Genomic DNA, 285167 nt, shown 5'->3' with positions numbered 1-285167 from the left:
ATAACCGGCCTAGTAGAGGAAGCAGCCACAACCTCATCCATTGATTCCCTGCAGCACATACAAACTGTGTAAATGCAGGTATGCTCACTTCACACAGAATTTTAGCTCTGTGACCCTGTGTGCAGCGGTCAGGAGAGAGGGATGAGAGCACACTCTGCTCCTGTGGTGTCAGTGAAGATGTGCCAGGCCGGGGATTCAAATCGGGCTGCACTCACTCTGGGCAAGCGCACTGTCAATCAAGCTAAACGGAGGTGCGCGGCAGGTTGATTGAGGTGGCGGAATGGTGCACTGACCCATTGGCCACACACACCAAGGGTATACCGAGGAACCCTTATTATGTGGAGGATTAAAACCTTTTTATTGTCCAACTAAGTAAAATCTATCATGTAGGTTGGAGCTTTATAGAAGCAAAGTCCCCTGTAGGACAGCGTAAGTAGTTAAAATCGTGTTTTTGGGGTGCCAGGCTCCCTTTTATGCCTTCTCTACAAGCTCTACCCTATAGTCTAATTTAAAGATTGGAAACTCCCGAGGTTCACATATTTATAGTTTATTCGGACTCCCATGACAGCACTACGAGAGAGAGGATCCGCCCTTCAGGAACAGGAAACCTACAGAGATACAAAAGGGCGGCACCTCTCCCCATGCATCAGTTGGTTTCCTGTTCCTGGAGGGTCAGGATCCTACAGATGAAAATCTCCGTAGTGGATCCCAGGCCGGCCGGCCGAATCTGGTAGCGGGGGGGGGTCTCCTACCTCGGCCGGTGCGGATGTCCCTGGAGGCGCCACGGTGGTCCTGGCTGGACTGCACGTCGGTGGCGTATGGCAGCAGGGAGCAGGGTCCGGAGGATTGCCTGATCTCCATTCTATGCCGGCGTTCGTAAGTATATGCCCCCCTTGGTTCTTGCAGCGATGCGGTGGTGCAGCGGTGGAGTGGGGTAGCGGTGACGGGAGAGCGGCGCCGACCGGAGCGCTGTCGCACATCTCCGGCGTCCTGCACCGCTCTCAGGAGCGTTTCCGGAGTGCTGTGACGCCGGGGGGTGGAGTCGGCAGGCGCTTTCGGGTTACTGGATGGCTGCGCATGCGCAGACTATCCAAGATGGCGGCGCCCATCGATCCTGGATACCGGATTCCCCACTAACTACCGCTGACCTCCCAGCTGCGGTCTGGTCAGCAGAAACCAATGGGATGACGCCAGGCAGTCTGCTGACCGGAACCCAGGGGGATTTAAGCAGGTGACGGATTTAGAGCCCTGCTTTTGGTCACACTTCCATCATGGAGAGTGATGGTGAGCAGCCTCAGCTACTGGATGTGCGACAGAAGCCCTTGGAGAAGGAGCATGTCAGGAGTGACCAGTCCAGCTGCAAAAGCTCGTCCAAGCAGGGATCGAGAGCTTCGACTGGGAAAGAACCCCCTCGTGTTCCGGTACCTTGATTTGGCGTACCCTGGTAAGTGATCTACGTGAATGTTCACTCAGTGACGCGGGCCCCTTATACTTTGTCATTCTAGGGGAAGAGAAGTGCAAAGACGAAACATAAGGAGTGCGCCCTGTGTGGAATCCCTTTACCAGATTCTTATCCCAAAAAATTATGTGCCCCCTGTATACAACAGACGGTGAGGTCTACAGGTGTGGTAGGGGTTAAGGGACATCAGGTCGGATAGATGGTATCACCTTATTGTCCTCCCCTAGGTAGCGGAAGAATCTGCAAATACGGCTAACTTAAAAGAGATGATCCGTATGGAAGTAAGGGAATCCCTGCGGTCTCTATCCCAGGCGGGAAGTTCAAAACCTAAAACTCCCTTAATCTCTGAATCTTCGGAAGAAGAAAGAGAGGAAGGTTCCTATGGCTCTATTCCCTCTTCCTCGTCATCGGAAGAGGACTCTGGCCGGTTTTGTCTACCGCTGGACCGAGTGGACAAACTAGTTAAATCGGTCAGGGGTACCATGGGCCTGGAAGAGCCTAAAACACAACCTTCCAGGCAGGAAATAATGTTCAGCGGATTAGACCATAAGAAGCGCAGATCCTTTCCGGTGATAGATAAAGTTCAAGATTTAATTCTCCGTGAGTGGAAGAAACCGGAGAAAAAAGGCTCGTTACCACCAGCTTTAAAACGCAGGTATCCCTTTGAGGATGCAGCAGTTGATACCTGGGACAAGGCCCCTAAGCTAGATGCGGCGGTGGCGAAAGCGTTCAATAAAGCCTCATTACCCTTTGAGGATATGGGGACCCTTAAAGATCCGCTCGATAGGAAGGCAGATACCTTCCTTAAAGGTACCTGGGAGATGGCAGCCGGATCTCTGAGACCAGCGGTGGCCGCAACGTGTACAGGCAGATCCTTAATGGTCTGGCTGGATCAGTTAGAGTCACAACTTAAGGAAGGTGCACCCAGGAATACAATCCTGAACGCGCTCCCAGTGATTCAAGATGCTGCGGCCTTCCTGTCGGACGCTTCACTGGATTCCGTCAGAATGGCGGCCAGAGCAGCAGGTCTTTCCAACGCGGCTCGTAGAGCCTTATGGTTAAAATGTTGGCCTGGTGACATCCAATCAAGATCCAAGCTCTGCGCTATCCCATGTAAAGGGGAATATCTCTTCGGACCAACTCTGGATGACTTGCTTGAAAAAGCAGGTGATGATAAGAAGAAGTTCCCTAATCTGGCATCAGCATCTTACCGTCGCCCCTTCAACAGAAGGAGGTTTGGTCGCGGAAGGAAACGCGCGTCCTCACCCTCGAGAGATAATTTCTGATGGGAGGATAGACGCAAGAGAGGTACGGGCTATATGTTCCGCCGTTCCGCAAAAGAACGTAAAAAGTCAGACCAATGACTAGCAATCCCTGTGGGAGGGAGATTGGCAGCCTTCTCTTCCGCATGGTCTGACATCACTAATAGTGACTGGGTCCGAGGCATTATATCAGACGGTCTGAGACTGGAGTTTGACCATTGGCCTCGGGATAAGTTCAAATTAACCCCCTTACGTTCCTCCTCTATTGAACAAACGGCTTTGGAAGCTGAAGTCACCAATTTATGTCTTAAAAAGGTGCTGAGTGAGATCCCAGATTCAGAAAGAGGAAGAGGGTTCTACTCTCCTCTATTTCTGATTCAAAAACCAGATAAGTCATTTAGGACCATCATTAATCTTAAATCTCTTAATGAATTCCTGGTTAATAAAACCTTCAAAATGGAGTCTATCAGTACTACAATAAAGATGTTGTTCAAACACTGCTTTATGGTAGTTGTAGATCTTAAGGACGCATACTATCATGTTCCTATCCATGAGAACTTCCAGAGGTTCCTGAGGGTGGCGGTGTCTATAGAGGGAATTGTTCGTCATTTTCAATATCGAGCCCTTCCCTTCGGCATTTCTGCAGCTCCTAGGGTATTTACCAAGGTAGTCGCTGAGGTTATGGCATATTTGCGAGAATCCGATATCCTCATAATACCTTATCTGGATGATTTCCTTATTGTGGGGAATTCAGCAGATCATTGCCTTTCACAAGCAAAGACAGCCATAGCCAAACTAGAACATCTGGGCTGGATTATAAATTATGACAAATCCCGTTTACAGCCCCTAAAAATTCAGCGATTCCTCGGTCTGTTATTAAATTCAGAGACCCAACAATGCTGTCTGCCGCCTGATAAATTACTCCACATTCAACAACAGGTGTTGAAGGCGATTAATAAACCATCCATGACCCTTAGACAGGCTATGTCTCTGTTAGGATCCCTAACTTCGTGCATTCCTGCCGTCCGTTGGGCCCAATTCCATACCAGACCTTTACAGTTTGAGGTTCTGGACAATGATAGAGCCTTACAGGGGTCCTTGCAGGGTCAGGTGACGTTAAGTCCAGTAGTACTTACATCTCTCAGATGGTGGCTAGTAGAAGGCAATCTGTCGGCAGGAGTTCCCTGGGTGACACATGTGACTCGTGTAATAACAACTGACGCCAGCCCTACGGGATGGGGGGCGCACATGGGTGACATCGTAGTTCAAGGGCTATGGGACCCTCAAACATCAGCTTCCTCCAATCAGAGAGAGTTAATGGCTATTGAACTAGCAGTTAAAAAACTCCTCGTGTATCTACAGGGTCACCATGTCAAGATCCTCTCCGACAACCAGGTGGCAGTAGCCTACGTAAACCACCAGGGTGGAACACACTCCGAATCTCTGATGGAGGTAGCGGACCGCCTTCTCCAGACAGCAGAGAGCAATTTACTATCTTTAACTGCTCTACATTTAAAAGGGAAAGAAAACATAAAAGCGGACCTTCTAAGCCGCAACACCTTAAAACAAGGGGAATGGTCCCTGAACAGAGACATCTTCGGTCAAATCGTCCACATGTGGGGTCATCCAGACGTGGACCTATTTGCCACCAGGGACAACAGAAAAACAAAAAAATTCTGTTCTCTGAATCCCAGGGAGAATCCGTTGGCAGTGGACGCCTTCCTGATCAAATGGGACTTCCGTTTGGCTTATGCGTTTCCCCCGCTGGGCCTATTACCTCTTGTGGTCAGGAAAATAAGGGAGGACCGAGCAAGGGTCATACTGGTCGCCCCTTTCTGGCCCAAGAGAGCTTGGTTCGCGTGGCTCAGGACCATGTCGGTGGAAGACCCCTGGGTACTTCCGGACATTCCCAATTTACTCCATCAAGGTCCGATCACCCATCCGCAGGTGAAGGGGCTCCATTTGACGGCATGGTGTTTGAGAGGTCATTATTAAAAAACAGAGGTTTTTCCCCAAACTTAATTGATACCCTTATGAAGAGTAGAAAAAATATAACAACAAAGATCTACTCTAGAACCTGGAGGAAGTTCTTGGCCTCTTCAGATTTTAGAATTGAAGAAGGGTTACCAATTAACCAAATTTTAGAATTCCTGCAGAAAGGGTTAGAGCTAAACCTATCCACGAGTACACTAAAAGTACAAGTCTCAGCCCTGGGGGCCCTGTTTTCTTGTAACGTTGCTAATAACTATTGGGTATCAAGGTTTATAAAAGCTTCTAGTAGAGCTAGACCTATACACAAGAACAGGTCGGTACCTTGGGATCTCAACCTAGTCCTATCAGCCTTGACTAGAGAACCGTTTGAGCCCTTACATTCTGCTTCAATTAAATTATTGTCCCTCAAGACAGCGTTCTTGGTAGCGATAACATCTGCTCGTAGAGTAGGGGACATTCAAGCGCTCTCTAGACTCTCCCCATATACAGAGTTTTTACAGGATAGAGTAGTCCTAAAACCGGACCCCGCCTATTTGCCAAAAGTCGCCTCACATTTTCACAGATCACAGGAGATAGTGTTACCATCATTTCTCCCTAACCCCTCTAACGCTAAAGAAGAACTACTCCATACATTAGATGTTAGGAGATGCCTGTTAGAATACATCACAGTCACTAACGCTTGGAAAAGAGAGGATGCGTTATTTTTATCCTTCCAAGGTCCTAGGAAAGGGCTTAGAGTTTCGAAGTTCACACTAGCGAAGTGGATTAGGGAGGCTATCTCTCTGGCTTATACTGCAGGTGGAGGTCCGGCTCCGCAGAATCTGAGGGCGCATTCCACCAGGGCCATGGCTACATCCTGGGCGGAAAGATCTGGAGTATCAATCGACCAGATATGTAAGGCAGCTACGTGGTCGTCCCCTTCCACCTTTTTCAAGCACTATCGGTTGGACTTGGGGTGCTCCTCTGATCTCACCTTCGGGTTAAGGGTGCTGCAAGCTATAGTCCCTCCCTAAGGTAGTTTTACATCTCTGTAATTCTCTCGTAGTGCTGTCATGGGAGTCCGAATAAAGCATTAAGCTACTTACGGGTAGCGGCATTTTTCGGAGGCCCATGACAGCACCCTTAGTTCCCTCCCTATTCACGTGGGGGTTGCACTCCCTATAATGTATATAATGAGATATATATAGATCTCACGTGTGGTATTTGTATTGGATTAGTTTTGTATATAAACTGTATATAATATTTGTGTGCTACTAACCGCGGTAGTCCTCTCAGGCTCTAATATACAACTAATGCATGGGGAGAGGTGCCGCCCTTTTGTATCTCTGTAGGTTTCCTGTTCCTGAAGGGCGGATCCTCTCTCTCGTAGTGCTGTCATGGGCCTCCAAAAAATGCCGCTACCCGTAAGTAGCTTAATGCTATTTCCTGAAAAAAAGGCTTAAATAAAATGAATAGTCTCTAATCTAGCATTAGCCTAATTTCCTACATAAATTAGTGGTCCACAGGAGAAAATAAGAGTGGAAAGTGTGGTGAGCCTAAAATGGGTTGTATAAGACTCAGAAAAGCAACATTTCTTTTGCCCAGCGCCACTCTTGGCTTTGGGATGTCTCTGGTACTGCAGTCGAGCCTCGTTTAATAGAAGCCTGCTGTTTCCAGTAGCTTTCCTAAACGAGCTGTCACGTGTTTACATTAGCTGTAACACTATTTCTGGCCATTATTTGGAATTTTTTATCAGTTTTATATTCTGCTCGCTCTGTCTCTAATTTTCAGTGGTGTCTGAGCTAGTGGGTGAAGATTAGCGGTTATGATGTATCCTATACAAAGTAAACATGGACTCCTTCTCTTCTTTGTAGCCCACAAGCAACTGCAGCAGCAGTAGCATGGAAGACATTATACAGCAGTACTGAGCTATGTGGCTGTGAATCCAGCACTAAATATTAGCTGAAAGCTGCAACACTGTATGTCTGATCTCTCATTGTGCTGAATGTTCCTTACTACTCCTCCCATCTCCATCAAATATATTAGTAGCGTAACCTCACATCTCATTGTGATGGCAGTCCATCTTGTGTTGGTCAACATCAATATGTGCTTTTTTTTTTTCCATGGCGCATAATTAGTTCAGGAGGTGGAGGGAGAAGTAAAAGTGGCTCTTCAGTGGGGAAGAAGCAGTTTTTTCTGTTAAGATATAATACAAAGTTATATTTGTTTGTACTATTGATTAACGCACTGGTTTCTGAGCCACGATCGGCAGGTACGTATGTGTTGCATTGAGTGAGGCGTCACCCCCTCTAGTGATGCGGCCATACAGTGGTTTTGGTCGACTAGCGGCCTTGCTCAGTACAAGTGTATGGGCCAAGGTCGAGCCCACTAATCGGGCTCTTGCCAGGGGTATGTATAACGTATACATACCTGCCAGTCCCGACTCAGAAACCAGTGAATCCCTGCAGCGCACAGTGGGGGGATTCATAAGTCTCTAGTCACTATGAGTAACTGCGCACTTATAATTTTGGACTGGACAACCCCTCTAAGTGGGTGGCGTTGCAGTAGGTTGGGTTGCAATGCTGGATACAGATTATAGATAAAAGGAATATTCTTTCTGAGAAAAGAAAAGCAGATCTGTTATCCTAACCTCAGACTACATTGAGCGCTACAAACAATATTATTACTCTTGTAGAACATGCCAAACAGCACAACTTGTCAATAGGAATCATTTAGAAAAAAAACTATTCTGATTTCTAGATATTGTGGTTACCTACTTATCATTGTTCTACCTAACACGTTTGGACGCTGCTTCTACTGAAACGACTCACAATGCCAGTATTCATTACAGCGCCCCCCGCATGAGAAGATCCAGACTGGGATACTGATCAGATTCAACCAAGAGCAATGCACACATTAGGACATTCTGAGAGGGAATCAATTATACCAGACAGCGCCATAATATGTATTTAATGGCAATATCTAGTTTGGTTTTTATCCTAAGTCATGTGACAAGGCTCGTTAAAGGGTCGACATTGACTGTTAGGATTGCTGCTTCCAATAGGTGGCACTAGAGTTCTAGTTCTCTTCCTCTCTGAAGAGACAATTTACATATTTCCCAGAGAAGCATTGCGGCTTTAAGTCTCCTCATCTCTGCATGCTTAACATGTCACTCTCCGCAAGGAGAAACGATACTTCTTGGATCCTGGTCAGACGCCTCTCACTCAGCCAACCCAGATCTCACACTTTGCACTGACGAGGGACAGTACCCCGAAACACAGTGTCTGCAAATTGAGATTCTGGTTTGGCTTTTATCCTGAGTCATGTGACAAGGCTCGTTAAAGGTTCGACATTGACTGTTAGGATTGCTACTTCCAATAGGTGGCACTAGAGTTCTAGTCCTTTTCTTCTCTGAAGAAACAATTTGAATATTTCCCAGAGGAACATTGCAGCTTTAAGTCTCCTCATCTCGGCATGCTTAACATGTCACTCTCGGCAAGGAGAAACGATACTTCTTGGATCCCATGGCAATATCTAGACACAGAATTTTTTTTAAACTTTGCTTTGCATGATCTGATAGAATATGTGTTCGTGCAACAATCCCTTAAGAGAATATCCTTCTAGTAGGTATACTAAGCTGTAACATATAAATTATCTACCAAAAATAAACATACATTTTAACATAAGAGAAAAATGCATAGCTTGTCTATTCTGTGACTTCACTAGATGAGATGAAGCACTACGATCTAACACTACTATAGATGTATCATCAGATTCACATTAGCGGTCTCCATTAACAACAAACATTTATATAGTAGGTTTCTCGTAGTGGACTCAAAATGCGTTGGAGAGTAAATGGTCAATTTGCTGTAATATCCAATGTGGGGGCGAGTGTTACTTGTCTGAAAACGTCAAACTGAACAGGTGCAACTTAAGTCGTGATGTAAATGTGTCTAGGGATGATAGCTCCATTATTGATGGCACAGTGACCCCCTGTCCGGACATCGCTGTACCCCACCCCGGATAACTCACCATCAGTGGCTCCTTCCTGCAGTAGTAGCTTGCACCCTGCACTCCGGCTCTCGTACTGCACCCAGTCCTCGCCTACAACAGGTTTAGTGTTGTAGTAACAGTTGCTGCGCAAACACACAGGCAGACAATGGCCGCAGGAAGCGTTGGCAGCGCAATGTTGTGGGGTTTTATCACATTGTATAGAAACCGCCACCAGCCCCCAGCACTCCAGCCACACACCAGTGGCATTCACAAGCCGGTACCGAGTCAATATTTACTCTGTGGGATTGTGCTTTAGGTATTTGTTAATAATTAAAAGTATTTTGACAAAGATGATCTGTCAGGTTGGTTTCATATTAGTAGCAGACCATGTTTCCAGCATATTGCTTTCTCCAGGATTTCTGTTTCTGCAAAATGTATGCATTTCTTAATTTAATCTTTTTTTTTTCTAATAATTTTGTTTTCATTACAGTAAAGTCTGTGGAACAACAGATTAAAAACGGATTAAGAAACTGACAAAAATTCAATTCATTTTGATCTGCAGTTTCAAAGATAAGAAATTTGGACATGTAAAAAAAAAAATTTTTGTTTTCAATTGATGAAATAAAAAATTTAATATGAGTTTACAGTGTAAATAAAAAAAAAAAGAGAGAGAATTAAAAATGGAAAAAAAATGTAAATGTACTAATTAAATATACATAATATATGTATGGAATCCCAATGACAGGCAGACAACAAAAAAAAGAAAAAACAATACAACAAATGTTAAAGTTCACATATTTTGCGCTTTTGCAGCTTTTTTAATGTAAATTATAAGTTGCTTTTTTACAGCAGACGCTATGAGATTCCAGAGACTTCATGCAGTCGCTTGTTTTTTTTCCTGACTGTATTTAATCACTACAGTGTTTCTGAAATCTGCAGCATGTGAATTCATTCAGCGTCTTTGCAGCATTTTCCTGCCCATAGAAAGCAACGAGAAGTGCAAAACTGCTGCAAAAATGCAGCAAACAGGTTTTGCTTTCTTTTTGCTAAATAAAAAAGGGAAAACATAAAATACAGCAGCACTGTTAACGCAAACGGAGTCGCAGCAGAGCAGAAAACCCTTCCCACCGTCATGCCCACAGTCCCACCCCAATGCACGAACAAGATATTGCACCAAAACTTCTAATGTGAAATAAACCAGCAATGCAAGTTTCTTCCCTACAGGTATCTATTAAATCAACATATTAGCGAAATTATGGCCAAAACTTTATTGTAACACTCTAAACTGTGATGACCGCTTCCCTTTAACTTTTGAAAGTAGCATCGAATTGACTTTGCTGTATAACTATTGATATAGCATTTCCCACATTAGCCACTAGAGGGTAGTATAATCCTCCTGAAATATTTGAGAAGCTCGGGGTAACCAGACAAGGATTAGAAGGGGGAGAAGAAAGAAGTCTCTAATGTAATATTTGTAAAGTATTTAGAAAACCATGGATCATTTCCATTACACTTCACAAATACTTACTACTTTGTGTTGTTATATCACATGAAATCTCAATAAAATACATTTAAGCTTCAGGGTGTAAGTTGAAAAGCTGTAGAAAAGTTCACAGGGTATGAATACTTTTAAGGCACTGTATGTCAACCTGCCCTAGGGTATATTCGTGCCACAGAGATGGTTCCTTGCTAAGAAGCCCCCCACAAGCGAGAACAGTTTGCAGCTTTGCTGCTCCCCCTGGTGGCCCAATACCACCCACATACTGTATATAAGGCTGGTTTTCATCCGAAGCGATATTGGAGCAAAGGTTTTGCCCTGTGCCAACCATCTTACCCAGAAGATGGCAACTTTATGACCTAGTTTACCTCTGAGTTGACTTTTTATGGTGGAGAATGTAAACTCTGTTTCCTCAGATTCCCAATTTGATATTGATTTCGCTGCCAAACTGAAACAATTTGCCTCTAAATAGAGAGAAGGGAATCAGCACCAAGGTGGTCATTATCTGCCATGTTATTGCTGCACGGTTGGTCAGACGAGACATCCGACTCTGCTCCCGCCAGATGGGTGGAGTAGTCCAATACCGTGATAGCATTATTCTCTGTCATGTTAATATCACTGGCTCTTATGGAAACAGACAGTGGCGACTCGCTGCCGAGCCGTCACATTCGCTCCTTGTCAATCATGTACAAGTGCTGGAAAGAAAGGGGAAAATAACACAGCAAATATTTATGCCGGCATCACACTCAGCGTAGGCAAATACGGTCCGTATTTTACAGGCGTAATACGCAGAAATGATCCCAAAACAGTGATCCGTATGTCATCCGTAGGCAGGGTGTGGCTGCATATTTTACGCTTGTTAACCTCCATATGTAATCCGTATGGCATCCGTAATGCGTTTTTTCACGCAACCTTACAAAATGGACATTTAACGGTTTTGAGGCCTGAAAATAATTTAAATCATCAGCATAAACCCTATGTGAGGCCTCTACAACAGGTGGAACCCTCCCATATGGCCATTTTGTTGCTGTGCTTGTGTAGGTGTTTTGGTGGTACTTGGGCAACATGTCTGACCTACTGCAATTCACACCAACTCGGCGGGTGTTATTTAATTGGGTCTTGCACGCCGCTTTGGCCAGCCATACCCCGTGATAGTTGATCTGCGAAGGAGGAGAATAAGAATGTGGGTGCATCCACTTTTGCGGCAATGCCTCACTAAAAGCCATTTTCACAGGCTCTATTCAGCTCTGTGGACACATCCGGACAAATTCTTTCAGTACTGTTGGATGACAATACCCACATTTGATATCTTGTTGGAAACAGTACGTCGTGGAATCACATACCAGGATGCGGAAATGCATATCTGCAGAGGAGCGTCTTCTCCTTACCTTACGGTATGTATTCACCATCCTCACACACTGTATGTAGATGGTGTTTTAGGTACTATTTTTATTTTCATACCATTTTCTTTAAATTATATCATTTATATTTTATGAAAGCATATCTAAATATGTAGTAAATGATATTATCCAGTATATATTTATTAAGGTACACTGGTCTCCTGCCTTTTGGTTTCCTCATAATACTTTTGTCTACTAGGGTTTTAGAAAAGGATTGTTACTTACCTAATTTATTTTTTTTTTGTGTGTGCTTTCAGATTCCCGTCATCTGGACTATCTTATGCGGGACTACATCTTGAATTTCTCATAGGCCGGTCCACTATTTCAGGCATTGTGCAGAATACATGTGGGCAAGTATGGGACAAACTACATGAACTTGTGATGTCTGAGCCCAAAATGGAGGATTGGCTGAAAATAGCCCATGGTTTTTCTGATGGTTGTCAATTTCCACACTGTATTGGAGCCAGTGGCGTAACTACAAAGTTATGGGCCCCGATGCGAACTTTCAAATGGGTCCCCCCCCACCATGTCAAAATATTTTCCACCCAAATTCACATTTTCCCTATTCATTTCGCACACTATAGCTTTATTGCAAAGTTGTATAGTGTGACTTCAGTGGCGTAACTATCCGGTGCCCCATCCTGGTATATATTTGTCCCCCGTACTGCCAATTGTTATGTAATGTATACAAGAAAATAAATCATTATACTCATCAGGGGCTTACATAGAAGTCATGGGGATCCATATAATAAATATAATGCACCCCCATAGTCCTCCTTATAATATAATGCACCCCGGTAGTCCTCTATATAATATACTGCACAGTTCATAGTCATCCATATATTATAATACACTGCCAATAGTTCTCCATATAGTATAATACACTCCCCATAGTCCTTCATATAGTATTATACACTCCCCATAGTCCTCCATATAGTATTATACACTCCTCAGTCCTCTATATATTAAAATACACTCCTCATAGTGCTCCATATAGCATAATACACTCCTCGTAGTGCTCCATCTAGTATAATACACTGCTCAGTCCTCCATATAGTATAACACACTGCTCAGTCCTCCATATAGTATAATACACTCCTCATAGTGCTCCATATAGTATAATGCACAGCCACTGTCATCCATGTCGTACAATTCACTTCCCATAGTATAATGCACCCCATAGTCCTTCATATAGTATAATGTATTCCCCATAGTCCTCGATACAGTATAATGCAGCCCACATATAGTATAATGCAGCCACTCCACAAAAGTATAATGCAGCCCCTCCACGCAGGGGCAGTGAGAAAGACATGGGTAAACTGTGACTAGGGGAGGGGAGAAGGACACAAGGGGGCTAGGGGAGACAGGCATAAGAGTGACACGGGGGCTAGGGAGCAAGGAAGACAGGCACAAGAGGACACATGGGGTTAGGAGGCAGGGGAGAAGGGCACAAGAGGACTAGTGGGCAAGGGAGACTGACACAAGGGGACAAGGGAAACTGACACAAGGGGACACACAGGGACTAGTAGGCCAGGGAGACTGACAAGGGGACACACGGGGACTAGTGGACAAGTGAGACTGACACAAGGGGACACACGGCGACTAGTGGGCAAGGGAGACTGACACAAGGGGACTAGTGGGCAAGGGAGACTGACACAAGGGTACACACGGGGACAAGGGACACAAGCACACGGGGACAAGGGCAACAGGCAAAAGGGGGCTCATGGGGACTAGGAGGAAGGGGAGATGGGCACAAGTGGGCAAGGGAGGAGACTCCGAGGGCAGAGTAGATATCGACGCATGGGGAGATGGGGCTGCAAGGGGACAGGGGAAGACGGGGGGTGGGGGAGACTTGGGTGCAGGGAAGAAGGGGGCACAGGGATTACGAGGACAGGGTAGATGGAGAACACACGGTGAGAAAGGGGACAGCGGAGACTTGAGAGCAGGGCAGACGGGTCATACGTGGACATGGGGCAAGGGGGGTGCAGGAGGACTCAGGGCATGGGAAATGGGGAGGAGGGACAAGGTACGTACGGGGACCCGGAGGAGCACAAAGACCTGAACCTGGGGACCTATGAGGACATGGAGCACGGGAGAGCAGGGAGGAAACGGAGCTGGTGTCACAGGGGGCCGCAGACTGTGACACATGGGCAGCAGACACACCTCACTGCTACCGGTCCTGTACACCTCCATATTCCGATCCTCCACATGGCTGAGTTGCTGCAGCATCCCCCTCCTGGGCAGCTCGATCCACCACCCCCACCAGCTCTGGAGCCGCCTGTTCCAGGTCACAGCAGCTGCCACAGGCTCCGCCAATATGGCGGCCGCCATCACCTGTGCAGACGCTGCACTGCCTGGGCCCTGCACACAGCGGATGCGCAATTAAGTGACATCATCGTGTACCCGCAGTGTCAGAGGCAGAGGGCAATGATGGGAGAGGGAGCATCAGCTGACGCTCTCCTCAATCATTGCTTTGAACTGTACCGGCGTCATAGACGCCGGTATATATTATGATCTGGTGGCCTAGGAGCAGCATGAGAATACTGTGCACAGTTCTGGTCTCCGGTGTATAAGAAAGACATAGCTGAACTGGAGCGGGTGCAGAGAAGAGCGACCAAGGTTATTAGAGGACTGGGAGGTCTGCCATACCAAGATAGGTTATTACACTTGGGGCTATTTAGTTTGGAAAAACGAAGACTAAGGGGTGATCTTATTTTAATGTATAAATATATGAGGGGACAGTACAAAGACCTTTCTGATGATCTTTTTAATCATAGACCTGAGACAGGGACAAGGGGGCATCCTCTACGTCTGGAGGAAAGAAGGTTTAAGCATAATAACAGACGCGGATTCTTTACTGTAAGAGCAGTGAGACTATGGAACTCTCTGCCGTATGATGTTGTAATGAGTAACTCATTGCTTCAATTTAAGAGGGGACTGGATACCTTTCTGGAAAAGTATAATATTACAGGGTATATATATTAGATTCCTTGATAAGGCGTTGATCCAGGGAACTAGTCTGATTGCCGTATGTGGAGTCGGGAAGGAATTTTTTTCCTCATGGTGGAGTTACTCTTTGCCACATGGGTTTTTTTTGCCTTCCCCTGGATCAACATGTTAGGGCATGTTAGGTTAGGCTATGGGTTGAACTAGATGGACTTACAGTCTTCCTTCAACCTTAATAACTATGTAACTATGTAACTATGTAACTATGAGACGTACCCTGGAGAAGGTGGTACCTGTACTGACCGCAGACCCTGAACTTAACACCGCAACTAGAAGTAGCCGTGGAATGTACCTATCACTCCCTAGACATCTCGACACAGCCGGAGGACTAATTACCCCTAGAGATAGAAAAGGGAAAACTATCTTGCCTCAGAGAAAATCCCCAAAGGATAGACAGCCCCCCACAAATATTGACTGTGAGAGGAGAAGGAACAAACATACACAGACTGAAATCAGAATTTAGCAAAGGAGGCCACTTCTAGCTAAATAGAAAGGATAGGACAGAGTACTATGCAGTCAGTATTAAAACACTAGAAAATATCCACCACAGAAAATACAAAATCTCCACATCTAACTAAAGATATGGAGGGTATATCTGCATCTCCAGAGATACCAGCTTGGCTAAACAAATCCTTATACAGACCAAGCTGGACAAGACAAAAACATGGAAAAGAACTGAACAATAAGGCCCACAGCATGTGGACTGCAAAAATCAGGGCCAGAACTTACCTTTGTTGAAATGAACAGCAAAGCAGGAGAGACCAGGCAGGGATGTGAATCCTCCAGGAACAATGGACAACTGGCACTGACTAAAGGGTCAAGCAAGACTAAATAGCCCAGTCAGATTTGCAAAAAGTGGACACACCTAATGAATGCTGCGATCCAGAGACAGCAGCGCTACCACTTATAACCACCGGAGGGAGCCCAAGAGCAGAATTCACAACAGGTATAGTTCGATGCGGCGGCGAGGGGGGAGTCGGGTGCCTCTGACCTGCCAGGCCTGTGGTTGTTACGCAGCTACGCCTCTGTGTATTGGGTAGGTATAGGGTATTTATTGGCCATGTATAGGGTAGTTACAGGGTGTGTACACGGCAGTTACATGTCCCCTTATGCATCATGCACAGAAAATAACTTCCCCGCACAGCAGCACCAGACAAGGCTGCACTGGCAGAATCCCACCTGGGAGGAGAGGACGCCACCGAGAGCACACACACACCTGAATGTCCAGCATGGAAGGTCTGAGAGGCGCTGGCCCTGCCTCCTCCCTGTGACTTTCATCTTCCCCGCAGCCTCCTCCTTTCTCCTCCTCTTTCCATCCTGATCCTCGGCCTCGTCTAGTCCGGTCTCCTCTGCTCGGGTTTCCTCCATGTTCAGTGAGCTGCAGGTGACCACATCCCTGCCGCTTTTGGCCCTGTGCTCCCTGACATGCCTGTCACCAGTCGGCGCTGCGCTCGTCACTATGATAACCTGTCGGCGCAGGCTCCGTTCTGTGCCGGGTTAGACCAGTGAGGGCTGCGGTGACGGCGGCAGTGAGGGCTATGGGGTGCATGGAGAGCATATAGGACCGCTGCCGCCTGTAATGCGGCCACATTGACAGTGAGAAAGGTTAACCCTTTCAGGAGCAGTGCCTTACAGCAGTCACAGGACCCTGACAGGAGGATGGTTCCTCCTAAGCCTGTATATGGCATGTAGGTCATAGACGCCGATATAGTTTAATGAGTAAGCGGCGGCGGGAGTCAGGTGCCCAATTGCACCCAATTCTATAATTATAAGCAGTTTTTCTCTGTAGTTCTGTTAGCTGTAGTTGACAGTAACTACAGGTTTATAATTGTAGATATTGGGGCCTGTGGGCGAACTGGAGTCTCTAGAGTCTTCAATGCGTCCATTATGGGTTGGCGGCTACGTGAAAACCTGTTGGACCTCCCACCACCACGACAACTCCCAGGCTCCAATGCTGAAGCAGTCCCATATGTTCTTGTGGCAGATGAGGCCTTCCAATTGAGTAGGAATGTCATGAGGCCTTATCCCCGGCGCAACCTGGACCATCGGCGGCGTGTATTTAATGTTAGACTTTCAGGGGCACGGCGACTGGTGGAGTGTGCCTTTGGCATTATGGCATCCAAATGGCGTGTTCTCCAGTCTGCCATTCAGCTGAGTGAGGCAAATGTAAATGAAGTAATTAAAGCTTGTGTTGTTCTGCACAACTTCACGAGACTTCATGAGTGTTCCTCAGCTGACAGTGATGAAGGCATTTTGGATAATGTGGGTAGACATATAACACAAGTCCTTCCTCAGCGGCGTCCCCTTTCTGGCTTAAAAGTTAGGGATATTTTTTGCAAATTGTGTTGAGCCGTGAAAATGAAAAAAAAAAAAATTTGGACGCAAAATTGTTGCTTTAGCTCAAAATGTTCACAGGGGTAACAGGAGAAAAAAGGACCCCAAAATCTGTTGTTGAGTATACCCCATATGCGGTAGAAAACTACAGTTTGGGTGCTTGGCACAGCTCGGAAGGGAAGAGATTGAGAGGTTAAAGAGAATCTGTCAGCAGGGTTTGCTAAGTAATCTGAGAGCAGCATTATCTAGAAACAGAGAGCGATTCCAGCGATGTGTCACTTACCGGACTGCTTAGTGTAGTTTGGATAGAATCCCTCTGAGCCGTGTATACACTGTGTTCCAAATTATTATGCAAATAATATTTCCTCATATTTTCTCTAAATTACCTATCTGAATTGCAGTCATTGTTATTTTCCAGTCATCTACTATTCTAGTATAATTGCAATGTTTTGGAACAAACTGCCTATGAAAACAGAATCTTTTTAAAAAAAATAAACACTCAAAATGCATGTTCCAAATTATTATGCACAGCAGAGTTTTCAACCTTTTTTTGTTATTTTGAACAAAAAAATGGTCAATTGTGAAGTTATAAGCATTATCAGCTTATTACAAAATGAAATCAAACAGTTTTCAAGTGAAAACTTTATTCTAGGTGATGTTACATTTGCACATAGGACCCCTTGTTCGAAAGAAGCTTCTGAACTCTCTCGTCCATTGAATTTGTCAGTTTTTGGTTGTTTTCTGCTTCAATTGTTTTGCATGTGGACAGAATACCCTCACAGAGCTGTTGCTTAGATGTGAACTGCCTTCCGCCATCATAGACACTCCTTTTGATGATGCTCCAGAGGTTCTCAATGGGGTTGAGGTCAGGGGAAGATGGTGGCCACACCATAAGTTTGTCCTCTTTTATGCCCATAGCAGCCAGAGATGCAGATGTGTTTTTTGCAGCATGAGACGGTGCATTATCATGCATGAAAATGATCTTGCTGCGGAAAGCACGGTTCTTCCTCTTGAACCATGGCAGGAAGTATTTTTAGAAACTCCACATAGATTATGGAGTTCATCTTTACCCCTTCAGGGATCATAAAGGGGCCGACAATCTCTCTCCCCATGATTCCAGCCCAAAACATTACTCCACCTCCTCCTTGTTGGCGCCTTAGCCGAGTTTTCATGGGGTGTCCATCAACCAGCCATCCTCCACTCCATCTATCTGGACCATCGAGCGTTGCACGGCCCTCATCGGTGAACAAAACAGTTTGGAAGTCAGTCTTCATGTATCGTTTGGCCCACTGGAGCCGTTTCTGCTTGTGTGCAGTGGACAGAGGTGGTCGACAGGATGGCTTACGCACATAGTAACATAGTAACATAGTAACATAGTTAGTAAGGCCGAAAAAAGACATTTGTCCATCCAGTTCAGCCTATATTCCTATATTCCATCATAATAAATCCCCAGATCTACATCCTTCTACAGAACCTAATAATTGTATGATACAATATTGTTCTGCTCCAGGAAGACATCCAGGCCTCTCTTGAACCCCTCGACTGAGTTCGCCATCACCACCTCCTCAGGCAAGCAATTCCAGATTCTCACTGCCCTAACAGTAAAGAATCCTCTTCTATGTTGGTGGAAAAACCTTCTCTCCTCCAGATGCAAAGAATGCCCCCTTGTGCCCGTCACCTTCCTTGGTATAAACAGATCCTCAGCTAGATATTTGTATTGTCCCCTTATATACTTATACATGGTTATTAGATCGCCCCTCAGTCGTCTTTTTTCTAGACTAAATAATCCTAATTTCGCTAATCTATCTGGGTATTGTAATTCTCCCATCCCCTTTATTAACTTTGTTGCCCTCCTTTGTACTCTCTCTAGTTCCATTATATCCTTCCTGAGCACCGGTGCCCAAAACTGGACACAGTACTCCATGTGCGGTCTAACTAGGGATTTGTACAGAGGCAGTATAATGCTCTCATCATGTGTATCCAGACCTCTTTTAATGCACCCCATGATCCTGTTTGCCTTGGCAGCTGCTGCCTGGCACTGGCTGCTCCAGGTAAGTTTATCATTAACTAGGATCCCCAAGTCCTTCTCCCTGTCAGATTTACCCAGTGGTTTCCCGTTCAGTGTGTAATGGTGATATTGATTCCTTCTTCCCATGTGTATAACTTTACATTTATCATTGTTAAACCTCATCTGCCACCTTTCAGCCCAAGTTTCCAACTTATCCAGATCCATCTGTAGCAGAATACTATCTTCTCTTGTATTAACTGCTTTACATAGTTTTGTATCATCTGCAAATATCAATATTTTACTGTGTAAACCTTCTACCAGATCATTAATGAATATGTTGAAGAGAACAGGTCCCAATACCGACCCCTGCGGTACCCCACTGGTCACAGCGACCCAGTTAGAGACTATACCATTTATAACCACCCTCTGCTTTCTATCACTAAGCCAGTTACTAACCCATTTACACACATTTTCCCCCAGACCAAGCATTCTCATTTTGTGTACCAACCTCTTGTGCAGCATGGTATCAAACGCTTTGGAAAAATCGAGATATACCACGTCCAATGACTCACCGTGGTCTAGCCTATAGCTTACCTCTTCATAAAAACTGATTAGATTGGTTTGACAGGAGCGATTTCTCATAAACCCATGCTGATATGGAGTTAAACAGTTATTCTCATTGAGATAATCCAGAATAACATCCTTCAGAAACCCTTCAAATATTTTACCAACAGTAGAGGTTAGACTTACTGGCCTATAATTTCCAGGTTCACTTTTAGAGCCCTTTTTGAATATTGGCACCACATTTGCTATGCGCCAGTCCTGCGGAACAGACCCCGTCGCTATAGAGTCCCTAAAAATAAGAAATAATGGTTTATCTATTACATTACTTAGTTCTCTTAGTACTCGTGGGTGTATGCCATCTGGACCCGGAGATTTATCTATTTTAATCTTATTTAGCCGGTTTCGCACCTCTTCTTGGGTTAGATTGGTGACCCTTAATATAGGGTTTTCATTGTTTCTTGGGATTTCACCTAGCATTTCATTTTCCACCGTGAATACCGTGGAGAAGAAGGTGTTTAATATGTTAGCCTTTTCCTCGTCATCTACAACCATTCTTTCCTCACTATTTTTTAAGGGGCCTACATTTTCAGTTTTTATTCTTTTACTATTGATATAGTTGAAGAACAGTTTGGGATTAGTTTTACTCTCCTTAGCAATGTGCTTCTCTGTTTCCTTTTTGGCAGCTTTAATTAGTTTTTTAGATAAAGTATTTTTCTCCCTATAGTTTTTTAGAGCTTCAATGGTGCCATCCTGCTTTAGTAGTGCAAATGCTTTCTTTTTCCTGTTAATTGCCTGTCTTACTTCTTTGTTTAGCCACATTGGGTTTTTCCTATTTCTAGTCCTTTTATTCCCACAAGGTATAAACTGCTTACAGTGCCTATTTAGGATGTTCTTAAACATTTTCCATTTATTATCTGTATTCTTATTTCTGAGGATATTGTCCCAGTCTACCAGATTAAGGGCATCTCTAAGCTGGTCAAACTTTGCCTTCCTAAAGTTCAGTGTTTTTGTGACTCCCTGACAAGTCCCCCTAGGTGAAACTGTACAATATTGTGGTCGCTATTTCCTAGATGCCCGACCACCTGCAGATTTGTTATTCTGTTTGCACAGCTGCAAACCTCTGAAGGACCCTACATCTTGTTGTTCTGGGGATGTTGGAGGCACCAGCAGCTTCAAAAACTTGTCTGCTGCTATGACCAGGCATTTCTGCAGCTGCTCTTTTAACCTTACGCAATTGCCTGATGGAAAGAGTCCTCAATTTTTCCTTATCAGCACGCACACGTGTGTGCTGGGAATCAGCTACATACTTCTTGATTGTGCGATGATCACGATGAAGTGTCTTGGCAATGTTGATTGTAGTCATGCCTTGACCTAAATACTCCACAATTTGTTGCTTCTCAGCAGCCGACACATCCTTTTTCTTTCCCATTTTGGCAAAAAATGTAGGCTGCTTAATAATGTGGAACAGCCTTCTTAAGTAGTCTTGCCTTTATTTGGACACACCTGCCAAACTAATTTGCACAGGTATCTGCAATTGCTTTCAGTGATATAAAGAGCCCTGACACACATCACCATCAATGAGTTTAAATGACAAACAAACAAATTCTAACCTTATCACTCCTAAACTCTTTGTGCATAATAATTTGGAACACAGTGTAATCTGTATACACACATAAATAGCAATGTACCATGTACACAGTAAGCTGCCAATCATTGGTGGGGCCGGGGTTACACAGATTAGCCTGATTGACCTGCACGCGAAACCTAGTCCTCTAGTGATAATCTCCTGCTAATAAAACACTGACTGTATTGTACCTGCAGCGCAGCCTTATAAGTAACACATACCTGGAATCAGGATCTCTACAATATGCTGCTTTCAGATTAAGTAGAAAAATTGCTGACAGAGTCCCTTTTACAGCAGGGGAGGGAGCACAGTCTACAGAGCCAGTAAATTTACATTGCAGATGTTCTCCTTATGTATGGTTTGAGTGAGTGGGGAAAATAAATAAAAAGTGAGCCTCTATGCTTTCCTGATAGTGGATCCCAAAAGGTAGTAAACTGGCCACCCTGTGACCGGCTAAAAGGAGAAAAGACAGCAAAAATGGGGGAACCAAACCTTTGTTCAAACCATTCACTATGGAGTAAAGCTCCAAATGATGACATAAATCTGTTGTGTAGCAATTTGCTAATGGATCCTGTTTACTGCTGCAATCCCAATGAGAGAGAAAATGGCTGATACTGGCAATGTGCAACTTTCAAGTTTCAAAGCTTTGGAATACATTAAAGAGAACCTGTCGGCTCTGATAACACTATAACCTGCAGATATTGGGCAAATGTGCAGAGTAATAGAGTCACAAAGGTGACGGTCCGCTATAAGTGTGGCACCTGGGAGAAAATGAACTTTTTATCTCCCAGGAGCCGCCAGCTTTCAGTCATGCAGGCGTGCCCGGAGCAATTAGTGTGACTGCTCACAGTAATGACAGTGGTAGCTGTAAGCTCATCCCGGCACTGACTGACAGCTCGCTCTGTACTGATGCACTGCAGAGCCGGCTGTCTGTCAGTGTCGGTCGGTTACAGCCCTGCTGTGAGCGATGACTGTATTTGCTCCAGGCATGCCTGCATGAAATAAAATAAAATTCATTTTCTCTTTCAGTCCTGCAGCCGGGCACCGAAATCACACTACTGACCATCAAATTAACCCTATATCTGCCTGCTAATAGCGTTATCACACCTCACAGTTTCACTTTAAGATTTAATCAATTACCTGGACAATCAGACTAATTAATGTCTCCATACCATCTGAAGTATTGATCTATATATTTGCCAATCCCAGCCTCACTATACAGTATACTGAGCTATTGCTATGAGGGTCATTATATGGTTTATACAAGACCACGTAAATGGAAAAAAATTAGAAGAGAACCATGTTGTACTGATTGTCATACCATTGTGGTTCACACATTTTATTTATTACCAAGGTTAGATTAGATTCTTCGTTATTTATTACTTCTTTCATTTATGTAAAAGGTTTCTCCTGAATTTCAAAATGAACAGCCCGTCTTTAGGACAGACCATCAATATCAGACTTTCCACCCATGCAATCAGCTAACTGAAAGGACTAGGTCCATGTCTGTCCCAGCAGGCAGCTCTCTGTACAATTATTAGTCCTGTGCTACCCCGACACTATTAGTAGCAGCACTGATTGATTTTAACTATTTAGCTACAGGTGCCGTCCAAAGCAGTACATTGAGTTGTATACAATTGCATAGACTGCAGCAGCCTCTTAAAATCAATACGTAGCACTACAAAAAGGGCATCTGAGCTGCTGCCCGGGGCCCGAGGCCAGACTGCCCTCATTATAATGTGTTGTGCTCCACCATCGGCTACACACATTTCCCGGCAGGGAGCTTTCCTGGAGCCAGGGGACCTCCCGTCGCCTCTGCTGGGACGTTCCCCGTGCGATTATGTACCTCAGCCGGCACTCAGCAGCATGTACATGCAACACGTACAAGTGGAGCCCAGGGCAGAGCGCCGGGGAGCGGGAGCGAGGTGAGTATGTGGTATGTTTTTTTTATTAATATATGTATAGGATGTGTGCCTATATATATATGGGCTAGGTATAGGTTGCTATGTGGGGGTTCATGTTGTATAAAGGCGGCTATGTGGGGGCTCATACTGTATATAAGAGGCTATATGGGGGCACATACTGTATATAGGAGGCTACATGGGGGCTCATACTGTATATAAGCAGCTATGTGGGAGCTTATACTGTATATACGAAGCTATATCAGGGCTCAATCTGTATATAGGCAGCTATGTGGGGACTTATACTTTATATAACGAGCTATGTGCAGAATCATACTGTCTATAGGCTATATGGGGGCTCATACTGTATCTAGTGGGCTACAGTATGTGGGTGCTCATACTGTATATTTGGGGCTATGTGAGGGTTCATACTGTAAGTAGGGGCTGTGTTTGATCTCATACTGTATATAGGGGGGCTGTGTGGGGGCTCACATTGTATGTAGTGGTATGTGGGGGCATATTGCCTGGGCCTGTGAGATGATAACCTCATTGCAGTACGGCTTATGGTCTCCCTTTCTTGTCCTGATTGAAAGAGGGGGAAACGCGTCAGAAAAATATGCCATGAAGCTAAGTACACAACTGTACATATAGGGTTTTATATATATATATATATATATATATATATATATATATATATATATGTAGTCCATGTCCATAGAAACGTGACTATGCGGTATATGGGCTTTTTAACAATTTAAATAAAGAGATAATTTTTGAAGTTTATTCTTGTTATGGTTTACATGTGCCCCATAGGTTGATCACTTTGGTTATTCATTGAGGGGACTATGTGGGGGCTCATATTATATGTAAGGGGCTATGTGGTGGGTCATACTGTATATAGGGGATGTCAGTATATTTAATTCTGCTCAATACTATGTCATACAATAAATTGAAAAAATTATAATTAGTATGTTAATATTAATATTGTGCAGAATTAATTTCAGCCTATTAGTGTGTCCTCCACAACACTCATTGTCTCTCATGTGGCCCCTTGGGAAAATTAATCTCCTACCCCTGCTCTATTATGTATAGCGCTATGTTATATATGATGCTGTACATAAGGGAAAAATTTGCGCACAGTGCTACGCGCGCCACTATCACAGTCGTTTTCCATCTACAGATGTGCACCAGAGCACCTGTGCATTACTCACATGACCTATCACATGATCTATCAAAGGGGATCATGTGACATGTCACATGATACATCAGGTACCTGGGGGGGCCCCACTCATTCTAAACTGTGTGGAGCCCTGGCTACTCTTAGTCCGCCCCTGCTTTGCTCAGACCTATTAACTTGCCTGGGAAGAGCTACAACACTAGATATAGTCACTATTAAATATACAAAGCTGTTGCTGATAAACAAAGAAAGGGACTTTGCATTTCTTTTGTCAGCTATGTGGTGCTTTGAGATTCAGATTCACACCAACCAATATAGGTCATCCTAGGAGAGGTCATCAGCCATGTTGTCCCAGAGAAACCCAGTGCGCTTGTACAGTGCAGTGAGGGGCGGTAGCCACAGGAAGGCACTCATCTCCTTTTACGCCCCGGCGCGCTACATGAAAGTGTGGGTCATGTCTGGGTGTGTGGACTTGTGCTGTGAGGGCCTTACGCCTGTGCAGGACGCATGTAGCTGGTGATCTGGGCTGGCCAGAACCATATGTTTCACAGTTCAATGAGAGGTACTTCTATTCCAGAACAAACTCTTTACTGCTCAGCAGTAACTTGGTAAGGGCTATATACAAAGGATAGCAGGTACAAAGTCTTATGGAAGTTTCCTCTACAGTATGAAGCATTTGTTTTCACACAGTATCCTTCCTTTGTAGTGTACTCCAAGGCTTGTGAGGCACACTGTTTCGTCTTACTTCGCCACAACCCAGCTTTAATGCTATAGTCTTGATCAGTCTCCTTACTTGCAAAGTGGTTCCTATTTTATACACTACTGGCGCCCTGGATCTACTGCTCGGGATTCCTATTGGTCCCACTGTGATATATGTGATGCAGTAACCCCTGTAACAGGTAGGGGGCGCTGCATGATCTCCCCAGTATGCGCTTGGAGGCGTGATGGTGAAGAGAGAAAGTTTGGCAGGATTGTAAATGGCCAATATGTGTGTTGCAGAGGAGGTTACTCTGCACTGTCAATCTGATTGTAAGTTGGTCTGCTGGGACCTGTAGTCCCTCAAGAGTTTGTGTTATGTGTATAGTTCTCATGGGAGATTGGCAGGGCTAGTCATGAGAGATGGGAGGGTCAGACTAGCCACACACACACTCCCACCCAGGGGAGTGGTTACCAGTATGTAACGTGACCAGCGTGTGGGTCAGTGTTGGTTGTGAGCTCCCTGTGTGTGGAGCTGAGGTGTGTCCGGTAGGTCCTGTGTGGTTCCTGTGTGGTTCCTGTGTATGGACCTGACCGGTGAAGGTGCTGGATTGTCCTAGGAATGACTAGGGTCCTGCAAGCACCTGAGACCGTGAGACTCGGCTTCAGGTGGCCTGGGTATTGGACGTTCCCGGCTGGGGAAGGACGTCCTGAAGAGTACCCGGACTAGGCCACCAGGCGGGGTCCTGGCTACCTGGGTGTTGGGAGGTCCTACGAGGAGGACCGGATCCCTGAATAGCACGAGGTGAGGACCGGGATCTGTGGAGCCAGTGACAGTTACTGTGTGGGGAAGCTGGAGTCCTTCGGTGAGGTCTGGACTGACTACTGTGTGCCGGACAGGCAAGTTGGGGATCCCCGTTAGGCAGCTTACCCAGAAGAGTGTTAACGGAGTGTGGGGAAGCTGGAGTCCTTCGGTGAGGTCTGGACTGACTACTGTGTATTGACCAGGCAAGTTGGTGATCCCCGTTAGGCAGCTTACCCAGAAGACTGTTAAAGGAGTCGGCAGGTGGAGCAGGAGCTCCCGTCAGGTACCAAAGAGACTGTTGGTGCCTGTTGTGTTTTATGTAATATAAGTAATGAACTTTGCATAACCTGGTTTATGGCATTTTTAATAAACCGCATGGACTGTTTTGTTTGAAAGTTGTGCCTGGCTACAATTAATCCCGCGCCAAGCGAGTGCAGCGCCCCAGAGTCCTGGTCGTTGCAGTACTGTGGCTCCGCCACTATGGGGAGCTATGGTGCGTCTGATGGCACTGAAGGGGTTCATCTGATCAGGTATCACAGACACCAATACATTTCACAGCTGGGCCTCCGGGGGGAGCTAAGGGTGCTATTCATTAGGCCACTCCCCACCATAGTGGGTAAACTGGGGGTCAGGCAGGAAGTTAGATCAGAAAGCTGACTGGGTTGGAACCAGGCAACACCTTGTGGCAGAGGGTGTTGTAGGGGAAGATACAGTAGGGTCTCTGTCAGGGGTGGGATCCTGACAGAGGCTTGGCAACAAGAACGAACGTAACGGGACCGTGCCTGCTCCGGGTAGCGGCGGTGCCTAAGAAAGGATTAGAAGAGAGATAGATTGTGCTGAGTGAGAAACGAGATCACGCAAAGGGGAAATACCAGTAGGAGTCGTGCTGTAAGACCGAAGCAACATCCTACTGAGGCGCACTACCGGTGGCCGGAACGCCGAGGGAGTAGAATAACATTCAGCTTCAAGCAATACTCCAAACAGCGGAAGGACAGTCAGTCTAAGGCGGGCTGTCTAACACATATCACCTATGCAGTCTTGGGGGGCAACTTGTGGAGAGGGGCGACTCTAGGGTCCCGGAAGAGCTCCGAGCCTACCCGTCAAACGGGTGCCGTCCCAACCAGAACATCATGGAGGGACGGAGGATTAGCAGAACATCATCTAATCGAGTTGTGAGAACTTAAGAAACAGACACAACAGTTGTGAGGGACTTTCCGTAAGCACAGCAGGGAAGGACCACAACACATAGCGCTAGTAGGAAGGCACCGATTTCCACCTGTGAAGAGAACTCTGGAGGTGCCATTGGACCGGCCGGACTTGCGCAGCCTGGTGAACCGTGTTCCGGACTGAGGACCCAGAGATCTTCAGTAAAGAGGTAAAGAGACTGCAACCTGGTGTCCTCGTTATTTACTGCACCGCACCACCACAGCATCACCACCATCATCCATACCTATTATTCACTGTGCGCCCCACGGCAGGGTCACGGACCGGGGCCTAGCCGCCGTGACAACCCCAGAGCAGAGACTCAGAGGCCCGGTACCGGGTACCCCTCGGCCCTGCGGCGGTGGGGGCGCCGCACGAGTGTCCCCCAATACACTCAGTAAGAGAAATCTTACACCACGTATTCTGTCCTGTTTAGGCCTGTTACCTTCTGCGTTAGAAGCTCTGGGGTTTGTGACTTGGTGTCCTCTCCAATCCAAGGACCCTTCTCTGGAAGGCCAGTCTGTCTGGTCAGTAACTTCTCTTGAGAATCTCGCTATACCTAGCCTTTGGTCTCCTTTTGGTATGGATCACTCAATAGGCAGCACTGCTCACTTTGCACTCCAAACTCGAAATCCCTAAATTTCAGGAAGCAGTCACTTGCCCTAACACTTATCCCACCCCCTATGGGCTAGTCCCAAATATTATCTCTGTCTTACCCTAACATCGCTACCTATGCTACAGTCTACTATCTACATCCTATCTTATACACTATGCCTTACACTATCACATCCTACACTATGCATTACTTCACAATATGCATTACAATTCACACTGCACAATATTTACAAAAGACACACAAAATAATACACACAACTCAAATGGTGTCTTCAGGGGCAGGGACGCAATAGCACAGTCCACCACCCTTACACTTGCACACTACAACCCGAATATTCAGTGAGCTTGTGCATATGTAATCATTTGCCTACAAGGTGCAAAAATATCCAGACATAGGCTTCATTTCTTAGCAGTAGCAGAATGAAAAGTACTGGATCAGCCGTATCCCTCACCTAAGTTGCTAAGTTGGGTGGGACAAAGAAATATTGAAAAACTTTCAAAGAGAAAACTATTTTGCTGAGCTCTTGATTATTTCTTGACCTGTATTGTTATGAGTGGAAGAAAAGTTGCAAGTGCGGGACTTACCACTCCCTCTCCCTCTCCCTCTCCCTCTCCAATACAGGCTTTCTGTATAATTTTTTTCTAAAGTGATTGCACTGAGCTCATTACTGGGCCACTAGTGGTCTACAGATAAGGCCAACAGAGTCAGAACCGAGTCAGAACCCAGTATGAACCAAGAATGTCACATAGAACTGGTGTATGACGTCAGACCTCTGGACATGCTGTCATTCTGAAGTTAGGTTTAGGTAAGGTCACCTGAATTTTGTGTGTTTTTTTAATTATACAATATAGCTTTACTAAAAATGTAGCAAATGAAAATAAAAAACTTATACCATTGTCAGATACATTTTTTACAAGAGACAAGTATATTAATAAAAATATGTTCAATTTGTTCAACGCACAGAATATACAAGAGGGGACCATACCGCCAGTGTCCCGAGAAAATGTGAGGTGCTTTGTAGCTAACACAATGCTGGTCAATGTTTTAAAAGAAGGAAGATAGAACATTTCTAAAAGCTGTAATAAGTGTGGAGGTAAGTAAATTGATAACTAAACTGACCCCAGCTGCCATCAATAGCATACGTTTGTTCCAATTACTTACCATAGTACATAGAAAAGAAATCCAATAGGGTCTATATTTAAACTCACAAAATAAGATAAGTGTTACAAACCCCGAGATCTTGATAACGTAATATGCTCAATAAATTAAGTGGACCATTAAAGCAGGGCAGACTGTTGCTTTGACCAGGACACAGATATCAGGTACGATAAGGCTGGGGTCACACATGCGTGTTTTACGTACGTAAGAGCGCAAAAACTACGTACGTAAAACTCGCATTACATACGGCACAATGCTTCTCAATGGGGCTGCTCCTATTAGCCGTATATTACGGTTCAGTATTATACGGCTTTCTACGGCCGTACAAAATCGCAGCATGCTGCGTTTGTCAGCGTATTGCGCAAATAATACGCCAATGAAAGTCTATGGGGGCGAGAAAAATACGGATTCCACACGGACCAGCAGTGTGACTTGCAAGAAATACGCAGCGCTGTTAGTGAAAAGTCGGTAATTCAATTGCCGGCTTTTCATTTCTCCTGCACAAACCCGACATGATATGAGACATGGTTTACATACAGTAAACCATCTCATATCCCCTTTTTTTTGCATATTCCACACTACTAATGTTAATAGTGTGTATGTGCAAAATTTCAGCGCTGTAGCTGCTGAAATAAAGGGTTAAATCGCGGAAAAAATTGGCGTGGGCTCCCGCGCAATTTTCTCCGCCAGAGTGGTAAAGCCAGTGACTGAGGGCAGATATTAATAGCCTAGAGAGGGTCCATGGTTATTGGCCCCCCCGTGGCTAAAAACATCTGCCCCCAGCCACCCCAGAAAAGGCACATCTAGAAGATGCGCCTATTCTGGCACTTGGCCACTCTCTTCCCACTCCCTGTAGCGGTGGGATATGGGGTAATGAAGGGTTAATGCCACCTTGCTATTGGAAGGTGACATTAAGCCAGATTAATAATGGAGAGGCGTCAATTATGACACCTATCCATTATTAATCCAATTGTTGGAAAGGGTTAAAAAACACACACACACATGATTAAAAAGTAGTTTAATGAAATAAACACAGCGGTTGTTGTAATAATTTATTGTTCTCGCAATCCATCAGGAACACCCTCGCTTGGAAAAATAATAAACGCACAAGATACATACCTTCTGGTGAACCGTCTCGTCCCACGAAGTAATCCATCTGAAGGGGTTAACTAATATTACAGGCAGGAGCCCTGCTAATGCAGCTGTGCTCCGTGCCTGTAATCCCCGGCGAATGAATGAAATGTAGGTCATTGACCTACATTTCCTTCAGTCGCGGTGATGCGCCCCCTGGTGGATGTCCTCATATGACCTGGAGCGTGGGAAAAAGTTCCCAGGCTGCAGTTCATGAGAACATCCAGCAGGGGCGCATCACCGCGACTCAATGTAAGTACAGATCCTGCTTTCCTTTCAGCACCCGGGGATTACAGGCACCAGCGAGTGGTTTATCGCAGCTCTGCCTGTAATATTAGTTAACCCTTTCAGATGGATTACTTCGTGGGACGTGATCTGACATCAGAAGGTATGTATCTTGTGTGTTTATTATTTTGCCAAGCGAGGGCCTGGAAATGGATTGCGAGAACAATAAATTATTACAACAACCGCTGTGTTTATTTCATTAAAATACTTTTTAATCATGTGTGTGTGTGTTTTTTAACCCTTTCCAACAATTGGATTAATAATGGATAGGTGTCATAATTGACGCCTCTCCATTATTAATCTGGCTTAATGTCACCTTACAATAGCAAGGTGACATTAACCCTTCATTGCCCCATATCCCACCGCTACAGGGAGTGGGAAGAGAGTGGCCAAGTGCCAGAATAGGCGCATCTTCCAGATGTGCCTTTTCTGGGGTGGCTGGGGGCAGATGTTTTTAGCCACGGGGGGGCCAATAACCATGGACCCTCTCCTGGCTATTAATATCTGCCCTCAGTCACTGGCTTTACCGCTCTGGCGGAGAAAATTGCGCGGGAGCCCACGCCAATTTTTTCCGCCATTTAACCCTTTATTTCAGCAGCTACAGCGCACAAATTTTGCACATACACACTATTAACATTAGTAGTGTGGAATATGCAAAAAAATAGGGGATATGAGATGGTTTACTGTATGTAAACCGTGTCTCATATCCTGTCGGGTTTGTGCAGGAGAAATGAAAAGCCGGCAATTGAATTACCGGCTGTTCACAGATATCGCGCTGAATGAAATCTAAATACAGAATATATATGTGTGTCTCAATGACATATATATATATATATATATATATATATATATATATATATATATATATATACTGTATATATGTTTTCCCTAACATTTGAGCACATAAATCCATTAGATGTCGGTTTTGCAAGCCTGCGCGAAAATCTCGCAGTACGGATGCCATACGGATTACATACGGAGGATGCCATGCGCAAAATACGCTGACACACCCTGACTACGGATCACTATTTTGGGAACATTTCTCCGTATTACGGACGTAGTACGGACGTATAATACGTGGCGTATTGTCTTACGCCATGTGTGACCCCAGCCTAATATTGGACTTTGACCATTTTATATTTAAGCTAGAGAAGGTTCTGATGAAAAAAATTGTATAGCAAGGGTGGAAAGTCAGCTCACCAATTGCCGAAACACCTGAAGTCAAGGCTCGGCATTATTGCTTGGAAATGCCTGAGTCAAGGTTTTATAGGGACATTCAGAGGAATTAAAAGATCCAGGGATGAGGGAACATAATGATAAAACTTCACATTTATTAAGGTTTGTTAAAAAACATGCTTCAATTCAAAAAAGGTGCTAATACACATAGGACATCAGAACTATGTGCCTTGGCATAACGTCTAATCATGGTACAGTCTAAAGTTACATGCAGAGAATGTCTAGGATCAGAAAGGTACGGTAAGGTTTCACCAGCATACTGCCTCAAATTTTCTCACGAATGGAGAAGCCAAAAACCTAAGTACCTGAGGGTTCAGTTAATGGTATAAAATAAGTGTCTCAAAAGAAAGGGCAATGGAACATTAGCACACCAGCCTACTACCCTTGGAGAATCTGAAAAGATTGCAAAGGCCATCCATTTTCTAGGACCCTAGTTTGTGGATTAGAAAAAAAAGCAGCTAGAACCATTTAATGAATGTAGTGTTAACGCCAAATTTAGTTAATATGGAAGACAGGAATGTGTTCAGTATACAGTTTGTGCCTAGAGGGGCAGATGTTTATTTTATTGATTTTGATGTAAGTTTTTGTAGGTTGAAAGCACCTAGTTTGCTGATTATGGACTCCATGTGAAATTTGTCATTCCCAACCATGACCCCAACACAAAATCCCAATAACTGGTGTTGGACGCTTTGAGCATGTTGCTAGAGACAACAGAATGTGAGAAATCTCATTATAAAGACTGGAACATTGCTGGAAAATGTCCTGGTTCAAGTCTGCTCTTCTATTATAATGCCAAGTCATCAACGTGCGCCAGGCCCAGCAGGAAAGCAAACGTTTTGTTCATGGAACAAATTGCTGCACATATAGACCTCATCGAGAAAGAATGAATTACAGATCTCCTGACTCCTGAGACTATTTACGTAAGGAGAAGCTTTGCCAAAGACGACAAAAAATGATGGCATTGAGACCTACATCACATGGTTTGGAAGAATGGCAACATAAGAGACAGCCCTAACAGTAGAATGAGTTCATGTTCTTGCACCTTACCTGAACTGAGCCACAAAAAGCCTATTGTAGCCTTAGCGAGCATGATGTCAAGAACTACGCAAAGCTGAAAGCAGGGATTCTTACTCATCTACAGAATTGTGGGGTCTATTATTGGAATCACAATCATGAACAAATATCCCAAATGGTGAGAAAGCGTCTGTAACCACACTGTACACCTGCACCGACGGTGGGGATGGTGGTTGTGGAGCACTACTTCCAGACCATCTCTCCTAATTTTCATCTCTGGGTACACATGGAAACCAACTTGTTAACCGGTTTGAAAGGTTCTTACTGACTAAGGATTTCTTCTGTGATTTACCTCTAGCACGATCACCTCCCAAGAGTACCAGACAAATGACAACTATTGGTACCATTTTTTTTTTTTGTGAGGTGCACAAGAGTGCAGATAAAGGTTACTAGTGGGCAAAAGACTAATGGTGATCCCAAGTGGTCAAGTTGCCCAACAGATGTTACCGATGCCAGCACAGATCCAGAGTGTTGGAATTGCTACAACATCAGTTATATAGCTGCCAACTGTCTTCTTACCTGTGTCATGGGGTATGATGCTGTCTGGTGTCAGTCACTGTTTGCAGAACCTGCTTGTGTTGCATCATCAGAACAGTAAGCCTTAGGTCTGCATCATCGTTGCCAATAACTGTCCTGTTAAGTCCTTGTCTGCCTAGTGAGCTTGATTTATGTCAACATAATAGTTGGGGACTATAATCCCGCCCAATGTATGAGTGAAGTTTGTGTCCATAGAGATACTAGGTTTAACTGATAGCCCTAGTTACAATTGAGACTGTGTTAGGAACTGTAAACTGTTAGGTTGGCATGGTAAAAAACTCTAATGCATAATATACTACTAGGGCACCACACCCTTTAGTTTGAGAATTATGGGGGAAAAAAGTTAAATTCCCAGAAATAAGAAATGTCCTCCCAAAAAGTTGTGCAAACATTAATTGGTTAATAGAAATGTATGATGGAAGTGACGATTTTCTACTGCACATCTGATCCTGAGAGGAGGATACTACTGGTCCAGAAGCAAACATCTGTTCTAAAAGTTTCTATTGACAATTTTGCAAATTGTCTCTTCAGAGACGAAAAGGACTAGAACTCTAGTGCCACCTATTGGAAGTAGCAATTCTAACAGCGGCTTTAAGTCTCCTCATCTCGACATGCTTAACATGTCACTATCTGCAAGGAGAGACAATACTTCTATTGATAATTTTGGAATCATGCAAGTGAAAGATCCCACTCTCATAAATTATGTATTTATAGTGACATATGGTACTCAACATGGTTCACAATCATGCACTTGTACTCTTGGAGGACATGTAGGGACTATATAAACCAAAGATTTTACTGGTAATTACCTGGGGTAATCTCATTCATAATGTTGTTTTTTGGCAAAGGTGCCGAGCTCTGGTCTGGAAAAGCAAGTACAGCAGGCGAATAGGGTGTGTATTTCACTGAAGATAGTGTTAGTAAGAGAGGACGCCTGGGAAGTTTAGTTTCTTAGCAAAACTAGTATTTCGGGGCCTGTATTTAATATAAAAGCAGTGTAAGGCAGTGAGGGGTCATATATGAGGGGGTCACATACGAGAGCTGGTATGTGTCCCCCTGGATGCGTATAGAGACATATTAAACCCGCTTGTGTTTAGAGCAAAACATCTGTGAATTACAAGGCAAAGTAAAAGTTAGTGTGGATTTGGTCAAAGCAGGAAAATTCGACATGGGCTTTTATTTTTGGAGGGATTTGCAGGTTTGGTAGTGAGGCGAATCCCTCCCTCCACTCCGGGTTTTGGGAGTGGCTCTACTGTATGTCCACAATTCCCATTTAAAGGCTCAGTTTGGTCTTGGGTGTGTCAGTTTTGTTTTTTTTAAAGCTGCAGAGCAGGAGGCTCTGTACAACCCAGACCTGTATGAAGCCAACAGAGCAAGGGACTTCAAAGTGGCTGATGCACCCGAGATACGGCGGTGCCATTGACCACGGCAACAGGTTGGAACGCGGACTGTTTTTTGAGGACCCGGCTGTGAATCGGATGATATTGTTTTCCTGTTTATTATTATTTATTTATATAGCACCATTAGTTCCATGGTGCTGTACATGAGCAGGGGTTACATACAAAGGTATAGATATCGTTTACAGTAAAAAATTTACAATGACAGACTGGTACAGAGGGGAGAGGACCCTGCCCTTGTGGGCTTACATTCTACGGGATAATGGGGAAGAGACAGAAGGTCGGGGGTGCAGCAGCTCTGGTGGTGGTGAAGCGGTAGCTCTGGTAGTGGTGAGGCGGCAGAATGGTTATTGCAGAGTGTAAGCTTTCCTGAAGAGATGGGTTTTCAGGTTCCGTTTGAAGGATCCGAGGGTGGTGGATGATCAGACGTGTAGAGGCATGGAATTACACAGGATGGGGGATATTCGGGAGAAATCTTGGAGGCACTTGTGTGAGGAATGAATAAGTGTGGAGGAGAGTAGGAAGTCTTGGGAGGATCAAAGATCACATGAGGGAATATATTGGGAGATTAATTCAGAGATATAGGGAGGGGACATGTTGTGGATGGTTTTGTAGGTCAGTGTTAGTAGTTTGAACTGGATTCGTTGGGGAATTGGGAGCCAGTGGAGGGATTTGCAGAGGGGAGAAATGGGAGTAGCGAGGAGAGAGGTGGATTAGTCGGGCAGCAGAGTTGAGGACAGACTGGAGTGGTGCAAGAGAGTTAGCGGGGAGGCCACAGAGGAGGGTGTTGCATTAATCAAGGTGGGAGATGATGAAGGCATGCACAAGCGTTTTAGTAGATTGAGGGCTGAGGAAGGGAAAGATTCTGGAAATATTTTTGAGTTGGAGGCGAGAGGAGGTGACAAGAGTTTGGATGTGAGACTTGAAGGACAGGGCAGAGTTGAGAGTTACTCTGACGCAGCGGATTTCAGGTGCCATAATAGATAGGTGGGGTAGGGGAGATACGCGAGATGGAGGAAAGATGATGAGCTCAATTTTGTCTACATTGAGTTTTATGAAGCGAGAGGTGAAGAAGGAATATATGGCTAATAGACACTCCGGGATTCTGGACAGCAGAGAGGTGACATCTGTGCAAGAGACGTAGATCTGAGTGTTGTCCGCATACAGGTGGTACTGAAAGCCATGGGACTTTATGAGTTGTCCTAGGCCAAGGGTATAGATGGAAAAGAGTAGGGCCCCAGGACAGAGCCTTAAGGGACTCCAACAGAGAGAGGGCAGGATGAGGAGGTAGTGTGGGAGTGGGAAAGGCTAAATGTGCAGTCGGAAAGGTATGAGGCATTTCTGGAATAAAGACATTTTATGTTGAACTTTTTGTGGTCCCTGCCTATCTGTCACACTGTGTAAACCCCACTGCACTACAGCAGATAGATTTGTATTTGGACCCAACCTTTCCCTCTCTTGCATATTTGGATTTCTGTAGAAGATTCGGTCAGCGCAGTTGATTGCATTCTCATAAAACAGCTTATTATATTTATAGTAATAAATAGGAGCGTTTTTTTCACTAAAGCTATGACAATGCAGCCCAAGTGTAATATTTATAAGTTCACTTTTGTTTGACACTTTTAAAATGGTGTCTAAAGTCTACAAATCCCAAGTGAAAGCAGGTCTTTGTTTATACGTATTTTTTCTCAGCAGATGCACCATATTGGAAAATATGTCCCACTGTGCGCCATATTCAGCCACTTCGATAGTGTGCAAGTCTCTGCAGCGCCCCAGAGTCCTGGTCGTTGCAGTACTGTGGCTCCGCCGCTAAGGGGGGCTATGGTACGTCTGATGGCACTGAAGGAGTTCATCTGACCAGGTATCACAGACACCAATACATTTCACAGTCTGGCCTCCAGGGGGAGCTAAGGGTACTATTCATTAGGCCACTCCTCACAGTCTGGTAAAACTGGGGGTTAGGCAGGAAGTTAGTAAGAAAGCTGACTGGGTGTGAACCAGGCAACACCTTGTGGCAGAGGGTGTTGTAGGTGAAGATTCGGAAGGGTCCCTGTCAGGGGTGGGATCCTGACAGAGGCCTGGCAATCAGAGAGAAAGCTACGGGACCGCGCCTGCACTTCATAGCGGCGGTGCCCTAAGAAAGGACGAGAAGCGAGATTTATTGTGCTGAGTGAGAAACGAGATCAACGCAACAGGGAGAAATACCAGTAGGAGTCGTGCTGTTAGACCGAGGCAACATCCTACTGAGGTGTAAATAACCGGTGGCCGGAACGCCGAGGAAGTACAGAGCTCTAAGCATTACTTCAAACCAACGGCAGGGCAGAGAGCTATAGGCTGGCTGCCTCACCTACATCACCTACGCAGACATAGGGGGCAACCTTTGGAGAGGGGCGACTCTAGGGTCCCGGAAGAGCTCCGAGCCTTCCCGTCATACGGGTGCGTCCTATCATAAGATCTGGGGGGCGAGAAGAAGAAGATCAGAATCGAGTTGTTGTGAGGGAACACGAGGAACAGACACAACAGTTGTGGGGTACTATCCCGTAAGCACAGCAGGGGAGGACCACAACACACTAGCGCTAGAAGGAAGGCACAGATTTCCACCTGCAACGGGAACTCTGGAGGTGCCATCGGACCGGCCGGACTTGCGCAGCCCGGTTAACCGTATTCTGGACTGAGGACCCAGAAGCCTTCAGTAAAGAGGTAAAGAGACTGCAACCTTGTGTCCTCGTTATTAACTGCGACCGGCACTACACCGCACCACTACCACCATCCACATCTATTACTGTACGCCCCTCAGCAGGGTCACGGACCGGGTCTAGCCACCGTGACAACCCCAGAGCAGAGACTCAGAGGCCCGGTACCGGGTACCCCTCGGCCCTGCGGCAGTGGGGGCGCTACAACTTGGCGTCACGAACAGGATCTACTTAAGCCTGAAGAATCAGGTCATGTGTGCCTTGGAACTGTGATTTATTATACTTGGACTGTGACTTATTGCAAAAACTGTGCTGTGTGTTGTGAATTAGACTTTTTGGCTCCCTCTTGTGGTTACTAGTGATATGACTCTGGGATTGTCTTTCCTCAGTTTGGCACCCACCTGGGTCGTTAGTCCAGGGGTGTTGCTATATAAACTTCCTGGATCCTTAGTCCAGTGCCTGGCATCGTTGTAATCAGATCCTTTCTGTTTGCTCCTGTCTGCTGCTCCTTGTTCGTGCAAAATTAAGCTAAGTCCTGCTTCTTTGTTTTTTGGTTAATTGCTTTGCTCTTATTTTTGTCCAGCTTGTACTAAATGTGATTCCTGACTTTGCTGGAAGCTCTAGGGGGCTGGTGTTCTCCCCCCGGGCCGTTAGACGGTTCGGGGGTTCTTGAATATCCAGCGTGGATATTTTGATAGGGTTTTTGCTGACCATATAAGTCATCTTACTATATTCTGCTATTAGCTAGTGGGCCTCTCTTTGCTAAATACCTAGCTCATTCTTACGTTTGTCTTTTCCTCTTACCTCACCGTTATTATTTGTTGGGGGCTTGTATCCAACTTTTGGGGTCTTTCCTCTGGAGGCAAGAAAGGTCTTTCTTTTCCCTTCTAGGGTTAGTTAGTTCTCCGGCTGGCGCGAGACGTCTAGAACCAACGTAGGCACGTTCCCCGGCTGCTGTTATTTGTGGTGCTAGGATTAGATATATGGTCAGCTCAGTTACCACTGTCCTATGAGCTGGTTTTTTGTGTTTGCAGACTTAGTAATTATTTCTGAGACCCTCTGCCATTGGGGTCATAACAGCTGTGCCACTTGCCGCCAAAATCCGCCGCCATTATAGCGCTGAGGAGAGCGCAGGAGAAGAAGAAGGGCGTGGAGTGGGCGTAGGCAAGCTGGAGAGCGCGAACGACAATGGCCGCCCAGTCTAAATATTTCTGTGTCCTGAGGACGTGTCCATCAGCAGCCGAGGTCTGCCTCCTCATTCTCTTTGGAGGATGGAGACCATGGAGACGGGGCCGCCCACGAAAGAGACCGCGGGAAGAGGACACCAGAGAGGAAGCGAAGATGGCGACGCCGGAAGCACCACGTGGGAATGACCCGACTCAGCAAGAGGCTGCACAACCCGACACAGCCCCGGACACGCCATCATTGCGGGAACTGACCCTTGTGGAGCTACCGATAGGCCGACCCCCATGGCCGATGTCCGAGGAGTGTGTGGCTGCAGCCGAGGCCCGGCAGGTAGCCTACCGCCTGGAAGCCGATGCTCGTGTGATCGCTCGGCTGGGTCAACCTACGGAGGTCCGCCTGTCTCCGGTGTCCCCCGCTTCTTTTATCCCGGCCGCGGCGGAGTGTGAGCTGCAGGCACAGGGCCTGAGGATCCTGCCGGAGGCGGAGCACCTGCAGCACCTGATGACAGTGTGGCGGAACAGACCCCAACCGGCAGCCCAGGCCAATCTGAGGAGCGTTGAGGAGGTTCCACCGTCACACTGGGGAGTAGTAATATCCTTTAACTCCCGGAAAGGAAGGGGAGTTATCTAGGAGATCGGGGAGCCACTGCAGGTCCATGTGGATCGGGAAGAAGTGGAGCCCTGCGGGGGAAGGTCCGATTCCGATCTGGAGCCTGGCGACGCAGTGACCTACACCCGGTGGAGGAGGGAAGCTGGCGAAACCGGCTGGATAGCTCGAGGCGTCCAGCGGTGCGTCGCCCTCCAGGCTGCTGCCGGAACGCCGGAGGACGAGCCTTCTGCAGGGAAGGTGTCGGAGCCCGTCCCCGCGGAACCTCAGGAGGTCCGGGTCCACCGTGTGCCCTTGGGTCGCGCTTGCCCATGAGTAAGGAGGGCATCTCGCAGAGGGATTCTGTCGCTGCTGGAGCCAGGACCGGCCCTTGCTGCACCATTGCGACCCGTAGGCCGGGTGAGGCCTGGAAGGAGACCACCCCCTGCACAGCCACCATCAGAGTAAGCAAAAACGCTTTAATGATTGTAAATAGTTCATTGTTTTTCTCTGCTATTTTGCTGCTAAAACCCGTCCAGGGTTAACTCTTAAAGGGATCCCTTTGTTGACCCGGGATCCCTATTGTTTTGTTTGTTTTCTACGTTTTTGCACCAGTTATCAAGAACTGCTGAATCATGAACAATGCATGGTACAAACTCCTTGTATATAGTTTGCACCTTCTTAAAGGTGCTCTCTACTGGTTTTACATAAAAGACGGACTCTTTGCGAAGATACGGTTCTTGGAACTTGCACTGGAGTCCTTGCTGCATACGGACTTGCGGCTTGAGAAGTTACACTACCTCGTAGAGACTTGGTCCCCTCTTAAAGGGGATGTTCACATCTTGCACTTATGTACAGTGTTGCCTTAAGATGGTTAGATGGCAATAATGTCTTGACAGAAAAAGTAATGATGCTAATATGAAGAAGTTATATGTAGCCGACTAGTTGATTGTAAGAAATGTTTGATAATGTGTTAGAGAATGAGGACAGAAAGTGAACCCGTAAGGGGTTAGTTAGTGAGTCCTCCTAGGAGCCATACAGAGATGGCTCAGTGATCTTAAACTGAAAGAAAAATAATATGTTCTATACTGTGTATAGTAGTGGAAGGACAGTAGGCCCGGGCGGAAAGGGGCGGTCCTGTATAGAAAGGAGAGGCAGTAGGTCTGGAGCAGTTAGGACAGGCGGTTCTGCAGACTTAAAGTAGGAGAATGTAAAAATGTTCAGTAACCTTATAATGTGATTATAAGAAGGTCTTTAGTGGATTTAGCGAGTACGTCCTTAAAGGCAATGTTAAATTATTGTTCAAAGATTTTGCACTTAGTAGAATACCCGGTTGGGTAAGAAAAGTTATTTAAAGTATTTAACCATGTTTGTAACGTTCATGTGTCCTCACCTCCCACAAAGGGAAGCTCTGTTAAAAAGTTTACTCGTACTTGCATTTTCAAAATTGTATGTCTTTTTGCTAACATGTATTGTTGTTTTTTTCCCAGTCCAGGAGTACTGGATTTAACCGGGGGGGAGTGCAGCGCCCCAGAGTCCTGGTCGTTGCAGTACTGTGGCTCCGCCGCTAAGGGGGGCTATGGTACGTCTGATGGCACTGAAGGAGTTCATCTGACCAGGTATCACAGACACCAATACATTTCACAGTCTGGCCTCCAGGGGGAGCTAAGGGTACTATTCATTAGGCCACTCCTCACAGTCTGGTAAAACTGGGGGTTAGGCAGGAAGTTAGTAAGAAAGCTGACTGGGTGTGAACCAGGCAACACCTTGTGGCAGAGGGTGTTGTAGGGGAAGATTCGGTAGGGTCCCTGTCAGGGGTGGGATCCTGACAGAGGCCTGGCAATCAGAGAGAAAGCTACGGGACCGCACCTGCACTTCATAGCGGCGGTGCCCTAAGAAAGGACAAGAAGCGAGATTTATTGTGCTGAGTGAGAAACGAGATCAACGCAACAGGGAGAAATACCAGTAGGAGTCGTGCTGTTAGACCGAGGCAACATCCTACTGAGGCGTAAATAACCGGTGGCCGGAACGCTGAGGAAGTACAGAGCTCTAAGCATTACTTCAAACCAACGGCAGGGCAGAGAGCTATAGGCTGGCTGCCTCACCTACATCACCTACGCAGACATAGGGGGCAACCTTTGGAGAGGGGCGACTCTAGGGTCCCGGAAGAGCTCCGAGCCTTCCCGTCATACGGGTGCGTCCTACCATAAGATCTGGGGGGCGAGAAGAAGAAGAACATCAGAATCGAGTTGTTGTGAGGGAACACGAGGAACAGACACAACAGTTGTGGGGTACTATCCCGTAAGCACAGCAGGGGAGGACCACAACACACTAGCGCTAGAAGGAAGGCACAGATTTCCACCTGCAACGGGAACTCTGGAGGTGCCATCGGACCGGCCGGACTTGCGCAGCCCGGTTAACCGTATTCCGGACTGAGGACCCAGAAGCCTTCAGTAAAGAGGTAAAGAGACTGCAACCTTGTGTCCTCGTTATTAACTGCGACCGGCACTACACCGCACCACTACCACCATCCACATCTATTACTGTACGCCCCTCAGCAGGGTCACGGACCGGGTCTAGCCACCGTGACAACCCCAGAGCAGAGACTCAGAGGCCCGGTACCGGGTACCCCTCGGCCCTGCGGCAGTGGGGGCGCTACATCTCCCTATGCCTATGTCATACCACAACTTCTAGTTCGCAACGTCTAATCATGTGAGTGTTCTGTCATGGTACCGAAGTTCTCAGCCTCCAATGTGTAACCCACAGAAATCCTCTTATATCAATATTTATTTATTTCTAAATATCATGACTAGATTTACCCTATGAAGAATAGAGTAATGAAAAGGGATAACAGAAAAAGCAGTAATATTTACTTTAAACACTGTGTGATATAGCCTTTCTCTTGCCAGGAGAGCAGAAAATATAAGCTGAGCAAAAATAGAACTGCAGCTATAATGCCAACTTTCTGCCCGCTGGCGGCATGCCATTGCACAAATATCCAGCCCTGACCACAGGCCAAACAAAAACTACATAGGACTCTCATATTTTCATCTTTCATTTTTTGATGCAGAAAATGTCGATAACATTTTGCCGTTTTTTTGCTTCTTTTCTAAATCCATCAGTAAAGAAAAGAAGGGAATTCAGCATGTCCATCTAATGATATTATTAAAAATAATTAATTTTATTGTTGATCCATTAAAATGCAAAAATCATAGGAACCATGCATGCATTTCAGGTGAAAAAAACGCCCTTCGTTAAGTCCATCAGTAGACACTTTACTTGCTGGGTTTGGTGTTCATGAAAGCAAAGTATCAGTTGATTCCTGTTGTTTACATGTAGCCACTTATTATAGAAAATAGGAGACCCTCCACAAGGTTAAAAAAACATCTATTATTACATTTTAAAAACAATCTGTCCTATTACTATCTAGATTACGGAAATCCTTTCATCTCTCCATGGAAGGACTGTTTACACACACAATCAGCAAACGAAGCAAAATACAATAACATATAGAAAAAAACAGCAATGTGCGAATTATAACACATATACTAACTCAATTATAGCATTTTTGAATATAGGAGAACTAGGGTTTTTTGTATAAAAATACCATTTATTGAATATAAAACATCAAAGGACGAAAGAATTTAATTACATATATCACATAAATTATATATTAGCATGGAAAAATGGAAAATAGTGTGATCCTAATAGGTGCAAACGCAAAGTGGTCGCTATCCTGGGCTGATTAGACAGCAATAAACCATTTTACTTCCAAATGGCCATAGTTATAGACATGAAACAAAATAATCCATTACTACGCATGTGCTAAAAAGGATATTTAGAATTGAGAGTCCTATCTACTGGCTAACACGGTACCAAGATATACCGTATATCTTTCCTGTATGTGCAATACACAGTGTGTTTAGCATCCACAGGCAATGCAGATAAGAGTTTGTAACTGTAAACATATCAGCAATAGTGATGAGCATTCCGATACCGCAAGTATCGGGTATCGGCCAATATTTGCGGTATCGGAATTCCGATACCAAGTTCCGATATTTTCAGTATATCGGATACCGGAATCGGAAGTTCCCACAATTCAAAGTGCCCGAATTCAGCTAATGAGGAATGATTAGTAGTGTGGGCACATCCTGTTCTGCATGGTGGACATGGAAGTACTGGCATGGCTGTGATTGGCTGCTGAAATGATGTCATGATGCACTATAAAAGTCTCTGGCGCCATTTAGGACTCTGCTGTGAATTCAGTTAGGGACAGGATGCTGTGTTCTGACTGAGGGCCAGTTTAGAGATAGCGATTTGCTTCATTGTGCTTTACCCAGGCTAATTTAGCAACCACTGTGTGAGATCCTTGCTTTTGCCTTGCAGCGCTGTTCACAGCTGTCTGCAAGGTCTCTGTGTGAGTGCACATCGCTCTGTAGTCTGTCGGCAGCCACAGCCGGTTGCAGTCAGCTCAGGGTGCGTGACTGCCTCATACCGCTCAATCCATTGTCCTTTTTTGCAATTAGTGCAGCCTGCTGCACATTTTTTCAAATATTTCCTATTAGTGGCTTTCTGTTGTGAACTCTGTTTTCAGGCTCCCTCTTGTGGTCACAGGTGGTATTGTGTGACTTTTGTTTTGGGCTCCCCCTGGTGGCTTTGTTTGTTATCCTGCGGGTCTGTGGCTATCAGCTGCCTCGTTATTCACTTGGGAGTTTCCTATTTAGCTCTGTTTCACTTCCACTTGTTGCCGGCTGTCAATGTACTCAGTGCTATTCTGATTACTCCTGATTATCTTCGGTTTCAGTCTCTTCAGGAGAAGCTAAGTTCTGTTTAATTATTTTTTGCTCATCAGTCTGCAATATGATTTCTGTGTATGATGAGTTTAGTCCAGCTTGCTAATATGTGATTTCTTCTGCTGGTTTGCTCTGGGGTACAGAGTTGCTTCCCCCGCACCGTTAGTTGATGCGGGGGCTCGAGCGATCTCTGCGTGGATATTTTGAATAGGGTTTTTAATTGACCGCACAGTTCCCTTTCTATTTTCTGCTTTCTAGTGTTAGCGGGCCTCATTTGCTAAATCTAATTTCATCTCTGCGTTTGTGCTTTCCCCTTAACTCACCGTTAATATTTGTGGGGGGCTATTCTATATCTTTGGGGTCATTTCACTGAGGCAAGTGAGGACTTTCGTTCCCTCTAGGAATAGTCAGTTTCTCAGGCCGTGAAGAGACGTCCAGGATTTTCAGGTAACGTTCCACGGCTGCCTATAGTTGTTTGCGGATAGGATCAGGTTGCGGTCAATTCAGTTACCACTTCCCCAGAGTTTGTAGTCGGTTCAGTTTCTTAGCTAGTCCTACTTGCGATCCTTGCCACTAGGATCATAACAGTACAGCCGGCCGGTAAAGTGTTAATTGCATGGCAGAAGCAGGAGAAAAGAAGCCTTGAGATTTTTTTTTTTTTTTGCCGTGTGTCTAGCTGCTGTGTGTCTAGCTTCTCTCCTCCTCTTAATCTTGGTGTGGTTCTGAACTCAGCTGCTGATATGGATATTCAGAGTTTGGCCTCCAGTGTAGATCATCTTGCTGCACGGGTACAAAGTATTCAGGATTTTGTTGTTCACAGTCCTATGTCAGAGCCTAGAATACCTATTCCGGAGTTGTTTTCTGGAGATAGATCTAGGTTCCTGAATTTTAAGAACAATTGTAAATTGTTTCTTTCTTTGAAACCTCGTTCCTCTGGTGATTCCGTTCAGCAAGTTAAAATTATAATTTCTTTCTTGCGTGGTGACCCTCAAGATTGGGCCTTCGCATTGGCGCCAGGGGATCCGGCATTGCTCAGTGTTGATGCGTTTTTTCTGGCCCTTGGATTGCTCTATGAGGAACCTAATCTTGAGAACCAGGCTGAAAAAGCGTTGTTGGCCCTCTCTCAGGGGCAAGATGAAGCAGAGGTGTACTGCCAGAGATTTCGGAAATGGTCGGTGCTTACTCAGTGGAATGAGTGTGCCCTGGCTGCAAATTTCAGAAAAGGTCTTTCTGAGGCCATTAAGAATGTCATGGTGGGGTTCCCTACACCTGCAGGTCTGAATGAGTCAATGACTCTGGCCATTCAGATTGATCGGCGTTTGCGGGAGCGCAAACCTGCGCACTATTTGGCGGTGTCTTCTGAACAGACACCTGAGTCTATGCAATGTGATAGAATTCTGACCAGAAGTGAACGGCAAAATTATAGACGGCAAAATGGGTTGTGCTTTTACTGTGGTGACTCAGCTCATGTTATCTCAGCATGCTCTAAGCTCAAAAAAAAGGTTGATAAATCTGTCACCATTGGTACTTTACAGCCTAAGTTCATTTTGTCTGTTACCCTGATTTGTTCCTTGTCATCCTACCCGGTTATGGCTTTTGTAGATTCAGGTGCTGCCCTGAGTCTGATGGACTTGTCATTTGCCAGGCGCTGTGGTTTTGTTTTGGAGCCTTTAAAATTCCCTATTCCACTAAGGGGAATTGATGCTACGCCATTGGCTACGAATAAACCTCAGTACTGGACACAAGTGACCATGTGCATGACTCCTGTTCATCAGGAGGTGATTCGCTTTCTTGTGCTGCATAATTTGCATGATGTTGTCGTGTTGGGTCTGCCATGGTTGCAGACTCATAATCCAGTCCTGGATTGGAAAGCAATGTCTGTGTCAAGTTGGGGTTGTCAGGGAATTCATGGCGACGCTCCTGTGGTGTCAATTGCTTCATCCACTCCTTCTGAAGTCCCTGCGTTTTTGTCAGACTACCAGGATGTATTTGATGAGCCCAAACTCAGTTCTCTACCTCCTCATAGGGATTGTGATTGTGCTATAAATTTGATTCCTGGTAGTAAGTTTCCTAAGGGACGACTTTTCAATTTGTCAGTGCCGGAGCATGCTGCCATGCGGAGTTATATAAAGGAGTCTTTAGAGAAAGGACTTATTCGCCCCTCCTCCTCTCCTCTTGGTGCGGGGTTCTTTTTTGTGGCTAAGAAGGATGGTTCTCTGAGACCTTGTATTGATTATCGCCTTCTAAATAAAATCACGGTCAAATTTCAGTATCCTTTGCCATTGTTATCTGATCTGTTTGCTCGCATTAAGGGGTCTAGTTGGTTCACCAAGATAGATCTTCATGGTGCGTATAACCTTGTGCGTATTAAGCAGGGTGATGAATGGAAAACTGCATTTAATACGCCCGAAGGCCATTTTGAGTACTTGGTGATGCCTTTTGGACTTTCTAACGCTCCTTCTGTCTTTCAGTCTTTTATGCACGACATCTTCCGCGAATATCTGGATAAATTTATGATTGTGTATCTGGATGATATTCTGTTTTTTTCTGATGATTGGGAGTCCCATGTTAAGCAGGTCAGGATGGTGTTTCAGGTCTGGCGTGCCAATGCTTTATTTGTGAAGGGCTCAAAATGTCTTTTGGGAGTCCAGAAGGTTTCTTTTTTGGGTTTCATTTTTTCTCCTTCTACTATTGAGATGGACCCAGTCAAGGTTCAGGCTATTCATGACTGGACGCAGCCTACATCTGTTAAGAGTCTTCAGAAGTTCTTGGGTTTTGCTAATTTTTACTGTCGCTTCATCGCTAATTTTTCTGGTGTTGTTAAGCCTTTGACGGATTTGACCAAGAAAGGTTCTGATGTTACTAACTGGTCTCCTGCGGCTGTGGAGGCCTTTCGGGAGCTGAAGCGCCGGTTTTCTTCGGCTCCGGTCTTATGTCAGCCAGATGTCTCTCTTCCTTTCCAGGTCGAGGTTGATGCTTCCGAGATTGGAGCGGGGGCTGTTTTGTCGCAGAGAAGCGCCGATGGCTCTGTGATGAAGCCATGTGCTTTCTTTTCAAGAAAGTTTTCGCCTGCCGAGCGGAATTATGATGTCGGTAATTGGCAGTTGTTGGCTATGAAGTGGGCATTTGAGGAGTGGCGACATTGGCTCGAGGGAGCTAAGCATCGTGTGGTGGTCTTGACTGATCACAAGAATCTGATTTATCTCGAGTCGGCCAAGCGGCTGAATCCTAGACAGGCTCGTTGGTCGTTGTTTTTCTCTCGTTTTGATTTCGTGGTCTCGTACCTGCCTGGTTCGAAGAATGTAAAGGCTGATGCTCTTTCTAGGAGTTTTGTGCCTGACTCTCCTGGAGATTCAGAGCCGCCTGGTATTCTCAGAGAAGCGGTGATTTTGTCTGCCATCTCCCCAGATTTGCGACGAGTGCTGCAGGAGTTTCAGGCGGATAGACCTGACCGTTGTCCACCGGAGAGACTGTTTGTCCTGGATAGATGGACCAGCAGAGTTATTTCCGAGGTTCATTCTTCGGTGTTGGCGGGCCATCCTGGAATATTTGGTACCAGAGATTTGGTGGCCAGGTCCTTTTGGTGGCCTTCCTTGTCGCGGGATGTGCGTTCCTTTGTGCAGTCTTGTGGAATTTGTGCTCGGGCTAAGCCTTGCTGTTCTCGTGCCAGTGGTTTGCTGTTACCTTTGCCTGTCCCGAAGAGGCCTTGGACGCACATTTCCATGGATTTTATTTCAGATCTCCCTGTCTCTCAGAGAATGTCTGTCATCTGGGTGGTGTGTGATCGTTTTTCTAAGATGGTCCATTTGGTGCCCTTGCCTAAGTTGCCTTCCTCCTCCGAGTTGGTTCCGCTGTTTTTTCAAAATGTGGTTCGTTTGCATGGGATCCCTGAAAATATTGTTTCCGACAGAGGATCCCAATTTGTGTCTAGATTTTGGCGGACCTTTTGCGCTAAGATGGGCATTGATTTGTCTTTTTCGTCGGCCTTCCATCCTCAGACGAATGGCCAAACCGAACAAAACTAATCAGACCTTGGAAACCTATTTGAGATGTTTTGTTTCTGCTGATCAGGACGACTGGGTGACTTTTTTGCCTTTGGCCGAGTTTGCCCTTAATAATCGGGCTAGTTCTGCTACTTTGGTTTCTCCTTTTTTTTGTAATTCGGGGTTTCATACTCGTTTTTCCTCGGGTCAGGTGGAGCCTTCTGACTGTCCTGGAGTGGATGTTGTGGTGGATAGGTTGCATCAGATTTGGAATCATGTTGTGGACAATTTGAAGCTGTCACAAGAGAAGGCTCAGTGCTTTGCCAACCGCCGTCGCTGTGTGGGTCCCCGACTTCGCGTTGGGAACTTGGTGTGGTTGTCTTCTCGCTTTGTTCCTATGAAGGTCTCCTCTCCTAAGTTCAAGCCTCGGTTTATCGGTCCTTATAAGATTTTGGAAGTCCTTAACCCTGTATCATTTCGTTTGGACCTCCCAGCATCGTTTGCTATTCATAATGTGTTTCATCGGTCATTGTTGCGGAGGTATGTGGTGCCTGTGGGTCCTCCGGTTGAGCCTCCTGCCCCTGTGCTGGTTGAGGGAGAATTGGAATACGTGGTGGAGAAGATCTTGGATTCTCGTATTTCTAGATGGAGGCTCTATTTGGTTAAATGGAAGGGCTATGGTCAGGAGGATAATTCCTGGGTTGTCGCCTCTGATGTTCATGCGGCCGATTTGGTTCGTGCCTTCCATGTGGCTCACCCTGATCGCCCTGGGGGTTTTGATGAGGGTTCGGTGACCCCTCCTCAAGGGGGGGGTACTGTTGTGAACTCTGTTTTCAGGCTCCCTCTTGTGGTCACAGGTGGTATTGTGTGACTTTTGTTTTGGGCTCCCCCTGGTGGCTTTGTTTGTTATCCTGCGGGTCTGTGGCTATCAGCTTCCTCGTTATTCACTTGGGAGTTTCCTATTTAGCTCTGTTTCACTTCCACTTGTTGCCGGCTGTCAATGTACTCAGTGCTATTCTGATTACTCCTGATTATCTTCGATTTCAGTCTCTTCAGGAGAAGCTAAGTTCTGTTTAATTATTTTTTGCTCATCAGTCTGCAATATGATTTCTGTGTATGATGAGTTTAGTCCAGCTTGCTAATATGTGATTTCTTCTGCTGGTTTGCTCTGGGGTACAGAGTTGCTTCCCCCGCACCGTTAGTTGGTGCGGGGGCTCGAGCGATCTCTGCGTGGATATTTTGAATAGGGTTTTTAATTGACCGCACAGTTCCCTTTCTATTTTCTGCTTTCTAGTGTTAGTGGGCCTCATTTGCTAAATCTAATTTCATCTCTGCGTTTGTGCTTTCCCCTTAACTCACCATTAATATTTGTGGGGGGCTATTCTATATCTTTGGGGTCATTTCACTGAGGCAAGTGAGGACTTTCGTTCCCTCTAGGAATAGTCAGTTTCTCAGGCCGTGAAGAGACGTCTAGGATTTTCAGGTAACGTTCCACGGCTGCCTATAGTTGTTTGCGGATAGGATCAGGTTGCGGTCAATTCAGTTACCACTTCCCCGGAGTTTGTAGTCGGTTTAGTGTCTTAGCTAGTCCTACTTGCGATCCTTGCCACTAGGATCATAACAGCTTTCCATCCGTATCCAGCAAAATTTTGGAAAACCACTACATAGGATTACATAGAGCAGCTTTTTTTGGCCTTGCAGCGTCGTTTACGGCTGTCTGCACGGTCTCTGTGTGAGTGCACATCGCTCTGTAGTCTGTCGGCAGCCACAGCCGGTTGCAGTCAGCTCAGGGTGCGTGACTACCTCATACCGCTCAATCCATTGTCCTTTTTTGCAATTAGTGCAGCCTGCTGCACATTTTTTCAAATATTTCCTATTAGTGGCTTTCCATCCGTATCCAGCTAAATTGTGGAAAAACACTACATACGATTACATAGAGCAGCTTTTTTTGGCCTTGCAGCGCCGTTTACAGCTGTCTGCACGGTCTGTGTGTGAGTGCAGCTCACTCTGTAGTCAGTTCTACAAAAAAAAAAAAAATAATAAAGTTCACCAAACACACCACTTTACAGTTGTGTAGGCCACATTAGCTCATATTAAAGTCTAGTCCACATTGTAGAAAATTAGTGTTTCTTATACCTGTTAGGAGCTGTTCAGGAATAAGCACACTAAGCCCTTAGTACTTTTCAGCTTATCTTTATCAGTCAACCAAGATGAAGAAGGCAGGGAGTAAGGGTACCGTCTCACAAAACGATTTACCAACGATCACGACCAGCGATACGACCTGGCCGTGATCGTTGGTAAGTCGTTGTGTGATCGCTGGGGAGCTGTCACACAGACAGCTCTCCAGCGACCAACGATGCCGAGGTCCCCGGGTAACCAGGGTAAACATCGGGTTACTAAGCGCAGGGCCACGCTTAGTAACCCGATGTTTACCCTGGTTACCGTCGTAAATGTAAAAAAACCAAACAGTACATACTCACATTCCGGTGTCCGTCAGGTCCCTTGCCATCTGCTTCCCGCACTGACTGACTCCCGTCCGTAAAGTGAAAGCAGATCACAGCGGTGACGTCACCGCTGTGCTCTGCTTTCACTTTACGGACGGGAGTCAGTCAGTGCGGGAAGCAGACGGCAAGGGACCTGACGGACACCGGAATGTGAGTATGTACTGTTTTTTTTTTTTTACATTTACGACGGTAACCAGGGTAAACATCGGGTTACTAAGCGCGGCCCTGCGCTTAGTAACCCGATGTTTACCCTGGTTACAAGCGAACGCATCGTTGGATCGGTGTCACACACAGCGATCCAATGATGACAGCGGGAGATCCAGCGACGAAAGAAAGTTCCAAACGATCTGCTACGACGTACGATTCTCAGCAGGGTCCCTGATCGCTGCTGCGTGTCAGACACAGCGATATCGTATGGATATCTCACTTGTAAAGCACCATGGAATAATTGGCGCTATAACAATAAATAATAATAATAATATCGCTGGAAAGTCACGGATCGTACCGTCGTAGCGACAAAAGTGCCACTGTGAGACGGTACCCTAAGGCACGTGGGCGTGGGCGCGGAGCAGGGAGAGGACGTGGGGATTCTGTGCCTGCTGCGGGCACCGGTGACTCATCATCACCCAGTTTCAGCAGGGTACAGTCCTTCATGCGCAGCTTTGTAGGAGATCGCCGTACACCGCTGCTGCGTGAAGAACAAATTGAAGCCGTTGTCGGATGGATGGCAGCTAACGCATCGACTTCAATTAGTGCCACATCCTCTCAGGCATAGAGCACTGGAGAGCACCCATCTGTCTCTTTACCACCTGCCAAATTACCCAGGCAGAGAGCCCAGGACAGGAGCCATCTCTACTTCTGTTCTCTGAATCTCTTGGCTTGGAAACAGGGGGCCAGCCAAGCAGCATAGGAGAAATGGAAGAAGAGTCAGTATGCAGTGATGCCCAACAGCTTTGTCTCTCTGACCCTGAAGAGACGGGTGGGCCAGTGCCTCCGGTCACCACACTGCAGTACGCATCTGATGATGAGACTCAGGTGCCACTTTCTGGTGCGTACTGTGATGCCGAGACTACCCAGGAGAAGCAGTTGGTGGCAGAGGGTAGTGTAGATGATGAGGTCCTTGATCCATCGTGGCGTGACGTACAGGAAGGTGGTGGGAGCAGCCCTGAGGAAGAGATTTCCCGAACGGGCCAAAGAGGGAGAGGGAGGGGGAAGACTGCGGTTCCTGTAGCCTCCACTTCGGCACCCGTTAGGTGCATGCCTCTTCCAAAAGCCAAAACGGGCGCTCCCAAGACTTGCAGTGCCTGGTCCTTTTTTGACACAGTTGCAGATGACATTTGCTTTGTCAAATGCAAGGTGTGTCATCAGAAAGTCAAAAGAGGGAAAAATGTCAGCAACCTCAATACCACAAATATGTGGAAACATGTGCGGACCAAGCACGCGGTGGAGTTACAAAAACACACTGAAGACCTAGGCCAACCAACAGCGGCACTTACCACCTCTTTAGCTCTTGTTGTTGCCTCTTCCTCCAGCTCACACCCAGCTGGTTCGGCTTCCTCACAGGATTGCCATGGAAGAACCTCTGGCACTGTTGTCCAGAGACCCACTGTAATTCCACCCACAGCACCACGTTCCCAGTCATCCTCACACTCCCAGCCCAGTCTACAGCCATCGGTAGCACAGGCATGGGAGAAAAGGCGGCCTTTCTCGGCAAACCACCCCCGAGCACAGGCTCTGAATGCTGGCATTGCAAAACTACTGTCCCTTGAAATGCTGTCATTCAGGCTGGTGGAGACTGACAGCTTCCGTAACTTGATGGCATTGGCAGTCCCACAATACAATGTGCCCAGCCGCTTTTATTTCAGCAGGCAAGCCGTCCCTGCCCTGCACAAGCATGTGGAGGGACACATAAAACACACGCTACTGAACGCCGTCAGTAGCAAGGTCCACCGATGCGTGGACCAGTCACCATAGACAGGGGAGATACCTTTCCCTCACTGCCCATTGGGTTAATGTTGAGTCACCAATTCCATCAGCTTCTGGACAATCAGCGCTACATGGTTCCTCACAAAGGCCTAGGCAGGGGACACTTTGTGAGGAGGATGAGGAGGAGTCAATGGAGGAGTAAGACATCGGTCCAGAGGAGGGAGTTACACAATTCTCCAGTAGTCAGTGTGTAGACCGAGGGTGGGGTGATGCAGAGCAGGCAGAGATCACGCCTCAAGTGGGGACAGCGTTTCTTGGCCAGTTGGCAGTCTGCAGCACATGGCTGATTACATGCTGCAGTGCCTGAGAAACGACCGCCGCATTGCCCACATTCTCATCACGGCTGATTATTGGGTGTACACCCTCTAGATCTTCGCTACCGGGACAACTTACAAAGCCTCATAACACCGTTGAACCGGGAGCGTAAAATGCGGGAGTACCAAGACACACTGGTGAATTCCATTATCTTCTCCAGTCCAACTGAGAGCAGTGCTGCTAGTGCTTTACAAAGCAGCTCAGTGCGTTGAGGCAGTGGAGGAAGCTCTCCAAAAAGAGGGAGCAGAAGCAGTGCCTCAGCACAAGGCAAGACCAGTATGGCCCAACTTTGGCACAGTTTTGTGTGCCTGCCACACATGTCTACACCATCACAGACGGCTCCAGTCAGCAGGCGGCAACGTTTCCGTCAAATGGTGACAGACTACATGTCTTGCCCTCTTACTGTACTCCCAGACGGCTCTTCCCCCTTCAAATTTTGGGTCTCTAAGCTGGATACATGGCCAGAGCTAAGCCAGTATGCATTGGAGGTGCTGGCTTGCCCTGCTGCTAGTGTATTATCGGAACGCGTCTTTAGTGCCGCAGGTGGTGTACTAACAGACCGTCGCATGCGACTATCCTCCGATAAGGTTGACCGGCTTACTTTTCTGAAAATGAACAAGGCCTGGATCTCGCAGGAATTTCCCACTCATTTTCCAGATTAAATAATTGGTTGGCTACAGTATCCAGGTCTCCTGTTGCGTTCATGTTTCTACCACCTGAACTGTAATCCCTGGGCTCCAACACCGCCAGTTGATGCTCAGAAGTGCCGTCTGCACAGTCAAAACACATGACCCAGTGTTATTGGGTTTCAGTAACGTCATCTGATCCCCAGCTGTGTAGCCGGCAATGTGTCCTGCGACTGCCACGCTGACACAACTACTGAAATTTAAGGGAACCTGTCCCCCCCCAGGCGTTTGTTACTGAAAGAGCCACCTTGTGCAGCAGTAATGCTGCACAAGGAAAAGGTAGCTCTTTTAGTTTAGCTCCTTGCACACGCAGAACTTAACACTTATAAAATGTGTCCCCTCATACCGTGAAACCATCCCGGAGGTGGGACTTTCCTTGGTAATGGGACGCAGCACAGCCGTCATTCCTACCCCCTTGGCGCCGTGTGCCGCCTCCTTAGCGTTGTTTGAATCTGTCCCGTAGCCTGCGCTGTTTTGTTCAACCTTAGCCATGCGCAGTTGCGCTGCCCGTCTTCTGACATCATTTGGTGTCAGGCGGACTGGGCCTGTGCGGACGCGCTGCCCGAGATCCCACCTCGCAGTCTCTTCTGATTTAATCATACTGCGGGCCTGGGATCCATGGGCATGCGCAGTGCATATCTTCACCTCAGGCTCTCACTCATCTCCCTCCGCCTTCTTCAGACTGTGTGCCGTCAGCTGATCCCTACTAGCATGCCACGGCCGTGACGCCGCACAGTCTGAAGAATCCAAAAGGAGATGAGTGAGAGGCGAAGATATGCACTGCGCATGCCCATGGATCCCAGGCCTGCAGTGTGATTACATTAGACGACACTGCGAGGCGGGATCTCTGGCAGCGCGGACGCACAGGCGCAGCCAGCCTGACACCAAATGATGTCAGAAGACAGGCAGCGCAAATTGCGCATGGCCAAGGTTGAACATAAGAGCGCAGGCTCCAGGACAGATTCAAACAACGATGAGGAGGCGGCGCACAGCGCCAAGGGGGTAGGAATAACGGCTGTGCTGCGTCCCATTACGAAGGAAAGTCCCACCTCCGGGATGGTTTCACTGTATCAGGGGACACTGTTGTGAATTTGGATTCTGGGCTCCCCCGGTGGTTACTGGTGGAATTGAACTGTGTCTTCATCTTCTCTGTTCACCTGTTCCCATCAAGATGTGGGAGTCGCTATATAACCTTGCTGCTCTGTTAGTTGCTTGCCGGTCAACAATGTTATCAGAAGCCTCTCTGTGCTTGTTCCTGCTCCTAGACAACTACTAGATAAGTTGGACTCTTGTCCATGTTTGTTTTTGCATTTTTGTTCCAGTTCACAGCTGTAGTTTCGTTACTGTGTCTGGAAAGCTCTTGTGAACAGGAATTGCCACTGTGGTGTTATGAGTTAATGCCAGAGTTCTAAAGTAATTTCTGGATGGAGTTTTGATAGGGTTTTCAGCTGACCATGAAAGTGTCCTTTCTGTCTTCTGCTATGTAGTAAGTGGACCTCAAATTTGCTAAACCTATTTTCATACTACGTTTGTTATTTCATCTTAATTCACCGCCAATACATGTGGGGGGCCTCTGTCTCCTTTCGGGGTATTTCTCTAGAGGTGAGCTAGGACTAATATTTTCCTCTGCTAGCATTATTTAGTCCTCCGGCTGGTGCTGGGCATCTAGAATCAACGTAGGCATGCTACCCGGCCACTGCTAGTTGTGTGTTAGGATTAGTTCATGGTCAGCTCAGTTCCCATCTTCCAAGAGCTAGTTCCTATATATGCTGATGCTATGTTCTCTTGCCATTGAGAACATGACAGTTTGACCGGCCCACTAAAGGGTTAAAATCCTTGGCTGAGAAAGGAGAGAAATAGGAAGTCTGCTGAGATTTTTTTATTTTTTTCTCTCTCCTTCTAATCTTTGAATGGCTCTGTGTCCACCTGTTTGTAATGGATCTTCAGAGTGTAACTGCAGGTTTGAATAATCTCGCCACGAAGGTACAAAATTTGCAAGACTTTGTTTGTCATGCACCTGTATCTGAGCCGAGAATTCCTTTGCCGGAATTTTTCTCGGGGAATAGATCTGGGTTTCAGAATTTTCGAAATAATTGCAAGTTATTTTTGTCCCTGAAATTTCGCTCTGCCGGAGATCCTGCACAGCAGGTCAGGATTGTGATTTCCTTGCTCCGGGGCGACCCTCAAGACTGGGCTTTCTCATTGACACCAGGGGATCCTGCGTTGCTCAATGTGGATGCGTTTTTTCTGGCCTTGGGGTTGCTTTATGACGAACCTCATTTGGAGCTTCAGGCAGAAAAAACTTTGATGTCCCTATCTCAGGGGCAAGATGAAGCGGAAATTTACTGCCAAAGATTCCGTAAATGGTCTGTGCTTACTCAGTGGAATGAGTGCGCCCTGGCGGCGACTTTCAGAGAGGGTCTCTCTGATGCCATTAAGGATGTTATGGTGGGGTTCCCTGTGCCTGCGGGTCTGAAGGAGTCCATGACAATGGCTATTCAGATCGATAGGCGTTTGCGGGAGCGCAAACCAGTGCACCATCTGGCGGTGTCCACTGAGAAGTCGCCAGAGAGTATGCAGTGTGATAGAATTCTGTCCCGAAGCGAGCGGCAGAATTTTAGACGGAAAAATGGGTTGTGTTTCTATTGTGGTGATTCTACTCATGTTATATCAGCATGCTCTAAGCGCACTAAAAAGCTTGATAAATCTGTTTCCATTTGCACCTTACCGTCTAAGTTTATTCTATCTGTGACCCTGATTTGCTCTTTGTCATCTATTACCACGGACGCCTATGTCGACTCTGGCGCCGCTTTGAGTCTTATGGATTGGTCCTTTGCCAAACGCTGTGGGTATGATTTAGAGCCTTTGGAGACTCCTATTCCTCTGAAGGGGATTGACTCCACCCCATTGGCTAATAATAAACCACAATACTGGACACAAGTAACTATGCGTATTAATCCGGATCACCAGGAGATTATTCGCTTTCTGGTGCTGTATAATCTACATGATGATATGGTGCTAGGATTGCCTTGGCTGCAATCTCACAACCCAGTCCTCGACTGGAGAGCTATGTCTGTGTTGAGCTGGGGATGTAAGGGGGCTCATGGGGATGTACCTGTGGTTTCCATTTCATCATCTATTCCCTCTGAAATTCCTGAGTTCCTGTCGGACTATCGTGACGTCTTTGAAGAATCCAAGCTTGGTTCGTTACCTCCGCACCGAGAGTGCGATTGTGCCATAGATTTAATCCCGGGTAGTAAATACCCAAAGGGTCGTTTGTTTAATCTGTCTGTGCCTGAACATGCTGCTATGCGAGAATATATAAAGGAGTCCTTGGAAAAGGGACATATTCGTCCATCGTCATCTCCCTTAGGAGCCGGTTTTTTCTTTGTGTCAAAAAAAGACGGCTCTTTGAGACCATGTATCGATTATCGGCTTTTGAACAAAATCACTGTTAAATATCAATACCCATTGCCGTTGCTGACTGATTTGTTTGCTCGCATAAAGGGGGCCAAGTGGTTCTCTAAGATTGACCTTCGTGGGGCGTATAATTTGGTGCGAATCAGGCAGGGGGATGAGTGGAAGACCGCATTTAATACGCCCGAGGGCCACTTTGAGTATTTAGTGATGCCTTTTGGTCTTTCTAATGCTCCGTCAGTTTTCCAGTCCTTTATGCATGATATTTTTCGCGATTATTTGGATAAATTTATGATTGTGTATCTGGATGATATTCTGATTTTTTCGGATGACTGGGACTCTCATGTCCAGCAAGTCAGGAGGGTTTTCCAGGTTTTGCGGTCTAATTCTTTGTGTGTGAAGGGTTCTAAGTGTGTTTTTGGGGTACAGAGGATTTCCTTTTTGGGATATATTTTTTCTCCCTCTTCCATTGAAATGGATCCTGTCAAGGTTCAAGCTATTTGTGATTGGACGCAGCCCTCTTCTCTTAAGAGTCTTCAGAAATTTTTGGGCTTTGCTAACTTTTATCGTCGATTTATTGCTGGTTTTTCGGATATTGCTAAGCCATTGACCGATTTGACTAAGAAGGGTGCTGATGTTGCTGATTGGTCTCCTGACGCTGTGGAGGCCTTTCGGGAGCTTAAGCGCCGTTTTTCCTCTGCCCCTGTGTTGCGTCAGCCTGATGTTGCTCTACCTTTTCAGGTTGAGGTCGACGCTTCTGAGATCGGAGCTGGGGCAGTGTTGTCGCAGAAAAGTTCTGACTGCTCCGTGATGAGGCCTTGTGCCTTCTTTTCCCGTAAATTTTCGCCCGCTGAGCGGAATTATGATGTTGGGAATCGGGAGCTTTTGGCCATGAAGTGGGCTTTTGAGGAGTGGCGCCATTGGCTTGAGGGGGCCAGACATCAGGTAGTGGTATTGACTGACCACAAAAATTTGATTTATCTTGAGACTGCCAGGCGCCTGAATCCTAGACAGGCGCGCTGGTCATTATTTTTCTCTCGGTTTAATTTTGTGGTGTCATACCTACCGGGTTCTAAGAATGTTAAGGCGGATGCCCTTTCTAGGAGTTTTGAGCCTGACTCGCCTGGTAACTCTGAGCCCACAGGTATCCTTAAGGATGGAGTGGTATTGTCAGCCGTTTCTCCAGACCTGCGGCGGGCCTTGCAGGAGTTTCAGGCGGATAGACCGGATCGTTGCCCACCTGATAAACTGTTTGTTCCTGATGATTGGACCAGTAGAGTCATCTCTGAGGTTCATTCTTCTGCGTTGGCAGGTCATCCTGGCATTTTTGGTACCAGGGATTTGGTGGCAAGGTCCTTCTGGTGGCCTTCCCTGTCACGAGATGTGCGAGGCTTTGTGCAGTCTTGTGACGTTTGTGCTCGGGCCAAGCCTTGTTGTTCTCGGGCTAGTGGATTATTGTTGCCCTTGCCTATTCCTAAGAGGCCTTGGACGCACATCTCGATGGATTTTATTTCAGATCTGCCTGTTTCTCAGAAGATGTCTGTCATCTGGGTGGTGTGTGACCGTTTCTCTAAGATGGTCCATTTGGTTCCTCTGCCCAAGTTGCCTTCTTCTTCCGAGTTGGTTCCTCTGTTTTTTCAAAATGTTGTTCGTTTGCATGGTATTCCTGAGAATATCATTTCTGACAGAGGGACCCAATTCGTGTCTAGATTTTGGCGGGCATTCTGTGCTAGGATGGGCATAGATTTATCTTTTTCGTCCGCTTTCCATCCTCAGACGAATGGCCAGACCGAGCGGACTAATCAGACCCTGGAGACATATCTGAGGTGTTTTGTGTCTGCTGACCAGGATGATTGGGTTGCTTTTTTGCCATTGGCAGAGTTCGCTCTCAATAATCGGGCCAGCTCTGCCACTTTGGTGTCCCCGTTTTTCTGTAATTCGGGGTTTCATCCTCGATTTTCCTCTGGTCAGGTGGAATCTTCGGATTGTCCTGGAGTGGATGCTGTGGTGGAGAGATTGCATCAGATCTGGGAGCAGGTGGTGGACAATTTGAGGTTGTCCCAGGAGAAGACTCAGCTTTTTGCCAACCGCCACCGTCGTGTTGGTCCTCGGCTTTGTGTTGGGGACTTGGTGTGGTTGTCTTCTCGTTTTGTCCCTATGAGGGTCTCTTCTCCTAAGTTTAAGCCTCGGTTCATCGGCCCGTATAAGATATTGGAGATTCTTAACCCTGTTTCCTTCCGTTTGGACCTCCCTGCATCCTTTTCTATTCATAACGTTTTTCATCGGTCATTATTGCGCAGGTATGAGGTACCGGTTGTGCCTTCCGTTGAGCCTCCTGCTCCGGTGTTGGTTGAGGGTGAGTTGGAGTACGTTGTGGAGAAAATCTTAGACTCTCGTGTTTCCAGACGGAGACTCCAGTATCTGGTCAAGTGGAAGGGATACGGCCAGGAGGATAATTCTTGGGTGAATGCATCTGATGTTCATGCCTCTGATTTGGTTCGTGCCTTTCATAGGGCCCATCCTGATCGCCCTGGTGGTTCTGGTGAGGGTTCGGTGCCCCCTCCTTGAGGGGGGGGTACTGTTGTGAATTTGGATTCTGGGCTCCCCCGGTGGTTACTGGTGGAATTGAACTGTGTCTTCATCTTCTCTGTTCACCTGTTCCCATCAAGATGTGGGAGTCGCTATATAACCTTGCTGCTCTGTTAGTTGCTTGCCGGTCAACAATGTTATCAGAAGCCTCTCTGTGCTTGTTCCTGCTCCTAGACAACTACTAGATAAGTTGGACTCTTGTCCATGTTTGTTTTTGCATTTTTGTTCCAGTTCACAGCTGTAGTTTCGTTACTGTGTCTGGAAAGCTCTTGTGAACAGGAATTGCCACTGTGGTGTTATGAGTTAATGCCAGAGTTCTAAAGTAATTTCTGGATGGAGTTTTGATAGGGTTTTCAGCTGACCATGAAAGTGTCCTTTCTGTCTTCTGCTATGTAGTAAGTGGACCTCAAATTTGCTAAACCTATTTTCATACTACGTTTGTTATTTCATCTTAATTCACCGACAATACATGTGGGGGGCCTCTGTCTCCTTTCGGGGTATTTCTCTAGAGGTGAGCTAGGACTAATATTTTCCTCTGCTAGCATTATTTAGTCCTCCGGCTGGTGCTGGGCATCTAGAATCAACGTAGGCATGCTACCCGGCCACTGCTAGTTGTGTGTTAGGATTAGTTCATGGTCAGCTCAGTTCCCATCTTCCAAGAGCTAGTTCCTATATATGCTGATGCTATGTTCTCTTGCCATTGAGAACATGACAGGACACATTTTGTAAGTGTTTAGTTCTGTGTTTGCAAGGAGCATAATTAAAAGAGACACCTTTTCCTTTTGCAGCATTAGTGCTGCACAAGTTGGCTCTTTCAGCTACAAACACCTGGGGGGGGTTAAAGGTTACCTTTCAACTTGTTCCATTTAGGCCTCAGCCTACACTCTGCTCCTCCTGCTGTCCCTGGGCTCTAACACCGCCAGTTGGTGCTCGGAAGTGCTGGCTGCATAGAGAAAAACACTCGCCACTGTGTCAGTGGGGTTCAGTAACGTCAGCTGTTCCCCTGCTGTGTAGCCTGCAACGTGTCCTGCAAATGCCACGCAGACACAACAGACACTAAGCTGCCTCCAGTGCTGGCTTCAGCCTACACTCTGCTCCTCCTGCTGTCCCTGGGCTCTAACACTGCCAGTTGGTGCTCGGAAGTGCTGGCTGCACAGAGAAAAACACTCGCCACTGTGTCAGTGGGGTTCAGTAACGTCAGCTGTTCCCCTGCTGTGTAGCCGGCAACGTGTCCTGCAAATGCCACGCAGACACAACAGACACTAAGCTGCCTCCAGTGCTGGCTTTGGCGTACACTCTGATCCTCCTGCTGTCCCTGGGCTCTAACACCGCCAGTTGGTGCTCGGAAGTGCTGGCTGCACAGCGAAAAACACTCGCCACTGTGTCAGTGGGGTCCAGTAACGCCAGCTGTTCCCCTGCTGTGTAGCCGGCAACGTGTCCTGCAAATGCCACGCAGACACAACAGACACTAAGCTGCCTCCAGTGCTGACTTCGGCCTACACTCTGCTCCTCCTGCTGACCCTGGGCTCCAACACCGCTAGTTGCTGCTCGGAAGTGCTGGCTGCACAGAGAAAAACACTTGCCACTGTGTCAGTGGGGTTCAGTAACGCCAGCTGTTCCCCTGCTGTGTAGCCGGCAACGTGTCCTGCAAACACCACGCAGACACAATAGACACTAAGCTGCCTCCAGTGCTGGTTTCAGCCTACACTCTGCTCCTCCTGCTGTCCCTGGGCTCTAACACCGCCAGTTGGTGCTCGGAAGTGCTGGCTGCACAGAGAAAAACACTCGCCACTGTGTCAGCGGGGTTCAGTAACGTCAGCTGTTCCCCTGCTGTGTAGCCGGCAACGTGTCCTGCAAACGCCATGCAGACACAACAGACACTAAGCTGCCTCCTGTGCAGGCTTCGGCCTACAGTCTGCTCCTCCTTGATTCCCTGGGCTCTAACACCACCAGTTGGTGCCCGGAAGTGCTGGCTGCACAGAGAAAAACACTCGCCACTGTGTCAGTGGGGTTCAGTAACGCCAGCTGTTCCCCTGCTGTGTAGCCAGCAACGTGTCCTGCAAACGCCACGCAGACACAACAGACACTAAGTTGCCTCCAGTGCAGGCTTCAGCCTACACTCTGCTACCCCTGCTGACCCTTGGCTCCAACACCGCTAGTTGGGGCTCTAGGAAGACAATCTTGAATAGGTCCCCATCCTCGTTCCAGTACCGTCAGCTGGTTCCGGGCAGAGCCTTTGGCTTAGGTGCCTCCTTCTGGGTATCTGAGTTCCACCAATGTCATGTGGTCCTTGGTAGTGCTTTCTGGCACGGGTACCTCCTGCTTAGTAACCGGGTTCCAGTAACGTCAGCTGGTCCTCGGTAGTTCCATTGGCTCTTGTACATTCGGCTACCCATCCGGGTTCCAGTACCGTCAGCTGGTTCTCGGCAGTGTCTTTTGCTCTTGTACCTTCTGCTCCCCATCCTGGTTCCAGTACCGTCAGCTGGTTCCGGGCAGAGCCTTTGGCTTAGGTGCCTCCTTCTGGGTATCCAAGTTCCACCAACGTCAGGTGGTCCTTGGTAGTGCTTTCTGGCACGGGTACCTCCTGCTTAGTAACCGGGTTCCAGTAACGTCAGCTGGTCCTCGGTAGTTCCATTGGCTCTTGGACCTTCGGGTAGCCATCTGAGTTCCAGTTCCATCAGCTGGTTCTCGGCATTTTCTCAGCCTTCTTGTACCTTCTGCTACATTTCCAAGTTCAAGACACTAAAGACGACGACCCGGAAGACCGAGAAGCAGAAGAACAAAAGGCTGCAGAACAAAGAGCAGAAGAACATTAAGCATAAGACTAAACATCAGAGCAAAAGATATTATCTAAATTATAAGCAGAAGAAGACTAAGCAGTGTATGGGGGTGAGTCCTTTCCTCCTCGTGGTGCCCCTGGAAAAAGCCTGCTGCTGCAGGCCTAACTGAACGCGGACAAATCCTGTTGTAACTCTTTTGTGACAGGCAGAGCGGAAGGTGTAATCTTCAAACTTTTATAGATAACAACGACAGGAATGCCTGTCACAAATAAGAATATGATGAAGAAGTAGAATATGAAGAAGAATAATAGTTTAATAAAAAGAATATGAAGAATGTAACAAAAAAAATAATAGGTAGAAGATGAAGAAGATGAATAAGGTGAAGAAGAAGTTGATGTCAAAGATGCTGTTGCTGAGGATGATGAAGAAGAAAGTGTGGGGGAAGTAAAAAAGAAGGTGAAGGGCATGGAAGTAGTGAAACATCAATATCTGACAAAATAAAAAAAATCTTAACATAGTCAATATCTTTGTAACTCCGAACGTCTTAAAAAAAAATAAATAAAATTCCTGCTATTCTATTTGATTGGGCTAAACCTCTATGCCTTTAATGTCTCCGCCACCTCCCCCAATACATCCTACATTATTCTTAGTTGTTTTCTTTCATGTAGAATGAACATACAAGGAAAGAAAGGGTTTGTTTTAATTCCGATATTTTGGTCCCATTGACTTGCATTGGTATCGGGTATCGGTATCGGCGATATCCGATATTTTTTTAATATCGGCCAATCCAATCCGATACTTTCCGATATCGGAAGGTATCGCTCAACATTAATCAGCAATCATCCAATGAATGAGCAATGAGCTTATTCATCGGGTGATTTTATTCATTATGCTGGAGGCAAATGTTGTTTGCGGCAGCAGAACTCCCGATGTAAATAGGTGATATGCTACCAATAACATCACAGTGTATGGGGACAGAACAAGTGTAGTAGCAATCTTTCTGTCCCCATCATTGTTGTCAGCCTGTGCAAAAGTGATGTTAAACAATTTGAATATATGAGATCGACGCTCGCTTAATGCTTTGAAATCAGCTTGTGTAAATAGATCATAAATGGTTTTGTGTGATGTGCAATATGTTCGCCTTTGGAGACCCACTTTAAAGTTTTGCCCAGGGCCACACTTTGTCTAAATCCAGCCCTAATATTTGCAATATTGAGAGATAAATGGTTAATACAAAGGATTGCACTCACCAAATGTAGCTGAGATCAAGCATTGAGAAGATTTGCTGCAGTAGATCCACGGGTCCAAAAAGGACCGGCCATTAGGTATAAGTTTAGGGAAAAAAAACGTGGTCCTGTTCTGCGCTGCTGAATCACTGAAGTCCAGACGTATTAATAATTGTGGTTTATATTCAACGCGTTTTAGAGTTTCACAGGACTCCTTCATCAGGACATACCACAAGATGACGGAGTTCTGTGAAACTCTGAAACGCGTTGAATAAAAACCACAATTATTAATACGTCTGGACTTCAATGATTCAGCAGCATAGAACAGGACCATGTTTTTTTCCCTAAACTTATACACAATCAGAAATATGCAATAGGAGTACGGCAAGAGGTCATGAATACTTGTAGTTCAGATGAAGTGGGTAATAACATAGGGCTCCTATAATGGTGGTGTTAGACTGGGATAGTTCTTATAATGATGGTGCTGGACTGCGCTAGTTCCTATAATGGTGGTGTTAGACTGGGATAATTCTTATAATGATGGTGTTGGACTGCGCTAGTTCTTATAATGGTGGTGTTGGACTGCGCTAGTTCCTATAATGGTGGTGTTGGACTGCGCTAGTTCCTATAATGGTGGTGTTGGACTGTGCTAGTTCCTATAATGGTGGTGTTGGACTGCGCTAGTTCCTATAATGGTGGTGTTGGACTGCGCTAGTTCCTATAATGGTGGTGTTGGACTGCGCTAGTTCCTATAATGGTGGTGTTGGACTGCCCTAGTTCCTATAATGGTGGTGTTGGACTGCGCTAGTTCCTATGATAGTGGTGTTGGACTGCGCTAGTTCTTGTAATGGTGGTGCTGGACTGCGCTAGTTCCTATAATGGTGGTGTTGGACTGGGCTAGTTCCTATAATGGTGGTGCTGGACTGCGCTAGTTCCTATAATGGTGGTGCTGGACTGCGCTAGTTCCTATAATGGTGGTGTTGGACTGCGCTAGTTCCTATGATAGTGGTGTTGGACTGCGCTAGTTCTTGTAATGGTGGTGCTGGACTGCGCTAGTTCCTATAATGGTGGTGCTGGACTGCGCTAGTTCCTATAATGGTGGTGTTGGACTGCGCTAGTTCCTATAATGGAGGTGTTGGACTGCGCCAGTTCCTATAATGGTGGTGCTGGACTGCGCTAGTTCCTATAATGGTGGTGTTGGACTGCGCTAGTTCCTATAATGGTGGTGCTGGACTGCGCTAGTTCCTATAATGGTGGTGTTGGACTGCGCTAGTTCCTATAATGGTGGTGTTGGACTGCGCTAGTTCCTATAATGGTGGTGCTGGACTGCGCTAGTTCCTCTGATGGTGGTGTTGGACTGCGCTAGTTCCTATAATGGTGGTGTTGGACTGCGCTAGTTCCTATAATGGTGGTGCTGGACTGCGCTAGTTCCTATAATGGTGGTGTTGGACTGCGCTAGTTCCTATAATGGTGGTGCTGGACTGCGCTAGTTCCTATAATGGTGGTGCTGGACTGCGCTAGTTCCTATAATGGTGGTGTTGGACTGCGATAGTTCCTATAATGGTGGTGTTGGACTGTGCTAGTTCCTATGATAGTGGTGTTGGACTGCGCTAGTTCTTGTAATGGTGGTTTTGAAAGTTAGCAGTCAGAAGGGTACAGAATTTCCAAGGCATTTGATATACCATTGAACAATGAAGACGGCCTTCTAGAAGTTGCTTCAATTTTGGCACAAATGTGACATTACCAAGAACTGACATCATAAAGATAAACAGTTGCACTCAAAAAATCATATTTTTAGTAAAGAAAAAGATTTATTTCAATCACAAAAAAGTGCAATAAATTCACCACAGTCAGGTCAAATGAGGAAGGCAAAGGTAACGTTACGACCCTATCTTGGGTCTTTTTCAAACCTTGCTCACATGGAAGGTCATGAAGAGAAATTGTGCACAAATGGTAGGGGCTTGTGATACGCGTTGAGGTAGAGAGCTGCGGTTGTTGAATTGTTGAAAGGACAAGAAGAAAATTAGTCCAGGAGGTTGCTGAGAGGCAAGCAGCAACATTAAGGTTCACTCTAAGGCTATGTGCACACGTCAGGATTTTGTCAGGCTTTTTCCTCAGGTTTTGTAGCCAAAACCAGGAGTGGGTGATAAATGCAGAAGTGGTGCATATGTTTCTATTATACTTTTCCTCTAAGGCTACGTTCACACGGTGCGGTTTTTGGTGCGGATCCACAGCGGAATTGCAGCTGCGGATCCGCATCCTTTTTCCATGCAGGTTACAGTACAATGTAACCCAATGGAAAACAAAACCCGCTGTGCCGACGATCCTTTTTTCCCCAGGAAAATCAGCGCGGATTTGCCTGCGGAAAAAAGAAGTACCATGTCAATTCTTTCTGCGGATTCCGCTGCGGGTTTCCAACAGCACCAATAGGAAACTGCAGTTGGAAACCCGCAGTGGAATCCGCAGTAGAAAAAAGATCAAAACCCGCACTGAAAAGCACTGCGGTTTTCACTGCGGATTTGTCCAAAAAAGGACCTGAAAAATCCGCAGTGAAAAAAGGATCGTGTGAACGTAGCCTAATTGTTCCACTCCTGGTTTTGGCTACAAAACCTGAGGAAAAAGCCTGACAAAATCCTGACGTGTGCACATAGCCTAAGTGTTGCATCTCGCCCCAGCACACCCATCATTAAGACCTGCATGCACAGTGCCAGTCTTAAGGGGGCTGTCCGGCCTTACGCTAGAAGTCTGCCCTCACTTTATGTGACTGCAGACTTGTGAATCCTCCCATGGCGCGCTGTGAGGAATCTCTGGTTCCAGGAGCAGCGGTTGCGTGACCGACAAGTACGTGATTTGCATACATGTGGTCATGTGCCGACAAGATGGGCATGGCTTTGCTGAATGCAATTGTACTGAGCGACGCCGGACACATCTAGTCGGAATGTGGCTGGAAGTATGCAAATCACCTACTTGTGGTCACATGACGGATTTGTCACACAGAGTGACTGCAGACTGGTATCCTGAGGCGGGAAAGACCCTGTAATGTCAGCGCTCTGTGTGAAGGTTTGCATGTTTTTTCTGTGAATTTTGGAGTAGATTTTGCTGTAAAATCCATCTGAAAAGCTCTTCAAATACTCCTTGATTAAGCTCCCTATTCCTCTGACAGATAACCCGCGCCAATAGTGTCTGTGGTGATTTATTTCCCCCTTTTATTCCACGTTGTTTCTTTAGACGTTTCAGCTTGAAAAAAACCCAAAACGCTTCACACTTGATAACTGAATCGATGCGAAAAAAAAAATGTCCCATATAAATAAAATGCATAAAAATGGGTCAATAAACTTAGTTTTTTGTGTATTTTCCCACCTGAAGTACCACATAAAACCCCTCTGTGTGAACATCCCTAAAGCCCTTGGCATCTTCTGTCACTACCTGCCCTATGCTGACCTAGCCTCACACCTACACAGACGTGGAGGCTATAGTTGCCTGACAACCTGGAACAATGGAGAATCACTAACATTCGTGTTTGCATTTGCAACGGCAAAAATATATAAACGGAGAGGATTAGGCCGCAAAGCACGTTGGGAATCTGAGTATCTTCTCCCTCATTACACGATGTAAACACCTGAGCGTTCCGCTGCTGATCACTACAGTTCCCAGAATCCCTTTCGGAGCAGTCGTTACATCCAGATTTACAAGTGAGCAGCTGGCTCCCGCCCGCTTGGCGTCGCGGTTTCCATGCAATGTCTCACCCTGGTTACTACGAGCGGCCGCATTCTAGAACCTGAGTTACGCTAGTGTTTTAGCGTAGGTAGCGGTAGGATACGAGGGCTTACGGCACGGTGCCTCCGCCTACTGTCTGTGATTGAGGCGAGTGTATTATTTCCCCCCCAGTGGTTCCTACGAGGCTGATTGGCCGTGCGGTGCCTGTCAGGAGCACTGATGCTGCACATCGTTACCGTGCTGTCCCCGCTCCCTGCGTGCAGCTGATGCAGCCGTAGACCTCTGATGTCCGGCCGGGACTGATCGCTGGAGATGCTGCAATGAGGGCTCCGCGCTGCTGCAGGCGGGAGCCCCCTCCCCTCACCGCCGGCACACGCGCGCTCCCCGCTGCAGCCCACCTGTTCGTGGCATAAACTTCCAGCCTCTGTCCGCAGCGCAGCGCTGAGAGCGCAGGGCATCCGCCGGGCACAGGGCACAGCTGCAGCATGATGGCTCCCGCGGGTGCAGGCGCCGCCGTCCTCGGGCAGCTCGGGGATTATGGTGGCACTGCGCTGCGCTGTCATTAGCTCTCCTCTGCCGGCCATCAGGTGCTGACAGCACAGGCTTCCCCTGTGGAGGAGGAGCAGAGGACACCCTGCCAGGAGAAGACCTTGTGCCACCCCCTGTCCGCACACAGCAGTGCCCTCCTTATATCATGGCGGACAGGACTGCTCCTGGGTGCCAGCTGCGCCTGGAGTGGGTCTATGGCTACAGGGGGCACCAGTGCCGCAACAACCTGTACTATACAGCTGGCAAGGAAGTGGTCTACTTCGTGGCCGGGGTAGGGGTGGTCTACAACACCCGGGAGCACAGCCAGAAATTCTTCCTTGGACACAACGATGATATTATCAGGTAAGCAGCTGGCACCCTGCCATGGTGATGGGCAAGAAGCCTGCGCGTGTGGTGGGCATCACTGGTACCCTGCGCGTGTGGCGGGCATCACTGGTACCCTGCGCGTGTGGCGGGCATCACTGGTACCCTGCGCGTGTGTATCAGGCATCACTGGTACCCTGCGCTTGTGGCGGGCATCACTGGTACCCTGCGCTTGTGGCGGGCATCACTGGTACCCTGCGCTTGTGGCGGGCATCACTGGTACCCTGCGCTTGTGGTGGGCATCACTGGTACCCTGCGCTTGTGGGCATCACTGGTACCCTGCCATAATGATGGGCATGAAGCCTGCGCGTGTGGTCGGCATCACTGGTACTCTGCGCGTGTGGTGGGCATCACTGGTACCCTGCGCTTTTGGGCATCACTGGTACCCTGCGCTTGTGGTGGGCATCACTGGTACCCTGCCATAGTGATGGGCATAAAGCCTTCCCTGGTGGTGGGCATCACTGGTACCCAGCCCAGGGATGCTGCTGATTTCATGCCCATCACACCCATGCTGTGCTCAGTCATCAGGAAGGGGGGCTCTTCTGAATGTGGAGTATTTGACCAAGCAGCAGATGCCACCGGTACAATGTCACAACTTAGTACCACTTCTGCTTCTTGGTGCCAGGCCATCAGCTTCATAATGGCTTTATTTATTCAGACGTCTGTGGTTACAGGTGACAACGGGTCGCACAGACCCAGCATGACCAGTGTATATATATAACTGAGTCACCAGATAATGGACCATATCTACAGAAAAAAGACATGGGCGGCACATCCAGATCTTATGCATCGATCTATCGTGGCTAATCAAAAACTGACCATGAGGCTCTAAGTTAACACTATGAAGCCCACTGCCACGTCACGGCGATCCATGGTGGAGCCAAGGGTGCTGTGCCGTGCAGCGGGGTGCTGTGCCGTGCAGCGGGGTGCTGTGCCGTGCAGCAGGGTGCTGTGCCGTGCAGCGGGGTGCTGTGCCGTGCAGCGGGGTGCTGTGCCGTGCAGCGGGGTGCTGTGCCGTGCAGCGGGGTGCTGTGCCTTGCTGCGGGGTGCTGTGCCTTGCTGCGGGGTGCTGTGCCTTGCTGCGGGGTGCTGTGCCGTGCAGCGAGGTGCTGTGCCGTGCAGCGGGGTGCTGTGCCGTGCAGCGGGGTGCTGTGCCGTGCAGCGGGGTGCTGTGCCTTGCTGCGGGGTGCTGTGCCTTGCTGCGGGGTGCTGTGCCTTGCTGCGGGGTGCTGTGCCTTGCTGCGGGGTGCTGTGCCGTGCAGCGGGGTGCTGTGCCGTGCAGCGGGGTGCTGTGCCGTGCAGCGGGGTGCTGTGCCTTGCTGCGGGGTGCTGTGCCTTGCTGCGGGGTGCTGTGCCTTGCTGCGGGGTGCTGTGCCGTGCAGCGGGGTGCTGTGCCGTGCAGCGGGGTGCTGTGCCGTGCAGCGGGGTGCTGTGCCTTGCTGCGGGGTGCTGTGCCTTGCTGCGGGGTGCTGTGCCTTGCTGCGGGGTGCTGTGCCTTGCAGCGGGGTGCTGTGCCGTGCAGCGGGGTGCTGTGCCTTGCTGCGGGGTGCTGTGCCTTGCTGCGGGGTGCTGTGCCGTGCAGCGGGGTGCTGTGCCGTGCAGCGGGGTGCTGTGCCGTGCAGCGGGGTGCTGTGCCGTGCAGCGGGGTGCTGTGCCTTGCTGCGGGGTGCTGTGCCCTGCAGCGGGGTGCTGTGGAGCACCTGGGCCGCTCCCCTTGCTGGTATGGTGTTGCGGCGGCGGTGGTCGCCATGTGATGACGCGCCCAACAAGTTATGTACCCACTAAGAAGGTCACCGTGACGTGGCAGTCGGCTTCTTACATTCTGATCATGTTAAACAAAAACCTTGTGGTTCAGTTTGGTAAGTTTTTATTTAGCCACAATAAATCAGTGTGTGAGATTTAAATGTCTTTTTGACTATTGAATGTGGCATTTCTACAATTTACTTCAATAGGAGCCTTTAAGATACATAAAAGAAGTTTTACTAGAGAAATGTGTTCTTTTTCTTTAGAGAAATAGACCTTACATCTACTTGTCTGCCGTTATCTAGATGTATTTTTGGTTTTCATCTGTGAGACAGTCCGTGCCTGTGTGTGGGGACCTCCCACTCTCTCCCAATAGATAATATATTGGGAGATAAGCAGCGGCAGCTCAAATTTAAAGGAAATCTGTCAAAACACTTCAAAATGCACGCAGCACACATTAATACCGTAAATCAATTGCTTAGACTTGATGAGGCTGGCATACTTATTTTGAAAATTAATGTCAGATTGTATAATCTAGTCAATTCAAGTCAATGGGTATGTGAAAAAAATCGGACTGCACTTAGATTACATCCAAGTGCAGTCTGTTTGTCACGGACACACGGCATGGAGGAGGTTGAGAAACTTTTTTTTTTCTCTCCACCTCCAAGAATATCGGATCACACTCTGATTGAAGTTTGATTAGCATAATCGGACCGATTTTCTCACATGGATAAAAAACAGTTGCCTGCATCTATATCTTCTGACCAGACAACCTTTTTTAAGTAGTTATTTTCTATTGCGCATTCCTTTTGTCCCAAAACTATAAAATCTTCAGTGGCTTTTCCCACAATTTTTTTTGTGGGTTATACACATTTCATAGGAAGTGAGCAGTAAGTGTCCAAAACAGAAAACAGCACTGGTCATTATGTTTTTACATAGGACAGCTAATTAAGTGAAAATGCTCTCGGGAGATTTCTGAAGGCACTGCTAATCCATTAGACCAAGTAAGAAGATATTCTACTAATCAATGTATACCTGTGGGCATGTTCTCTTTAAATAATATTTATTTTCTTGAATTGCATAACCATTTAGCATAGAAAAATATAATAATAAAATACATTCGGTAGTGTCTACCTCTATAGTACAAAAATACAATACATATGGACTGAACAACCCAAACCCTCTCCTCTTTCACTGGAGGAGAAAAGGGGAAAAATCCCAAAAAACATATTATACGTCCTTGAAACCAAGGATTCCAGATCTGCACATACAGATGAATGTTAGGATAACATACGATGACTTCCCAAGTAAGATCTGACGGCAGTCATGTCTAACCCACACAGTTATAGCAGTTATAGAACGGGAATTATTACTAACCCAGAGGCGTAATATACATTTCCTAAAGTAAAATAATAATTTAAGCACAGCCAATCTAATATATTTATCTATAGACAATAGACGTATCTCTACATCCTGTAGACATTGTTGGTCCAGTTCCCTCCCCCACTCCTGCACCCACTCCAATATGTCTACAGGAAATACATTGATGTGTATAATATCTTCTTACCATTGAGCTTTTTTTAGTCAATTACCTGTGGATTGTACACTAGTCTCAATTTATTAGTGTCTGGCTTAATAACATTATTTTTTTTTTATAAACAGTTATTTATATTCTGGACTATATTTGTTATCTTTCGGACCACCTACAATATATTGTATATTACCTTTAATGACAGTGAGGCTGGAGTGAACTTTTTACCCTTTATAAATATACTGTGTGTATATATATATATATATATATATATATATATATATATATATATATATATATATATATATATATATATATATATATATATATATATATATATACCGCATGTATTGTTTCTGTAAGTGATCACTAGGGACCTATACGTTTGTTGATTCTATATAATAATAATCTTTATATAGCGCCAACCTATTCCGCAGCGCTCTACAATTCAACAGTTCATAACAACAGTCATAACAGAGTTAACGATAATACAGTAATTAATGCAAAGATACATGACTTCTTATTGCTATTAAGACTATAAAGAAACCTGTGCTGTTGTGATCTGTTACATGGGAGGGTTATTTGTGCACTCGCTGTGATGTTGGATCTAAGAGCCCGTCTTTCTATCATTTTCACTATATGTTTTTGATGTGGTATATTTAATGCTAATAAAATACACATTTATGACATACTCTAGTGGCTTTGGTATCTCCTTTTTGAATTGAGTTTACATGTTGTAATTAAAGAGGAAGTTTCACTGGATTTTTTTTTTTTAAACTGAGTACCTCTTCCATTTGTATCTGCTCCTCTGAATCTGGAACGGTTTTTCTTTTTCTTCTACGCCCCTTTGTTCCATAATTATGCCCCCAGAAATAATTGTGCGTATTCTTCTTTAAAACAACTAAGCGTAAACAACAGAACTCCCCTGTGGGTGTGGCCATGTTTTGATTGGTCAGCATCGCAGGAGAAGAATCGGACACCTAGAGGTAAAGTTCTGTGGTGTACGCTCAGTTGTTTGAAAAGAAAATTTACATCATGTAACTAGGGGCGTAAGGAGGAGCAGAAAACAAAAATACAATCCTTTCCAGAATCAGTAGTGCCATGGCAATTAGAAAAGGTACTGAGTTTAATAAAAAAAAATTCAGTGATAAGTCCTCTTTAAGTCACGTTTCTTGCAGAGATTTGTGGAATAAAACTTTCCAATCTCAAAACAGAGGTGAATTACAAGGTTCATAAGTAAAGACTATAGTGCAGCCAGTCTATGCGTTAGATTGATCACAAGACAGTTAAAAAATACATCAGAAATTGACAAAGTGAAATGCACCAGTGTTTTGTATCAAGTTGCACTAAAAATTAGAGTTCGTGGCTATTCCCAAACTTATCATGTGCTTTTAACAAATAAAAAGAAAACTATTTGAATTCTGGCAACTAATTCCAGCTGTTGGGCTCGTACTAGTTAAAGTTCAAATTAAGAATTCAACTGAATTATTATTCATGCTGGAAATATTCCCATGTTCAGATATTGCTTAAATCTGAATTGTAAAACTCATTTTTCTAAACAAAAGTGTGTGAAGAGTGCAGTATTGAAAATTCTGTGAAAAAAATATCCTATTATCCTGAAATTCACAGGGTTGTCACACAATAGAAAAATAAATTTTTATGTGTGAAACTTAAAGTGCATCTGTCGTTTAAGGTAACATTTTAGAATAAGCTGTATTGTGTGTATAAAGGTACATTTTCCTGTACCTGGATCAAAAGTTTGCATTGGTTCACCCCCCCCCCCCCCATATAAAGCTTTAGGCTGGCCATGCACATCAGATAGCTGGTAGCCAAATGACTGTTCAGCCCACAGCTATATCTTCCGACTCTCCCATACATAGGAACACTGTCTATGAGAGAGCCGCTAATTCCTCCGGCAGCAGCTCATATCTTTGCCCAGCCAAAGGATCGGCCACTGAAATTCAACAGGGCGCATCCTTCTCTCCACTAATATTAGTGTGATTGTCTGGAGCCCCCATATACATTAAATGGTTAGCCAACTTTTATGTAATATACAGTGGCACGTAAAAGCTTGGGCACCCCATGTCAAAATTAGTGTTATTGTGAACAGTTAAGCAAGTTGAAGATTAAATGATCTCTAAAAGGGCTAAAGTTAAAGATGACACATTTCCTTTGTATATATATTTTCATCTTTTACATTTTATAAATTGCAAAAAGGAAAATGTGTTGATGCAAAGGTTTGGGCGCTCTGCATGGTTAGTACACAGTAGCACGCCCTTTTGAAAGTATTAAAGCTTGTAAACGCTTTTTGTAGCCAGCCAAGAGTCTTTCAATTATTGTTTGAGAGATTTTCATCCATTCTTCCTTGGAAAATTTTTCCAGTTCTGTGAGGTTCCTAGGTTGTCTTGCATGTACTGCTATTTTGATGTTTTACCACATATTTTCAATGATGTTCAGATCAGGGGACTGTGAGGGCCATTGTAAAACCTTCATCTTGTGCCTTTTGAGGTAGTCTATTGTGGATTTTGACACGTGTTTAGGATCATTATCCATTTGTAGAAGCCAACATGTTCTCAACTTCAGCTTTTTACAGATGATGTTATGTTTGCATCAAGAATTTGTTGAAATTTCATTGACTCCATTCTTCCCTCTACCCATTAAATGTTTCCCGTGCCATTGGCTGCAACACAGCCCCAAAGCATGAATGAGCCACCCCCATGCTTAATGGTTAGCGTGATGTTCATAGAATCATAGAATGTTAGAGGTGGATGGGACTTCCAGGGTAATCGTGTAAACCTGCGCAATTTACACCAGTATTGCAGTATATAGTAAAAATCACAGCCTCCTATGGAGACTATGTTTATAAAAATGTTGAACAACACTGGGGCCAGGACAGAGCCTTGTGGTACCCCACTTGAAACACTCTTCCAATTGGATGTGCAACCATTTATTACTACTCTTTGAGTACGGTCACTGAGCCAGTTATGAATCCACCTAACCATAGCCTTGTCAATCCCATACTTGGCCATTTTTTCAATATGGATAGTATGAGATACTTTATCAAATGAAGGAAATTAGATTAGTCTGACATGACTCATTTGCTACAAACTCATGCTGGCTCTGGTTAATTACTGTTTTCTTATCCAAGTACTTACATACATGCTGTTTAATAATTTGTTGAAAGATCTTTCCTGGTACAGAAGTAAGCCTCACTGGCCTGTAATTTCCTGGCTCCATCTTCTTTCCTTTTTTGATGATAAAGACAACATTTGCCCTCCTCCAATCTTCTGGGACCTCTCTTGTTCTGCATGATTTTTCTAAGATTCTGGCTAGTGGTTCTGCAATTTCCTCTGCTAACTCTTTCAGAACCCTAGGGTATAATTCATCTGGACCAGGAGATTTAATGTAATTTAAATTACCGTATGTTTCGCTTTGTAAGACGCTCCGGATTATAAGACGCACCCCAAATTTTGAGGAGAAAAATAGGAAAAAACTTTTTTTTAATAAATTGGGGGGGCTTCTTATAATCCATGCGTCTTATTGCTTACCAGGGGTTGTGGCTGCGGTGGATCAGGGTCCCAGGGTCGTTGCTGGAGGCAGGAGTGGAGCATTGCTTCAGGCTGGGATGATGGGGTCTGCAGGGGGGCTTCGGTGCTGCATGGGGGCTGCTGTGCTGCAGGCTGGGATGAGGGGTGCTGCAGGGGGCTCTGGTGCCACAGGGGGCTCTGGTGCCGCAGGGGGCTCTGGTGCTGCAGGGCTGTCTCCAGTGCTGCAGGGCTGTCTCCGGTCCTGCGGGGGGCTCTGGCAACATTTTGTGAAAGACCAGAGCCCCCAGCAGTTCGTCCATACTTTCCTGTATAGATAAACTTGGCACACACGTGGTCAGATGCAAGTGAATTTAATATAAAGAGAGTACATACAGTATGACGTTTCGGTCATAGATTAGACCTTCATCAATGTACCTCCAGGGTCAGTTCAAGGGATATATCTTGAGTGCAGTGATTGTGGGACGCGGTATCCACCGCTCGTCCTGTGTGTCATACACACAGGACGAGCGGTGGATACCGCGTCCCACAATCGCTGCACTCAAGATATATCCCTTGAACTGACCCTGGCTTATAGTGGGATTATTCCCCTGTTGACCCAATTAAACCATGAAATACTCTATGAGAGGTACATTGATGAAGGTCTAATCTATGACCGAAACATCATACTGTATGTACTCTCTTTATATTAAATTCACTTGCATCTGACCACGTGTGTGCCAAGTTTATCTATAACTCTGTACGGTTTGGGCACCTACTTGAGCACCACAAACGTATAGTAGTGCCTACGGTTACTTTCACATACGTTCCTGTATGACTAACTCTGGGAAAATGGCCGCCGGAATCTCGAGAGATGAGATCTCAGTGCTGAAATCTCATCTCCCGAGATTCCGGCGGCCATTTTCCCGGAGTCAGTCATACTGGAACTAACTCCGGGAAAATGGCCGCCGGAATCTCGAGAGATGAGATCTCAGCGCTGAAATCTCATCTCCCGAGATTCCGGCGGCCATTTTCCCGGAGTTAGTCATACTGGAACGCATGGACGAACTGCCGGGGGGCTCTGGTCTTTCACAAAATGTCGCCAGAGCTCCCCGCAGCACCGGAGCCTCCAGCATCACCCGGGGCAGCAGCGGACAACCCTGGCAGCGGCGGCGGGCGACAGCGGCGGCGGGCGGTAGCGGCGGCGGACACCCCCTCATCCCAGCCTGTAATGGTAAGCGGTATATCCACTTTATTGGACGCACCCACATTTCCCCCCCAAATTTGGGGGAAATAAAGTGCGTCTTACAAAGCGTAAAATAAGGTAGCTAAGTGTTCCGTCATCATCTCTCTGTTTATAGATAGTGTGGATTCTTTTAAATCTTCGATGGCACCGTGAAGATCAGTTGATGTTACAGTTGCTTTCTTAGAGAACACAGGTGCAAAATAGGAATTTAAAAGTTCGGCCTTCTCAACATCATTTTTGACCACTTCACCCTTTTCATCCTGTAAAAATCCTATAGCATCTTTGAATTTTCTTTTTCTTCTGACATACACCCAAAATCCTTTTTCATTGCTTTTGGTCTCCTTTGCAAGCCTCACTTCATTACTGGCTTTAGCTCGTCTAACGTTTGTCCTACATTCCCTGCAAACAGCATTATATTTTTCTTTAGATATGCTCCCTCTTTCCATTTAATATCAATTTATTTTTTTCTTTTTTAACAAGTGTTTAAATTCTGTGTTCATCCATCCTGGTCTCTTTAAATGCTTTCTTCCATTTCGGGATTGTTACTACTGAATGTGCAGTTCTTTTTCTGAAATTCTGTGCCTTTTTTTTCTCCACACATACCTTTCATCATTGTGGCCAAAGAGTTCTATTTTATCCTCATTGGTCCACAGGACTTGTTTCCAAAATGCATCAGACTTGTTTAGATGTTCTTCTGCATACTTCTGATGCAGAAGTTTATGGTGAGGGCACAGTAGAGGTTTTCTTCTGATGAATCTTCCATGAAGACAATATTTGTGGAGGTGTATCTGAACAGTAGAACAATGTACCACAAATCCAGAGTCTGCTAAATCTTTCTGAAGGTCTTTTGAAGACAAGCGGAGTGTTCTGATTTATCTCGCTAGCAATCCTATGAGCAGTTTTCACTGAAATTTTGCTTAGGGTACCGTCACACAGTGCCATTTTCATCGCTACGACGGCACGATTCGTGACGTTGGAGCGTCGTATGATTATCGCTCCAGCGTCGTAGACTGCGGTCACACACTGCAATACACGGCGCTGGAGCGATAATTTCATGACGTATTTGCGATGTAGAAGCCGTTGGTTACTGTGCGCACATCGTATACAACCTGTGTCACACGATGCAATCATGCCGCCACAGCGGGACACTAGACGACGAAAGAAAGTTTCAAACGATCTGCTACGACGTACGATTCTCAGCGGGGATCCGGATCGCAGTAGCGTGTCAGACACAACGATATCGTAACGATATCGCTAGAACGTCACAAATCGTGCCGTCGTAGCGATGAAAATGGCACTGTGTGACGGCACCCTAAGTCTTCCAAACCTTATCTTGACCTCCGCTGTTCATATTAACTGCTATTTCATCATTACATTTCGAACTGATGAAAGGGCAGCTTGAAAACGCTTTACTATCTTCTTATAGCCTTCTCATGCTTTGTGGTCCTCCACCATTTTTATTTTACGGAGTATTAGGCAGCTGCTTAGAAAAACCCAATAGCTGCTGTTTTTGGCACAAGGTTAGAGGAGACTGGGTTTTAATAAAGCTGGAAAATTTGCATCACTTGGCCTTTCCTAACAATGATAGTGAACAAGCCATAACCATAACAGGCTAATTAAGATGTGAAACCTTGGTCAAAGTTACCTGAGCACACAAATCTCCAAGGGTGCCCAAACTTTTGCATCTGTCCATTTTCCTTTTTGTAATTTATAAAATATATATATATATATATATATATATATATATTCCCCCCCCCTAAAATACAAATGAAGAGTGTCATCTTTAACTTTAGCCCTTTTAGAGATAATTTCATCTTAACTTGCTTAACTGTTCACAATAACAGTAATTTGAACCAGGTGTGCTCAAACTTTTACATGCCACTGTACATGGGGGCTTTAGGGTACTACCAGACAGATTCGTGGTGTCTGGGTCTGGATGCTGCTCAACACTCCTTTTTCTTAATTGATTGTTCAACAATCACTTGATTTTGTAGGGAACAGCTGTTTCACCAGGGACATACTGCAAAATCAAGCTGCTGTCTAACAGTAAACAAAAAAAGCAACGGCTGCTTAGGGTTTTAGGCTGTGTTGCACATGTATCAAGGCCGCAACATGCCTGCTCCATCTGTCCAAGTTAACTTTACTTAACAGTAGGGTTTTTAGTACACAGTGTATACAGAGTGACATTTCTCAGGCTTTTTCTGCCTTCCCAGCAACCTCTGTTCTTCTTGGCAATCCCTGCCTCGCTTCTGGCAGTCCCTGCCTCGCTTCTGGCAGTCCCTGCCTCGCTTCTGGCAATCCCTGCCTCGCTTTTGTCAGTCCCTGCCTCTCTTCTGGCAATCCCTGCCTCTCTTCTGGCAATCCCTGCCTCTCTTCTGGCAGTCCCTGCCTCTCTTCTGGCAGTCCCTGCCTCGCTTCTGGCAATCCCTGCCTCTCTTCTGGCAATCCCTGCCTCGCTTTTGTCAGTCCCTGCCTCGCTGGACAATCTCTGTCCCGTCCGTACTTTTAGCCCCACCAGCTTCCTCCCATCCCTTTTGTCCAGCTTCAAAGGAAGAGATAAAAGGCTCGCCATCTCAGCTTCACCTAGTCCCGGCCGTAGACCCCGGATCCTGTCAGGGATGGTTACCGTTTAAGCTGGTGACCACCTGCACGACACTCAGCCTGAGGCCCCTTCTTGCTGAAGCAACCTTATCCCCACCAGTGATGTGTCGTTCGTGAACGAGCCGACACAAAGAGTCGGCTCCCTGCTGTGAACGATGGGAGCCGGCACACCAGTGAGAGCCACTAAAATTCCTGAATGGCTCTCACTGGGTGTAAAATCCCTGACTTCGGGAGACGTAACTCCGCCCACCTGAGCAAAACGCCGCCCACTCTTCAATTTAATTGGCTCTAAGAAGTGGGCAGAGTTTCTGCGGTAGGTGGGCGGAGTTTCGGACGCCCGAACAGATAGTCAATAGGGATCCATTTAGGATCCAAAAAGAGCCGGTTCGTGAGCCGAAAGAGCCGGCTCTTTTTGGTGAGCGGAGCCATGAGAGCTGGATCACCAAAAAGAGCCGGACTGCCCATCACTAATCCCCACGACTGTCAGACTGTCACTGTTCACTGTTGCATCTCAACTCCTCACTAACCAGGAAGTACCTTCCCTATATCCCACTGTCCTGTACTGCCCTACTCTGTGACTCCTCCCAGTCTGAAAACCCCTATGCTGCTTATACCTAAGCTAATACTCTTATTCCCTATCTCTAGTATACCCCCTGTATTCTATCCCTAATGCTGTGCACAACACATATAAAATACATTAACATTGCAGTACATAAACACATTAACACTTATAAACGCTCCGGAACCACACTCATCCAATGTGAGCAGTATCCAAAGAGGGGAGACATATGACGATCTTTTGTCACCTCCTTACACATGTGTCTTGCCTGTCACACACCCGCGGCACATGCTGCTGCGGCGCTGATCAGCCGGCGCGCTCCATGTATCCGGGTTCCCTCTGTAGCTTATTCGGCAAGCGCCGTAGCTTGCCAAATAAGAGGGAACCCGAGCAAATTCACTCATCTCTTCTTATAATGCGTTATGTGAAACCCATAAGTTTCCCTCCTGCATGATATGTGCAGAGAGTAAATCAGTTGTTCCCCGGGTCTGGGTTTCATGGTGAGTAGGTTAAGAGATGAACGGGACGCCTACTAACCATGTCTTTGTAGGGAGTTAAATGTCCAGCCACTGTTTTTTCCCCATCTGTTCTGTTTGGAGGAAAAAAGCCTCCAGGCTGAAGCTCCAGTGAGAGCTGCTGTATGTGTTTGTCCCAGAAGGAGCCGTACTGGGAAGGACTTTGTATGGACTATTTGTTTTCATTTGTGCCAGAAAAGCTGTTTTTGTTACTATTTTTGGCGTTATGGTTTATGAAGTAATAAACCACTCAGACACTTTAACATAAAGTGTTCATGTGTCTACCTCGGGGAGCAGCTAAGTGAGCCGACCTTCCACACGTCAGTATGGTTAAAGATATCCACTTTTGAGATGTAAGCCATGATCAATGCCGAGATCGGCAATCCCGCTGATATTCTTGAGAAGTTTTAGATGGCTATGCTTTATAGTAAATGTAGTATTGCGTTGAGGTCATTCACGTGATCACTTTGATTGCTAAAGTCCTTCTGGCTGAGAGCCTGATCTAGCTTATAGACTGGGTCCTACCTCCATGACATCCATATCACCTAATACAACATGGGACTGTCGCTACCAGACAACCATTTTAACACTCGTATATAAAAACATAGTCCATGGACGGACCATGAGGCACGGACCGGGCGCGGTTTTCCAGAATTCAGTAGCCTGGTATACTGTATGTCCATGAAGCTGTTGAGTTTGGAGACCCGCGCAGGTCCATACATCTCGGTCCATACATCTCGGTCCATACATCACCAGGGTCTTATGCTGAAAAAAAGACGTGAAGTAATTAGAGTCAAAATTATAGTAATTTTTATTTCTGTTGATTCATTTTGTACACTGTGTGCAAATGGAGACACAATTGATAATGTATAAATAACGAGAGTTTGGTTCACAAATAGTCAATATTAATCTCTTATTATGACCTTTATGTAACATTTATTAGTGCCCACCAGGATGTGAAAGTAATTGGTAGTGTAATAAAGCTTAATGGTAGCACACAGCGCTGTCTGGTCTAGAAACCCAGTGTGAGTCCGGCATATACCTCTGCGATCTTCTGTGTCAAGCCGCTTTAATGTGTGCAATTGACCTTTTATTTATATGGCTTCTTTTCTTTCCCTGTTGCAATGGCAGCATATATTCAGGCACCTTTGCACCTCATTACACCATTAAACATTTTCCTCATGTTTTCAATTATAATGAATTTTTGCAAGCAAACTATATCAAAATCCTGTTACTATATATTTACATGTCCAAATGTAAAACTACGGCCAACGGTGTACTACGGAAGGTGGTGGGCACAGGAGTAGTTGCCCAGGTGAAAAATGTTATGGGGACTCCCACACCCCATGCATAGCCACTTCATAATGGAGAGTCACAGGGACAACTTTTTGAAGAGGACATAAAATTTATAAAACCTCAGAGAAAAAAAGTATAAAAAAAATAGCAGTGACTTGATATTTACCAACCCCAGGTCACAATGCGCTACAGGATGCAGGAGGCCTTTATCATAAGGGGGTGCAGTTATTGCCTGGCGGGCGGCTGGTGAGCTGTAGAGTACAGCAGCCTTCACATCTCAGACGGTGCCACTGTATCACAGGTTGCTATATAGTCAAGATGAGTTTGTCATTGGCTGCTGCGCTCTGCATAGGCAGCGACTGGTATGACAAAGCTCTTAGTTTGATGAAGCGAGCTTTGTCATCTCGGTCGCTATCTATGCAAAGTGCAGCAGAGATGACAAAGCTCTCGTCTCACTTGCAATTTTGTGAAGACAGAGATGTACTGGGGAAGATGTCCAAAATTTAAACAGTGTCCCCTATGGGGCTGCCTGACCCAACATGTGAATTGTTACACCATTCTAACGGGGATAAATGTGCCCTGCTTTGCCGATAAATGCTGGACCCAAGCCATCATACCTGGTAGTTTCTTGTTTCATATCTATTTTATAGCTTCTACAATCATATTTTGGCTTGAGAACATGTCTCTATGATATGGCTCTCGAGGTAAGCAAGCTATGCAAAGTATAAAATCCATTGCAATTCCGCAGATAAATGTTTTCATGTTTTCATACTGGCAGATTTTCTACGGAACGTCTGTAGATGGGAGTCGCTTCATTGTTGAGAACCTTTGTTTGGTTGATTGAAGGGAACCTATCATTAGATTAACGCCATAACAAAGGTTCATGAGATTGTTGTAACGTGATGTGGTATCATATGGGGCCTTCAAATATGGCCCTTGTTCCAATCCAGACCCAACAGCTTACATACAGGTGCCTACTGTTCTGGTGTCAGCAGTTTGACTTCCACCAATGAAACATTATGTTATGGCTCACGTCAAGTAGACAGGGAAAAGTGATTCAGTGAAGATTTCATCATCTTTAGTGATACATTCTACATAGACATGATAATGCTGCTTGAGGTTGCTGGGGGTGAGTTCTGTAGCACTGGAGGAGTACCATTAGTGTTACAGTGACAATTCAATGTGACATTTTACATTTTAAAATATTTTTGGTTGGTTCATATATAGTTTTATAACTTTCTTTATTTTTGTAACAAGATATATTGACACCAGAAGGCCAAAGTTATATGGAGGAAAAAAATGTATAAAAGGAGAAAATATAAGAATAGAAAGAGATACAAAAAAGCCACCTATCCAAAAGGTTGCTAGAAGAAAAGAAAAAAAATAAATTAATATGGAAAAACCCAAAAAAGGAGGGTAAGGAAGAAGGATTACAGATTATTTTCCCTACTAAAATATGGAGGTAAAAGCTGGTTAATATCACTGGATAACAGCGTCAACAAATCTTGTAGATTTTCCAACGATTATCTGTCATTAATATAGGTGCAAAGGCGACATATCGCCCATATGTAATAGAACAGGGGTCTCAAACTCAGCCGGGTAATTGAGCTGCACATAGAAAAAATGTGAATTTGGCGGGCCGTGGGAGAAGAGGATGTTTTCAGTGATAACATTATTTTTCTGTATGCGTTTTTGATCATCATCTTTTTTTGGCTTGTTTTTATTCTTTATAATGGCGTTTATCATATAGATTATGGTACAGGTCTTCTCTTTTGCTTCAATTTTTACATCAAACTGGATTTTTTGTGACCAAATATTATTGCATTCTTTTTTCATTCTTTATTTTACATTTTTTTTAAATGTTTTCCTTTGTTTTACCCCCAGTCCTACAGAACATATAAGAGATCACAGCACAGTTATAGATGGTGACTTACAGCTGACGTTCTTTGATGGAATTATTCACTTTTCACATCTTTCCCATCTGGCCCAGACCGACATGACAACTTCTCCAGCCAGGACTCGTCTGCAGAGATTACAGAAAAGACACATTTCACATCTCATATTTTCAGGCCTGTCCCCATCTATTCCCAATCTGCACAAACTCCATATCCTGCTGATACCCCAATACTGAGCCGCTGCTGCTGTATGTGTCCTTAGGCTACGTTCACATTTGCGGTGTGCGCCGCAGCGTCGCCGCCGCAACGCACAGCGCAAATGTGAACACATGCACAACGCAGCTTTTTGCGCCGCATGCGTCCTTTTTTTCATTGATTTTGGACGCAGCAAAAATGCAACTTGCTGCGTCCTCCGCGACCCGACGCGGGCGCCGCAGGGACGCATGCGGCGCAAAAAGCAAGTGCACCGCATGTCCATGCGCCCCCATGTTAAATATAGGGGCGCATGATGCATGCGGCGCCGCTGCGGCGCCCGCCGCTGCGGCGGGCGCCGCTAATGTGAACGTAGCCTTATTACTGCACGTGCTCTGTGGTACTATATGGCCTCTAAATTCTAAAGCACCCCTCTATAATATAGTAATGCCGGGTGCAAGTGCCCTAGAAAACAGTGCCCATATTTTGCCCCCTAGAAACCTAGAAAGTAATAATACCCTGTGTGCCCTTTTGACAGTCACAGTAACCTGAGCTCCCCATAACAATAAGTGCCCACTTTACATTTAATAATGTCCCGAGTCTGCCCCCCTGTACAGCTTCCCTATACACAGTATGATGCTCTTTTATACACAGTATAATGCCCCCTCGCTGTATAGTACCCCCACACAGTTAATTCTTTTTTTATACTGATAGATTGGGCGGTTTTGATCGCGGCGATACCAAATATGTGTATATTTATTTATTTTTTTTTACATTTTGAATGGGGGGTGATTTGAACTTTTATATACCGTATTTTTATTAATAATTTTAAAAACTTTTTTTTTTACTTTTTGCATGCTTCAATAGTCTCTATGGGAGACTAAAAGCTGCAATACTTCGATCGCCTGTGTGTAGCAGAAATGCTATGACTACCATAGAGGTCTGCAGGAGACCTCTGGTTGTCATGCCGACCCATCGGTGACCCGTGATCATGTGGCAGGGTCACCAATGGGCGGGATTAGTGACGCGCTTCCAGTAAGTGCGAGTCAAATGCCGCTGTCAGAAATTAATAGCGGCATTAGTTAACAACCACAGGTGGATAGCGATTCCACCCGCGGCTGTTGCGGGCACATGTCAGTTGTATATATCAGCTGACATGTGCCCAGAAAGGTGCGGAGGGAGGGGGAGTCCAACATTGGCGTACTATTATGCCCTATGTCGGAAAGGGGTTAAAGCTGCAACTGGATTAGTGGAAAAAGTAGAGAAAACAGCACATCCCAATTCCTTGTGTAAAAACATACAAATGTTATCTCAAAAAAATAGCATGTTGTATTATTGCGTATATCCCATAGAAACATCTGACGCGTTTCTGGCTCGTAGCCACCCTCAGTTATAGTGGAACACGTTAGGAGAAATCACTCAAAGGTTTTCTCATTTCTTATTTTCACAGACTTGAAACCCAAGGTTGCTCAAGGCTAAAAGAAGCCTAAAAGCCCCTTGATTAGAGCTATTTTGAGCACAGCGAGGCCTATAATTTGCATGTGTCTACTAACGTCCTAGAATAAGGATTCATTTCTTTGTTGTGTGTATGTTCTGGAAATTAGCATGGAAATACTTTCTTTTTTTGGAAATGACAAAAGATGGGCTACAATGGGACAGCGGGACTATAAATTCCATGAAACTGTTGGGGGTCTTGGTTTGGGTTTTCCATGTAGCCCCAGAATCTTTACATGTGTTAAAGTAGTCTGGTCCAGCTTTGGCTCTTACTTAATTTTGTAGACATGTGCTCACTGATACAGACTTGTTTGCCCACTCCTTCACTGCTTACCGCTGCCAAAGGCCGGGGTCACACGTGCGAGTGTGACCGTGGCCAAACGCTGCCTCTCTGCTCCTGGTGGTGGCGCTGTCAGTGGAGGAGGCGGTGGCTCCTCTCTTGCTTAGCAGGACACGTGCCTCCCTGCCAGGTAGGCCAATGACAGAGATGGCGCTCTGTCCTCTCCTGCTGGGTCTCCCAGCCGGTACATCAGACAGTGCTGACCGTGTCAATCATGGTCTTCTGACCACACTGCGGCATGACCATCAGGAATGCTGGTTCGGTGCAGAGTTGCCAACTTGTTTTTTTTTTTGTTTTTTTGCTGCCATTCCTCAAAAAATCTAACATACATTAATATTGTAAGTGATATACACCTAGAGATCATAAATGCTATGTGAAGACATTGGCTGCTTTCACTGTGAAGAGTAAAATGGTGACAAATGCAGTCATAATAATCTGTACAAGGCTATGAAGCTGCAAAGAATCACGGACACATCAAAACAATTTTACAAATGGGGGAAAAAAATTGTCCTATTTTTACAGATGGTCTAGGAGTTTCTGGACACTTGGCAACACTGTGCACCAGGACCAACCTCCCCAACCTATTGGGACTGCCCGTTAGTGTATGTATTATACTGCTCTGATGCACTTCTATGGATTGACCTCTGTTATTTGATCCGACTTGTTCCCCTTTTTTTTTATTTTTTTTCTTTCCCTGTTAACTCTTGGATGACCCAGTGATTTGATCCTTGGACTGGCAGGAAACATTCTTTGCCTAACATTATAGCACAGCCTCTTAAGCTTGAGCCCAGCTATTCTTGGCTACACTTCTGACTCTGATTTTGTCTTGGTTCCTGTCTCTCCCGGGCATTTAAGTTTCTCCTTCAATTCACTCCATTGGCCAGCAGCTACTCTGTGATTGCAACTCACAGGCCCCTGCAATAAATGCTTGATCCCTGTATAGGGGTGAAGAGGTGAACACCAGGGTTCTCTTCAGGCCTGCTGAACACTGTGGCTTGTGCAGTGTTTATCCATGGATGACTACCGTATATTGAGTTCATGAATTTTCTGACACCCACGGTGATAACCACATGGTGCCAGAGTACTCGGCTTGCCCAGATAGTCATACCATGCCACTACCTAAATAAATAGCGTATCCAGTGATTATTTCATGCGCACACCCCACCATTATAGAGAAGCCCTGGCTCCCATCTTGATGTAACTTTCTGTACTATAAAAAAGAATGTGAAGACCTTGCGAATGGATGAAAGGAAAGCAAGAAAGAACCCAAATTTATCCTGTCCTTCAATCTGGAGAACATTTGTAATTGCTTCTTTTTTATGTAATTTTTTATTTTATGATGTCATAACATATTTGTTTTGCTTTTCATTGCTCCATCTTTTGCCATTCATTGAAACCGTAAGATTTTGCATTTCTCACTCCATGTTATGCTTCCATGAAATTGGTCTGGTTCAGACGAGTGTATTTTATGTCCATCGACTGACTGTATGCAGAACAGATATTATACAGAACAATGCAAATCTTTTTACAGATCCATTGAAATTATTAAAGGGGTATGCTCATATTATTAAATTGCTTTAGTTACCGTACTTATACAACACGAAAATAAGCAAGTTTGAATTTGACTTGCTTTTTCTATCTGTTGACATTCTCCTGCAGTTACAGCTTTTATTTTACACTAGATGGTGGCCCGATTCTAACGCATCGGGTATTCTAGAATATGCATGTCCACGTAGTATATTGCCCAGCCACGTAGTATATTGCCCAGCCACGTAGTATATTGCCCAGTTACGTAGTATATTGCCCAGTTACGTAGTATATTGGCCAGTCACATAGTATATTGCCCAGCCACGTATGTCACAGGTTAAAAAATACAAAATAAACATACTCACCTTCCGAGGGTACCCTTGTAGTTCTGTCGCCTCTGTGCGGTGGAGGCGGCAGCTTCCGGTCCCAGGGTGTGGTGACGTCGCGGTCACATGACCGTGACGTCATGGCAGGTCCTTGTCGCATACCATCCTTAGCACTGGAACCTGCCGCTTGCATGGAGCGGTCACCGGAGCGTCGCAAGGAGCGGGAAAGGCGGCGGAAGGTGAGTATATAATGATTTTTTATTTTTTTTATTATTTTTAACAGATGTTTTTACTATTGAGGCTGCATAGGCAGCATCAATAGTAAAAACTTGGTAACACAGGGTTAATAGCGGCGGTAACGGAGTGAGTTACCCGCGGCATAACGCGGTCCGTTACCGCTGGCATTACCCTGTGTGAGCCGTGACTGCGGGGAGTATGGAGCGGGCGCCGAGCACTGACTGCAGGGGAGTAGGGAGGGACTAATCGGACTGTGGCCATCGCTGATTGGTCGCGGTAGCCATGACAGGCAGCTGGCGAGACCAATCAGCGACTTGGATTCCATGACAGACAGAGGCCACGACCAATGAATATCCGTGTCAGAAAGAAAGACAGACAGAGGGACAGACAGAAAGACGGAAGTGACCCTTAGACAATTATATAGTAGATAATGTATAGCTTGTTTCGAAGGAGATTGAGCCTGGCCGAGTAAACACAGTAGTTATATTCCATGCTGAGGAGTTAACTCCTGAGTTTACAGCCAGCTCTCTGCTGCACTTTGACTTCTTTATAGCAGTTAACTACTCACCTCCCTTCCCTCTGTCTGAGCTCCTGATCTGTTTTCAGTCCTGCACAAAAGCCCCCAGCATTGGCAGTTTCCAGAGCAGTTCTCCTAATTATGGCTCTCACTTTCCAGCACCAAAGCTCAAAGGCCTTGTTATCTCTACATGCAAATATATATGAACAAAATACATAAATGTGAACAAGGGCACTGACAGACTGTTGCTGTGTCATAAGCTCAGAAGAGGGAAACTGACCAGAACTGTCACTCAAGGAAGAGTGCCCCCTCCCAGCACCCAGGAAGTAAGGTGACTCTAAGGCCGGGTTCACATTGCGTCAATGGCAATGCGCTGACTGCATCCGTTACATAGCAGCACTAACGCTATGTAACGGATGCGTTAGCGCACTCATTGACTGCCATTATGTAGCGCATCGCTAACGCATGTCATAATCGGCATGCGTTAGCGATGTGCCGTCATTCTGTGACGGACCCTCGGATGCGGTCTGCAGCGTTTCGGGGTCCGTCACCGCTAGCACAGATGGAGCATCTGTGCTAGCGCGATCGCATAACGCAATCTTTAAAAGGCACTTGCGCTGTGCAGTCCGTTTAACGCATGTGTTGAACCGACTGCACTTGAATGCAGTGCCTAAGGCCATGTGCACACGTTACAGATTTTGCTGCGGATCCGACGCTGCGGATCTGCAGCTGTTTTCCATGCGTTGTACAGTACCATGTAAACGTATGGAAAACAGAATCTGCAGTGCACATGCTGCAGAAAAAAATGCGGGAAACGCAGCGTTGTTTTTTCCACAGCATGTCAATTCTTTGTGCGGATTCCGCAGCAGTTTACACCTGCTCCTCAATAGTAATACGCAGGTGTAAAACCGCAGGTGAAATCCGCACAAAAACCGCGGTAAATCTGCGGGTAATCCGCAGTGCGGTTTACCTGCGGATTTTGCAAAAACAGTGCGGAAAAATCCGCTCACCAATCCGCAACATGTGCACATAGCCTAAAGATGTGTGCTGCTCAAGAGACAACATGAAAAAATGCACATAGTGGATGCCATACGTATTTTTTTTAAAATGGACATACCAATGCAGAACAGCTAAGGCTACTTTCACACTAGCGACGTGCCGACGCAACGACACTAGCGTTGAAAGCACCGCACAACGGGGGCAGCGGATGCAGTTTTTCAACGCATCCGCCGCCCCATTGTAAGGTCCGGGGAGGAGGGGGCGGAGTTCCGGCCACGCATGCTCGGTCGGAAATGGTGGCACGACGCACAAACAAACGTTACATGTAGCATTTTTTTGTGCCAACGGTCCGCCAAAACACGACGCATCTGTCGCACGACGAATGCGACGTGTGGCAATCCGTCGCAATGCGTCACTAATGCAAGTCAATGGAGAAAAAACGCATCCTGCAAGCACTTTTGCAGGATGCGTTTTTTCTCCAAAACGACGCATTGCGACGGAGGCCAAACGATGCTAGTGTGAAAGTAGCCTTACAGATGAAAAATGTTCCATGTTTTCTAGATGAAAAATTTACAGTTTTACATACGCTCATCTGATCTCAACCTAACTCAGATAATCATGATTGACAAAGTCTGGACTGGTGAGTCTATGGATACTTGGCTGCCTGTGGGTAACGTAACTTGTTCTCCAAATTACTTAAAGCACCACTCCAGCATTTTTGGAGTGGTGCTTCTAATGCAAGGTCCCTGTATCTAGTCTGATACTTATCTGCTGACGATTTCACCTTCTATCACCACCACTCCCGTTGGTCTCCAGCTGTTTGTGACCTGTTGGATCGCTCTAGTGTTTGGTGGAGCAAGCCGTAGGTCACAGCAGACTTACATTGAGAGCTTATGACCATTACCTCTGACTTCCGGGTAGTCAGAAGTTGCGGTCACAAGATGGCGCCGCGGGACCTGAGTGGTGCCCAAAAAAGGTGAAAATGGTGGCATGTAAGTATAAGAGAGGAACCTTAGTTTAATAGCACCACTACAGGACTGAAAACAAACACGCAGGAGTGGTGCTTTAACAACATAGTCTTGAAAATGGCTAACTGGTGGATAATGTGTTATCCCAGCATGCACGGGTGATAACTGAGTGTCTTCGGTGTGCTCGAAAATTATGTTTGAGTCCCTGCGTCCGCATGTCTCGCGGCTGTTTGACCGCTGCAACACATGTAGTGATTGCCTAACAAACAGACAACCCCTCTGCATGTGCTGCGGCTGTAGAACAGCCGTGAGACATGCAGCCGCGGGCACTTGAACCTATTATTCGAGCACCCGAGCATGCTCAAATAACACCTTATCCCTTCATGTTCGCTTATTACTAAAGAACATCTCTAGAGCACAATGTATGGCACTAAATACCGTGAAATAAAGCGCAGCCTATAAGTGGTTTTTATTAGTATGTTCTGTTATTTGGTAGGGGGCACACCATTAATAATGTGTTCCAGTTAATGTTGGTGACTTTCTACCTAGGGTATGTGTACATGATTGATTGATCCTTTGGTTTGGGCACCAATTGACAATCTCCATAACATTAGATATTGTATTCCTTCTTTATTAGTGAGGCAGATAACGAGTAATAAACTCATCAGCATTGGTGTTGCGGATTTGATTTATGTGACTTTTTTTTTTCCATCCATTTTTGAAATGTCTTTTTGTGTGCAAGATGAATAATTGAGGATAAGAGGCAATCAGTTTTATCGGAGCGGCAGCTATAATGCGGAAAAGAAGTGCTTGTCTATAAATAGCCGCCAGTGATTTCGTCTGACACAGCGCTCATAAATTTAGTGCGCTAACGTTCTTCCAGCGAGACTCACATCTAAGCTTGGAAAATCCAGTTGTCTGCCATTGTGTGCTTGTCTATTATGAAAGTGCCTCAGTCTATTTGTGACAGCGAGGATCGTTGTTGTGAGAGTCCATTAGCTGCCGTCATGGCGCTACACAAACATGACTTATATCACACGTATGGCGACACGTCCACGGCGACACAACCACAGTGATAAGTGCGAGTATCGATGGGGAAAAGTAACAAAAATGGCATATTTATTTCCTGACGCAGAGGAAGCTAATTTCTTGCTGATTTGTGATTAGTTCATTAATAATTATGTAATATATAAAGAAGGCTTATTCCTATTCGCTATCGGAGGCCATGTTATCATGGAGTCTAAGGCTGAGTTCACATGTCCAGCAAGCATCTGTTTGATACGGATACAGAAAACGAAAAAACAGATCCATATCAAATGGAAGAAATATGTATGGCTGTTTAACGGATCCATAGACTTAAATGTTAGAGAGAGACTGACCATTCGCAGTCCATTTTATTAGCCGGACTAAAAAGTTGTGTCAAAACAGGTTTTTTTTGTCCTTCTAAGATAATTGATTGATTGCTGGATTCGTTTTACACAGATGATAACTAGACATGGGAACTCATTCAAGGCCTCATTCACACATCAGTGTTGAATGTACATGTTGTATCCGTTTTTTTCACATCAGCAGCAACAAGTCATTACTATCTGTGGTGCTGTTTTTTCCGGCAGCACAGATGACAAGGGTCAATACAAGTCTATGGGTCCGTGAAAAACACATACTGCACATGGATAGCATCCGTGTGCTGTCCGTGTGCTGTCCGTGTGCTGTCCGTGTGTGGTTCCTGTTTAACATTGCTAAGTATAGGGGAAGATTTGTCATCTAATTTATAAAGCTGAATATATGTGTGTATGTCCGGGATTGGCATCTGCACCGTCGCAGCTACAGCCACAAAATTTTGCACAGTCACACGTCTGGACCCCGAGAGCGTCATAGGCTATGTTGTGAGGTGAAATTTTAACCCCGCGCTTTCCAATTCACCAAACAATTTTGCCCCTATCTACATAATGGGGAAAAAGTGAAAGGAAAAGTGTTGGAGGCGAATTGATAGTTGCCAGATGTGAACAAGGGGGACTTAAAGAGTGAGAGCGATGGCACCAAAGAGTATATACTGTACAGTTGCTAAGGCGCCAAAGAGTATGTACCGTACAGTTGCTAAGGTGGGGCCCCGACATGGGATACTCACCACACACGGGGATATGAACACACACACAAAATGCGCCACACACTACCACGTGCTTGAACACATATATCACCCTCAGCACACGTTTCACCACACATACACCAACCTCGCCACATAAAAGTCGAAACACAAAAGTCGCCACATGCAAAACTCTCCACATGCAAAATTCGCCACACGTGCAAAACTCACCTCATGGAAAACTCACCTCATGGAAAACTCGCCACATGCAAAACTTGCACACGCGGAAAAATTGCCACATGCACAAAAGTTGCAACACATGCAAAAGTTGCCTCACACAAAACTTGCATACTCAAAACGCACCACACATAAAACTCGCCACGCGCAAAACTCGCCATGCGCAAAGCTTGCTGCACACAACTTGCTACACTAACCTGTCACATGCAACTCGACACACAAAAAGTTGCTACACGCATGTCGCCACACAAAACTTATCTCACAAAAGTCGCTACATGCATGTCGCCACACGCAACTCAACACACACAACTTGACACATGAAACTCGCCCTAAAACACACACAAGTCTGGTGTTATCCTTCAAAAATAAAAATCTGATTAATAAGCAGACAAACTACAAGAGCAACAAATGTACCATATAGGAAATACGGCAGCTGTCAGTCACATGACCTGTCTATTATGTGTATGTGTGAGCTAAAATATACTGCCAGGGGGGAGGGCTTCTTGTTGGCTGGGGATTTATCAGGCTGCCATTTTAGCTTACAAATACTGAGGTAAAAATACTGACCAAATAACGTGTGAACGAGATCTAATACAGGAGGAGATAACATACAGGTATATACTATATACAGGGGAGATGACACACACATATATACTATATACAGGGGAGATGACACACAGGTATATACTATATACAGGGGAGATGACACACAGATATATACTATATACAGGAGGGGATGACACAGGTATATGCTCTATACAGGAGGAGATGACACACAGGTATATACTATATACAGGAGGAGATGACACACTGGTATATACTATATATAGGAGTGATGACATACAGGTACATACTATATACAGGGGTGATGACACACAGGTATATACTATATACAGGGGAGATGACACACAGGTATATACTATATACAGGAGGAGATGACAGGTACAGTGGGGCAAAAAAGTATTTAGTCAGTCAGCAATAGTGCAAGTTCCACCACTTAAAAAGATGAGAGGCGTCTGTAATTTACATCATAGGTAGACCTCAACTATGGGAGACAAACTGAGAAAAAAAATTCCAGAAAATCACATTGTCTGTTTTTTTATCATTTTATTTGCATATTATGGTGGCAAATAAGTATTTGGTCAGAAACAAACAATCAAGATTTCTGGCTCTCACAGACCTGTAACTTCTTCTTTAAGAGTCTCCTCTTTCCTCCACTCATTACCTGTAGTAATGGCACCTGTTTAAACTTGTTATCAGTATAAAAAGACACCTGTGCACACCCTCAAACAGTCTGACTCCAAACTCCACTATGGTGAAGACCAAAGAGCTGTCAAAGGACACCAGAAACAAAATTGTAGCCCTGCACCAGGCTGGGAAGACTGAATCTGCAATAGCCAACCAGCTTGGAGTGAAGAAATCAACAGTGGGAGCAATAATTAGAAAATGGAAGACATTCAAGACCACTGATAATCTCCCTTGATCTGGGGCTCCACGCAAAATCCCACCCCGTGGGGTCAGAATGATCACAAGAACGGTGAGCAAAAATCCCAGAACCACGCGGAGGGACCTAGTGAATGAACTGCAGAGAGCTGGGACCAATGTAACAAGGCCTACCATAAGTAACACACTACGCCACCATGGACTCAGATCCTGCAGTGCCAGACGTGTCCCACTGCTTAAGCCAGTACATGTCCGGGCCCGTCTGAAGTTTGCTAGAGAGCATTTGGATGATCCAGAGGAGTTTTGGGAGAATGTCCTATGGTCTGATGAAACCAAACTGGAACTGTTTGGTAGAAACACAACTTGTCGTGTTTGGAGGAAAAAGAATACCGAGTTGCATCCATCCAACACCATACCTACTGTAAAGCATGGTGGTGGAAACATCATGCTTTGGGGCTGTTTCTCTGCAAAGGGGCCAGGACGACTGATCCGGGTACATGAAAGAATGAATGGGGCCATGTATCGTGAGATTTTGAGTGCAAACCTCCTTCCATCAGCAAGGGCATTGAAGATGAAACGTGGCTGGGTCTTTCAACATGACAATGATCCAAAGCACACCGCCAGGGCAACGAAGGAGTGGCTTCGTAAGAAGCATTTCAAGGTCCTGGAGTGGCCTAGCCAGTCTCCAGATCTCAACCCTATAGAAAACCTTTGGAGGGAGTTGAAAGTCCGTGTTGCCAAGCAAAAAGCCAAAAACATTACTGCTCTAGAGGAGATCTGCATGGAGGAATGGGCCAACATACCAACAACAGTGTGTGGCAACCTTGTGAAGACTTACAGAAAACGTTTGACCTCTGTCATTGCCAACAAAGGATATATTACAAAGTATTGAGATTAAATTTTGTTTCTGACCAAATACTTATTTTCCACCATAATATGCAAATAAAATGATAAAAAAACAGAAAATGTGATTTTCTGGATTTTTTTTTCTCAGTTTGTCTCCCATAGTTGAGGTCTACCTATGATGTAAATTACAGACGCCTCTCATCTTTTTAAGTGGTGGAACTTGCACTATTGCTGACTGACTAAATACTTTTTTGCCCCACTGTATATATTATATACAGGAGGAGATGACATACAGGTACATACTATATACAGGAGGAGATGACATACAGGTACATACTATATACGGGGAGATAACACACAGATATATACTATATACAGGAGGAGATGACACACAGGTATATACTATATACAGGAGGAGATGATACACAGGTATATACTATATACAGGGGAGATGACATACTGGTATATACTATATACAGGAGGAGATGACACATAGGTATATACTATATACAGGAGCAGATGACACACAGGTACATACTATATACAGGAAGAGATGACACACAGGTATATACTATATACAGGAGGAGATGACACACAGGTATATACTATATACAGGAGGAGATGACATACAGGTATATACTATATACAGGAGGAGATGACACACAGGTACATACTATATACAGGAGGAGATGACACACAGGTACATACTATATACAGGAGATGACACACAGGTACATACTATATACACGAGGAGATAACATACAGGTATATACTATATACAGGGAAGAGGGCAAACAGGGATATACTATATACAGAAGGAGATGACATACAGGTACATACTATATACAGGAGGAGATGACACACAGGTACATACTATATACTGGAGGAGATGACACAGGTATATACTATATACAGGAGCAGATGACACACAGGTACATACTATATACAGGAGGAGATGACACACAGGTATATACTATATACAGGAGGAGATGACACACAGATATATACTATATACAGGAGGAGATGACTTACAGGTATATACTATATACAGCGGAGATGACACACGTATATACTATATACAGGAGGAGATGACACACAGATATATACTATATACAGGAGCAGATGACACACAGGTACATACTATATACAGGAGGAGATGACACACAGGTATATACTATATACAGGAGGAGATGACTTACAGGTATATACTATATACAGGAGGAGATGACACACATATATACTATATACAGGAGGAGATGACATACAGGTATATACTATATAAAAGAGGAGATGACATACAGCAGATATATACCGTACTATATACAGGAGAGATGACATACAGGTATATACTATATACAGGAGATGACATACAGGTATATACTATATATAGGAGGAGATGACATACAGTTACAGTGGGGCAAAAAAGTATTTAGTCAGTCAGCAATAGTGCAAGTTCCACCACTTAAAAAGATGAGAGGCGTCTGTAATTTACATCATAGGTAGACCTCAACTATGGGAGACAAACTGAGGAAAAAAAATCCAGAAAATCACATTGTCTGTTTTTTTATCATTTTATTTGCATATTATGGTGGAAAATAAGTATTTGGTCAGAAACAAAATTTCATCTCAATACTTTGTAATATATCCTTTGTTGGCAATGACAGAGGTCAAACGTTTTCTGTAAGTCTTCACAAGGTTGCCACACACTGTTGTTGGTATGTTGGCCCATTCCTCCATGCAGATCTCCTCTAGAGCAGTGATGTTTTTGGCTTTTCGCTTGGCAACACGGACTTTCAACTCCCTCCAAAGGTTTTCTATAGGGTTGAGATCTGGAGACTGGCTAGGCCACTCCAGGACCTTGAAATGCTTCTTACGAAGCCACTCCTTCGTTGCCCTGGCAGTGTGCTTTGGATCATTGTCATGTTGAAAGACCCAGCCACGTTTCATCTTCAATGCCCTTGCTGATGGAAGGAGGTTTGCACTCAAAATCTCACGATACATGGCCCCATTCATTCTTTCATGTACCCGGATCAGTCGTCCTGGCCCCTTTGCAGAGAAACAGCCCCAAAGCATGATGTTTCCACCACCATGCTTTACAGTAGGTATGGTGTTTGATGGATGCAACTCAGTATTTTTTTTCCTCCAAACACGACAAGTTGTGTTTCTACCAAACAGTTCCAGTTTGGTTTCATCAGACCATAGGACATTCTCCCAAAACTCCTCTGGATCATCCAAACGCTCTCTAGCAAACTTCAGACGGGCCCGGACATGTACTGGCTTAAGCAGTGGGACACGTCTGGCACTGCAGGATCTGAGTCCATGGTGGCGTAGTGTGTTACTTATGGTAGGCCTTGTTACATTGGTCCCAGCTCTCTGCAGTTCATTCACTAGGTCCCCCCGCGTGGTTCTGGGATTTTTGCTCACCGTTCTTGTGATCATTCTGACCCCACGGGGTGGGATTTTGCGTGGAGCCCCAGATCGAGGGAGATTATCAGTAGTCTTGAATGTCTTCCATTTTCTAATTATTACTCCCACTGTTGATTTCTTCACTCCAAGCTGGTTGGCTATTGCAGATTCAGTCTTCCCAGCCTGGTGCAGGGCTACAATTTTGTTTCTGGTGTCCTTTGACAGCTCTTTGGTCTTCACCATAGTGGAGTTTGGAGTCAGACTGTTTGAGGGTGTGCACAGGTGTCTTTTTATACTGATAACAAGTTTAAACAGGTGCCATTACTACAGGTAATGAGTGGAGGAAAGAGGAGACTCTTAAAGAAGAAGTTACAGGTCTGTGAGAGCCAGAAATCTTGATTGTTTGTTTCTGACCAAATACTTATTTTCCACCATAATATGCAAATAAAATGATTAAAAAAAACAGACAATGTGATTTTCTGGATTTTTTTTTCTCAGTTTGTCTCCCATAGTTGAGGTCTACCTATGATGTAAATTACAGACGCCTCTCATCTTTTTAAGTGGTGGAACTTGCACTATTGCTGACTGACTAAATACTTTTTTGCCCCACTGTATATACTATATACAGGAGCAGATGACATACATGTATACACTATATACAGGAGGAGATGACACAGGTATATACAATATACAGGAGGAGATGACATAGAGCAGGTATATACTATTTACAGGGGAGATGACATACAGGTATATACTATATACAGGAGATGACATACAGGTGTATACTATATATAAGGGAGATGACAAACATGTATATACTGAGGGGAAAATGAGAGGTGTGAGGTGAAAATGAAAAGGTGTGAGTGCAAAATGAGAGGAGTGAGGGAAAATAGTAGAGTGATCTTAAAATGACAGATGTGTGGTCGAAATGACAAGTGTTAGGGGGGAATGAGAGGAGTGAGGGGGGAATGAGAGGAGTGAGGGGGAAAATGAGAGGTGTAAGGGAGAAAATGAGTTATGTGAGGGGGAAAATGAGAGGCGTGATGGGAAAATAAGAGAAGTGAGGTGCTATAACTAACCACAGATATTTACTATGCCCAGGCAACGCCGGGCTCTTCAGCTAGTTTATTTATATATATATTTATCCATCCATGAAAAACACTGACTCAAAGATGGTAAAAACTTTGTATATGGTAAACATTACTCCACCCATAGTGGTCAGTGCCGCATGATTTTAGGGGTAACACCTACATTTTACCCATAATATCATGAGGCCATTGGTCACTGCACGTGGAGCCGTACTGTGGCTTCTTATCCTTATGGGAGCACTTTTATTATCAGTGGCGTACATAATAAATAAAGTTTTATAGCAAAGGACTCTCATTTATACAATTTTGTCACTGGGGCAAAAAGGTCTGGCGTTTTGAAAAGTGAGGTTGCATTTTATTTTTATGTGCATTTATTATTTTTCGGTGCATATATTTGCGCAGATATAGAACATAGTCCTTACCAAAATAACTTTGGTTTATTATTTGTTGCCTCTGTTGCTAATTATATCAACTTTATTCCATATGTTAATTAGGATGCTCGGACCCCCTTGGTGTGGTTGAGTGCACCCTTCTTCCCGCTCTTTTAGCATATGTACTCACCTCTCTCTCCGGGGATTGAGAGCGCTATCTTACCCGGAGCGAGCAGTGTCTGCAGTCTAAGCTCCGGCATGCAAGTGTGTGCGCTTACAGCCTTCTCTCCTGTCACCGGGACCGCTCCACTATAATCCTGGGTGTAGCCATCAGGCAAGGGTCACACCGCCATTTTACTGACATCAGAGAAATTCAGTCCGACTATGTTAATCTTCAATCAGAGTTTCTCAGATGTGTAGAATAAGGGCTCATAGCGACAACGATAGTTTTGGTCCGAATGAGATCTGTCAAAACATCAGATCGCACTCAGACCAATGTTAATCAATGAGGATGTGCACATGTTTGATTTTGTCCGTGCATATGTCCAAGTGGTCTAAGTAAAAAAAATCGCAGCATACATGATTTACCTCCGATAATCAGATCGCACTCGACCATTCAGGTTTATGGATGACATCAGAGCGCAGTCCGATTTTCACAGACTGACAGAATGGAGAAGATGGGGAACCTTTTTTTTTATTTTAGGCTAGTGTGAAGATCTGAGGTTGTGGGTTGTAATAATTAGCTAGGCAGGTTAACGATGCAACTATTTTTTATTCCTTACGTCCATGGTTTGTAGATGGCCAAAATACATTGCCTCCAGTCCACAAGATCCCCTCCCCGGGGCCGGTAGTTCCACTACCCCCATAATAGGCGATACTCATTGTCTCTCAACTTTTGGTTGGCCCACAGATTTCGTATGTCTCACCAGTGTAGTCTGTAGTCACAGTCCACGCTCGTTCAGATGACAGATAACCTGACCGTAGCACATGTATCGAGCCCAGCCGACAACTGATCTCCAAACTCCATAGGCCATCCATTCATGGGCACCAGGACCTCAGCAGTAGATCCTCTCCCCTCGACATCACTGCACCAACTCCCTCACTAAGCATGTGGCTTATTCTCTTTCCCTGGGATCAGACCCCAGAATGGGTAAAAGTGTACACACTCTACCCCCAAAACTGTGCATTGGTGGAGGTATTTACCTCAGGCCGAACCCATCACCTGGGACTGCATTTGAGACTCCCTGTGCTGACGGCTCCACTGGGTCTACTAACCCCATCCATACAGTGGGACTAGTGGTTGGGAGAGCAATGGCTTGAGGCCTCTGACACTCTTACCAGAGTAATGGAACGATTGCTGTCATTGATTACCAATCTAGGGTCTGGCCTTTTGTATGCATAAAAAACAGCCTGCAAGTCTTCCTCTGCCTTTTGTCACTTTATAAAAACATTGATTCCTGAGGCTGAACTGATGAGCAAGCAAATCTCTAATAAAACACAGCAAGCAAATCTATAATAGAACACAACAGTAAGGTTGACGTAACCAGTGCTTGAAAAAGTCTGCATCCCTTAGAACAGTGTTCCCCAACTCCGGATCTCAAGAGCCATCAACAGGTCATGTTTTCAGGATTTCCTTAGTATTGCCCAGGTGATAATTGCATCACCTTCACAGGCAAAAATTCCATCACCTGTGAAATACTAAGGAAATCTTGAAACATGACCTGTTGGTGGCTCTTGAGGACTGGAGTTGGGGAACACTGCCTTAGAGCCTCGGATACTGCTATACATCCATTGGTCCTAAATAGTCTTTAGAATCAAGGCCAGCTCCTCACAGCTAGGGTCACACAACCAGTTTTGTCTAATTCGAGAAAATCGGACCGTTCATGCTAATCACACTCTGATCAGACTCTGACTGATAGCACTTGTCCAATTATTACAGTTGTGTCCACGAGCCCTAAGGCTATGTTCACACGGTGCGGTTTTTGCTGCGGATCCGCAGCGGAATTGCACTGCGGATCCGCAGCAGTTTTCCATGTAGGTTACAGTACAATGTAACCCAATGGAAAAAAGGACCCGCTGTGCCGACGATCCTTTTTTCCACAGGCAAATCCGCAGCGGTTTTGCCTGCAGAAAAAAGAAGTAGCATGTCACTTCTTTCTGCAGATTCCGCTGCGGGTTTCCAGCAGCACCAATAGGAAACTGCATTTGGAAACCCGCAGTGGAATCCGCAGAAGAAAAAGGATCAAAAACCGCAGCTAAAATCAGCGCTGAATTTAGCTGCGGTTTTTCAAAACAGGACCTGAAAAAAAAAGGATGAAAAAAAGGATCGTGTGAACGTAGCCTTAGGGTATGTGCACACGATGCAGATTTAGTGCAGAATTGGTGCAGAACTGCAGCAGATTTTTCTGCTGCAGAAACGCTGCAGAACTGCACTGTGATTTACAGTACAATGTAAATCAATGGGAAAAAAAAGAAGCTGTGCACATGGTGCAGAAAAATCTGCGCAGAAACGCTGCAGATTTCAAAGAAGTGCACGTCGCTTCTTTTGTGCAGTTCTGCAGCGTTTCTGCTGCAGATTTTTCTGCACCATGTGCACAGCTTTTTTTTTTCCCCATTGATTTACATTGTACTGCATAGAAACTGCATAGAAACTGCACAGAAACTGCACAGAAACTGCGCAGAAACTGCATAGAATCTGCGCAGAAACTGCGTAGAATCTGCATAGAATCTGCATAGAAACTGCACAGAAACTGCACAGAAACTGCATAGAATCTGCGCAGAAACTGCATAGAAACTGCATAGAAACTGCACAGAAACTGCAGATGCAGATTTAGTGCAGAAAATTCTGCACCACATTTCCTACGTGTGCACATAGCCTTAGGCTATGTTCACACGGTGCGGTTTTTGCTGCGGATCCGCAGCGGAATTGCACTGCGGATCCGCAGCAGTTTTCCATGTAGGTTACAGTACAATGTAACCCAATGGAAAAAAGGACCCGCTGTGCCGACGATCCTTTTTTCCACAGGCAAATCCGCAGCGGTTTTGCCTGCAGAAAAAAGAAGTAGCATGTCACTTCTTTCTGCAGATTCCGCTGCGGGTTTCCAGCAGCACCAATAGGAAACTGCATTTGGAAACCCGCAGTGGAATCCGCAGAAGAAAAAGGATCAAAAACCGCAGCTAAAATCAGCGCTGAATTTAGCTGCGGTTTTTCAAAACAGGACCTGAAAAAAAAAAGGATGAAAAAAAGGATCGTGTGAACGTAGCCTTAGGCTATGTTCACACGGTGCGGTTTTTGCTGCGGATCCGCAGCGGAATTGCACTGCGGATCCGCAGCAGTTTTCCATGTAGGTTACAGTACAATGTAACCCAATGGAAAAAAGGACCCGCTGTGCCGACGATCCTTTTTTCCACAGGCAAATCCGCAGCGGTTTTGCCTGCAGAAAAAAGAAGTAGCATGTCACTTCTTTCTGCAGATTCCGCTGCGGGTTTCCAGCAGCACCAATAGGAAACTGCATTTGGAAACCCGCAGTGGAATCCGCAGAAGAAAAAGGATCAAAAACCGCAGCTAAAATCAGCGCTGAATTTAGCTGCGGTTTTTCAAAACAGGACCTGAAAAAAAAAGGATGAAAAAAAGGATCGTGTGAACGTAGCCTTATAGTGTACCCAGCATAATAAGAGCTCATGCACACAACCGTATTCAGACGTGCTATCTATCATTTTGACGTATAGCACTCATCCCCATTTAATTCTATGGGGCTGTGCACATGTCCAATTTTATAGCATTCGCGATTTGCCTCCGATACACTGATGACGGCTCTCGCCTATTCATGTGTATGGGTCCGTGGAAAACATTGGATAGTCCTCACATGACAGCCGAGTGCGGTCCGATTTTCATGGGCACATTAAATGGATAATTTTTTTTTCAATTCTCCACATCCGAGAAAATCGGATCACATTCTAATTACACTCTGATCAGGGAGTGTTCTCGATAATTGCCCCAAATTTCTCGGATGAGTGAAAATCTGTAATGTGACCCTAGAATCATTCTCATATGGAATAAAGTTAAAATTATTAACAATGGAGGCAATAACAAGTAAACTCTAAGGTATTACTTTTTATTGAGTCGTGTCCCCTATCAAGTTCCCTTTAATCATCACAAGATTTCGAAGAATCTTGAACCAATGTTCTAGGTAGAAAGGAGTTCTGCCCATGTTATGGCCACCAGTCAACATTTATGGGGATTTTTCCAAAAAGGGCTAGGTTTTCTTTTTTCATGTGACCGCAATTATAGTACAAATGCTCCTGATCACTATTGTGGGCACTAAAAAAAGCTAATTGAAAAATGTAACTACACAGTGTATATTTATTCCCAGTCTCCCCTCCCCCACCCCCCAAAAAGCCCCTGCAGAAAGTGGTACGCATAGGGGGTACAGTCATGGCTGTAGTCAGCTGTCATATAACTGCAGCTCGGAGATCTCTAGCACTTAGTAGACCCAATTACTTGTTAGTAGGATGCGTGATGGCTGATGGACGGGGAATTCACTGCTGTAATTCAGTGTACACCGCGTCCAAGCTGTAGTTCTCACTGTGGATGATTATGTGTAACGTCAGGCTCTCACCCGACGTATAATTCTTCTATCTTCTGTAAACTGCCCTAGATTCTTTATTTGCCTTTACAACAGGCATGATCCTGACATCCTAAATTAAGGGCTAGACACATGATATCTTTGATTAATTAGAGAAAAAAAGCTAACTTCATTCTGCTATTTTAATTATGGAGAATGTAATAAAAACAAGATGAGGGAATTCCTCAGCAATTAATTACTGGCGTAGCTAGGGGAGAACACTGTGTGGCTACTCACTTCAGCTATTCCCCGAAATCGTGTTTCTACTTGACTGGTGAATGATGCCAGGGGCATCCTTGCCCTCCTTGTTCCTAACCGCACAGATGACCAGCCCAATCCTGCTTCATTTATAGTAATCTCCTGCCTTAGGATTTCGCCTTAAATAAATTATAGCATGAAAAGAATGAACGTATTATTATGAAGGGAGATGATATAGAAGAAATATAGATTCCTATTTGTCTCAGACCCCAGGTTCCTCTCAAGTGAATATCAGCATTACATTGCATGCAGTAGCAGGGTGTATATGACCATTTCTGGTACTCCCCATGGTCCTTCCTGTCTAGGTGACCACCATTTCCTTACATTTTACTGCATACAGTAGGATATTGGGCGCAGTGTCCGGCCTTAAAGGGCTTTATTCCCTTTTAACAAAGATGCTTGTGATAAAACAGCAAACCACCCTATGCTTGCTTTCCTGGGTCTCTGGCGCTGCTCCCGGTGCCTGGCATTGGCTGTGGCGCTCATGTTGCCTTGACAGTGCAGCAGCCTAACTCAGCGGCTTTGCCAGTGGAGAAGGAAGACCCCCTTCAGAGCCACTGAGCTCACTGATTGGCTGCCATCTGTTGACGTGATGCCAGCGCCTGCCAATGCTAGGCACCGGGAGCAGCAGAGTCACCAGTGGCCCCTGTGAAGGCAAGTCAAGCGTAGTTTTGTTTTACAACAAGCTGAAGCCGGGATAGAAACTTAATTGAAAGGGAATAACCCCTTTAAAGGGAACCTGTCATGTTGAAAACAGTATCTGATCTGCAGGCAGGATGTTATAGAGCAGGAGGAGCCGATCAGATTGATAGACATTTTTGTGAGAGGTTTCATAAAACTTGCATTTTACACTTTGAAATCCTTTGTATGCATATGAGTCCAGCGGGCGGTCCTGTTCAATGTTTGACAGTCTTCCATACATGAGTATGCCTGTAAAGGAAGCTGTCAATCACTAGTGGGACCTCCTACTAGACTCATTTATACAAACAGGAGGGATTTAAATTAATAAAATACAAATTATACTGAATCTTTTCTAACAAACCCATATATCATACTGCTGATCTTCTCATTCCATATATCATACTGCTGAGCTTCTCTATACCGTGCTATCCACAGGTCGGACTCTACGTACAACATGACAGGTTCCTTTTAAGGGGTCAGAGGTACTCCTCTCTTATGTCCTGGCATGTTACATGAAGGTGGGAGTCCTGGCTGGGTGTGTGAACTACAAATTCTCTTCTCTGTTCTCTGTCTTCACTATTCCTCACCTCTTTGCTCGACACTGCAGTTCAACCAGGAAGAGTTTTTTATTCAACCTGCTGTTACATACCTTCTTTCCCCTCTGGGGAACTATGATGCCAGTATGGCCGGTACTTATCTTCTCTTCTACTGATGCTCTGCATCTCCCTGGGCCACTCTCCTCGTGCTCTGTTCTGTCTAGGCCCGTAACTTTTAGGAGCTATAAACTCTGGGTCGTACTGCTATTCGTCCTCTCCTAGGATTCGTCACCGGTAAATCACTCTGTCTCTCAGTCAGTCTTCCTCGTTTTTGCTCCAAATCACACTATCTCTTTCTCCCTGTCTCCTCTCACTACTAGGGACACCCATGAAATGCAGCTTTGCTCACATTACACCTTAAGTTTGTTCTCTCTGCACTCTGGGCCCTTTCTGACATTCTGTCTTGAAACTCTGTTCCTTCAGCTTAGTCTCTTCCACTCTGGGCTAGTCCCAGTCATTAACTCTAACTGTCACTGTCAACTACCTGTTGCTGGGCAGAATACGATATCAACACCATAACGCGTTTCCCAGGTCATATTACACATCAACAATACACATAAATGCTGCCCAGGGGAAACATGGGCAGCATTCCCATCTCCTTGCATACTCAATATGTATTTTGAATTGGTTATCCACCAGTTGTTCCCTCTTTGAGTTCATCTAATCACTTGTCATCCAATCTTGTGACTTCTGCCAGAATTTAGTGAAGACAGGAGCATTGGCACTGGAGTGGAGGGGGGGATTAAATGGGTAAAGATTAGCTTGTTTATTTTAAGAATTCCATGAGTCTAAACAATAGATTTACTGGACATTCCCTTTAAATACACAATTATCCAAACGTTATTAGAATATGCCATATTAGGTTCAGAACAATTATCCAGAGAACCAGTTTAATTTAAATAATTTAACTTTGGTCCTGGGTTCAAATTCCACCAAGGACAACATCTGCAAGGAGTTTGTGTGTTCTCCACGTTTTTTCCAGAGTTTCCTCCAGGTTCCTCATTTTCCTCCCACACTCCAAAGATATACTAATTTAGATTGTGCGCCCCAGTGTGAATAATGATGCGGATGCCTGTAGAGCGCTGCAAATTAATGATGCTATATAAGTGAGTAAAATGAATAAAACTTACAATGGTGTTCTGAAGTTTGAAAGTTTTTTCTGGGATAGGGGATAACTTTCCGATTACTGGAGGTCCGACTACTGTGACCTACCGCAATCGTGAGAACCGAGACTCTGAAGAGCCCCAGCTTAATGGAGCGGTGGTCGATCATACGCACTACCCATCCATTAATTGTTAATCGTTCTCAGGATCACTGGGGGAAACGGGAGTCGGACCCTTAGCAATCGGAAAGTTATTCCCTATCCTGTGGATAATGTTCAAAGTTGAGAACATCATTTTAAGCAACTAACTAAATTTAATCCAAATGTTGTTAATGTGCTTTATGACAGTGTTAAAAACTTGTTAGGAACAATCTTTTCCCAGGTTCTTTCCTGCGATGCGTGAGATTATTACTGTTTCTTCAAACAACAAGATCCATTGCTGAGATAATGTTTTGCTATTCCCGACGCTGATTATACAGCACACCTTCTTCACACTTTCATCGTTTTTCTGTGGAGCTGTGAGAATTCCCCTTGCATAGATCCCTATTTCACCTTGCTGTGACTGCACACGCAGACCTCAATCAGTCACTTTCCATCTATGAATAGTAATCATCTCATTTCTGGAAAAAACGGTGGCAGTCGATTATTTTCCACTTTGCTCAGATTTTATTGCCAGTGTGAAAATAACAAATTACAAGTTACTACTATTTTTTCCTTACGATTGTAAAAGTATTTCTGAAACAAAAATACATACAAATTCAATAAGCAGAGATGAGTGAATCGAATCACAGGACCTTTGATTAGCGGTCACGTCAGTACTCCAGGCTGCCAGGCGGGAGCTTTGCAAGCCACTTCCTACCTGCTGGACTCCACAGCAACCTGTTTTGTTTGTAAGCTTGGCATGGCATAATTTTGGACATGTGCTTGACATCACATCAGGATTACTGATCAGAAATGGCGCTGAGGATACAAGCAGGGCTCACCTCCGGTGGCCACAGACCACTAATGTGAAGAGGTGATTCACAGGTCTCATCTCTGGTGGCCACAGATCACTAACTTGAAGAGGTGATTCACAGGGCTCACCTCTGGTGGCCACAGACCACTAACGTGAAGAGGTGATTCACAGGTCTCATCTCTGGTGGCCACAGATCACTAACGTGAAGAGGTGATTCACAGGTCTCGCCTCCGGTGGCCACAGACCACTAACGTGAAGAGGTGATTCACAGGGCTCACCTCTGGTGGCCACAGACCACTAACGTGAAGAGGTGATTCACAGGTCTCACCTTTGGTAGCCATAGACTACTAACATTATATAGGTGATTCGCAGGTCTCATCTCTGGTGGCCATAGACCACTAACATGAAGAGGTGATTCGCAGGTCTCACCTCTGGTGGCCACAGACCACTAATGTGAAGAGGTGATTCACAGGTCTCACCTCCGGTGGCCATAGACTACTAACATGAGGAGGTGATTCGCAGGTCTCACCTCTGGTGGACACAGACCACTAACGTGTAGAGGTGATTCACAGGTCTCACCTTTGGTAGCCATAGACTACTAACGTGATATAGGTGATTCGCAGGTCTCACCTCCGGTGGCCACAGACTACTAAAGTGATAAGGTGATTCACAGGTCTCACCTCCGTTAGCCACAGACTACTACAGGGATAAGGTGATTTGCCGGTCTCACCTCCGGTGGCCACAGACCACTAACATGATAGAGGTGATTCACAGGGCTTACCTCCAGTGGCCACAGACCTCTGCTGTGGCCACTACATCAGGGCCTTGCAAATCAGTTCACTCATCCGTATAAGTCTACATCTACACTATGCCAATCAGCGGTGTACACTGACGGTGATCAGCTTTCGTGCTGTGGTGTGTCTGGTTCCCCCCTTCACCAGGCCTCACCGTCACCTGCATATACTGTACATACACATTTACATGCATAGTCACAATAGGCACATATATAAAATACACAGATGCTAATATACTACATTCGCATATAAACATTACACACACATATGCATAACAAAATCATGCACATGTGCATATATAAAATATGCCCATACACCTAACACATGAAAATACACAATGACTTTCTCTTTTCTTTTAATTCATTCATAGTTGAAACAGCCAGAACTTTTTTGTTTGTTTTTAAGTAAGCCTCACTATATGAGGTCTAGTTTACAAACATAGACGGAGGGCACCATCAATAGTAGTAACCAAATAGTACAGGGGATCTAGCCAAAAGTATGTCAAACAAAATTTATTGAACCAAAGAGAAAAAGAGACATACCAAAATATGGGGAACACCCTAAATATGATAATATATGAAAAAAGTGTATTTATTACAGTCCAAACAACACATACCACATGAACAGTAGTAGTATAAAAACATGAGCATTAAAAACATAAATAGTAAAGACCACCTCCAAGGAAAAAGAGTGAAGACCCTAGACCGAGGGTCAGATGCACACAATGGCCCTATGTAGTTCAATAACCATAATGCAAAGGATTGTTGTAGGACATGACAAAGTGTACTGAAAAAACTGGCATACAGGGTAAAAAATACTGTACCTATAAGATAAATAGGAATCAATGTCCCAGTTCACTAGTTGTTACCAAGAATACAGTGTCACCATATATCCATATTCAGGAAGTCCACTAGGATGAGTGGACTCTATATGACCAGCCAAACTAAATAGAACCATGTAGTGTCTGTGTACCAGTAGAACACAGGCTGGCTTGTCCAGCACTCAGTACACTCAGTGAGGGAGATATTACATAAATAAGTGCATAACACTCGCATGTGGCCAGCAGGTGCGTAACATATATGACCAAGCCCCTCAGCTCAAATAGATGAAACAATGCACCCAATATAATAGTTAGGTCCAACAAGCATAAAAAGACAGGTACATGTGCCCACCGTGATCATCCATGAAAAAGGTTACTGCTGCCTGCACGGAAAAATAGCTAGAAATGCAGCTATCATCTACAGCACAAATATATGGAGAGAGGGTGGATACATGACCTGAAGAGCATGACGGAGCATTTCTAGCTATTTTTCCGTGCAGGCAGCAGTAACCTTTTTCATGGATGATCACGGTGGGCACATGTACCTGTCTTTTTATGCTTGTTGGACCTAACTATTATATTGGGTGCATTGTTTCATCTATTTGAGCTGAGGGGCTTGGTCATATATGTTACGCACCTGCTGGCCACATGCGAGTGTTATGCACTTATTTATGTAATATCTCCCTCACTGAGTGTACTGAGTGCTGGACAAGCCAGCCTGTGTTCTACTGGTACACAGACACTACATGGTTCTATTTAGTTTGGCTGGTCATATAGAGTCCACTCATCCTAGTGGACTTCCTGAATATGGATATATGGTGACACTGTATTCTTGGTAACAACTAGTGAACTGGGACATTGATTCCTATTTATCTTATAGGTACAGTATTTTTTACCCTGTATGCCAGTTTTTTCAGTACACTTTGTCATGTCCTACAACAATCCTTTGCATTATGGTTATTGAACTACATAGGGCCATTGTGTGCATCTGACCCTCGGTCTAGGGTCTTCACTCTTTTTCCTTGGAGGTGGTCTTTACTAGTTATGTTTTTAATGCTCATGTTTTTATACTACTACTGTTCATGTGGTATGTGTTGTTTGGACTGTAATAAATAAACTTTTTTCATATATTATCATATTTAGGGTGTTCCCCATATTTTGGTATGTCTCTTTTTCTCTTTGGTTCAATACTATATGAGGTCTAGGTGACACAAGCTGTACTTTTTTTTTTAAATGCCATTTTGCCATACACATAAGTAGGTGTTACATTTGTGTTAACTATTTTTATGGATTTATTGGAGAAAAAATAAACAATCATACAATTTTTTTCACAAATCACAGGTCACTGTAAATATTCTGTTCACTGTCTTATACGGGTTGTTGCAATAACAAGGATATGAAATGTGTGCATGTTATTTACTGGTTTGTGACTTCTTTTTTTTTTTTTTTTTTAAAGTGTAATGAAATATATGGTTACTGTAATTGTTTTTTTTTTTATATGAAGATGTACTGGTATATAGAAACATACCAATACAACCTGTCTATAAAGAAGATTAGCATTTAGATCTTTAGGTCACAGTTTCAGTATTTGATCAGTATTTGTAAGCCAAAATCAGGAATGGAATAGTAAGAGGAAAAGTATAATAAATATACAAATACATATACGAAGTATAAGTATACAAAATACTAACCAAATACTGATAGTGTGATTGTGATTGTGGCCTTAGGCAGAGAAAATCCTCCTATGCTTTGCATTGGAACCTGTGTCTCACTGTTAAAGCTTCTGCCTACAATTCTACAAGTTGTGAGTTTTAATCCTGGAAAAGACCAAGCTTTAAGAAATGCAAATAATAAAAGAAAACCTGTCTGTTCTTTCATTCCCTTTGTTTCCTTGAGTACTCCATTTTTATTTTTATTTTTTTTTTTTATCTTCAGTTCCAGAAATATGGTCCTTTTTGTTTAGGCTACGTTCACATTTGCGTTGTGCGCCGCAGCGTCGGCGCCGCAGCGCACAACGCAAACAAAAACGCAGCAAAACGCATGCACAACGCTGCGTTTTGCGCCGCATGCGTCCTTTTTTTAATTGATTTTGGACGCAGCAAAAATGCAACTTGCTGCGTCCTCTGCGCCCGGACGCGGGCGCCACAGCGACGCATGCGGCGCAAAACGCAAGTGCGACGCATGTCCATGCGCCCCCATGTTAAATATAGGGGCACATGACGCATGCGGCGCCCGCCGCTAATGTGAACGTAGCCTTAATGATAATTTTCACAGTCTTTACTAAAAGGCAGTTGCTCTCATGGCAACTTAAAGACATGCCCCCAGAAAATCTTGTAAGCCATGCCTGGTAAAGACAAAAAAATATGAAAGTTGGCACTAAATACAAAGGCTCATATCTCTAAATCTGTATGGTGGGCTTAAACAAGCAAAAATAAAAATGGAATAATCATGAGCAGTGGAAATAAAACTGGTCTGTTTTGGTGACAGGTTGTCTTTAACTAGATATGAAGGCAACTACTAAGCTAAGATGGATGCCAGACTGCCCTTTCCCAATGTCCTGTGTTGGAGTATGAGAATCTAGCTGGGGAGAAAACAAAATGATCACTCTGCTTAGCTGTAAGCTTGGACTTAGAGGATGATGGATAGTCACAAGCCATCAAACAAAGAACTGCTTAAATGTTTGCGCCAGAAGCGGTGTGAAACACTGGTGGCAAGCATGCCAAGACACATGAAAGCTGTGATTAAAAATCATGGTTATTCCACAAAACATTGATTTCTGAACTCTTCCTGAGTTAAAACATTAGTATTGTTGTTTCTAAATGATTATGAACTTGTTTTCTTTGCATTATTTGAGGTCTGAAAGCACTGTTTTGTTTTGTTTTAATTTTGACCATTTTTCTTTGTCAGAAAAAAATACAAAATTTATTGCTTCGAAATTTTCTGGGACAAATACCGTAGTTAATTTTCTGGAAGAATTTCAAGGGTGCCAACACTTTGGGATATGAGTTTAAATGACATTTATGACATGATGAATATGCACAACTTTTTATTTGAATGTAAAACTACTAGTAATGTAGTAATTTATTTTCCGTTGTGTCTTATTGCCTACAGCCTTGCTTTACATCCAGACAGATCCCTTGTTGCCACAGGACAGGTTGGAAAAGACCCTTATATATGTATATGGGATTCATACACTGTTCAGACAGTCTCCATCCTTAAAGATGTGCACACGCACGGAGTAGCTGGCTTGGCGTTTGATTCAGAAGGACAGGTTTGTATTTAGTATGCTCTCGCCTCCATTTCACATTTCCTTAGAAAGACGGTCATTATACAGCTTATGTTATTACCAGTTAGTAGTGTTGCAGACTATATAGCAAATAGAGAAAGTAGATATCACTGTAAGCAGTGTCAGACTGGGGTGCCAACAGGGCTTAGGCTGGTTTCACACTTGCGTTTTGATCTGCAGCGTTTAAAAAAAACGCATGTAAGCGCGGCAAAACGCCGCGTTTTTTAGACGCATGCGTTTTTGCATGCAGAAAAAAAAACGCGGCGTTTTGCCGCGTTTACATGCGTTTTTTCCTGCGTTTGCGTTTTTTAAACGCATGCTGAGAAGTGTGTGACAGCTGCCAATCATCAAAATCAACTAGAAAACCCACTATAAACAGAAATAGCTAGGGTTAGGGTTAGGATCCCTAGTAACCCTAGGGATCCTAACCCTAACCCTAACCCTAGGGATCCTAACCCTAAGGGTTAGGGTTAGGATCCCTAGGGTTAGGGTTATGGTTGGGATCCCTAGTAACCCTAGGGATCCTAACCCTAACCCTAGGGATCCTAACCCTAACCCTAGGGATCCTAACCCTAACCCTAGGGATCCTAACCCTAACCCTAACCCTAGGGATCCTAACCCTAACCCTAAGGGTTAGGATCCTAACCCTAAGGGTTAGGATTAGGATCCCTAGGGTTAGGGTTAGGATCCCTAGTAACCCTAGGGATCCTAACTCTAACCCTAACCCTAGGGATCCTAACCCTAACCCTAAGGGTTAGGATCCTAACCCTAAGGGTTAGGGTTAGGATCCTTAGGGTTAGGGTTAGGATCCCTAGGGTTACTAGGGATCCTAACCTTAGGGTTAGGGTTAGGATCCCTAGTAACCCTAGGGTTAGGGTTTTCTTGTTTTTTCTTGTGTTTAGGGTTAGGGTTTTCTTGTTTTTTCTTGTGTTTTTCTAAAAAAAACGCATGCCTTTTTAACGCAAGCAAACGCATGTGCTTAAAAACGCATGCGTTTACATAGACAGCAATACATTTTTTTGCCGCGATTAAACTCATGCGTTTTTTTGCGGCAAAAAAACGCCACTAGAAATTACTACAGGTTGCATTTCTGCAACTGAACGCACGCGTCAAAAAACGCATGCGTTGCCGAAAACGCGTCAAAACGCATTCTAAAAAACGCATGCGTTTTTTAATGTTAAGTATAGAAAAAAAACCGCATGCGCAGCCTTAGTAGTAACATTGACTCTGGGGGTCACTGGTACCCATATATATAACATTACCCTCATTCACAAATTTAGCTATGCGTCTATAAAATTGTAAACCGGGCAGTCTGATGAATGAATGAATGATGAGATGCTGGCCTGGTTTGTACATAGTGAATGAAATCTTTTGTGCCAACAGCTGCTGATATAGTGCAGTCGGGGGTTGGGGGCGCTGGATGTCGAAGGTTGGGGGCGCTGGATGTAGGGGTTCGGGGTGCAGGATGTCGGTGGTTCGGGGCGCAGGATATAGTACAGCCATGTAGTATATAGCACAGCCAGGTAGTATATAACACAGCCCACGTAGTATATAACACAGCCACGTAGTATATAGCACAGGCCACGTAGTATATAACACAGCCCACAGAGTATATAGCACAGCTACGTAGTATATAACACGCCCCCTGACGAAGGGTTCCGAAACGCGCGTCGGGGCGGACACCGGGACTCTGCAGCTGCCAGACACAAGACCTTGGGGTGATGTATTTATCTATTATTCTTCTGCCCTACTAAAGCCTCGTTTTGTGTTCATATTAATGCTACACTAATGGATATGTTATATCGTGTTATTACTTCATGGCTGTGGGTTGTTTCATAGATGGGCCTTTGAGCCATTGGTCATTTTAACCCTGTTGGTAACAATTGACCCTTAAAGGTACATGGTGATACCAAAAACCTATGTGCTTTGGGTCAGCAGCTGCCCTCTCCGGGTGTCTCTATCTGCTACTTGTTTTTAAAGATACTATTTGGGTGACTGTGTTGTCACCATTGCCTCCTGATATTTGCACTTTAATAAAGCAATTTTATATAAAGACATAAAGTTATCCTTTTGGATTTTTTCCTTTCTCTTTGCTCCCACGTAGTATATAACACAGCCCACATAGTATATAGCACAGCTACGTAGTATATAACACAGCCCACGTAGTATATAGCACAGCCACGTAGTATATAGCAGCCACGTAGTATATAACACAGCCCACGTTGTTTACATCACAGCCACATAGTATATAGCACAGCCACGTAGTATATAGAACAGCCCACGTAGTATATAACACAGACAGCCACATAGTATATAGCAGCCACGTAGTATATAGCAGCCACGTAGTATATAACACAGCCCACGTAGTGTATAGCACAGCCCACGCAGTATATAACACAGCCCACGCAGTATATAACACAGCCCACATAGTATATAGCAGTGTGGGCACCATATCCCTGTTGAAAAAAAGAATTAAAATAAAAAATAGTTATATACTCACCTTCCAACGTCCACCGAAGCTGAGACCGCTAAGTCATCTGGGTAATTTCGCAATGCATCACTGGGAACGGAAGCTGCCGGCTGCATCGCGAAGAGCGGGACAGCTTCGGTGGACGCTGTAAGGTGGGAATAGCGCAATTTTTTTATTTTTTGTATTATTTTTAACATTAGATCTTTTTACTATTGATGCTGCATAGGCAGCATCAATAGTAAAAAGTTGGTAACACAGGGTTAATAGCAGCGTTAACAGACTGCGTTACACCGCGTTATGCCGCAGTATAACGCAGTCCGTTTAACTGACTGCTAAACCACTATGGGGGCACTGGCGAGAGTAGGGAGGGGGCACTGACTAGATGGAAGTAGGGATGGGCGAATTCACGGCCGGACTGTGCCCAATCAGCGACGAGGGATTTCCATTACAGACAGACAAACAGACGGAAGTGCCCCTTAGACAATTATATAGATAGATAGATATATACATACAGTATATATAAAATACATATAACAAAATCCATATATAATATGCTTAATCACCAAGTTAATGGATAATATAAACGTCATTTCTTTGACACATACTGTACAGTATAAGGTTTAAAACAAGCAGAATGCTCTTTGTGTATTAGGTATACAAATAGTGTATTATAGACTACTACATATGAATGACATGAATTGTAATTGTTTATTAGACTGATTTTCTTTTTTCTTGTTGCCTCTCTCTTTCCATAGCGCCTTGCCTCTGTGGGATTGGATGCCAAAAACACTGTTTGCATTTGGGATTGGCAGAAAGGCAAAGTTTTGGCGACAGCAACTGGACACTCAGACAGGGTATTGAAGGGCCCCATGTACTTCTGTTGCTGTATATTTATGTGTTTATTTTTTGTTGAATTATTTTTTGTTCTGTTTTTAAATGTTGCAGTTATTATTAGTTATTAGTTTTATGCTGATTTTGAGTTATTTTATGTTTCTGTCTGTACAAGTCCCCTCTATAAGTTGTAAAGCGCTGCGGAATATGTTGGCGCTATATAAATAAAATTATTATTATTATTATTATTATTATTATTATTATTAGTGATATCCCTTACCGCTGGCTGTAGAGTCAGACAGAGGTTCTTGTGTTTGAGGGGGGATATCTGAGCTCACATAACAAAATGGTCCCCATAAATGAGAACTCAATATACAATTACAATTTGAAATGTAGCTTTGCACATAAATGGAGAAGACATGATGTTACTCCATAGTTTACAATTATCAGCATTTTGTGACACGTCCACTGGGACTCCTGTTCAGAACCTCTGCCTGTAGTTCTACTAGATTTTGTGGCAACTCAAATGTAGGTTTACCTAAGAAAAAGTAGTTTGAACACCCCCACAGTGTAAGGCAATCCACTTACAGCTGCCCACTTGGGCTGTCCAGTCCAAGCAGCCTGTGGATTCCCCACTAAGCCAAGCCTTTCCTTAGGAAGAGAAATCAGATTTTTATTCAGTGCATGATTTGGTCATCGTGTACTGCCAAAAACAGGATTTTGATCAGCTTTTGAATGATATAATTTTGGAAAATAATTTTTGGGACAAAAGCACAGTGGCAATATTTTACAAGGGTAAAAATTGGTGACTGGTGAGTTTATTGGAAAGCCAAAATTTATCTAGTGTTTAGATGCTTAATTTTAGACTTGAAGGACCTCTTTTCAACAAAACTCTAAGGGCCATGAAATCTGGTGTAAAACTGTTTAAAATGTCATAACATCTTTGCTCAACTTGTGGTTTAGCAGTAGCTGTGCCAACTTTTTGAAAAGTAGGTTCAGTTTAGTGAGACTGGGCATGGTCAAGTGCAGCATGACAAATTCTCTTTACTTCACTACATTTCCGTGAATGGAAACTGGAAGATTCCCCAAATTAATAGGTGCATGCAAGTGGACCCTTCATCAGTACTGGCATTCAAAATGTCAGCGTTAATAATTCGACACCTAGAGGCCCCAAACACATTAGATTAATGTCAGTCCAATCTGCTAATATTGTTCAGGGGTGCAAGCAAACTGATGGTCAGGAGAGATGTCAATAGCGCATGTCCAATTTCGGACTGCCATTTACATTGTCCTCCTGGAGATAAGCTGCTGGCTAAATGAGTTACCCTGTGTATTGGAGAGTTGGCCAACATATATTGGAAGTATTGTTCAACCGACGGCTATATAATGTGTATGGACAGCTTTAGACTCTAAGGGTACTGTCACACCGTGCAATTTTCGTCGCTACGTCGGCACGATCCGTGACGTCGCAGCGTCGTATGAGTATCGCTCCAGCGTCGTAGACTGCGGTCACACTTTGCAATCACGGCGCTGGAGCGATGCCGAGGTTCGCTGGTAACCAGGGTAAACATCGGGTTACTAAGCGCAGGGCCGCGCTTAGTAACCCGATGTTTACCGTGGTTACCAGCGTAAAAGTAAAAAAAAACAAACCGTACATACTCACCATCTGATGTCCGTCAGGTCCCTTGCCGTCTGCTTCCCGCTCTGACTGAGTGCAGCCGTACAGTGAGAGCAGAGCGCAGCGGTGACGTCACTGCTGTGATCTGCTCTCACTTTCCGGCCGGCGCTCACAGTCAGAGCGGGAAGCAGACTGCAAGGGACCTGACGGACATCAGATGGTGAGTATGTACGTTTTTTTTTTTTTTACTTTTACGCTGGTAACCACGGTAAACATCGGGTTACTAAGCGCGGCCCTGCGCTTAGTAACCCGATGTTTACCCTGGTTACCAGCGAACGCATCGCTGGATCGCTGTCACACACAACGATCCAGCAATGACAGCGGGAGATCCAGCGACGAAAGAAAGTTTCAAACGATCTGCTACGACGTACGATTCTCAGCAGGGTCCCTGATCGCTGCTGCGTGTCAGACACTGCGATATCGTAACGATATTGCTAGAACGTCACGAATCGTACCGTCGTAGCGATGGAAATTTCACTGTGTGACGGTACCCTAATAGTTTCTCTAAAAGAACTTCTGAGTTTGGCAAAGGTGAATGTACTGAGAAAATACATGAAGGAAACTTCATCTAATTTTGGGGAAATGGCAGTTTCCACACATTGGGTAAAGGTCTGGCAGCTCTTTAGGTATCAAACTGCAGATCCCACCATAACCAGTTAACTTCACAATGAATATTCAATGTTTATGGCGAGGCTATGTTCCTCCGTACATCTATTCAAATTGCTATGAAGTGCAATCCACTGGAGATTTACAATTCAAAACTTTGTCAAACTAATTATGTTATACTTATTGATGTAAGAATTTAGAAAGAATTTTCTGTGCGGCAAACGGAAAGCAACGCAATTAGGCTTCTCCGAAAATAAATAGCTGGCGCTCATTGATCGTGATGCATGTGCACATCTGCTAGAAACGTGAAGAGTAGTATAAACTGCATGTGAAAAGGAGAGTTTGCAATATAGAGAATTCAATTCTGACAATGCTCTTGTCTGAGCGATTCGGAAAAGGATGTTAAAAGCCGAGCACATGTAGCCATCCGAATGCTTCTATTTACCCAAATTGCTCCTTTTAAAAGCAACAGCAATATAATAGAGGGGAGCATTCAGATTCCTGTGTCTAAACCTGCTATCTTGGAAAAGTCTACAACATAAAGTGGCCATTATAAGCATTTGTATTCTGTGATGGAGAGCGGAGAGGCTGACGCAGTGTTCTGAGACAGAAAGTGAACATTTTTGGAAAAGAATTAGAACATTCTTAGAGATTAGACACACTCAGAATATTTTCTCTGAATTGTGGCAGACTTGCTGCTCAATTTTTTTGCCACACATCATTCAGCATCCTATTTGTCCTAATTCTTGCTCGACTTATTTGACTTCTGCCTCAGCTCCCTTTGAACCTTCTGTCAATTAAGCAGGCCATAGACATTAGTCAGCTGGCAGATAAACGACAGCTATCTCTCCTGACTCCCCCATACACACATACACCTGGTTGAGCGTTCCTATGTTGAGTACGAGAGCCGCTGCCAGAATCATCTGGTAATGACTTGTCTTCATGACAAAATGATCGGGTGGCTGAATTGTAACCGTCAGATCCTTATGTCCCTCAACATAATCTGACGGGTAACAGTCAGGAAGCCATCATTCTGCTAATCCTACTGAAAATGAGCGGTTAATCCAACTGTTATCTAATGTGTATGAGCATTAGTGTGAGTGTACTATGGTTATGTGCAAATTATCCATTATTGACAAAAGGTTCTTATATATACAAATTTATAAAATGGGCTGAAAATATGGATAATATTGGATAGCTAATTGTACACCAAATCTAAAAGACTTGAAAAATTCTGTTTTTGACCCTATACTTCTTTAGCATCATATATGTATTATCATAGAATCATAGAATGGTAGAGTTGGAAGGGGTCTCCAGGGTCATCGTGTCCGACCCCCTGCTCAATGCAGGGTTCACTAAACCATCCCAAACAGATGTCTGTCCAGCCTCTGTTTGAAGACTTCCAATGAAGGAGAACTCTGGACTGCCTGCATGTACACACAAGATGCTAGCACCTTAAAATCTTAGGCCCCAATTTATTACATCTGGTGATGTCCACACGCCAGACGTACGCCTCTTAATGAATCAGGAGCGTCTGATTGCAAAAGGCCGCCTCATCAAAGCCGTGCACATCTCCACAAACTTTACTCTAGTCAGGGACTGGAGTAATATTTATGGCATAAGTAATGACACAGCTCATCATAAATTAGATGAGCTTTAGCATCGGTACCCCGTCTTGCCCCGACCAGCCATTTTGACCAAAAATTCAAGTTTATTCTGCAAAAATTCTAGGGTAATTACTTTGATGAATCGAGGCCTTAGCCTTTTTAGCCCCTGTATTTTTATGCTTTGTGATAGAGCCTCGTGTGCTAGGATATCTTTGTGATCTTGTCTCCTTACCTTTCCTATGTTCCATATAATGTTACTTCTGCGTCTTCTTTTAACCAGATTCATTTTAATACCCCAGTTGCTCAGGTATATGCACACGAGTACACTTAGACTAGTTCAGTTTATTCTAAGGTTTTTAATTTTACCTTTGTTTTGTAGTTTTTTCCTGTGATTTATGATTATACACCGGTACACCAATAATAATACTGATATCTCTTGCCTGCAGTTGATCTTGGTTTTGCTTTATCATTGTACTAATTGTCTATGCAATGTTCCTTTTGGCTTCGTACTTGATCTTTGTAAGACCAGGTTTGCATGTGGGGCGCAGGGTAATAGAGCTATATGGTGAAGCTAATAATGCATTTGGCTAGTGGATTACATGGGAAGTAATATTTTGTTTCCTTTCAGATCTTTGATATTTCATGGGATCCATATCAGCAAAACAGATTGGTCAGTTGTGGGGTCAAACATATCAAGGTGAGTTATTATATAACTTTTTATAGCATGTTCTTTGCAGTTTTATTACTTTAAAGCCCATTCCCAACATGCCAAGTTATTACCTCTGTCTAGGTTAGGTGATAACTTGCTGTTACATTGGGGTCCTGGCAGACGGATCCCCCACCAATCCCAAGACTGGGGCGTTGAATTGCCCCAACGGAACAGACCATTGGCTGCGCCTGCTGAGAGAAGTTGACCTCTCTACTCAAGTATCTCCCAGACAATAAATGGAGCAGAGGATTATCAAGGCTTTCTTCCCGTGATCAAAGGGGAGGTCCTGGCAATCTGGCCCCTACCGACCATTAAGTTGTCACCTGTAAACCTCACTTGCTTTGATAAAATTGGCAGTGGGTCTACATAAATATTTCGGTATTACTGTAGTCAATTTCTCAGGCACAGTAAATGTATGTGTAACATAGATTATAGACAGCATGAAAGTAATACAGTGATTGTTATAATGGTTTTTTTTGTATGGAATACCTTTTTTCTTGATTTAGGATATTTACTCACATTGGATCTATTATACTGTCTTTTTAGTTCTGGACTTTATGTGGAAATGCCCTTACAGCAAAAAGAGGGATTTTTGGAAAAACTGGAGATTTACAGACCATCCTGTGCTTATCATGTGCAAGAGATGATGTCACTTACTCAGGTGCATTAAATGGAGATATCTATGTATGGAAGGGTCTGACACTGGTCCGTACCATTCAAGGAGCTCACAGCGTAAGTGTTGATGGATTGTGGCAGTAGGCGCTCCACACTATGTCCTACAAAATAAATGTGAATGCACTTTGTAAGGTTTTATTCTGTGCCTCAATACTTTCCTGTTATTCTCTTTACATCGAAGGCTGGAATATTTAGTATGTACGCCTGTGAAGAAGGCTTCTCTACTGGTGGAAGAGACGGATGCATTCGCCTATGGGACAATGACTTCAAACCAATTACTAAAATCGATCTACGTGAAAGTGACCAAGGTTATAAAGGTAAGTGATCTGTATCACAGTCTGTCACAGATACTAATAACTGCGACCACTTTCTTGTGTCGCTTACCCTAAAAGACCATTTTGGCCAAGAACATTTATGGCCTTTCCGAATAATATGCCATAATTGTATAGTATAGGTTGGAGTTATTGTTTCCAACAGCTAGAGTTCTGCAGGGTGTTGATCCCTACTGGGATAATTGGAGACCATTTTACCAACACACTTGAGGTCGGATGAGAAGGGGGTGCCTGTGCAAGTAAATTACTCTTTCTAGGTAATTGTGTTATTCACTATTTTTTAAAAAGATATATAGAATTATTTAAAAAAATATATACTTGCCTCCTGATCGCCAGTGCTTCTCTCCTGACCCTGCCTGGGTCACCCCGTCGGTCTCTTAACTTCCTCTCTCTGTGATTTAGTAATTATCTGCAGTGGTCATATGTCCAGAAAACTGAGTTGGTCTCTGTACATCCTGTTCTGGATGTACAAACATGTGACTTCTGGAGCCAATCACTGGCTGAGTAGTGTTGCCTTGGTCACTGCTATGTCCAGTGATTGGCTGAGGTTGTCACATGCCAAAAAGGAAGCTTAGGAGCTGACAGGGAACTTGGGCAGTGCCAGAAGAGCAGCTTAGGATTTTTTTCTTATTTCTACTACATACATGGGCCTGATTTAGAAAATTAAGGTGTGGTTGACCTTAGTAAGGCTACTTTCACACTAGCGTCGTGTGACGGACGTCGCAATGCGTCGTTTTGGAGAAAAAACGCATCTGGCAAAGTTGCCCGCAGGATGCGTTTTTTTCTCCATAGACTTGCATTAGTGACGCATTGCGACGTATGGCCACACGTCGCATCCGTCGTGCTTTGGTGGACCGTCGGCACAAAAACGTTACGTGTAACTTTTTTTGTGCGTCGTGTCCGCCATTTCCAACCGCGCATGTGCGGCCGGAACTCCGCCCCCTCCTCCCCGGACATTACAATGGGCAGCAGATGCGTTGTAAAACTGCATCCGCTGCCCACGTTGTGCTACATTAACACATTGTCCATCGGTGCGTCGGGCCGACGGTTTGCGATGGCCCGTACCAACGGACTAGTGTGAAAGTAGCCTAAGGCAATAAAATCAATGATTAAAGGTGGAAAACATAAAATAAAAATAATATCATATAAAGTTATCTTAAGACACATCCCTTGCTTATACCCAATGAGAATGAGAAATGTATCTTTAATAACCTGTGTGACTATTGGTAGGTGCTAGTGATGGCCCAATTTGGATAATATTTAGTGGCTTTTTTGGCCAGATAGACATTATTCCCGAACAGTGTGCTCCCTGACAGCCTCTGTCCCATATGATCACCTTTTCATCATTCATGCTGCAGTCTCAGGAGATATCTGTATGTGATCCCCAGATCTATCAGTGACCTGAGAGAGTAGTTATATAGAGAGTATTGATCCTCTCGTTTTAAAAATACAATGATTGAACCATAGAGTATAAACAATATTTAGTACATTTTTCGTCAGACTGGTAACTTAGGCTTTGATGCTTACCGTAACTTGTATCCGTGTTAAAAGCTGTACAGACTTAAAAGGGTTGTTGTTTGCTGCTTAGACAAGCCCTGATTCCCCCGAGCCAAAGAATGAAAGCTTATACTCACCTGCTGCACCTCTCCAGCGGTGTCGGAGCTGGATCTCCGGGCGCTTGCATGGCATTGTTATTAGAGAATATGGTAAGATATCCAGCTCAATCCACTATTAAAATTTTACTTCTTTGGTTAGATATGATTAAAATCCACATTTGGTAGTGCAGCATAATGATTCACCAACGCGTTTCGAATATAAAGCGTTCTTACTCCTGATGATGTGATATGTGTTAATGAATCATTACACCACACCATCAAGTAAGGATTTTAATTGTATCTAAATAAAGTTGAATTTTAATTGAGAATAGAGATGGACCACTTACAATGTTTACCAGTTTCTATTATTATTATTTGCTCAGTGGACAATTTCACAAACTCCCCTCTCCTGCTCTCTGACCACAACCTTCTTTCATTCTCTATCAAGAACTGCCATCCCGCTCAGGGCACCCCCACTTTCCATACTTATAGAAACATACAGGCCATTAACACCCAGAAACTTATGAAGAACTTGCAGTCCTCATTGGCCCCAATCTTCTCCATCTCATGTCCTGATTCTGCTCTGAAGCATTACAATGAAACCCTGCAAAGTGCCCTGGATAAAGCTGCACCTCCTATACATAGAACAACTCAGCACAGATGGCGACAACCGTGGCACACGCTGCAAACACCTTTCCTGCAGCGGTGCTCCAGGTGCGCCGAACGTCTGTGGAGAAAATCTAATCTACCCGAAGATTTCATCCATTATAAGTTCATGCTAAAAACATACAACTCTGCCCATCACCTCTCCAAACAAACCTATTTCAACACCCTCATCACCTCACTGTCAAATAACCCTAAACGTCTCTTTGACACTTTCCAGTCCCTACTCAACCCAAGAGAGCAGGCCCCAACCACGGATCTCTGCGCTGACGATCTGGCCAATTACTTCAAAGAAAAAATTTACCACATTCGACAGGAAATCATCTCCCAATCTCTTCATACCATGCATTGTCCTCCCTCCCCCACTGCATCTAGTTCACTCTCTGCCTTTGAACCAGTTACAGAAGAAGTAATCAGGCTCCTTGCACCAGTGACCCCATTCCGTCACATCTCCTCCAGTCCCTTTCCCCGGCTGTCACCTCTCACCTAACAAAAATATTTAACCTTTCTCTCACTTCCGGTATTTTTCCCTCCTCATTTAGGCATGCCATCATACATCCATTACTTAAAAAACATCCCTCGACCAAAACTGTGCCGCTAATTATAGACCTGTCTCTAATCTTCCCTTCATCTCCAAACTCCTCGAACGCCTGGTCCACTCCCGTCTTACCCGCTATCTCTCAGATAACTCTCTTCTCGACCCTCTTCAATCTGGCTTCCGCTCTTTACACTCTACTGAAACTTCTTTCACTAAAGTCTCTAATGACCTACTAACAGCTAAATCTAATGGTCACTACTCCATGCTAATTCTCTTGGATCTCTCCGCAGCATTCGACACTGTGTATCATCAGCTCCTCCTCACTATGCTCCGCTCCATCAGCCTCAAGGACACCGTTCTCTCCTGGTTCTCCTCCTATCTCTCTGACCGATCCTTCACTGTATGTTTTGCTGGTTCCTCCTCCTCTCACCTTCCCCTTGCTGTTGGGGTTCCTCAAGGATCAGTCCTAGGCCCCCTCCTCTTCTCTTTGTATACTGCCCCTATTGGACAAACAATCAGTAGATTTGGTTCCAGTACCATCTCTATGCTGATGACACCCAATTATACACCTTTTCTCCTGTTATCACGCCGACCTTTTTAGAAAACACCAGTGATTGTCTTACCGCTGTCTCTAACATCATGTCCTCCCTCTATCTGAAAATGAACCTGTCAAAAACTGAACTCCTCGTGTTCTCTCCCTCTACTAACCTACCTTTGCCTGACATTACCATCTCCGTGTGCGGTACCACCATTACTCCAAAGCAACATGCCCGCTGCCTTGGGGTCATCCTTGACTCCGAGCTTTCATTCACCCCCCACATCCGATCACTGGCTCGCTCTTCTTATCTGCATCTCAAAAACATTTCTAGAATTCGCCCTTTTCTTACTTTCGACTCTGCAAAAACTCTTACTGTCTCACTTATTCATTCTCGTCTGGACTATTGTAACTCTCTACTAATCGGCCTCCCTCTTACCAAACTCTCCCTGCTCCAGTCTGTCCTGAATGCTGCTGCCAGGATCATATTCCTCACCAACCGTTACACCGATGCCTCTACCTTGTGCCAGTCATTACACTGGCTACCCATCCACTCCAGAATCCAGTACAAAACTACTACCCTCATCCACAAAGCACTCCATGGCTCAGCACCACCCTACATCTCCTCTCTGGTCTCAGCCTACCACCCTACCCGTGCCCTCCGCTCTGCTAATGACCTCAGGTTAGCATCCTCAATAATCAGAACCTCCCACTCCCGTCTCCAAGACTTTACACGTGCTGTGCCGATTCTTTGGAATGCATTACCTAGGTTAATACGATTAATCCCCAATCCCCACAGTTTTAAGCGTGCCCTAAAAACTCATTTGTTCAGATTGGCCTACCGCCTCAACGCATTAACCTAACTATCCCTATGTGGCCTATTAAAAAAAAAAAAAAAAAACATAATCAGGTTCCTCGCATCATGTTCTCATACACTTTATGCAGTTAATAGCCCTCTGTGTCTGTACTGCTACATACTTAGGCTGATAACTGGTTCATGCAGCTTTACATGAACACCCGAGCCTTACACTATGGCTGGTCCAAATAACTAAAACAATTGTTACCATCCTCCTCTCGTGTCTCCCCTTTTCCTCATAGATTGTAAGCTTGCGAGCAGGGCCCTCATTCCTACTGGTATCTGTTTTGAACTGTGATTTCTGTTATGCTGTAATGTCTATTGTCTGTATAAGTCCCCTCTATAAGTTGTAAAGCGCTGCGGAATATGTTGGCGCTATATAAATAAAAATTATTATTATTATTATTATTATTATTATTAAACCGCAAAAGGTGAAGTCTTGGGCTCTCCTGTAACAACTGAAGAAAGTGGATGAGCTGATGGTTTTATGAATCCCTTCTTGTGACATTGTTATGTCAGGTGAGCACTGCAGCCAATCAGCGGTCGATGGTTGGCTGCTGCTCATGAATATTCCATGATAGCACATGTCCATTCTGATGAATTTATAAGGGCTGCATCCGGTGAGTTCTGGAGCTGGAGATGAGTATATGCTTTTCTAATTTTACCAGGGGAAATCGGGCATTTATGAAGAGGTTGGCCAAGTAGTGGAGAACCCCTTTAAACACCTGAAGGCATATCACTAGGATATGTTATTATTTTATGATAAGTGGGGGTTTGACCTGTAGGATCTTTAGGATCTTCACCAACCCTGACAAAAAAGGGGCCACAACTCTGATTTAGCTCTTTGGAACTCTCACGATCTTGAGAATGAAGGGGCCAGAGGTCAGACGCCTAGCATCAGGATTGAAGTGTTGAGTTTTCTTCTAATCAAAACGTATCATGTAAAGTGTAAGATCACTGGGGTTCACATTGTTGAGTTCCCCACCGGTCATGAGAATGGGGGTTTCACGTACCCCTTTCTAATGCTAGTTGCCGCTCAGTTCAATGTCTATGGGGCCGACTGAGAAACCCAAGTACAGCATTGTGTACAATATTTGATTCTGGAAAAACCCTTTATGACTAGTGTAAGCTGGATTTAAAAAAATGAAATTAGACTTAGGGCTCATGCACATAGTGTATTTCAATATTTTTTTTACATTTGGCACCCCCTCCATAAAAGCATACCGAACGGCCAGTCTATCCTACAGTTTACTGTTTACAAGCCCAGTCTTGCAATTATCATGTGCGTTACCATCTGCTATGTGATAGAGCAGGTGGCTGGTTAAAAAATAACCCACTAAAAATGATGTATCTCTTCAGTGTTTGTCTAAATGTGCTCCATTGTTAATATACAGTACTGAGGATTATATGGGTGATCGTGCTGCAGGAGAAATCCATAGCTCTGCCATGTGCATTACGTTTTGTTTAATGTTCTCTATTATCACTTTTGACAGATTCTTTCATGCTACATACACACCGTTTCTATTATTCATTGCCCCCAATGAATAACATTAGAGTGTGCGTAAAATAAAAAAGAAAATCAATATGTTTTTATTTTTTAGATCATGTTAGCCACTCCCGCAACCCAATAGGTAATATTCAGGACCGGTGTATCCTAAATAAAGTATGTGTGTATATATACAGTGTATGTGTGTATATATATATATATATATATATATATATATATATATATATAATATAATAAAGAGTTTCTGTTGTCTGTTCTTTATGCATGGCCAAACGACTAGACCAATCTGCACCAAATTATCACATAGGTAAATCAGGAAGATTTTAGTCTGGATTACAGCTGTCTAGGAATTCCCGTCAATTCCCGTCAATTTGTCAATCAAGAGATTCGGAAAGTGATGGACCGGGTTTCAGCTCACTTCATCACATATTTGCAAATAAAAACCAGAATTCAAAAGCAAATATTAATTGAAATCTCTTCGGGACACTACTAAAGAGAAATAACATTTCTGCAAATAACAGCTGTGATATATTGGCATCATATCAGTAGCAAACAAAGTTTATAACCACATACAAATAACAGTTAAATAAATAGCACTGTGCAAAGCCAGGTAATTCTACTAGAATCTAGTTATTCCATAATATTTTGGGATTTGGAAAGGGGAATTAGTCTGCTCTGTGTAGCGCTATGTCCGGCGCCACTTTATGGTGTCCTCTTCTCCCTCCATCCAGGGACACCTACTTACTCACAGCCCCAGTCCTGTGGCGTGGTCCCTCGGTGTGACCCTCCTACTTCCTGATAGCGCACTTAGTACGCGCATTCCCCTGTTCTTTAAGGTGCAGTGCAAGCATAAGCTAAATGACCTCAGCTTGTTGCAGAGAGGCATTTAGTATAATGTAGTGCACCTCGATGGCTCCCAGACAGTGGCTGGGAGGCATCTTGTACAAAAGACTCCTTCAACCCTAGGGAGTCACCAAGCAGCGTGTAAAGTCATTAGTGAGTAAGGGGTACTACTAGCAAGTTGTGAGGTCCCCAGGTTCCTGTACGGCCAGTGTCCTGAAACTGTATCCCTGGTCATGGTGTGGCCAGTCTTGTATTTGAAGTCCCCTAGTCCCGGAGTGGTCATGCCTTAACCTCGTCCCCTGGTCCCTGAGCGGCCAGTGCCTGAACCTCTTCCCCTGATCCCGGAGCTACCTGTGCCTGAACCTCGTCCTCTGGACCTGGAGCAACCTGTCCCTGAACCTCTTCCCCTGGTCCCGGAGCGGCCTGTGTCTGAACCTCGTACTCTGGTCCCGGAGCAACCTGTGCCTTAACCTCGTCCCCTGGTCCCTGAGCGGCCAGTGCCTGAACCTCTTCCCCTGATCCCGGAGCTACCTGTGCCTGAACCTCTTCCCCTGATCCCGGAGCTACCTGTGCCTGAACCTCGTCCTCTGGAACCCGGAGCTACCTGTGCCTGAACCTCGTCCCCTGGTCTGTGAACAGCCAGTGCCTGAACATTGTTCCCTGGTCAGTGTGCTGCCAAAACCCTACTTACTAGACTGAATGGAGACCTAGCCCTAATCAGTGTCAGCATACCTGACCCCTGGGGTCAGCAGCTGCAGTACCGGGTTCTGCCCAGGAGTGGTACCTGGCGGCTACTTGCAGCCCAGTCTGTTGCCACCATCAGGAGCTCCAGTGAACACCAGGTAGCCACTTAGCTTCTCCCCTTCCTGGACAGGCCAGGTCCTGTGGGTCCACAAATCCACATGCGCCATGGTAGGGCATAACAGTTTTCTTAGCCATGCCAGCAACACTCTGAGTCTTCTCTAAGGATAGTAAGTGATAGATTAGTGACATAGACCTGTTGTCCCTTCCATACAGAATGAGTGGGAATTCCTAAATAAGAGGAGCATTGTATTAAACCTTTTGACCGCAGTGACCTGGAGCTTTCTTAGGTACCTATCCTTATTATATTGATTTTTGAAGCCTGAGCTTTGCTTCCTCTTGGTAAGTTGATTAGCCAAGGGTAACAAGAGCTGGCAATTCAGCAAAGTGCAAGTTATGGCATCAGCCTTGTCCTGAGTAGATCAAGTAAAGTAAAAAAAAGCTTAGACTAAAAGGTGGGAAGAGCAAATACGTGCTTACTGGCATACAGAAGGTCTCTTCTCTTATTAAGTCATTAGAATTACTTAGGTTCGGCCATATATTACTACTTGTTACAAATGGTAAGGCCTGATGCCGTCCTACTGACAGAGAAGGATTATTGCACTATTAAATCAGCTTGTAACTATTTGTTTCCTTATTCTGTGTATGCAGGCCTCTCTATCAGAAGTGTGTGCTGGAAAGGAGACAGAATTCTAGCCGGGACCCAGGATAGTGAAATCTTTGAAGTGATGGTGCGAGAACGGGATAAGCCCATGTTAGTAATGCAGGGCCATTGCGAGGGGGAGCTCTGGGCCCTTGCCATGCACCCGAAGAAACCTTTAGCAGTTACGGGAAGTGACGATCGATCTGTCAGGTATGTGGAAAATTTGATTTCTTATCTCAAACATATGAACTTCTGTCAGTGATTTAAATGCGAGAGATCAGATATGCTCTTAAAGGGAATCTGTCACTAGGTTTTTGCTACCCCATCTGAGGGCAGCATGCTGTAGAGACAGAGTCCCTGATTCCAGAAATGTGTCTCATACTTTACTTGCTGGGTGCTGCAGTTTTGATTAAAAACTGTTTAATGTGCTGCAGATCTGCCATTTCTGTAAATGTTGATCCCTGTATAACCCCGCCCACACCACTGATTGGCTGCTTTCTGTGTACACTGTGCAAAAGCAGAAAAGCTGCCAATCAGTGGTGGGGGTGGGGTTATACAGAGCTCATGAATATGGAGGACTACCTGGCAGCAGGTTTGTTAGTCCTTTAGGGATAATTTCTTGCTGATAAAGCAGTGACCTTATCAAAACTACAGCAAGCAGCACAGTAAGTGTCACATTACTGTAATCATGGTCTCTGGCTCAATTGTGCTGCTCTCCGATTAGGTGGCAAAAACTTGGTTGATAAAGGCAAACATTTAAGAATTCATATTTAAAATGTTTTTCAAGATCCAAAAATACCAGTTATATTGATAGAACGGCCAGTGCTACTGCTCCCATGTTCTTCATTGTTTTTTGCTGCAATGGTCACAGGTTCTCCGCCCACCTGATTGGCTGCAGCGGTTGTTACATAGGTAGGAAGCATCTGACCACTGCATGGCCAACAAGAGCAGTGTCATTAAAGCCATAAAATAAATAAGAGGTAAATCTAGGCTAGGTTCTTTTATCATTTTATTTCCGCCCGTTAGGCATATTATTCTTAATCCTAGAAGGTCCCTTTAAGATTGTAAGGCGACTTCTATCACTTCATAGATCAGTGACACTTCTGGTCACATGATTTTTTATGGCATTTCTTAAGATGACCATGGAACCACCCAACACCAAGAGCTAATAGCCCGAAATTCTGCAATGTGATTACTTCTGTGTCTGATGACGTTGCCGCAGGGAAAGCTGTAGGCCACAAGGTAGCCATGCACATTATAGATAGCTGTCAGCCAAGCAGCCGTTCAGCCAACAGCTATGTCTCCCGACGCCTCCATACACGGGAACACTCGGCTCGTCTGAGCATGCCTGTCTTGTGTATGAGAAGGCCGCAGTCTGAGTCCTCTAGTAGCAAAATATCACACTGTCAACCAGAAAGAATGAAATTCGGGAGGCCGGATCCTTCTCTCCCCAACATCATCTGTTGTGGTAGAGTCTTGAGACCTAGTTGGTCTGTCGATCCCTCTGAAATCAATGCGTTCTGCCGAGTTTGCCTAATGTGTATGGTGGCCATTAGTCTACTGCTTTCATTATGATTTATAACATGGTATGACTTTTGTTGTTCCTTGGCCCTAGGTTATGGAGTCTCGCAGACCATGCATTAATAGCTCGATGCAATATGGAGGAAGCTGTGCGGAGTTTGGCCTTTAGTCCAGATGGATCGCAGCTTGCCCTGGGGATGAAGGATGGTTCATTCACTGTACTAAGGGTTAGGTATGAGATGTTTCTATGTAATTATTTATTTGCTAAGAGGATGACATATTTTCTGTTTGGAATCCTCTTATTATACATTGTTACCATGAATGTTATCCTAGATGAGAGTTTATTAATATATCGGAAATGAAGGGGATCAATTTAAGGGAACCTAGACCTTAGAGTGGGACACTTTTATATCATCTTTAGCAAGCTATCAAACCACTTTATTAGGTGAATAGAAGTAATCTGTAAAAACTGTAACGAGAGGCATCTCCACAAAAAAATTGCAATAAAATGCAATCGAAATGCTGTATCTATCCCAAAATAGTTTCATTAAAAACATCAGGTCACCATGCAAAAAAAAAAACAAGTACTCACACAGCTCCATCGCCCGAAAATAAAAATGTTACGGGTTTTGGAAAAATGGCGACTCAAGCCAAATCTTTTATTAATTACTAATTTTTTTACTAACTTCTGAATTTTTTCCACCACTTATATAAAAACAAAAATATAAGTTTGGTATTGTCATAATCATGCTGACCCAGACAATCATATCTCTAAGTATTTTATACTGCAGTATGAACACTGAAAAAATAAAGCCTTATAATCAGTTGTGGAATTGCGGGTGTTTTTTTCTCAATTTCACTTAATTTGGACCTTTTTTCCCATCTTCCAGTACACTGTATGGTAAACTGCATGGTGTCATTCAAAAATACAACTAGTCCCACAAAAAAAAGTCGTCATATGGCTTTATCAGATCTTCTCTTGGAAAAAGTGGAGGTAAAGATGAAAGATGAAAAGAAATAAGCTTTGATAAATCGGGGCCTCAGTCTTTTCTTTGTAGGTGTTTTCTATTTATGATCCTTTTCTTTTTTTTTTACTTAAAAAACTACATAAAAAAGCCTGAACCTGGAAACCTGGCCTCAGATTCTTACCTGAAAGCATAAAAAACAAAATTCCACTAAAAACATTTGTAATTGTTTACTAACAAACAGTGGGCATGTAAGCTTTCACCCTTCATTGTTTCTTTTTTATTTATTATTTAATTGGAAGGTTTTTCACTTTGTATCTTTCACATTGTGGGAAGTATTAATAATATAGCATTGCATCTCTAAATTGATTTTATCTCCCAAAAAGGGAACATTACTGAACTGTCTTACTTGGCATTAAAAAAGCGAATTTGAATGTGGTTTTGCAGGGATATGACAGAAGTGGTTCACATCAAGGACAGGAAAGAAGTTATTCATGAAATGAAGTTTTCTCCGGATGGGTCCTATCTTGCTGTGGGCTCTAATGATGGCCTTGTGGATGTGTATGCAGTTGCACAGCGATACAAAAAAATTGGGGAATGCAATAAATCTTCCAGTTTTATAACCCACCTTGATTGGGCTGTGGATAGCAAGTACCTGCAAACTAATGATGGAGCCGGAGAAAGATTGTTTTATAAGATGCCATGTGAGTATTCATGGAAAGCACTGATAAGGGTTCATCTGTTGCATATGAAGGGCTCCTACTATGCAGCATCCAAATCCAGAGTAAGGGGGGCACTATGCTACAGTTCACCTGGCATCCAACTGAAATGGACGTTTAGGAAAAGTTGCAGTAAATAAAAAATCCTGTGGCAGCAGTCGTTAGGTTTAGGTGACTGATGTACATAACGTCATCTTCAATGGTGTGACATCCTGTCCTTGAGTCTTTTGATTCTGCAACCAATCAGTATCGCCAGCGTTTAGCTGACTGATGGACAGGATTTCATCACTTCTGGATCTTGGGAGACCACTGGAGGGTTAGTGCTGTAGTGTCGGAGAATTCGAGTGTTTAGTTATTGCTACTAGAGTAAGGCCGGGATCACACATGCGAGAAATACGGCCGAGTCTCACATGTTAATACCCGGCATTGCCGCCATCACTCAGGAGCAGAGTGTGCAGCTCCATGTATTGCTATGCGGCCGCACGCTCCGCTCCTGAGTGATGGCGGCAATGCCGGGTATTAACATGCAAGACTCGGCCGTGTTTCTCGCATGTGTTGTCCCGGCCTTACACTTACAATGAGCCCTACACTATGACATGTCCTAGAAAACCCTGATACAGTAATCCATCAGGAGATCTTGAAAACAGTTGACCTCTCTTTGTATTATGCAATGACTAAGCTAGTGTAGAAGACTTATGGCTATATGTACGCTAGGACTATATAGCCACGTACGTGCCCTTCTGACCCATTATTCATGCATTACAGCTGGGAAGCATCTCACAAACAAAGATGAAATTAAAGGCATACATTGGTTTTCTTGGACGTGTGTGGTTGGACCAGAAGTCAATGGAATATGGCCAAAATATACCGACCTTACTGACATCAATTCAGTAGATGCCAATTTCAGTAGCACAGCGTTGGTGACTGGAGATGATTTTGGGCTAGTAAAATTATTCAGGTTCCCTAGCCTTAAAAAAGGTAAGCTGGTTCCTTAATGTTTTCATTTATATGACGTACCAATGCCTAAATTCTGTAACTATCAGCTGGCGGACAGGAATTGTGCAGGGAAGCCGACGTGGTTAAAGAGGACCTGTCACGTCTCCTGTATGGTGTGTTTTAATAAGCGCTCACCTATGACAAATGTGGATCATCTCTTCTCAAAGTTTGGCATTGTAACTGATCTATGTTGTGCTGTTCCCCTGTAGTTCCAACTATAAATGGATGAATAAATTGATAGTTGAGTGTCACCAGTTGAGGGTTCGTCATTCAATAAATGGTTGACTCGATAAAGCTGGCATGTTTTCTCAATTGAAAACCCAATATGACCCAGTGCTAGTAAAGAATTATCTCCTGGGAGAAGAAATGATCGGGCAGTCAATGACTGGCTGGTCTTACTGAAATTGGTAGGTTTGGCCAACATTAATCTAATGTGCATGGCCACCTTAACCCCTTCTAGATATCCACCATACATGTACAATGAATGCCTCTTATGCATGTAGGGAGAGAGCTCAGGAGCCAAGCACGCAACATAGATCGCAGGTGTCGCCTGTGTTACACAGCCTAACTGTGATAGCACCAGTCAATGACAGGTTCATTTAAGTGGTTCTATCTGGGGTAGGTCTCTGTTCCATTGCCCATCCTAACCCGTGACTGATTTGGCATTCTTCATACATGTATGGTGGATATCTAGAAGTGGTTGAGGTGGCCATACACTTTAGATTGCCTGCCAAGCCATACCAATTTCAGTAACACCAGCCAGTCATTTAATGCCTGATCATTTCGTCTCCCAGGAGATAATTCATCACTAGCATTGGCTGATATTTGGTTTCCAATTGAGAAGACATATGAGCTAGGCTGTGTAACACAGATGACACCTTGGATGTATAGCTTGAGCTCCTGAGCCCTGTCCCTATATGCATAATTGGCTGAGTAGTTTGCCATGAGATTCGTCACTGCCATCTTGGTACTCCTATGAAGCCCAATGCTTTTTAAAAAAAATGAAAATTGGCCTTGGCAAGAACCGGTTAAGATATATTACATCAGTGCAAATCGGTTGCAAAAGTGTTCACTTCCTTTATCAGTAGTCTAATTGCAAATGGGACATTTTCCCTCTTTCTGCTGTTTGTGGCTCTGAAATGAGCGAAGAATCTTTGTTCCTATTTACAGAATGCTTTAGCCTTTTTAAATCATCCACCAGTGGAAATTGAACACAAACACTGGCAACAAGAGTGTGCGTTATTACTATTCTGCCTTCTTTACTCTTTGCAGTCCACCTGAATTTATCATCATTCATTTTTTAAAACCGTAATTGAAACATCCCCTGAAGCTCCCCTTGGGCATATGAAAGAATTATGTCAGATCAATGGATTTCTGTGTGTACTGATATGGATTAGCCTGATTTAGAAGGCGTAGGCCGTGTCTTCCTCCACCTTTAGGGTGATGTATAATAGATGGTGTTCATACAGTACTTACTATATATTAAGCTGCTGCAGTCAGTGCACACGAGCATTAGATCTGCGAGTCTCATACAAAGAGCATTTCTCATAGTGAACGTGATCATTTTGCCACTTGGGAACAGATTGATCTCAATTTAGCATACAAGTTTTAAATATTTATGCAATGAGCGGAAAGGAAGTTTCTGCTTTTCTAGAATTCAGTAATGTTTGCTGAAGATGAAGCCGTCAATGAATAAAATAACAGTGGTGCTTTGGGTCTGTTAAATAATGCACTTGAGCTTTCTCATCCCATTTATGAATGTAGACACACATTGCATTTAGGTTTCATGGCGTGACTGCAGAACAACCAAACCCATGTACAAATCAAAAACACCCATGGGTTGCTGAATGATACTAATATTTTATGTACACGGGCTTTAAAAAGAAATCTAAAATGTAAGTGTTCCTCTAAGGCAGGGCTTCTCAATTTTGTTATATTGGGACTTCGCCAGACTGACTAATGTGATGCTTGAACCTTACCAGAAAGACCGAGGTCATGTCTGGGCCTCAGTACATGTGGGGGCAGTCTGTGCTAAAGTTAAAAATATTGCCTAATTTACCTTTCATTTGTCCTCTGAATTTTATATAACATTATAAGAAATTCAAAATGGATGAGTTTTGTTGCCAAACTTTTTTGCATCCTTAAATTACTTCTGTAAAAGCACCAACAACTGGGCGACCCCTCACCGGTGGAGGTCGCATCATAGTTTCAGAAGCATCAATCTTAGCCAATTATCCAGATCTTGGCTTTTAAAAAATTAATTACTGTAAGTAAACTGATTAGGCAACACTGGCACGTCCACTGTTTCTTGCCTGATGTAGTGTATATACATTAGGCCTAAGTAATATTCCTCTGAAAACTTATACGTAATGAAATGATGAATTAATTTTCTCTAATCCACACTGCCGTTGACAAATAGGCTGGTCATAAGCATTAGTTATATGATGGCTATCTCTCCCGATCCTCCATACGCATGTACACTCAATGGACAATTATGTCCCTTGAGAATACAGGATTTTTATATGCTAAAATCCAACAGTCTGATCCTTCTCTTCCCTTCATACATTCAATAACTGTATCAGTGACAGGTTGTCACATCTTGACCAGCACCTTCTTCTGCGACACCTTCTTCTGTCACCAGGCGCCACCATATTTATTCTGTGGGCGGCATGGGTGACAGAAGAGACGTTGAACCCGAAGCTCTGGACGGTGCATTCTGTGTCCAGCAGTTTCGATTTGGATGGCTGGGACCTGCAGTGCTGTTTGATAGCACGGCTATGTTTGCGGTTTAGCTGGAGTTATCAGCTCCCTTCTCCAGCCAATTGGGACTGACACACCCTATTTAAGCTTCCACTTTACTGCTGGAAGCTGCCAGATATGGTCTTGTGCTTCTCTGGTTCAGTCCTGTCTACTTATCTCCTTGTTGTGATCATTGTTCCCTGTTTTGACCTCTGCATAAATTTATGACTCTTCTTACGGATTTTGTACTTTTCCTGCCCTTTTGGTTCTGACGGGGCTACCTGTCCTCTCCTTCCAGCCTGCACCACTGAACAGCAGCTTACACCATGGCCCCAGCCCACGGCCCCCTGTTTAAGTCCAGATCCTGTATATAGGTTAAAGGATGAAGGCCAGGGCAGACCCTGGGATCTGGTAAGCGGAGTGGCTTGTGCTAAGCCTGTCCATGGTAGCCATTTTAGAGCTGACAGGTAACCACTGACAGAATGTCCTTTCATAGGTGTTGACATCTCTCTATTAGTATCCAGTTACCATATGGATTCTTCTCCGAAGTGTATTGACAATACATGTCAGGAGCATTGCAGGGAAACTCTAGGGCAACAATAGATAAAGGACAGATGGGTATGGCCCTTACAGCATTCTTCAATACTTATCAGCTTACAACAAACACTAGACTAATTCTAACAAAGGGCTCGCCTCCACAATAAGTTGTGAAATCTTCGTCGAGGCTCCTTAGCTAGCAACATTGGATTTGAGCATCCTGAACTGTTGCAAAGTTTTTCTGAATACCCCTTATTCAAGCTTGTTCTTTCAGGTTTCCTCTGAGTTTAAAACACTTCTACCACTAAAAACATCGTAATAAACAATATAACAAAATTTACATTTTACTATGAGCACAGATCTAGTCACTGCACAACTTTCACTACTGTTGACTGATATGAGTAAGGCTGGCCATAAACAATAAAAAAACTGTTGGCTGAACAATGCTTTGGCCAATTGTTCGGGTGACAGCCATCTTATCCAACTCTCCAATACACAAAAGCACTTGCTACTGTGCTCTCTATGACAGAGCCGCCAATTGACACATCGGCCAACAGATTAACTCAGGTAGAACCGTGTAATGGCAGTCCGAAATTGGACATGCGTAATTGACATTTATACCTACGATTAGTCAGCCGGCACCGCATTCACATGTGCAGTATTTGGTCAGTATTTTACATCAGTATTTGTAGCCAAAACCAGGAGTGGAACAATTAGAGGAAAAGTATAATAGAAACTCGTCACCACTTCTGCATTTATCGCCCACTCCTGGATTTGGCTTACAAATACTGATGTAAAATACTTAATGTGTGAACATGGCGTTTGACCTTTGACAAAACCTATCGATAGTGACGGGTTCAGCCAACAGTTGTCTAATGTATATGGAGATCTTAAGTCACCCTTTTGCATTTTTGTTGGCCATGGCAAGCTGTATTAATTTTATGATGTTTTCACTGAGAAGTGTGTTTTAATAAGAGAACATTAAAGGTTAAGCTTTAAAGTGTCTTTGGGCTGTATCTATATCTAGGTAAGTAAAATGAATGACCTGCCAAAACTATCAACTAATTAAAATGCAGAAATCTAATGAACAATAGCCAGTGGAGCTTTTTTGTGTCTTTAAGTTGTGGAATAGCTGGGAACTTGGTTGAGTTGACTATTTTTGTAATGGCTCTGATTGCCTTCTATTATTTAAGGAGCCAAGTTTCGGAAATATGTTGGCCATTCTGCACACGTCACTAATGTCCGCTGGTCCAATGACTTCCAGTGGATTTTGAGCACCGGTGGAGCTGACCACTCAGTTTTTCAGTGGAGATTGATTCCTGAAGGAATGGCGAATGGCATCATTGAAACTCCACCTCAAGGTAAGTGTGATGGTTCCTTTGCAATCATCAGAAAGGATGTGATAATATCTTAGGGTTATGTTAGGCACCAGGGAATAAAATCAGACAGTGAGCTATCAATCAAGCTAAAATGGCTAAAAATGGTGGGAGGGTAAATAACCTAGGGAGGTAGTGGTAGTCACACACAGAGCACTTAACACATGAATGAAAACACTATTTTCTCAAAAATGCAGCAACATATAGAAGCTATACAGTGGCATGTAAAAGTTTGGGCATACCCGGTCAAAATTACTGTTATTGTGAACATTTAAGAAAGTTAGAGATAAAATGATCTCTAAATGGCCTAAAGTTACTGTAAAGATGACACCTTTCCTTTGTATTTTAGGCAAAAAAACCCACAAATATATATATTAGTCAGCTTCTACTTACTCATCATTTGCTTAACTCAAAAACCGACTATAAAGGCCTTAAAGTAAAATATTGCCCCATTACGATTTGTTCAAACAATGTAACCTTCACGTCTGATATACTGTATTCATTCTTACAGGGATCATTTGATTTTCTGAGAATCCTGTCAATCCCCTGACTTTAATAGTAAATAACATGATTATGGTATATGATGAAGGGATTACATTAAAATGGATTTTGCTGACAAGTCACAAAGTGAAAATGAGGAGACGGCAGGATATTGATATCTAGTTACTGCAAAGCGTGGCTTATAGATTGGGGCTAGTTAATGATCAATGTAGAATATGAGTAGAAGGGTCTTGTAGTCCTTGGAGGGTCAGCTATAGTATGTTTAATAACTACGTGTAATCTAGTGCATAGTAACCTCCCACAGCCTCATATACCTCCGTGCATTGTTATGTCATACAGGTGCTTCTCACAAAATTAGAATATCTTCAAAAAGTTAATGTATTTCAGTTTCAATACAAAAAGGGAATCTCATATATTATATAGAGTTATTACAAACAGAGTGATCTATTTCAAGTGTTTATTTCTGTTAATGTTGATGATTATGGCTTACAGCCAATGAAAACCCAAAAGTCATTATCTCAGTAAATTAGAATACTTTATAACACCAGCTTGAAAAATGATTTTAAAATCTGAAATGTTGGCCTACTGAAATGTATGTTCAGTAAATGGACTCAATACTTGGTTGGGGCTCCATTTGCATCAGTTACTGCATCAATGCGGCATGGCATGGAGGAGATCAGCCTGTGGCACTGCTGAGGTGTTATGGAAGCCCAGGTTGCTTTGATAGCAGCATTCAGCTCGTCTTCATTGTTGGGTCCGGTGTCTCTCATCTTCCTCTTGACAATGCCCCATAGATTCTCACATGATTGCATCCATGTGCTGATTTTTCACGGACTTGTATGGGTATTTTTGATCCGATCCACGGGCAGCATGTATCAGGCACTGGCTGTACGATCTCAGCCACGTATGTTTGACTCTGAAATTCTGCTGCGTTTCAGAGAAAAAATTATTCGAAAAGCCGCCGGGCGGCACTGGAGACTAGTCAGGGAGGTAGGTCTCTGGCGGCTTCTCCCCACCCGCTGCCCTGGATTGACAGGTCTCTGCCTATGTGCTCTTGTAGGGAGAGATCAGTAAGTCATTCACAGCGAGCGTGGAGAGGCTGCCGGGGATCCCCTTGTCCTAGTAGTTTCCAATGCTTTTCAGTCCCCTACGCCTTTTAAAGTATGTTTTCCTCTGAAACGCCGCAGCATTTGAGTCAAACATACCTGGGTGAGATGACACTGCCAGTGCCTGATACATGCTGCCAGCGGAGTGAGCACCATGATCAGCTGTCAGGTTCACTTTAAGTAAGAAAAAATAAGGTGACCATGTTCTTTAAGTAGATTTAGAGTATAACACATTATAGAGGATTATAACAAACGGATACACAATACTATCGAGCATTATAGAGGTTTATAATGTATATATCTAATAGTTTGTTTCTCTTGTTTTGTTAGAAGGCAACATTGATTCCTGTAGTGAAGAGTCGGATTCAGATGTATCAGATGTACCAGAACTAGACTCTGATATCGAGCAGGAGACACAAATCAATTATGATCGCCAGGTCAGTACAAAGGTGCAAGAAATGACAAATGGTCGGTTTACAGACGTAATGATTTTACTTATACACGGATGGATACGTTTGATATCATTATAATAGCAATTTGTGCAGTGTACCGCAGCAGGATCTGCATGGACAGAAATAACACAAGGGATTTTTATTAGGATTTTTGCTTTTCATTTGTGCCATAATTTGATCAGTAGTGGATTGTGGGGCATATTTATTAAGCTAAATGCGCCAGATAATTTGCTCTAAAAAATAACCTGTCTTTAATGACTTGTACCATCTTAGCTGTTGAATAGGAGTAAGGAAAGTGGTTACCCAAAAAAGCCAAAAATGTGCTAAAATCCTGGCACAAATTTCCAACTCAAATAAAGCCAACTAATAGGTGGTGTACACCTACGCTAAATTTATTGCACAGCAACGAACAGTGATAAATTTTAAGACTGTCTAATCAAAGGGTTCATATAAACGATCGCAGATTACTGTTATTATTCGTTCACTGCACATCTGAAGATCTGTGTAAACAGGCTGTGTAAACAAGCAGCTGATTGGCGGGCGTTTAGTGCCGCCAGTCAGTTCGTGTAAATGGACATTACGTTTGCACTGTTTAAGATATAGCACTTAACATGAGGTCTAATTAGACAGTATCAATAAATATACTATGCTGTGTTATAGGGTTATTCAGAAAATGTTTACATATACTTCCCCTAAGGATGCTTCTCTAGGCTCTATTTACCCATCAGATGCCATTGGAACTGTCCTGTAGTTCTAGCGCTCCCGGTCGATCATATGCAGTGCAGTCTCTCTCAGCTTGCATCCTGCCAGCATCGCTGTGTCCAAGGATATGTCTAGAATGCAGCTTCTACTGTAAGGGATGGAAAGGTGTGAATCCTGTTTCATTACATTGTAGCAACTCATATCATGGAGCAGCGGTATCATGGTAACAAAGAGGAGCGATGTACTGCAGGATGGGGTGTATACAGGGGGCTGAGAGGAGAGATATAGTGCAGGAGGGGCCTCTGTATAATGGGGCTGAGAGGAGAGATATAGTGCAGGAGGGGCCTCTGTATAATGGGGCTGAGAGGAGAGATATAGTGCAGGAGGGGCCTCTGTATAATGGGGCTGAGAGGAGAGATATAGTGCAGGAGGGGCCTCTGTATAATGGGGCTGAGAGGAGAGATATAGTGCAGGAGGGGCCTCTGTATAATGGGGCTGAGAGGATAGATATAGTGCAGGAGGGGCCTCTGTATAATGGGGCTGAGAGGATAGATATAGTGCAAGAGGGGACTCTGTATAATGGGGCTGAGAGGAGAGATATAGTGCAGAAGGGGGGACTCTGTATAATGTGGGTGAGAGGAGAGATATAGTGCAGGAGGGGCCTCTGTATAATGTGGGTGAGAGGAGAGATATAGTGCAGGAGGGGCCTCTGTATAATGGGGCTGAGAGGAGAGATATAGTGCAAGAGGGGCCTCTGTATAATGGGGCTGAGAGGAGAGATATAGTGCAAGAGGGGCCTCTGTATAATGGGGCTGAGAGGATAGATATAGTGCAGGAGGGGCCTCTGTATAATGTGGGTGAGAGGAGAGAGATATAGTGCAAGAGGGGACTCTGTATAATGGGGCTGAGAGGATAGATATAGTGCAGAAGGGGGGACTCTGTATAATGTGGGTGAGAGGAGAGATATAGTGCAAGAGGGGACTCTGTATAATGGGGCTGAGAGGAGAGATATAGTGCAGAAGGGGGCACTCTGTATAATGGGGCTGAGAGGAGAGATATAGTGCAAGAGGGGACTCTGTATAATGGGGCTGAGAGGAGAGATATAGTGCAGAAGGGGGGACTCTGTATAATGGGCCTGAGAGGAGAGATATAGTGCAGGAGGGGCCTCTGTATAATGGGGCTGAGAGGAGAGATATAGTGCAGGTGGGGCCTCTGTATAATGGGGCTGAGAGGATAGATATAGTGCAGAAGGGGGGACTCTGTATAATGTGGGTGAGAGGAGAGATATAGTGCAAGAGGGGACTCTGTATAATGGGGCTGAGAGGAGAGATATAGTGCAGAAGGGGGGACTCTGTATAATGGGGCTGAGAGGAGAGATATAGTGCAGGAGGGGCCTCTGTATAATGGGGCTGAGAGGAGAGATATAGTGCAGGAGGGGCCTCTGTATAATGGGGCTGAGAGGATAGATATAGTGCAGAAGGGGGGACTCTGTATAATGTGGGTGAGAGGAGAGATATAGTGCAAGAGGGGACTCTGTATAATGGGGCTGAGAGGAGATATATAGTGCAGAAGGGGGGACTCTGTATAATGGGGCTGAGAGGAGAGATATAGTGCTGAAGGGGGGACTCTGTATAATGGGGCTGAGAGGAGAGATATAGTGCAGGAGGGGCCTCTGTATAATGGGGCTGAGAGGAGAGATATAGTGCAGGAGGGGCCTCTGTATAATGGGGCTGAGAGGAGAGATATAGTGCAGGAGGGGCCTCTGTATAATGGGGCTGAGAGGAGAGATATAGTGCAGGAGGGTCCTCTGTATAATGGGGCTGAGAGGAGAGATATAGTGCAGGAGGGGCCTCTGTATAATGGGGCTGAGAGGAGAGATATAGTGCAGAAGGGGGACTCTGTATAATGGGGGTGAGAGGAGAGATATAGTGCAGAAGGGGGGACTCTGTATAATGGGGCTGAGAGGAAAGATATAGTGCAGAAGGTGGGACTCTGTATAATGGGGCTGAGAAGAGAGATATAGTGCAGAAGGGGGGACTCTGTATAATGGGGCTGAGAGGAGAGATATAGTGCAGGAGGGGCCTCTATATTGGGGCTGAGAGGAGAGATATAGTGCAGGAGGGGCCTCTGTATAATGGGGCTGAGATGAGAGATATAGTGCAGAAGGGGGGACTCTGTATAATGGGGCTGAGAGGAGAGATATAGTGCAAGAGGGGACTCTGTATAATGGGGCTGAGAGGATAGATATAGTGCAGAAGGGGGGACTCTGTATAATGTGGGTGAGAGGAGAGACATAGTGCAAGAGGGGACTCTGTATAATGGGGCTGAGAGGAGAGATATAGTGCAGAAGGGGCCTCTGTATAATGGGGCTGAGAGGAGAGATATAGTGCAGGAGGGGACTCTGTATAATGGGGCTGAGAGGAGAGATATAGTGCAGAAGGTGGGACTCTGTATAATGGGGCTGAGAGGAGAGATATAGTGCAGGAGGGGCCTCTGTATAATGGGGCTGAGAGGAGAGATATAGTGCAGGAGGGGCCTCTGTATAATGGGGCTGAGAGGAGAGATATAGTGCAGAAGGGGGGACTCTGTATAATGGGGGTGAGAGGAGAGATATAGTGCAGAAGGGGGGGACTCTGTATAATGGGGCTGAGAGGAGAGATATAGTGCAGAAGGGGGACTCTGTATAATGGGGGTGAGTGGAGAGATATAGTGCAGGAGGGGACTCTGTATAATGGGGCTGAGAGGAGAGATATAGTGCAGAAGGGGGACTCTGTATAATGGGGGTGAGTGGAGAGATATAGTGCAGGAGGGGACTCTGTATAATGGGGCTGAGAGGAGAGATGTACTGCAGGAGGGGCCTTTGTATAATGGGGCTGAGAGGAGAGATATAGTGCAGGAGGAGACTCTGTATAATGGGGCTGAGAGGAGAGATGTACTGCCGGAGGGGCCTTTGTATAATGGGGCTGAGAGGCGAGATATAGTGCAGAAGGGGCCTCTGTATAATGGGGCTGAGAGGAGAGATATAGTGCAGAAGGGGACTCTGTATAATGGGGCTGTGGGGAGAGATATACTGCAGGAGGGGCCTCTGTATAATGGGGTTGAGAGGCGAGATGTACTGCAGAATAGAGATGTATACTGGGGGCTATGAGGAGAAATATACTGCAGTAGGGGGCTCTGTATAATGGGGCTAAGAGGAGAGATATACTGCAAAATAGTTCTTGGTGTACAAGGGCTGAGCTAGTTAAGTCAAGCTGTGTTTGTTGAATGCTGCTGAGAGACCAGTGATATGAAACTGCAAATTATGCTGTTTTGATGCATATGGCAGAAGACTGTCTTCTGTCATATGAATTATTCAATCTGCATTTGTAGTTTCACAAATCTGATCTGTCAGCAGTAGGCAGAAAACACAGCTATGCACTGCCGTTGTGGGGGAGAGTTGAGCTCTGCTAATAACCAGCTAATGATTTAAAGCCACACCGCAGCTATACTGATGTAGATGACAGAAGATAAAATTGGTCAGGCAGGGTGCAGTACAGGAGCTATTTACCTACTGACACAGGGTTAATCTGTAGGTTTAAAACCATGTGTGCCTTCTTTACTGGAAGCGTGGTTACAGAGAGAAGATGTATTTATATTGAGTGTGGCTGTAATCTCTCCCAGGCACATTGATGGACAGTCTGTTCTGAACATACATGCTGCAGAGCAGGCTGTCAATCAAAGTGGTAGGGAGTGATTATAGCTACTTCCAGTAAGGAAAGCAGGAAGCCATGAGATTTTAACCCTATGTAAGCAGGCAAATAGCTTTTTGGACATGACAGGTTCCATTTAAAGGGGTTATCCAGGATCTGTATATTAATGGCTTTTTCTTAGGGAAGGTTATCAATATCTGGTCAATGTGGATCCAACACTCGTCACACCAGTAGTATGCACCCACCAATCCCGTGATGGCCCATACACTTCAGTGGGAGCTGATCCACAGAATCTTAAAAATGTCCACAGTGTAAATAGTGATGCTGTTGCAGCTCTATGTACTTTTCACTTTTGCCAAAGGATCTACTAACATCTATCTGGTGGGGGTGCCAGATGTCGGTATCTGATATTGATGACCTCTCCTGAGGATAAGCCATCACTATGTAAATCCTAGAGAACCCCTTTAATAGTGGGTCACAGTGCTCTTGCAGTGCTTATAGTCCCTGATGACAGAGCAGACACTGCCTTCCTCCTCTTCCTCCTCCTTCACACATTGACTGAAATGCATTATGCATGAGAATGCCGCCAGTGGAGCTGGTAATGTGCTATTGACATAACTAATTTTCTATAATAATCCCTTCCAGCTGGTGGGCCTTCAGGCATTTGTTGGAATGGGGGGACAAGAAGGGAAGGGATTTGTGCCTGTTATTTGTCACATTTTTACTTGCTTTGCTACTTAGCTAGCAAAATGCAATAAAAATTAATAAAATAATCTCCTTAGTGCGGCCTCAGCCTTTAGGCTTGCATCTTCATATGCAGAATATTGATAAACTGTATTATTATTTTTTTTTACCCTGAAGGCTTTTTCATATTTTTTTTTCTCGTACATACATTAAACAGAATATAATATGAGACAAAGCGTGAAATAATAGTAGATTTGTTTTGTATTTTTACATTTGAGGTGCAAAGTTATTCAACAACTGTGTCAGCAATGGGAAAAAGTAATTACTCCCTTCGACTTCAATGGTTCATTAACCAGATTATTATATAGGTCTCTCAGACCTGATGAGACTGGTGTCTTTGCTTTGATAAAGCATGTTAGAATGACTTCATAACCCTATTAATAAAATAAGCTAAAGAGTGAGAAAGCTCATGAATCCAAGCCAGGGCTGGATATACCATTGGTACAACTTGTGCAACCGCCCAGGGGACCCACTGCCACCTTCCACGATTTAAGCAGCTTCTGTTGCAACCCATAAAGGGGTGCATTATGATGAACTATTGGGCTCATAAACTATTTTTGCACAGGAACCTCCTTCTGTTTGTGTCTGCCCCCTGGTCCAGGAATACACAGTCTCTCACTCTCCCATTCTGACTGACAGCTGCAGCTTGCACTGAGCAATGTGAGATCTCAGCAGCAGCAGTGAGGAGGGACACTGAGGAACTGTCAATCAGTTTTGGTGGGTGGAGATTGAAGTCAAACTTTCACAAAGGATTATGCAGCCATTCTGATATGTATTATCACATTAAGTACACTAGTCTCATCAGGTCTAAAGTACATGTTAAAGTATTCAATTTATATGATTAAATCTGGTAACCTATCTGCTTTGATTCCTGACTACACTACCTTTAGTCGGCAATGATAGTATTACATTGATGGCTTTGATACTGTTTTTATTGCAGTTCATACATTGCAGGTCATTAAACAATTATACCACGCCACAAGTATCTGCTATAAGAAGCTAAACAATTCATTTTCTCAATGGCTTTGTAATATTTTAACACAAACTCATTTGTATGGAGGACAAAGGAATGACTGTATCCGTAATAGCAGTGCCTGTCGATAATGACATTTGTTTTCTCCTCCCTGCCGGCACTTCATTCTTTATATATTCTGAGCCTGCGTCTGTATTTCTGGCAATAACTGATGGAAACATTCAGCATTTTAATTAGAGTGAAAGCTTGGTTTTCTTTTACTCTGCAGAAATCAGCCGTTCATAACAGCAGTGTCAGCTCATTAATGTATGCTCTGCCTAAAACTGACAGGAAGACTGTACAATGCGCACTAATGGCGGAATGGACTGCAGATGCCTACCTGGAGTAGAGCTGGCGCATTTCACATTCTGTACCAGTTCACTTCCTCATCATGATCTTACTGACTGTCCGATCACCAAGTCACCACTTCTTGTTGTTGTCTTATTCCTGATCTCCTGAATATTTTTTTTTCTTTTAGTCCGCCATACAGTTTTAATGGATTTTTTTTATTTAGTGGTGCTTTTTATGGTCTTTACAAGTGGGCATAACTCACAGATTCCCTGGAGATGTGTCTTTTGGCTTCTCTGCATTATCACCCTGTGAAAAGCATGCCCGCTGGAAAAAAAAGTAGAGAACGGACTAGGGAGCAATAGGAATAAAATAAATTCACAAATTGGCCACTTTTGACCTACTGACAGATCCTCCTTGACAGATTTTAATGGAGTCCTCCAACATATGGGTTAGCGGGTTCAAAATGGCAAAAAATGTAAATGGATCAGCTCACGGGATATCTGATAAACGTGATAGCATTAGGTGCCTCGCTGCAGGGACCCCCACTAATCACATGGACAGGGGTCCCAGTCCCACATTCTGAGCTGTGATGGATGTGCACTAATGCTCCATTCAATGTCTATAGGACTGACGGAGAAAGCTGAAACTCCTCTAGAGTATTCAACTGGACCCTCGTTCTGGAGATCGTGGGGGTCCCAGCAGATGGCACCTAGCTATCTTACAATTATCACCTATGCTTTGGACTATTTATGTGCTATTTTGATCCTGCTGAGCCATTTGTTGGAAGAATACCCCCATATTAGAGATTGGTGGGGGTCCGAGTAGCAGGTGCATTTATCGCCTATCCTGTGGATGGGTAATAAAGTCTTTTTTTTTTCTCCTAACCACTTTAATACATAATACACCAGTATCTCATGTCACATCTCGTCATCGCAGGGATAATGTTTAGTCCATGACTACACGACGTCACTATAAAACGACATACAACCATTTTGGCCATTGACCCCAAAGGGCTTTTGCATTGTGATTACTTTGAATTTCTGATCACTTTATATTATTGAGATGCAGAAACGCTCTGAAGGATTCAAATAATTTCCTGGTGACGCCGGTCGTAATCCAGATGAGTAAGACGTGTTTGATGTGTTAGGAGGATTACTCTCTCGCCTTCAGGTTTACAAAGAAGATCTACCTCAGCTCAAGCAGCAAAATAAAGAAAAGCAAAACTCATTGCCTTCACTTAAAAGAGAAAAAGCCCCAGAAGAAAGTTTGAAGCTGAAATTTGTACACGGGTACGTCTGCGAGTTGTCGTTATGTAATATCACGTTATTGTTATTGGTAATATGGTTGGCACTGTGACTGAGCCACTCTTGCTGACGGTTTGGGGTTTAGGGACATCGTTGCGGCTGGACCGGCGCCTTGTTCCTGACTGTACAATGAATGGTCAGAGTCTGTTCACTTTGCCTAATGTACATGTTAATTTCCTGAAACAGTGGGAAATTAGAATTTAAAAAATCCCCAGTGGCCAGTGTGAAATTTGCATGAATTCCAATGTTTCGATTCTTAATAAGGATTGTGATTTTAAAAAATGGCCAAAAATGTATAAAAAAAATAAATAAATGTAAGTCTGATTTAAGCAGTAAGTCATTTTCTAATAACAAATTCCCTTCAATGATGTGGTTGAACCATGAGAAGTAGTATTACACCCAGATGCTACAGCCACAAATGAAGAACATGAATCAAGGTGGTGGCATCAGTTACCAATAGAAACTAACAGCACAAGGTAGCTGAGATAGTTTTCTCAAAACTTAAACTCGTCATAGTTTGGAGAGTCTTGGAATACGCTTTGACTAGAGGGGTACTTGCTTTAGGCACTATTAATCTATGTACCCAATAAAGTACAAATAAAGCAATCCTCCATTGTACTCCAGAGCAGTCAATCACTGGATTAATGAATTACGTATCGCTGCCCGACAGATGAATTTAGGTTTGTATTGATCATGGTACCGATTCATAAAGATTGGCAATTTTCTTGATGAGGGACATTCCTGATTTAGGAAGAGGTGCACGCCTCTTCAGGAATCCGGTGCATCTGACGAGTGGTAGGCGCCACTCCACAAATCTTACCCCAGTACATGACTTTAGTAAGATTTCTGGCATAAGTTTCCACCACAGCTTTTCGTGAATTGGATGAGCTGTGGTGTCACGTACCGTACCCCTTTGCCCATTTTGTTTTAGATGGGAGAAAATGGCGTTAAAACGGCAAAAGTCACGCTAGTCCGATGTGCTCCAAACCTTTGTGACTTTACAAAGCAATTTACAAAATCCTGGTGAAATTACTTTGATGAATCAGGGCCCATGTGTCAAAATATGTAGTAGCAAGTGGAAAGGTTAAAGGATCTGGGAATGTTTAGCTTGCAACAAAGAAGGCTAAGAGGAGATCAGCAAATATCTGAGGGGATTTCACAGTGTAGAGGGATCATCCTTATTCTCATTTGCACATGGAAATACGAGACCCAATGGAATGAAGCTGAAAGGGAGAAGATACAGATTAGATATTAGAAAAACCTTTTGACAGTGAGGGTGATCAATGAGTGGAACAGGCTGCCACGAGAGGTGGTGAGTTCTCCATCAATGGAAGTCTTCAAACAGAGGCTGGACAGACATCAGGCTGAGATGGTTTAGTGAATCCTGCATTGAGCAGAGGGTTGGACATGAGGACACTGGAGGTCCCTTCCAACTTTAACATTCAAAATTCAAAAAGAAGTTTAATAATCTGTTGTTTTATGTTTTGGGCTTTTGCTCCTAAGTTTCACAATGAGAACAAAGATTAAATACTATAATTGACTTCATCCTTTCAGATTTTTTTTAATAACATAATATATTGTATATGAAGGTATTTTTTTTTTTTTTTGCTCCAGCTACAGAGGCTATGACTGTAGGAACAACCTGTTCTACACGCAGACTGGCGAGGTGGTGTACCATGTGGCAGCAGTGGCCGTGGTTTATAATAGACTGCAGCATTCCCAAAGATTGTACCTGGGTCACGATGATGACATCCTCAGTCTGGCCATACATCCGGTGAAAGATTACGTAGCCACTGGCCAGGTAACGTAAAGGCTTTCACACTTTTTATAACTGTATTTATCTTTCTTTCATCCGTAAAGTTCATCAGTAGCACACATTTCTCTGTAGATGTTTAGAATGGTGTAACTATATCTAAGCTCATATCTTTCTCCCGTACAGTAATACTGTGGTGCTCATGGATGGTCTCTTAAGGGAACCGGTGAAATGTTGTGCACACTAATGGAAGGTCCTGGCGTAGCAATGAGATTGTGCCTGTTGTGCTCCCACCACGCGACTGCTCACCACAGCAGCAATCACCCACTGTGGTTTGGTGATTGTTTAGTAGGCAGTCACGTGAATTTGAAGGAGAACAGCTGTCTCTCTCACAAATCCATGCCGCGAATTGTAATTGCCGCACAGTTTTGCTGGGAAAAAACAGCTGTTCTCCTTCAAAATTACGTAATTGCTTATTAAACAGTCACCTAAATGCTGAGCTTAATTGCCGCTGCAGTTTGCTGGCGTGTTATAGCTGCACCACGGGTGTGAGCTGGCTGCTCTGTCTGGCCTTACGCAAAGAAGTCTGAGGAAATCAATACAAAAATTTACTCCAGCAGGTGCACGTAAGCTGAACAATGTGTGCACACAAACTGATGTGGCTTCACCTGTATCAGATGTGCAAGTGTCACTGGGTTTGTCTCATTTTCGTAAATGGTTAAAATTTGCAAAGAACTTGTAAAAAGAATCAACTTTGCAATTTACATCTTATTAAAATTCCTCTCTGTTCTCAAGAACGGTGGAATTATTTATTTTATAGTTTACAGCTCATTGGCTAGTTTACCGGCCACCACTGCAGACTATCAGAGGTGGCTGGATTCCTAGACAACAGGCTTGTGCTTGTAAGCTACATCATCGAGAAACAAGGAAGCTTTATGCCAATAAAACCAAATATATTTTATTAATCAAAAAACAATTAAAAACCTTACAAGTTGTATGTCAATCAATGGGAATACATATGCAGAATATGCTGTCTGCCCCAGAAATACACCACCATATACCTATAAATGATCAAGTGACCAAAAATGCCTATACAAAAAAGTTTAGAGAGACCATAATATTGCTAGAACAACATTCTCATATATAATGAGAAGATGAGGCACCCAAAAATACCATCAGAAATTATTTTTTTTTTCATATATACATGTGTAAACTAATATATAGTCACCTTATAGAAAGTATGCACATACAGTGTAAAAGGAGCAAGCCAAGTGGACAAATAAGTAGTCTAAACTCCTAAATAAACATATATTATGCTGATCGTTTTAAATAGTGAAAAGGTGCGAGAAAATGTAGTGTGTATTTATGGAAGTGCTTTATATTAGGCCTGGTCTAAGTGATTGTACTTGTAAGCTGTTTGCTGTATGAAGGATCTGGCCGTCTTCTCCGGTGCTGCATAGGCCAAGCTGTCTCTTCTAGTAGCATTCGATAGCGTGCAGTTCGGGCTCCCACTGTCAGTCCTCACTAGCGTTTTCTAGGAAGCCGGGAGGCAGAGGGACTGTGAGCTGTTGAAGAAAGCACATGAGACAACCCCTTTAAAGGAGGGAAACGGCCATGAGCATGTGGTGTATTGTGATCGGATACGGAATAGGATCATGGATGACCATTTGGACCCTAAGCAATACATCATATTTAATAAAACCTGGGTCCACTGAGTTCTGTTTTTTGTAGACTACCCTGTTTTATTATACGTGACTTTAATTGAATGGTCAGAAATGTTATCGTTACCATCAAACCGTGGACTTTGTCACCAATGTCTGACATGTCATACACGTGTAAACTTAGAGCATTCACTGAGTACATGACTGATGCCAGACTACTGGTCCGGGATAGATTTGGGTTACCAAAATGTCAATAATCCATTGTGTATGGACTGTGAATATAGGGACACCTGTCCTAGGTGTATCAGTCATACAGAAATACACGACACGCCACAAAGATAAAAAATCTCTCACAAGTAGGTAAATACTGAAAAGGTACACATCCTTGACTTGAGACTTGAGTCTTCGGCACTGTTAACCAGTAACGTACCTGTACTGTAAAACAGTGAATGTGAGAGCAGAGTCGCCCTGACGCGTGGAATCGTCTGCACTACACCACGTGCTCTTTGTAAAATGTGGAAAACAAACAAAAAAAAATGGATTTACAATTTTTTCTTTCATCTTCACTCAAAGCATTTCACTAATACGCTCAAAGGCCAGGAAACAAAATAGATGTTCTGTATATGGTGTTTTGCAAAATATTTCCTAACATAATAAAAATGTCTACTTACTATTTCATTGCTTAAATCATCTTGCATCTGTCATCAGATTTGGGAGTCTGTTATAGAACAAATGAATAATTAATTAAAGGGACTCTGTCAGCACAGGATGACTGTTCATAACAAGTACTGGCACTCGGTGCTATATGGCAGGGCTAATCATTTATATACACCTTACCACTTGCTTGTTTTCCATCTGTCTACCCCCCCTTTCTTTAATTGACAGCTCTGGCTTTATAGAGCAAGAGAAGGTCCAAGTAGGTAGGGAGGTGCACTTAAATATTTGGCCCCGCCATAGTGCACTGAGCGCCTCTACTTGGTTTCAACAGTTATTATGTCACGACTATGTTGTCGGGTGTCCTGGGACCAGAGGTTCTTTCCTTGTCCCTAATGCTAGGGGCGCATTCGCTCGGATTGCTTCTGATGGTGAAGACGCCGGGGCCACGTACCTTGACTTAACTCCTGAATCTGCCTTCAGTCTGTACCCTTCCTCCACCCAGGGAATAGGGGAGCAGTAGTATGCCATAGTACACCAACCTGACAAACAAGGTAATACGAACAGGGGTAACAAAAAATACTAAACATACAAATATACTCACACATATAACAGAGGGATGCATTGGGGAGTGGAGGATGGGGTTAAACCAAAGTAGGAGAAGAAAGGCAATTATCACACACTCAAAACCAAGCAACAGTCACAGATAAGGCTGCGTTCACACTTGCGTTGTTGTGTGTTGCGTCGGCGACGCATCGGCGACACAACGCATGCAAAACGCATGCAAAACGCATTGTTTTGTGACGCATGCGTCCTTTTTTTGCTTGATTTTGGACGCACAAAAAATGCAACTTGCTGCGTCCTCTGCGCCCTGACGCGTGCGCCGCAGTGACGCATGCGTCACAAAACGCAAGTGCAACGCATGTCCATGCGCCCCCATGTTAAATATAGGGGCGCATGACGCATGCGTCGCCGCAGCGGCGCCCGACGCTGCGTCGCACAAAGCTAATGTGAACGTAGCCTAAATCCACCAAAAGCCTTCTCCAATGATAACCATCAACAACCTTCATCCATGCACCATAAGCTATCTCTGACAATGAGTGCTAGCCAGGACCCAGAATTATATAGGAGATGGGAGTGTCTAATAGTGCACAGCTCAGAGCCTTAGGCTACTTTCACACTAGTGTCGTGCACTGCACGTCGCTATACGTCGTTTTGTAGAAAAAACGCATCCTGCAAAAGTGCTTGCAGGATGCGTTTTTTCTCCATTGACTTGCATTAGCGACGCAGTGCGACGCATTGCCACACGTCGCAACCGTCGTGCGACTATTGCGTCGGACCGTCGCCACCAAAATACGTTGCATGAAACGTTTTTTGGTGCGTCGTGTCCAGCATTTCCGACCGCGCATGCGCGGCCGGAACTCCGCTCCCTCCTCCCCGCACCTCACAATGGGGCAGCGGATGCGTTGAAAAACAGCAATCCGCTGCCCCCGTTGTGCGGCGCTTCCACAGTATGCGTCGCTGCGCCGCCACGTCGCATAGCGACGTCCAGTGCACGACGCTAATGTGAAAGTAGCCTTAATTGTCCAGGAGCTCTCAATGCAGCAGATTAACCACTGCACTGTCCATCTCCAAAAGAAATGTACCACCATTTAATATGAAGGTAAAGTGCTCCTAACCAGCGCAGGAATCGGAGAAATCAGAAGCTGCGGTCTTCTGGCTCCTCTCTGTCGCGGTAAACTAGTGACACATTGGGTGCTGACAGAGTCCCTTTAATGCATGCATATTAAATTAAATAAGCATTCCAATCTTTATTTTTTAGTAAATGTGTCTTTAAATGCATGTAATGTAGTGTGAGTGTATTAATATGCTCATCTACATCTGCTCTCTTCGGGATCCAGCTCAGTATAATGCTGACACTATATGAATCTCTGCTGTTACAGTATTCTGCATTTTTGGCCCTAGTCCGGCCCTATTATTCAGGATGCACAAAAATCCCATCTTTTATTTTCTCTACAGTTCAGAAAGCAGGGTGGGAATACACTGTAGATGATTTTTGCGAACTATTATATTGATCATATATAATTACGATTTAGATTGGACGGGATGCCGCAATTCATTTATGGGATACGCAAACATTGAAGTGTTTATCACTGTTGAAAGGACAACACCAAAGAGGGGTCTGTGCACTGGATTTTTCAGGTACCGTGCAATGTATTTTGACATCTTTTACTAGTCGTAGAACTTGTTCACTTCTTTTTTTCCATAACATGATAACCACAATGACCCTGAGAAGTCTTTGGCGCGTGAAAAAAAACAACTGACTTATAATGGGGTGTGTTGAGTTCATTTGTGGTTTCTTTGGCTTCAGAGCAATTTCTCTTGTCAAATCTAGAGTTATTTTTCCTGTCAAGTCTATTGGCATCTTCAACTGAGGGTCCAGATTAAAGTCAGTAAGTGTAATTCATTCCTATTTATATGCGTATGTAGCCCAGTGAAAGTTGTACCTTTATGTCGTCTTTCCATTGGCGGAATCTTGATAAATCCCCGGGTTTTGCAGAATGCAAATGAATTGCTAAGTGCAATGGGTGGGAGATGCACTTACCTAAAACTCTGCCCCCTTGGTTATTAACATTCTTGCTGCCTCCCTGTTTGTCGATCCATAGTTGACTTTGCCTCTGACATGATGTACTAACCAGGAAACCTCGCTTCTGTGCAGATCAGTGGTCTCCTTGCTTCTGCTCAGTAACTTGACCTTCTGAAGGCACAGACTTCATTGTTCTACTACACACTCCACAGAATGCTTAAAGGGAACCTGTCACCCGCCCCCCAGGCGTTTGTAACTAAAAGAGCCACCTTGGGCAGCACTGATGCTGCATTCTGACAAGGTGGCTCTTTTAGTTCGGGTCCCTGCCAATGCTGAAAGAATCGTTTTTGAAATTTGTCCCTCATACCGTGAAATCGCCACGGGGGCAGGTCTTTCCCCCCAATCCAGATGCCTCACGGCCGTCAGTCATGGCCTCCGGGCGCCGCCTCCTCTTACTTCATTAGCGTCTTCGGCGCCTGCGCAGTTATTTTTTTTTGGGGGGGGGGGCATGCGCAGTTGCGCTGCCCTTCGAACTTACAGCGAAGGCGCCAGGGACGCTAATGAAGGAAGAGGAGGCGGCGCCCGGCGCGCAGAGGCCATGAGTGACGGCTGTGAGGCCTCTGGATTAGGGGGGAAAAGACCTGCCCCCGTGGCGATTTCACGGTATGAGGGACAAATTTTAAAAACGATTATTTCAGCAGTGCCAGGGACCCGAACTAAAAGAGCCACCTTGTCAGAATGCAGCATTAGTGCTGCACAAGATGGCTCTTTTAGTTACAAATGCCTGGGGGGGTGACAGGTTCCCTTTAAACCTGTGGGCACAGAAGTAAGGGCATCGCTGAGCTGCCCAGGGACCTGATTTCCTGGCCAGCGCCTGGCATCAAAGGCGAAGTCAGCTATCTATCAGACAGGGAAGCGGCACCGTCAAGTTCATAGCAGCACAACAGCAAAGTGTGTTGCTGCCATGGGGCACTGCCAGGCTGCAGGAATTCACTGTGTATCCTTAGCATTATATCATGTAGAGTAATATAGGTCTTTGGTTGGGGCGGCCCAGATGGCTAAATGCAGGGTTAACGCCTATAGGTCTTTATGGTGGAACGTTACACATCATGATTTCTGTCATGTGCAACGATTTCTCTAATCTTAGAGGCAGACAAATGCTATAATTAAGTGAATTATACAGTCCTGGTGTATATGACGGCTTCCAGCTGCATGGGATGAGTCAATGGTTCATTTAGGAGCTAAATCTAGTGAAGTGGGAGCTTATCTGCGCCGATTCTTTATGCAATGCACAGGTCCATAGTTATGTGCCCATCTCATCATACGATCTCATCACGCATATATAGTTAACACATTGGTGAACACAATCCTTTTAGATAAGTTTCTTGGATGATACAAATGTTAGGAGTGCTCGTTATCTTCCCCTGACATTTCCTTCTTGTAGACTATTCATCAGACCAGGATGTTCAGTTGTACTTTCTCTCTGGACATTTCTGACAGCCGAGATTTACCGAGGGCGGATGTCCTAGGTGGCATGTACTCATATTTTCAATACTCAGTAATGGCTTCCTGTCTTACAGCTGATGGCAAATGTTTGGTGTCTGTTGGCTTGGATGATAACCACACAATCGTGTTCTGGGATTGGAAAAAAGGAGAGAAAATTGCAACAACGCGGTACGTTAGTCCCTACTGACACCTGCCATTTTGTTTTATACTGTATTACTACTTTTCTTTTGTTTGTTTTGTTCTTTTGGAGTACTCACATGAAGTTTGTTCTAAAGGTAGGGTTTACATTGAGGTCCAGAAATATTTGGAGCTCTTAATAGAAAACAAACCGTCATTAGGCTGAAGAAATCCATCAGAGAGAGAGATCTGAAATGTTAGGAGTGGCCAAATCACCAGTTTGGTTCAGTCTGCGAAAAAAGAGCGCACTGGTGAGCTTGGCAACTCAAAAAAGCGTGGACGTCCACAGAAGACCACAGTGGTGGATGATCTCAGAATCCTTTTCATGGTGAAAAAAACAACTCGCAACATCCACCCAAGTGAAAAACACTCTCCAGGAAGTAGGTGTTTGAGTACCTAAGTCTACCATAAAGAGAAGACTTCATGAGAGCAAATACAGAGGGCTCACCACAAGCTGCAAAACAGTAATCAGCCTTACCAATAGAAAGCCAAGATTAGACTTTGAGAAAATAAATCTAAAGAAGCCCCCAGTTCTGGAAAAGCAATCTATGGACAGATGACACTTAGGCCAACCTGTACCAGAATGATGGGAAGCAGAAAATCTGGAGAAGGCTTGGAACGACCCATGATCAATGCAAACCACACCACAACCAAATGCAGCACGGTTGATTGGACGACACTTCACAGTACAAATGGGCTCAAAATATACTGTGAAAGCAGCCCAGGAGTTTTTTAAGACAAAGAAGTGGAATATTCTAGAATGGCCAAGTCAATCACCAGATCTCAACCCCATCGAGCAGCATTTCACATGCTGAAGACAAAACTTAAGGCAGAAAGACCCACAAACAAGCAACAACTGAAGTCAGCGGCAGTAAAGGCCGGCAAAGGATCACAAAGAGACATCCATGGCTTCCAGACTTCAGGCAGTCAGTGCCTGCAAAGGATTCCCTAGAAAGTATTAAACATGAACATTTTATTTATGGTAAAGTTAATTTGTCCAATTACTTTTGAGCACCGGAAGTGAGGAGACTTTGTAGAAAAATGTTTGCAATTCCTAAACGTTTCACAGTATATATTCTTGTTCAACCCCTTTAATAAAACCTGAAAGTCTAAACTTCAGTTGCATCTCTGTTGTTTCATTTTAAATAAATAAAAAAAATAATGGCCTTCAGAGCTGAAATCATGAAGCTTTGGTCACTGTCCAAATATTTCTGGACCCAACTGTATGTGCAAAATATTATTTAGCAGTGATAACGGAATATGTAAGACTTCATTCAGCGAATCACTGTTTTCATTCTAATCTGATTTTCTTTTCATTGCAGGGGCCACAAAGATAAAATCTTTGTTGTGAAATGTAACCCACATCATACTGATAAGATGGTCACCGTGGGAATAAAGCACATCAAGTTCTGGCAACAAACGGGTAATGGTCATTACTGTAATAATATGGCATAAGCAGCATTAAAGGGGTTCTCCAGGACTAAAGTATTTTTTACTATGGGCAAAAATGAACAGGCAGGTAGTTGCTAACAAGGTAGCTGCCAGCCTCATCATATGGATATTTCTCCACTGCCGTGGAGATAAGTTAAATTATATCTATTTGTCTTATCTAGGATTGAATTTTTATCTGCCAGCATTTGGTATTTAAAGAACTGTGGTGGTTTCCTAGCGTGGCCATGTGAATATCTCTCCATGATGGTGCCACGGCCCCTACGTGCGTTTCGGCAGCGTGCCCCCTGACGAAGGCACGCTGCCGAAATGCGCGTAGGGGCCGTGGCACCATCATCTGGGTTTGGGCAAGGTATATTTATACTTATTCCGTACTTTACTGTGTGTGCCAATTGTCTATGTACTAAGTGTGGAAGTGTGGATTAGTGATACAGGGTCATGGGATTTGGGCATGCAATATGGCATAATTGATCCTATAGAGTCTTAGGGATTAAACAGTGCCCTCTTCCTGTCCCTGGCTCTATTATTAATGTATGGATATGTTGCACTATGCATTGACGGTCTTACTGATGTGATAGTTCTGCCAACCCTATGGTGACGCCACTTTTGTGTTCTTTTGGCTCATTATAAGCACTATTGGCTACTTTTTAATGGTTATAAGTTTTTAACAAATTAATAAAGCTTTTTCTGATGTTGTTCAAAATACATTTGTGTCTATATGTTTATGTAGCTACAATATTGTATCATCTAACACATTTAATATCCAAATAAACCAAATAGATTTTGTTAAAACCTTCACATTTTTTCTTGGCAGGGGGTGGATTTACTTCAAAACGTGGAACTTTTGGAACTGTTGGAAAACTAGAGACGATGATGTGTGTTTCATATGGACGGACAGAAGATTTGGTGTTTTCTGGAGCAGCGACAGGAGATATTTATGTTTGGAAAGAAATTCTTCTGCTTAAAACCATTAAAGCCCATGATGGACCTGTATTTGCCATGTACGCATTGGATAAGGTGATAACATCTTTATACGTATAGTGTCATCTTGGTGTGTGTAAGCAGAGGGCATGTATTCCTTACATATCTATATGACTATGCACTTGTATTGGCCGGGAAATGGCAATTCTTTCTATAACTCTGCATTGTGCCATTGGTGACAACTGGGTGTTACCAATTAGGGGGGTGTCACTACATACCCTGGCACTGTCCAATCAGGGCTGACTTCACCCAGTTGTGCTGAGACACACCTCTTTGACAAGAAATAAAAATTTCAAATATTTCAAAAAAAACATTTTCACTGGGAATACAAGTAGTTGCGAAATATTATACCGAGAAATGTGACAGGTCTTCTTTAAGTGCACAAGAATTATTATAAGAAGTGACTATTGATTTTCTATGGGTGTGTTATTTATGCGCATGTTACTCGTACAGTCCACTCATAATTAGAGCCAAATGTGAACAACAAAGTGATTTATTGATCAGCTGTGAATGGGGTGCGGCAGTTCTATTGACATTCTAATGGCTCCTATGCATTAAGAGCTGGCACGTATTCTCCCTGTATCCAAATATTTTTGATCATACAGCAAGTGATGGAACATATCACAATTGTTTTTCCTTATTGTTGTATGAATCTGCAAGAAAAAAAGACTGCCATTTGTATGGAGATGCATACTGGGACAGAATGGATCCATAGGAGACTATATACATCACTCAGTTCTGCCTAGTACATAGAGCCATGTTGACCATAATGACACTATTTCTTTAGGAAGTAAATGTTATAGGCCCTGTATTATATAAAAAATAAAATAAAAAAAAAAAAGATTTTTACATATGTTAGTCATTACGGTTAAAAAATGGTTTCAGTCTGCAATCTTATTCCTTCAGTAATGTCCAGCCCCCTCATCATGATAATCAATTTACTTCCTGCTCCTCATTTTCTAATTAGAGAGTGTCACTCCCAGCATGGGTGTATGGTCTCTTTGTCCAGGATGCTGATGACTTCAATAGTTCCATCAACTAACAAAACTTTATTTCTTTAGTGATTCCTTTCATGTACTTTCTTCCCTATCCACAACCTGTTTTCTCTGCTATCCTTAAGAACGTAGATACTTTCTCCCCTCTCCTCAATATGATTTGTATACAACTTCCTCCCCTTTCTTGCTGCTATTACTAACAAGGGGAGGACAGATAGAGCCGTCAGAGAGAAGTACGAGCAGAGGTCTGAGGAATTTGGGTCAGAATTTGCAGACCACCTAATTAGTTACAAAATTTGCAATGACTATTTAGAAAGTTGCTCCGTTTTTCATGTAGGAAGCAAATGAACAAAAAAAAAAATCAGTGCCAAAGTATAAATAGTCTGAAAATATAACATTTACCAAAGCAAATTATTTTTTGGTGAATATTTGAAATAGTCTGTGTATGCACAATTTATTTAGTGGGATTTACAAATGTGAACACAATAAATATTAATTGTAGAAAGTGACCATACTTGTGTAATCAGTGGCAATTCATGTGACAGGGCTTTGTGACTGGAGGAAAGGACGGAGTGGTGGAGCTCTGGGACGATATGTTTGAAAGATGCCTAAAGACATATGCTATTAAAAGATCAGCAATTTCTCCTAATTCAAAAGGTAAATTTGATATATAAATGTTTTAGTTTTTTTTTTTAATTAGCATTTTTTTGTGTGTGCACTTAAGTCTTTTCATTATAACTCTAAATGCATTTTCATGTCCCGTTTCATACCATTTCACAAACTAAAAGTACTTTATTGAAATTGTCCTTTTTTGCTTTTTTTATATGCTGTATACATTTTTGCAGTAGGAAAAATGTTTCATGACGAGAAACTGGCCACATGTGATGTTAATTAAAAAAAATATGTATTTTTCTTGTTTGTAATTAATTAGGTAGTAATTATTTTTTTTTTTTTGGTCACAGCTAAGTCATTTGGCAAAGCTTGTTAGAGGGTCGATATTGACTGTTAGGATTGCTACTTCCTTTAGGTGGCACTACAGTTCTAGTCCTCTTCCTCTCTGAAGAGACAATTTGCATATTTTCCAGAGGAGCATTACAAGGCCTAAAAGTCTCCTCACCTAGGCATGTCAGGCTTGACATGTCACTCTCCTCAAGTAGAAAAGTTACCCCTTGGATCCCTGTCCTATCCCTCTCACCCAGCCAAACCAGATCTCACACTTTGCACTGATGAGGGGCAGTACCCTGAAACGCAGTGTCTGCAAATTGAGATTTTGGTTTGGCTTTTAAAATAAGTCATGTGACAAGGCTCGTTAGAGGGTCTACATTGACTATTAGGATTGCTACTTCCTTTAGGTGGCACTAGAGTTCTAGTCCTCTTCCTCTCTGAAGGGAGAATTTGCATATTACATAGCCAGACACACTACATGCCCCATCACATTACCAGCCAATACCACCTGACAATGCCAGCCATGGTGCCTATGATCTATGTGTAGGATGTGACTGTTCACTGAGTAAATAACATATGGGAACAGCACGTGATGTGTCCACACACTGACCTCCCTGGGCCGTAAGTTAGGTTCACACAACCGATTTCTCCACATCTTAGTAAAATGGAGCAATTATTCTGATCAGACTTTTATCAGAGTTTGATCAGAGTGAGATCAGTTCTTCTCAGACTTGGAGAAAAAAAGTTTCTCCACCTTCTTCATTCTGTCAATCCGTGAAAATTGGACCGCACTTGAATGTCATCCGTCTGATTTTCTTCACGGACCCATAGGTTTGCACTGCCGATTTTTATCCGACCCTCAAATCAACATCAGATAGGTCTCCATTTTTTTTCTGCGGACCACAGTCTCACTGAAAATCAGGTACAAGTGCTATTTATGAAAACCATGGATAGGTCTTGTCCGAATAATCGCTCATGTGCATAAGCCCTTACAATCACTCAAGGCTCAGTCTTGTGCTTTCCCCGCTGCCTGCATCCGGACTGTCAGGTGCACGAGTAGTTTGCAGCAACATTTTAAGAAGAAAGTGTCTCAGTCGTCCGAAAAAAATGGTAAATAAGCAAAAAACATTCTCCGCAAGCCCCTAGAAGCTAGATGAGCATTATAAAAAAAATAAATGACTGGTCACAAAGATAGACAAAATCTTGGCACAGCACATAAAAAACAGCAATATGCTGGAATCACCTAGAAAAAGCAGGTACATACATAAATCTGTCTACATTTACGCCAAGGAGGCTTACAGTGCAATCTTAGATAGTCCGGCTACATTCCTACAATGATCTTTTGGTGCGTTGTTGCCTCGTGGTTTTGCTTCGTTAAAAAAGCAGCGTCTTACAGTTCCAGCAAAGTGGATGGGATTTATATACATTTTCTGTCCCATGTGCTTCTAATTTGCGGTGCGTTTTTCAAATCTGCAATGTGTCAATTTCTCCTGCGGTTACGCTGAGTTGTCTGTGCAGATTTTCCCCATAGACTTGCATTAGGAACGGAAATTCCGCAGGTAAAAAAAAACTCACATGTGTTTTTAGTTCTTTTCCATGGCGGAAAATCATCAAAAATGCATGTAATCCGCATGTAAGTATGTCACTAAATTTTTATCAAAGCAAAAAAAAACCAAGAATGAAAAACAAAGCAGCATTATTTACAGCATGACACATCAGAGACAAAAAACACAATAAAAACGCATGTTAAAAAAACGCACACCAAAACGCATGGAAAAACTGCAAGTAACGTAATTTAAATAATAGGTGCAGAAATTCTGCAACATCAAAAGTGCACCGAAAGCTCACCATGGGATGGTAAATCTGCCCCAATGTGTCCTGCGTGGTGCAGGTCATAAGGGAGCGACATCATGAAGAAAAGAAAATCCCTTTATGATGCACTTCCTCTGAATTAGCACTTTGGTGTCTATATGATTGGAGCTAAGGGGCGCACACATGTACCCGCTTTATATCTAACCCATCCTACGATTATCTGGTGTCACCTGTCATTGATGGCTTCTTGTCCTGTTAGGCCTGTTAGGTGACAGTTTCCTCACGTACCGGAGACACTGACACACGTAGACCCATAAAAATCAATGCATCTGTTCAGATGTCATTGATTTTTTGCGGACCGTGTCTCCGTGTGCCAAACACGGAGACATGTCAGTGTTCGTGGGAGCGCACGTTTTACACGGACCCAATAGAGTCAATGGGTCCGTGTAAAACACGGACCTCACACGGACATTCTCCGTCTGGGGTCCGTGTGCGTGCAGGAGACAGCGCTACAGTAAGCGCTGTCCCCCCCACATGGTGCTGAAGCCGGTATTCATATCTTCCCTGCAGCAGCGTTTGCTGTAGAGAAAATATGAAGAATAGTGTTAAAAATAAAGATTTAGGTGTCCGCCGCCCCCCCACCCCCTGTGCGCCCCCCCGCTGGTCAGAAAATACTTACCCGCTCCCTCGCTCCTTCCTGGTCTGGCCGCGCCTCCTACTGTATGCGGTCACGTGGGGCCGATCATTTACAGTCATGAATAGTCGGCTCCGCCCCTATGGGAGGTGGAGCCACATATTCATGACTGTAAATGATCGGCCCCACGTGACTGCATGCAGGAGAAGCCGCGGCCAGACCAGGAAGCAGCGAGGGAGCGGGTAAGTATTTTCTGACCAGCGGGGGGGCGCACAGGGGGTGGGGGGGCGGCGGACACATGGATCTTTATTTTAAACACTATTCTTCATATTTTCTCTGCAGCAAACGCTGCTGCAGGGAAGATATGAATCGCAGCTTCAGCACCATGCAGAGTGGGTACCACACGCTCCGTGTGGTACCCACTCGCCATACAGGCGGCACACGTGTGCCGCACGTATGGCCTCCGTGAGTTCCCAGGCACACGGACACGGATAACTCCGGTACCGATTTATTCCGGTACCGGAATTATCTGGACGTGTGGGACAGCCCTTATGGATATCTTCCATCATTTTTGAATATAAAATACTCACATTATTTTATTAATGAAATGACAGCAAATATTTGATAGTTGTGAAATAATTTTAGCCCATGATTCTAATCACAAGTTATTTCATTGGGGCGCTTAATAAAGGGGCACAATTCTAGTGAGTCGCTCCATATCCTTTTATTAAATTACAGAGTAGATAAGTGCATGAGGAAGGTGGGAAGTCATTCTATGGTACAACAAAGATCTGGAGAAAGAAACTCAGTGGTGAACACAGGGGCGGACACAACGAAAAGAACAATATATGGGCCCTTGGCAGCCCAATAGCTCCCCATGCTCCATTCCTGCTGTTTTGGAGGTGGATTGGCCCCCTTACCTCCTGGGCCCCAGTGCAGATGCACAATATGCGCCATCCGCCCATTTTTCCATGTGTAGAGAAATATCTGTCTTGTCTGTTCATATCCTACTCCTGAATGGTTGTGTTACAAAACACCTTTTTTTCCTGCTTTCTTTTACTACTCCACCTTGCTACTGTTTACTATCTCATCAGTATATGTCTCCTAGGCTTACTTTTAGAAGATAATCCTTCAATCCGTGCCATCACTTTGGGACATGGACACATATTGGTTGGGACCAAGAACGGTGAAGTTCTAGAAATTGATAAAAGTGGTCCAATAACATTGCTTGTCCAGGTAAAACATTTTTCTTAGTGAACTGTCGCTACGTTGGTGTATATTGAGTTGTATGATTTAGGTGGTATATCCACCCTTGAACGCCATTTAGCATTTTAGATGTAGAAATAATCTTCATTATACAAGTACCGTACTCATTTTGTGGTGATCATGAGTTATAGTGTGCATTGTAGTTCTAACTGGTATTGGAAACAGTCAACATGCTTGATCTCAAACAGATCGCTCACTTTCACTGTGTTACATTGAAGGCGGCCATAGTGACTTGCAGCGGCACGCTCCATTACATGCCTTATATATACAGATTTGAGGATACAATAGTTCCATAGAGCACCCAGTAGCGCCTCTGCAGCTCCATGCCTGCAGTGGTTGGCCCACCATTACATATCACAGCCACTGTATAGATCATGAAAAATAAATAACAATCACAATTTGCAAGCTTTTTTTTTTTAAAAAAGATCCTATCTAATGAGTAGTTATTACATTTATATAGTATGGCAGTATGGCGCCTGATCTTCAGTGTATAGTTCAGTTCAGGTCCATCTATTAAAGGGAATCTGTCAGCAGGTTTTGCTAGTAATCCGAGAGCAGCATGATTAATGATTAATCTGAGAGCCTGATTCCAGTAATGTGTCACTTACTAGGCCGTTTCAATAAAATCAGTGTTTTATCAGCAGGAGATTAATATTACAGGACTAGGTGTCTCGTGCCTTCTAGTCAACTGCTGTGTGTAACTCCGCCCCCACTACTGATTGGCAGCTTTCTGACAATCCGCAGTGTACACAGACAGCTGCCAATCAGTGGGGTGGGTGGGGTTATATAGGGTTCAGCATTCAGAGCATTGCTAGGTCTGCAGAAGAGAAAACTGTGATTGTATAAATATGGCAGTTTGCAGACCAGCAAGTGATACATCGCTGGAATCAGGGTCTCTGTCCCTGCATTTTGCCGCTCTCACATTACATAGCAAGAAGCTGATGGCAGATTCCCTTTAAGCTTAGTGCTGCTGGTCATACCTGCTCAGTCACTCTCCATGCAGCCATGCACAGTGATCTCCTATGCCATTTAATATAGGTTTTTCCTTACAAGCTATTTCTATTGGCTGCGCTCAGCTCATTAGACGGACCTGCACATTACTATATTTTGTGAACACCAGGTGGCGCCATACTACGTAAGTTTTTTAATAGCCTGTAAAGTGCAAATATTATTACTTTTTCATGATCTATAGAGCGGATGTGATATGTAATGGTGAGAGAACCCCATATAGGATATATTGCTATATCGGAGACCGCAGCTCTTGACTGATTCGTATTAGCGAGGAGACGTCTATCTGCAGAGATCTGCATGACCTCCTAATACAAAGAGGCAGCACGTAGTGTGATGCGAGCACAGACACACTCAGGAGACAGAGCTCCCCTAAGAGATGACACTGAAGAGACCTAGTGTGACAACGTGTTATACTGCCCCGCATGAACCTGCCAGAATAAGACCAATCCATGAGAAATCAGCGTCTCGGAGACAATCAGGACTGCAGAACACACATAACACATGCATTCAGTCGTCATTTTCATCAAGTCAACGACACGTGGCTCCAGAATCGGGTATGTGGCATGTAGAGCAGAAGGTTGGGTCTTTACAATGCCGAAGATGCTTTTATTAGAAAGGCTTAATATCATTGCAGACCTGTACTTTGTGAGCAAACACAAACCAAATGTAGATGAAGAAGCTGCAATAATACAATTAGCGGAGGCAAATCGCATTATGTTGTAGATTGATTAGATCAATGGAAACGAGTATTGACTGTAGCACGGAATAAGAAGCCATTAGATGTAATTAGGGAGCTCTGGAAAGCCTGGTAAATGGTTACACTAACAGAATACTCTCCATTGCAGGGTCTTACACCACCGGGAAAATGGCCTCTCATGGGCCTATCTTAATCATAGTGTTCTAGTGTATCCGTCCTGGTTATTTAACATTGTAAGAAACAACTCAAAAAAATGTCCGAATCACCAGTATATGGCACTTCAATAACTATAAAACAACAAATAGCCAGACTGTAGTAAGCAAAGAGATCCATATATAGAACTTAAATGTTTCTTGAAATCTAATATATAAAGCTGAATGTATGTGTGTATGTGTGTATGTATGTGTGTATGTGTGTATGTCCGGGATTGGCATCTGCACCGCCGCAGCTACAGGCACAAAATTTTGCACAGTCACACGTCTGGACCCTGAGAGCGTCAAAGCTATGTTGTGAGGTGAAATTTTAACCCCGCGCTTTCCAATTCACCAAACAATTTTGCCCCTATCTACATAATGGGGAAAAGGTGAAAGGAAAAGTGTTGGAGGCAAATTAACAGCTGCCAGATGTGAACAAGGGGGACTTAAAGAATGAGAGCGATGGCGCCAAAGAGTATATACCGTACAGTTGCTAAGGTGGGGCCCCGACATGGGATAATCACCACACCACCACGGGGATATGAACACACACACAAAATGCGCCACACACTACCACGTGCTCGAACACATATACCACCCTCAGCACACATTTAACCACACATACACCAACCTCGCCACATAAAAGTCGAAACACAAAAGTCGCCGCTCAATACTCGCCACGCGCAAAACTCTCCACATGCAAAACTCGCCACACGTGCAAAACTCACCTCATGGAAAACTCGCCACACGCAAAACTTGCACACGCGGAAAAATTGCCACATGCACAAAAGTTGCAACACATGCAAAAGTTGCCTCACACAAAACTTGCACATACTCAAAAGGCACCACACATAAAACTCGCCACGCGCAAAACACGCTGCACACAACTTGCTACACTAACCTGTCACATGCAACTCGACACACAAAAAGTTGCTACACGCATGTCACCACACAAAACTCATCTCACAAAAGTCGCTACATGCGTGTCGCCACACGCAACTCAACACACACAACTTGACACACGAAACTCACCCTAAAACACACACAAGTCTGGTATTATCCTTCAAAAATAAAAATCTGATTAATAAGCAGACAAACTACAAGAGCAACAAATGTACCATATAGGAATCCGGCAGCTGTCAGTCACATGACCAGTCTATTATGTGTATGTGTGAGCTAATATATACTGCCAGGGGGTGGGCTTACTGTTGGCTGGGGATTTATCAGGCTGCCAATTTAGCTTACAAATACTGAGGTAAAAATACTGACCAAATAACGTGTGAACGAGGTCTAATACAGGAGGAGATGACATACAGATATATACTATATACAGGAGGAGATGACACACAGGTATATACTATTTACAGGGGAGATGACACACAGGTATATACTATATGCAGGAGGAGATGACGCACAGATATATACTATATACAGGAGAGATGACACACAGGTATATACTATATAGAGGAGGAGATGACATACAGGTACATACTACATACAGCAGGAGATGACATACAGGTATATACTATATACAGAAGGAGATGACACACAGGTATATACTATATACAGGAGCAGATTACCTACAGGTATATAGTATATACATGAGGAGATGACATACAGGTATATGCTATGTATAGGAGGAGATGACATACAGGTATATACTATATACAGGAGGAGATGACACACAGATATATACTATATATAGGTGAGATGACACACAGGTATATACTATATACAGGAGGAGATTACATACAGGTATATACTATATATAGGAGGAGATGACATACAGGTATATACTATATACAGGGGAGATGACACACAGCAGGTATATACTATATACAGGGGAGATGACATACAGGTATATACTATATACAGGAGATGACATACAGGTGTATACTATATATAAGGGAGATGACAAACATGTATATACTGAGGTGAAAATGAGAGGTGTGAGGTGAAAATGAAAAGGTGTGAGTGCAAAATGAGAGGAGTGAGGGAAATAGTGGAGTGATCGGAAAATGACAGATGTGAGGTCGAAATGACAAGTGTTAGGGGGGAATGAGAGGAGTGAGGGGGAAAATGAGAGGTGTGAGGGAGAAAATGAGAGATGTGAGGGGGAAAATGAAAGATGTGATGGGGAAAATGAGAGGCGTGATGGGGAAAATAAGAGAAGTGAGGTGCTATAACTAACCACAGATATTTACTATGCCCAGGCAACGCCGGGCTCTTCAGCTAGCTTAGATTTACAATCTCCATGCTTTTCTCATGGTCAACTTTATGTGGCCTGTTCAAGAGTTGGAACAGCCAAAAATCTGTTTGTCTTTGCACCTGAAGGAAAAACTAAGAATGTCGTTTATCAAAAGGCTCTCGAATAAGTAGTAGAAGATTACTTCACATTACTTGGCCAATTTAGTTAAATCTGTATGGAATATCTCTGGTGTTGAAATATATGTTGTAAAATGCTTCTATTAGCTTAGTTTTTCCCTTTTAATAATTACATTTCTATCTATTTGTTTTGTGGTTTTTTTGTGCAGAATAAATTTTTGTTAACACATTCTATTTTGCTAACAGCAGTTATTACCCCGGGTGAAGCCGGGTAGTACAGCTAGTATTACATAAAATTAAGAACTTATTAAAAAGGCATAGATCCACAATGCACAAAATATCCAGTAGGGGGACTCCGACACACACCCAACAAATAAAATAAAGAGTGGAAGTGAGATTCACAGAGAAGGCATCCGATCAGGTAGAAGTATTAGTAAGCACAGTGCAGCAGTGAGGTAGGCAGATTAAATAAATGCTAGAAAAGAACTGTGCCAACTATACTATAATAAGATGTCATATACAGCATAGAAAAATAACCAGGGAGGCAAAGACTAGATAAAGTAAGTGAGTGCTAATAGCATCCCTAAGTAAACTGTGTCCTGTATATCTGCTTGACCTGGCTGACGTCATAAGTAAAATGCAATAGTGCAGCACCCCAAGTAACCGGTTGCTGCAGTGATGTTGCTTTTCCTTCGGGGAGGGTAATGTTATGCTCAGAGGCAATGGGGTTCTCTTCACCAGGTAAGGCACGCACATGCAACATATTCTGAATCCAGGCCAGGAGGGGGAGCTCAGGACCCGCATTCAGGGGAGCTTCCCTCAAATATGAATATATGGCCTGGTCTGGGGGAGGAGTTAGGAGAGTTATTTAGAGACACTGAAGTGGAAGGACGTCTGGAGCAGACGTGAGATGCCTGGCAGCCATGAGGGAGCTGCAGCCTCTGGGAAAGGAGAAACAACCTGGAGGGTTGTATGTGGAGTACCTGAAGAGGAAAGGAGCAAAGGAGAGGAACAGGGCTCAGAAGGGAACTGAGACCGGGCACCCTCAGAGCCAGGGCCGGACTGGCAATTCTGGCAAATGCCAGGAGGGCCTGTCTGGTCATGGGCTGCCTTTTCTGCTAAGTTGTTAACAGAATCAGTGTTCTCAAGACACCCATACTATTAACAGTTGTGATGGAGCACAAAGTCGCTGACTCTGTCACTTACCCCAGCAGGCCACAGGTATCATTAGAAATATTGGTCTTGTAGTAAATCTTGCTTTCCTCCATCCAGCGTAATATTAGTAATATGTCCCCATCTGGTGCTTGGAAACGGGGACAACATGGGCCTGTGTGATTGCAAATGCCAGGGCTGAATTTCAGTCCGAGTCCGTACCTGCTCAGAGCCATAGCGCAGAAGCTGGGTACCGGGAGCCCGAGTCCTTAGTGGAACTGTACGACACTTGGCAGAACCGGGGGGCATAAGATCATACTGACATTGCCCACACCACACCTGAGACGCCGCAGCACCTGAGGAGCCCTGGACATGAAAGAGTCCCTGTAAAAAAGGCTCAAGCTGTCCGTCATGCAGGTACCTGTCCCAGGACAGGGGGAATAGAGGACTCTGCAGGAAGCTTCAGGCAGCAGGGACCTCATATACAGCAAGCCCTAGTTAGAAAGGCTCATGGACCTCTACTGGAACAAGGGAACTCTCCATTGCCTCTGGGCCGGCCAGGCCATACCATCATCCGTGCCTGTATCCCTGGACTGTGGCCAGCCAACTACAGTAAACCAGGCAAAGACTTTACAACTTGTGTCCTCCACATATTCGTCGGCATTCACCACCTTGCCACACACCTTAGGGCCCCTGGGGACCCCGCTTCACCTGTGGGAAGCCTAACACCCATGCTGCCTCAACATCCCCCAGGGGGATCCCTTCGATGCAGCGTCGGTCCCACTACTGATCGAAAACCACAGGTGGCGTCACGAATAGACTACATCATACCAATTCCCTTTAATTGAGTCCCAGGGCCATGGACCAGGTCGCAGCCACCATGACATCCCCTTTAATAGCTGACCCGACCTGGTGCCGAGTACCCCAGGCCCTGGTAGGGGCGACTCAGTAGCACCATAGATACAATGAAAGATTATAATACATGGACACTCTGGAAACGTAGTACAATGAAGGAAAAGGTGGGTAGATCGGACGTTCCCCCTCACCCTGACGCGCGTTTTGCCCTGAGCTTCTACCGGGGGCATTTTCTAGCATTTATGATGCCACTGGAATAGGTTTAATCTGCCTACCTCATTGCTGCACTGTGCCTACTAATACTTCTACCTGATCTGATGCTTTGTCTGTGAATCTCACTTCCAATCTTTATTTTATTTGTTGGGTATGTGTCGGAGTTCCCTCTACTGGGTATTTTGTGTATTGTGGATCTATTCCTTTTTAATAAGTTCTTAATTTTATGTAATATTTCAAGAAACATTTAAGTTTTATATATGGATATCTTCGTTTAAAGGGAACCTGTCACCCCCCTCAGGCGTTTGTAACTAAAAGAGCCACCTTGTGCAGCACAAATGCTGCATTCTGACAAGGTGGCTCTTTTAGTTATGAAGCCTTCACACGCTGAAATAAACGTTTATAAAATATGCCCCCTCATACCGTGAAACCGTCCGGGAAGCAGGACTTTCCTTCCTTATCAGACGCAGCACAGCCGTCACTCCGGGCCTGTGGGTGCCGCCTCCTCTTGCAGCATTTTTGTCCCCGGAACCTGCGCATTAAGTTTTTTTTCCGGGCATGCGCAGTTGCGCTGCCCTTCGTACTTACAGCGCAGGCGCCGGGGACGATAATGCTGCAAGAGAAGGCGGCGCCTGGTGCGCACAGCTCCAGAGTGCGGTTGGTACCCAGGGTGGAGGAGAGGATACTCTCCTCCAGGCCCTGGGAACCATATACCTGTAAAAAAAAAGAATTAAAATAAAAAATCGTGATATTCTCACCTTCCGGCAGCCCCAGCAGCCTTCTCGCTCCTCGTGATGGTTCCGTTCCCAGTAATGCTTTGCGGCAATGACCTGTGATGACGTGGGTCTCGCGAGACCGCTACGTCATCTGGAGTCATTGCCGCGAGGCATTACTGGGAACGGGAGCATCGCGAGGAGCAGGAAGGCTGCAGGGGATGCTGGAAGGTGAGAATATCACGATTTTTTATCACTTTTTACATTAGATCTTTTTACTTTTGATGCTGCATAGGCAGCATCAATAGTAAAAAGTTGGTCACACTTGTCCAAAACTATGTTTGACAAGTGTGACCAACCTGTCAATCAGTTTTACAAGCGATGCTACAGATCGCTTGGGAAACGCTAGCATTCTGCAAGCTAATTACACTTGTAAACACAATTGTTTAGTGGGAATTGGCATGCGTTTTACCCACGGCACAGTAGCGGAATTGCCGTGGAAATTTCCGCAGCAATTCAGGACGTGTGCACATAGCCTTTAACTCTGTGTTTGAATATTATAATTTTATTTGCATGTTAAATATGGCAAAATGTTTTATTTTATAAATATAATCTACTATATAATTGTCTAAGGGTCACTTCCGTCTGTCTGTCCTTCTGTCTTTCTATCAGTCTTTCTATCTTTCTTTCTGTCACGGATATTCATTGGTAACGGCCTCTGTCTGTCATGGAATCCAAGTCGCTGATTGGTCTCGCCAGCTGCCTGTAATGGCTGCCGCAACCAATCAGCGACGGCCACAGTCCGATTAGTCCCTCCCTACTCCCTTGCAGTCAGTGCCCGGCGCCCGCTCCATACTCCCCGCAGTCACCGCTCACACAGGGTTAATGCCAGCGGTAACGGACCGCGTTATGCTGCGGGTAACTCACTCCGTTACCGCCGCTATTAACCCTGTGTGACCAAGTTTTTACTATTGATGCTGCCTATGCAGCGTCAATAGTAAAAACAGCTAATGTTAAAAATAATAAAATAAAAAATCATTTTATACTCACCTTCCGCCGCCTTTCCCGCTCCTCGCGACGCTCCGGTGACCGGTCCATGCAAGCGGCAGGTTCCTGTGCTAAGGATGGTCTGCGAGAAGGACCTGCCATGACGTCACGGTCATGTGACCGCGACGTCATCACAAGTCCTGCGCGCCTGTTAAAGAAGGACCTGCCGTGACGTCACGTGACCGCGACGTCATCACACCCTGGGACCGGAAGCTGCCACCTGCACCCCACACAGGCGACAGAACTACAGCGCGCCTTCGGAAGGTGAGTATATGTTTATTTTTATTTTTTTTAACCTGTGACATATGTGGCTGGGCAATATACTACGTAGCTGGGCAATATACTACGTGACTGCCCAATATACTACGTGGCTGGGCAATATACTCCGTGGCTCTGTGCTGTATACTACGTCGCTGTGCAATATACTAAGTTGCTCTGTGCTGTATACTACGTCACTGGGCAATATACTACGTCACTGGGCAATATACTACGTCACTGGGCAATATACTACGTCACTGGGCAATATACAATGTAACTGGGCAATATAGTACATCGCTGGGCAATATACTACGTCGCTGGGCAATATACTACGTGGCTGGGCAATATACTACGTGGACATACATATTCTAGAATACCCGATGCGTTAGAATCAGGCCACCATCTAGAGTGTATATAAATGTTTATCTTACTTGTTCAGTGTTATATACTGATATATGGGCAATACATTCATTTTAACGCATCATTATAGTTTTACTGTAGTTGCCATATTGTTGGAAAAGCATAACTACCTAATAGAGAAATGATTGCTAGTCAATAAGCTCATTTTTCATGGAATTTATTATTTGTGACAGGGTCATATGGAAGGTGAAGTCTGGGGTCTGGCAACCCATCCACAGCAACCTGTAAGTGCCACAGTGAGTGATGACAAAACACTCCGGATCTGGGAGCTCTCCTCCAATCACCGCATGCTGGCTGTGCGGAAGCTGAAAAAGGGTGAGTATCGGGTGCCAAAAAATCCCAAAACTAAGGTATTCAGAAACATTTATTGTATAACATTCTTTAGTGCATTATTATAACCCTTGTAGACACAGATCTTACAGTTTTACATTAGACTCTGGACTATGCTCGTAAAAAAGCAGGTTCCCTGTTTCTGATAAAAGCTACTTGTTTACTCTTCAGTTACCATTGTGCACAAAAAGCAGACAGTCTTTGTAATAGAATTAAAGCTTCTTACATGTCCTGCAATATAAAATGATACCTTTTCTGCAAAGATCCGATGCGCCAGTCATGAGTAATCTAGTATAGAAGCCATAGGCAAATCAGACTGCGAGTGCACGGGGGGCGTACCAGTGCACTAGGAAGAGTCAGTGCAAGGGCAAGGACACACCCCTATGCACTTCCAACCTGATTTGCATACTGCTTCTCCTGTGGACTTTCAACTGTAGACCTGGCATGGCTGTCAGCATTTGGCTTCCCAATAGAGATGTATAGGCTCATCATCGTAACATCCAGGATGGGATATGTGGATATCAGTCTAAAATGCTGCATCGTTCCTTCCTCCATTTTTCTTGCCAAGTAGTGAGATTGGTTAACGTTGGTCTACTGTGTGTGGCACAATACACCAAAGTTGGCTGATGCATTTTTGCATGAACCAGCAACGCTGCTTTTATTAGGTAACGATGGGTGTGACAACTGGAAGCAGAAAAGAATGACATTTTTTATTTACAGACAAAATTCCGGCTGTTTTGAAGTGTCTATAGTGTGCTCCCCACTAACCGTGCGTGTTACCTGTGTGTGCTTCAGGTGGACGATGCTGTGCCTTTTCTCCAGACGGGAAAGCCTTAGCTGTAGGCCTGAATGATGGCAGCTTCATAGTGGTAAATGCTGACACTCTTGAAGACATGGTGTCCTTTCACCATAGGAAGGAAATGATATCTGATATTAAATTCTCTCCAGGTATGAACCCTTCTAGCACTATAGTTTTTGTTCTTAATACTTAGATATTTTTTGTTGCTTTTTTATTATGTTCTTACATAATAGGGTCTTGCCAAATGTATTTTCTCAGATTCACACTTCGATCAGAGTTTGATCAGAGTGTGGACATAGTGTGCCCTGATTTCCTCGGATGTGGGGAAGATGAAAAAAAAAAGTCTATAACTTCTCCATTGTGTCTGTCCGTGAAGATCAGAATGCACTCAGATGTCATCCGAGTGCAGTCCGAGGTTTTCCACTGACTTGCATTTGATTTGAGTATCACATGGAAATCGTACACACACCATCCACATCTAGCTGAAAATCGTATACTATCGCTGAGTGGATTCGTTTGCCTTCACCCAGGTAGTATGAAACGCCCATGCACCAGCCTATAGGGGATAGTGTGGGGTGCACAGCTCATCCTGAATTATCAGCTTGCCAGGAGGCGCCGATGATGGTCCCGACCCACTCATCAGACTGATAAGTGATAATTATCGTAGACATTTTTCCATGGTATATGGTGATGGTGATGTGAGGACACAAGAGTGGGAAGGATTTTAATTGAGGAATTAAAGTGCGTAGATATATGGTGCCCTTTATGAAAACCTTATCAAAATTACAGATGATTACATTGCTGATTGGTAAAGGAGGCTTTATGTATTCTAGGTTCCTATTATTATGGCAGTAAAATATTGAGATGACCAGGCAAGGTTACATTACAGATATTACCTGCTTATATAAGAACCATATGAGCCACATATTGGTATTTAGAAAGAGCACAATCAGCAAAGTTGGATTTTTCATTAGTGGTTCTGCTCCCAACTAAAATCATTATTTTCTGTCTAATTTTATATTCGGCTGTAATTGCGGTGACCGTGTATCTGTCCGGCTGTGGCTGATTTGTGGCTTTTCAGTAGCTGTGCTGTGATTTTTACATGAGCAGTGCAGTTATGCTTCGCTTGAATAAAGGGTGTCCCTTATATCAAGGATGACTATGGAGCTGCCTATCACTGTAGGAATACAATGTCTGTGCTATACGGAGGTACAATAAAGTCCTTCTTTCGTCTTTTGCAGATGCTGGAAAATATCTGGCAGTGGCCTCTCACGATAACTTTGTTGATTTCTATAATGTACTGACAAGCAAGAGGGTTGGTATCTGCAAAGGAGCATCCAGCTACATAACCCACATTGACTGGGACTCTAGAGGTAAAATATTCACACTACCATTAAAGAATATTTAAAAAAAAATACATAAACGTTGACTAGTTATTTTGTAATATTGTCCTTTGTCCTATATCTCTGTAAACTAAACGTCACCATTTGCAATTGGTTGGAAGTATGGAATATTCTCAAGATATAAAATGGATTTTCCAGTTTTAAAACGTTCTGAGATATCCCTAGTAGTGAACATGCTCGGATAAGGTGTTATCTAAGCATGCTCGGGTGCTAAACGAGTGTCTTCGGCGTGCTCAAATAATATGTTCGAGTCCCCGGGGCCGCATGTCTCACGGCTGTTCGACAGCTGCAACACATGTAGGGATTACCTAACAAACAGGAACTCCCTGCATGTGTTGTGGCTGTTGAACAGACATGCAGCCATGGGGACGCAACATATTTTTCGTCACTCGGTTAGCAAACAACAATGCTCACCTAACACCTTAGACAAGCACGTTTGCTCACCACTAATCCATAGGACAAGTTTATCTTCCCGGGGAATAATAGAATTGTGGAGTGGAAGTCCATCTGCTCAATTTTTATTTTTCCAGATGTCAGCGTAGATGAGAATTGCACAATTGGACTTTAAATGCTGGGATGTTCCCATATAAATTAGATGGTTAGATGACCGATCCCTCCTAAATTGGGTGATCACATCAATAACAAATGAATGGGTGTGCTCAGTTTCAGCAGTCATTTTACCCTGACAAACATCCTTTAAATGGTGCCCTTTTTTTTGTATGTCTAAACATTTGTGTGTCCCCTCCCACCTACTGGTTTTCTATTGTTCTGTTCCCTTTTCTGTCTCCTGTGAAGGATGAAGGCAGAGGAGATGCAAAACAAACATGCACTGAGTGCTTGTGCTTGGTTTGAACAGTCGTTTTGTGCTGACGGACTTCATTTAACATCTCAGATTTTTGATAATTAGGAAAATTCAACAGAGTTCTAATATTGTGGAGTAGACACAAATATCTTTGTTCTAGACAACTTTGGGGATTCCAGTTTTTCACCATAATCTTTGCCCCCTTACTGACATATGTTGTACAGTTACGGCTTATGCCGGCTCCCTGGCAGATGATAGCTGTGATGTTCAGCCACCATCTACCTGTAACAGCTGCGGGGTGAGCTGAACTATACATAGCAGTACTGTATTATTGTTGTGTATAGCACAAGCAATCAGATGATCGCAGGTTCAAGTTCTCTAAGGTCACACTTGCAAGTTCAATGCGAGAAACTCGAGCATCAATACCGGGCACTGCCGCCGGCACTCGGGACCGGAGTCTGCTGCTGCATAGAAATACATGCAGCTGCACACTCCGGTTCCAAGTACCGGCAGCAGTGCAGAGTATTGATGCTCGAGTTTCTCGCATTGAACTTGCAAGTGTGACCCCGGCTTAAGGGGGACTAATAAATAAATAGAATGTGAAAAAAAAAAAGTTTTTAAAATTCTGAAAAGATAAAAAAAATAAAATTTCAAATCACCTCCAGTTTCGTCCATTAAAATTTAGTAAAAAAGAATAATAAAATAAAGATATTTGATGTCATTGCATCCATAAAAGTCCAATCTATCAAAATACAAATTATTTAACCCGATCAATAAACGGCGCAATGAGAAAAATAGTTTAATCGAAACCCCATAATTACGTTTTTCCAGCTGCTTTAGCACTGCAGTATAAATGCAATAAAAGGTGGTGAAAACATCATATCTACCCCAAAGTGGTATGAAAAATAAAATCAGTGCAAAAAATAGGCCCCCACACAGCCCATCGACCAAAAGTTGGAAACTTTACAGGTGTCTAAAAATGGCAACACAAGCAATAATTTGTAATTTTTTTTTTTAATTTCTGAATGTTGTTTTACCACTTAATTAAAAAACAAAATATGCATGTTTGGAATCTGCATAATCGTAGTGACCTGGAGAATCATATTGCCAGGTCAGTTTTACTGTATAGTGAACATGATGGAAAAAAAAAACAATTGTGGAATTGCACTTTTTTCTCTGCAATTTTGCTGCGCTTGGATTATTTTTCCCTCTTTCCAGTGCATCACATGACAACACAGTGTAATTCAAAGCACAACTCGTCCCCAAAAAACAAACCTGTAGATGGCTATGTGGACCGAAAAATAAAAAAAGTTATGAAGAAGGGGAGGAAAAAGCAAAAACAAAAAAATGGAAATTGGAATCAGCAGGATGGGGTTAACAAAACTAATGTAGGTGTTAGTTCTTCAGGGCTCCGGAGGTGAATGATCCCTCTAGGTTTTGTAGCAGGATCTATATAACACTACCAATGTTTCACTTCCTATATTCTGATTGACAGATTTGTTCTTTTCTGCTTTTAATAAAAGGTAAATTGCTGCAAGTTAATACAGGTGCCAAAGAACAATTATTTTTTGAAGCTCCAAGGGGAAAAAGATATGTCATTAAATCTGCTGAGGTAACAACTGACCCCATTTTAATGAATATTATTATTATTATAGGAATAGTAATTGTAGTAAAGCAATTAGTAGTGCAATGTCATTTCTCCAGAACCTTGATACAACTTTGTTTTTTTTATGAAACCTATAATTTCTCCATGAGTAGAATTTTTTTGTCTTGTATTTGGGACTGATAACATGTTACCCGTGATGTACATTGTCACAGATGGAGCGGATAGATTGGCACTCCTGGACCTGCGTCCTTGGTCCCACATGTGAAGGGATCTGGCCTGCTCACAGTGACGTGACTGACGTAAATGCTGCCTCTCTTACCAAAGATAGAAAATCTTTAGCTACAGGAGATGATTTTGGATTTGTGAAACTCTTTTCTTATCCTGTGAAGGTAAGTGTACAGAAATAAGCAAAGTCAGTGGTCTAGTATAAGAATTTGATTGTGCTAATCAGCACCGGGTAAATAATTTCTATTTCCATTAGCATACCTCCCAACTTTTGAGGAACGGAAAGAGGGACAAAGTTCGCGCTGCAGCGAATTTTAGGCCATGCCTCTGACCACACCCATTTCACAACTAGTCACGCCCCAACCACACCATTTAGCACTGCTGATCACAATGTTTCATAAACAATTATAAACCAAAAAAATATGGCCACACAGTGCTCCATACTGTATAATGGCCACACATGATGCTCCATACTGTATAATGGCCACACATGATGCTCCATACTGTATAATGGCCACACATGATGCTCCATACTGTATAATGGCGACACATGATGCTCCATACTGTATAATGGCCACACAGAGTGCTCCATACTGTATAATGGCCCCAAATGATGCTCCATACAGTGTACTGGCCCCACATGATGTTGCATACTGTATAATGGCCACACATGATGCTCCATACTGTATAATGGCTCCATATGATGCTCCATACTGTATAATGGCCACACATGATGCTCCATACTGTATAATGGCCACACATGATGCTCCATACTGTATTATGGCCACACATGATGCTCCATACTGTATAATGGCCACACATGATGCTCCATACTGTATAATGGCGACACATGATGCTCCATACTGTATAATGGACACACAGAGTGCTCCATACTGTATAATGGCCCCAAATGATGCTGCATACAGTGTACTGGCCCCACGTGATGTTCCATACAGTATAATTGGCCCACATGATGTTGCATAGTGTATAATGGCCACACATGATGCTCCATACTGTATAATGGTTCCATATGATGCTCCGTACTGTATAATGGCCACACATGATGCTCCATACTGTATAATGGCTACACATGATGCTCCATACTGTATAATGGCCACACATGATGCTCCATACTGTATAATGACCACACATGATGCTCCATACTGTATTATCGCCACACATGATGCTCCATACTGTATAATGGCCACACATGATGCTCCATACTGTATAATGGCCACACATGATGCTCCATACTGTATAATGGTCCCAAATGATGCTGCGTACAGTGTACTGGCCCCACGTGATGCTTTATACAGTATAATGGGCCCACATGATGCTGCATACTGTATAATGGCTCCACATGATGCTCCATACTGTATAATGGCTCCACATGATGCTCCATACTGTATAATGGCCACATTATGCTCCGTACTGTATAAGGCTAGGTTCACATTGCGTTAGGGCAATCCGTTTAGCGCTAGCGGATTGCGCTAACGCAATGTCTTTTTCGGGGCCGCGTTTAGGGGTCGATCTGCGATCTGCGAGGGCGAAGAACGGACCTCGGGCGCGCCGTGGACGCTGCAAGCAGCGTCCGAGGCACGCCACAAGAGAACGGCACATCGCTAGCGCGAGACGAAAAAGGCACGCGCTAGCGATGCGCTGCAGGCAAAATTTACATTGCTGTCAATGGGTGCGCTAACAGACCCGTTGCATGGCGTTAATTGCGACATTTTCGCCGTGCAACGCTGTCCGTTAGCGATCACCCAATAACGCAATGTGAACCTAGCCTAATGGCCCCACATGATGCTGTGTACAGTATACTGGGCCCACGTGATGGTCCATACAGTATAATGGGCTCACATGATGCTTTGTACAGTATAATGGCCCCACACGATGCTGGATACAGTATAATGGCCCGCACATGATGCTGGGTACAGTATAATGGCCACACATGGTTACCCCACCCCCATCATTGCCTTCTCCATCACTACACACACACCTTTCAAGGTGCTCCCTCGCAGCAGCCGGCAGCTTCCACTCCCGCGGCGCTGAATGATGTCATCCAGCTGCGCCGCTGACTGCTCACATCGCTGCAGCTGTGATACGCCACTGATAAAGACCTCTCCATGTCTCCTGTGCCAGTCAGTGTCAGAGCAAGGAGCAATATCTGCTCCGATCCGACACAGCTAGTGTCCGCTCCGTACACCTCGTACACACACGGCTCCACTCCGTACACCTCATACACACACGGCTCCGCTCCATACATATCATATACACACGGCTCCTCTCCATACACCTCGTACACACACACGACTCCACTCCGTACACCTCGTACACACGCAGCTCTGCTCCGTACACCTCGTACACACACAGTTCCACTCCGTACAACTCGTACACACACGGCTCCGCTCCGTACACCTCGTACACACACACGACTCCGCTCCATACGCGTTGCACACTCTGCTCCGTATACCTTGTACACACGGCTCCGCTCCATACACACGTGGCTCTGCTCCGTACACCTCATACACACACGACTCCGCTCCATACACCTTTCACACGCTGCTCCGATCCGTACACCTCTTACACACACAGCTCCGCTCCATACACCTTTCACATGCTGCTCTTATCCGTACACCTCATACACACGCGGCTGCGCTCCGTACACCTCATACACACGGCTCTGTACACCTCTTACACACACGACTCCGCTCCATACACCTTTCACACGCTGCTCCGATCCATACACCTCGTACACAAACGGCTCTGCTACATCCACACTGTAAACACCTCCTGACCTCACACAGTACACTTACCCTCGTCCAGCGCCATGACAACCAGCAGAGTCCTGTACATGGAGGTCCTCCCGATAATGTGACCCCTGACTCCTCCCATCCTGTGACCTCATCACAGGTCCTGTGTGCACAGAGCAGCCAATATGTGGTGTTCTGCTCTGCGGGTTCAGGGACTCGGGGAGCTGACCGGGTGATATTACACACCTCCCAGCCAGTCCGTTACAACTAATGTCTCGCCCGTGATCGCGGGGTTGACTGGCAAAATCGGGACAGTCCCGCTGGATCCGGGACGGTGGGTAGGTCTGCCATTAGGGCTCACTGACACTAGTGTATAAGGCCACATTCACACGTTTGAGCATTTGGTGAGTTTTTTACCTCAGTATTTGTAAGCCAAAACCAGGAGTGGTAGAAAAATACAGAAGTGGTGAGACCTTTCTATTATACTTATCCTCAGATTGTTCCACTCCTGGTTTCGGCAAATACTGAGGTAAAAAAACTCACCAAATACTCAGTGTGTGAAAGTGGCCTTAGGCTATGTTCCCACGACAAGCTTTTGGTGAGTTTTTGATCCCATTAAGTAAAATAGGTTACTTGCATTTTTTTTTTAAATACGCACAGTAAAAAAACTCACCAAAAACTCATTGTGGGAATATAGCCTAAGACCACGGTAAGACGTTGAGTATTTGGTGAGTTTCTTACCTCAGAATTTGTAAGCCAAAACAAGTAGTGGGTAAAAAATGCAGAAGTGTTTCTATTATTCTTATCCTCACACTGTTCCATTCATGGTTTTGGCTTACAAATACTGAGGTAACAAGCTCACCAAATACTCAACGTGTGTACACGGCCGAGTGATATCTGATGTTTATCGGATAGCACTCGGCCTAATGTTATACTGTGGGGCAGTGCAGATCTACAATTTTTTTTTCTTCTCATGCTGATTTGGCATCCTGCGTGTGCATCTGAATCGGACCACACATACTCATACAAGTGTATGGGTGAAATATCAGGCTGCACTTGGATGTAAATGCCCAGATACCATGGAGAAGATGGAGAATTAAGTTTTCCACCGCATCCGCACCATGCAAGAGAATCACATCACAGTAACATTACACTGTTCAAGTTCTGACATAGTTTGATCCAAGTGTCATTAGCATAGTAATCGGCCCAGTTCTGTCACATGAGAGAATTGACAGCCGTGTGATCGAGACCTTAGACTGGGACTACAAGGTGACATGTTGTGTGACTGCAGCTCACAGATAAATCGCGGAACCGAAAACATCTGTGCCACTTACAGTGGGGCAAAAAAGTATTTAGTCAGTCAGCAATAGTGCAAGTTCCACCACTTAAAAAGATGAGAGGCGTCTGTAATTTACATCATAGGTAGACCTCAACTATGGGAGACAAACTGAGAAAAAAAAATCCAGAAAATCACATTGTCTGTTTTTTTATCATTTTATTTGCATATTATGGTGGAAAATAAGTATTTGGTCAGAAACAAAATTTCATCTCAATACTTTGTAATATATCCTTTGTTGGCAATGACAGAGGTCAAACGTTTTCTGTAAGTCTTCACAAGGTTGCCACACACTGTTGTTGGTATGTTGGCCCATTCCTCCATGCAGATCTCCTCTAGAGCAGTGATGTTTTTGGCTTTTCGCTTGGCAACACGGACTTTCAACTCCCTCCAAAGGTTTTCTATAGGGTTGAGATCTGGAGACTGGCTAGGCCACTCCAGGACCTTGAAATGCTTCTTACGAAGCCACTCCTTCGTTGCCCTGGCGGTGTGCTTTGGATCATTGTCATGTTGAAAGACCCAGCCACGTTTCATCTTCAATGCCCTTGCTGATGGAAGGAGGTTTGCACTCAAAATCTCACGATACATGGCCCCATTCATTCTTTCATGTACCCGGATCAGTCGTCCTGGCCCCTTTGCAGAGAAACAGCCCCAAAGCATGATGTTTCCACCACCATGCTTTACAGTAGGTATGGTGTTGGATGGATGCAACTCAGTATTCTTTTTCCTCCAAACACGACAAGTTGTGTTTCTACCAAACAGTTCCGGTTTGGTTTCATCAGACCATAGGACATTCTCCCAAAACTCCTCTGGATCATCCAAATGCTCTCTAGCAAACTTCAGACGGGCCTGGACATGTACTGGCTTAAGCAGTGGGACACGTCTGGCACTGCAGGATCTGAGTCCATGATGGCGTAGTGTGTTACTTATGGTAGGCCTTGTTACATTGGTCCCAGCTCTCTGCAGTTCATTCACTAGGTCCCCCCGCGTGGTTCTGGGATTTTTGCTCACCGTTCTTGTGATCATTCTGACCCCACAGGGTGGGATTTTGCGTGGAGCCCCAGATCAAGGGAGATTATCAGTGGTCTTGAATGTCTTCCATTTTCTAATTATTGCTCCCACTGTTGATTTCTTCACTCCAAGCTAGTTGGCTATTGCAGATTCAGTCTTCCCAGCCTGGTGCAGGGCTACAATTTTGTTTCTGGTGTCCTTTGACAGCTCTTTGGTCTTCACCATAGTGGAGTTTGGAGTCAGACTGTTTGAGGGTGTGCACAGGTGTCTTTTTATATTGATAACAAGTTCAAACAGGTGCCATTACTACAGGTAATGAGTGGAGGAAAGAGGAGACTCTTAAAGAAGAAGTTACAGGTCTGTGAGAACCAGAAATCTTGATTGTTTGTTTCTGACCAAATACTTATTTTCCACCAGAATATGCAAATAAAATGATAAAAAAACAGACAATGTGATTTTCTGGATTTTTTTTTCTCAGTTTGTCTCCCATAGTTGAGGTCTACCTATGATGTAAATTACAGACGCCTCTCATCTTTTTAAGTGGTGGAACTTGCACTATTGCTGACTGACTAAATACTTTTTTGCCCCACTGTATCTGTGACTTGCTTTTTCGATATTATTTTATTGTTGTGCGAGGGCTGTAAAACAATGGCACAATCCCAGATAAGTCCCACAGAAATTGCATTCACATAGCCTTAGGCTATGTTCCCACAATGAGTATTTGGTGAGTTTTTGATGTTGCAAATTTTGCTCCTATCTCAGTAATGGGAGATTCTGCAATGAATACAGATTTTTTTTTTCCCTCAGAATTGAGACTTTTGATAATGACTGATCAATTTTGGCAGAGAAAGAAGCAGATTCCTCTGTTAAGATATATTACAAAGTTTCTAATTGTCATGTGCACTATTGATTTATGAAATAAAAATTAAAACTATGGTTATTCTTTAACTTTAGTCAGGATTTCTATAAGTGTAAATAGTCTAACCCTTTTTATGACCACTTTGTTGGTCCTGCAACCTTCCTGTTTTAATAACATTTTTACAAACTAATCTTTTTTTTTTTTATATATATCACCTCTGTCTAAGCAGTTTTTGCATGTAACTAACCATGTATTGCAATGTCAGTGGGCTTCCGGGGCTTTTCTGAATGCAGTTTACTGTTCAAGTATGGTGTTCTCACAGCTGAAGGGATGGGGCGATTTGGGGGAGCGTTTTTAGCAACTTTTTCATATATATTGGTATAAGTTCTCTATTGCTATGATGTCTTTGTGCAACATAATATGATAAAGACATATAAAAAAGTTAACCTTTTTGAGCTGCTCTGTTTTGTCAATTAACACTAGAGAAATCAACATAAAAAGTTCACAATTTTTTGTCTCCTATTATAGGGTCGTGATGCCAAATTCAAAAAATATGTCGGCCATAGCGCTCATGTGACCAATGTCCGGTGGTTATACGATGATTCCACGCTGCTGACTGTAGGTGGGGCAGATACCGCGCTGATGATCTGGACACGAGAGGCATTTGGCAACTTAGAGAGTAAACCTGTGGACAGCGAAGAGTCAGATACTGATGCAGAGGAAGATGGAGGTGGGGAAGTAAATCAATATGCTGATTTAAAGGAGATTTCTAGTTTCAATAGCTCATTTTAAAGCACCACTTCAGCATTTTTTATGATTCCAGTACTGGAGTGGTACCACAAATCCAAGATCCCTGACCATAGTATTATACTCACCATCTGCCATCTTCAGCTGTACTTGACTCATTGCCATCTTGTGACCACAATGTCTGTCTGACCAGAAGTCAGAGGTAATGGTCACAAGCTCTCAGCGTCAATCTATGAGATAATCGGTCAGGCCTCGTTCTGGCTCACATTGACTTACATTGAGTAGTGACTTCTGGATCAGCCAGCATACGGTGAAGAGATCCAGCAGGTCACAAACTGCAGAAGATGAATGCAGTGTGACGCCGATAACAGATAAAGATGGCAACTGGTAAGTATATTACTAGGTGCAGGGAACTTAGATTAGTTGCACCGCTCCAATGGTGAAATAGAGAGAAATGCTGGAGGGGTGCGTTAAGTAATCCTGTTTCGGAATTCTGAGTTAATAGAGGAGGTCCCTCATTATGGACCTTCAGCTACAAGGAGCATCTCCCTCCCCTAAGCATCAGTCATATCCTTGCATTTCTCAACTAACAGATTTATGTCTGTAGGCAATGGCCCAGATTCAGTATTCAGACGCTCCTGATTCATTAAGATGTGCATGCCAGAAATCTTACTTAAGTCTATAACTGGAAATAAGATGTTGTAGTTTCATGTGCCCACGCCGAATTTTGGTAAAGCCGAGAAAAACTGGCATAAAAGCACCAAAAGACACAAAAATGTTCAACTTTTCAAAGCAATTTACCCCAAAATCTTGACGAAATTGCTTTGATGAATGAGAGCTAATGTGCAATACTTTGGGGCTGATTCATTAAAACAGGTGTATTGCATGCTTAGCACATGCAAATTGATGAATTTGGGGCATCTTCTGAGTGGTGTGCGCCTCTGAGCACCACACCAGAAATGCTACTCCAATCATTGCATTTTTAATTATTTTGGTGGGCAGGCATAACTGCGCCCTGGTTCCTCCCCAGCTTCACCCGTTTCCATGAAGCTAATTCAAACTTGGGTGAAAACACAAAATTCGCAACATTTTGGTCGATCCCCCATTACTCAAATTGTTGTGACTTTTCAAAGCTTTTACCCCAGTTTTGATAAATCAGCCCCATAATTCGTCCTGTGGTGATGCTGCAGTGATGTTGAACTCTTGCAGTCGGCTTTCCTCACTGATTAAAGGTAATAATTAGTGATGAGCGAATATATTGGTTACTCGAGATTTCTCGAGCATGCTCGGGTGACCTCCGAGTATTTTTTAGTGCTCGGAGATTTAGTTTTTATTGCCGCAGCTGAATGATTTACATCTGTTAGCCAGCATAAGTACATGTGGGGATTCCCTAGCAACAGGGCAACCCCCACATGCAAGAAAAACTAAATCACCGAGCACTAAAAAATACTCGGAGCTCACTCGAGCATGCTCGAGAAATCTCGAGTAACGAGTATATTTCCTCATCACTAGTAATAATCTTTTTCAGATGACTTTCAGAACAAAACTGCGTTGTCCATAAAACCCTTTTAATATACTATGGTGGCTGAGCGTAGTTTATTTTCTTATTACTGTTCATTTGAATATCAGTTTATTTTACCTAGGTTACGACAGTGATGTTGCCAGAGAGAAATCCATTGATTACACCACTAAAATCTATGCTGTGAGCATACGAGAGATGGAAGGAACAAAACCACATCAGCAGATAAAGGAAGCTTCTGTGGAGGAAAGGTACATTCAAGGGCAGACACCAGGTGTGGGTCACATAACTATGGCTCACACTTAAAGGCTTTGTACCAAGTTTTAAAGGTGATGAGGGTCTGATCACTAGGGCCTCCACCTCTCCCGAGAACAGAGTCCCATGTGAATGGACCTTTGCAGTCCCAAAGAAAGTAAATGGAGTGAAGATGTGCATGCTTGACCTCTTCTCTTTGAAAATGGCTCTGCACAGTTCTGTTCTTGGAGATAGTGGTGGTCCCAGCGGTCGGGCCCTGAGTGATCTGCAAGGTATCACTGGAGGTAATTTTAAAACTTGGTGCCACCTCTTTTTAGTCATTTTGATATTTCAAATAGCTGCATTTGCTGAAGTCACACGTTGCCTTTAATTCTGATATACAGCAATGCCAGCAGTTATCATGACCATTACACTTTGATTTTCATTTCCAGTTCATGTTGTAATACCAGTCAGAGCAATTAAATTCTATCACCAAGTCATTCTACATTTTCAATGTATCAGAGGCGTTAATCACGTCTCTCAATACAACAGTGAGCAGATCACCGTCATTTTGATGGCACACATGAATCATTTCATGCCAGCTTCATATCGATTAGGAAGCAGATGTCTTGCATAAAAAATGCAAATACCTTGCCGTAGTTGTTAATATCAACCTTGCCATACTTAGCGCCATCTTTAGCATCTTTAGCTCCAGTTTTTGGCCAGTCTGAATTAGTGGAAAGTGTTTTTGCCCATAAGGTTCTCCAAGGATGTGTTTCACTTTACATTTGTGCCATATGCCTGGAAAGCCATAACCACAAATACCGAGTAACTGGCGCTGACGGATCACTGTCCCTTTATCGTTTCATCCTGTATTAGTACCAAAATATTTTTAGTCCAAATTTCATCTTTTTTTTGTTAATGAAATGAATGAAAAAGAACAGAAGAAAAGTTGTGTACTTCTTTCTTCTGTCTCCCTCTATATCTTGTCTTCTTTTCTCTTTTTCTGTCTTCTTCCCCTCTATTTTTCTGTCCTTTCTATGGGCATTAGGTTCAGATACCAATGTAACCTGCCAAAATCAGGTGATAATTTTGGTGTTTGCGAGTATTTTGACCCCTGCTCATCTCTAATCTCTATGATCATGCAATTTCTGAGAAGGTAAGTATCCTGCATGGATTCACTCTTGTGAATCATGTGCCTCCTTGCACGTGGCATCCAACAAGATGCAGAGCTTTGAATTCTAGAATGCAATATGACTGCCAGATGTTGCATTTCACCAATACATGCATATCCACCACCCCCAGAGCTAACCACCAACTCTTCCTTTTTTCATGTTGTTTTACCTGTGGCTTTCCTATATGCAACATGCGGAATCCGTGCATTTGGTCATTATAGTGTATTTAGTAAGACATCTTCAGCATAAATCATAGACTATTAGACTGGTAATGACTGATGTAAAATATGCTTTACATTCTATCAGATCTTGCTTGGATTGTTGTATTATTGGTTAATAGAAGGGGTCTTTAGCTTAAGGAGACTGGTGCTCATGTGGCCAAAGATTGCTGTATGCGGCTTCACAGCATAATGCAGGTAAACAGGCTTGCATTGCAACCCGCAAGGTACTGGGACCACAACAAGCAAGTCGTTAAGAATTTAACTGGTTACCACTTTTTGCGAGTTCCGGTATTTTGTGGGTCACAAGGTGACCCCATTCACCAGCACTAGTCCTCATTCACCTGCCCTTGTTGCAGGTAAGTTATAGTCTGCAGGACATTTCACATGTCAGTTTTTTTTACAATATCACGGATGACAAGACCCAATACAAGTCTATGGGTCCCCGAAAAACATGTACAGCACACGGATGGCATCAGTGTACAGTCTGTATTTAACATTGCAAAGTATAGGAGAAGGTTTGTCATTTACTTACTTATCCATGGTGAAAAACTCAACACAAGGATGGTAAAAACGGACACACAGACGGTATACTGATGGTAAAAACTGACACTTGGACCATAAACTAATGACACAGTAATCCAAAAAACTGATGACACATGTATTTTTTTTTTTACATACATGGACATGTGAATGAGGCCTTATACTGTGATGTAGCAGCATCGTGCAGTGATCTTAGGAGGCGCCACCTATATTGCAGCCACAATCTTGGTGTAGTCCCAGTCTAATGAGCAGTCATAGAGCTCTGTATATGGGAGAAGTGCAGAAAGGTCAAACTCAACTCTGTTTATATATGTTGCAGGATAGAACATGTAGTACAATGTATACAGAGGTGTATGTATGGCTATAGACAGCTTTTTCCCGGTGTAGAACATGTAATTATATATATGGTCCCCACATGTAATAGTTTTGCAGCCTCCACAATAAGGGGATCTACAGGGTGGTCCATGTATATAGATACACCTAAATAAAATGGGAATGGTTGGTGATATCAGCTTCCTGTTTGTGGCACATTAGTATATGGGAGGGGGAAACTTTTCAAGATGGATGGTGACCATGGCGGCCATTTGGAAGTCGGCCATTTTGGATCCAACTTTATTTTTTCCTATGAGATGAGAGTCATGTGACAGATCAAACATATTGAGAACTTCACAAGAAAAACAATGGTGTGCTTGGTTTTAATGTAACTTTATTCTTCCGTGAGTTATTTACAAGTTTATGACCACTTATAAAATGTGTTGAAAGTGCTGCCCATTGTGTTGGATTGTCAATGCAACCCTCTTCTCCCACTCTTGATACACTGTTAGCAACACTGCAGAAGAAATGCCAGTCTAAGGGGGTCAGATTCCTTGTAGGAATGCTCCGACCTGACACCCATAATGTGGTGTTGCACCATCTTGCTGGAAAAACGCAGGGAACGTGCCATCTTCAGTGCATAAAGAGGGCAACACATCATCATGTAGCAATTTTAGATATCCAGTGGCATTGAGGTTTCCATTGATGAAGAATGGCCCCGCTATCTTTGTACCCCATTTACCACACCATACCATCAAGTATGGTGTCAGGTCTGAGCATTCCTGAACAGTTTCCTGGAAAGTGGATTGGTCATCGTGGGCCAGTTGAATGGCCACCAAGGTCTCCCAATCTGACCCCCTTAGACTTTTATCTTTGGGGTCATGTGAAGGCACTTGTCTATGCTGTGAAGATGCGAGATGTGCAGCATCTGTAACCATGGATACTGGAATCCTGTGCTAGCATTTCTTCTACGGTTCTTCTATCATTTCTTCTATCAGTGTGTCAAGAGTGGGAGAAGAGGGTTGCATTGACAATCCAACACAATGGGCAGCACTTTGAACACATTTTATAAGTGGTCATAAACTTGTAAATAACTCATGAAAGAATAAAGTTACATTAAAACCAAGCACACCATTGCTTTTCTTGTGAAATTCTCAATAAGATTGATGTGTCACATGACCCTCTACCAATTGAAAAAAATAAAGTTAGATCCAAAATGGCCAACTTCAAAATGGCCGCCATGGTCACCACCCATCTTGAAAAGTCCCCCCCCTCTCATATACTAATGTGCCACAAACCTATAAATGGCCCACCCTGTACTCTGGCGGGAGCACTCTGACTAAAGCTGGATTATTTGCAGCGCTCCCTTCACTAATTATTGGTATTATTAATCTGTGAAACCCCTTAAATATCTTCACAGTACAGAATGCACAATGACCCTCTAAGCACATTATTTAGTGCAGTTTATTTTCTGATCTTCTAGATAGCATTTTATTTCATGTATTTACAGATATTGCATATATTATATTACAACGTTGTGTTTGTGAAGATGTGGTTTATGATGTATGTATGTTTTTTATGTAATATAGTGGTCTCCGACCAGCATCTTTTCAGCTGTTGCAGAACTGTAACTCCCAGCATGCCCCAGTAGCCATAGACTAGCAGGGGATGCTGGAAGTTGGAGTTCCACTACAGCTGAAGAAGCACTAGTTGTAGACCACTGGTGTAATGCTGAACACAAAACTAAAGGATGTGTCGTAAAACTTACTCGATTCACTTGTATTTTCAAAGGAGTTCTGATTTCCAGATATCGGTGTCACCTCCGGGTCCTGGCACATTCGCTTCCAGCTTGACATGCCCACACAAAAAACGCTCCTATGTGTTGCCACGTTAATAATGAGGGATATTTATCTGGCTCTTGTCAAGAACTAGGCCAGCCCCATCATCTCTACATTGCCTAGTCGGAGAAGAGGGCTGCTTTACTTACTGAAATGAGCCACTTAACTAACCCCCATCCCGCACAGCCCTGATGATGTGCCAACACGGGAAAAAAAATCTGCTGTGTCCAACTCAAGCTGGAAGAGAATCTGGGCTGATGTTGACTTCTGCAGATCAAGTGTGCAACCCTTTACGTCAATTTCATAAAACAAAACAATTGTTATTCGGAGAAATGTTAAGTTTGTCACAAGAAACCCACACGAGATCTCTGAAATATTAATGAATGCCTATCCTACATGATTTCGATTTGGAGTTACTTAGTGTTATTTTCATATTAATTTTGAGTTCATAAATGAGTAGTACACATGAAAATGAGAAACTTTGTAATATATTTTATCAGAGGAATCTGCTTCTTTCCTTGTCAGGACTGATCGTTAATTTTCTAAATTGTTTTTTCTTGGGAAAAATCAGTATTCAGTGAAGACGGATTTTGATATTATTGAGATAGGATATGACAGATACTACTAATGAGATTCTATGTAGACCACGGGGGGTGGGCTCTGCTACTAGCTCCTCCCTCCTCCTCGCCCCGCCCCATACATAGAATCTCATCAGCACCAACTGTCATCTCCTATCTCAGTAATAGGGAAATCTGTCTGCACTGAATACAGAGTTCATCATATTTCCTATCAGATTTTATCAGAGAATTGAGAATTTTAAGAATGAAAGATCAGTCTTGGCACAGAAGGCATATTTCTCCTATAAGATATATTACAAAGTTGCTTATTTTCCTGTGTACACTTGATTAATTAAATACAAATTAAACAACACTTACGGTACTCTTTAGAAGGTTTTCTGTCAATGAAACCTGTTAAGTTCAGCTGTCAACCACTGACAGCAGCGGGACTTAACACGCACCAGCAGGAAGCGGATCATTAATCCTGCCCATTGGCGCACCTTTCACATGATCGCCAGTTGTTATAACAGTCGGAGGTCTGCATTACGATATCCTTGTGAATGCAGAACCGTTGTTGGTGTTCATAGGAGATCGTGATTTCTGCTATATATACCAGTGCTAGTGCACTGCTATGTATAGCAGAGGCGACCAGACGATCGGAGCTTCAAGTTTCCTAAGGGACTATTAAATTCAGTGAAAAGTTTTTAAAAAAAAAAGTTTTTTAAAATATGAAAATAAAAAAACATGAAAAGTTCAAATCACCCCCCTTTTTGCCCCATTGAAAATAGAACAATTAAAAAAATATATATATAGATATTTGGTATCTCTGCGTTCAGAAATGTCCAATCAATGAAAATATAGAAACAATGCGATCAGTAAACGTCGTAACGAGAAAATGAGTCAAAACTCTACATTTTTTTTGTCCGCCGCAACATTGCAATAAAATTAAATAAGAGGCAAGAAAACATCGTATTTACCCCAAAATGATATGAATAAAAACGTCAGCTCAGCTAGCAAAAAATAAACCCTCACCTAGCACGAGTCTTGAAAAATGGTGACATAAGCAAAATATTTTTTTCTTCCAAATTTCAGATTTTTTTTTTCACTACTGGAATTAAAAAAAACTATACATGTTTAGTATCTGCGTACTCATATTGACCTGGAGATTCGTGTTGTCAGATCAGTTTTTCCTGAAATCAATGATGTTGTTCAAAATAATTCATCCCGCAAAAACAAGTCCTCATACATCTATAGTGACGGAAAAATAAAATGGCTCTTGGAAGAAGTGGAGGAAACAATGAAAGCGCAAAAACGGAAAATAGCAAGGAAAGAAGGTGTTAAACAACTTTTGAGATAATTGTCCAAATACTTTTGGTCACTTTCAAAAGAGTCAGCTACATATTAAAGAGCTGTAACTCATAAAGCCTTAAGGCCCCGTCTCACATAGCGATTTACCAACGATCACGACCAGCGATACGACCTGGCCGTGATCGTTGGTAAGTCGTTGTGTGGTCGCTGGGGAGCTGTCACACAGACAGCTCTCTCCAGCGACCAACGATCAGGGGAACGACTTCGGCATCGTTGAAACTGTCTTCAACGATGCCGAAGTCCCCCTGCAGCACCCGGGTAACCAGGGTAAACATCGGGTTACTAAGTGCAGGGCCGCGCTTAGTAACCCGATGTTTACCCTGGTTACCAAAAAAAAAAAACAGTACATACTCGCCTTTCGGTGTCCTTCAGGTCCCTTGCCGTCTGCTTCCTGCTCTGACTGAGTGCCGCCGTACAGTGAGAGCGCAGCACAGCAGTGACAGCAGAGCGCAGCGGTGACGTCACTGCTGTGCTGCGCTCTCACTGTACGGCGGCACTCAGTCAGAGCAGGAAGCAGACGGCAAGGGACCTGACGGGCACCGAAAGGCGAGTATGTACTGTTTGTTTTTTTTGGTAACCAGGGTAAACATCGGGTTACTAAGCGCGGCCCTGCGCTTAGTAACCCGATGTTTACCCTGGTTACCCGGGTGCTGCAGGGGGACTTCGGGATCGTTGAAGACAGTTTCAACGATGCCGAAGAGGTTCCCCTGATCGTTGGTCGCTGGAGAGAGCTGTCTGTGTGACAGCTCCCCAGCGACCACACAACGACTTACCAACGATCACGGCCAGGTCGTATCGCTGATCGTGATCGTTGGTAAATCGCTATGTGAGACGGGGCCTTAAGCCCATATTGATTATATAATTGTACATTGAATATGTTTTGGTAAACACCCAAAATGCCAAAACTTGTGTCACTCACCCAATATTTCTGGACCGAACTGTATATACTGGATGTATAGTGATTTAGGTATAGAAGGCTAGGAAACATGCCAATTTAATTCAAGTAAGCAAACTGGTGCTTAACACCAAAATCTGAACTGCAACCAAAGTACCAGAAATGGCTAGAGAACACCTTTTCTAATTGTATTTCACTTCTCCTATTTAATTCCATTTGTGGCTTATGTAAAGCTGTGGATTTCGTGTCTGTGCTGCAATGAGGCAGTGACACAAGAAAGTTCAGCTTAAACATCTTTACTTTCCAATTTAAAAATGTTCTTGTCCGGTTTGCAGCCAGAACATCCGAGTCAGTCCGTTGACATGGACAACCTGCACAGTAAGCGCTGTCCCCCCAGCGTGTGGTGCTGAAGCCGCCATTCATTCCTTCTCTCCAGCAGCGTTCGCTGGAGAGAAGGAATGAAAAATCAATGTTTTTTTTATTATTTTTGTGTTTAAAATAAAGATCCTTGTCACCTGCTGTCTCCCACCCCCTGTGCGCCCGCCCGCTGGCATTAAAATACCCGCGATGCTTCCTCTCAGCGCCGTAGCTTGTCCTGTATGAGCGGTCACGTGGTGCCACTCATTACAGTGATGAATATGCGGCTCCACCTCCCATAGGTGTGGAGCCGCATATTCATCACTGTAATGAGCGGTACCACGTGACTGCTCACACAGGACAAGCTGCGGCGCTGAGAGGAAGCATCGAGAGAGCTGGGTGAGTATTTTAATGCCAGCGGGCGGGCGCACAGGAGGTGGGAGGCGGCAGGTGACAAGGATCTTTATTTTAAACACAAAAATAATAAAAAAACATTGATTTTTCATTCCTTCTCTCCAGCGAACGCTGCTGGAGAGAAGGAATGAATGGCGGCTTCAGCACCACACGCTGGGGTGACAGCGCTTACTGTAGCGCTGTCTCCTGCACGGTCCGTGTGGTACTCAGTCGGCACACGGCTGCCGCACGTGTGCCACACTGATGTGCCACGTGAGCTCACGGACACGGATAACTCCGGTACCAATTTTTCCGGTACCTGAATTATCTGGACGTGTGAGACTGGCCTTACATAGAGCCTCCTGCTCTGTTGCTTGCAAAACTCAATACTGACCCACCCAAACCTTAGCTGAAAGTTTAAATGGGTATCGTGGCCATGGGCCACTCCCAAAATCCGGAGTGGAGGAAGAGATCTGTCCCACTACCATTCTTACAGATCTTTCCAAAATTAAAAGCCCATGTCAGGTTTTTTTTTAAATCTGACTTTGTCAAATAGCTTGCCCAAGTCCACACTCTCTTTTATTTTGCATTGTAGCCACAGCTGTGTCTGTGATTTCAACATTCTCCAGCAGGTTAAGTATGTTTCTAGGCACATTCTGGGGGACACGTACCGACCCTCATATATGATCCCCTTCACTGCCTCTCACTTTTTAATGATCATGACATAAGTGTCAGATGCTTAAAGCCTGAATATTACCGTACTTGTGGGCATGGATTGGAGCCTGGAAATAATCCAATATCAGCATGATAAAGCACTTTTCTTATCATAAATTATTCTTGCAATTCCAGGTTGTAAACAGTGAAAAAAATGCTATATTTCTATATTGCATAGTTCCTGCTTAGATAGGACACACAAGTCCTATACACATTTTCTTATGAGGCAGCATACTTTCTGGGTTACTCTACTTTGCTGCATGTATTTTATGAAAATGCTTTTGCAGAGGACCTGGTGGCCCTCCTCACTTCTGTTTTCATAAATTGTGTTCCCCCCAAAAATAGAAATACTGGAGCATCTTTTTTAATAACTTCATATTTTTACATTCCTCTACATTATCAACTGGGTGTTACTTTTCTCTTTGTGAAAGACGCATGCCCTTACACACTTTCCGGTACAGTTATTGTTCAGTGTAAGCATACTCTCCCAGCAGGTACACCCAGTTGTCAATTTATAAATATATTTCTTGGAGGAATAACAGAAGAACTCCACAATCAATAGTACCAAAATAGAAACTTAGCATTGAAGTCTTCAGGAGAAACAAGCAATTACTAAAAGAAATATGTCAGGAGATCTTGGAGTCCATTTTAAATAATAATAATCTTTATTTTTATATAGCACTAACATATTCTGCAGCGCTTTACAGTTTGCACACATTATCATCGCTGTCCCCGATGGGGCTCACTATCTAAATTCCCTATCAGTATGTCTTTGGAATGTGGGAGGAAACGGGAGAACCCAGAGGAAACCCACGCAAACAAGGTGGAGAATATACAAACTCCTTGAGGAAGTTTATCGGAACAAATGAATGTTCAAACCAAATATCCTTGGCATGACCAAAGAGATTGGTTCACATTCCCAACTACTTGTTTTCCATCCATCTATTCCCTACTCTGACTCTCGTAAAGCCAGATCTGTTATCCAAGAAAGAAGAGGTGGAGATGGATTAAAAACAAATAGGAGTGAAGGCGCTTTCAATTTTTTGGTCATACCAAGCGTGCACTGGGCGCCTGTGCTTGGTTTGGACAGTCATTTTGTGCCTTCACATTCCGTTTTAAAATGATGTTTCAAAACCACATTCTATATGCTGGGTTGGAGTGAATGGACATTATAGAGGAGAGATCTATGAGCCATTAAGTAGGAGCGGCTTCTGCTTGTCGAAGACCCGGCTGCCTGGTTTCTGGAGATTACAAGAAATGTTGACGTGTGATAATGCAGCGATCACAGGGACAGACATTCCTCAGCAGTTATCCTATTGAGGATTGCGATAGTCAGCATCTCCCCAGCCAAAGTTGCCAGTGTCCCTTTCAGAAAAGAATCATGTTTAAATAGAAATGTATAAAATTGGAGACTTATCAATCAATGGGGTTGAGTGATCAAGTAGATAAGTGCATTACTTTTGAGACCTCCATGAATTTGGACTGAAATATTTTTGATTTCACATTACTGCTATTATTTCCTTTATATGAAAAGTGAAATTGTACGCTTAGTATATGAAAACAACTAATTCTTCTACATATGATGTAGTTGTGTGCCAAATAATAAATTCTGCTTAGGAGAAGATAAGCATTGGTGCTGATATTACTGTGTTAATAAGTGGTTAATCCTGATACAATCAGTACATTTTGTGAACACTTCAGCAGATGTGTAATATTTCTGTAAATGAGTTGTGATTTCATCCTCTCGTGTCTGGCCGTGTTCTGTATGAATGTTAATGTGCGGCCTGAATGTTTTGTGCCGGCGAGGAAGAAAACGGTTAATATTTGTATTGTGTTTTAATCTGCTTTCCTTTGGAGGCAGGGCATTGTCAAGTAAGTATCCCAACAGAAAATGTTATTTTACATACATAGAAATTAGAGCTGTGCTGACACGACCATACATCACACTGCAGTCTGATTGTCATATCTCTGTCATTAATTATTATCAACTGTGTGTGGTCCGCCAACATCTCCAGTAGTGATAGCATCGGGAATGGAACCATACAGCCATAAAATGTATATTCATTGTATCATTATCGCTAGAACTGAACTTCTAGTCCTGAACCACTCTCAGAAGTCACTGCTGCATTTATCTAACATTTATGTTGTACTTACCCGATTCAAGACTTTATATCAAATGGAAAGAAATTGTTCCAAGTTGCTCTTGTGCCCGAGAAGAGGATCATTTACTGGTTAGACCCTTTGGGGAGTAAGGGATACCTCTTCTCTCATAATTCAGCCTTCCTGAATTGTTTGTGCTCAGTCTTCTTGGATTAAGGGGGTTGTCTGATCACAGCAGATCATTAACCAATCTATACAATAGGTCATCGGATCGGTTGGGGTCTGACAGCCAGAACTCCCACCGATCAGCAGTCCTTTGCTCTGGCAGTCACCGGATGTACTCACTTTGAACAGGACTGCAAAGTACACTTCTATTGAGTGTGTAGTATGTGATATTGAAGACATAGCCGTCATTTGGAGTGACCAGACAGCCCCATTAAAGTACAATATTGCTGTATTACAGATCCATTTTGTACAGATTTGTAAGGCTGCGTGCACGTGTTGATTTTAATTTCCATTTTTATGATCCATTTGGGGAAATAAAAAAACAAAACTAAATCGTTGAATTACAGGACCCATTCATTTTAATGGGTTTTTATGTTTGTTTGTTTTTTAAATGCATCTGATTGCATCCATTTAATCTGCAATCTTTTAGAATGATCCCAAAAAAAGTCCAAAAAACTGATCTATTTTATTTTTTTAAACAATAGTATGAGAACCAAATTATAATGCGTGGACATTCATTTTCTCATCCGTTTACAGATTTTTTTTATAGTAAAATCCGATTAGCTCAAAACAAAAATGGACGCAAACAGATCGAAAACCATTAAACAAAGTTTCCATTTTAAAATGGATCTGTTGATGGATCTGTTTAAAAAGTGAGACTTTGGTTTCAGTTTGATCTCAACTTGCATTCATTTTTTTTAGGATTAATTGCAAACGAATCCCAGATAGACATGTCAAAAATTGCGTTTTTCCAACAGATCCACAAACAGGTGGCAGCAACGTAATGTGAACATAGCCTTATACAACACCTGTAGCTTTCTGTTGACTTTTGCTGTATGCCTCCAATGCTATGATTTGGAGTTTATCTCTCCTAGGAGGGAAGAATAAAGGGAATAGATTTCAGTGGGCTCTTATCGTGGCTCAGGAAAAAAAAGCATGACATATTCCAACGCATGTAAGAATATAAAGTTATTCTCCCCTTGAAGCATCACTTCAAAGACAGAACACAGTCCCTCATGGTGACTCTATATGGCAGCATTCGGAGGGGCTATCTATGCCTTTAGAAAGAAACCATCAACTGCTAATAATGGGAATGTTTCAGAGAACAAGTAGTAATTATTTTATACAAGCTGAACAAGTGCAAAAAAACCCAGAATATTTACATAGTAGGGGGTAAAGAAAGACACGTCACTGGGCATAGAGGCTGATGTCTTCCTACATATGCATCCTATGGATCTTGTGTGTCTCCCATACAGATTATACTAAATTCTGCTGTGAAACTTCTGATATTGACAGATTCGGCTACCAGTGTAATGTGTATGGGACTTCCCAACTCTCCCCCTGACAGATAATGTTGGGTGAGGAGACAAGGATCTGGACTGTTGGGTTTCTCATGGCCGATTCTTTGTAAGCAGAGGAAATTGTCAGCTGCTGTCTCATAGAGAACATAGGCGCGCTCAGCCAAGCCGAGCTTCCCTGTGTATGGGGGAGTCTGGAGAGATGGGGCAATGTATGGTGGAGTTTTAGGCCGTGTTTCATTGATGGAAGCTCTTTCAGATAATCTGTTCATACGATTGATGTTGTGTTTCTATTAAGATAAATGAACCTTCCAGTGTCAGAATTTGTGCTGGCCTCTGATTTGGCCAGCCTGTTTAGTTGACAGCTATTTCTCTAGACTCCCGTACACGTGTACACAAGAGGAATAATTCGCTACCTGGCACCTGCATACACACTACATAGCTGGCATGTCCACCATAAATCGGTAGTTTGCCCCATAAACATCCACATCTATTCCATAGGTGATATTTTTTTCTATCACTAGGGGTCTGAAGTTCCCAAAGACCTCTGTGTCATGGTGGCAATGATAAGCTTGTATGACCACTGAGACTCCAATAAGCATTTCTGACCACTGAGACCCCTAACAGTCATAAGAACAAGGGTCCCAAAGTCCCTTCTCTCAGTAATTCAAATGGACTGGTAATGGAGCTCACTAACCATTTGTTTACACAGGGTATTTTGGGATCCTTCTGCTCATGATCATAAGGGGTTATAGTATTCGGATTCGCCTTCTGCCCATTGATCATCCATTTATCACCTTTCCTGTAGAAATGTCTTCCGTGAATGGTCAGCTTTTGGTTTTAGACTTGTCTTCAAAAGTCCATCTAAATCTGTGTACATAAAATGTTCATTAAGTTACATCATTTTTCATTATGCAATTTATCTTTTTTTTGCAGTGGATATTTCATTTATCGCAATATACTTTATTATTTCTAGTTTATATCATAGTTATATCTAAGAAAAAGCAAAAGCACATTGAAGATATGATTGAATGATGATCTTTTACCCTAATATTAAAGGCTAGCGATATGGTTTTTGCCTTAAAATTCTAGAATGGCGATAGAATGCCTGGTGCCAATCGTGTACAGTAGTGGAGATGCGACATGCATGGAACCGAGAGCCACTTGTAACTATCGAGACACTAGTTAGGCAACACTAATATGAAATAGGGAATATCGGTATGAAGAATAACTGAGATATAGACAAAAGGGCGTGTTCTCCAGCACCAAAGGAAAGTAGTTAACACATATTAAAAAGAAATCTCAAAATGCTTACACGTTTCCGGTAGAATAACCCTTAATCATAGCTATGAGCTATCAGCTGTGATTAAAGGTTACGGTATTCTACCTGAAACTTGTAAGAATGATGGGTTTTCTTTTTTTTTTTTAATATGTGCACATTCTCTCTTTTTTTTGTAATCGTATATGATGAGAGGTTAAGTTTTAACTACTTTCCTTTGGTGCTGGAGAACATCTCCTTTTGGACCATTAAGAGCTATTTGACCTGAAAGCCAGACCAGTGCATACTCCATCCACAACAGCCGACCACAGACGGTCTATCCAGGAGGTCTCCTGGGATACTTATCTCTAGTAAATGATGAGAATGATGGCAGCCAGTGCTCACTGAGCGACCTAATACAGACTGTTCGCAGATTCATGGTCGTATAGTGCCACAGAATCAGGTATTGTAAATCCACCTTTAGTTTTGCAGTGTGATTAGTGGCCTTCTGATATAGATAATCTGATATGCTTTGGGAGGTGCTTCATTATCTGATTTTCTTGCCTATTTTTTATTTTCATTCTTTAGTTAAATTTACTAAGGTCATCCCCAATAATCTCAGCAGCCCCTAAGGGGTTCATCCAAAATGCTCTGAAATCTACATAGGACAAAAAAATCTGCCAGTGGACAAAGCTTTAGGGGCGCTAAAGATTATCTGTGATGTTTTTACCTATATAAATAATTAAAACAGAAAATAGGCAATAAAATCAGATAACTAAGATTATTTCTTTATATACATGGGGTTTAAAAAAGTTCATTTATGACAACTATGCCTTTCCATATGCTTTAATAGGGCACATGGATGTCATAGAGGAGATTGCCATTCTCCGAACCCCCTCAATGAGCCATTGCTGCTCTCTGTAAGATGGCTTTGACTCTTTCAGACATGGCCCATCTATGCATTACAAATTACATGATTTGAATGGACTCTTATTTCCGACCTGAACACAGAAAAAGTCTGACAAAACATCTGGCTTTGTCTTTGTGAGGGAACGACCCTATCTATGGATAGCATTTCTGTACATATAAATGACATGAGCTACTGAGCTCAGTGATTAGCTGCAGCAGTAATGTGTGCTGTACTATTGAAACCCTGCTAGACACCACTAAACAGCACTGGACCTGGAATGGGTGAGTACTATTTGTGTCTGGTGTTTTAGAGGTATAGGAGCATTTGCAAGAATAACATTTTAAATAAGAAATATTGATCTGACATAATTGTGATTAATACACATCAGATCAGATCATCCCCATGATTGCTATTTATATTTTAATAGCAGCCTACACTTTGGGGCCTATATACTAAGTAAATACGAAAATTGAGTTTGTGACCTTTCATTTATTAGTTGTTAAAAGGCTTAATCATTACTGAATTTCATAACCATTTTTTATACACTATGTTCCAAATTATTATGCAAATTGGATTTAAGTGTCATAAAGATTTAATTGTTTTGTTTTTCAAATAAACTCATGTATGGTATTGTCTCAGGGCTCAATGGTTCACTGAAATCAATCTTAAACACATGTGACAATTAGTTTTCCAGGTGATTCTAATTAAAGGAAAACTACTTAAAAATGATGTGCCACATTATTAAGCAGGCCACAGGCTTTAAGCAATATGGGAAATAAAAAGGATCTCTCTGCTGCTGAAAAGCGTTAAATAGTTCAATGCCTTGGTCAAGGTATGAAAACATTAGATATGTCACGAAAACTTAAGTGATCATCATACTGTGAAGAGATTTGTGACTGAAACAGAGCACAGACAGAGTTCATGCAGATAAAGGCATAATGAGGAAGGTTTCTGCCAGACAAATTCATTGGATTAAGAGAGCAGCTGCCAAAATATTATTACAAAGCAGCAAACAGTTATTTGAAGCTGCTGGTGCCTCTTGAGTCCCTCGAACCTCAAGGTGTAGGATCCTTCAAAGGCTTGCTGTGGTGCATAAACCTACTATTCGGCCACCCCTAAACAGTTTTCACAAGCAGAAACTGTTGCATTGGGCACAGTCTGGTGTACTGATGAGTGTCGAGCAACCCTGGATGGTCCAGATGGATGGAGTAGTGGATGGTTGGTGGATGGCCACCATGTCCCAACAAGGCTTTGACGTCAGCAAGGAGGTGAAGGAGTCATGTTTTGGGCCGGAATCATGGGGAAACAGTTGGTAGGAACCTTTAAGGTTCCTGAAGGTGTGAAAATTACCTCTGCAAAGTATACAGAGTTTCTGACTGACAACTTTCTTCCATGGTATAAAAAGCAGAAACGTGCCTTCAGGAGCAAAATCATCTTCATGCATGACAATGCACCATCATGCTGCAAAGAATTCCTGAGTCATTGGCTGCTATGGGCATAAAAGTAGATAAACTCATGGTGTGGCCACCATCTTCCCCTGACCTCAACCCTATAGAGAACCTTTGGAGTATCATCAAGCAAAAGATCTATGAGGTGGGAGGCAGTTCACATCAAAACAGCAGCTCTGGGAGGCTATTCTGACTTCATGCAAAGAAATAGAAGCAGAAACTCTCCAAAAACTCACAATTTCAATGGATGCAAGAATTGTGAAGGTGATATCAGAGAAGGGTTCCTATGTTAACATGTAACTTGGCTTGTTAGGATGTTTTGGAGTTAAATTGCGTTTTTGTTCAGTCAATGTGACCTCCTAATGCTGCAAATTCTTCAAATGAGCATTTTCAGTTCTTTAAAACATAATTTGGAACAGTTCATTTTTAGTTTTTATTCATTTTGGAGATTATACTGTTATAATTGGGAGGTTTCTTCAATAAATTTCCATGTATACTCTAACGGGTGATGACTTTTATTAGACTGACTGTCATTTGCACCGACCATTTAGGAAAATCCGAGAAAAAAGTAATTTGCATAATAATTTTGAACATGGTGTACAGTAGTAAGAAAAAACTCAACAATAACTCACCTGTTTAAAAAAAATCATGCCCTTAAATAGATCTTTAATTTATATTATTTAATTATGCACCATATACTGAGGAAAAAACAAGGTTCCTACCAGCATCAATGCCCAAGAACGAGTTATGTCTCTGGAGAAGTATTGAAGCTTGTTGTAATCAGTGCTATACTTACAAGACTGTGGTCTTCCAGTCAAGTTCTTGTTCTCTTACCAAAAAGGTATACTTGATCCTTAGTTAACGTGTTCTACGTGTCCCTTCTGTAGGACCTACCTACCCACTCTAGATTGAGCAATACACACTAGAAAAAGTATGGAGCTCCTTGACCACTGTAATTGCCATTTTTTATATACAGTGTATAAAGCCCTTCATACAGTGGGGAAAATAAGTATTTGATACACTGCCAATTTAGCAAGTTTTCCCAGCTACAAAGAATGGAGAGGTCTGAAATTTTTATCATAGGTACACTTCGCCTGAGAGAGACAGAACCTAAAAATAAAAAAAAAAAAACAACAGAAAATCACATTGCATGATTTTTAGATAATTAATTTGCATTTTATTGCATGAAATAAGTATTTCATGAAATAAAAAAAAGAACTTAATATTTGGTACAGAAGCCTTTGCTTGCAGTTACAGAGGTCAGATGTTTCCTGTAGTTCTTAACCAAGTTTGGACACATTTCAGCCGAGATTTTGGCCCACTCCTCCATACAGATCATCTCCAGATATTTCAGGTTTCAGGGCTGTCACTAGGCAACATTGAGTTTCAGCTTCTTCCAAAGATTTTCTATTGGGTTCAGGTCTGGAGACAAGCTAGGCCGCTCCAGGACCTTGAAATGCTTCTTATGGAACCACTCCTGAGTTGTCCTGGCTGTGTGTTTTAGGTAATTTTCATGCTGGAAGACCCAGCCACAATTCAACGTCAATGCCCTTACTGAGGGAAGGAGGTCGTTGGCCAAAATCTCAAGATACATGACCCCATCCATTCTGCCTTCAATACGGTGCAGTCATTCTTCCCCAAAGTATGATGCTTCCCCACCATGTTTCACAGTTGGGACTGTGTTCTTGGGATTATACCCATCCTTCTTTTTCCTCCAAACACGGCCAGTGGAGTTGATACCAGAAAGTTCTATTTTGGTCTCATCTGAGCACATGACCTTCTCCCATGCTTCCCCTGGATCATCCAGATGGTCATTTGCTATCTTCAAATGGACCTGGACATGTGCTAGCGTGAGCAGGGGGACCTTGCATGCCCTGCATGGTTTTAATCCATGATGGCATAGTGTATTACTAATGGTAATGTTTGAGAGTGTGGCCCTAGCTATCTTCAGGCCATTGACCAGATCCTCCCATGTAGTTCTGTGATGATTCTTGACCTTTCTCAGAATCATCCTCACCCCACGAGATAGATCTTATATGGTACCCCAGACCAAGGGAGATTGTGAACCATTGGGAGTCATTTTGTGATTCTTCTATTTTCTAATAATTGTGCAAACAGTTGTTGCCTTCTCACCAAGCTGTTTGCCTATTGTCCTGTAGGCCATCCCAGCCTTATGCAGGTCTACAGGTTCGTCCCTGGTGTCCTTAGACAGAGCTTTGGTCTTGGCCATGGTGGGGAGGTTGGAGTGTGATTGAGTGTGTGGATAGGTGTCTTTTACACAGGTAACGAGATCAAACCGGTACAATTAATATAGGTAATGAGTAGGAGGTCTTCTTAAAGAACAACTAACAGGTCTGTGAGAGACAGAATTCTTGCTTATTGGTAGGTGATCCAATACTTATTTCATGCAATAAAATATTTAAAAATCATACAATGTGATTTTCAGGGTTGTTTTTATTTTTAGATTCTGTCTCTCACAGTTGAAGTGTACCTACAATAAAAATTACAGACCTCTCCATTCTTTGTATGTGGGAAAACTTGCACAGTGTATCAAATACTTATTTTTCCTACTGTACATAATTAATAATCTCCAGCAAGATACCACTTAGTAGCACTAAAACAGATGTCATGGATTGATTCCAATTGTATTAATTTAATTTCAGCAGATGGAACAACTGCAGTATAACCACTCAGTGACCTCTTCATTAGGTATATTCGTCAAGTATAGGATAGAGTTTCCTTTATTCTCAGAACTACTTTCTTACTTTGGGTCATGGATTTGGCCCTGGGTTGTCCTCATGGAGGTCTGGCTGTTGTGTGGAGCTTTATATACAACTCTTTCTGAGAAAAAAATACAAATTGGCTGTCCACCAGAAAGAAGAAAATGGTATCTCTAGCTTCTATAGGTGGCTACCCTATGGGATATCAGCTAAAGGCACTTTAGTGGGTTGGACACTAACAGGATAGAAAATTCTCTTCCTTCTGGAGTAGAGGTAATTTAAATATTGTTAATTCTGCAGGGTGCCAGAATCATTTAGATTTTAATTAATGTTAACCTTCAGTTAGTCGCACCAGAATACTTAACGCTAGTCGCGTGTGGTCCATGAGACCCCAGTTTTCATAGTGAAAAATAAACAACATATAATAAAGAATATTTTTTTACTTAGTTGAGAACTTAAGGTACAGAATCTTTGCTAAGCCATAATGTAAGGGCACCGTCACACAGTGCCATTTTCATCGCTACGACGGCACGATCCGTGACGTCGCAGCGTCGTATGATTATCGCTCCAGCGTCGTAGACTGCGGTCACACTTTGCAATCACGGCGCTGGAGCGATGCCGAAGTCCCCGGGTAACCAGGGTAAACATCGGGTTACTAAGCGCAGGGCTGCGCTTAGTAACCCGATGTTTACCCTGGTTACCAGCGTAAACGTAAAAAAACCAAACAGTACATACTTACATTCCAGTGTCTGTCCCCCGGCGTTCTGCTTCTCTGCACTGTGTAAGCACCATAGCCGGAAAGCAGAGCGGTGACGCCACCGCTGTGCTCGCTTTCCGGCCGGCAGGCGCTCACAGTGCAGAGAAGCTGAGACGCCGGAGGACAGACACCGGAATGTAAGTATGTACTGTTTGTTTTTTTTACGTTTACGCTGGTAACCAGGGTAAACATCGGGTTACTAAGCACGGTCCTGCGCTTAGTTACCCGATGTTTACCCTGGTTACAAGCGAACGCATCGCTGGATCGCTGTCACACACCGATCCAGCGATGTCAGCGGGTGATCAAGCGACGAAAGAAAGTTCCAAACGATCTGCTACGACGTACGATTCTCAGCGTGATGTCTGATCGCAGTAGCGTGTCAGACACAACGATATCGTAACGATATCGCTAGAACGTCACGAATCGTGCCGTCGTAGCGATGAAAATGGCACTGTGTGACGGTACCCTAACAGTTTTAGTAATCAGCAAAATTTAAATAACTACTTATGTGCAATTAAAAAAACAGTTAATTATTTGGCACAAGAATCACATATCGTCTACACTGAGGAGGGAGTGACACCTGAACTAGGAAGCTACCGAAACAGATGGTTACCTACCTTCTAAAAAGAAAAGAATGTCCAGCTTCACCGAATCCGTAAAAAAGAGTTTTCTTTATTCACATACTATTGAGCATGGAGGATACAGACTTCAGCACAAGCCATATGGGTAAGAATCTCAACGCGTTTCTGGAGACTAAGCTCCCTTAATCATGTCATGATTAAGGGAGCTTAGTCTCCAGAAACGCGTTGAGATTCTTACCCATATGGCTTGTGCTGAAGTCTGTATCCTCTATGCTCAATAGTATGTGAATAAAGAAAACTCTTTTTTACGGATTCGGTGAAGCTGGACATTCTTTTCTTTTTGGACTCTATACGCCTGAACACAGCGGGTCCGTGCTCCCGAGGATTGGTTTATGCATCACGGGTGAGCTAGTTTATATTTCTACCTACCTTCTACTCTTGTGGATATATGATGAAAACAAACTCGTTTGGAGTCCAATGGACCCTACGCGACTAATTAAAGGTTAACCACATTATGCAGTTGCAGTTTAAATCCTCAAGACTCGAATGTTCTGTTTTTACCACCTTCAGAAGTGGTCTATAGAGTGTTCAACTGTTCATCCATAATTTTTGGCGGAAAACAGAATGGGCTTGCGTATTAGGCTAAGTTCACATGTCCGTTTGTTCCATTTGTCTGTGCGGTTTTAAGAACAGGCAAACAGAATTCCTGTGTAAAAGTGATCTGTTGCATCAGTTATGCAAATAGAAGCCAGAAGGGGCCCGATTGATTATTGTGAGTTTTGTTTGGTGTCCGTTCTTTAGAATAGAAGAAAAAGTTCTTGTTGCAATACTGTTTTTCTGTTCTAGCAATACAAAAAATGGAACCCAGATACATTGACATGTGACTGTAGCCTAAAACAACTTGTTCACTACATTTTTTTTTTTATTGATGACCTATGCTTAGGACAGGCTATCAGTAGCTGATTGGCATGGGTGCAACACCTGGTTACCGTCACCGATCAGCTGTTATCAGTGGCGGCTCAAAGGTCTTGGATACTACCGGAGCACAGCAGGCCCGACAAAAGTATAGTGGCCGCGGCCTAGTTCTGCAGTTACACTCCCTATTCACATGTATAGTGGGGGGATCTGCAGTACCCGGCGGCGGCCACTATAGAAATGAACTGCCGTGTTCTGGTAGCATCCAAGAACTTCCAGCCGATGCCGGTAACAGCTGGTGGATGGGGGTGTAGGGTCTCGCACCCCCATGATTAGATCAATTAATTAGGTCAACCTCTTTAATGTGGTATACAGCAAAGTGTGATCCAAGCATCTCATTAGTGAGGCAAAAATATAGATTTATGAGACCAGACTACATTTTCTTACGGAAGTTGAATTATGGTGGCGGTATGCTCACTTTAGCCAGTTTCCTGATCTTAGATGGTAGTCTCTTGCCATAAAATCTCTATTTCAAGGTTCATGCTGTATTGCAGTGCATGGTTGTTTGAGTTCCTTACTTCTGATCTTATTGAAATATGCCCCCCCCCCCCCCCCCCCCCCCCGGCACATGTAGATTAGGCAATAGGCAATATTGTTTTTTTCTTCCTTGCGCACCACTGTTTGTAGCCTTTATAAGCGTCTAGGGAAAATCACTGAGATACTCAATCCATCCTCATTCAATAGCCAAAGTCACAGGAATCACATTTTTTCCTCCTGTGCTTGGTTTAAGAAACAACTGGACCTCTTATCCATTTCTTCAGACTTTTGTGCAATGGGTCGCTGCCACTAATGGCTGAGTTAGTATCTGCCATGACAAGTCATTTTATACGAGATACGAATAAGGAAGATACTGAGAGTAAACTAAAGGGTTCTTCTGATAAAAAAAAATTATAACCAATTTGCAGTAAGTGGTACAGATGTTATCATGAGACTCTTTTCATCTTCTTTTGATGTTTCTACTGATTGGTCATACATAAGATATTGTCATCCAAACTTTAATAACTTAACAATAACACCAGTTTGAGAATCGTTTTTAACCTGTTCCAAATATTAAACATTTTGTGACTCATCAGACATTGTGCAACATATACATAAAACATTGTGTGACATATAGTCATCAGTGGTCTCATGTGCAATATATTCATCATAAATGTATGCATATGATCATGGCTGAGTAAAAATGATCATCTATGTGACCCCAAATGTTGTATTGACCTAAGGAGAACACTTGTCCCTATGTTTCTCCTATCATGGCTGTTTGATCTTGAGACACCAAATTCTAAAGAGTTCCTATGAAATCCAAAGCTTAGTAAATAGGCTGCTTTGTCTGAATGCTCTCCTGTTCCTTTGGGCTTTTATCACATAGACTGTGATTTATATGTTTTCTCAGCGAGTATGAGCCTCCTTCCCCACTGCGCTCTATGATGTGTATCCTTACAGTTGCTGGCATGTGTTCATTTGATTTGTTCAGCAAATCAAAGCTCATCTGACCCTCGCTTGTGCATGTGACGCATGCTCGGGTATCTTCAGCAAAGTTATACTAAGTTTTTCACTTGGTTTTATTTGCTGCTTGCAAGGGGATCAAGGTAAAGTTGAAGATTGTGATAATTATTGTTGCAGACATGCCATAGGTCACATGTTACAATGAATTCACAAATGTAATTTGGCTTATCTTTAGCATTATTAGAAGTATAAAGTATGTGAACAGAGTATGGTAACATTATTATCATGGTTCTTGTACCTGTACCAAACTGGTAAATCTTTAATACAGGCTGATCTTTACATGGAAACTTACATAAAATGTATACATCACCTTACAGAAATTTTTTGGAAAACATAAGATTGTCAAGATTGTCAAAAAATGCACCTATCGGCAGATTGACTAAAACCAGAGACCTCTGTAAATGATCAATAAAGTGTTAACATACTTTATTGATCAGGATCTTCTCACTAAATTAGAATGTCATCAAAAAAGTTAATTTATTTCAGTTCTTCAATACAAAAAGTGAAACTCATATATTATATAGAGTCATTACAAACACAGTGATCTATTTCAAGTGTTTATTTCTGTTAATGTTGATGATTATGGCTTACAGCCAATGAAAACTTAAAAGTCTCAGTCAATTAGAATAATTAACAAAGGCTTCCTAAGAGTTTAAAGAAGGTCCCTTAGTCTTTGTTTCAGTAGGCTCCACAATCATGGGGAAGACTGCTGGCTTGACAGATGTCCAGAAGGCAGTCATTCACACACTCCATAGTTGTGGTCGCAGACAGCCAAAATGTTATTTGTATACTTGTATAAAGGAAAGCAGGGTGTTCTGGACTTTTTTTTTTTCTTTTTTTTTTAGAAAATATGGGCTCTGAGCTCTATTAAAATAAACTATGATATTAATCAGTAGGCTGTTTTTAACTTTTTAGAATAAATGAAACTACAGGACGTGATGGTGGACCCCCTTGCCTACTGTTCTTCTGTATGATTGCACAGGCTGTACCAATAGTGTACTTGCCCCTGCTAGTGGGATGGTGCACTCAGTATGCGGGTGTCATGTGCCTAAATTTTGTGACTTTTTGCAACAATTGATCTATCTGCCAAACACCTGCAAACTCCCCCCACAATGATGAATATAAAAAAAAACAGGCGAACACATGTAAAATAGACTTTAGAGGAGTTGTCCAGTATTAGGAGAACAAACTGCAGTCAGTGTGTGAGTGCAGCCTGCTGACAGCGTGTGGTGAGAGCGTGCCCCATGTATGTGATTTGCACACTTGCCACCCGCGTCGACTAGACTCATCTGGCTTCTCTCAATTCATTTCCAAGGAGAGAAGCCCCACGCGTCTAATTGGTATGTGATCACAATTATGTAAATCACATATGAGTGGTCACGTGACGCACGCTCTTACCACGAGATGTCAGCAGTGTGCGCAGTGCACATTATTGGGCTTTTCCGCTAGAGAACAAACAGAAAAAAACTGAATTCTTATCTTGGTTTCCAGGAACTATAGCATCCTTAGAATAAGCCATTTTTATTAATATTGGCATAGCTTCTATCATCTCGATATAAGCGCAATTTGGTGCTGCGGTGCATCTGCGAGTGCTTAGCCCTTAATTGTTCCATATACACATCCGTTTAGGAGAATAAGAGGCGCTGCAGTGTCCGATACTGGTTGTGTATGTGAACAATGATGGGCATACTCCACTAGCAGAAGTGTTGTGGCCTCGTCATCGGGGGGAATGGTCGTTGGGATTGCACCTAAGTAACAAACTAAATGCACAAATGGTTTATTGTAGAGATGGTCAGTCGACTTTATAAAAAAAAGAAACTCAAAAAGTATAATGATAGGAAAAATTGAGTTTGAGTTCTCGTCTGCTACAATTCTTCTGATGAGCTTCCTGCTTGCGTGTTTCTAGACCATCAGTTAGCCGAGCGGCTCCTCAGCCTGAAAAGCTGCAGAAGAATAACATCAATAAGAAAAAGAAAATCATTGAGGTAAATATAAACCAATGTTTTTGTTCCGATGTTAATTGAGAATTTACATAAAAGAGATTGTCCACCAATTGGGTCAGCCCTTTCTTAAATACTCCATTGTTCAGTGTAAAATAAAATAAATCTTCACTTCCCCCACAAGCGCCCTTCCAGCGATATCGGAGACGGGTTTTGGTAAGTGAGTACTGCAAGCAATCAAAGATACTAATGGGCTACTTAACTCACACTTTCTTGGAACGGTCAAAAAAAAGCGTGAGGAATGGGGAACATTCGCAGCCGCTGATTGGCTAAAGCGCTCAGGCACCATAACTGTGTCGTGTGAGACCTGGAAAACCTGGCACCGATATCACAGAAATGGCGCCGTTGTAAGAGGGTAGAGGGGAGGATCCTGGTTTTTTTTTCTACAAACAAGTTATTTCCAATCCATGGGTTATGGGATAACTTGCTGATCATTGGGGGTACGACCACTGCCTCAGTATCAGAATCGCTGGAAATTCCCGTGGTAGGACCCCTAGCGATCAGTAAGGTATCACATTTTTCATGGATAGGGGATAACTGGCTTTTCATATATATACACTGTATATATACACTCACCGGCCACTTTATTAGGTACACCTGTCCAACTTCTTGTTAGAACTTAATTTCTAATCAGCCAATCACATGGCGGCAACTCAGTGCATTTAGGCATGTAGACATGGTCAAGACAATCTCCTGCAGTTCAAACCGAGCATCAGTATGGGGAAGAAAGGTGATTTGAGTGCCTTTGAACGTGGCATGGTTGTTGGTGCCAGAAGGGCTGGTCTGAGTATTTCAGAAACTGCTGATCTACTGGGATTTTCACGCACAACCATCTCTAGGGTTTACAGAGAATGGTCCGAAAAAGAAAAAAAATCCAGTGAGCGGCAGTTCTGTGGGCGGAAATGCCTTGTTGATGCCAGAGGTCAGAGGAGAATGGGCAGACTGGTTCGAGCTGATAGAAAGGCAACAGTGACTCAAATCGCCACCCGTTACAACCAAGGTAGGCCTAAGAGCATCTCTGAACGCACAGTGCGTCGAACTTTGAGGCAGATGGGCTACAGCAGCAGAAGACCACACCGGGTACCACTCCTTTCAGCTAAGAACAGGAAACTGAGGCTAGAATTTGTACAAGCTCATCGAAATTGGACAGTAGAAGATTGGAAAAACGTTGCTTGGTCTGATGAGCCTCGATTTCTGCTGCGACATTCGGATGGTAGGGTCAGAATTTGGCGTAAACAACATGAAAGCATGGATCCATCCTGCCTTGTATGGAGCATCTTTGGGATGTGCAGCCGACAAATCTGCGGCAACTGTGTGATGCCATCATGTCAATATGGACCAAAATCTCTGAGGAATGCTTCCAGCACCTTGTTGAATCTATGCCACGAAGAATTGAGGCAGTTCTGAAGGCAAAAGGGGGTCCAACCCGTTACTAGCATGGTGTACCTAATAAAGTGGCCGGTGAGTGTATATACAGTATAATATATATATATATATATATATATATATATATATATATATATATATATATATATATATATATATATCATTTCCATAACCCCTTATGAATAAGGGATAAACTTTATACTTTATGTCCATGTGGTTGTTCCTGAAAGTTAACTGAGCAGCCATGTAATACATGGACGCTTTGAGTCCACATAAGCCTCCTCTTGCAGTCTGAGGAGTAAACCATCCTCTATGATGACTGTGTGTAAATGGGTATTAGAGATCCGCCAAATCTTATATAATTTCAGCAATGACATGCCGGTTTGTTTCCAGTTCTTTTCCCTTTCTTTATTAGCCCTCAAATGTGCCTCGTCTGGATTTTAGGCCACCACTATGTTGTGTTGTGTTTCAGGATCTCTCTTTGGAACATGTTTTTGGCTACCGAGGCTTTGATTGTCGGAACAACCTCCATTACCTCAATGATGGTGCTGATATCATCTATCACACAGCTGCCGCTAGCATCGTACAGAGCCTTTCTGCAGGTATGGTTATTATTTTCTACTGCCATGATATCACTTCCACGGGTTCATGTTTTTTGTACTGCCCAAATTGGAGTATTTTAATGACTGGTAGGTTCTGAAGAGACTTATACAGAAGCATATGGAGATATTTTCTTCCTTATGTGTTGTTTGTGACAGCTCCAAATAAAAGCAAAGATCAGTGCTTTACTTTTAATAATAATAATAATAATAATAATGATAATCTTTATTTATATAGCGCCAACATATTCCACAGCGATTAACAGTTTAACAGTTTCAAACACAAGTCATAAGTAACAACGTTAGCAATACAGTAATTAACCCCTTAATCCCATATGACGTACTATCCCGTCGAGGTGGGGTGGGCCTTAATTCCCACCGATGGGATAGTACGTCATATGCGATCAGCCGCGCTCACGGGGGGAGCGCGGCCGATCGCAGCCGGGTGTCAGCTGACTATCGCAGCTGACATCCGGCACTATGTGCCAGGAGCGGTCACAAACCTCCCCCGGCACATTAACCCTCGGCACACTGCGATCAAACATGATCACAGTGTTCCGGCGGTACAGGGAAGCATGGCGCAGGGAGCGGGCTTCCCTGAGACCCTCGGAGCAACGCGATGTGATCGCGTTGCTCCGAGCGTCTCTTACCTCCTCTCCCTGCAGTCCCCGGATCCAAAATGGCCGCGGGGCTGCATCCGGGTCCTGCAGGGAGGTGGCTTACCAAGCGCCTACTCAGTGCAGGCGCTGGTAAGCCAGGAGCGCTGTAAGTCAGATCGCCGATCTGACAGAGTGCTGTGCAAACTGTCAGATCAGATCTGTGATGTCCCCCCCTGGGACAAAGTAAAAAAGTAAAAAAAAAAAATTTCCACATGTGTAAAAAAAAATAAAAAAAAAAATTCCTAAATAAAGAAAAAAATATTTTTACAGTATATTATTCCCATAAATACATTTCTTTAAATTAAAAAAAAACAATAAAAGTACACATATTTAGTATCGCCGCGTCCGTAACGACCCAACCTATAAAACTGTCCCACTAGTTAACCCCTTCAGTGAACACCGTAAAAAAAATAAAAAAAAAACGAGGCAGAAAACAACGCTTTATTATCATACCGCCAAACAAATAGTGGAATAACACGCAATCAAAGCCACAGATATAAATAACCATGGTACCGCTGAAAACGTCATCTTGTCCCGCAAAAAAACGAGCCATCATACAGCATCATCAGTAAAAAAATTAAAAAGTTATAGTTTTCAGAATAAAGCGATGCCAAAATTATTTTTTCTATAAAATAATTTTTATCGTATAAAAGCGCCAAAACATAGAAAAATGATATAAATGAGGTATCGCTGTAATCGTACTGACCCGAAGAATAAAACTGCTTTATCAATTTTACCAAACGTGGAACGGTATAAACGCCCCTTCCCCCCCCCCCCCCCCCCCAAAAAAAAAAAAAAAAAAGAAATTCATGAATAGCTGGTTTTTGGTCATTCTGCCTCACAAAAATCAGAATAAAAAGCGATCAAAAAATGTCACGTGCCCGAAAATGTTACCAATAAAACGTCAACTCGTCCCGCAAAAAACGAGACCTCACATGACTCTGTGGACCAAAATATGGAAAAATTATAGGTCTCAAAATGTGGAGACCCAAAAACTTTTTTGATATGAACAGCGTCTTTTAGTGTGTGACAGCTGCCAATCATAAAAATCCGCTATAAAAATGCTATAAAAGTAAATCAAACCCCCCTTCATCACCCCCGTAGTTATGGAAAAATAATAAAATTAAAAAAATGTATTTATTTCCATTTTCCCATTAGGATTAGGGTTATGGCTAGGGTTAGGGCTAGAGTTAGGGTTGGGGCTAAAGTTAGGGTTAGGGTTGGGGCTAAAGTTAGGGTCAGGGTTTGGATTACATTTACGGTTGGGATTAGGGTTGGGATTAGAGTTAGGGGTGTGTCAGGGTTAAGGGTGTCGTTAGGGTTACCGTTGGGATTAGGGTTAGGAGTGTGTTTGGATTAGGGTTTCAGTTAGAATTGGAGCGTTTCCACTGTTTTGGCACATCAGGGGCTCTCCAAACGCGACATGGCGTCCGATCTTAATTCCAGCCAATTCTGCGTTGAAAAAGTAAAACAGTGCTCCTTCCCTTCCGAGCTCTCCTGTGCGCCCAAACAGGGGTTTACCCCAACGTATGGGGTATCAGCGTACTTGGGACAAATTGGACAACAACTTTTGGGGTCCAAGTTCTCTTGTTACCCTTGGGAAAATAAAAATTTTGGGGGCTAAAAATCATTTTTGTGGGAAAAAAAGATTTTTTATTTTCACGGCTCTGTGTTGTAAACTAGTGAAACACTTGGGGGTTCAAAGTTCTCACAACACATCTAGATAACTTCCTTGGGAGGTCTAGTTTCCAATATGGGGTCACTTATGGGGGTTTCTACTGTTTGGGTACATCAGGGGCTCTGCAAATGCAACGTGACGCCTGCAGACCAATCCATCTAAGTCTGCATTCCAAATGGCGCTCCTTCCCTTCCGAGCTCCGCCATGCGCCCAAACGGTGGTTTCCCCCCACATATGGGGTATCAGCGTACTCAGGACAAATTGGACAACAACTTTTGGGGTCCAATTTAACCTGTTACCCTTGTGAAAATACAAAACTGGGGGCTAAAAAATCTATTTTGTGGAAAAAAAAAATAAATTTTATTTTCACAGCTCTGCGTTATAAACTGTAGTGAAACACTTGGGGGTTCAAAGCTCTCAAAACACATCTAGTTAAGTTCCTTAGGGGGTCTAATTTCCAAAATGGTGTCACTTGTGGGGGATTTCAATGTTTAGGCACATCAGGGGCTCTCCAAACGCGACATGGCGTCCCATCTCAATTCCAGTCAATTTTGCATTGAAAAGTCAAATGGCGCTCCTTCCCTTCCGAGTTCTGCCATGCGCCCAAACAGTGGTTGACCCCCACATATCGGGTATCAGCGTACTCAGGACAAATTGTACAACAACTTTTGGGGTCCATTTTCTCCTGTTACCCTTGGTAAAATAAAACAAATTGGAGCTGAAATAAATTTTGTGTGAAAAAAAGTTAAATGTTCATTTTTATTTAAACATTCCAAAAATTCCTGTGAAACACCTGAAGCGTTAATAAACTTCTTGAATGTGGTTTTGAGCACCTTGAGGGGTGCAGTTTTTAGAATATTGTCACACTTGGGTATTTTCTATCATATAGACCCCTCAAAATGACTTCAAATGAGATGTGGTCCCTAAAAAAAAATGGTGTTGTAAAAATGAGAAATTGCTGGTCAAATTTTAACCCTTATAACTCCCTAACAAAAAAAATGTTGGTTCCAAAATTGTGCTGATGTAAAGTAGACATGTGGGAAATGTTACCTATTAAGTATTTTGTGTGACATATCTCTGTGATCTAAGGGCATAAAAATTCAAAGTTGGAAAATTGTAAAATTTTCAACATTTTCGCCAAATTTCCTTTTTTTTCACAAATAAACGCAAGTTATATCAAAGAAATTTTACCACTATCATGAAGTACAATATGTCACGAAAAAACTGTCAGAATCGCCAAGATCCGTTGAAGCGTTCCAGAGTTATAACCTCATAAAGGGACAGTGGTCAGAACTGTAAAAATCAGCCCGGTCATTAACGTGCAAACCACCCTCGGGGCTTAAGGGGTTAAAGCAAAATTAGACGACCCTGCTTGTGAGAGCTTACAATCTACAATGAGGTGGGGGAGACACAAAGTACAGGTGTGTATTTACAATGATGGTCCAGCCATCTTCAAGGGATAGGGGATAGTGAATGGGCTACACACACAAACATAAAATGACTTTGATTAGTGAACGTGATAGGCCGCTCTGAACAAATGTGTTTTAAGGGAGCGCCTAAAACTATGTTAATTGTGGATGGTCCTAATATCTTGGGGTAGAGCATTCCAGAGGATTTGCGCAGCACGGGAGAAGTCGGGAGTGGGAGGTACGGATTAGTGCAGAGGTTAGTCGAAAGTCGTTTTCAGAGCGCAGTGGTCGGTAAGGCCAATAGACAGAAATGAGGGAGGAGATATAAGGGGGTTCCACACTGTGGAGAGCTTTGTGGGTGAGAGCAAATACTTTGAATTGGATTCTATAATGAATGGGCAGCCAGTGTAACGACTGGCGAAGAGCGGACGCGTCCGAGTAACGATTAGCCAGGTGGATGACCCTGGCTGCTGCATTAAGGATAGACTGGAGAGGGGAAAGTCGAGTGAGGGGGAGGCTAATTAATAGAGCGTTACAGTAGTCCAGGCGGGAGTGGATCAAGGCGACAGTGAGGGTTTTTGTTGTTTCCATGGTGATAAAAGGGCGGATTCTAGAGATGTTCTTTAGGTGTAAGCGGCGCGAGCGGGCAAGAGATTGTATATGGGATGTGAAGGAGAGATCGGAGTCAAACATAACACCCAGACAGCGCGCCTGCTGCCGGGGTGTTATTATGGTGCCACCTACGGAGAGGAAAACGTCAGATTTAGGGAAGTTAATAGATGGTGGGAGCAGAAGAAGTTCAGTTTTGGAGAGGTTGAGTTTCAGATAGAGAGCGGACATGATGTTGGAGACTGCGGACAGACAGTCACTGGTGTTCTGTAGTACAGCGGGGGTAATGTCAGGGGATGACGTATATAGTTGTGTGTCATCGGCATAAAGATGGTACTGAAAGCAAAATCTGCTGATGGTCTGTTCATTTGGGGCCGTGAAGAGGGAGAAGAGAAGGGGGCTAAGGACTGAGCCCTGAGGTACCCCGACAGTGAGAGGAAGAGGAGATGAAGTGGAGCCAGATTACAGAACACTGAAGGAGCGGTCAGAAAGATAGGAGGAGAACCAGGAGAGAGCAGTGTCCTTAATGCCTAGTGACTGAAGCCTAGAGAGTAAGAGAGGGTGGTCAACAGTGTCGAAAGCTGCAGAGAGAGAGGTCGAGAAGAATGAGCAGAGAGTGGTCACTATTACATTTTGCTGTCAGAAGCTCGTTGGTCACCTTGATGAGTGCAGTTTCTGTCGAATGTAGGGGGTGGAAACCGGACTATGAAGGATCTAGGAGGGAGTGAGTGGAGAGGTAACGGGTAAGGCGGGAGTAGACACGGCGCTCCAAGAGTTTTAGAGATGAAGGGGAGATTGGAGACCGGTCTGTAGTTATTTGTGCAGAACCATGTCTTTTGGACCATGTTACTTTTCAGACCATGCACACTTTACCGCTTGACTTTATTTTAATGATTGGTGTGCAGAGGTGAACATAGAAGATAATTCCAATGGCAGGAGGCCCCGTACCAGTATAACTTGCCTCTTTTCTATCACCCTATACCTTAGTGTAGACTCACACCACCCTGGAGCCTGTAAGCCTGATATAGGACTTTATCAGTTATACACTTTGCAGGCATAACCCATGGACACCAGTGGCGTTAATTCTGAAAAAAAAAACAAAAGCAGACCTGTTTTCAATATCCCTGACCAAACCCATATAAAATGATTGTCCATTTTCTACTTTTGCAGCGGTGATGTCCACTGTAGTCATGACATCACTTATGCAGGTGGTCAACACAGACAGGAGCAGCGGGAGCAAGGCATAGCTGGACTCCGGGAAGATGAGTAACAGATATGACCTCTTCAAATTTGAAACCGGACCTCTTTAATGTCAATTATCAAAATAACACCTACGCTAAGGGGGGGGGGGGGGTGCTCACTCCTTATAGACCAGTCTAAACAGGCTGCCAATCTCCTGACGGACAAGGAAAATGTTCAGTCGTAAAGTGAAATTATTTTTAAATTAGTTACAAAATTATCAGTCTCGGGAGCCAATTGACCTGTGTATTCACATGTGCTGCCGAGAACAATGGTACTCTGTGTATACAAAGCAATCGTACCACCGATCCTTCCATGCACATGAAAGTTTGATTGTCCTGTTTAAACAGGCTATTAAACCACCGTAGACTGGCAAACATGGAGCTGATTGGTAGTTACCAGAGATCACTGACTAGTGTAAGCGCACCCTAAGCCCAGAATTATTACTAGGTAAAACACTAACTAGGAACATTCAGTACATACACATAATATAATATTCTGCAATCCCCATGCCTTCTTGTAGTATTATAGTAATATTTTATTTTGGCGTTAAAATAGGATTGAGTAGAAAAGGTATCCATCTCAACGGATAAAAAATAATCTTCAATTGTATTAACATATTGTAAAACACTTTAAAATGCATGCAGAGTGCACCAGAAACGCGTTGATGTTTTGATATTTCAATTTGCCACAGATGCATGTGAAGATGTTTTAACAACGTGTTAATAAAGTGGGAAATTTTGTTATTCTTTGAGCTGGAGCCCTTCTCTACTCATATTGATTGTTCTCTAATTTGGCAATTACGCTTGCTTAATGCTCCGGAAGGATCAAGCAGATACAGTGAGATGACTTCTTTTACTCTTTTTTTCAAAATAGGAACTCAGAGCTTTTATCTGGAACACACGGATGACATACTTTGTCTGACTGTAAATCAACACCCAAAATACAAGAATGTTGTAGCAACTGGACAAATTGGTAAGAAATACACATATATCAGGCAACCAAGTCTAAGACTTACTTATGTGCACAGCAAACTTTGGTATCATGTGTCAAAAATAACTTTTGCAACATTTTAAAATGTGGGTACCATCAGGTTAGTTTTTGATGTTTTTTTATAGATACAGAAGTTAGCTGACAGTATTAAAGGGCATTTGTTAGTATGATCATGAGTAAATCACCTGTTAAGATCTATGGGCCGGACATAGATCTCCCTGAGAATCTGCCTCCAGAGCTTTTTTATATGAGAAGAGGCCTTACCAGTGTGAGACATGTAATGAATGACAGTCTGCTCTCCTGATCTACATGTCTCACACTGGTAACTACACCTTTGATTTAATATAAGTTCTGGAGGCAGATTCTCAGGGAGATCTATGTCCGGCCCATAGATCTTCTTAACAGCTCCTTACATGCTAAGAAAAAAACATGCATTTCTCTTGAATAGAACATTGGATCGTAAATATTAAGGTCTCAATATATTCAGCTTCCTATGTCCTACATACCCATATAGACAGGTTAGGAGGGATGATCCTACTGACAGATTCCCTTTACAAATCTAACACACACTCTGCTTAGACTTAGGACTTTTCCACAATTCATGGCTTTAACAAGGGATGTAGCAAAATGATTAAGGCCTACACCACATATCTTACTGCTCTAAGGTTTGAGAAACTTATCTGGAAATGTGCTTTGCCCACATTGTTGTTTGTTTCTGCCATTTTAAAACCATCTTATACTGGCTTTAGAGGCACTTTCCAACTTAAAATTTTTGTTCATAGATATGTGTCAGAGGAATAATAGTCTTTTTTTAAGATTTTGTGGCAGATGGTGCTGATTGGAACTCACAGACCCCACCAATGTGTTGTCTGACTTCATTCTGGCTCCTATTCTTCATGGATCTCTTCTAGAAGAATTAAAGGGATCCCGTCTCCTTAAAAAATGTTATTAACCTGCAGATATGAGGTTGATAGCATGATGAACCTGCATGACACCGGCACGTACACCCACGCTGCTGGGAGGAAATTAACTTTATTCCTCCTGGCAGCGTTCGGGTTCCAGTTATAGCAGCAGCGCTAGTTCAGTCACCGCTCTGTGCGTAGAGAGTGACAGCTGTAACCGCGACCCCGGCACTGACTGACAGCGGCTCAGCATTAGGGCGGTCAGTGTGGGCGCAGGTACTGCCGCAATGCCCCTGTGACTGGAACCTGAACACTGCTGGGAGAAATAAAGTTAATTTGCTCCTGCCAGTGTGGGTGTAATTGTCGGCACCCGGCAGGTTCACAACGCTATTACCCTGAAGATTAACCCCATATCTGCAGGATAATAGCATTTTTTTCAGGTGACAGGTTCCTTTAAGGTTCTCATTGAGTGACAATGTTGTATGTTCAACTGTCTGGAGAATTTGCTGAAATTATCTAAGTGCATAATGGCATTAATATTGCCACAGCCTCTTGCATCATCCTCCCATTACTCATCTCTACCAGATTCAAGAGCAGCAAAATTGGGATCCATTTTCCTCACAGGAATACATAAAAGTTACCCTTGTTTTGGCCATATAGTCCTTCTTAACACCTCTTCTCTCTGATAACAGAATACAGGTAAATAAAATCTGTAGACACATTTGACATGAAAAAAATTATTTTACATATGTCAGAGGTTACCTTTAAGTTCTTGTAATTGAGTCCGTAATTCCTTCATTCATTTACAGGCCCCCGGATATTCAGTTTGTTGCCCAAATCTCAGATTATTATTTTGTGGGAGTGTCTGTCCCAGTAATATAGGTTGGATAGTGAAGTCTCTGAGTATCTATGCTAGAGCTGTCTTCACTAGCTCAGGTTTAAGCAAAGCTTCTATGCTGTAATTATTTTCTCTTTTCCATAGCCTGTTTTTTCCTGCCCTCCCTGAGACTGTACATTTTTTCTCCCCTATCTGCTCTTGAGATCTAGGTACAGCCTTCATCCCCTACCTAATGCTATCTGTAACACAAAGAGAAAGGAAGGGGAGAGCAGAGAGAACACCAAGACTGAGCAGGAGCTTATAATATGTAAAATTTATAGCAAAAGCAGTGAGCTGTGCTGCAGTCACACATTCATGTGTTACAATCCGAGTACAGGACCGTGGGTGTCCCAACCTGTACTTGTTTCATATGTGCCTATTAGGCTGTCAAATTCAGTTTAAGAGCGCCGTGGACATTTTATGAATCATGGTCCATACTCGGACCATGACTATCAAATTTATGAATACGACGCACTAGACACTGCAGCAGCAAAATGGCAGTCTCTTCTAACTTCCTTGGGGGTCAGGTGCGTCTCCTTGAGTGACCATTCTGGTGACCTGTTTCATTCAGCTACCACAGATTAATGGTCTGTCAGTAATTGTACTGAGTCATTACATTTACATATGGAGATAACAGGGACAGAATAAGGGCACAGTTCTGGAAAGTGAAAACCTTAATTAAAACTGCTGTGGAAACTGCTGATGCCATGCTTAGTGACCTGCCATGGATTGAGAATATTCAGGACTGATAAAGAGCCCTGCCCTGAGGGTGAAGGGGAGACGGATATAGATACAGATATATAGAAATTTATAGACTGGCAAGAGCTAACTGGTATGTTAGGAGTCAACACCTCTAATGGAATGTACTGTAACTACAATTCACACTCTGCAAGAGTCTGGGCATCTATTAGTGGCCAAATTCCATGGAAACCAGCTGTACACTATGCAAGATAAAAACTGTCATTGTGGGATAATGAAAATGGATAGAAAAAGAAAGTGAGTTGCAAACTTACTAATTTTCATGCAGTATAACTAAACTAACTAAAGCAATGAATGTGATAACTCGAAAATACAACTTCAACTTCATATTTAGAAAGCAAATGATCAGTGACAAACATATTTGCAAAATTGTACATATCTTTTAACAGGGTAGTATAGAATTAGAAAACTACAGATGCCCTCTTTCTTAGTAATACCATACCTTTCCATGCATCACAGCTCCACCCTATTGAAGTGAATAGGGATGAGTTGCAATACCAAAACCTGTGGATTTGTGCAGACAGTTTTCCATGAGCCTGTATTCTGGAGACCTGCTGAGAGATCTGAATGGAAGAATAGCACAGCCTGCAGAACTGTTGCTGTGAGAATGGTGGGCACCCTGATGAATCTGTCGTGCAGTCCTATGGGTGCTGTTGGGGTCCTCTATCATGTGATATATCCGACACTGCCTGGTGGTTTTCTGTTTATAGCTCATGATGCAGATGCATAGTAGCTACAGGATATCAGAGGATATTTCTTAATATGTATTTAAAGGTCCCTGCTCCTTACATCTGTAATAGTAACGTGTCACTGCTTCATATCTGTTCCTGATGAGTCTTGTTTCAGTATTGGATGCCTCTGATTCAGGGAGAACATTTCACACATGTATTAATAAAAATATCAAATTATTTTTATTAAAAAAATATATATATATTGTGTGGCCATAAAACATTATTTTGATGAGCCCAATGCCATTTTATACTAAACAACAGTTCTATATTTATTTCTTTTCCAATCATTTCCATACTTTAAACACTTTGTTTTTGCATGCCCCTAATGCTGACTTATCTTGCCTCAGCATTAGCAATATTACTTCTTTAAGTTGTTGGTAGCCCTGACGCTTCCCCATTTGCCATTGCTCTCACAACGCAGGCGAAATTGCTGAATATTCAGGTAAGGTGTTACCCATGACGTTCATGTGTGTAGCTCCAGTCCTCTCTGGTCCAGTCATTATGTCTGTCCCTACACTGGGCTCAGATACATATCAGCCATGATCCAAGTTTTGCATGGCTGCCTCCATCCCGCTCATAACTTTTAGTCATTCTCCATAAATCACAGTACTCCTGTTCCCACGAGCTTCTAGTACGTACACTTAGCTTTGCATAGTACATATCTGAATTGTGGATGTTGTTTTAGTAAGTGTCTCTATGTTGTATACTAACTGTTCATGTCTGTGGAGGTCTATATTCACACCGTAAGCCCGGGAATTCCTCTAGAACTATATATAGTTTGTTTCCTTAAAGTGAATTTTCCCTAGAAGAGAAATAAACCACTAGTGGGTAAAGATGAAGAGAAAGATTCACAGGACCCTGCTCCGGATCCACACTGGTGCTCTGCGGCAGCCGGATCACGGTCCTATGAATCTTGTGAGTATTATACCTTATGCTGTCCATCTCCTTGTCTGTAAATTCTGATTGGCTGCTAATACGGCCACTTCTGTAGCCTTCACAGAACTTGTGATCCAGTGACGTTCACATTCACTGTGACTCAGATTTCCTAGAACCTGGCAGTTCCATCAATCGGGTGTTACAAGCTCCCGCTGTGGCAGGATGTAAATACATTGAATGGAGCTATCAATGCATAGCTCCATTCATTGTGTAGCAGTCGCTGCCAGGTACTGGAGGACACCTCCAGTTGAAGAGAATAGCCTGATCACGATACCGGGAGATGTTCTGCAGTACCCGGCAGCTACTGCTACACATTGAATGGAGTTTTCCATTCAATGTGTTTATATCCGGCCACCACTGGAGATAAATTACAATTGATTGGTGGGGATGTCACACCCCAATTCATTTGATATCGATGACCTGTCCCAAAATTAGGTCATCAATATCATATGATCTGACAACTCTTTTAAAATTAAACTCCCACCTTTTATCATATAATTTTTAGGTCCAAAGTTCTGTTCTGATTCATTTAATAGCGCAAAAGGTAACGTTTTATTTTTTTTATATATACCATATACTATAGCAACTGTTCAGTACTGATAAAAAGTTGACCCCTACCAGTTGCTGAATGCAAGTGGCAGAAGTGGAGCTCACTGCCGAGTGCAAGCAGAGTGGTGTACGGACACATAGGCTTTATGCTGAGCCCGTGCACCACCACTCTGCGTGCACTCGCACATACCGTAAGTGGTGGATTTCTGACCCTTGGATTGAGCAGTCAGTGGGGGTCTCAGGACCTGGACCCACCGATCAGCAGTACTGAACAGAGGCTATGACATATAAAAAATTATGGATGCTGAGCACTAACTTTCTAATAAATACTTAAATATAAAAGATGCTGTAAATATAGAATTTAAGGTGTTTTCCATTACTATGATATTTATAACCTATCCTGATAGGTAACCAGTATTAGATCATTGGCAGTCCGACACCTGGCACCCGCTCTGATCAGCTGCTGTCAGCTCCGGCAGCTGCTGGATGTAAGTGTGTAGAACAGCACAGCCCTGAACACTGTGCAGCGCTAGGTACTGAGCACTACAGCTTAGCTTCTATTGAAGGGAATGGGAGCTGCAGTACCTGAGAATGGCCACTACATGGAGAATGAAGCAGAACATCTAGCAGCTGCTGGAGCTGACAATAGCTGATCGGAGGATCGGTGGGCTTCCAGGTGTTGGACCCTTACCTCTCTGATATTAGGATAGGTCGTCAACACCTCAGTAGTGTACAACCACCGCATTGTGGGTTGGAAGTGTGCCGTCTTGTCATAGAGTTTAATGTATAGAAGCAGGCAGTAGTATGCAATTATCTTAACTCCCTCTCGTGGTCTCTGCTGGTATCCATCATGTTGTGTCGTAAGTGTGTATGGTATGTGCCTTGGATTTGGAACTCTTTATCAGAAAAACAGACTTGCACAAAGAAAAAGAAAGAAAAACGCACAGAAATTTGAACTTATGTAGATAAAAAAAAAAAAAATAATGACCACAAAATAGTGCGCTAGGGTGGAAATTCACTTTAAGGAAGATCTGCTCTCCTGCCGTCTCTATGGACTTACTGTCAGAGTGTGAACTTAGCAGATAGTTAGTCGATCACATTTCTAATGGTGGATTCTTTCTTTCCAATACAGGCGCTACTCCCTCTATTCATATCTGGGATGCTATGAGCAAACAGACCTTGTCCATCCTGCGGTGCTATCATGCTAAGGGAGTTGGATACATTAATTTTAGTGCCACAGGGAAGTTATTGGTGTCTGTAGGCGTTGACCCAGAACATACCATCACCGTATGGAGATGGCAGGAAGGTAGGTGCATCATGTGCCAGCGTGTACTATCATTTGTACAGACTCTTTTTGGTGGAACAAGGTGCAGAGCCACGTGGTCAGCATCTTCTATTACACTCCATATAACTCCATGAGTGTCATACATGCACCTCTGTGTACACAGGTATGTTGCCCCAGAAACATTGCATAAGGGGATATTCCCATGTCAGACATTCCTGGTATTTATAGGATCCATCTCATTGTATATGCCATAAATGTCAGATACATGAAGGGATCTGCGCATATGTTGAGAATAGGCATCTTTGTGCACTGGTTTCTTGGTTATATGTGGACAGGGATGGAGATTTGTGTGGGTCCCAGAGGTCTAGTTAGTAGGCATGGCCATGTATACAAGTCCTTCTGCACCAGCCCTAACACATAATTAGCAAAACCTGCAGATTACCTGTAAGCCGTGTTCTCACTCTATGTGACCATATCACCCTTTATTTCTGCTATTTGACACAGTTTTGTAAAAATCGCTGTAAAATAAAACAATATGATACTCTATGTGAATGCACCCTATTGATGGCATGTGCAGGTATTTCCAGCAAGTTACCAATAATTAATATTCTTCGTAAAGTAAAATATTTAGAGCAAAAATATTGATGAATCTTAGTTACTCTTTAGAATGCAGAATAGGATAATTTCCCATTAGCAAAATCATTAGTGTAACTGGTCCAATGGGGCAGAACACAGTAAAGAATTGTCTTATGTGACCCTTCGCAGGTGCTAAAGTTGCCGGTAAAGGAAGTCACGTGGAGCGGATATTCGTGGCAGAGTTTCGTCCAGACTCGGACACCCAGTTTGTATCTGTTGGAGTAAAACACATAAAATTCTGGACTCTGGCTGGGAGCGCTTTACTCTATAAGAAAGGGATTGTCGGATCTGTAGATAATGCCAAAATGCAAACAATGCTTTCCGTTGCCTTTGGGGCTGTAAGTTTCACAATGCTGTACAATTGTATAAAAAAAATGTCTGAGATTAAGAATCTTTAGTTTTTTCTTTGTGTTTTTTTTCTTTATTTCCTCTCTCGCTATATTGTCAGGAACATCCCTTGAGGTTGTGTAGCAATTGAACTGTTACAAAAAAAACACTTTATTTGTGTACAGACCCTATAGATTTTACTGTGAAATAAACTTTTACTAACATTTCTAAAAGTACCTGTAGATGTTAGAAAGCCATTGAACCACATCTGACTCCCCTGTACACATGTGGAAGTGGAAATTGTTGTTGTTGGTTTTCAGAAAACAGAAAACACAATTCATAACATGGTGAAAGTGAAGTTTTCTATTTCTGGACAATTCTGCTTTCACACTAACTTGCTAGAGAAAACACTGTGTCACAGGCCTATCAGCACTTTTGAAGTCTGCACAATGTGCATAATGATTAGGCAAGTGAATATTTTAACCGTATCATAATTTTTATGCAGATTTTCCAACTCTGCATTATGTAAAGTTGAATACTTAGTGAATGAAGCAAATCAGGTGATGTGTATTTGTGTAATGAGGGAGGCTGAGGCGTTAGCATACAAACGCCCCTTCATCAAGGTATGCAGAATTACTAGGCGACTTGTTTTCCTAAGGCAAAATGGTCATAAAAAGATTTAACTGACTCTGAAAAGTCAAAAATTGATATTGGGGCGTAATCACAGAGCCATTGTTGCAAGTAGGCGATAGGGTCACAAAAAATGTGTAGAGAAAAAAAGACTCATATTAGCGGTCAAAGATTCGAGAACAATAAAATGTGAAGCTCCTCCAGTGCTGTCATATTCCAGAACTGCAACCTCCCTGGAGAGCCCAGAAGTACAAGATGTTCAGTGCTCAGACATGGCCGAGGAAAGGAGGTGAAACCCGACCACCACTGAACATGACACAGAGGGGGAAACATCAAGACTGGGCCAGGAAATATCTGAAGACAGATTTTTCAAAGGTTTTATGGACTGATGAGATGAGAGTGATTCTTGATGGACCAGATGAATGGACCCATGACTGGATCAGTAACAGGCACAAACAGCCACATGGACTCAGCAAGGTGGAGGTTGGGTACTGCTATGGGCTGGTATTATTAAAGATGAGCTAGTTTGAGGAGTTTGGTTATTATTCTCACTGTAGCAGATGAAAATAAACAACATTTACATTTTTCATTTAGCTGCATAATAATGCACAATAATAGTTGCCAATAATGCTGCACATATACTGTAGATATTCTCCTAAGAAAGACAAAACCTCGATGCTGATGCCTCTGCCCTCTCCATTAGTTAGAGTGGCGGATCTACCAGAGCTTTACCCAAAAGACTCTCTGCCCCCAACATCAGACCCCTTATACAAGATCAGAGACAACTTGGAATGTATATTGGTTGACGGTACATTGCTTCCATTCCCGGAATTACAATCAAAATTCCCCCAACTTCAGTTAAATTTTCTTCATTATAATAGGCTCAAAAATGCTATAAAACATTATCTCAAGGCTGGCCATTATCATAGAGAACTTTCAACTTTTGAACAACTTTTAGTACAGAAAAACCCACCAAGGAAAGTTCTGACCAAGTTATACCAAGTAATTATAGTGAATACAACTCCGCTCAAACGAGCCTTCATCCGTAACTGGGAGAAAGACTTAGGTGTCAACCTACAAGATTGGGAGGTTGATCAAATTTATAAAAACTCACACGGACCCTCAAGCTGCATTAGGGTGCAAGAAAATTCATACAAAATCTTCACAAGATGGTATACGACCCCATCGTTATCTCACCTATGGTACCCTAAGACCACATCAACCTGCTGGAGATGCTCCAAAGATATTGAAACTTTCTTACATATGTGGTGGTCCTGTGAAAAATTACAACCCTTTTGGAGGGAAGTGCTGAAACACACATCTGACATTTGTAAATTAATACAACCTCCATCTTTAACACTTATTTTTCTGAATTGGAGGGGGGAAAAATCAAAATTTAAAAACAAATCCCTAGCGGCATTTCTCATCTCGGCAGCTAAACTCCTTATCCCAGGACACTGGATGACCAGAAATTCCCAGTCCCTATCGGATTGGGTTAATAAGGTCGATCAACTATATTATATAGAGGAGATATCTGCATATACCTATTTCTCACAAGATAGATTTCATTTAACTTGGGCTCCTTGGAAATCTTTTAGAACAAATGACGAATATCTGGATATTATTAACCCCTTAAAATCCTCTGGATCCAGCGACCCCACTTCAGTCCATTAGCAAATTCTTCGATGCTCAATTGCTTCTCACCTGACTACATTTCTCGACAGGTCGGCTACCTTACCCACTGTTACAGCAATCCCCTTCCCTTCCCCTACTATTCTCTTCTTCCTCATCTATACTTTTTTACCCCTTTATTTGCTACATAAATGTAAAGTGGTAAATTATTAACTTCATTCTTTAGAGGAAGTCTCTGTATAGTTATGTCTCTCCGACCACCGACTTTATTACTTGAAGTTTCCTGTTTTAATGATTCCATTTTTAGGAGGTCTAACAAGAATATTATATTGATTGAAAAATGCTACACTTCTTCTGATTACATGAATGTCCACTCAATGTTATATCTTGATTACTGCTTATTAGCTGTTGTTTATATTAAACTCAATAAAAAGATGTTTAAAACAGAAAGACAAAACCTCACTTTTACTTTCTTTAATATTCAGGTTTATTAATATTTGAATTCACTGACAGCACTGGAGTTGTTCAACAGTAAAATGAATAATCAAAGATACAAATTGCCTAATAATTGTGCACACGGTGTATATTAGAAAGCCATTATAACATACAGATACTTTTGTAATTGTTGCAGAATAGCCTGACTTTCACTGGTGCCATAAATGGAGATGTCTATGTCTGGAAGGATCACTTTCTAATCCGACTGGTGGCTAAAGCACACACCGGCCCAGTCTTCACCATGTACACAACGCTACGTGACGGACTCATTGTAACTGGTGGAAAGGAACGGCCGTAAGTATATCTCAAACCATTCAAAAACCAATGTGAATGTGAAGGACTCTTCTCTTATGAAATGGATCCTGTCAAAAGGTTTGAAAAGTTGAAAAGTGTAGGCGCAACTCAGAATTGCGCCCAAATTTAGCACCTTTTGTCATTTTTACACCATTTTCTCCCGGCTCCGCTAAGTTTGGCGGAGCTTCGGGCGGGACAGGGGCTGGTCGCCACAGCTTATCTAATTCATGATGTGTTCCCTTCACCAGAAATCTCACTGCAGTCTCTGACTGGAGTGATAGTACTGGCGTGGCTCACAGAGGAGCACACAAATCTTCGGACGCACCATATTCTTGAAGAAGCGTGCACCTCTTCATGAATCAGGAGCACCTGACTCCAGCACGCCCCCTCATCAAGACCGTCTTGAACAACGCCAGTCTTGATTAATCAGGCCCAATGTGTCTAAGTCTGAAGGGCACAGGAGCTTATGACAGCTTATTGGTGGGAAAAATTGTGTTGGATCCCCACTCATCTGATATTCATGATCTAGCCGATGAATTAGTCACTAATATCTTGTGACTGGACAACCTATTTAACATGTAATAATAATGCTAATTATGAATTTTGTTTTATTGTTTCGGATGGTGAAGGACTATTTAATGTACCAAATACATTATTCCACTCTTGAAATATTTTCAATTTTAGGACAAAAGAAGGAGGTGCTGTTAAGCTATGGGATCAGGAGATGAAGCGCTGTCGGGCATTTCAGCTGGAGACAGGTCAAACCTTGGACTGCGTACGATCCGTGTGCAGAGGCAAGGTACGGAGCATGGGACTTAGGCCTTGTGCTTCTCAACAGTGGTGCCCTTATGTTATATTAAATCCAGTGGCGGAGATATACAGAATTGAAGAGATTGAACCCAAAAACTGGTGTATATACAGTGCACAACAAATATTGTTGTAAAGTACGACAAAAGGTGATATAAGAAAGAGAAACGTTTCTGAATGCGATAAGAACCACTGGGATATAGTTGATGCTACGTCTACCAGTCTGGTCTAGGTTCATGCTCTCTAAATATCTAGGGGTATTCCTAGCCAACACTTTTATCCCTAGGATATGTTATAAATGTCTACTAGATGTGGGACCCTTGCAGTGATAGAGAAGTGGCTGCAGATACAAGGCTCTCGCCATACATTTGTATTAGTCAGGAATATTGCCGAGCATGGGTCACCACTGCTGAGATAGATACAGGTCCCAGCTGTGCGACTTTCATCTATCAGATATCTATGGCACTAGAAATAGATGGGAAAGTGACTGAGTAGGGTTCCAATCCATAACAGTGGGTAGATGAAAACTCAGGCGACAAAAAAAGGAATATTTATTTATGCAATCCAACGAATCCAAAGTATTAACGTTTCAGTCCTATATCTGGACCTTCATCAGAATTATGCAGATTGGTTAGGGTCAATTGGAGGAAGAATGTTAGCAGCTGTCTTTAAGAAAGTATTACAAAAATGTCCCCAAATATGTTTTTTTTTACAGGGCAAAATTTTAGTGGGGACCAAAGATGGAGAAATTATTGAAGTTGGGGAGAAAAATGCTGCTTCCAATATCCTAATTAATGGCCACGTAGAGGGCGAGATCTGGGGCCTTGCTGCACATCCATCCAAAGACATGTTTCTTACAGCAAGTAATGATGGCACAGCGAGGATATGGGACCTGGCTGATAAAGTAAGTACAGAGTAGAAATAATGGTGAAATCATGATGGCGATTCATTAGGACATGTCACCCGGGAATATCACATTTTATATTCCACAGAAGCTTCTTAACAAAGTGAGTCTGGGCTTCGCGGCATGTTGTGCAGCTTACAGCCCTAATGGAGAAATGGTAACCATTGGGATGAGGAACGGAGAGTTTGTTATTTTACTTGTGAATTCTCTGAAAATTTGGGGCAAGAAGAGAGACCGCAGAGGAGCCATTCAGGACATCAGGTATACATTATGTGCTTGTGTGGATTGTCCTCTTCTCTTGTAATCTGTACTGGGAGGCGATGTACCAGTGTGTGGAAATGCTCTGCAGTTGTCCAAAATATGCAATAGCAATCTGCTCTGTTTATTGCAGTTATCTTACTTTTTTCCCCCTTTTTTGTGTGTTTTTTTAAAAAATGCATTTTTTTAACATGTGCTTTACAAGGAGCTGAAAAGGAGTCTATAAGGGAAAAAATGCACAGATCCAGTGTCCTTAGACACAGAGTGGACATGTAATCACATCACTACTTTTCTTGAACTTTTAAACTCAACAGAATTTTCCGCGCACAAAAAAAAATGATGGGAAAAACTCACTGCCTACCTTACGTGGGAACAAAACCTTAAAGAGTAACCATTTGTTTTAATTTTTACTCTATAAATCAATAGCACACATGAATATAAGCATTTTTGTAATATATCTTATCAGAGAAATCTGCTTTTCTTTGCCAGAACTGATCAGTCATTATTAAAATTCTCAATTCTGAGGTAAAATCTTTCCTGTATTCAATGCAGACACTTTCCCATTACTGAGAGGAGATGGCGGCTGCTGCTGGTGAGATGGTACGGAGGAGCTAGAGGCCGAGCTCCTCCCTCTACATAGAATCTCATCAGCCGCCATCTCCTCTCAGTAATGGGAAAGTGTCTTCACTGAATACAGATTTTACCTCAGAATAGAGAATTGTGATAATGACTGATCAGTTCTGGCAAAGAAAAGCAGATTTCTCTGACAAGATAGATTACAAAGAAGCTTATTTTCATGTGTGCTATTGATTAAAATGATGGATACGTTTGAAAGTCTGAAGGACAAACCGTGCAAAGACATTTCTAGAGCCTATCAATTGTGGCAGGTTGGATCAACAATCTAATATATGGGGGTATCTTAATCATGGAGTGATTACAACATCCCTGTCTTAGCCACATCCTACCAGGTCCAGCTCCGTACTGTTCAGAGCAGAGGTTCCTGGCATTACTGCTCAGTCCCGGTCACTTAATCCTAGCGGAGTCTGAGCTGTAATACCGGGCACAGCCACCACCAGATCTACAGAGCTGTGACCAGTAAAGGCTGCGGAGTCGGACTTACATAAATACCTGTACCTGTAAATCTGTTCATCTATATTCACACCTATTTTCACTAAAACTGATGCAAACAGTAATGTAAATATGATTACAATGGATCCGATGAAGTTCTCGGACTCGGCACATGGGATCATATTATAGATCTACAAAAAAAACTGTCACTGTAGTTATTTTCTCCCTTGAATAAGGGCATTATTGCACTCACCTAATTATAATAATATGGTCTATTTTTCATAGGATCAGTCCTGATAACAAATACCTAGCTGTCGGCTCGGCAGAGAACACAGTGGATTTTTATGATATCACTCAAGGGTCTTCGCTGAACAGGATTGGTTACTGCAAAGACATCCCCAGTTTTGTTATACAAATGGACTTTTCTGCCGATAGTAAACACATTCAGGTACAAGTCCGACCACTCTGCTGGATTGTTTGGCTAGTATAATATAGGTGGGCAGCGTGGGACACTAGATTTTATGTCCCTGATCCCTGGGGGTGACATCAGGACAGTGAAATCTGCTGCATATATAAAGGTGACGGTTGTTTTATGAAAGAAGGATTAGTATTTTATGTGTTCTCTGTTGTAGGTAGCAACCGGTGCTTATAGGCGGCAAGTACACGAAGTGCCATCTGGAAAGCAAATATTAGATGGTGCCCTGATAGAGAAGATTACCTGGGCTACGTGGACTAGGTGATAATATATGATCTTTTATGATAATCTCATAGTATGTGCTACAGATACATCAATGCTATAAGATGTGTTATCTATAACGGTCACATCATGTGTATTTATCAGCATCCTGGGAGATGAAGTGATCGGGATCTGGCCACGAAATGCGGATAAAGCTGACGTGAACTGTGCCTGTGTGTCACACGCTGGACTTAACGTTGTGACGGGAGATGATTTCGGCCTGGTTAAACTTTTTGACTTTCCTTGCACTGAAAAATTTGTAAGTGTAAAAGTAGCACAGTGTGACTGTACTGATGTGAAATTGTATTTTTTTCTGTATCATAAAAATAATTTCAAGGGCTATTCTCAAGTTTGAAAGTTATCCCTTATTCTAACTTCCCAATCACCAGGAGTCCAACTGATCCTGAGTACCGGGGCTCTTCTGAATGGAGCGATGGTCGACCATCTGCTCTGCCGCTCCATTCATTCATATGGGAGTGTCAAAGACCAGCGAGCGCAGCGCTTGCCTATCATTCACTCACAGCAAGCAAATATGTTGGGTGAAGTGAGGATTTGAAACACAAAGTAGATGAGGAAGTTGTTCTCATTAATATAGTGATTATTTTTTATGCCAAACTAGAAAACCCTTTGTAAGAAGACCTGAAAACAGGTTAAAAATGATATTATTTTATTCCTGTCCTGCTGCTCCAACTGAGTGTTAAGTTTTTGTTGTTTTTATTATTATTCCATTTATTTAGTTATTTTTATTTATTTTTTTTAAATCCAGCATACAGTTCAACATATATGGGCCTTTTTATTTAGTACTAATTATTCTGTTTTTTACAAAGGAGGGGTGGCTCACACTATTCTATAGGGGTTTCAGGCCGCTCTGCATAATTACCCTGAGAGCCACACCCCGTTGTAAAGTAATCAAAATTAGCACTAAGTATAAAGGTCCGTAATCTGGAACCATATGGCGAACACAAAACTGGAATATTCAGGGGAGAAGTGGGAATAAAATAAGAGCAAAGACAAAACACATCTAATCCAGTGACAGAGCCTATGTAATGTTACATCTTTATAAAAGATTCCATTCGCCACACATAGTGTACAAATTAATAAGCCATATATGCCGATAAGTGGATGTTACTCATCATGAAGACGTTACTAGATTGTATACTGCTCATAACCGTCTGTTTTTGTTTTTTTTAGGCCAAACACAAACGTTACTTTGGTCATTCAGCACATGTGACTAATGTACGTTTTTCGCACGATGACAAGTATGTCGTAAGCACTGGTGGAGATGACTGCAGGTAACATCAAAACTATAAAAAAAGAATACCTGAAATATACTGTCTAACAAATATACAATTTAATTTTGATTAAAAGGAACCTGCCTTGTACATTCAGTCTGATCTATAGATCGTATAAGGAGGAGAAGCAGAGCAGAATGATATATAGGTTTATTGGTAAAGATTCAGTATAATTTCTATTTTATTAATTGAAATCCCTGGTGTTTGTATGAATGAGTCCAGTGGCCGGTCCTACTAGTGATTGACAGCATACAGTGCCTTGCGAAAGTATTCGGCCCCCTGGAACTTTTCAACCTTTTCCCACATATCATGCTTCAAACATAAAGATTCCAAATGTAAATTTTTGGAACACAATTGTGAAGTTGAACGAAATTTATTGGTTATTTTACATTTTAGTGGAAATTCAAAAACTGAAAAGTGGGGCGTGCAATATTATTCGGCCCCTTTAACTTAATACTTTGTTGCGCCACCTTTTGCTGCGATTACAGCTGCAAGTCGCTTGGGGTATGTCTCTATCAGTTTTGTACATCGAGAGACTGAAATTCTTGCCCATTCTTCCTTGGCAAACAGCTCGAGCTCAGTGAGGTTTGATGGAGATCGTTTGTGAACAGCAGTTCTCAGCTCTTTCCACAGATTCTCGATTGGATTGAGGTCTGGACTCTGACTTGGCCATTCTACCACCTGGATACGTTTATTTGTGAACCATTCCAGTGTAGATTTTGCTTTATGTTTGGGATCATTGTCTTGTTGGAAGACAAATCTCCGTCCCAGTCTCAGGTCTCAGGTCTTTTGCAGACTCCAACAGGTTTTCTTCAAGAATGGTCTTGTATTTGGCTCCATCCATCTTCCCTGTCCCTGCTGAATAAAAGCAGGCCCAAACCATGATGGTGTGTTCAGGGTGATATGTGGGAAAAGGTTGAAAAGTTCCAGGGGGCCGAATACTTTCGCAAGGCACTGTATCTCTGCATGCACAATCATACAGGATAGACTGTTAATTACTGGGTAGGACCTCTCACTGGACTCATGCATGCAAACTCCAACATCGGTGATGTCAATAAATAAAATGCGAGAATTATTTAAACTTTTCCCACATAAAAACATCCTGCCTGAAGATCAGATACCATTTCCAATATGACAGATTCCCTTTAAAACATGGAGAAAAATGCAAATTGTAGCCATAGAGATCATATGTTGTGTTTCCTGCATTTTCTACAGCCAGTGGTGGCTGCACACTTTTAGGTGTAGAAATTGGGCTACCGTATTTCGCGGCATATAAGACGCACCGGACCATAAGACGCACCCCAAATTTGGGGTGAAAATTGCAGAAAAAAAAGATTTTTTATAAGATGGGGGTCCGTCTTATTGTCCGAATTTACAGTATCTTACCTGAGGGCTGGTGGTGGCAGAGCAGGGTCACAGGAGGCATGGTGGCGGCAGAGGTGGGGTGATGCGGTACGGCGTGCACCTGAGCAGGGTCCCTTCCTGCTTAGGTGGGCGACGCCACGGCCTGGTGTCCATGGGAGGGTGGCAGCAGTGGTTACCGACAGAGGTGCTGGGATGAGGAAGCACAGTGAGAGGTATGGCGTGAGAGGGGTCCCTTTCCCCGGTGAGGTGATGGAAGGATCTCGTGGGCACATGGACTGGAGATGATGGAGGTAGTGGTGTACATTGTGAAGCGAGTATTCCACAGGAGCTCAGATGTCTGAGCGCCGGGAAGCGGCAAGGACTCAGACATATGAGCGCCTGTGGAATACTCGCTTCACAATGTACACCACTACCTCCATCATCTCCAGTCCATGTGCCCACGAGATCCTTCCTGAACCTTGCTGCACCCATCCTGGGAAGCAAAAGGATACAGGATACAGAGTCCAAAGTCCCGGTGAGGTGATGCAGCAGCCGGTAATGCTTACCGTGGACCGTGGCGGTGGAGATGAGGAGGCGCAGTGAGCGGGGTCCCTTTCCCCGGTGAGTTGATGCTGCAGCCCCGGTAATGCACAGAGCCGGGTGAATCCTGTTGATATCGGTGGGCGCGGCCATCTTCCTGAGGCCGCGCGTTCGCAGATGGAGCTCTAGTGCCCGGGGCTTCAGGAAAATGGCCGCCGCGATCCCCATCTGCGCACGCGCGGCATCTCGCGGCCATTTTCCTAAAGCCCCGGGCACTAGAGCTCCATCTGCGAACGCGCGGCCTCAGGAAGATGGCCGCGCGCACCGATAACAACAGGATTCACCCGGCTCTGTGCATTACCGGGGCTGCAGCATCAACTCACCGGGGAAAGGGACCCCGCTCACTGCGCCTCCTCATCTCCACCCCCACACCTCTGCCGCCGCACCTCTGCCACCGCACCTCTGCCGCCGCACCTCTGCCGCCACGGTCCACGGTAAGCCTGCATTGCGCATATAAGACGCACCCCCCATTTTCCCCCCTTTTTTTGGGGGGAAAAAGTGCGTCTTATATGCCAAAAAATACGGTAATTATTTTTGTATCTTATCAGTGATGTTGGTAATCAACTTTGGTGTATGTTACCTACTACCTACGTATGTAAGGGAAGTTTCTAGGGTCTTATAAGATCAGAGTCCCAAAGAATATATCTCCCCATATTCGTGTCCCTCCACCTCTTAAAATGATATACCGTACATATATATTTAGCAGATAATATCTATACATATAACATGTTGCAGGCATACCAGGACTAAATATTACCTACATTATTTTATGTAAATAAAACCACAACAATCATTAGTGCCAATAAGCCACTATACTAGCCCCAAATAACACCGACATACCATGACCATCACTTACTGAATAAGTCATAATTGCCCTACTGAACAAAACACCCTGCACAAAGACCAGAATTACAAATACTGCATTGTGGCTGCAATTACACCAAACTCTTACTAAATAAAAAAAAAATGTTCTTTCTATTTGGATCATTCACTTTTCCCATCCGGCCCAGACCGCCATGATGACTTCTTCCAGTCACGATTGGAGTCTGCAACGTTTGCTGCATATAACCTTTAACTTTATCACATTTACACCTATGGTTCTACCTTTTCCCATTGAAGCTACCCTACTGCTATCCCCATTTCTGTGCCTTTTTCTGTCACTGTCACTAAATCTGCTTGTTGGCAAATGACCCCAATACTTCAACAATTGTGTCATTACTATAACTACTCCCACACAAGTGCTACAAAATAATCCCCCCTGAATAGTGCTGCATGGGTAGTACCCCTAGGTGCCAAGTTTCATTTCCTTAACAGTAAATCTGACATTTGTGCCCCACCCAATAACCGTGATATCAGTTTTTCCCAAAATTAATGGTGCTCTTTTTAGTGCCTTCTTGTTAGTAATACTTACCCCTATGAGCCCCATGGAAATAATGCCTCCTCTGTGCTCTCTTTAAAGTAATAAGTACCCAAGTGTGCATTCTGGAGAGTAATGGTGCCCCCTTTTTGCCTCTGGGCAGTAATAATGCCACCTATGTGCTTTTGAAGGTTATAGTGTCCTGAGTCCCCCCTTAATGTAATAATGCCCCCTTAGTTCCACTTTAAAATAACAATGTCTCCTCAGTATCCACTTAAAAGTAAAAATGTTGCTGATAAAGTATTAATGCCCTCTCACTTCCACCTTAAAAAGTAATAACACACCCTGACTGCCCACTAGAAAAATAATAATGCCATCTTGCAACATATGAAGCTTTTATTTATCTAATCCTTATCCCTCGATGACCACAGCATCTGAGTCCTTGTCTAATATGCCCATATGTTTGACACATGCTGCCACTGTAGTTATATAATGGCGTTATGGGCTGTCAAGATTGTCCAGAGTCGCTGGCTAGAGCGGACGGTCATCTGACCGCAAGTAGGCGATCTGTCTACTTCTGGCCACATTCCGACTAGATGTTCTTGGTCTAGCCCAGTGACGAGTAAAGTGAGCAAGGCCATCATGTCAAGTCAGAATGTGACCAGAAGTATGCAAATCACCTACTTGTGGTCACATGACCGTGAGCTCTCCGCAGCAATGCTGTAAAATTTTGATATCGTGTTGTGCGCGCACTGTAAGGATTCAGAAGTCTGCAGTCACATAGAGTGACCTGAGACTTTTAGCAGTGGACCTGACAAGCCCACAGCGACATCCGAGGTAGTGTTACCACGTCTCAAAACTGGAGATTATCTAGGAAAACAAGTGGCGTGCACCCAGCAGATAGGAATAATTAGGGGTTAAGACAACAAACAACTTTCGAAATCTTTATTTTGTAAAAGTTGACTACGCCTTATAAGGATGTCCACAAATAAAACTTTAAATAAGAGTTCATAGGGAATAGTTGGAGTTATCCCATTCAGCATCCTCCAGAACATCTATCATTCTGAAAATCGCAGCATGTCCGCACATTACAAGGAATCTTATTAATCTAAATGTGAACTGCGCAGTGCGTGATCTACCTGCATACGTTCTTAATACTAATACATATATAATACTAATATAGCAGTGTAGTTTTTTGTTATTGTTATTTACTATCTCTATGAACTGCTGGAACTCCTCAGCGCTAATGAAACCTCTCCTTCTTGCTGCAGTGTGTTTGTATGGAGATGCCTTTGAGAGCAGAGGAATGCTTGGATCAGACTTGAAACGCGTGGTGTCAACGTCTGCGCACGTCCTTCTAAAATGCTGCATGGATTTCTTGTGTCGACCGGACTGTAAAGACAACGATGTAGAGACGGGACGCATCATTTCAGGGGGGCGTAAAGCAATTCTTTTGTTCAATGCAGCAGTTTACTTCCAAGAAGGCTGAGCTTACTAAGAAACGTCCCCATCCAAACATGATTACTTTATCCCTTCACTGTATCTTGGATCTTATAGCGGTGTCATCGATTCCATCCCTGCACACCCCTTCGCAGGCCATCGATATTTAAAATGTGAATTAATTTTATTGACGGATTTACTAGAGCTGCATCTTTAGTGATTATGATAATTGCACATTTTGTAAAGAAATCTGAGAATAATCATTGCTATTTTTACATTTTATATTTTACATAAGCCATGTTTAAAGCACTTGGACTTTTTAGTTGCTTAGGGTTAGTAATTTTTTTAACTCATTAAGTGCCTTGACCTATTTGTTGGCGGCCAGGCTCAGTGCAGTGCGTGGCATTGGTGCTATGACATCCTCAGTGATGGTGGCTGTATGTGGAGCGCTGCTCTGTCACTACTTCTTAGTTCTTGTGACTTTCCATGTAAATCTGTCCATGACTACCATACAATGACATAAGCGATCACTGTGAACAAGTAGGATATGTTGATCTGTTCGGTGTAGGCCAAGTTTCGTCTTCCACTGGTATCCTAGACTGTGCCAGTCACACTTAGTGCTATGATGTGTGCCCATTATATGTTTGTCTTACCCTGTGAAATGTAAGAAGGCAAAGAGTTGGTATATATATAACGTCATAGTATATAATTATAGTCTCTTAACATTCCACTAGGAAACTGATATTAAATTATAATCATTGTTCGCTCCAGCATCACATCATAACCCATAGAAGCCATGACTGTAAGGGTAGCTGCGCACGTCTGGACCGGTCCCAGGTCTCCCAAGCTGAAGGCGACAGCCTCCTATATGCCTTATCTTGTCAGGGGAACTGCGGCCGGTCCAGACGTTGCAATCCATCCTCGGAACGAGATTGGTGGCTAAGATTGGACATATAAAAAATGATAATCAATAAATAATTCTATATATTAAATTTATAGCAATCCCTATATTAAATATATTTGAAAATGATGAATTAAATAGTGAAATGTTTTTTCTTGTGTGTAATATGGAAAATATAGTAATTCTGATTGGAATGAGATGCCTTAGTAATATTTATATTTGTACATGAATCACCTCTAGGATTTCATCTCATCATCTGATGTTGTAATTGCTCTGTAGAGGATTTGTACAAAATCTGGTGAACCAAGCAGGTAGTCTAATAAATGAGGCTTAAAGTGGGTCTGTCAGCAGAAAATGACTGTTCAAACTAAACATAGGTGCTCAGTGCACCTTTGGCGTGGCGCCTGACTGCTCAGTGCACCTTTTAACCTACTTGTTTTATTCAGTCTCCCATGACAGCACCACGACAATATAACGGTGCTGTCATGGGCTCCAAAAAACACCGTCACCGGTAAAGTAGCTAAGCATTTATTTGGTCTCCCATGACAGCACCGTTATATTGTCGTGGTGCTGTTGTTATAGAAATTTGGCTTGGGGTGAATTTAACCCCGTGTGTATGCTGTGTCCGTTCCCAATTATTATCAGATCAGATCTATTGAGCGCTCAAGAAAGAATTAACTCTGACACAAAGTGACAGTATAACATTCCATCCAGATCTCTGGTTTGTTCATTGATACATGATCTTATAAAACCATATAAAATGGGAGTGGTTAGTAAATTAACATTCAATTTAGCTATTATTTCATTGGCTGACTGAGTACATAATGCATTTAACTGAGTACATGGCATCTTCGAACTATGGTCTACCTAGCAACAAGCTGATTTTGCACTTTCGGAAACATCTGCCACCTTTATCCTGCTTGTCAGCAACATTCTGGGACATTAGTTTCGAACCATCTGCTTTAACTTCCCTGTTCTCTGGCGATCTAGACATACCAGAAAGTCCCGAGGTCCGTCTTGCCTAACTCATGTGATTAAGTTGAGCAATTGATCATAAACTAGCTGAATATATTTGCTTTTAAGCTAAGACATGATTTAAAGGGATATACATGCAAGTGAGATCTACATGATATATATATATTTCTATCACAAGCCCCCCTTAGATATCACTTGCCCTAATCCTAGCCTCCTGTCCCAAAGCGCTGCAACTCTTTTGTGCTGTCGGCGAACTGACATATACCTAATGCACATGCCCTACACCGTACAGACTTTTCGCAAATGGGCGGTCAGGAGATCTGTCCCTAAAGGGGGGTAGAAGCATGCATAGTCTCATATTGGCGAAGTTCTCCAATCAGTTCCACATATTCATCCTCATCGGGGTTGGGGGAGCCGTCAGGTGGGTGAATCTGGATTCGGATAGGTTCGTCCAGGAGGAGATGTGGCATCAGGTTCGTGGTTTCCTTGACTGTCTTTTCCATCATCCTGCGGATACAAGGGATTACGCAGCAACCAGAAATTATCACAAGAACAAAAATAACAAGTATGGCTGCCCCAATCTGTGCTAACAACCTTTGCCACCCGTTCATCCATCCAAAGTACTGGTCCCAAGGATCTTTCACTCCTGAGTTTTGTTTCAATTCCTCTGATAGCTCGGTGAGTTTCTGTATCGCCACCGTGACTTTACCATTGGAACCAGTATTGTCTGGGATGTAGGTGCAACAGGTGTCTTTGATCATTTTACAAACACCTCCTTTTTCAGCTAGAATCATGTCTAGGGCCATCCTATTTTGGAATGCCATGATGGAAGTGGGGCCCAACTGGTCTGCCAGACCTTTTAGAGCATCTCGGGTGTAGTTAACAAATCTCTGCTGGTTGTAATACACATAATTTATCCAATCAACATTTTTGTTCACAGTTATTATTGGCAACAATGACTCAAATCCTGCCTTGACCTGGTCCCTGGCTTTAAATTCATCAGGTACCCCCCTAGGCACACCTACGTTGTCTATATAAACATGTGGATCAAAACTGCCTTTTGGGGCACTTGCCCGCTTTGGTCTGCTTGCTGCAGTACTGGGTGAGGACTCATGGGTGTAGGGAAACAGATGGAAGGGCATCAGAATTTTCACCAGTGCACATTGGCCTACCCAAACACCTTCCAGTCTACTACGTATCTTCATATCACCACAGATCCAGTATATGTCACCTAGGGAAACCACATGATTAATTAGGTTGTCAGTGGTGGTACTGTACTCTGAGCAGAACCCCTTAGTGAAGTTTTTTACATCCCTGCCAGCCCCTGTGCGTGTGTAACAGGTGTAATTACCAGGGTATATGTTATTCCAGTCCCTGGGGGGGGTGTCTTTAGTCATGAGTGGGTACTTAGACTTCCAGTGTTCACAGGATGCAGAATGAGATGAGTTAGTGTATATGCTGAGAAAACAGGCCTGCTGGGATTCTGGGATGTTAAGTGGCACTGTGCCCAGATGGGGTCTGGCTCCGGCACATGCATAGCAGCCACTCCCATTATGCTGTTGGGCTGTGTATCTTACCCACTCTAGCCAGTAATTGGTTTCAGAGAACCCAGTCTCTACTGCTAAAGTCTCCTCATAGGTCGGGTCTGTCAGTACCATTACGTTACTAGGGGTCTCCTGAGTCACATTGGGCTTGTCAGCTACATTTGCCAGCTTGAATTTTCCTGAGTACTGCACAGGGGGTTTGCGTTCACCACTTGGAGGTGTACTGCTCATTATATAAGTACCGGCATCACCTGGGGAGGGGTTTTCAATGCTAAGTATGAGTCGGTTGCATTCCCCCCTGGTGCTGCACCCTTTCCTGAAGGCCTGCTTTGTTAGGCGCATACGGTCAATTAAGGACTTGCCATCTTTATCTTTTCTGTTTAGGGCTGATGGGGGTTTGTATCCCCAACTGTCACCAGTGTTCCATGCTGCCGCTCCCCAGTATTCACATTTGTCTCCCCAATATTTATCTGCAACACAAATATACTGAGTCCCATGCCCCAAGCTGACCAGCTGTGTGGGTGGGCAGTGTACCACATCGCAGTAATCAAACAGGTATGTAATTATGTGTGCTGATGTATCGAACCAGAAAATGGTGTAGTCCCCGTCCTTGGTGATCTCCCCTCCCAGAGGTGGGGTGCGAGGAGCTTCTGCCCCCAGGATATGTATCACACAGAGGATATACAGGATCATTCTGGCTTTGGCGTATCTTCTGGTACGGGAGCCTTCTTGCAATGCGATGCGTGGATCCAAGTGGGTTTTCCCTCTAGTTTCACAGAAGTTGGTGTTGTCAGCAGCACTTGGAAGGGACCGTCAAATCTGGGGTCGAGTTTTCTCTTCATTACCAGATCCAGGAACGGTACCCGGTACGCACTCCCTGAAACCAGGAGACTGGGTGTTGGTAAAGAAGTTCGTGAGGAGAACACTCGACCCCAGATTTGACGGTCCCTTCCAAGTGCTGCTGACAACACCAACCTCTGTGAAACTAGAGGGAAAACCCACTTGGATCCACGCATCGCATTGCAAGAAGGCTCTCGTACCAGAAGATACGCCAAAGCCAGAATGATCCTGTATATCCTCTGTGTGATACATATCCTGGGGGCAGAAGCTCCTCGCACCCCACCTCTGGGAGGGGAGATCACCAAGGACGGGGACTACACCATTTTCTGGTTCGATACATCAGCACACATAATTACACACCTGTTTGATTACTGCGATGTGGTACACTGCCCACCCACACAGCTGGTCAGCTTGGGGCATGGGACTCAGTATATTTGTGTTGCAGATAAATATTGGGGAGACAAATGTGAATACTGGGGAGCGGCAGCATGGAACACTGGTGACAGTTGGGGATACAAACCCCCATCAGCCCTAAACAGAAAAGATAAAGATGGCAAGTCCTTAATTGACCGTATGCGCCTAACAAAGCAGGCCTTCAGGAAAGGGTGCAGCACCAGGGGGGAATGCAACCGACTCATACTTAGCATTGAAAACCCCTCCCCAGGTGATGCCGGTACTTATATAATGAGCAGTACACCTCCAAGTGGTGAACGCAAACCCCCTGTGCAGTACTCAGGAAAATTCAAGCTGGCAAATGTAGCTGACAAGCCCAATGTGACTCGAGAGACCCCTAGTAACGTAATGGTACTGACAGACCCGACCTATGAGGAGACTTTAGCAGTAGAGACTGGGTTCTCTGAACCAATTACTGGCTAGAGTGGGTAAGATACACAGCCCAACAGCATAATGGGAGTGGCTGCTATGCATGTGCCGGAGCCAGACCCCATCTGGGCACAGTGCCACTTAACATCCCAGAATCCCAGCAGGCCTGTTTTCTCAGCATATACACTAACTCATCTCATTCTGCATCCTGTGAACACTGGAAGTCTAAGTACCCACTCATGACTAAAGACACCCCCCCAGGGACTGGAATAACATATACCCTGGTAATTACACCTGTTACACACGCACAGGGGCTGGCAGGGATGTAAAAAACTTCACTAAGGGGTTCTGCTCAGAGTACAGTACCACCACTGACAACCTAATTAATCATGTGGTTTCCCTAGGTGACATATACTGGATCTGTGGTGATATGAAGATACGTAGTAGACTGGAAGGTGTTTGGGTAGGCCAATGTGCACTGGCGAAAATTCTGATGCCCTTCCATCTGTTTCCCTACACCCATGAGTCCTCACCCAGTACTGCAGCAAGCAGACCAAAGCGGGCAAGTGCCCCAAAAGGCAGTTTTGATCCTCATGTTTATATAGACAATGTAGGTGTGCCTAGGGGGGTACCTGATGAATTTAAAGCCAGGGACCAGGTCAAGGCAGGATTTGAGTCATTGTTGCCAATAATAACTGTGAACAAAAATGTTGATTGGATAAATTATGTGTATTACAACCAGCAGAGATTTGTTAACTACACCCGAGATGCTCTAAAAGGTCTGGCAGACCAGTTGGGCCCCACTTCCATCATGGCATTCCAAAATAGGATGGCCCTAGACATGATTCTAGCTGAAAAAGGAGGTGTTTGTAAAATGATCAAAGACACCTGTTGCACCTACATCCCAGACAATACTGGTCCCAATGGTAAAGTCACGGTGGCGATACAGAAACTCACCGAGCTATCAGAGGAATTGAAACAAAACTCAGGAGTGAAAGATCCTTGGGACCAGTACTTTGGATGGATGAACGGGTGGCAAAGGTTGTTAGCACAGATTGGGGCAGCCATACTTGTTATTTTTGTTCTTGTGATAACTTCTGGTTGCTGCGTAATCCCTTGTATCCGCAGGATGATGGAAAAGACAGTCAAGGAAACCACGAACCTGATGCCACATCTCCTCCTGGACGAACCTATCCGAATCCAGATTCACCCACCTGACGGCTCCCCCAACCCCGATGAGGATGAATATGTGGAACTGATTGGAGAACTTCGCCAATATTAGACTATGCATGCTTCTACCCCCCTTTAGGGACAGATCTCCTGACCGCCCATTTGCGAAAAGTCTGTACGGTGTAGGGCATGTGCATTAGGTATATGTCAGTTCGCCGACAGCACAAAAGAGTTGCAGCGCTTTGGGACAGGAGGCTAGGATTAGGGCAAGTGATATCTAAGGGGGGCTTGTGATAGAAATATATATATATCATGTAGATCTCACTTGCATGTATATCCCTTTAAATCATGTCTTAGCTTAAAAGCAAATATATTCAGCTAGTTTATGATCAATTGCTCAACTTAATCACATGAGTTAGGCAAGACGGACCTCGGGACTTTCTGGTATGTCTAGATCGCCAGAGAACAGGGAAGTTAAAGCAGATGGTTCGAAACTAATGTCCCAGAATGTTGCTGACAAGCAGGATAAAGGTGGCAGATGTTTCCGAAAGTGCAAAATCAGCTTGTTGCTAGGTAGACCATAGTTCGAAGATGCCATGTACTCAGTTAAATGCATTATGTACTCAGTCAGCCAATGAAATAATAGCTAAATTGAATGTTAATTTACTAACCACTCCCATTTTATATGGTTTTATAAGATCATGTATCAATGAATAAACCAGAGATCTGGATGGAATGTTATACTGTCACTTTGTGTCAGAGTTAATTCTTTCTTGAGCGCTCAATAGATCTGATCTGATAATAATTGGGAACGGACACAGCATACACACGGGGTTAAATTCACCCCAAGCCAAATTTCTATAACAGGGCCCCACGTTGGGCGCCACCTGTTATAGAAATTTGGCTTGGGGTGAATTTAACCCCGTGTGTATGCTGTGTCCGTTCCCAATTATTATCAGATCAGATCTATTGAGCGCTCATGAAAGAATTAACTCTGACACAAAGTGACAGTATAACATTCCATCCAGATCTCTGGTTTATTCATTGATACATGATCTTATAAAACCATATAAAATGGGAGTGGTTAGTAAATTAACATTCAATTTAGCTATTATTTCATTGGCTGACTGAGTACATAATGCATTTAACTGAGTACATGGCATCTTCGAACTATGGTCTACCTAGCAACAAGCTGATTTTGCACTTTCGGAAACATCTGCCACCTTTATCCTGCTTGTCAGCAACATTCTGGGACATTAGTTTCGAACCATCTGCTTTAACTTCCCTGTTCTCTGGCGATCTAGACATACCAGAAAGTCCCGAGGTCCGTCTTGCCTAACTCATGTGATTAAGTTGAGCAATTGATCATAAACTAGCTGAATATATTTGCTTTTAAGCTAAGACATGATTTAAAGGGATATACATGCAAGTGAGATCTACATGATATATATATATTTCTATCACACTGTCATGGGCTCCGAAAAACACCGTCACCGGTAAGTAACTAAGCATTTATTTGCTCTTCCATGACAGCACCGTTATATTGTCGTGGTGCTGTCATGGGCTCCGAAAAAGACCATTACCGGTAAGTAACTAAGCATTTCCCATCTGTCTCCACCTTCTCCTCCTTGATTGGCAGCTCTCTCTTTACAAGAGCCGGAGAAGAGTGGAGATAGATGGAAAACAAGTAGGCGGGAAGTTCCTCTGAACTGTTTGAAAGGCTAATTGTGCACAGAGTTCCTGTGCTTGGTTGGACCAGTCATTTTGTGCTGAGTCTTCTTTTAGGTTGACAAACATCCATACCCCTGACACCAAACAATAGGATTGGACAAACAGAATCGTTATCTCCATAGATATCAAACTGTTTAGTGGAGGAATCTCTCGTAAACGGCCAACAAAAGTCTCCGTCTGTGGTCACTGTACCCGTGAAGAAAAAATGAACCCATCAATGTAATAATGTTAACATTTTCTGTATCCTTCATTATTCCATGAATATTGTGTTCAATGTGCCTACCAGTTAGTCATTTACGACTTGTCAGATTGCCAAACCTCATAATTCCATTTTAACAATTAATAAAAAAAATTTACTATTTCCAATAAATTGTAAAAATTATTCAAAAAAATCTCATTTTACTTTATCCAGTCACTTCGTTATTAGCTTATGGCGGCTTTAGAATATATAAACATGTAAAAATAATCAGGAACAACTGCCTGCAGAAACCTACATCATAGCCGCTACAGCCGATGCTGATTTCCGGGAAAATTACGATTGGCCTTTCAGAGAGGACTTCTTAGTGGTGTTAGTTCTGCCAGTCTGAACAGCAATAGTGTCGAAACAAATAAACGAGGCCTTACGTTTACATTGATTCCCAAAAGAACAATTTTAGGGAATTTCTGGACTATTCAAAAATTACACATTTAGGCATAAGACTCTAAAACTCTTATACTATGTATAACACAAGAAAATGTGACAGCAGAGAAGTAGTAGAAAAAAGTGCTATTGCCACAAAATGTGCCATGTTAATCCCCCACCTCTACAGAGGGGCATGAAATTTAGACCAAAATGAACTAATGGTGTTCACTATATGGAGAAAGATATTGGACCATGTGCACAGTACACCTACAGGAGCTTTTATGACTATTTCTAGGTGCTTAGCACCACTATATCTGACACTTGTGCTTGGTGATGTAAGGTTTGTAAGCAGCTGCTTAGCCATGGAAACCCGTGTTATGAAGCCCATGGCATAGTTTTTGTTTTGATGCTACAATCAGAGGAACTTTGGACTCTTGACGTCAGCATAGCATTGGTGACTTTTGCGCCCTCTGCTCCCCAGCATTTAGCGACCCCACTCTGTAACTTTACGTGGTCTCCACTTCGTGGCTGAGTTGAATTGGTTCCTAGATGCTTCCACTTTTCAATTAAACTACTCATAATTTATCATGAAATTTCTTCTCTCCTAAATATGCCACGAATGGACTTGTTACAATGATGACATCCTATTACAGGACCACCCTCATATTCGTGAGCTCTTTAGAATGACCCATATGGATGTTATACACTTATTTAAATAGTAGAAAATGAAAAACCTAAATTCTGTGATTATTAGCTGTGCTCTTTGGTCTGTATAGTGTATCACGCTTTATATGTTTGACATGTTATTCCTGCAGCCTCTGCACCATGTGATTTATTGTGGTGAAGCATTTGATAAGGACATCAAACATTGTTGTGTCTGGTGCTAGGGTGTTTGCTTTTGTACTATTAGATATGTAGATATTTACATTCCTTTCCAATGTGCGCACATAAGGTAGGGTTCAATGCGTGATTAATGTGCCCCAAAGAATATCAAGTACTTATGATAATGTTTATATACTGTGTCTGACCAATGCCTTAGCTTCATCCTGAAATGTCAGTCCACTGGTTAGGATATGGTTATTGGCTCCACCAGTGACTCCCTGACTAGTAACATATGTGCAGAAACATATTTTATTTGTATGTTACATGAAACATCACAATTACAAAGTCAGATCCCTACATCTCATAGCCGGACAGGTAAATGGGGTCCTCGGGTGTCAATGGGAGTGGCAGGAAATGCTTATTGGCATATTTGGGAGCAGATTGACCCTTGAGCAAAGTAAGGTGTTATGATAGTTATGAATTCACTATGATGATAATAATGATGATAATACTTAAAAGCATAGCTAGAATTTTTGGACTGAAAAAAAGAAAGTATATGGTATATTATAGTTTTTCTAACGGAAAATGCTCCAAAATAGATCCTGTCCAATAAAAAATGCTTTGAAAACAAAAATTCTTCAAAACTGCATCAGGGGAAGCACTTCAAGAAATTAAAAACTCCTCCAAAAACTCCCCAAAGAAGCAGCATTACATGAGGTGGTAGAAAACTAGTTGTTTTGACCGCCTCAAAACTAAAAGCTCCGTGTGCACATAGCCTTACAGTTTTCAAGCCTCTAACCAAGGCAGACTGGCCTCTTGGTAGACTTCTCTACTCATAGTATATGTGCCTCCAACTCCCTAGTTACACCCGCAGCGTAATACAGGCAATTAAAGGTGAGCAACTCAATTTGCGCCACCCTGGTCCGGCATTCAGTCTGCTCCTTTGTGGCACCCATTCTTCACCTTTGCACCCAGCATCTTGAGCACCTCTGATGCTTACAAGGCACTGTGACATCATGGGGCTCAGTCAGCTCCAAAGGTACAGATAGACTGCCACAGAGGACCATCTAGATCATAGATATCAATCTTCGGCCCTCGGGCAAAATTTGTCCTGAAGTGTAATTATATTTGGTCTGCAAGAAAATACCATATTCTACTAGAGCTGGCCCGCCGGTAGAAAGAGTATGCACCTCTATTACTACATGTCTACTAGAGCTGGCCCGCCGGTAGAAAGAGTATGCACCTCTATTACTACATGTCTACTAGAGCTGGCCCGCCGGTAGAAAGAGTATGCACCTCTAATACTACATGTCTACTAGAGCTGGCCCGCCAGTAGACAGAGTATAAACCTCTAATACTACATGTCTAGTAGAGCTGGACCGCCGGTAGACAAGAGTATGTACCTCTATTACTACATGTCTACTAGAGCTGGCCAGCCAGTAGACAGAGTATGCACTTCTAATACTACATGTCTAGTAGAGCTGGCCTGCACCGCTAATACTACAAATTTAGCGTTTTCAGTCCGGCACGCTCCCTGGTTACTACAAGGTCACAGTAATGTGCCACCGGCTATGATGCACTTCCTGACCGGTATATACTCTTCTTCGTACATCGGCGCGCTCTCCCCTAGTCCTCTCGCATACATCTCAGCACACATAGCACCTACTACCCCTATCTCCTCCACAAGATGGGCACAGTATGCTATTGAGCTGATGCGCTCATGCCATGATTTCTTTTATTGCTCTGTTTGGTCATGTATATATAGTTTATGTACTTCTGATGTTCTCTACTTCCCTATATTTTCTTCTATTTGAGAGTTACTACACATGTTTCATTCCCCTGTATACTGCTGTCTACCATCCCCAAATGGGTCACTTTCTAATCCAATAGGACTAATAATAAAATGTACCTTTTAATAATAATCATATCAAAAATTGTGGGAAAAAAAACACCAAACCAAAAATTCTATTATATATTAATTACTGTCCACCAGTGCATCTTCATACTGGATAGGAAACGCAGAGCATGTAGATTGTTCTACACTTCTGGTGACAAATCCATCCTGACAGCTTCTCTTTATAGGGGTTGGGTCCTATATATGAAAATTCAGCCTTGTAATTTACAAGATGTCTGTACATATAGCATAGGTAGCCACACTACCGTCATATGACAGTGGTTCAGAGTGAATGTATAGGCTCCTTTCTCAGGTAGAAGACTGGCCTCCACTATTAGGCTGCATTCCCACAATGAGGTTTTGGTGATTTTTTTTATGTCACGCATTTTTGACAAAAATGCAAGTAGCCTATTTTACTTAATGGGTGCAGAAAACCTGAAGCATCAAAAACCTCACCAAAAGCTCAACTTGGGAACATAGTCTTAGGCTGGTTTCATTAGGCCCGAAAACATCTGCATTTTAGGTCCCACATTAAGCCCAGCCTAAAGATGGTTATATGTATGTAGGGGGAATTTATCAAGACTGATGTTTTTTCACTGAGCAAAAAGCTTGGTGGAGTAAGATGCAAAGAATATATTAAGAAGCTCGTCGTTTGTGCTGTCCATGTGCCAGAAAATGAAATCTGTCAGCTGGTGTTGGATTTTTGAAAATGTTCTGGTGCAAATCATAGTAAACTTGTTGGTCACAGGTTTACTATCCAATGTGTCACACTCTTTAAGTATCACCCACTTTTACATAAGTAATTAACGTAAAATATATATCTGGTGCCAAATTTTGCAATTTTTTCACAATAGAAAACTGGAAAAATACATTCCCTCAATTTTTTAAATTTTTCTTTTTTTTTTTTAATGTTATAAGCAATTTTCCCTGATAAATTTTGCTATTCTGGGTTATCCCCTGCCCATTGTCCCACATGTATTTTTCTTGGATGATACTATTTAACCTACACAATATTTACCATGAACCATCAAGGAAAAATGTACATGATCTTGGCTCCGTTTAGGTCTATGACCAGATAAGTACAAATGCTAATTGTAGAAAAACCGTTGTCTATGCCGGTCACCATGCTTGCCTATGTCTTAATGTAAACCATACTGATTGTATCTATGGAGTCATAAAATTATATATACATATTTATATAGAGAGATGGCAATACATATGGATAGAAATATATACATGTGTGTGTGTTTTCGGCAATTGATCGGAAATATAGCATTAGCAGATACTGCTGGTATATAATACCGAGGCTATGTTCTCTGGATCTCACCCATGGGGCTGTTCTGGTAATTTCCTTTACTATCTATAAAGAGGCTTTATTCCTAAGATTTGTACAATATTGTAAATTGGTATAATGTATAAAATTATTTTTTAATCATTCTTTGTGCAAGTTTTGAAAATCAAATTTTGTGGTGAATAAATCTGTGTTGCATTTTTTATTGTGTACGGTTTGTTCTTTATTAATTTCAGATCTTAGGACATACGATTCTAGAAACAGCATACACTAGAGGCAGGAACAATTAATATAGAATTAAAATTTGGATATTCTGCAAAATAGTATTGCAATATAAGTGCACAGTTTAGGGTATTCCTGTAGGTAGAAGTGTAAATGAAATTTACTGTCAACCACCACTTGATGGAGCTTAGGTGTAGAGATGAGCGAACTTGAACATAAAAGTTTGAGGTTCATACCAGACAGACATACTATGTACACATAAAATTGGTGTGAGTCCAAATCACTGTACACCTGCCACGTTCCCTTGTTTACCAGGCACAGCACTATTACTTTGGTTATATATTTCTTCATCTCTCACTTGAATGGACCTGAGTAATACAAATGAGAAGCAATCAAATGTAAAGCTCTATGTCCCCCCTACAGTCAACTGATCGGCGGGGGTGCCATCCTCCAACTGATCTACTATTTATCCTAAGGATAGTTTATCTCTATTGTATCCATTATGGGGAAAATGGTTTGAGGGACTTGTAAAGGGACCACAGTGGGTACGGAAAGTATTCAGACCCCTTTAAATTTTTCACTCTTTGTTTCATTGTAGCTATTTGGTAAATTCCAAAAAGTTCATTTTTTTTCTCATTAATGTACACTCTGCACCGCATCTTTATTGAAAAAAAACAAATGTAGAAATTTTTGCAAATTTATTAAAAAAGAAAAACTGAAAGATCACATGGTCATAAGTATTCAGACCGTTTGCTCAGTATTGAACAGAAGCACCCTTTTGAGCTAGTACAGCCATGAGTGTTCTTGGGAATGATGCAACAAGTTTTTCACACCTGGATTTGGGGATCCTCTGCCATTCTTCCTTGCAGATCCTCTCCAGTTCCGTCAGGTTGGATGGTGAACGTTGGTGGACAGCCATTTTCAGGTCTCTCCAGAGATGCTTAATTGGGTTTAGGTCAGGGCTCTGGCTGGGCCAGTCAAGAATGGTCACAGAGTTGTTCTGAAGCCACTCCTTTGTTATTTTAGCTGTGTGCTTAGGGAAATTGTCTTGTAAGGTGAACCTTTGGTCAAGTCTGAAGAGCAGAGCACTCTGAAAGAGGTTTTCATCCAGGATATCTCTGTACTTGGCCGCATTCATGTTTCCTTTAATGACAACCAGTCGTCCTGTCCCTGCCTCTGAAAAACACCCCCATAGCATGATGCTGCCACCACCATGTTTCACTGTTGGGATTGTATTGGGCAGGTGATGAGCAGTGCCTGGTTTTCTCCACACATACTGCTTATAATTATCACCAAAAAGGTCTATCTTCGTCTCACCAGACCAGAGAATCTGATTTCTCTTAGAATGGGAGTCCTTCATATGTTTTTAAGCAAACTCTGTGCGGGCCTTCATATGTCTTGCACTGACGAGAGGCTTCCGTCAGGCCCCTTTGCCATAAAGACCCGACTGGTGGAGGGCTGCAGTGATAATTGACTTTGTGGAACTTTCTCCCATCTCCCTACTGCATCTCTGGAGCTCAGCCACAGTGATCTTGCGGTTCTTCTTTACCTCTCTTACCAATGCTCCCACGATTGCTCAATTTGGCTGGACGGCCAGGTCTAGTTAGACTTCTCATAGTCCCAAACATCTTCCATTTAAGGATTATGGAGGCCACTGTGCTCTTAGGAACCTTGAATACTGCAGAAACTCTGTTGCAACCTTGGCCAGATCTGTGCCTTGCCACAATTCTGTCTCTGAGCTCCTTGGCCAGTTCCTTTGACCTCATGATTCTCATTTAATCTGACATGCACTGTGAGCTGTGAGGTCTTATATAGACAGGTGTGTGCCTTTCCAAATCAAGTCCTATCAGTTTAATTAGACACAGCTGGACTCCAATGAAGGAGTAGAACCATATCAAGGAGGATCACAAGGAAATGGACAGCATTTAACTTAAATATGAGTGTCTGAGCAAATGGTCTGAATACTTATGACCATGTGATATTTCAGTTTTTCTTTAATAAATTTGCAAAAAATACTACTTTTGTTTTTTTTTCAGTCAAGATGGGGTGTATAGTGTACATTTATGAGAATAAAAATGAACTTTTCTGTTTCATTGCAGCCATTTGGTAAATTCAAAGAGTGAAAAATGTAAAGGGGTATGAATACTTCCCGTACCCACTGTATATACAGGAGTATGTATATATGTATGTACAGGAGTAGAATATTACATGATCAGCAGCACAGCATTTCCAAGAACAGAAGTTGTCAATAGTGATGAGTGAATGTGCTTGGATAAGGTGTTAACTCAGGATGCTTGGGTGCTAACTGAGTGTCTTGGGCGTGCTCGAACATATTATTCGAGCACACCGAAGACACTCTGATAGCACCCTAGCATGCCGGTATAACACCTTATCCCAGCACGTTCACTCATCACTAGTAATGAAACCAACCTGGAAGTCGGCTGCTTCTAAGGCCAGCAGGGTGCTGTCATTTATTAAAAGACAGTGACTCAAAGGACAGGGATGTGATACTACCAGACAAAGCATTTACACAATGTCATGTAAACTATGCAGTTCAGTTCTGAGCACTAGTTCATAGAAGGATGCCCTGAAGTTAGAAAAGGTGCAAGAAGAGGCACAAATCTGATAAGGGGCATGGAGGTTCTTAGGTATGAGTGAAGAATAAACAAATTACACTTATCCCTCATTCAGGGATCCATGATTTTTCTCATACATTAAGACCATGGAACATTCATTAGTGATTTGCATCCACGTTTCATCAGTGTTCGGTAAGGGTTCCAGTTTTTACCATCAATGTTTTGGAAGTGAATTTTTAACATGAAAAAAATAAAACACAAAGATTCTGCTACCCATTGCAATGTTACAATCACAGACCCATAGACTTGTACGGTTATTGTGATCCATGACATGCTCCACAAATTATTTTTTTTTGGTCTGTAAACAAAAAGCATAGTTACTTACCGATAACGGTATTTCTCAGAGCCCATGACAGCACCACGGAGAGAGGAGATCTGCCCTTCAGGGACAGGGAACCTACAGATAAAAGGACGGTACCTCTTCCTCGCATCAGTTGGTTTACAGAGCATCGGAGGACCTCCAGGTTAGTGACAACAATACAAATATATACAAATTATAATACTGCTTATCAGAAAGACGCTGTGCCTATACAAAAACAGGCTACAAACAGTAAAAACGTGCCTACTGCACACATGATGGGAGGAAATAAGCGGGTGCTGTCATGGGCTCTGAGAAATACAGTTATCGGTAAGTAACCATGCTTTTCTCAGTCTCCCATGACAGCACCACGGAGAGATTTACAGATATTTGTAGTTTAGGGAGGGACCTTAGCCTGAAGAACCCTTCTTCCGAAGGTTAAGTCGGACGCGAAGGCTAGGTCTAGGCGATGGTGATTAAAAAAGGTTGAAGGTGATGACCAAGTGGCCACCTTACAGATTTGTTCTATGGATACCTCAGACCTCTCTGCCCATGAGGTCGCCATGGCCCTTGTGGAATGAGCGGTCAAGCCCTCTGGAAAGATGTCCCCACTGGATGAATATGCCAAGGCTATCGCATCTCTTATCCTCCTTGCTAAGGTACTCTTGGACGCCTTGAGTCCCTTTCTAGGCCCCTGGAAACACTCAAAAAGAGAGCCTTCCTTCCTAAATCTCTGGGTGGACTCTAGGTACTGAACCAGACATCTGAACGTCTAGGGTGCGAAATCTTTCCTCTTCCGTATTCCGAGGATTTGACCAAAAGGAAGGAAGGACTACCTCTTGGGACCTATGGAATCGAGATGCCACCTTTGATAGATAGGCCGGGTCAGGCTTTGGTAGAACGCCATCATCTAAAATTTTTGTAAAAGGAGGACCCGCAGATAGGGCCTGAATATCGCTTATTCTACGGGCCGATGTTAGAGCTACCAGGAGGACGGTTTTAAAGGATAAGATCTTGAGAGGGGCTGCATCTATGGGCTCGAATGTGGGACCTGTTAGTGCCGATAGTACCAGATTTAGATCCCAGGAGGGCAGTTTTTGACTAACCATCGGTCTGGACCATGCTGCGGCTTTAATTAACCGCGCTACCCATGGATTACCTGCATGTCTTTCTTATATAATGCCCCTTAAGCTGCCACTTTTTCTTTCAAAGTACTGACTGCCAGGCCCTGCTCTAGTCCTTTTTGTAGGAATTCAAGGATTTCAGTAATTGGGACCTGATCCTAAACTTTTACCCTGGAGGTGGATAGGAATTATTTCCAGATTTTTACCGTAAGCCTTTGTAGTAACTGGTTTCCTACTTTTTAACAGTGTAGAAACTAAGTTGTCCGAAAACCCCCTATCTCTCAGCACTGATCCTTCAAATTCCATGCTGTTAAATAAAGGTTCATTTGCTGCGTATGTAACACCAAACCTTGAGATGGAAGATCCGGTAGGATCCAGGGGTCGGAGATCGATAGCATCCTCAGCTAGGAGAACAAAGTTCTTCTTGGCCAGAAACGGTCTATAAATATCATCCTTGTCTTATCTTCCCTGACTTTCCGTATAACTGCTGGAATAAGGATGATCAAGGGAAAGGCATATGTCAAGCTGTGAGTTAATGGGAGCATGAAGGCATCTAGGGCCCGAGGATTCCCCCTAGGGTTCAGAGAGCAAAATGCCTCTACTTTTTTGTTGTTGAAATCGGCAAATAAATCTATCTCCGGGGTTCCCCAGATCTTCATAATCTGATCGAAAATGGACTGATTTAAAACCCACTCACCCTGCCTTAGCAGAGTGCGGCTCAGAAAATCTGCTTTTTGATTTTCTACCCCCCGAATGTGTAGTGCAGAAAAGGATAGGTTTTCGGCTATGTGCAGACGCTGTGGATTACTCTGGAGATTTTTCCGGACTGATTTTGGTAAATCCGCAGGTAATCCGCACTGCGGATTTCCTGCGGATTTACTGCGTTTTTTTGCGATTTTTGTGCGGATTTCACACCTGCGTATTCCTATTACGGAGCAGGTGTAAACCACTGCGGAATCTGCACAAAGAATTGACATGCTGTGGAATAAACAACGCTACGTTTCCACGTGTTTTTTTCCGCAGCATGTGCACTGCGGATTTTGTTTTCCATAGGTTTACATGGTACTGTAAACGCATGGAAAACTGCTGCGAATCTGCAGCGGCCAATCCGCTGCGGATCCGCAGCAAAATCTGCAGCGTGTGCTCATACCCTTCCTCTGCAAAGCTGAGGATCCTGCCGGAAGTGTCCATTAGAGCTCGGGACCTTGTCCCCCCTGATGATTTATATAAGCCACAGTTACTTAATTGTCCGAAAATATGCGGACGTGATGTCCCCGTAGAAAAGGAAGAAAATTTGAAAGACCTACAGCCCAGAGTTCTTTCTTGTTTGAGGAAGCTGCTAGTTCCTGGCTCCCCCACTCCCCGAGTTACCCGGTTGTCCATGGGGGCCCTCCATACCGTGGGACTTGCATCGATAGTAATTATGTGGGACATTCTTGTTACCCAGGTGATCCCTCTGGATAGGTTGCCGATATCTTTCCACCACAGTAGGGAATGAATAGAAGATGAATTTAGAGTTATATGACCCTCTAAATGATCTCTTAGTGCCCACTGATTTTTTAATATATCCCACTGGAGATCCCTTGTGTAGTTGCACCCACTGGACCGCTGGTAAACAGGCGGAAAGGGATCCCAGTAGTGACATGGCTTTCCTCAGTGTCAGGGAGGGGTTCCATAAGGCTTTTGCCTAGTCCAACGTTAACACCTAGGAATTCTTGTATTCTGCTGGGCTCTAACCTTGATTTTTTTCAGATTTAGAAGCCAGCCCATGTTCACTAGAGTTCTCATTACTCTGTCCCTCTGCAGTGTTGGGCCGAGTCGCTCACTATTAGAAAATCACCCAAATAGGGAATTATGAGAATGTCCTGCTCCTTTAGATGCGCCATCGTTTCCGCTATTAATTTTGTGAATACGCGGGGGGCTATAGATATTCTGAAGGGAAGCACCCTGTATTTAAATTCTCTTATTTCCCCTCTTATGGAAACTGCTAGTCTGAGAAATTTCTGGGACTGTACGTGAATGGGAACGTGGTAGTATGTGTCGCTGAGATCCAAGATGGTCATAAAACAGTTCGGGAATAGTATTGCGATGGTGGATTTTATTGACTCCATCTTGAATTTTGACATATCCATTCAGTTTCCGTAAATAGGGATTTTTGTGTACTCACTGTAAAATCCTTTTCTCCAAAGCCATTCATTGAGGGACACAGACCGTGGGTGTATGCTGCTGCTACTAGGAGACTGACACTAAGTGAAACAAAGAAAGTTAGCTCCTCCCCTGCAGTATACACCCTCCTGCTGGCTCTCAGCTAACCAGTTCGGTGAAAAAGCAGGAGATCAATATCAACATATGAGCGTATAGCATGTCATTATATATGAGAGTATAGCATGTCAGATTATAAAACAAGCATTAGCTAATAACAGGGTGGGAGCTGTGTCCCCCAATGAATGGCTCGGAGAAAAGGATTTTACGGTGAGTACACAAAAATCCCTATTTCTCCTTCGCCTCATTGGGGGACACAGACCGTGGGACGTCCCAAAGCAGTCCCTGTGTGGGGATAACATCAGATCAGGCCCTGTGTAACCGCTACTTACAAGTGCGCCACCGCGACCTGCAGAGTCCGCCTGCCCAGACTCACATCTATGGAAGTGCGGGAAATATAGTGCTTCAAGAATGCATGCGAACTAGACGAATCCGCAAGCTTGCAGGCATGCTTTGCCAACGCCGGGTGCCTAGAACCCTCGATAGACAGGGAGATAGGCTGACATCCAACACTGAAGGACTCCTGTATGGTGAAACGAATCCACCAGGCTAACATGGCCGATGAAATGGCTAAACCCTTCCTGTAAACGTCAGGAAGTCATCCTCTTACAGTCAGGAAGCCCAAATAAAGAGTCCAACCTTCGGAAGGACGCCATCCTCGAGACGTACCTACTCAGAGCACTCACTTCGTCCAGAATGTGGGGAACTCATTCCATTTTGTGGACTGGTGCCGAAAGAGATGAGGGAGGAATGATGCCCTCATAACAGTGATAATACAATACTACCTTGGTAACAAGGGACAGGGATGGCCTGAGGACAACCTTGCCTTGAAGGTAATAAGGGAAAAAAGTCTGAAAGAAGAGAGCAGCTAGCTCTGAAGACTCGTCAGGATGAGGCTATCGCAGAGAAAAAAGGGCGACCTTCCCTGATAGTAAAGTCTGTCCGGATCAAAAGGAGTCTACTGTAAGACTCCCAGGACCATTAAGGTCCCAATGATCTAACAGCATGCGATAGGGAAGAACTACGTGTGAAAAGCTCCCAGTGAGAAGGTCCCTACTTGCAGTTTTGTTTCAATAAGGCGGAAAGATACTAGCTCTACAAACAAAAAACGGACGTGGTCAGTGCGGATCTCCGAGGATCACTGGGGCCCGTTCTGCTTCCGAAAATAGTGGAAGGGGAGTTATGGAAACTGGTACCATGGAAGAACCAGAACATGCAGTGCGATGGCTCTTGGATCTCGAGGCCGAACCACGAACTAGAGTACACTGGCAATTAGTCTGGACGCCATCCGATCTACAACTGGAGAGCTCCAGTGAAGGCAGATCTGATGGAAGACTTCCGGCGGAACCATGACGGCTGAATGTGTTTGCCGCCCAGAGTTCTACTCCTGGGATATGTACTGCCGAGATCACCGAATGATAGATCTTGGCCCATCAGAGAATGTGAGTTACCTCAGCCATGGCGCCTGACCGTGGGTACCTGCTAGATGATTGACGTATGGACAACAGTGGTATTATCCGATTGAATTCGGATGGGGTGACCCGCCAGAAGGCAGTGGACCTGCTGTAGGACTACCATTCGGATCTCCAGAGCAATGATCGGGAGAAGAAGACTGGCATTGGTAGTTAGTAATAACCATTGGACCGGGAGAAAGACCCTGGATGAAGAAGGAGCCCAGAGACAACAGTATGAAAGTCTGTTTGACATGCTGAAAAAGAGCGGAGCGAAGGAAACTGCTTCCATTGTCGTCACCATTTTTCTTCAGAACCGTCCTAGCAAATTGAATGAAATGAGGGGATGAGTGATCAAGTGCGCGAGCTCCCTGTTGAAGGGCCATGTTTAGCTGCCAGCCCAGTTGAGAGGGTATCGCAAGTGATATAGACAACTCAGTGTTGTCCTGGAAGAGCGGCTAGACAGTCGACCAAACAGGGCAGGATGATCACACCTCTAGGGTGCAAGAGGAACATGACAGCTGCCATGACCCTTGCGAACACTCTGGGTGCGGTAGCAAGGCCGAAGGACAAGGTCGTGACTTGAAAATGCTGTTCACGAATGGAAAAGCAAAGGAATTTTTGAAGAGGGGAAAAAATAGGAATGTGAGTGTAAGCATACCGAATGTCGATGGATGCCAGAAAACTCCACCTTTTTCTGTTAAAGTAATTGCTGAGCAAAGGAACTCCATCTGAAGGAGGACCTTGTCAAAGGTTGCTAGAAGTTTGAGGTCCAGGATCGGTCTTACTTTTCGTTCCCCTTTTTGGAATCAAGATCCCTTAGATCTAGACTGCCCTGGACAACCTTTCGACTGCTGGTTGGGTCTGTAGAAAACATATGATCCTTTGTTAGTCTCCCGCTCAAAAGATTTGATTGGCCAGTTTTACTGTCTTCGGGAAAAGGTTATCAAAGTAGTTAAGGTCTCCCAACCAGGAGACCATTGCTCTAGCAATCCATGCGGCAGCTAGGGAGGGCTAGAGCACTGAACCCGAAGCCGCAAGACGGAACGAACCAATTTGCTATCTGGTATTATCCGTGGTATTTTTAATTGATGATACATCGGGCAGGGATACTGGTAGGTATACCACAGGAGATTCTACCCGGTTAATCTGCCAAGTGGCAGAATGCGCGGCTGCATCCAGCAGGCCATCGCCGCTCTCTTTTGACGGTGCAGAGTTAAAAATTAGGAACCCTCGATCCACCATCCTCTTAACAGGGAAGTGGAGAGGGATAGTCCGCCTTCTTGCATCATCTGCTAAATAGTGGTGATGCAGAGGGGGGAGCTCGGACGCCAAAAAGGGTGCCTCTGTACATCCACAGAGTTCAGGTCTCTGGGAGGACTGGATAGGTTGTCTGGCGTTAGGCCTGGATGCAGAAGAGGATACATGGAGGCGACACTCCGTGAGCTCGTCTGTTGATGGTGATCGGTGCCCTTTAAAGGACCCGTCGCCCTTAAAAATCAGACCAGGCATGGCATCCCACGTAGAGGCTTCTGTCCAGTGAATCGCTTATCCGGACTGAATGGCAAATGCTCTACAAGGGAGTTTAGTCTCCTTATGAGGGACACTGCGTTGTCTAGAGCAGAATCGGAGTCCTCGTCAATGTACAGAGATTATATAAATAGGCGATTTTTTAATTTTCACGGCTCTACATTCTAAACTTTAGTGAAACAATTGGGGGTTAAAAGTGCTCACCACACATCTAGATAAGTTTCTTAGGTGGTCTTCTTTCCAAAATGGGGACACTTGTGGGGGTTTCCACTGTTTAGGCACATCAGGGGCTCTCCAAACGCGACATGGGTTCCGATCTCAATTCCAGCCAATTTCGCATTGAAAAGTCAAACGGCGCTCCTTCCCTTCTGAGCTCTGCCATGCGCTCAAACAGTGGTTTACCCCCACATATGGGGTATCAGCGTACTCAGGAGAAATTGGACAACTTTTGCCCTCCAATTTCTCCTGTTACCCTTGGGAAAAAAAAACTGCGGGCTAAAAGTTCATTTTGTGGAAAGAAAAAATGATTTTTTCATTTTCACGGCTCTACATTCTAAACTTTAGTGAAACAATTGGGGGTTAAAAGTGCTCACCACACATCTAGATTAGTTCCCTAGGGGGTCTACTTTCCAAAATGGTGTCACTTGTGGGGGGTTTCTACTGTTTAGTCCGATCTCAATTCCAGCCAATTTTGCATTGAAAAGTCAAATGGCGCTCCTTTCCTTCCAAGCTCTGCCATGCGCCCAAACAGTGGTTTACCCCCACACACGGGGTATCAGCGTACTCAGGACAAATTGCATAACAACTTTTGGGTCCAATTTGTCTTGTTACCCTTGGGAAAATAAACAATTTGGGGTGAAAAGATCATTTTTTTCTGAAAAAAAAAATGATTTTTTTTTTACGGCTCTACATTCTAAACTTTAGTGAAACAATTGGAGGTTAAAAGTGCTCACCACACATCTAGATTAGTTCCTAAGGGGGTCTACTTTCCAAAATGGTGTCACTTGTGGGGGGTTTCCACTGCTTAGGCACATCAGGGGCTCTCCAAACGCGACATGTTGTCAGATCTCAATTCCAGCAAATTTTGCATTAAAAAGTCAAATGGCACTCCTTCCCTTCCGAGCTTTGCCATATGCCCAAACAATGGCTTACCCCAACATATGGGGTATCGGCGTACTCAGGACAAATTGTACAACGACTTTTATGGTCCAATTTCTCCTGTTACCCTTGGTAAAATAAAACCAATTGGATCTGAATTAAAAATTTTGTGAAAAAAAGTTAAATCAATTTTTTTAACCCCTTCCCAACCTGTGACACAGCGTCTGCGTCATGAAAGTCGGTGCCAATCCGATCTGTGATGCATATGCTGTGTCACAGAATGATCGCGTCCCTGCAGGTCGGGTGAAAGGGTTAACTCCAATTTCACCGGACCTACAGGGACAGGGGAAGTGGTACTTCAGCCCAGGGGGGTGGCTTCGCCCCCCCCCGTGGCTACGATCTCTCTGATTGGCTGTTGAAAGTGAAACAGCCAATCAGAGCAATTTTTAATATATAATAATATATCATTGGCCATGGCTGGAAACCTTGATGTGCCCCCCGCCGCCACCGATCTCCTCAGTGCTCCGTTCTGTCCCGTACTCCCCTCCATCCTCCTGTCCGCTCCGTCCTCTTGTCCGCTCCCCTGTGCTCCGATCCACCCCCCGTGCTCCGACCCACCCCTCATACTTAACGAGCCTCCTGGTGTCCGTCCGTCTTCTCCATGGGCACCACCATCTACCAAAATGGCGGGTGCATGCGCAGTGCGCCCGCCGAATCGGCCGGCCGACAGATTCGCTCCAGGTACATTTTGATCACTGTGATAAAACCACAGTGATCAAAACAAAAAAAATAGTAAATGAACCCACCCTTTATCACCCCCATAGGTAGGGACAATAATAAAATAAAGAAAATATTTTTTTTTTCTCCACTAGGGTTAGCGTTAGGGCTAGGGTTAGAATTAGGGTTAGAACTAGGGTTAGGGCTAGGGTAAAATTGGGGTTAGAACTAGGGTCAGGGTTAGAATTAGGCTATGTGCCTACGGTGTGGATTTGGCTGCGGATTCGAACCGGATTGGCCGCTGCGGATTCGTAGCAGTTTTCCATCAGGTTTACAGTACCATGTAATCCTATGGAAAACCAAATCCGGTGTGCCCATGGTGCGGAAAATACCGCGCGAAAACGCGGTGTTGTATTTTCCGCAGCATGTCAATTCTTTGTGCGGATTCCGCAGCGTTTTACACCTGTTCTTCAATAGGAATCCGCAGCTGAAATCCGCACAAAAAAAACACTGGAAATCCGCAGGTAAAACGCAGTGCCTTTTACCTGCGGATTTTTCAAAAATGGTGCAGAAAAATCTCACACGAATCCACAACGTGGGCACATAGCCTTAGGGTTGGAATTAGGGCTAGGGTTGGAAATAGGGTTAAGATTAGGCTTGTGGTTAGGGTTATGGTTAGGGGTGTGTTGGGGTTAGGGTTAGGGGTGTGCTGGGGTTAGGTGTTATGATCCTTAGTGGTTGAGGATCACAAATTACTCCAGCTAAGTAACAAACCTAGGACAAGCTCTAGGGAGGTGGCAAACTGGACTGACCGCAAATCTGAACCTATCCAAACACACTAGAAGTAGCCGGTGAACGTGCCTAAAAATCCTAGACGTCTCGAGCCAGCCTGAGGAACTAACTACCCCTAGAGAGAAAGAAAGACCTCTCTTGCCTCCAGAGAAATAATCCCCAAAGATATAGAAGCCCCCAACAGATAATAACGGTGAGGTAAGAGGAAGGCACATACACAGGGGTGAAAGCAGATTCAGCAATTGAGGCCCACTAATACTAGATAGCAGAAAATAGAAAAGAGAATCTATGCGGTCAGTAAAAAACCCTTACAAAATATCCACTCTGAGATTTCAAGAACCCCCACACCAACTAACGGTGTGGGGGGAGAAACTCAGTCCCCTAGACCAATCAGCAAGCGAGGAAATCACATTTTAGCGAGCTGGACAAAAAAACATAATGAACACTGATAATCAAAAAATGATCAAACAAAAACTTAGCTTGTCTTAGAGAGACTGGGAGCAAGGTAGACACAAGGAATCTGAAGAGCACTGAATACATTGATAGCAGGCAAGGAACTGAGTCTCCAGGTGAGCTAAATAGGAAACCAACCAAGGATAATGAACCAGCTGATGCAGCCAACCTGCAGAAAGACAACACTACACAGTACCGCTTGTGACCACTAGAGGGAGCCCAAAAATAGAATTCACAACAGTACCCCCCCTTGAGGAGGGGTCACCGAACTCTCATCAAGACCCCCAGGGCGATCAGGATGAGCCGCGTGGAAGGCACGAACCAAATCGGCCGCATGAACATCAGAGGCGACAACCCAGGAATTATCCTCCTGACCATAACCCTTCCACTTAGCCAAATACTGAAGTCTCCGTCTAGAGATACGAGAATCCAAAATCTTCTCCACCACGTACTCCAATTCGCCCTCGACCAGCACCGGAGCAGGAGGCTCAACAGAAGGAACCACAGGCACCACATACCTCCGCAACAAAGACCTATGGAACACATTATGAATGGCAAACGATGCTGGGAGATCCAAACGAAAAGACACCGGGTTAAGGATTTCCAAGATCTTATAAGGACCGATGAAGCGAGGCTTGAATTTAGGAGAGGAGACCTTCATAGGAACATACCGAGAAGACAGCCACACCAAATCCCCAACACGAAGTCGGGGACCCACACCGCGGCGGCGGTTGGCAAAGCGCTGAGCCTTCTCCTGTGACAACCTCAAATTGTCCACCACATGGTTCCAAATCTGCTGCAACCTATCCACCACAGAATCCACCCCAGGACAGTCAGAAGTCTCAACCTGACCCGAGGAAAAACGAGGATGGAAACCAGAATTGCAGAAAAAAGGCGAAACCAAAGTAGCAGAACTAGCCCGATTATTAAGGGCAAACTCGGCCAATGGCAAAAAAGTCACCCAATCATCCTGATCAGCAGAAACAAAACATCTCAAATAAGTTTCCAACGTCTGATTAGTTCGCTCGGTTTGGCCATTAGTCTGAGGATGGAAGGCCGACGAAAAAGACAAATCAATGCCCATCTTAGCACAAAAAGTCCGCCAAAACCTGGACACAAACTGGGATCCTCTATCAGACACAATATTTTCAGGAATGCCGTGCAAGCGCACCAAATTCTGAAAAAATAGAGGAACCAAATCGGAGGAAGAAGGCAACTTAGGCAAGGGCACCAAATGGACCATCTTGGAAAAACGATCACACACCACCCAGATGACAGACATTTTCTGAGATACTGGAAGATCCGAAATAAAATCCATGGAAATGTGCGTCCAAGGCCTTTTCGGAACAGGCAAAGGCAAAAGCAAACCGCTGGCACGAGAACAGCAAGGCTTAGCCCGAGCACAAATCCCACAAGACTGCACAAAGGAACGCACATCCCGAGACAAGGAAGGCCACCAGAAGGACCTAGCCACCAAATCTCTGGTACCAAAAATCCCAGGATGACCCGCCAACACCGAAGAATGAACCTCGGAAATAACTTTGCTGGTCCATCTATCCGGGAAAAAGTGTCTCTCTGTTGGACAACGGTCAGGTCTATCCGCCTGAAATTTCTGCAGCACTCGTCGCAAATCTGGGGAAATGGCAGACAAAATCACTCCCTCTCTGAGAATACCAGCCGGCTCAGAAACTCCCGGAGAGTCAGGCACAAAACTCCTAGAAAGTGCATCAGCTTTCACGTTCTTCGAAACAGGCAGGTATGAGACCACGAAGTTGAAACGGGAGAAAAACAACGACCAACGAGCCAGTCTAGGATTCAGGCGCTTGGCAGATTCAAGGTAAATCAGATTTTTGTGATCAGTCAAGACCACCACACGATGTTTAGCTCCTTCGAGCCAATGTCGCCACTCCACAAATGCCCACTTCATAGCCAACAACTCCCGATTACCAACATCATAATTCCGCTCGGCAGGCGAAAACTTTCTTGAAAAGAAAGCACATGGCTTCATCACAGAGCCATCAGAGCTTCTCTGCGACAAAACAGCCCCTGCTCCAATCTCAGAAGCATCAACCTCGACCTGGAAGGGGAGAGAGACATCTGGCTGACATAAGACTGGAGCTGAAGAAAACCGGTGCTTCAGCTCCCGAAAGGCCTCCACGGCCGCAGGAGACCAATTAGTCACATCAGAACCCTTCTTGGTCAAATCCGTCAAAGGTTTAACCACGCTAGAAAAATTAGCGCTGAAACGACGGTAAAAAATAGCGAAACCCAAGAACTTCTGAAGACTTTTAACAGATGTGGGCTGAGTCCAGTCATGAATAGCCTGGACCTTGACTAGGTCCATCTCCACAGTAGGAGAAAAAAAAAACCCCAAAAAGGAGACCTTCTGTACTCCGAAGAGGCATTTTGAGCCCTTCACAAATAAAGCATTAGCACGTAGGACCTGAAACACCATCCTGACCTGCTTCACATGGGACTCCCAATCATCAGAAAAGACCAAAATGTCATCCAGATAAACAATCATAAATTTATCCAGATATTCTCGGAAGATGTCATGCATGAAGGACTGAAACACAGAAGGAGCATTAGAGAGTCCAAAAGGCATCACCAAGTACTCAAAATGGCCTTCGGGCGTATTAAATGCTGTTTTCCATTCATCTCCCTGCTTAATGCGCACAAGATTATACACACCACGGAGATCTATCTTGGTGAACCAACTGGCACCCTTAATCCGAGCAAACAAATCAGACAATAGTGGCAAAGGATACTGAAATTTGACTGTGATTTTATTCAGAAGACGATAATCTATACAAGGTCTCAAAGAACCGTCCTTCTTGGCCACAAAAAAAATATCCTGCACCAAGAGGGGAAGAGGATGGGCGAATATGTCCCTTCTCCAAAGACTCCTTTATATAACTCCGCATCACGGCATGCTCTGGTATAGACAAATTAAAAAGTCGTCCCTTAGGGAATTTACTACCAGGAATTAAATTTATAGCACAGTCACAATCCCTATGAGGGGGCAGGGCACTGGACCTGGGCTCATCAAATACATCCTGGAAGTCAGACAAAAACTCAGGGACCTCAGAAGGAGTGGAAGAAGCAATAGACACCAACGGAGTATCGCCATGAATTCCCTGACAACCCCAATTTGACACAGACATAGCTTTCCAATCTAAAACTGGATTATGAGCTTGCAGCCATGGCAGACCCAAAACGACAACATCATGCAAATTATGCAGAACAAGAAAGCGAATCACCTCCTGATGTACGGGAGTCATGCACATGGTCATTTGCGTCCAATACTGAGGCTTACAGAAAAAGAGGAAGAAAAAAGACACTGCTATAAAGGATTGCACACCATCAATTATATAAACATACAAAAACACACTTTATTGGCATAGACATATAAAAACAATTAAAATCAATACGGCACTACGGACCGTCTGGACAATCAATATATATGTATACACACAAATACGTATGCAGCCTGTCAGTAAATCCCATTTACATGGACAATTGTGGTAATAGCATCCTACCTATCGGCTCATGGGGAATCTAAAGAGCCACAACAGCTCCCATATATGTGTAATAGAGCCTAAGTCCAAACTATAGGGCATAATACCCACCAAAGGATGCAACCCACCTATATTGAGACAAGCTGAAGTGTCCAGGGGGCCGAGTGGACCGTGACCCCACGCGTATCGCCTCCCGAATGAGGCTTCGTCAGGGGAAGTGCCTGGCCTGCCAATAAAACAATGTATATATACATGCATCATAATTGCCTTAAGCACCTGCCGGTGTGTCAGAGATCCAAACATGGAAGCGGGACCATCGCATCACTCCCCGCCGGAAGTGGTATGCCCCAGAAGGCCCAGCGGTAGCATGCATAGAGCGCCTGCGCTTAGGTACCTGGCGATGTATCAGAAGTTGTGACATAAGAGCGGGGCTAGCGCGTCACTCCCACCGGAAGTGACATGCCCCAGAAGGTCCAGCAGTAAAGCGCATAGAGCGCCTGCGCCCGTGTAAGTAAACAATAGCATAGGAGTAACGCATGCTCAGTAAGATACACAGAAGCGTACTTAAGAGTACAAGATTGGAGGATAAGGTGCATATAGCACCAGTGCACTGGCATAGATCAATTGACCTCGCATCTATATGGCCACAGTAAGAGAACAGATAGTACAATTAAATTAGCCCCCATGCCAGTTGTATTATAATAAAGCAGATCATATATGTGAGCCCACATAGATGGAACAAAACAACACCACTGCGTGCACCCAGGTAAAATACCCGAGCATACGCAGGTGGGGGAGACAAAAAAGAAGAATAAACAAGGGGATTTTAACCAAATAATGGTCCAGCAACCTAAAGTGAAAAAAGAGGAAAGGAAAAGGGGAAGGGGGGGGGGGGGAAGGTAAAGAGTATGTATTAATGCATTAATACCAAGAACAAGAAGGTGTGTAAAACAGCCAGATAATGGCACATATAGCCACAACAATTACCCAAAATCACACCCACTAACAAAAACCACACTAGTCCCCAAGGGTACACATGATTTCATAATCCTCATGCGGTCACAATCATATATGCCAGGCATCCATAAACCACATATATGCACAGTCTCACCTGGGCCATATAACCACACCATGTTCACATAAGGGAGACAGGCATATCTCATACATCACCATAATGCAATAATAATACAAAACAATCCATATTATAAATATTTATTTATTGCTTATATCAAAATATGAATGAGGATTCTTAATATAAATAAGCCAACGCTTTATTCACTTTTAATTATAATTTATAGTATATAATATATCCACTAAAGATTTAAAAAGACCTGGTTGTCTATCCTCTAAAACCCATAACAATAGAGGATATAGCAATGGCAAGAAACCCAGTTGGGTCCGTCCCACATAAGGCACTGAGGCTTATTCTCAGCCAATGGCGTAGCATCAATTCCCCTCAGAGGAATAGGAAATTCCAAAGGCTCCAGGACAAAACCACAGCGCCTGGCAAACGACAAATCCATCAGATTCAGGGCCGCACCCGAATCCACAAAAGCCATAACCGGGTAGGACGACAAAGAACAAATCAAAGTAACAGACAAAATAAATTTAGGCTGTATAGTACCAATGGTGACAGGTTTAGCGATTGTTTTTAAGCGTTTAGAGCATGCTGAGATAACATGAGTAGAATCACCACAGTAAAAGCACAACCCATTTTGACGTCTATGACTTTGACGCTCAATTCTGGTCAGAGTTTGGTCACATTGCATAGACTCAGGTCTCTGTTCGGAAAATACCGCCAAAGGATGAGCAGATTTGCGCTCCCGCAAACGCCGATCAACCTGAATGGCTAAAGCCATAGAATCACTCAGACTTGCAGGGGTGGGAAACCCCACCATAACATTCTTAACAGCCTCAGAAAGACCTTCTCTGAAATTTGCAGCCAGGGCACACTCATTCCATCGAGTAAGCACCGACCATTTCTGAAATTTTTGACAATACACCTCTGCTTCATCCTGACCCTGAGAGATAGCCAGCAACGCTTTTTCTGCCTGATTCTCAAGATTAGGCTCCTCATAAAGCAGTCCAAGAGCCAGAAAAAATGCATCTACATTAAGCAATGCAGGATCTCCTGGCGCCAGAGAGAAAGCCCAATCTTGAGGGTCGCCACGCAACAAGGAGATAACAATTTTAACTTGCTGAGCGGAATCACCAGAGGAACGAGGTCTCAGAGATAGAAATAACTTACAATTATTCTTAAAATTTAGAAACCTAGATCTATCTCCAGAAAACAACTCAGGAATGGGTATCTTTGGTTCTGACATATGGCTATGAATAACAAAATCCTGAATACTTTGCACCTGTGCAGTAAGATGATCCACACTAGAAGTCAGAGTCTGAACATTCATGTCTGCAGCTGAGCTCAAAACCACCCAGAGTTCAAGGGGATGAAAGAAGCTAAACAGACTACAGCAAAGGAAAAGCGGGAGGGAAAAAAAAAAAAAAATGTACTCAGGTCTTCTTTTTATCCCACTTCTGCGATGCATTAAACACTTTTTAGGCCTGCTATACTGTTATGATCCTTAGTGGTTGAGGATCACAAATTACTCCAGCTAAGTAACAAACCTAGGACAAGCTCTAGGGAGGTGGCAAACTGGACTGACCGCAAATCTGAACCTATCCAAACACACTAGAAGTAGCCGGTGAACGTGCCTAAAAATCCTAGACGTCTCGAGCCAGCCTGAGGAACTAACTACCCCTAGAGAGAAAGAAAGACCTCTCTTGCCTCCAGAGAAATAATCCCCAAAGATATAGAAGCCCCCAACAGATAATAACGGTGAGGTAAGAGGAAGGCACATACACAGGGGTGAAAGCAGATTCAGCAATTGAGGCCCACTAATACTAGATAGCAGAAAATAGAAAAGAGAATTTATGCTGTCAGTAAAAAACCCTTACAAAATATCCACTCTGAGATTTCAAGAACCCCCACACCAACTAACGGTGTGGGGGAAGAAACTCAGTCCCCTAGAGCAACCAGCAAGCGAGGAAATCACATTTTAGCGAGCTGGACAAAAAAACATAATGAACACTGATAATCAAAAAATGATCAAACAAAAACTTAGCTTGTCTTGGAGAGACTGGGAGCAAGGTAGACACAAGGAATCTGAAGAGCACTGAATACATTGATAGCAGGCAAGGAACTGAGTCTCCAGGTGAGCTAAATAGGAAACCAACCAAGGATAACGAACCAGCTGATGCAGCCAACCTGCAGAAAGACAACACTACACAGTACCGCTTGTGACCACTAGAGGGAGCCCAAAAATAGAATTCACAACAGTTAGGGTTGTGGTTAGGGGTGTGTTGGGGTTAGGGTTGTGATTACGGTTATGGCTAGAGTTGGGATTAGGGTTAGGGGTGTGTTGGGGTTAGAGTTGGAGTTAGAATTGAGGGGTTTCCACTTTTTAGGCACATCAGGGGTCTCCAAACGCAACATGGCGCCACCATTGATTCCAGCCAATCTTGCGTTCAAAAAGTCAAATGGTGCTCCCTCCCTTCCGAGCCCCGACGCGCGCCCAAACAGTGGTTTACCCCCACATATGGGGAATCAGCATACTCAGGACAAACTGGACAACTTTTGGGGTCCAATTACTCCTGCTACCCTTGTGAAACTAAAAAAATTGCTTGCTAAAACATCATTTTTGAGGAAAGAAAAATTATTTTTTATTTTCACGGGTCTGCATTGTAAACGTCTGTGAAGCACTTGGGGGTTCAAAGTGCTCACCACATATCTAGATAAGTTCCTTGGGGGGTCTAGTTTCCAAAATGGGGTCACTTGTGGGGGGTTTCTACTGTTTAGGCACATCAGGGGCTCTGCAAATGCAACGTGACGCCCGCAAAGCATTCCATCAAAGTCTGCATTTCAAAAGTCACTACTTCCCTTCTGAGCCCCGACGTGTGCCCAAACAGTGGTTTACCCCCACATATGGAGTATCAGTGTACTCAGGACAAACTGGACAACTTTTGGGGTCCAATTTCTCCTGTTACTCTTGTGAAAATAAAAAATTGCGGGCTAAAAAATAATTTTTGTGTTATAAACTTCTGTGAAGCACTTGGGGGTTTAAAGTGGTCACCGCACATCTAGATTAGTTCCATGGGAGGTCTAGTTTCCAAAATGGGGTCACATGTGGGGGAGCTCCAATGTTTAGGCACACAGGGGCTCTCCAAACGCGACATGGTGTCCGCTAACGATTGGAGTTAATTTTTCATTCAAAAAGTCAAATGGCGCTCCTTCCCTTCCGAGCCCTGCCATGTGCCCAAACAGTGGTTTACCCCCACATGTGAGGTATCAGTGTACTCAGGAGAAATTGCCCAATAAATTTTAGGATTCATTTTATCCTGTTGCCCATGTGGAAATGAACAAATTGAGGCTAAAATAATTTTTTTGTGGAAAAAAAAAGTACTTTTTCATTTTTACGGATCAATTTGTGAAGCACCTGGGGGTTCAAAGTGCTCACTATGCATCTAGATAAGTTCCTTGGGGGGGTCTAGTTTCCAAAATGGGGTCACATGTGGGGGAGTTCCAATGTTTAGGCACACAGGGGCTCTCCAAACGCGACATGGTGTCCGCTAACGATTGGAGCTAATTTTTCATTCAAAAGTCAAATGGCGCTCCTTCCCTTCCGAGCCTTGCCGTGTGCACAAACAGTGGTTTGTTACCACATATGAAGTATCGGTGTACTCAGGAGCAATTGCCCAACACATTTTAGGATCTATTTTATCCTGTTGCCCATGTGAAAATAAAAAAATTGAGGATAAAAAAATTTTTGTGAAAAAAGTACTTTTTCATTTTTACGGATCAATTTGTGAAGCACCTGGGGGTTGAAAGTGCTCACTATGCATCTACATAAGCTCCTTGGGGGGTCTAGTTTCCAAAATGGGGTCACTTGTGGGGGAGCTCCAATCTTTAGGCACACAGGGGCTCACCAAACGCGACATGGTGTCCGCTAAAGATTGGAGCCAATTTTTCATTGAAAAAGTCAAATGGCGCTCCTTCCCTTCCGAGCCCTGTCGTGCGCCCAAACAGTGGTTCCCCCCACATATGGGGTATCGGCGTACTCAGGACAAATTGTACAATAAATTTTGGGGTCCAGTTTCTCTTTTTACCCTTGGGAAAATAAAACAATTGTTGCTAAAAGATAATTTTTGTGACTAAAAAGTTAAATGTTCATTTTTTCCTTCCATGTTGCTTCTGCTGCTGTGAAGCACCTGAAGGGTTAATAAACTTCTTGAATGTGGTTTTGAGTACCTTGAGGGGTGCAGTCTTTAGAATGGTGTCACTTTTGGGCATTTTCAGGCATATAGACCCCTCAAACTGACTTCAAATGTGAGGTGGTCCCTAAAAAAAATGGTTTTGTGAATTTCGTTGTAAAAATGAGAAATCACTGGTCAAATTTTAACCCTTATAACTTCCTAGCAAAAAAAAAATTTGTTTCCAAAATTGTGCTGATGTAAAGTAGACATGTGGGTAATGTTATTTATTAACTATTTCGTGTCACATAACTCTCTTGTTTAACAGAATAAAAATAAAAAATTTGAAAATTGCGAAATTTTCAAAATTTTAGCCAAATTTCCATTTTTTTCACAAATAAACGAAAAAATTATTGACCTAAATATACCACTAACATGAAGCCCAATATGTCACGAAAAAACAGTCTCAGAACCGCTAGGATTCCTTGAAGCGTTCCTGAGTTATTACCTCTTAAAGGGACACTGGTCAGAATTGCAAAAAACAGCCAGGTCATTAAGGTCAAAATAGGCTGGGTCATGAAGGGGTTAAACATTCCAAAAATTCCTGTGACGCACCTGAAGGGTTAATAAACTTTTTGAATGTGGTTTTGAGTACCTTGAGGGGTGCAGTTTTTAGAATGGTGTCACTTTTGTGCATTTTCTATCATAGACCCCTCAAAGTCACTTCAAGTGTGAGGTGGTCCCTAAACAAAATGGTTTTGCCAATTTTTTTGTTGTAAAAATGAGAAATCGATGGTCAATTTTTAACCCTTATAACTTCCTAACAAAAAAAATTCTGTTTCCAAAGTTGTGGCAATGTAAAGCAGACATGTGGGTAATGTTATTTATTAACTATTTTGTATGATATGACTCTCTAATTTAAGGGCATAAAAACTAAAAGTTTAAAAATTGCAAAATTTTCAAAATTTTCTTTTTTTTTCACAAATAAACGCAAGTAAAATTGAAGAAGTCATACCATTATCATAAAGTACAATATGTCACAAGAAAATCTCAGAATCACCAGGATCCGTTGAAGCGTTTAAGCTATGACCTCATAAAGTGACAGTGGTCAGAATTGAAAAAAATGTCCTGGTCAGGAAGTTGAAAACAGGCTTCGGGGTGAAGGGGTTAAGTGTACCCATGACCTCAAGGGGGAGGCCAAATCTCTTAGAGTCTTTAGCTACAGCAACGTCCAGTTTAGGGGCTTTGTCCCAAGATGTGGATGCCTCCTCTTCAAAGGGATATTTCCTTTTAAGGGAAGGCACCGAGGAATTTTTCTGATCCGGCCTCTCCCATTCTTTTTTGATTAAAGCCTGGATATTCTCATTAAGTGGGAACGCTTTGCGTTTCTTTTGGCCTAATCCCCCAAACATATCTTGCACTGATTTATCAGGACGAGGGCCCATCACCCCCATAGACGACCTAATTGTCTTTACTAGTGTGTAAACCTCGTCGAGGGGAAAAAAAAAAAAAAAAAGACACCCCCCATTTCCTCGTCCAAGGATGCAAAGAAGTCTGATATATATTCGAGTCAATACCCCCAGAGGTAGAGGGGTCAGATTGGGAACATATTATGGGATCCCTCTTTAGGCTTTATCACCTTATTTTAGGGATCAAAGGGCACTCTGGACCTCTCATCTGATTACAGATCTAAGTTCTGAAGCAAAATCCCGGGTTTCCTCACAAATAATTTGTGTTAAAGAGTCACAGAGCTTCAGGATCCAGGATTCCTGCAAGGCTCTGTCACAGGTCCTGTTTTTCATTTTCCCTAGTCTTTTCCTTCCCTAATAAAGGGAAGCGAACGGTCCACATACAATGGTGAACTTTCTCCAAGATCACTCACCAGTGGATGCGGTTGCAGGTACTGGTTCTGGAGGAGGGATAGGATCCCGTAGAGCAGTGTCCCCCAACAGGTCATGTTTTCAGGATTTCCTTAGTATTTCACAGGTAATGGAATTATTGCATGTGAATGTGATGCAATTATCACTTGGGCAATACTAAGGAAATCCTGAAAACATGACCTGTTGGTGGCTCTTAAGGACTGGAGTTGGGGAACACTGCCGTAGAGGATCATCCATGGAAGGAGACTTGCTCATCACAGCAGATCTGCTGCGCTGCACGGAGTGGCTACTGGACCAGTTTCCTTGCTTGCCTCGATCCTGCCTATCCAATTGCGGCGGTGGTGCTGCTGCTGCTTAGACTGCTGGTCGCTGTCCTCCATTTTCCGAGGGACTGCTTTCAGCAAGGAACATTTCTTTGCAGCAGGTTTAAATCTGCCACGCGTGACGTCACCTCCCGTCCTCCCCCCTGCACCGTGTTACTTGGGAGAGCGTTTGTGCACATGTGCCTGCCCGGGAACCAGGAAGGAGTGCTCCATTTCCGGAGCGGTGGCCATCTTGTTCCACATTCATCCTCAGGCACCATCCTCGTGTGCCCCTGCCTAACCCTGGTAGCCCCTGCCTCCTCTCCAGAGCTGTAGCTCCTCTCCCCCCCAGCTCACCCTGCGGACACATCGGTCCCAGCGGTGGCGGCTTCAGGCACTGTTCCAGCCATGGCAGGGGCCTCCCCGCTGCCAATACCCAGACTGGCCGGCCCCAGATCTTCTGCTCCTGTTCTTCTTCCAGGTACTGCAATACTGAAGGTTCACCCGTAAGGGACAGGAAACCAACTGATATGAGGGAGAAGTACTGCCCTTTTATCTGTAGGTTCCCTGTCCCTGAAGGGTACATCCCCTCTCTCCATGGTGGTATCATGAGAAAACAGACATTTAAATAGAACCATATAGACTTCATGGTTTTTCATGGATTTAATATGTACCAATTGAACACGGCAAGTACGTGATTCACAAACATCTGAATGCGGCTTTAGCCTTGGGAAGAGACATCAAAGAGGGAATATGCTCAATGTTAAAGAGCACATAAATGAACAGAAAAAAAACACCAAGGTTACTTACGGGTAGCCGGTTTTTCCGGAACCCATGACGGCACACCTGAGAGAGGGGATCCGCCCAGCCAGGACAGGAAACCCTACTGAAAATAAAAGGGCGGTACCTCTCTGTCGCTTCAGTTGGTTTTCAGAGCATGAGAGGCCCCCCTGGTTAGTACACATGGCAATCCAACACCACATTATATAAACTAAACACACCCAAAACGATAGTGCACACCGAAAAGGTGAAAAAAGGGGGGAATATACGGGTGCCGTCATGGGTTCCGGAAAAACCGGCTACCCGTAAGTAACCTTGGTGTTTTCCCTTCCCCCATGACGGCACACCTGAGAGACTTTTGTAGAAAGAAAAACCCTTAGGGAGGGACCACCGCTTGGAGTACCCTTCTACCAAAGGTTAGGTCAGCAGAGGAGGAAAGGTCTAGCCGGTAGTGTTTGAAAAAAGTTGAGGGTGAGGACCAGGTAGCGGCCTTGCAAATTTGGTCAATTGATACCTCAGCTTTCTCTGCCCAGGAGGTAGCCACAGCTCTGGTGGAGTGAGCCTTGATGCCGTCAGGAACCCGGAGTGCCACTTGCAGAATAGGACAGACTAATGGCCTCCCTGATCCATCTAGCAATGGTACTTTTAGCTACCCCACATCCCTTTTTACTACCTTGAAAGGCTACAAATAGGGTTTGATCTTTCCTCCACTGACTAGTCATGGTTATATATTGTAACATGGATCTCCTCACATCTAGCATATGGAACTTTAGTTCACCCGGATTTTTAGGATTATTACAAAATGATGGTAATGTGATCTCCTGACTCCTATGAAATTTTTGGACTACTTTGGGGAGATACGCTGGATCTGGTCTTAAGATTATTCTGTCATCAAAAACCTGAGTGTAAGGAGGGCATATTGATAGAGCTTGTAAATCACCTACTCTACGGGCCGATGTTAGGGCTACTAGCAGGACCGTTTTCAGGGTGAGTAATTTAGGTGATAATTTCTGTAAAGGCTCAAAAGGATCTTTGGTTAAAGCCTCCAAGACTAGATTTAGATCCCAAGGAGGGATTTTGGGAATAATAACTGGTCTAGACCTGCCACAGGATTTTATAAATCGTGAAACCCATCTATTAGATGCTAGGTTGCAATTATATAGGGCCCCTAAGGCTGAAACTTGAACCTTAAGGGTGCTAGTTGCTAACCCTAGCTGTAAGCCTGCTTGTAGAAATTCTAGGATGGGACCCACTGGAGCTACATCCCCTAACGGCTCCCCTAAGAAATCTAAAAATTTCTTCCAGGTCCTACCGTAGATTCTAGACGTTATAGGCTTTCTGCTTTTTAATAGGGTGGAGACTAACCCTGGTGAGAAACCTTGGCGGCTTAGTAGCGCCCTCTCAAAAGCCAGGCTGCCAGATGGAAGCCCTTCACCTGAGAGTGGGTCACTGGTCCCTGGGTTAACAAGTCCGGCACATCTGGCAGAATCCATGGGTCTGTTAACGACATCTGCCTTAGAAGGGAGAACCATGGTCTTCTTGGCCAGAATGGAGCTATGAGTATTATTTTTGCTCGGTCTTCTCTGATTTTCCGGACTACTGTTGGAATCATCACTATTGGGGGAAATGCGTAAGCCAGAGAGAATTTCCACGGTATTAGTAGGGCATCTACTGCGAAAGGATGTTCGTTTGGGTTCAGTGAGCAAAATTTTTTCACTTTTTTGTTGCGTGAGGTGGCAAACAAGTCTATCTCTGGTGTACCCCAGGCCTGTATTATTTGTTGGAATATCTCGGGATTCAGGGACCATTCCCCTTGTCTCAGAACTCTGCGACTCAGAAAGTCTGCCTGAAAGTTTTCTACCCCTTTTATGTGTAGAGCTGTTAGGGAAGATAGGTGTTGTTCTGCCCAATGAAATAGTGAGTTTGACACCTCCATGAGGTTCCAAGACCTCGTCCCCCCCTGGTGATTGATATAGGCCACTACTGCTCGATTGTCCGTCATGACTCGAGCATGGCGGCCCTGGAGCCGGGGAAGAAAATGTTTCAAGGACTTTACTACTGCCAATAGTTCTTTTACGTTTGAGGCATAGCTCTTTTCTTGGGGGGACCAAGTTCCTTGAATTGAATGGGATCTTAAGTGAGCTCCCCAACCTATGTTGCTTGCGTCGGTCGTGATTACATCCTCGACCGGTTTCTGCCATTGGACTCCCATAGTGAGATGTTCCTCTATGGTCCACCACTTTAAGGAATTTCTTACATCCTGAGGAAGACATAGACTTCCTTCCAAATGCCCTCTTAACAGTCTTTGGGCTGACAGAACTTCCCACTGCAGTTGTCTCAGGTGGAATTGTGCCCATCTTACCGCTGGAATGCAGGACGTTAACGAGCCTAGTAGGGACATCGCTTTCCTTAGGGTCATTGCTGGTTGATGTATCGCTGCAGTGGTCAAATTGATTATTTTGGTTACTTTGTTCTCCGGGAGGAGGCAGAGTTGACGTTCTGAATCTAGTATCAGGCCCAGGAAGGATTGTACCTTTACAGGAACTAACTTCGACTTGGGGACATTTATTAACCAACCGAGTTCTGTTAGAGTTGATATTACTGCCGTTATCTGATGGGAGCAATCGGCCTCTGTCTTCCCTATCACAAGAAAATCGTCCAAGTATGGGACAATTACAATATTCCGAGAACGGAGATATGACATTACCTCTGCCATCACCTTGGTGAAGACCCTGGGAGCAGTAGATAGGCCGAATGGAAGGGCTGTGTATTGGTAATGTTTCACTTGGTTCTGTATGTAGAGTGCCACTCAAGTATCTCCAGTATTTGTGATGTATTGGAATACGGTAATATGCGTCCTTTAAGTCTATTACTGCCATGAAGCAGTGAGGAAACAGAAGTTTTGTGGTTGTGTTGATGGACTCCATCTTGAAGGAGTGATTGTCTATTGAAAGGTTGAGTTTTCTTAGGTTGATTATGGTCCTCCAAGAGCCATTGGGTTTTTGTATTAGAAAGAGGGGGGAGTAAAACCCTCTTCCCAACTCCTGAACCGGGACTTCTTGCAAGACATTCTTTTGAATCAGTCCGAGGACTTCCGTTTCTAGAGCTAATTGTTCCTGCCAGGCTTTCCTCCGGGGAGTTATTACGAAATTGTGCCTGGGTGGACGGATACATTTTATTTTTAGGCCTTCTTTTATGATATTTAAAACACAGATGCTCGGGGAGATGTTTATCCAGGCTGGATAGAAGAGGGAGAGCCTTCCTCCAACCTCTGATGTAATGTCATTGGGGGGACTTTTTGGCAGATGTAGAGGGCCCTTTGAACATATAGCCTGATTTCCTTTTATCTTTGAAGTCCCAATTTCTCCTATCTCCTGGAGGTCGGCCTCTGTTAAATCTCCTCCGAAAAAAGGGTTTTTTCGGATCTTTCGGGAAGGTTGGAAAGGCTTTCTTTTTGTCTCCTGCCTGTTCCAAAATCTCCTCTAACTTTTTCCCAAAGAGGAGTTGACCGTCACATGGGATGGAACATAGCCTATGTTTGGATGGCAAATCTCCCGGACAACCGTTAAGCCATAGGGCTCTTCTGGCCGCATTGGACAGGCCCGCTGCTCTAGCTGTTAATCTCGCGGAGTCCACAGAGGAATCCGCCAGAAATGCTGCTGCGCCTTGAACTAGGGATATATTTGCAAGAATGTCATTCCTAGGGACTTTATCCCTTAGCTGGTCTTCTATCTGCTGTAACCAGACCATAAGAGCGCGAGCTGTACATGTTCCAGCTATAGCCGGTTTCAAGCCCCCTGCCGCTGCTTCCCAGATGTGCCTCAAAAACCCATCTGCTTTTTTGTCCAGTGGATCTTTTAGGATCCCTGAATCTTCTAAAGGAAGGGATGGTTTTTTCAGGGACTTGGCTACCGCACCATCAATCTTAGGGATTTTCTCCCAGGATTCGGAGTCTTTTTCTTCAAAAGGATATCTCCTTTTAGATGAAGAAGGTAAGGTACCGATTTTTCGGTTTTTTTTCCATTCTTTTTCGATCAATGCTTTAATTTTTGCATTGACCGGAAATGTCCGTTTTCTTTTTTCCTCTAAACCGCCAAACATGACATCCTCAAGTGACCTAGGTGTCTTTTCCTCTTTAAGTCCCATTGCAGATCTGACTGCTTTGACTAATTTTTCTACATCCTCAGTTGGGAAACACGGGCGACCTCCTGTATCACTATCTGAGGAGGAATCTGAGGACTGGATAGAGGCGGAGGAGGCAGAGGGAGATTTCTGACTCTCCTGTTTCTGAGAGGCCTCCGAATCCGTAGACACTTTACGGCTCTTCCTCCCTGATTTTTTAAGGGCCAGTTTTAGGGAGTTTTTAATTTCTGCCTGAATTATGGCCTTGAGGCTAGTGGCGAAATTAGGAGTCACATCATGTATGGTTTTTTGAATGCAGTCAGAGCAGAGGTCCTTCTGCCACTGAACTGCAAGCGGGGCTTTACAAAGGGCACATTCGCGGTTCTTTGTTTTGCCGCTAGATTTCCTCGGGCCCTAGTGATCAAACAGAAAAAAATGCACCGTTACCATAAGGGTGACATTCACGAAGATCACTCACCACCGCCGTCAGTCAAGGGTACCGGTTTTGGAGGCTGGACAGATGCACGTGCAGTGTCCCTTCTGGACGCTGAAGAGTCTTGCCGGACAGGACGGCTGCTGCTCCTACCACTTGAGCGACTGCTCCTGTGCTGGTGGCTCGGCAAGGCATCTGGCGAGAGCTCCAGACGCTGCTGCTGCTGTGATGGCGGCGGCTGCTGCTGCTGCTCTGGTTGTCCCACTTCCATGCTGAAGTTTTTGGACATGAGCGCGTCTTCTGTGGTCAGACACCCATTTATGGGGGACCACTGCACTCCCCGCCTCCTCCGGTGCCCAATGGTGGCCCCTCCCCTCCCCTCCTCTGCCGCGCCGCCGGAGTCCTTTTTCCACCGGCCGGCGTTTCTTCATGGGCGCCGCCATCTTGGATCCGCCGCCCGCCCCCGACGTCACGCGGGCACGCCCATTCCCAGCGTGCCTTGCGCGTGACGTCAGACGGGCGACCCGGAAGCGGCCTGCACACCTGGATGCCGGCAGAGGGAGGAGGGCGGCGTGGCAGCCACGGAAGGAGCCGGGTCCGACCGTGCTGCACCAACGCCCGCTCGGACGCAGAGACCCCGGGGGACCTGCGGACGGCGCTTCCAGGCTCCCGAACACCGACGCACAGGCGCTGCCTGCTCTTCCACGCCGGGACGGGACCTGGGTGAGTGGAATCACCGCCGTGTTCAGCACGAGGGTCCCTGTCAGGACAGGAAACCCAACTGAAGCGACAGAGAGGTACCGCCCTTTTATTTTCAGTAGGGTTTCCTGTCCTGGCTGGGCGGATCCCCTCTCTCAGGTGTGCCGTCATGGGGGAAGGGAAAAGTCACTTCAATAATACACTGAAGAATGCCCTAGATGAAGCAGCACCTTCTAGACCAAAGACCCGACACAGACAACGGCAGCCCTGGCACACTATGCAAACACGCTTTCTTCAGCGTTGCTCAAGGTGTGCAGAGCGGCAGTGGAGAAAATCTCTTAGCAGAAGACTTCATCCACTATAGGTTCATGCTCAAAACCTATAACTCTGCCCTTTATCTGGCCAAACAATCCTACTTCACCACCCTCATCACCTCACTATCCAAACAACCCAAAACAACTTTTTGAAACCTTAAACTCCCTCCTGAAACCTAAAGTACAGGCCCCCCATCACCAACCTCAGCGGTGAGGATCTGGCCACTTATTTCTTAGAAAAAAAAATCAACCACATCCATCAGGATATCTCAGCGCAATCTCTTCAGTGCCTGGATCCCCTTCCCTGCCGCACCTCAAGCTCACTAGTAGTGTTGAGCGATACCGTCCGATACTTGAAAGTATCGGTATCGGAAAGTATCGGCCGATACCGGCAAAGTATCGGATCCAATCCGATACCGATACCAATACAAGTCAATGGGACTCAAGTATCGGACGGTATTCCTGATGGTTCCCAGGGTCTGAAGGAGAGGAAACTCTCCTTCAGGCCCTGGGATCCATATAAATGTGTAAAAGAAAGAATTAAAATAAAAAATATCGCTATACTCACCCTCCGACGCAGCCTGGACCTCAGCGAGGGAACCGGCAGCGTTCTTTGTTTAAAATTCGCGCTTTTACTTGGTTACGTGAAGTCCCGGCTTGTGATTGGTCAGGGCGGCCATGTTGCCGGGACGCGGACCAATCACAGCAAGCCGTGACGAAATTACGTCACGGCTTGCTGTGATTGGTCCGCGTCCCGGCAACATGGCCGCCATTAACCAATCACAAGCCGGGACGTCACGGGAGGCTGGACACGCGCCCATTTTAAAAAGCGCGCGTGTCCAGCCTCCAGTGACGTCCCAGCTTATGATTGGTCACGGCGCCATGTTGCCGGGACGCGGACCAATCACAGCAAGCCGTGACGAAATTACGTCACGGCTTGCTGTGATTGGTCCGCGTCCCGGCAACATGGCCGCCATTAACCAATCACAAGCCGTGACGTCACGGGAGGCTGGACACGCGCGCTTTTTAAAATGGGCGCGTGTCCAGCCTCCCGTGACGTCCCGGCTTGTGATTGGTTGTTTAAAATTTTAAAATGCGCGCGTGTCCAGCCTCCCGGCTTGTGATTGGTTGATCGCGGCGCAACCAATCACAAGCCGGGACGTCACGGGATCGCATTTTAAAATTTTAAAATGCGCGCGTGTCCAGCCTCCCGGCTTGTGATTGGTTGCGCCGCGATCAACCAATCACAAGCCGGGACGTCACGGGAGGCTGGACACGCGCCCATTTTAAAATGCGCGCGTGTCCAGCCTCCCGTGACGTCAGGGCTTGTGATTGGTTGCGTCTCCCATGTGACTGCGACGCAACCAATCACAAAGCCGGGACGTAATTTTAAAATCCTGAAGGACCTGAAATTACGTCACGGCTTGCTGTGATTGGTTGCGTCCCGGTCACATGGGCGGCACGCAACCAATCACAAGCCGGGACTCACGTAAAGGAAAGAAAAGCGCGAATTTTAAACAAAGAACGCTGCCGCTTCCCTCGGTAAGGTGCAGGCTGCGTCGGAGAGGTGAGTATAGCAATATTTTTTATTTTAATTCTCCCTTTTACACATTTTTACATTAATGTTGTTTCGATACCGATACCCGATATCACAAAAATATCGGATCTCGGTATCGGAATTCCGATACAGCAAGTATCGGCCGATACCCGATACTTGCAGTATCGGAATGCTCAACACTACTCACTAGACATCTTTGAGCCTGTCTCAGAATAAATTTCCAAGCTCCTCGCTTCTGCTCGGCCTACAACCTGCAACAGTGACCCCATTCCTTCACCTCTCCTGCAGTCTCTCTCACCAGTGGTCACTACTCACCTGACTACAATATTTAACCTCTCTTTCCTCAGGTATCTTTCCCTCCTTATTTCAACATGCCATCATAACCCCTTTACTTAAAAAGCCATCCCTAGACCAGAACTGCACTGCTAACTACAGACCTGTCTCTAACCTTTCCTTCATCTCTAAACTCCTGGAACGCTTGGTCCACTCCCGTCTAATCCGCCATCTCTCGGATAACTCTCTTCTTGACCCCTTACAATCTGGTTTACGCTCTTTACACTCCACTGAAACTGCCCTCACTAAAGTCTCTAATGATCTAATAACAGCTAAATCCAAAAGGTCATTGCTCTGCTGATTCTCCTGGATCTCTCTGCCGCATTTGACACTGTGGATCACCAGCTTCTCCTCACTATGCTCCGCTCTATAGGCCTCAAGGACACAGCCCTCTCCTGGTTCACCTCCTACCTCTCCTTCACTATCTTTTGCCGGCTCCTCTTACTCTCCTCATCCCCTTACTATCGGGGTTCCACAAGGCTCAGTCCTAGACCCCCTCCTCTTCTCTTTACACGGCCCCTATTGGCCAAACAATCAGCAGATTTGGGTTCCAGTATCATCTCTATGCTGATGACACCCAATTATACACTTCTTCCCCAACATCACCCCTACCCTAATTCAAAATACCAAGGATTGCCTGTCTGCTGTCTCTAACATCATGTCCTCCCCCTACCTGAAACGAAATCTCTCCAAAATGGAACTTCTTGTGTTTCTCCCTTCTACTAACCTCACTCTACCCAACATCGAAATTACCCTGGAGGGTTCAACCATAACTCCCAAGCAGCATGCCCGCTGTCTTGGGGTCATATTCGACACCGAACTTTCCTTTACTCCCTATATCCGATCACTCACTCGCTCTTGTCACCTGCATCGTAAAAACATCTCCAGAATCCGACCTTTTCTCACCGTTGAAACTGCTAAGACTTTTACGGTCGCTCTTATTCATTCCTTTCTGGACTACTGCAACTCTTCTGATTGGTCTCCCTCTTACCAAACTTTCTCCTCTCCAATCCATCTTGAATGCTGCAGCCAGAGTCATATTTCTGTCCAGCCGCTTCACCGATGCCTCCGTATTGCGCCAGTCATTACACTTGCTACCCATTCGCTACAGGGTCCAGTATAAACTCATCTCTCTCACCCACAAAGCCCTCCACAGTTCTGCACCGCCTTATATCTCCTCTCTCATCTCTGTCTATCACCCTACGCATGCCCTCCGTTCTACAAACGACCGAAGACTAACATCCCCTGTAATCCAAACCTCGCACCTCCATCTCCAAGACTTCTCTCGTGCTGCGCCAGCTCTCTGGAATGCACTTCCCCAGACAATCATACTGATACCTAGCCCCGACCTATTCAAGTGCACTCTGAAAACCCATATCTTCAAACAAGCCTACCACATCAACTACTCAGTAAACTAACTTTGCCCTGTTCCCTCCTTCCAAATATTACTCTGAATCTGCACCCTACTATTCTTCATCTGTCTCCACACCCTCCATGCACATGATAACTGCACTTGATACTTGACTATTGCACTTAAACACACGGGCTGATGACCGGATCATGCCGCTTTGTATGAAAATCCCTATTTATTATAATTGCCAGACCTGAAATAACGAGCACTTTTCACCTTTTGTGTCCCCCTCATTTCCTTGTAGATTGTAAGCTTGCAAGCAGGGACCTCTCTCCTAATATCACTGTTTAAATTTTAACTCGTACCAAATTTATTGTTTGTACATGTCCCCGCTTAATTGTAAAGTGCTGTGGAAGTCGTCGTCGTCGTCCATGGAAAATCCCCTTATAATTTTATACATTTACACAAATATGTTTTCCATCCTGTCTTGAGTGTTGATCCAGTGGATAAAAACTGAAGGAAAAATCATACTAGTGTGTCAAATGTGTATGTTTGTGTGCTCTAAAATGTTGTTTTCCATCCTGTCTTTAGAGGATTTGACATGGCTTTTGACCTATTTTTTTTTCCATATGGTCCATTGAGGTCATTGCACAAGTTACACATGCTCCCTCTTCGAGTCTGTTCAGACATTTGTGAATCATATACTTCACCCATTTATGATTTTTCACAGAAATAATATATAATAACTAAGTTATAATTTTATTTAAATGGGTTTCTTGGGACTACTTATGGACAGGCTTATCCGTATCATGTCACTGTATAAGTAAGCATAATAAATAAGGAGGAGACATGATATCCAAATGGTTGATCCTCCTGTTGGGAAGTGGAAAAAGCCTAATGTTATCTAATATCTAAGGTTAGCTTTAAGGCCCCGTCTCACATAGCGATTTACCAACGATCACGACCAGCGATACGACCTGGCCGTGATCGTTGGTAAGTCGCTGTGTGGTCGCTGGGGAGCTGTCACACAGACAGCTCTCTCCAGCGACCAACGATCAGGGGAAGGACTTCGGCATCGTTGAAGACAGTTTCAACGATGCCGAAGTCCCCCTGCAGCACCTGGGTAACCAGGGTATACATCGGGTTACTAAGCGCAGGGCTGCGCTTAGTAACCCGATGTTTACCCTGGTTACCAAAAAAAACAAACAGTACATACTCGCCTTTCGGTGTCCCTTGCCGTCTGCTTCCTGCTCTGACTGAGCCGCCGTACAGTGAGAGCAGAGCGCAGCGGTGACGTCACTGCTGTGATCTGCTCTCACTTTCCGGCCGGCAGTCAGTCAGAGCAGGAAGCAGACGGCAAGGGACCTGACGGACATCAGATCGTGAGTATGTAGTGTTTGGTTTTTTTTACATTTACGCTGGTAACCAGGGTAAACATCGGGTTACAAAGCGCAGCCCTGCGCTTAGTAACCCGATGTTTACCCTGGTTACCAGTGAAGACATCGCTGGATCGGTGTCACACACACCGATTCAGCGATGTCAGCAGGACCTCAACGACCAAAAAAAGGTCCAGGCCATTC

At 43.8% G+C, this 285167-nt stretch overlaps 1 protein-coding gene and 1 long non-coding RNA gene across 6 annotated transcripts; one reads left to right on the top strand and one right to left on the bottom strand.

Moving 5' to 3' along the window:
- The first annotated feature begins 66843 nt into the window (after positions 1–66843).
- Positions 66844–237828, top strand: EML6 (EMAP like 6). 5 transcript variants are annotated; one of them, XM_077282700.1, is made up of 44 exons: positions 66844–67685; positions 110633–110792; positions 114033–114131; positions 118628–118696; positions 119255–119440; positions 119565–119700; positions 127705–127906; positions 129312–129449; positions 130630–130886; positions 131667–131879; positions 136367–136534; positions 138487–138593; positions 146217–146335; positions 147965–148151; positions 152515–152620; positions 154586–154679; positions 156011–156111; positions 156952–157154; positions 158659–158770; positions 162613–162740; positions 171829–171970; positions 172781–172933; positions 174026–174157; positions 176513–176601; positions 176808–176984; positions 183308–183509; positions 185170–185296; positions 186331–186438; positions 195507–195521; positions 209331–209409; positions 211283–211412; positions 217880–217978; positions 221687–221707; positions 223883–224056; positions 224801–225009; positions 227892–228049; positions 228734–228848; positions 229572–229760; positions 229849–230021; positions 231372–231534; positions 231719–231822; positions 231928–232081; positions 233014–233114; positions 237687–237828. In XM_077282700.1, exons 1-44 carry the CDS (start codon positions 67489–67491, stop codon positions 237709–237711), a joined length of 6021 nt encoding a protein of 2006 aa, XP_077138815.1. In that variant the 5' UTR covers positions 66844–67488; the 3' UTR covers positions 237712–237828. The 5 variants fall into 5 exon arrangements, with proteins under 5 accessions (XP_077138815.1, XP_077138817.1, XP_077138816.1 ...); XM_077282702.1 differs by lacking the exon at positions 186331–186438 and having other exon boundaries at positions 66845–67685; XM_077282701.1 differs by lacking the exon at positions 221687–221707 and having other exon boundaries at positions 66845–67685.
- Positions 150145–150961, bottom strand: LOC143809135 (uncharacterized). The gene is made up of 3 exons (XR_013222089.1): positions 150873–150961; positions 150436–150482; positions 150145–150268 (listed from the first exon to the last, which is right to left on the bottom strand). It is a non-coding gene; the product is annotated as an uncharacterized LOC143809135 (long non-coding RNA).
- Positions 237829–285167: the final 47339 nt, after the last annotated feature.

Source organism: Ranitomeya variabilis, chromosome 2 (assembly GCF_051348905.1).
Source record: "Ranitomeya variabilis isolate aRanVar5 chromosome 2, aRanVar5.hap1, whole genome shotgun sequence".
Lineage (NCBI taxonomy): Eukaryota > Metazoa > Chordata > Amphibia > Anura > Dendrobatidae > Ranitomeya > Ranitomeya variabilis.
This window is presented reverse-complemented; position numbering and strand designations above follow the sequence as displayed.

Excerpts from the sequence above, each read along its gene's own strand:
- EML6 (XM_077282700.1), top strand. The coding sequence starts at position 67,489 with ATGGCGGACAGGACTGCTCCTGGGTGCCAGCTGCGCCTGGAGTGGGTC. Across the intron at positions 148,152-152,514 it reads ATTACGTAGCCACTGGCCAG|ATTGGACGGGATGCCGCAAT; the intron begins GTAACGTAAAGG and ends ATTACGATTTAG. Across the intron at positions 230,022-231,371 it reads GGAGCCATTCAGGACATCAG|GATCAGTCCTGATAACAAAT; the intron begins GTATACATTATG and ends TATTTTTCATAG.